The sequence below is a fragment of the Amblyomma americanum genome, chromosome 2 (genome assembly GCF_052857255.1).
Source record: "Amblyomma americanum isolate KBUSLIRL-KWMA chromosome 2, ASM5285725v1, whole genome shotgun sequence".
In the NCBI taxonomy this organism is placed as follows: Eukaryota; Metazoa; Arthropoda; class Arachnida; order Ixodida; family Ixodidae; genus Amblyomma; species Amblyomma americanum.
Genome location: NC_135498.1, coordinates 170764952 through 171053309, shown reverse-complemented (window position 1 = coordinate 171053309; position 288358 = coordinate 170764952). Strand labels below are relative to the sequence as shown.

Below are 288358 nucleotides of genomic sequence, written 5' to 3'. Positions count from 1 at the left end.
CATATTATCGCGTGTAATAAAAGAGGCATTGTGCAATTTTTTTGTGATTCTGAATTTTTATTATTGTTTTCTATTGTTATATTCATAGTTTTCAAATTGTTCTTCATTTATTTTCGTTCAAAAGTTTGCACTGAAATATCTTTTTTCATGTTATGCATAACAGTTAAGTGAAATATATTTTTATACGAAAGAGAATTTGTATAGCTGCATTTTGGTGCAAGTCATACTAGGGCTTGTTGACACAATTTTAAATAAATGCGTTTTTCACAGGCCCCTGAGGATCGCCTGCTTTTCACCGCCCCAAAAGATTTAAAAAAAAACCACCTTTCGGCACCGTTCAGTGCTATATAGCAGAGTCAACCTATCACCTGTAAGTATATAACCTGTAAGCATATACAAGTAAAGTAATCTATAACCAGCAAGTATAACTCGCGCAGCGGCCCATAACGCTGCAGAAAGAGTTTACACCTGGAGATCGCTGTAGCCTAGCTAGGAGCATGAAGCGTGAATTGCAGCCACAAAAAATTGCCACAATCCTCAATATTCCAGATAGAACAGCGAAACTTTGTAACCAGACGTGGTTCCTATTTGTTCTCTGATGCCTCACGCAACATTCTTACTAGCTCTTCGTATCGTAGGGTGAGGTTGAAATAAGGCGCTCTATAACATGGTGTAGTTGTTTCGAAAACCTGATAGTATTCAAAGAGAACCTGCTAGAATTCGCTATCATCGTCGTCATACTACGCACCAAAATAGACAAGTGCGGTATTTATACGAAGGAGAAGGTTTTACTTTTTCACACCCAGAGTAGGGGCGGCATTCATAATCCGGGTGCGTCCATTATGCGAGTAAGCGCGGTAATTTGTGAATAATTTTTCTTTGGGCACCGATAAAGAAAACGGTAATAATAGCATTTGCTTGTGTTTTGCTTGCTTTCATTGAATGTTGACTCCGAGAGGAAACTTTACAGCGAATTTGTTACTGGCTCGCTTCAGCTGTGAGCGGAGTCGTTGGCGTAAGACATTATGCGACCGCGAAATGTTCACGCGACTGGCGATGTCACCGACAGTGTGGAGCCGTCTGAGCATGCTCCGTACTGGTGTTGGTGGTGTCTCTCCATTTCACAGCAAAATGGAATAAGCACACAAATCCCGAAAGCAGCTGCTTTTCTCAAGCCAATTAATGAGAAAGCATATTCGCAGAGGCATTTTTTCCCTCGTTGTTAATTTACCGCTGGATTCACTTCATTTCCTGTAGACTTTTAGTGCAGACAAAATGCAAAAAACATATATGGATCTCCTGATACATAAAACTAGCCCCTACTAATGAACGACTTGAACGACTGCTGTAACTCCGAAGGTCTCCAAGTGCAAAATTATGAGGTATATCACGCGATGAATCCAGTATTTTGGCACTCTTTACGAAAGGTCGTCATCATATTGAAGCCTGTTTAGAACACGTTGGGTACGCTACTCTCCTAATGACCTTCGATTAGTTTTCGTTCAGTGCAGCTGCTGCCACATTATTCGTGATGTCTTCGCTCTGTTAATGAATAACTTTGCTAATGCCTGCCCCACCTAATCTTCAGTACACCAAATATACTCTGAAGGAGAAATTTGAGTGGCTTCACAACTTTAGCTGACCAGAGTGAAGTTTTCTCCCAAGTTCATGCCATCGCGTACTTTTCCGAGCTGCCTCGTGCTTCTTCGTGCATTACCTACATAGACTCTATGGCAGCTACTTGCTCCTTCCACGGCCGGCAAAGTTCCTCCGACCTCAGAGAAGAGAGAGATTAAACTCCGCACTGACTGGTCCCGTCCTCAGGTATCATACGGTGGGTCTCTGGCCATGCAAGGGTTAAAAGAAATGAGCTGTCTCACAAGATATCCAGTGATTTTTACACCCGGGCACCTGTGATCCCCTAGCCAAGCCCTACAACATGGTACGAAGCATACTTGCAATCATGGTACACTACCAAAAACTCAAAATTCCTTCTAAAGCCTACAGTGACCCCATCCATTTGTGAAATTATACAAGCACATGTACAGGGTTGGTAAAAAGTTCCCAGGCCACAGGGTCTGCTTTCAAGAGTTATAGTCGGGCGCTTAACACTGCTATGCATCTAACAGGGTTGTGAAAGGCGATAATGATGGTTCTCCTACCCCGTACAGATATATTCTTCTAGGATGCCGTAAATGACCATCCACATAGCCACATTTTATGTTGCAATTTGGAAGCGAAAGCTTTCCTACGCTAGGTAAAGCCGATTTCGCATGCATTGCCGGTTGACTAAGTGAGCCAGAGATCCCGTGTGGCTATGGGCCTTACCATATGTGGCCCACCATGGTTTCAAATCGCTTGACCTTGACCATTGGCCTTTCGATTCGCCCGTAGAGGGCGGTAGAATAGGCCGCAGCATTCATTGGTTGACTAACCTCGGTCAATGAACCATTAATTTAGCAGCCACCTGCCAGGGTGGCAGGGTAGGCGTGCTGTCTATCCAGTGCGCGGAACGCACTCAATGTGGCAGACGCCAAGCCGCGTCTACTTGCCCGATACACCGCAGCTTTCGCTCTCTAACCAGGTTCAGCAGTAGTTAAACCGCAGCTAATTTTTTATTAAGATGGCCAGTGAGCGCGTCGTCCATATTTAAATCATAAACAGATGAACATTTGTTGACAAGGTTTAGCCGAGTGCTCCGTTTTCCTGTCGCAAACGGAGCTGTAAAATTGTGGTAGCTGGTTTCGTATGACTGGCGTTTCCTGTGAGGTGTATTAGGCAACAGGAATTTCCTTCAGTGCGCCAAGAGCTGTCTCCGGTGTGAAAGCAAAGCTCTATGGAGCGTATTGCTCTCATCGCTTGATGTACTCATTTCTTTTCGCCGCATTGCACGCATAAGCATTTTTTCTTCGCATAGTCAATTTCGTCTTTCACTATTTAACTCACGTAAATTTGTATCAAAGGCTAGGGAGGCAGCGTATTATATTGAGAAATGCTTCAGAGAACGTCAAGCGTGCATTAAAGTTTTATTTGCGTGGAATGGATGCATAGATATTTAGCTTTGTGATTGTAAATCAGCAGCCGATGAGTTGAAATGCTGTAACACGCTTGAACAATACTGCACCTAATTAGTAGGCGCACATTTTTGCTTCATTCGCATTGGACCTTAGCGAAGAGAGTGAATGCGATTTTTCCTTTCTTTTTTTTTCATTTCCGAAGTGCTTGCAAGATTCCATATTCAAGATCTGTGGGTTTCAAGGAGACTTGCGGACTTTCTGAACGAGCCTGGAAAACGCAAGCATGATGTTAGTGGAATCGAACGGTACAGCCTAGCGTGTAAACGCCAAAATTTTCTGGAAATTACGAAGTTATTTTGCATGGAAGTCAACGTAAAGAAATTCCACGAAGGCACGAAAACCGGTCATGAAGGCATATAAATTATGTTCATCATTATATTCTGAGGTCCGCTTGATTCTTATGGCCTGGATTCTGGTTGAGGTCTTCTGCTTCGTAGTTCCCTTCCTTGCCTGTTTCTCCTAGGAGGACGCTTAGGGAATAAAGTAATGCAGCAGACATGTGCTGTTACGAGCATAACTTTCGTTTTTTTTTTCATACGTGTGAAAAAATTTGGGTGATTCCTAACAAGCCTAATTTACACTACAGGTTTACCTTCGCGTGGCTTGTTAGGCTCCGTATGAGCAAGTTCTTTATTATTTCTCGAAGCTGGCGCTTACTTCTGTTAATACGGTTCGGCTACGTCTTTGTGCCTTCCAGGTTGATTCTTGCTGTGGCCAGGTCAAATTTGTGAACCAGAAAAACAGCGCGAAGCCAAATTTCCACTTTTGTTTTTGCCTATCTTTAAACAAAGTTTTTTTCGTGTCGCTGCTGCGAGAGGTGTTTAGGGGGAAATTATTATTTCGTTATACTTATATTCTTAACTTTCAAAATCAACTCCTGATGTTATCCCGTCTTTCCTTCCTTCTTCTCGTACAACACAGTCGATAAATACGACATAGCCGGCCTCAGAATACGACAAAACGTTTTTCGTCCTGTCGTTACGACATACTTGTCCGTAATTCTGCAAAGTTGCCTGTTGTCACGCTAGAACTGGCTTAGTTGTTACGATGGGTATTGCACAATGCTACAGAAAGTGATGTTGTTACTACAAAAAATTCTGTTGTCAGATCCCGAAATAATACAGGAAAATTTGTTGTGACAATCGAAAATTTCTTGTGTTTTGATAGATAACAGGCGTTATAAACAAAGCTTTGCTTCGACCTTGTCACACTTATATTCTAAAAGATAAGTGTTCTTGATATAAAGCCTCAGATCTGCTTGCTGCCGCCGGTGATTCAGGCGTCTTCCATATTAGGAAGCAAATAGCGTACATTAAAGTGACCGCAATGAACTCGCATAACACTGAAGTTTACGTTCATTTTCTCCTTATCTTTGAGCTATTATCCCTCCCCAAATGGCTGCCAGCTGTGCCAACTCGGAGCTGCGGCGGCAAAGTTCATCAGGGAACGTGAAATTCTCCCAGCGCCATGTCATTCGTGCAGTCCTTAGACGTCATGATAACATTAGCCTATCCACTGTGTGAAGAGTCGATTCGTCTTTTATCGTTTTTGTCGCCAGAAACTTTGGAATCCATCCGATGACGAGGTCTACAGTATTGGCAAATATTTCATATAAACTATTAAATTCACATCCTTTAGAGTCATTTTGAGCATCTTGCACCGTTTCACTTTTGCGAAGGTAGTACAGGAACCAGTTCTGTCGTCGCCTCGCTTACAAGTCTTGTACGAATCATAGTAATTTTTTTCTAGACTGATTCCCGCACACCGTGTTTTCAATATACGTTAATGCTCAACTGCAGCCTGCATCATCGGAAGCTGCGGTAAAAGGTTCAGTCCTGTTTCTGGCGCTCTTTTACGTTGTTTTCCTAGCAACAAAAAGCCGAACATTATCAAAACGTCAGGAAGGCCCGAAGAGAAAGAAAACACCCAAAGCTGCGTAGCGTAATTCCCGTCGCATTCACAGTCAACTAACTTTCGTCCCCTGGTCTTGACTTGCTCGCACAGTAAGCCTCGTGAAAGGAAATGAATGTTGCATATAAAGACGTTTCACACTAGCGTCCATTTGAAATTTGTGAATGTACTTTGCAGTCTCTGGGAAAAAGCGCCGCAGACGAGGCAAGCTCCGACCCATGCAGGCTCCTTCGGCAAGGCTGCAGCATCTACCCTACATCACAGCTGGCTTTATTTCCCCTTCCTCCGTTTTCTGTTTCTCTGTCAGCTGACAAAAATAGAGAATATTTCACAATGAACATATTTCTCTCTATACAAGTTTTATATTTTCCCTGAGTAATTCCTAATGTCTGGCGCCTGCGCGCGTTCTTCACCCGCGCTGTGGTGCAGCTCATTTTAGAGGTGTTTTACCATGCCCTCTTCCGTCCACCACTTACGCCTGTGGCCGCGAGCGATGTGAGGAGCGCTAAAGATATTCGTAAGTGAGAGGCAGAACCTTGAAGGGAAAAATCCTTCCAATGCGCATTTTTACAAGACAAGACAGGTTCCTTACCCTGCAAGCTTCATCAAGTCGGCAATGATCAGCCTGCCCGCTCTGATGTTCCCCGTGTGTTTATTTGTGCAGTCCTGTTTGAAGGTTGCACAAAGAAAGGTTTTAGTTTCCTACACTTCAGTGCAACAATCAGAACACTACACTGGCAATGCGGAAAATGTGCCTTCTGCTAATCACATTTTATACCTTCGAAATTATTCCGTTCCGAGATACTGATGTTCCTCCGAACGTCTGGCAGATTTTTTTTTTCACTATAAAGTGGTGCCTCAAGGACGTCTTAATTCAATCGTTCATTTTATAACATTTCCAGCACAAACGGCAAAATGCAATCGCAGCTGCGCAAAACGACGAACTCTCGTCGCAAAGTTTGCGCTCGCGAGCCTAGGTTCCCAACGGCGCTCGTATGATAATACGGGCACCGGTTCTGACCACGTTGTAGCCCTCAAATCCTGTCGCACTTTGATAACCGTCAATCTCCATCACAGCCTCGTCGCTCCAGCCCGGTGGACTGGATTGTCTGCAAGAAAATACGGGTATGAGCCCGTCATACTTCTGTTAAGCTTCGTGAAACTCGATGAACACTTGCTCGGCGTACGTGCGGAGCGCTTGCAAGCCCAGCGCCGCGCCGCGATGGACCTCGAAAAGGGGCATTCATCTCAATGCTCTTGGTGCTGGGCGCTTCCCCTCTCGAGCCGACTGAAAGAATTTCAAGGCGTGAATGAAAAGGGTTGGGGACCGAAATTCGCCACTCTCGTAAAGTAGCCCACCGCACAAGGCACAGCCCTCGTGCCGACGACGCGACAGGGAGGTTTCTATAACCAGCCCAAAATAAAGCGCCAAACTAGTGTACCATTTGTATATCACAAAAACGGTGGGGCTGAGTATTGAACAAGATATCAAGGCACCCAAAACGGTCCGCTGCCGCCACCTGCCGAATGCCCTCGTAATCGGGCATTCGAGGCCGGTTTTCTTTGCGACAAGACGTCCGCTTACGATGGATTGCTGCAGGCCCACTCCATCCCACGTTCTAAATGATAACGCGACACAGAGGGCAAGTTAAACCTTGCCCATACCGATTGATCACCGTAATCTTGCGACAAAGAGGCTACTTTTACTGAAAGTCAAGCCCAGGAACTCTCTTAAACGCTTGTAGTTTTCACGGCTGTCATGACGGGCACTCGCAATTACTGCCGGGAATTTCATATTCACTGTAGTTCAAATTTATTTTCTAAGGCCGGCGGAAATAGTTGATCTGAGCACAGGAAGCATTTTATAGAATAGATTTTGCACCGAGAACGAAGATTCGACCATGATAATCACCGTGTTCGCGCAGTATCTCTCAGGACTGCCCAGTTTTCTCGTAATTAAAAGTTTCATATATCCCCCGGGCCTGGAGCAAAGCAGTGCTTGCAACTGGCGGCAAACAGATGACGCTAGTGCCCCTGAAAGATGGGCATGCGAAGACTCTAAGTTATTAAAGCAAGAAACTAAATGTAGGTGTAGCCACCATCAGCCGTTTAAGTGAGCAAAGTTAAATGACGTCAATATTTATTTTGCACAGACATACCCGAGGATCGACTACACCGGCATCCACTTCCAGGCAGTCATTTATATTAGGCCATATTAGCCTTGACGTCATCATCGCGTTTACGAATTTGAATAGAGCGCCGGGAAGACATTATACCAGGTCAAGTCCGAATTTCTCAACGTTAAATCAAGCTTTTGCTGCCGAGTAAACGTCAACATAACCACTAAAAGGCAAGCAATTGTATTTTGATAATAAAAACGAATAAAGTTGTCCTGTTGTCTTTGTAAACATTTCCTCCAAGATAAGTGTCCTAGAAGGAGGAAAAGCCTGGATTGCGCTACTTGCGAAGTCCGCGGCCCCGGGTTCGAACCCGACCGCGGCGGCTCCGTTTTTATGGAGGCAAAACGCTAAGGCGCCCGTGTGCTTTGCGATGTCAGTGCACGTTAAAGATCCCCAGGTGGTAGAAATTATTCCGGAGCCCTCAACTCCGGCACCTCTCTCTTCCCTTCTTCTTTCACTCCCTCCTTTATCCCTTCCCTTACGGCGCGGTTCAGGTGTCCAACGATATATGAGACAGATACTGCGCATTTCCTTTCCCCAAAATCCAATTATTATATATAAGTCCGCTGTACGTGGCCCAGCTGAGGTGTGGCGTTGACATAGTGGACGCCATGCTGCGAGATCGTGCCTGATGTCGTGAAAGAAGCGGATGTCACTCACTCTTCGCATTCAATTTTTGCCAGCAGCGACTGAGCATAAATTGGACTCGGATCGAGCACGCTTACTTCGGGGTATTGTCGCAGTAAAGTGACCCATGAAGGCTGACTTCTCTCCTGGTGACCCCGAACGGCGCTGCGGTAACGTATACTGTCGAGAGCTGTACTTCTCTATGACACGCAGCACTACGCGGCTCGCTGCTGTTGCGAAGCTTTCGTTGCCTTCGCTAAAGAGGATTTTAAGGAGCATTTTAAGGTGACTAACAATGACTCAGCAAAAGTAAAGATAATGAAGAATGCTTCCTCACGGGTGCGTGTCAACGCAGCGGAATACCTGCATAGACCTTGCGTTCGACAATGAAGGAGACATAGGTGTGAAATGCATAAGCAGTTAACTCTCCGACCAGGAGGCCATGATTGTCGAGGTGGAACCAAAACCGACACGTAAAAAAATGTCGATGGTTTCTGGATTTCCGGCATGGCAGAATTCGTCTAAAGTTATAAAGAATGCTTAATGCACAGAGTAATCAAGTGATTTCAAAGTGTCTTTTATATGTCTCGCATTGCTACATAAGCGCAGTCGAAAAAGCTAATGCTATCGAAATCTTTCCGCGTCAATCCAATTGATCGGTCGCAAATGTTTCTTCTTTTTTTTAAATTCAAAGCTACCACAACAGTAGCGGAACCAGCTTTCATCCTGCATGTGTGCGTTGGTTTACCCAGGGCAAAACGTTCGAGGTACTCCCACTAACGCTACGAAGAGCCTCGGTAGTGAATTCCGCAAAACATCACGTAATGCTGTCCGCGTGGCTATGCCTGAGACAGAACATAATTTTTCGCGTTAACAATTACGAAATCCTCTGCTCAGTGGTTTCTCGGACTTTCTACTCATCCATGCTAGTGGTAATACATTCTGAGTGCGTGAAAATGACCCCACCCAGATATGCTTAGTAGACATTGTCTTACTGACTGAACAACGCGTCCACTCTGCGGCTGCAGAAGGAGCCTACGCTCAATTTCGCAACTTCAGGTTTCGCCATAACTAAGGCTCGCAAAATGGTTGAAGAAACTGCCTTACTGAAGCCGGATACCACAGTGTCGGGAGCTTTGTATTATTTCGTGACGCTTTTAACAGCGCATCATTGGAATTAGGAGACAAAACTATCTCCTTTTAGGCCCGAATGATCCCAAAGAACAATAATTTAACGGCAACGGGCGTCCACTATAGCTAAAATTTAAGGCAAAAGCTTTTAATGGCTCATCGTTATCCGTGCGCCCGTGCTGGAAATCCGTCACACTTAAGCTGTCAATCAGTGGACATCAACTCAATAACAAAAATAAAAAAAATGGGCGGTGGTTTATCTCTGGTTAACCCTAGTTGAATTGCGAAAGCTTTGTTTCCTCGGCACGTCGTCTACGCAGCGTCTCATTGCGACGCTCCCGAGAACTCAAACCCGTCTCTTCCTCAGTTGAAGAGTCACTCCGGGACGTGGCTTGATTCTAGCCGCATCTTCGTTACGACGCCTCTCGAGTCGCGCGGCGCGTTCTTCTGGCGTCTCTTGAGCGCGTTGTCTCTTCCTCGCTTCGTTCTGTCGTTGTTGCGTCTCTTTCGCTCTCTCCATAACGACTACAATACACTGAGGCGAAGCGCATATATATATATATATATATATATATATATATATATATATATATATATATATATATATATATATATATATGTATATTGTGACGAAGAAGACGACGAACTGCGCAGTGGCGCGGGCAGGAGCGCTCGCGCTAGGCCGGCAGCCATTAAATCATCTCATTTCCATCGATCATCGTGTCTCTTTCTTCGGCTGGCCGCCACGTAACATTTGGTGTGAGGTGCTGGGGTCCCTTCATCGCCATCCTGGTCCCGGAGCTTCGGCGTCCTGCGCCTGCCGTGGTCGTCGGCCGTATGTGCCTGGTCCGCACCGCCCGGCTGTGCCCAGCCCGCCAGACCTGAACCGACCTCGCCGCTTACCCCAACCCCGTCCACCGCCCCGACCACAAGACACGACGAACTGACCACGTTGCCGCGACCGGAATGACCCGACCGACCCGAGACGCTGCCCACACGTGAGGACACCGCCCCCCTGCCTCTGCCGTTCGGTGCGTCCAAGGGCCTCGGCCGTCGGCTCCTGGCAACCTGCGGCCCGGATGCTTCGTGGACCGGGACTCATTCGCCGATCGTCTCATTCACCGTGGCGGCAAGCCCTTCACCTCCTTCTTCTGTATCCAACCATTTTACAAGCCCATCGTCATCTGCAGCATTTCATCTTCAGTGCCGATCTTCTCGTTCGCGATCGGGACGATCGCTCGGTGGCCCCGAGTAGTGTGACGAAGAAGACGACGAACTGCGCAGTGGCGCGGGCAGGAGCGCTCGCGCTAGGCCGGCAGCCATTAAATCATCTCATTTCCATCGATCATCGTGTCTCTTTCTTCGCCTGGCCGCCACGTAACAATATATATATATATATATATATATATATATATATATATATATATATATATATATATATATATATATATATATATATATATATATATATATATATATATATATATATATATATATATATATATATATATATATATATATATATATATATATATATATATATATATATATATATATATATTGTAGAGCGGTTTATTGGCATGATGGAAGCGCCGGCTACGAAGACCTTGGCACAGGCAATCTACGAGGCAGAGAGCCGAGAGACCAGACACAAGCGGCAGTGTTCCATCCAGCACGAGCATCCAACCGGCGGCGCGAGCGCTTCGTCGTCGTTGGCTTCGGGGCTGGTTCATCTTCTTCATTCCAAGTGCCCCGGCGGAAAGAGGGAGCCATCCTGGCGACTCAAGCAGAGGAGACTACGAGGGGGCTGTAATACGGCGTCAAGCGGCTGACGTGAACGACGTCGCGGCCACGGCGGCGATGGTCCGAAGAAGGTGTAACCGGTTCGATAATTAGTTGACCGGTGACGTACGCTCCAAGATGCGGTAAGGGCCGATGTGCTTGGCCGAAAATTTGGACGTATTCGGAACAGAGAGCCAGACCAGTGAGCCAGTGGAGAAGTGAACCGCGGGCGTGTCTTGATCGGAAGCATGGGTACGGAGACCTTGACGTTCGGTGGTGAAGGAGCGAGCCAACTGGCGGCACTGCTCAGCATGGCGGGTGATGTCAGAAAGGGAAGCATATTCCGAGCTGTCGGGGTTGTAGGGAAGGATTGTATCCAACATACAAGAAGGTTCGCGTCCGAATAAAAGAATGGGGAAAAGCCGGTGGTTGCTTGAGAGGCGGTGTTATATGCATAGGTGACGAACGGAAGAACCTGATCCCAATTGGAGCTGTCGGAGTGAATGTACATGGCGATCATGTCCCCAAGAGTACGGTTGAAGCGTTCGGTGAGGCCGTTGGTTTGAGGGTGGTAAGCAGTAGTGGTGCGGTGGACTGTGTGGCACGCAGCGAGAAGCTCGTGAATAACTTCAGACAAGAAAACACGGCCGCGGTCACTGAGAAGTTCGCGAGGAGCGCCGTGACGCAGGACAAAGTGATGAAGAAGGAAGAAGGCTACATCGCGAGCAGTAGCCGCAGGTAGGGCTGCGGTCTCAGCATACCGAGTGAGGTGGTCCACGGCGACTATGATCCAGCGATTCCCAGCGGTCGTGAAGGGAAGTGGCTCATATAGGTCGATGCCCACACGATTAAAAGGGCGAGCCGGACACGGTATTGGCTGTAACGGGGCAGTCGAAGGGCGAGGTGTCGACTTCCGCTGCTGACAGGCCGTGCAGGAGCGAACGTAGCGACGAACGAAGTTGTACATGCCCCGCCAATAGTACCTCTGGCGTAGTCGCTCGTACGTTTTCAGCGAGCCAGCGTGAGCGCTCTGAGGATCGGCATGGTGGTGTTCACAAATCTCAGTGCGGAGATGTCGGGGAATCACGAGAAGCGACTTGCGGCCATCTGGACGATAGTTGCGCCGGTACAGAAGACCGTCGCGAAGGGCAAAATGGAAAGCCTGGCGACGAAGTGCTCGAGGGAAGGAGGCCGTAGAGGGTGCACGAAGTACGTCGAGCAACGATGAAATCCATGGATCTTGGCGTTATTGATGGGGCATGTCCATGGTAGTGAGCGCTGCGAGTAGGGATGCAGATATTGGCGAAGAGGGCGCAGGAGAGGGCAGTGGGGAGCGGGACAAGGCGTCGGCGTCGGAGTGCTCGCGGCCCGATCGGTAAACTACGGTGATATCGAATTCCTGAAGACGGAGGGCCCAGCGGCCTAGGCGCCCTGAGGGATCTTTGAGTGAAGCCAGCCAGCACAAAACGTGATGATCGGTGACGACGGTGAACGGGCGGCCATATAAGTATGGGCGGAAGTTTGTTAGAGCCCACACTACGGCGAGACACTCCTTTTCCGTCACGATGTAGTTCGACTCAGCCTTGGCGAAGGCACGGCTGGCGTACGCAACGACGTATTCAGGAAATTCGGGCTTGCGCTGGGCAAGGACAGCCCCGAGGCCGATTCCGCTCGCGTCGGTGTGCACTTCAGTAGGGGCACTGGGGTCGTAGTGTCGAAGGATAGATGGTGAGGTGAGAAAACGACGGAGCGCAGCAAAAGCGTCGTCGCAGGCCGAGTCCCACGTAGACAGGTCGGCGGGACCATTAAGAAGTTTCGTCAGGGGCGCGACGATGGAGGCGAAATGGGGACAAATCGCCGAAAATAGGAGCAGAGACCCACAAATCGGCGCACTTGTTTTGTAGAAGTCGGTTTAGGGAAGTCAGCGACAGCCCGGAATTTGTCGGGATCGGGCAGAACGCCGTCTTTGGAGACGAGGTGGCCGAGTATTGTCAGCTGCCGGGCACCAAAGTGACATTTTTTGAGATTAGGTTGAAGGCCAGCATTGGTGAGGCATCTCAGTATCTGGCGCAAGCGCTTGAGATGCGGCGGAAAATCGGGCGAAAACACGACATCATCTAAATAGCAGAGACAAACAGTCCACTTCAGGCCGCGCAAGAAGTTGTCCATCATTCGTTCAAACATTTCGGGAGCGTTACAGAGGCCGAATGGCATCACGTTGAACTCATAGAGTCCGTCAGGGGTGACGAACGCCGTTTTAGGAAGGTCGGACTCAGCCATCGGGACTTGCTAATAGCCGGAACGGAGATCCAGGGAGGAGAAGAACTCGGCGCCTTGCAAGCAGTCAAGGGCGTCGTCAATACGTGGTAGCGGGTAGACGTCTTTGCGCGTAATTTTGTTGAGCCGGCGATAGTCCACGCAAAATCGTATCGAGCCATCCTTCTTTTTAACCAGGACGACTGGGGACGACCAAGGACTGGCGGAAGGTTGAATAATGCCGCGTTGTAGCATGTCGTCAACTTGCTCAGTTATGACGCGGCGCTAGGGAGGCGACACACGGTAGGGGCGCTGACGGAGAGGAGCATGGGTTCCGGTGTCAATGTGGTGCTCGACAGTGGTCGCACGGCCCAATGAAGTCGACTGGTGGTCAAACGATGAGCGAAACTGGTTGAGCAGGGCAAGGAGCTGCGCGCGGTGAGCAGTGTCGAGAGCGCGGTCAATGCAGCGGTCGAAAATGTCCGATGACAAAGCTGGAGTAGCACCACGTGGGGTGAGGGCAGCGACTTCGGCACTGGAGAAGGTTACATCAGTGTCGAAGGAAGAGATCAAAGCAGCGGTTTCAAAATGGCCGAGGCACTCGCCACGGAGCAGGGAGAGCGCGGAGAATGAGGTGTTAGAGACGAGGATGGCGGCAGCACCGTGGTGAATGTCGATGACGGCGAAGGGAAGACATAGGTGTCGGCGAGAGGCAATTACAGGGGAAGGCATGAAGAGAACGGTGGCGTCAAAAACTGAGGCGGCGCAAACAGGGACAAGCACGGCACTGTCAGGGGGAGTGTCAGTGTCCTCGGCGACAACAAGCTTAGCAGCACAACGAATCGGAGGCTCGTCGAGGAGCGCATCGCAGAGTGGAGAGAAGACGACGTGCGCACGGGCACAGTCAATGAAGGCACTGTGCAGGGAGAGAAAATCCCATCCAAGGATGACGTCATGGGAGCTGGCACGGAGGACTAAAAATTCGACAACATACAAAACATCGGCGATGACGATGCGTGCTGTGCAAGCGGCAGAGGGACGAACGGTATCGGCGCTGGCCGTACGGAGTGAGAATCCAGAAGATGGGGTTGTAACTTTGCGAAGCGAGCGGCAGAAGTTTTCGTGAATAACAGAAACGGTGGCCCCAGTGTCCACAAGCGCAAGTGTCTTGACTCCGTCGACAAAAACGTCAAGAAGGTTCGGCGGGGAAAGGCGAGGACTTAAGCAGGGCGATGAGTGCGCAGTTCGTGCCCCCGGAACTGCGGCTGCTAGTTTTCCGAATCGGCGCGGACGTTGCGACGCCTCATGGGCGACAATGAGCGGCGGCGAGGCGAAGGCGAGTGGTGGGAAACGTAGGGCTGGCGACCGTGCTCGCGGTCAGGAGAGGTCTCCTGAGGTTGTGGTCCGAAACGTGGGCGAAAGGCACGGTCTGCATCAGGGTAGTCTGGCAGAGGGTGGACAGGCGCATGCAGAGTACGTCGACAGAGGCGCGCGACGTGGCCCGGAAGACCGCAGGCGTAGCATATCGGTCGATTGTCAGCCGTGCGCCAAGGGTTGTAGGTAGGGGGCATGAAGCGGGTCTGTGGAGCAGCAGGCGCAGGCACCACTTGAGGAACGTACGTATAAGCCTGCGATCGCGGTGGTCGCGCGACAGCCTCGGCATACGTGAGAGGCACGGGAGTGGGGGCAGGCGACACTTCAACTGGAGGACCGTAGCTCAACGGAGCAGCAACAGGCGATGGCGGGGTCGGGGAAAGGCCGACCTGGGGATCCAAGGGGGCTGGTTGTGGAAGAGGAGGGAGGGCGTCAGCGACCGCCTGCGTGATGGCGTGCCGGATCTCAGCGCTGAGGGGGGTCGGTGTCTGATGTTGGCGAGATAGGAGCGAGAGCTGCCGGCCGACCTCGTCCCGCACAGTCTTTGATGGTAGCAAGTAGATCTGGATTGATGGCCAGGCCGGAGATGGAGTCGGCAGGCGGAGGAGGCCGACGAGCGCAAAGACGTTGCTTGCGCAACTCGTCGAAACTCTGGCAAAGGGTATACACCGAGGTAACGGTGGTGGGACTCTTCGCTAACAACAGCTGAAAAGCATCGTCATCGATACCCTTCATGATGTGTTTGATCTTGTCAGCCTCGGACATAGCCGGATCAACACGCTTGCAGAGGTCTCCTACGTCTTCAATGTAGCTGGTGAAAGTCTCATCCGTGTGCTGAGCTCGGACGTGCAGGCTTTGCCCAGCGCGCAGTTTCCGCACTGCAGGACGGCCGAAAACCTCCGCAAGGGTGCTCTTTAGAACGGCTCAAGTGGGAATGTCGGCCTCGTGGTTGCGGAACCAGAGGGTCGCGACATCGCTGAGGTAGATGATGACGTTGGTAAGCTTGACGCGGTCGTCCCAGTTGTTGTGGCGGCTCACCCGTTCGTATGATTCCAGCCAATCTTCCACGTCCTGGTCCCTATGGCCGCTGAAGACAGCGGGGTCGCGCTGCCGGACGGCACCGGAGCAGATGACTGGCTGCGACGTGGCGGCGGGCTGTTGACTGGCCTTGGTAGTGGACATCGGGATGGTGCGGCTGCGAAGGTCCATGGTGATGGTGAAAAGGGGAACACAGCAACCTCCACCAAATGTAGAGCGGTTTATTGGCACGATGGAAGCGCCGACTACGAAGACCTTCGCACAGGCAATCTACGAGGCAGAGAGCCGAGAGACCAGACACAAGCGGCAGTGTTCCATCCAGCACGAGCATCCAACCGGCGGCGCGAGCGCATCGTCGTCGTTCATCTTCTTCATTCCAATATATATATATATATATATATATATATATATATATATATATATATATATATATATATATATATATATATATATATATATATATATATATATATATATATATATACCCCTCGTGAGGCGACCCCTCCTCTCCCTCTACCCCAGCAGAGCACATCTGGTGGAGCGAGCGGCGAATGCAGCGGCGTCGACGGCGGCGCCATCTGTTGGAGCGCGGCTGCGCGGCTGCGGTGTTGCTAGGCAACGTCGGCTCAAGGTACTTCGTCGGCCACGGCATACGGCTGAAGGGCGCGACGAGCCGAAATGCCTCGCTGGCTGGCGTTGTCTTGGTTTCGCAACAAAAAAAAAAAACCTTAGGCACGCCGGGATTCGAACCACTATGCTTCCGTTCCGCAGCCGAGCATGCTGTCGACTATGCTATTTCCTGCCCATATATATGCAGTTCTCGTCATCGGCGTTTCCCGGCCTGGACCTCGCGGAGCAGTTTTTCGAGATTTTCACCTAGATCATCAGCACAGTGAGTGACTAAATTTCACACTGCTCTTTCACAAAGCTACAGTTCATTTGTGTTTCAAATTTCAACCAAATCGAATAAGTATTTTTTAACAAGGATAAGAAGGAAGAAAAGGCATTGACAGGCGAAAGCTTATCATCAGAACAGAACTTTCTAACAATTATTATAAGGATATTGATATGGAAGAACTGTCAGTCAAGAACGCCAAGAAAACTATGTTATAAGCACGTTATTTTCAGTGGTAAAATAAAAGCCGCTGAGCTGGGGCGCACATTTGCTGTGGTCGCTGATGATGGAAGATACCCCCTCCTTTTTTAATTTTCATCTATCTTTCTGCCATGCTAAATTGTTGTTTTCTAATATTTTATGTTACTTTGGTTTAAGCCCGTGGTGCCTTATTCGGTGCGGGCTGGGCAACATTATTTTTCTCTCTTTTTCTCTGCCCACACTAACATGTATCTTTCGTGGCACAGGGGCTAGGACACTTTATTTTTCGTTTTTTTATCGTCTCACAATAATTTTTGCGTTTAGTGGTAAGCCCGGTATATTTAGTGCACGGGCAGGGACACTTTATATTTAATTCATTTTATCATCCTACAACAATTTTTGTCTAGGGGCTTATTTTTTTTTCAATCTTTCTGATTCCCCATCTTAATATATGTCTAGCGTCACTGGTGCAGGCAAGGGCTTATTAGTTTTCAATCTTTATATGTTGCCCCAGTCTAATACATGTCTAGCGAGAGGCGCAGGCAGGTGCTTATTTTTTAATCGTTTTAGGTTGCCCCAACCTAATATATGCCTAGCGTAAGGAAGCCCATTATACTTAGTGGCATGGGCAGCGAGAGTTTATTTTTCGTTCTTTTTATAGTTCCACAATAACTTTTGTCTAGCGTAAGGTACATCATGTGGTGCAGGCAGGGGCTTATTATTTTTCTATCTTTCAGGTTGCCCCAACTTACTTTTTGTCTAGTGTAAGGACGCTGGAGTGTGCGGAAAGGTGTCGAATCAGACGGATGCCTCCTAAACTCCCTACAGTGTATCCTACATTTAAGGTTCACAAACAATTCTGTACTTAATCAACATCTTAACTACGCATCAGTGACACAAGCAGCAACACCGCGCTAAACGCTTTCGCCTCACCGCACTGTAGGACAACAAAGTGCGCCCCTAAATTTTTTTAGAATGTCTTTGGTTCCAATGCAGCCTCTGTAAGCTGCCGCATTGTGTGCGCTTCTGTCGTTAATATTTATTTTTAACTAGACGTTCCAAAAGCACTACGCCTCTTAAGTAGAAATTATGAATTAAGGCGTTTGTATGCGGAGAACGCGCCAAATCACTTACTGCCACTTTTTCAAAGCATGCCACTTGATGTGGAGACAGCTCTCGTGTCCGCGTCTGTGAAAATAAAGTATAAAGACGTTATTGTTACTACTGCAACATGTTATATGCTCTTTGTATCAATAAGGTATTTGTTTAAAAACCGCTGAGGCTTGCAGCAATAATTTTAAAATTTAGCTCGGTAGAAGTTTACTGTCTTTTCAACTAATGCGTACAGAACTGTTACCTATAAGATAAGAAGGTAAGCACGGCTTGAAAAATATTGCAAGGAGATTTGTACGCACATGCACTTTTGTGTAACAACCCGGTCCCAACGCAGAACCCTATGGGTCATCTCACTTCTATATGCGAGTATGACGGTGCTGATATCGATTGACAGGTGTTATGCAACGATTTTGCCAATATACATGTTTAGAACTCTGTTGCCAGCTTTTTTCTGGGTTGAGATAAAGAGCTTCATGTTTAAAAGGCATTAAAAAAGATAAAAGGATCGAAATTTACATTTCAAAGTTGGCGCCCAAATGAATAGCTTTATTATCTTACATCACCTTTCTCTTACTAGGTTATTATTCAACAGGAAAAATTCCTCACAATTTATTCCTTCCAACTCAAAAAATGGTGAATCTCAAGTGAAGGTACGGCATGGGTAAGTGTAGTGCTCTGAGCGGGGTCTTTCAAGGAATTTTCGCAGTCCAACGTATGCCTGGGGATTCTGTATCGACATCAATTCGAGAATGGGTTGTGCACCCTCGTGCTGTGTCTTTCTCAGCTCCCTGCTCTTTGATTGATTCAAAGCGTACCTCCTCAGCACTATAATGCATGTGCACAGATTAGGAAGGCAAATAGTACACTGTATATCACTGAAATTTAAGCATGCTTGAACAATAAGTAATACCAATAGCGGGTTGTACACACTGAAGGATTAACGTGCTACCACTAAGAAATTACACTCAAGACAAGAACGTTGGTGTTCGTTTTGCTCGTGCGGGTAATTTCCTTTCGTGTTAGTGTGTTAAACCGTTTTGTATGACAAATTTAATCTTTTTGTCTGGCCTCTTAGCGAGTGACACAAGTTTTCTTATACCATTGTAAAAAAAAAATAAACATTTTTTACAGAAGCAGAGCGTTGTCTAGAGCTCAACTGAGCGATTAACAGCTGATTTCTACCCTTTGCCTTAATAGTTGCTTACTGACGCCCCATATAAAGAAAGCACGCACACCTGCACTGCTGTTCGCAGTGAGTTCACTGCGGGTTTCATTTCCCGATCAGCGCAGAAAGTAATCAACTACCGTTTACCGCACAGTGCACAAGCCTCGGAGCCACACAGCGATGTAAAAGGAGGCCGGCACGTCACTTTTGCCAAACATGGAAGTTCCCAGCGCTCTGAGCGTCTGAGAACACTGCTAAAAAATAAATTGTGGGACCTCGCAGGAAACATCGAGAATGCTTCGTCAGGCATCCTGAAGAATATTTGAACGTCTTCCGCACTTGTCGGCTCCGTCTGGAAGGTTAGCTGAATTTGTTTACTGGTAAAAAAACTTTGCCACTCACAGAAAGTTCACGAATTACCGGTTTCGCACAAGGCCAAACAACCTGCAAAGAACGCACGCAAAAAATAAGACATTAATTCATTGTGAAGGGAAGCAAGGCAACGTCACTGCATAATGCTTTATTCTGACGTTATTTAAACTCATCATCGAAAGGCTGCGGACTGTGCTTCATGATTTATTCATCTTGAGAACAGTGAAATGTCGCAGTGTAGGCTTTTTCATAGCTCATAGCGCGGTCGATCTTAATAATCCTTCCAATCGCGCCACTGTCAACATCTGACGATTCATATATTGATTGTACTTGTAGAAAATGATTATTATGAGTGTCGACATCAGAAGAAGAATTTATAGGAGCTGTAGACGCATATTATTCTACCAGCTCTCCTGGAAATGACGATATTGACACGTGCCATTGTAGCTATTGTAGTAGAAGCAGAAGTGGCCCCTGCATTCGTAGAGGAAGAAGTTTTCATTCCGATTACCTCAAGATTTCTCAAAACTCGTGATTTTCATTTTCTCTCAGATTCCCGTATATTTATGAGCCGCTTGAGATAAACCTGGATGAGTTTTTTCCTGCATGGATCTGCACCGAACCCTGGCCAATCCCCCACCGTGGATATGTGCCATGGTATTTGAGGTGTTACGTCTCGCCTACGACGCGCGGTATAGCTGGCGCGGATGCAACGGATGCCGCGGCTTCGTTCATCGCTGCCGCAACGCCTCCCGCCAAGCGCGTCCAGGCAGGTTTCAGTGCCACGTGTCGTCGTGCGTGCGTGTGTGTGTGTGTGCATGTTGGTGCCCACGCTTGTCAAAGCGCGGCAGCCGGGGAGAGGAGCTCCCCAACTGGGAGGCGAGGAGGTCTGACCGGCGCCGGCCTGGCGGACGCGCCCGTCACGTCTGGACATGTTCAAGCGTCGCCGTATCGGACGCCTCTTCCCAAGCCGTTCCTTCTTGCGCTCGACTCCGAGGGTATAAAACGCCGCTGCCCCGGACGCCGAGAGAGACTTCGATTTCGTCCTTCGAGTAACGTGGTCGCCCTGACCGGCTGCTCTTTTGCGATGCCAGAATAAACAAGTTGTTCTGTTGCCAGTCGACTCATCCTTTGCCGGGACCTTCGGATGTTTCCAGCTTTGCCCCAGGCCGCCAGGCCAACGCTACCCTTGGGGCTTGCAACCCAAATGCAACAACTGGTTGCCAGCGGTGAGATCCCGACAACGGAGGCCAGCAGCGAAGATATGCGGTCAACTGTATGCTGAGCAGCACAACGACCATCCGGGAGCAGTGCAACGAGCCCTGTGTGATGACTGGTTGCCTGCAGCGGAACGACTGCGCTGAATTCTTGGCTGCGAGGTTTGGTGAGTGCGGGACTTTCTTCTTCTGAGTTTTGCCAGGCTTTTGTTAGTGTCAGAAACAGAGCTGGTAATTGTGGTTGTCGTTGCTGCCGGGTTAGTTTGCGGCAAGACAATAGTAGGCAGTAGAGAAAGCAGCATTCGGAGCAGCCATGGATTTGAAGTCGTTGCGCAAACCGAAATTGCTGGATCTTGCAAGAGAGTTGGGTCTGAATGTCTCAGACAAACTCAGAAAACCAGAACTGCTAAGGGCTATTCTTGAGTTGGAGGCTGAGGATGACGAGCTGTCGGAATGCCTTGAGACCATTGAGGAGAGGGAGCAAAAAGAGAAAGACGAGCGCGAACGTAAAGAACAAAAAGAGAAAGAGAAAGAAGAGCGCGACCGTCAACACGCTTTGGAAATGAAGCGTCTCGAGGTAGAGATGGAACGCGCTCGTAATGGAAGTCAGGCACACGGTGCAGGAGAACGGGTATCGTTCAAAATGACTGACCTGATGCGGCCGTTTAAGCTTGGAGAGGACATTGGTTTGTTCCTGGTTAACTTTGAGCGAACGTGCGAGAAGCAGGGGTTCTCTCGGGAAACGTGGCCACAGCGCTTGCTCACTTTGTTACCCGGCGAGGCGGCCGACGTAGTCGCTCGCTTGAAGAGAGAGGAGGCAGAGGATTTCGACCAAGTGAAATCGAGTCTGCTAAAAAAGTACAGGCTGTCAGCGGAGGCGTTCCGTCGGAAGTTTCGGGAAAATGAAAAAGGCAGAAGTGAGTCATATACAGAGTTTGCCTACAGGCTTATGTCAAACATGCAGGAGTGGCTCAAAGAAGAGAAAGCGTTTGGTGACCACGAGAAAATTCTGCAGTGTTTCGGGCTAGAACAGTCTTATAGTCGGTTACCTGAGAACGTGCGGTACTGGGTCTTGGATAGGCCAGACGTTAGTACAGTGGCTAAAGCCGCCGAGCTAGCCGAGGAGTTTGTGACGCGTCGGGCTCGCGGAGCTAAGGACGGTCAAAAGGGTGAATTTGGCTCCAAGTCTGAGAGGCCGAAGTTCACACCCATGAGAGCAAGGGGGGACACGCGTAGAGCGGATGCGAGTGAAAGCAGTCCGACCGAACGTAAGGAGACGGCGGCAGCCGAAGCCGAACGCAGAAAGCGGTTCGAGGCGAGGCAAGCGCGCGTGTGTTATACGTGCCAGAAGCCGGGTCACTTTTCGGCGCAGTGTCAAGAAACAAAAACAAAAGTCGTGTTTTTGTCATTATGCAGCACTGACGAGAACATGAAGCTTCTCGAGCCTTACATGCGAGACTTCCTCGTGAACGGGAAAGAGTGCCGAGTGCTTCGTGAGTCCGCAGCTACAATGGATGTAGTTCACCCCTCTTACGTAGAACCCGATATGTTCACGGGCGAGTGCGCATGGATCAAGCAAGCCGTGGAAGCTCACAGCGTGTGTCTGCCCGTAGCAAAAGTGGTTATTGAAGGACCTTTCGGAGCAATTGAGACGGAGGCCGCAGTGTCATCTATGCTGCCCCCCCAGTACCCGTACCTATTTTCGAACCGGTCCGATCACCTCCTGCGCGAGAAGGGTCTTTTGTTTGGTGAGGCTAGCGTTCAGGCCTTAACCAGATCGAGAGTTCGGGAGCTCGCTGCAAAGGCGGTAGTTGCGGGGCCGACGTTGTCGAGCAATGAGAAAGGGTCAGAGGCGCAGCAAGCTGATATTCAGAGCACGTCCGAACTGAATAAAATTGAGCCTGCAGCGCTGAAGGCACCAGGTACTGGAGAGAAACGCCCGACACGGGAAAGTTAGAAGAGCTGTCTGCAGATTTGCTCATCGCGCCTACGTCCGATGGACTTAATAGGTTGCTAAAAGTCAGCCGGTCGGCTTTGATAGCCGAGCAAAAAAAGGATGGCAGCCTAGAAAACATGCGCTGCAATGTCAAGGAAGGTATCGCCAAGAAAAATGTTCGTTTTGTGGAAAGAGGTGGGGTCTTGTACCGGAAGTATCTAGACCGCAGGGGAGTCGAGTTCGATCAGCTGATCGTGCCTCAGTGCTACCGTCAGGATTTGTTGCGCTTGTCGCATGGCGGTTCGTGGTCCGGACACCTAGGAGTTAAGAAGACTAAGGACCGTCTCTTGCAAGAGTACTATTGGCCAGGGTGTTTTCGTGACGTAGAACACTTTGTGAGGACATGTGACACCTGCCAGCGGGTTGGCAAACCAGGGGACAAATCGAAGGCGCCGTTGAAGTTGGTACCTATCATTACGGAGCCTTTTAGACGGCTCGTTATTGATACAGTGGGACCTCTGCCGGTAACAGCCACGGGGTACAGACACATTTTGACTGTGATCTGCCCAGCGACAAAGTTCCCTGAAGCAGTGCCGCTTAAAGAACTCAGCTCAGTTGAGATAGTCAATGCACTACTGTCCATATTTGCGCGAGTTGGTTTTCCTGCGGAAATCCAGTCAGATCAGGGCACAGTGTTTACCAGCGCTTTGACGACAGCCTTTCTCGAAAGGTGTGGGGTAAAGCTGTTGCACAGCTCAGTGTACCACCCACAGTCGAATTCTGTTGAGAAGCTCCACTCCGTCATGAAGCGCGTGTTGAGAGCATTGTGTTTTGAGCAACAAAGTGATTGGGAGCTGTGTCTGCCTGGGGTGATGTTTGCATTAAGGACCGCGCCGCATGCGGCTACGGGGTTTTCGCCAGCTGAGCTAGTGTACGGTCGCTCGCTGCTGTCTCCGCTTCGCATGCTTCGAGACTCGTGGGAAGGCAGGGGCGACGACCCAGTCGTGGTCGAGTACGTTCTTAGTTTCCTCGAACGATTAAGAAGGGCACAGGAGTTGTCAGGTGAAGCAATGGCAAAGGCCCAGCAGAGGGCCAAGGTTTATTATGATGGGACAGCCAGGGCCCGTCGTTTTGAGGTGGGCGATGAGGTAATGGTATTGCGCACATCGCTAAAAAACAAACTCGACGTGCAGTGGGAGGGCCCAGCACGGATTGTTCAAAAACTGTCGGATGTTAACTACGTGGTGAGTCTGCCAGGAAAGCGGAAAGCACAGCAAGTTTACCACTGTAATCTGCTCAAACCCTATAGACAACGGGAAGCAGTGGTGTGTATGATGGTAAACGTTCCCGAAGAGCTTCCGGTCGAGCTTCCGGGACTAGGCTCAGTGACGAACAGGGAAGACACTGATCAGGTCATTAGTGACTTAATCATTAAAGCACCGCTGTCGCCTGAGCAGAAAACCGAACTACACCAACTCTTACAAGAGTTTCAAGGTCAGTTCTCTGAGAGGCCTGGTAGGACTTCTGTCCTTACTCATGATATAGAACTTACCTCCCCAGAGCCAGTACGATCCAAGGCGTACCGGGTGTCACCCCGCCAGCGCGATATTATGGAGGCTGAGGTAAAGAAAATGCTACAGCTCGGTGTTATTGAGGCGGGTGAGAGTGATTATACCTCCCCTTTGATTTTAGTTGAGGTACCGGGCAAGGAACCTCGTCCTTGCGTCGACTACCGCAGGCTTAATTCCATCACTAAGGATCAAATTTATCCGATCCCTAACATCGAGGAGCGCCTTGAGAAAGTTAGTAGCGCTCAGTTTATTTCCACCCTAGATCTTGTCAGGGGTTATTGGCAGGTTCCACTTACAGAAGAGGCTAGTAGGTATGCGGCGTTCATTTCACCAATGGGAACATTCCGTCCTAAAGTTTTGAGTTTTGGTTTGAAGAACGCGCCATACTGCTTTTCAAGCCTCATGGACAAAGTGTTGCGAGGACAGGAAGAATTCGCTTTACCGTATTTAGACGACGTAGCGATATTCTCCGCATCCTGGTCTGAGCATATGGCACACTTGCGGGCAGTGCTAACCCGCCTGCGCGAAGCGGGCTTGACAGTCAAAGCTCCCAAGTGCCAATTAGCACAGGCCGAGGTTGTATACCTCGGTCACGTGATTGGACAGGGTCGTCGCCGCCCCTCTGAAATAAAGGTGGCCGCTGTGCGAGACTTCCCGCAACCGCGCACGAAGACCGATATTCGGTCGTTCTTAGGTGTCGCCGGCTACTATCAGAGGTACATCCCCAGGTACTCCGATATCGCGGCTCCCCTGACGGATGCTCTAAGAAAAACAGAGCCCCAAACAGTCGTCTGGAGCGAGACAAAGGAAAGAGCTTTTAGCGCCCTAAAGAGCGCCCTAACAAGCCAGCCTGTGCTACGATCGCCAGACTATACAAAAGGGTTCGTTGTTCAGTGCGATGCTAGTGAGCGAGGCATGGGCGTTGTACTGTGCCAAAGGGACAATGGAGAAGTGGAACACCCCGTCCTGTATGCTTGTCGTAAGCTGACCTGTCGTGAGCAGGCGTACAGCGCCACCGAGAAAGAGTGTGCGTGTCTCGTGTGGGCCGTTCAGAAATTGTCATGCTACCTAGCCGGCTCGAGGTTTATCATTGAGACGGATCACTGCCCTCTCCAATGGCTGCAGACCATATCTCCCAAAAATGGCCGCCTCCTGCGCTGGAGCCTCGCTTTGCAACAATATTCCTTTGAGGTGCGTTACAAAAAGGGGAGTCTCAACGGTAACGCCGATGGCTTAAGTCGAAGCCCCTAACGTAGGAATCCGCCTCAAAGTTGTTGGTTACTGATGTTTTCTTCCTGAGGCAGGATTTTTAACATATTGCTTTTGTTTAGTGTTTCAAAGTGATTATGTGCTTTCTAGTGCAATTTTCCAATTTGTGGACGCGTTCTGAGTGCTGCTTGACTACTGTAAGGAACTAGGCAGTAGTATAAAAGGGGAAAGAGCCTGGCAGAGCTTAGTGAGGGTTGTCTCGTGCTTGCTGACTGAGCGGTTGCGTTTCGGCGTAGTTCTAACGCTTGCTGGGAACGAGCACAAAAATGGCAACTCTCCCGAAGTGACTTTGCAGTGTCCTGTGTGATCCTGAACCCGAGAACGAGGCCTTCTCTGTGCGCTGCGCTCAAGCAACGTCGAGGGACGATCGGTTTCGATTACGAGCATCATCGAGCGACATCCCTCTGGACAGCGGATGCAGTCCCCTGACCATCGGGATCTCCTTCTCCCGGCGGGGCGGTCTGTTACGTCTCGCCTACGACGCGCGGTATAGCCGGCGCGGATGCAACGGATGCCGCGGCTTCGTTCATCGCTGCCGCAACGCCTCCCGCCAAGCGCGTCCAGGCAGGTTTCAGTGCCACGTGTCGTCGTGCGTGCGTGTGTGTGTGTGTGTGCATGTTGGTGCCCACGCTTGTCAAAGCGCGGCAGCCGGGGAGAGGAGCTCCCCAACTGGGAGGCGAGGAGGTCTGACCGGCGCCGGCCTGGCGGACGCGCCCGTCACGTCTGGACATGTTCAAGCGTCGCCGTATCGGACGCCTCTTCCCAAGCCGTTCCTTCTTGCCCTCGACTCCGAGGGTATAAAACGCCGCTGCCCCGGACGCCGAGAGAGACTTCGATTTCGTCCTTCGAGTAACGTGGTCGCCCTGACCGGCTGCTCTTTTGCGATGCCAGAATAAACAAGTTGTTCTGTTGCCAGTCGACTCATCCTTTGCCGGGACCTTCGGATGTTTCCAGCTTTGCCCCAGGCCGCCAGGCCAACGCTACCCTTGGGGCTTGCAACCCAAATGCAACAGAGGCAACAACAATTTGGACCACTTAGGAACCGCCGCAGTTTTCCGCTCCAGAGGTTCTCCTTCGCGTTACACGTTACAATTTGGTGGAGCGGTGCTGGGTACGCTTTCCGACCTGCGCACTCCGTACAGCATCACTACGGACCTCACACCTGTTCGCCAGCGACCTAGCCACCTTATCCGCGGAGAGTCGCTTGAATTTGGGCCCCTTCCCCCGCCCAAGAGAACGACGCAGCCTCGGCCGCCGAGCCCAACTGACACGGCCAGTGACACCTGATCCCCGGCGCCGACACAGCCTAGCCCGTTGAGTCCAACTGCCATGGCCACTGACACCCAGCCCCTGGCGCCGATCCTTTGCCACCCGCCGCGAACACTGTCATCTTTTCACGGCGACGTGTTCGAAGACTCTGAGGATTGGCGGGAGACCTTCGAGCGGCTCGCGCGCTACAACGGCTGGAGCGACGAGTGCAAGCTCAATTATGTATACTTTGCTCTCGAAGAGTTTGCCCGGACGTGCTTCGAAGGCCACGAGACTACCCTTCCCACCTGGGAGACGTTTTGCCGGAATCTCCTGGCTACATTCCCCAACGGCGACCGCCGGGAGGAGGCTGAAGCTGCGCTGCACTCCCGAAATCAGCGCACGAAAGAAAGTTTGCGCATGTATCTCGAAGACATGGCACGTCTTTTCAAGCGCGCTGACCCCAACATGGTGGCGGAGAAGCTTCGCCGTCTCATGCGTGGGGTTAAGCAGTAGCTGTTCGCGGGCCTCGAGCGCAGCCCACCTCTTACTGTAGCGGGATTTCTTACGGAGGCGATCACCATGGAGACGACACTTTAACAACGAGCCCGCCAATATAGTCGGGACGTACAAGCATGGTGCCTGAATCCTTTTTGTCGTGCATCGGCGGCAGTGCAGACACCTTGCGCGAACTGGTTCGCTCAGTTGACCGGGATGAACTCCAACGGATCCGTATGTCCCAGGTTGCGGCGCTGGCAGCGCTTACCGAAGTCGTCAGGGACGAGGTGCGGCAGGTTACGCTGGCACCTCCTGTTCCCGAAGCGCCGCCCCGGTTCGATGAGAGACCCATGTACGCATGCGTTGTGCGTCGCACGGATGGATACGGTCCCATTACTTCGACGCCTGCCGTGAGCAAAATCGGCACAAGTCACGCAACCGCGCCTGGCTACGGTATTACCCCCCCCCCGACGTCTCCCGTAAGTCGCATGGCCTCATATTATGCAACCGCACCTGCTACAGCTGGGCTACGCCCCCGGAAGACTGATTTGTGGTGTACACCGGACTAGAATTAGAGAAAACCTAGCGCCAAAACCATGCAAACCACAAGGACGAACAACGACGAGACACACGAGACGCGAGACGAGACTGCCGGACCGCAGGCCTCTCTGCTACCGTTGTGGGGAGCCCGGTCATCTCTACCGAGAACGTCCGTACCGCCAAGTGTATCTTCGCGGCTTCCGTCCCGGCGCACCTTGTACTCAGAACGGCGAACGACAGCATGAGTTTGCGGAGCATCTCTGGGCGCGCCAGAACCCTGTCTACTCTTGAAGGCGCCAGTCCCGTTCGCCTTCGTCTCGCTAACAGGCTTCCAGCCCCGATCGCCAGAGTAGCTCTGCTGGCCGTCGCTCGCCGAGTCCGCGTCGCGAAAACTAACACCAGCGACCTTTGGGGGCAATTCCGCTGACGTCGGGACGTGTCAAGATCCTCCATCGCGAAACCTTCGAGCCGACGGTCCCTGGACAGACACAGGCAGCGGCAGTATCCGATATGCTGCATTCGATTTGCATGTGACAATTGGTGGCACTGACATTTCTGTGCTGATCGATACCGATGCTGATTATTCTGTTATGAGCCGTGCCTTTGCTGGGGAACTTCGGACCGCTGGTGGCCACCTAAGTTCCCCTGTGGACAAGTTCACGACTAGAGTTTGAATGCATGAGTTCAAGGTACGTTGGCCAATTTGTCGTGCTCCCCGAGTGTTCCAGAGACTTGATTCTGGGGGTCGACTTACAGCAGGCGCACGGCGCTGTGATTTACGTTCAGGATGCACGTGTCACGTTCTCGACCAAACAGGCAGTGGCCCTCTTTGACTGCCGAGATCACTGCAGCAACGCTCTGCGCATTGTCCAGAATGACGTCACGGTGCCACCGCGGAGCAGTGCCCTGGTTCTCTTGCGTAATGACCTATTTCACGACTACGAAGGCATGGCGGATGGCTATACTCCACAGCTGCATGAGCGGGGACTTGCCGTTGCAAGAGGTCTCCTCCAACTACGTGATGGCCGTACCGACGTGCTCCTGACCAACTTTGGCAACGAATATCAGCGCCTCGTCAAAGGCACGGCTATTGCCTTCGTCCACGATGTTGCAGAGGTCGCAGGTTTGTGCACCGTGGGAGGACCCACTCCAGACAATGCTGGCCCACACCACGTTCTTCAGTCAATCAAAATAAATCCGGCCCTGTGATCGGTTCAGAAGGATCTCCTGTCGGACCCCTTGGCAGACTTTGCGGACTGTTTCGCTACGTGCTAGAAGGTCCGCCGAACTCCGCTCGCCAATGCGCATCGCCTGTGGTTCTTGCAAAAAAAGACAATACTCTGCGTTTTTGTATTGACTACAGCAAACGTAATAACGTGACCAAGAAATAGATGAAGCGCTCGACCGATTACGGGATGCCCGATACTTCTCGTCATTAGATCTGAAAAGCGGGTACTGGCAAATCGAAGTGGACGAGAAAGACTGCGAAAAGACGGCTTTCGTGCCACCCGACGGCCTCTATGAGTTTATGGTGCGCTCATTTGGCCTGTGCGCTGGCCACGTTCCAACTCATAATGGACACTGTTCTCTCCGGCTTGAAGTGGCAGTCGTGCCTGGTGTACCCGAACAATGTCGTTATATTTTCGACCACCTTTGGCCAACGCTTGGAGTGGTTGCGCATCGTCCTACAAGTGCTCAAATCCGCGAAACTCACCTTCAAAGCAGAGAAATGCAATTTTAGTTTTGAGGAGCTTCGCTTTCTTGGTCACGTTGTTAGCGCATAAGGCATTCGCCCGGACCTTGAGAAGTCCGCTGCCGTCTCAGGTTTTCCGCGCCCAACTGACAAGAAGGCCGTTCGCCTGTTTTTGGGCCTGTGCTCCTATTATAGGTGCTTTGTTCAAAATTTCTCGAGAATCGCTGAACCTTTAAACTCACTGACTCTCGGCAACATGCCCTTCGTGTAGGGAAGCGGCCGAGAGGCTACGTTTCTCGAGCTTCGCAGCCGTCTACAAAGTAATCCGATACTCGACCATTCTGATGAACAGGGTGCTACAAACATCCATACTGGTGCCAGCAATGTTGGCCTTGGTGGGGTACTGATCCAACGGCAAGACAGTGCAGAGCAAGTGATCAGTTCGGCCAGTCGAACAATTACGCGCTCCGAGACCAATTATTCGGCGACGGAGAGAGAATGTTTTTCATGGGCCATCAGCAAGTTCCGACCGTACCTCTACGGGCGATCCTTCCATGTGGCAAGCGACAACACCGCTTATGCTGGCTGGCGGACCTCAAAGACCCCTCACGATGCTTGGCTAGAAGGAGCTTATGCTTGCAAGAATGCAACTTACAGTCGTGTACAAATCAAGCCGAAGCAGCAGGATGCGGACTGGTTGTCGCGTGTGCCTATCAAAGTAGATACCGAAGAAACCGCCGATAATTGTCGTTTTCTGGGCGCTGTTAGTTCCACCCAAATTGAGCAGCTTCTGCGGGCGGGCTCGGAGTTCGCGCCGCTCATCGATTACCTCGAAGACATCGACACTCGTTATCCGCATGTTTTCGTCTTGGGCTCCCCACCTTCACTTTACGCTATGGTGTTCTCTACAAGCGCTACTCTGCCAAAAAAAGTGCCGCCTCGCTTACGATGAGCTTCTGTTCCTAGGCCACATCATCAGCAAGTCTGGAGTCCGCCCTGACCCGCAGAAGACAGCTGCCATCGTACAGTTCCCGCAGCCCATCGACAAGAAGGCAGTGCGTAGATTTCTTGGCATGTGTGCCTACTACAGGCGATTTGTCAAGGACTTTTCACGCATCGCTGAGCCGCTGACACAGCTAACTAATTGTGACGTCGAGTTCAAGTGGGAAACGCCGCAGGCCGATGCATTTCAAGAACTCAAACGATGCATGCAGTCGCCGCCCATACTTGCGCACTTCGACGAGCACGCCGATACCGAAATCCACACTGACGCCAGTAGCCTAGGCCTCGGTGCCGTCCTAGTTCAGAGAAAAGATGGGCATGAACACGTGATAGCTTACGCTAGCCGGTCGTTATCAAAAGCGGAAGGCAATTATTCTACAACCGAATAGGAATGCCTCGCCATCGTTTGGGCCACAGCGGAATTTCGCCCTTACCTATATGGCAGGCCATTCAAATTGGTCAGCGACCATCACGCATTTTGTTGGCTAGCTAACTTAAAGGACCCTTCAGGACGGCTGGCACGGTGGAGCCTCAAACTACAAGAATACGACATCACTGTAACCTACAAGTCCGGACGAAAACACTCAGATGCCGATTGCCTATCACGCGCCCCCATTGACCCGCCGCCGCAAGATGACGAGGATGACGACACCTACCTTGGAATAATAAGCGCCAAAGACTTCGCCAAACAGCAGCGAGGAGACCCGGAGCTAAAGCCCTAGTCGATTCATTGGAAGGGCACACCGACGTTGTCCCTAGGGCATTTAAGCGTGGATTGTCTTCGTTCACGCTTCAAAACAACCTACTCGTGAAGAACTTCTCACCAGTCCGCGCCAACTATCTTCTTCTTGTTCCATCGGCGCTGCGTCCAGAAGTACTGCGCGCCCTACATGACGATCCGACTGCATGGCACCTCGGTTTCTCCCGGACTCTATCAAGGATACAAGAAAGATATTACTGGCCGCACCTAACCGCCGATGTCGCCCGTTACGTCAAGACATGTCAAGACTGTCAGCGACGCAAGACACTACCGACAAGGCCAGCGGGATTACGACAGCCGATCAAGCCTCCTTACCGACCTTTTCAGCAGATCGGGATGGACTTGTTGGGACCGTTTCCGACATCAACTTCCGAAATAAGTGGATCGTCGTGGCGACGGACTATCTCACCCGCTTCGCTGAAACTAAACCTCTGCCGAAAGGCAGCGCAGCCGAAGTGGCGAAATTTTTCCTCGAGAACATCCTGCTGCGACATGGTGCTCCAGAAGTCCTCATCAGCGACAGAAGAACGGCTTTTACAGCAGAGCTCACGCAAGCCATTCTGCAATACAGCCAGACAAGTCACAGAAAGACAACTGCCTATCATCCGCAGACGAATGGTCTCACGGAGCGCCTGAACAGGACCCTCGCCGACATGCTAGCAATGTACGTCGACGTCGAGCACAAGACATGGGATGCGGTCCTGCCGTACGTAACATTCGCTTACAACACGGCGGTGCAAGAAACAACACAGATCACGCCATTTAAGCTGGTTTACGGCAGGAACCCGACGACGACGCTCGACGCCATGCTACCGCACGTCACTGACGAGGAAAATCTTGACGTCGCTACCTATCTCCAGCGCGCCGAAGAAGCTCGACAGCTCGCCCGCCTACGGATCAAGAACCAGCAGCGTACCGACAGCCGACACTACAACCTGCGACGACGCTTCGTCGAGTACCAGCCCTGCGGCCGTGTTTGGGGATGGACCCCGATACGCCGATGAGGACTGAGTGAGAAACTATTGCGACACTATTTCGGACCTTACAAGGTCATTCGACGTATTTGCTCACAGGACTATGAGGTCGTGCCAGACGGCATTTCGCATTCACAGCGGCGCCGCGCACGATCTGAAGTGGTCCACGTGGTGCGCCTTAAACCCTTTTACGGACGGTGACGAACTTCCTTATTTTTGTTGTTTTCTTTGCTACGAGTGCTTTTCTTTATTTTGTTTGTTTGCAGCATCGGCTCGATGCTTTTCAAGAGGGGGGTAATGACACGTGTCATTTATCTTTATCGGGCGACCACGTTTCGCCGCCTAACAAGTGTTATCGCACAGCGCGGGACGCGCCTGCATCTATCCGAAGTTTCTGGCAAGCCATCGATGCTTCTATTCGCTGTCTGTTGTAGCGGAACCTTATGTTATCTGATTTCATCGCCTGACGCGAATGGTGTAGAACTTTGTGGAAGGCGATGAAATCAGATGACATAAGGTTCGGCTACAACAGACAGCGAACAGAAGCATCGATGACTTTCTAGAAACTTCGGATAGATGCAGGCGCGTCCCGCGCTGTGCGATAGCACTTGTTAGGCGGCGAAACGTGGTCGCCCGATAAAGATAAGTACACGTGTCAGTATGTTGACGTCGAGCATAGAACTTGGGACACCATTCTGTCGCACGTGTTTGAGTACAACACCGCCCTGCAGGATTCAGCCCGACTGACCCCCTTTCAGCTTGTCTTCGGTTGGCAGGTGACCACTCCGTTGGATGCTATGTTGGCAGTTGGCCCCTACTGCGACTGTGATGCTGACCTCGACATAGACAACTTCGTACAGCGTAATGAGGAAGCGTGGCAACTGGCACGCCTAAAAATTAACCGTCAACAGTACACTGACGCCACTAGATACAACCTCGGACGCCGCTTCGTAAGTTACGGGCCCGGTGACCTTGTGTGGGTTTGCCTACCTGTTCTTCACCGCGGACTTTCTGAAAAGTTGCTGCGCAGATACTTCGGCCCTTGCGAAGTAGTGCGCCGCATCAGTGATGTGACGTATGCAGTTCATCCAGCCCCAGCGGCTTGCTCATCATTCCGGTCGCACCGTACTGAAGTCGTGCACATTGTTGGCAAGAAGCCTTACCACGACGGGCTACCTGACTGAACGGTGGTTCACTGCAGCTGTGTCCTACAGTTTTGCTGACTGTTCCCTCCTAGCCGCATCATGTCGATGCTGCTGAAGACGGGGGCAGTGATATGTAGATTGAAAATAACCAGTCAAAAAAGACAAGTGAGAAGAGAAGGATTGTTCATGCCACAAATACTGGACTATCGACTGAGATTTATTTGAAATGATATAGTCCAAGCAAGGCCAGCAGAGCTTGCGCAACAGCAGCATCACAAATCACAGCGCATAGGACGCACAAAATATCCCATCTACCGTGACCGACCTAAAAAAGCAAACTCTTTCACCAGTAAGCGCACAGAGGTTGTGCTAATGCAGTCATGGCCTGACAGACCAATATGGTACGCTTCCAAGATTTCTCTCTCTCGTTTTCCCTTGCCTCTACTATGAATCGTTGACGATAATCGTTGACTGGTTATTTTCAGTTTACATTGTACCAACTGGTCGCATTCCAACCCTTCTGCAGTGATACGTGCCATTGTACCCATTGTAATAGAAGCAGAAGTGGCACCTGCATTCGTAGAGGAAGAAATTTGTTCTTGTTCGCGCGTTCGAACCACTTAGGGACCGCCGCAATTTTCCGTCTCTGCTATGGAGGTTCTCCTTCACGTTGCACGTTGCAATATCATGCTCGCCCCGTCAAAGCTGCTAGGCCCTTTTAACGCGACAGCGTTGAGGAGCTCGTGTCGCAGAAAATCCGGCGTCGGCGTCGTTGATGGTGATAAAAATCTTCGACAACTCCCCAAAGACTTCTTTTATGCGCACAGAAAGACGACACAAAAAGACAAGGTAGACAGGACGGAGCGCAACTTTCAACTGTTTTATTCCAAAAAAAGTACATGACATTTATACCAAAAAGAATCGATAGTTATCAGAGCCACGTGCCGGCCAGAACCCGGGAAAAGCACACAGAAGGCACCGGTGACTCACCTAATATGTAATTTATCTAAAAAAGCAAAATATTTATCATATATTGTTACAGATGGTGCACTGACACAAGAACTACCGCTTTTTCTTGTATGGTAGGCTTCAGCTAATTCTCGCGCAAGCGTGTCAGTACTCCTGCACAAGATGCTGGTGCCTTGGAGCGTTGCATCACACAGTTTTTTTGCTTTCTGTTTTATGTCGTTATCTTTTCCAGACTCACTGATGTGCGCCGGCAAATGCGAACCGGTACCGTTCTTCAAAGACAAACTGTGTTCCCTTAGCCGCTCATTAACACATCGGCCCGACTGCCCAATGTACACCTTCCCACACTTCAACGGAATTCTGTACACTACACCTTTTTCACACTTCACAAACTTATTAACATGTTTGATTTTGCAATCTGAGTTGCGGCTACCATCTTGCGAAACTAGACGACACAGTGAAGAAAGTTTCCTTGGGGCCGAGAAAACCACGGGTACCTTAAACTTGTTAGCCACGCGCTTGAGGTTATGAGCCACTTTATGCTGATATGGGATGACCACAGGTTTCACTTTCTTTTTTGCAACAGCAACCATTGTCTGGTTCCTACTCCTTTCTTGTTTAATCTTCTTGAGAAGAGCTTCAGCAACTGAACTCACTACTATCTGGGGAAAGCCTGCCTGTTTTAGCTTCGCGACATGATCGTGAAAGCTTTCCTGCGCCATGTGGCAACAGGACTTTCTTAGAGATGACTCAAGGCACATCAAAGCGATAGCACGTTTAACAGTTTTCGATTGCTTGGAATCAAAAGGCAACAATTTCTTCTGTGCACGCGGTTGGTACTTCCAGCAAAAGCCTGCGTCCTTAAGGGTTATTTTCAAGTCTAAAAATTGCAAACAGCTGTCATTGGCGAGTTCACAAGCAAAATTCAATCCTTTGGATAGTCGTCTAAAATTAGTAAGAATGTCCTCCACGACTTGTGGATAGGTCAAAGGTGATTGTTTCTTCGAAACAATAAAAAAGTCGTCTACAAATCTAGAAATCTTTAGCGTGCTACCGTTTTCAAGCGCCTCAGCCAATGATCTGTCCACACCTGCGAGAAAAATGTTGCAAAGCACCGGGGCCACGCACGATCCGATACAGATCCCATTTCTTTGTACATAATTATACCCTTTAAAATAAACAGTGGTGGAACTGAGGTAAAACTCCAGGAGTACAAGGAAGTTGTCAACCGACATACCAGCGCTGTTTTGAAAAGACACCGCTCCGTTCATTTCTATGCACCTTGACAGCAGCCAACATTTCGCCCTGTGGAATAGAATAAAACAGGTCAACAGCATCTACAGAAAACATGTGTCCTGCAGAGTTTGTTTCATGCAAAAATTCAACAACCTCAAGACTATTCTTAATGGCAAACGGGTCGTCTACTACAAGTCTGTTAAGTTCCTTTAGCAGGAACCGGCTTAGTAGGTTCTGCCAGGCGCCCCTTTCGCTGACAATGCACCTAAACGGAACACTTTCTTTGTGGACGACAAGAAAGGCTCGGAGGCTATCCGCACGAATTTTGAAAAAACAGAACAAAAAACCAGTAAAGGTAAAAAGCCGAGCCATTGCGTTATGCGAATGCTTTGGTCTACAGAAGTTAGCCAGTAGTATTCAGAACACCAAATGTAATAGCTTGCAGGTTTTTTTCACTGCAAAAAACCACAAAGAAAGTGTTCCGTTTAGGTGCATTGTCAGCGAAAGGGGTGCCTGGCAGAACCTACTAAGCCGGTTCCTGCTAAAGGAACTTAACAGACTTGTAGTAGACGACCCGTTTGCCATTAAGAATAGTCTTGAGGTTGTTGAATTTTTGCATGAAACAAACTCTGCAGGACACATGTTTTCTGTAGATGTTGTTGACCTGTTTTATTCTATTCCACAGAGCGAAATGTTGGCTGCTGTCAGGTTGTGCATAGAAATGAACGGAGCGGTGTCTTTTCAAAACTGCGCTGGTATGTCGGTTGACAACTTCCTTGTACTCCTGGAGTTTTACCTCAGTTCCACCACTGTTTATTTTAAAGGGTGTAATTATGTACAAAGAAATGGGATCTGTATCGGATCGTGCGTGGCCCCGGTGCTTTGCAACATTTTTCTCGCAGGTGTGGACAGATCATTGGCCGAGGCGCTTGAAAACGGTAGCACGCTAAAGATTTTTAGATTTGTAAACGACTTTTTTTTTCCAAGAAACAATCACCTTTGACCTATCCACAAGTCGTGGAGGACATTCTTACTAATTTTAGACGACTATCCAAAGGATTGAATTTTACTTGTGAACTCGCCAATGACAGCTGTTTGCAATTTTTAGACTTGAAAATAACCCTTAAGGACGCAGGTTTTTGCTGGAAGTACCAACCGCGTGCACAGAAGAAATTGTTGCCTTTTGATTCCAAGCAATCGAAAACTGTTAAACGTGCTATCGCTTTGATGTGCCTTGAGTCATCTCTAAGAAAGTCCTGTTGTCACATGGCGCAGGAAAGCTTTCACGATCAGGTCGCGAAGCTAAAACAGGCAGGCTTTCCCCAGATAGTAGTGAGTTCAGTTGCTGAAGCTCTTCTCAAGAAGATTAAACAAGAAAGGAGTAGGAACCAGACAATGGTTGCAGTTGCAAAAAGAAAGTGAAACCTGTGGCCATCCCATATCAGCATAAAGTGGCTCATAACCTCAAGCGCGTGGCTAACAAGTTTAAGGTACCCGTGGTTTTCTCGGCCCCAAGGAAACTTTCTTCACTGTGTCGTCTAGATTCGCAAGATGGTAGCCGCAACTCAGATTGCAAAATCAAACATGTTAATAAGTTTGTGAAGTGTGAAAAGGGGTAGTGTACAGAATTCCGTTGAAGTGTGGGAAGGTGTACATTGGGCAGTCGGGCCGATGTGTTAATGAGCGGCTAAGGGAACACAGTTTGTCTTTGAAGAACGGTACCGGTTCGCATTTGCCGGCGCACATCAGTGAGTGTGGAAAAGATAACGACATAAAACAGAAAGCAAAAAAACTGTGTGATGCAAAGCTCCAAGGCACCAGCATCTTGTGCAGGAGTACTGACACGCTTGCGCGAGAATTGGCTGAAGCCTACCATATAAGAAAAAGCGGTAGTTCATGTGTCAGTGCACCATCTGTAACAATATATGATAAAGATTTTGCTTTTTTAGATAAATTACATATGAGGTGAGTCACCGGTGCCTTCTGTGTGCTTTTCCCGGGTTCTGGCTGGCACGTGGCTCTGATAACTATCCATTCTTTTTGGCATAAATGTCATGCACTTTTTCTGGAATAAAACAGTTGAAAGTTGCGCTCCGTCCTGTCTACCTTGTCTTTTTGTGTCGTCTTTCTGTGCGCATAAAAGAAGTCTGAGTATGAACCAACTAGCCCCACAACGTATATTACTGAACTCCCCAAAGAAGCAACCTAAGAGGCAGGTACGGGCCACCTAGGTTGCGTGGGTTTACGACGTCGTCACAAACTGCCCTCCAGATAGTGGTCAAACTGCCCACGATGGCAGGTGGAAGTTAAATTAATGATTGGTTGCTTGGGAAGAGCAACCTGGGTCGCACAAGGCTTACCGGCAGCAGCGTCTGCCATCCCAGGGCAGTGGTGCATCTCTTCACCGGTGCACCACTGCACCAGGAGTCGTGCGAGGAATTCCAGCGATCTATTAATGTGAAGCAGAGAACGACCAATTCTGCATACATGGGAATTAACCCATTACTCTACCCCGTCATAACCTTAAGGGGGAGCTTAAGTGTCTTCAATTTTAATCACAGGTCTCCTTGCAGGCATTCATAACCTCATACTTGAAACTGATTATTTCTCTGAAAAATTCAAATTCGCATGTGTAATATTAATATTCAATACAGTAGTTAAGAATAGCTTCAATACTGTATTGCCTTTCTCTGTCTATATGCTTTCTTTTAAAATTTCGGAACGCGCAATTTAAGTGACGTTAAGCACTTTCTTCAATACTGAAAATATATTCCAACGACCGCATGGATTTTAAGCTGGCAGATCAGCAGAGACTGCGCTGATACGCATCAAAAATGTATTCTGGATAACTTTTAACTGGAGCTTTGTACTTTTGCCATCTTTCTTGATTTACGTAAAGATTTCGATTCTGCTGAGCATAAAATAAAGATGTATATTATTAGTGGGCCAGCATTTGGATCAGTTGAAAGCAGAAAGCTAACGGAAAGAAAACATGCACTTAACAAAACTAAATTCAAGCAAATTTAGAAGTAATAAGTTATGGCATGACACAAGGACCTACCCCTGGTCCTTGGTAATGTTTGTACATAAATAATAACACCCGCTAGACATTTACTGCTCTTTATGCAGACGACACCAACGTTTTCTTTACTGGTCCGAACCTGGTCTCGCTTAAACAACATGCTCATGCCTAGTTCAGTTATTACAATTTTTTAAAATACGAATAAAGCTACAAATATTTTCTGTCAAATAAATAAACCTTTGAATTATGTTTTCGACTTTGCATTTAAAATGCCAAAAAAATGGAAACAAAAGCATGCAACTTGTAAGCAGTCTGCTTTATATCTGATTTAACTTGAATAGATCACTTGCATCAGGTCCGCACCAAGGAATTTATGCCTCTTAATATGCTTTAGAGGTTAAATATATTTGTAGCTGCAGGCAGAGCTAAACAGTGCTCAGTTCAATTAAATTTAGTGTATTTATTGAGCATCACACCATGACGCTGGGAGCGCGGCATATAAAGGCAACAAAATCGTCGGCTTAACGGGACGTCGGCTTAATTTTAGAAAAAGTTTATTCGTTTTGTAAACAACGCAACTTACCAGCGCCCGACCAAGTATAAAATTTTAAAATATAGTAGACTATTATTCAGTAATTTTACAGCTGCCGTCTCCTGTACAATCAAAATTTTTCAAATGATGTGTATCAGGATATTATCGAAACGTCCTTGGAATTAGCAGTACGACCTAATCGTTGTAGAATAAGTGGTTATGAAAAATGGTTGGTACCTTGTTGTCGAACAAGTTATTGCGTTTGAGTTATTATTGTACAATTTTCTTCTGATTTAAAATAAGCTACACACAATCCATCCTGAATTCGCCTCCCACTCACGTTCTAACCGTGTGACATGTTTCTAGCTAATATTTTTTTACCAACCATTATGTAGGGCACGCATTTTTCTAGAACACTCTCCACCTAGCATATAGTGTCATGCTGTTGGTCCTGTGCACTTGCTTGGGTTGTCGGCTGCTCAGAAAACGGCTCACAAGCCCCCGTAGAGCTATTCTCACAGGTTTCTTGCCAAGAAGACAGCCACCATCGAACTGGTGTTTAAAATACACTTTGATATAATTTTGCTGCTGCGCGTAAAAAGAACAGCTTTATTTATTAAAACTTCACTCTTATTTTGCGTATTAACAAATGGTTCAGGGCATATACAACCAAAGGGAATAAGACTATCTCTCCTCGCTTCAGATCAAGGCGTTGAAGGCGCTATCCCATTCTGTATTTATTACTAAAATGTCGCTCTAGTGCGCACTCAGCGTGCTACCGTTTCATCAGATCTACAGCTCCTCTGTGGTCGCATTTATTTTCCACGAACTTAAATCGGCCTCACATCTTTCTCACATAAATATGTAAATTAAAACTTCCATTCCGTATTCCATTATGCTTTATTTTAGTTTATAGTCTAAGTTACAAAGAGGGGTGCTCACTATACAGAGTACCACATATAACCTTAGTGTTATACTTATCCCTTATGTATATTCTAAGCATTTTGCAGCACTAATCAAAAAATGGCATTAGACAGTGCAGGTGGCGAATGGTTCCAACCACATATTTCCAGCAATGAAAGGAGTCTAAGTGAACCCATGAGGACGTGACGCAGACCTACGGCAGAAAATACTAGCGCTATCCTGAAGATTCTGTGCCCACACATTGCGTATTTCCCCCGGTCATCATTCCAATGCACAGGGCTTCATAAACAAAAGCAGGTTTCTAGAAGCAAATCACGCTGGAGCCACTGGAAAGGAGGAGCAAACCTTTCAGGCTGCGCCGTCCACGTATCCCCGACACTGCGTGACAAAGCAAGCGTCGCTTTTCACATGCCCAGCTTTCCTGGACATTACCAACTACGCTCATCGGTCGGACGCATGAAACAAGCATCGCTTAACTCGTCGATAATATATTGATTTTTAATTGAGAACAACCGAAAGACTGCAGTGAGATAGCGCGCGAGAATGATCATAGTGATGGCCTGCATACGGCTATGATACATCATGACCGGAATATATGATACTGCACGACCTGTGTAAAGAACTGCATAATCTCACTCATGAATTGTTTCCTGGGCTCGCGCCAACTAATCTGATTTTATGGTATTGATTTTAAGGGGTTCAACGTCCCAAAGCGACTCAGACTGTGAAGGGCGCCGTAGGTGAAGAATCTGGGTGGATCCGACCCCTTGGGGTTCCTTAACCTGCTCTGACATCGGAGAGTTCCCAGGCACTTAGCATCTCGCCTTCGTCGAAAATGCCACCCTAGCTGCCGAGATGGAACCCGCGTATTTAGGGTGAGCAGCCGAGCGCAGTAACCACAGAGCCAACGCTGTGGTCCACACCAACTAGTTTTGAGGGGCTTACGAAATCAGTGTGGTCTACCATATATTCAAAAAATTGCCGCTGTAAGTTTTGACGCTCACCGCCATGCAGCAGCTCGTGGCAGGCACGTATTCTTTGACTATATTTTCTGAAGCTGGCAATCAGCTGTGGTCACATATCGGTTTTTTCCTGCTCAAGTAATACGGCACATGTTAAAGAGGCAAGCAGTGCGCACCGCACCATTCGAGTGCTGATTCAATAACGACGGCCTCTGCTTCAGAACAACACCCGTATCTGATTCTGGCAAAACTCTCTAATGTCGTCATTTGTGGGTGCCTGAGTGGGCCCTGTTAATCTAGTCTGTGTCCTGGTGCATGAGACGCCACTTTTTGTCATGTCCAGCGGTTTAGAAGGGTCTCTTGAAAGGTTGAAGTGACGACTTCTAGATGTACCGATAATACGCCCATAGTATTCCCAAAATAGTCGGAAAAACTAAAAACACCTCGCTTCGAACGAAGCAGTACGAGTTAATGATTTGAAACTGTATCGATATCTATGAGCTCACGTGTTATGTTTATAACTGGAAGCAGCTGGTACGACAGCTTCATTACCCCTGTTATCACATTGTGTACAGTCCTCGTAAAAAATATACAGCCCAAGGGGTATGCTTCTAAGCTTCTTAGCGGGGCTCCCGAGCACATCTAGCAGTGAACAGTTTGGGAGGATTTAGGGCGCGAAGCCATTCCTTTTCCTAGAAGTTACGGTCGCTGATGATGCATAAAAAGGCATGCTACAGGCCTCACAAGCAAACCCTTTGTGCCGTATATTTTTGACGAAGGGTGTACGTCGCATGGGATTCGAGAATCATCGCCATATGAAGTCGCAAGTGGCATCTCTGAACAGAAAAAGAAACTGTACCTTCACGGCTTCGCTGTTCAGTTTTTCAGAACAGTTTCTCACAGCACCGCAGGATATAGTCAGATACTGAAAAATAAGATAAAAAACAAGCTTTGAATGCGACGTGAGTTTCACAATATGCTACACAAGGCCAAGAGAAGCTACAGCCTTTGCCAAAAGAAACCACGTGACGGGTTTCTCCTCTCCGTCGCATAGGAGTGCCTAAATGCTCAAAGTCATCGAGAAGAGAGCACGGAAGTTCTTTCTTTGCACACAGTTAGAACTACTGATGCATGCATTAGAATGGTCTGTGGAAGCGAAAATAGCAAACGCTGTTGGTCGGTAGCCAGTGGCAGGTGGCCAAATTGCGACACTGGACAGGTGACAACCTGCCCACCGTGGGCTGCGAAAAACTTAGTATACTACCTCGGATATAACGAACCTTAGTATGCCTCCTGTACATAACAACCTTTAGGGTGTTAACCTGGAATATAAATAATATAACGAACACTCTCGTGGAACAGCGGCGTCTCTTGAAACTAGGTACCACGAGGGTTTTTGTCCGTACTCCGCGTCCGAGACGGCGTGCGAACCACCCGCGTTTGGTAGCGAGACCGTATGAGTTTGACTTTGTGGTTTTCCCGTGAGGACGACTTGTGTGATAGGACCGGTGTTTTCTGTAGCGTTATCTTGGTGTATGTGTAGTGCGCTGTTTTATTTGTTGTTCAGTCATGAATAAAGTGTGGAGTCTTTAGTTTTCCCTTCGAACCCTTCTCTCAGCTTTAGAGGCTTGCACGCACACAGAGCGCTTACCATTCTACAACGTAAGCAGACTTGTGTGACACACCCGGGTACAATCACATTTATTGTGTTAACCTAGAATATAACGAACCTAAGTGTGCCACCTGGATATAACCATATTTAGTGTGTTAACCTCGAATATGACGAACATTGGTATGCCACTTGGGTATAACCACATTTAGTGTATTGACCTCGACTATGACGAACCTAAGTATGCCACCCGCGTATAACAACATTGTGTGTTAAATTCAAAATAACGAACCTTAGTGTAACATTTAGTGCGTTAACCTTGAATATAACGAACATTAGTATGCCACCCGGGCAATTTTAGTGTGTTAACCTCTAATACAAAGAACCTTTGGATGCCACCTGTGTATAACCACATTTAGTCAGTTAACCTCGAACAAGACGAACGTTAGTATGCCACTTTGGTATAAATATTGCAAACGGGGTATAACCACATTCAGTGTTTTCACTCGAATATAATGAACCTTAGTATGCCACCTGGGTATAACCACATTAAGTGTGTTAACCTCTAATACAAAGAACCTTTGGATGCCACATGTATATAACCACATTTAGTGAGTTAACCTAGAACATGACGAACCTTAGTATGCCACTTTGGTATAACCACATTTATTGTGTTAACCTCGAATATAACGAACCTTAGTATGCAAACTGGGTTTAGCCACATTTAGTCTGTTAACCTCGAATATAACGAACCTTAGTATGCAAACTGGGTATAACAATATTGAGTATATTAGCCTCCAATATAAAGAACCTTAGCATTCTAAGCTGGATATAATCAAATTTAGTGTGTTCACTCGAATATAAAGAACCTTAGTATGTAAACTGGGTAAAAATACATTTAGTGTGTTCACTCGAATATAACGAGCCTTAGTATGCCACCTAAGCATAACCAAAATTAGTTTGTTAATCTTGAATATAATGAACCTTAGTATGCCTCATGAGTATAACCACATTTAGTCTGTTGATCTCGAGTATGATTAACGGTAGTATGCCACCTGGGTACAACAACATTTAGTGTGTTAACCTCCAGTATAACTAACCTTAGTATGTCGCCCAGGTATAACCACATTTAGTGTGTAAACTCCAATATAACGAACCTTAGTATGCCACCTGGGTACAACCACATTTAGTGCGTTAACCTCGAATATGACAAACATTAGTATGCCACCTGGGTATAACCATATTTAGTTTGTTAACCTCGATATTCTATGCAAACAGGGTATAACCACATTCAGTGTGTTAACCTCAGATAAAACGAACCTTACTATGCCACCTGCGTATAACCGCATTTAGTGTGTTAACCTCGAATATGACGAACCTTAGTATGCCACCTGGGTATAACCACATTTAGGGTGTTATCCACGAATATAATGAACCTTAGTATGCCACCTTGGTATAACCACATTAAGAGTTAACTCGAATATAACGAACCTTACTACGCAAATTGGGTATAACTACATTTAGTGTGTTCACTCAAATAGAACGAATGTTACTATGCCAACTGGGTATAACCACATTTAGTGTGTTGACCTCGAATATAACGAACCTTAGTATGGAAACTGGGTAGAACCAAATTTAGTGTGTTAACCTCGGATACAACGAACCTTAGTATGCAAACTGGGTATAACCACATTAATGTGTTAACCTCAAATATAACGAACCTTAGTATGCCTCCTCAGTATAACCACAATTAGTCTGTTAACAACGATTATGAGCCTTAGTATGCCACCCGGGTATAGCCACATTAAGGGTGCTAACTCTAATATAACGATGCTTAGTATGTCACCTGTGTATAACCACATTTGGTGTGTTAACCTCGAATATCATGAACCTTAGTACACAAACTGGGTGTAACCAAATTTGGTGTGTTCACTCGAATATGACGAACCTTAGTATGCCACCCGGGTATAACCACATTGAGTTTCTTAACCCGAATATAACGAACCTTAGTATGCCGCCTGGATATAACCACATTTAGTGTGCTAACCAAGAATATAATTTACCTTAGTATGCAAACTAGGTATAATCATATTTAGTGTGTTCACTCGAATATAACGAACATTAGTATGCCACCTGGGTATAACCACATTTAGTGTGTTAGCCTCGAATACAAAGAAACTTAGTAAGCAAGGACGGTATAACCACATTTAGTGCATTCACTCGAATATAACGAATCTCAGTATGCCACCTGGGTATAGCCATTTAGTGTGCTAACCTCGAATATAACGAACCTTAGTATGAAAACTGGGTATAACCACATTTAGTGTGTTCACTCGAATATTACAAACATTACTATGCCACCTGGCTATAACCACATTTAGCGTGTTAAAGTCGAATATAGGGTACCTTAGTATGCAAACTGGTATAACGACATTTAGTGTCTTCACTCCAATATAACGAAACTTAGTATGCCACCTGGGTATAACCTAATTTAGTGTTGACCTCAAGTATAACGAACCTTATTACGCAAACTGAGTTTAACCACATTTATTCTGTTCACTTGATTATAACGAACCTTAGTATGCAACCTGGATATATCATATTTAGTGTGTTAACCTGAAATATATCGAGCGTTGTTATGCCACCTCAGATATAAGAGGCTTAGTGTGTTAAGATTAGCTATACAGATCCTAAATAAGCCATCTTTGATGCAACAAACTTTATTGTGTTAGCCCAGTTATAACGATTCTAAGTATGCCAGCTCGCATGTAACGAACTTTGTGTTGACGTTGCATATAACGAACCTCAGTGTATCACCACGGATATCACTAACTTTAAGGTGTCTACCTCGCATATAACGAACGTTTGGCTGCTAACGCGGTCAAACGATCCACCGAGGATTGCCCAAGAGATTTTATTCTTTTAACAGGTGCAGTAAGGCGCAGTTATCCAGGCGCGCGGGCTTTGAGAGACGACATAGCGGGAGGCTCCGGATTGATTTAGACACCCTGGGGTTCTTCGGAGCCCGATGAAATCGCAGATCACACGGGCGTTTTCGCATCAAAATGCAGCAATTGTGACTGAGGTTAGTTCCCACAGCCTCCGACTCAGGAGCCGAACACCATATTAACTGAGCCACCATGACGGGCTGTTCCACATCAGCAATCCTCTTTATCTCTTTGTGGTGAACATGTAACATGAAGCATAACACTGATAAAATCACAGTTATTCAAACCGGTAACGTTTTGTATGTACAGCAAACTTACTTGTTTTTTATTTCATTTCATGAGTAATGGACCATCGCCTCCTTTTGTCAGCGCCTCTGCTTTCGGTTAGCGGTGCCGCAGCCCTGGTTTTCAATGCCCGGTAATAGATATAGCTTGAAGTGCTTCGCGTGCAATCAGCTTGCTTACGTATCGGCCCGTAAATTGTCTTTATCGCCGTTGTGGCTCGGAGACTTTGGCGTTCCGCTACTTATTCCAAGGTGGCGGGATCGAATCCCGGCCTTGGAGACCGCATTTCGATGGCGGCGAAACTTGATAACACCCGTGTACTCTGTGTTGTCAGGGCACGTTTAATAACCGGCGGTTAAATAATTTAATCTCGAACCATCCGCTATGTTGTCCCTCGCAGCGCACGTGTCGCTTCAGGACGTTAATCCCAATGTACTAATAACAATAAACGGTATGTCTTGTCCCGTGTTTACATTTTTTCTCACGAATGTAGTATTTCTTTAACGAAGGAAAAGTTGGTGTTTGTTGCGCTAAATTTGAAAACCTTCAATAGGCTCAAAAATTTATTGCGCGTTTACTAGGTGTACCAGCTTCTAGATCCCAAAGAATTCGTGTCTCCCTAGTGCTGTTCGCGAACGATAGTATGATGCTTGGCACGCTACATTTCGAAATACTGCAGGTTGGCTTAAATGTATTTTACTTAGACGCCTTCTGAGCAGCGATGAATTACAAGGAACCACTCACCACGAGGATAGTGTCCATCTTAGGCATCGGACTCAGGCAGGTCATCAATCCCAGGCACTCCTTCATGAAGGCGGCAATAGCGTTGCGAACTTCATCCTCAAACGTGGTCGCTATAGCGCACAGAACAGAAGGGTAGAACCTATAGCATTGTAAACCATCTGACGATGCTGCCCTATCGTCGTCTCCACCATGGAGCATGGACGAATAATAATAATAATAATTGGTTTTTGGGGAAAGAAAATGGCGCAGTATCTGTCTCATATATAGTTGGACACCTGAACCGCGCCGTAAGGGAAGGGATAAGGAAGGGAGTGAAAGAAGAAAGGAAGAAAGAGGTGCCGTTGTGGAGGGCTCCGGAATAATTTCTACCACCTGGGGATCTTTAACGTGCACTGACATCGCACAGCACTCGGGCGCTTTAGCGTTTTGCCTTCATAAAAACGTAGCCGCCGCGGTCGGGTTCGAACCCGAGAACTCCGGATCAGTAGCCGAGCGCCCTAACCACTGGGCCACCCCGGCGGGCCATGGACGACACATAATATATAAATTTACGTTTCCCTTTTCTGGTAATGGAAATGAAAATTGGTGTTGGGGAAACGAAATGGTACAGTATCTGTCTCACATATCGGCGGACACCTGAACCGCGCCTTAAGGGAAGGGATAAAGGAGGGAGTGAAAGAAGAAAGGAAGACAGAGGTTCTGTAGTGGAAGGCTCTGGAATAATTTCGACCACCTGGGGATCTTTAACGTGCGCTGTCATCGCGCAGCACACGGGTGCCTTAAGCGTTTCGCCTCCATCGAAACGCAGCCGCCGATGGAACTGAAGCGTGAATTTGTGCAAAGCGTATAAATAGTATGAATATCGTTCGACATACTGCAACCTCGTGTTCATGCAACGCCGTGCTCATGAACAATGCTCAGCGTTTTAAGAGTTGCTAAAGGAAGTTTCGCTTGTTTCTTCACTTTGTTTAAGATTCATAAGAATCCTCATTGATTTTTCAGCCTTCTACAGAGATCCAGGTTGCTTATAAAACTCTACAGAAAAGGAACCACAGTGCAAGTACTGCTGCCAATTTCCCGTAAGGTAAACAAACTGCAGTTGCAACTTCACGTAGGACTGTCCCCGGGGTGACGGTTGTAACCTGTATGTAGAATACACTGACACCGAAAACTCCAACCAGCTGGAGTCCGGCATAATCCTAATCCCGTAAGAGCTGTGAATTCCCTGGCGGTCGAAACGGTGTTATACCCCAGCAGGCCGAAAATACTGCAAAAGGTTATGTTATTCAGGTCAACTTCGATAATAGAGAAAGATCCGAAAAATTTACGCCAAGACACTACCGATGTTGCGAAAAACCGTGTTACGAAAAAGAAAAAAAATTGGTGTGTCTCTGAAGCCACCACAGCAATATAGAGCTTAGAGCGCATGCCCAAGCACACACCTAAGGACACTTGTGCATACGACTAGACTGACAAAAGCCCTGCTGCATGGTCTTGCATCGTTGCACTTTGTGAATAAACATGGCCAAGACTTAAGACTAGCTGAGCAAATTTTACTGATGCTCAAACTAGCAACCAAACGTTTAGCGCCGTTTCAAGACTTTAAACCCACAATTTATAAAGTTTATCCCCCAAAACATCCTTATATTGGCACTTAATGGGGAAACAAATTCATCAAAATGCGCTGTGATGCTAATGTACCCCTTACTTAGTTAAAGCCCGAGGGTATCCCCGTGTCCTTACCGAGACAGAACTCCGGCTTTATTTTACGAAAATATTATTTTTCCCCCCTCGAAGAGAGAAGCGATATCACATTTATGCACGGCCCTTCTTTGCCTGAATCCATGCAGGAGGCCTTTCATAGTTCCCTGAGGTTACCTTTTCAATCGTGCAAAAGTTCGCCTCTGGCGCACAGAGCTGCAGAAGTTTTGCATCTGTTCTTTTACACCTTTCAATATCGCATCTACCTGTGTGGTATACATACGCATGGCCACCAGATAGATGTAGTACCTTTATATGCTGCTCCTTAAAAGCACGCGTCAAGGCAGTTTTCCTCTGCTAACACCACACGGTGTCTCGTGCTTGTGCTTGTGACTTTCGTTCAATTCGCCCAAATTTTTTTCCAGTTGTTATGAAGCGGAAAAAACGACCTGAACGTCGAGCCTTTCCGCAGCCTTCTTTGGTTGCTCCCAAGGTGCATATATATGTACAGGATCACAACAGGCCTCGTCTTTTCTTTCGGTTTGCCTTGGTCCCTTCCTTTGATTGGTCTTCCTAGCACGTTCTTCGCTACCAAGATAAGCAAAAACCTGATAAAGACTCAGAAACCAGGAGCTCCATTTCGGAAGATAATCGTGGAGAGAAGTTCCTGGTAAAGAGTAAATCGCAGCATACCAGCGGAACACTCAGAAGAAACTTCCTGTTAAAGGCCACTGGATCATGGCAAAGTTCAACGATGTTATCAACTGCCTAAAGAACGAGGTTAGTTTGCGTGATACGCTTTTATATTAACGTAGCGCACTTTTTCTACGGTCTACTTTTCAACGAATGAAGCGCTTGAGTCCGTTGAACTAATCACTGAAGGGTATGACTGTATAAAGTTCATGCATGATGAGAGTGACACCGGCACAACAATATACAACGGAAATTATGACGATGATGATTTTTTATTGGCGCAAGAGCAGCTTGGGTTGAAAAGGACCAAGACACCAGTTATTTTCGTTACACAAGACATTTTCGTGGTGGCTCCAAGACCAACCAAGTGTGACGCGATGAAGCCCGCGATGAAGTACGTCTTGGTCCTGACGCGATGAAGGCGCGTTTCTCATCGCTTTGCAGAAGACATACCTCAATTCCGTCTGCGCTGAGTGCAATCGAGTGGTATTCTCTCAGAATAGGTGATATATGCATTGGACCTATATAACCCCTAAGCTTGCGGACATCATCCTTACCTGAGGGAACAACAAGCTGGAGGAGGCATTGTTACCTTTCAGAGCCGCAAAGTATTTCCTATGCGCATTCAGATATTAACCTGCGGTAATAAGGCCATAATTCCAAACAATCTGGTAGAAACAAGATGGCAGCAGTTTAAGGTTTTAGGTTTATCGGGGTTTAATGTCCCAAAGCAACTAAAGCTATGAGGGAAATCGTAGTGAAGGGCTCCGGAAATTTTGACCACATGGTGTTCATTAACTGCACTGACATCGCGCAGCGTACGGGTCTTTATAATTTCGCTTTCATCGAAATTCGACAACCGCGGCCGATATCGAACGCGCGTCTTTCGGATCAGCAGCTGAGCGCCGTAGCTACTGAGCCACCGCGGCGGCCATTGCAGCCCATAAAGATAGTCTCATCTGGAATTAATCTTCCCTAAGAGATCCCCGCAAATAACAAATTGAAGTACCTTGATCTATCTTGAAGTTTCGAACCTCAGATTTTAGTGTGAATACCGAGCGCGTAAAATAGCCAGAAGCTGTTAACACACGATTCCGCTAACTAAAAGCCCATTATGCTTAGGATATCTGTCTCCTGTTCCGAGCTGGCAACAAAACGTCCTCCAGTTGCTGGGCAACCGACAGTTACAGCGAGCAAGCGGCACGGTTGAAGAAGAAGATTATGATGAGAAGTTTATGATGAACATTTTATTCTGTTAAGAGTTTTGCGCCATCAGGACGAGGAGGGGCCCCTATTCCAGAGCTCTTACGGCCATAACTGTTTGCTTCGCCTGGTAAACAAGCTGTCTTTGGCCCTCTGGTCTTACGTTTTATAGCGCGGCCTCCCACTGCTCAGGTTTTGCGTTTATGGATTTTCGGCGTGGCTTGCATGGTCTGACAAGTAGCGTAGTGTGGCACATGCAGTTGAAAAAAGCAGGTTATCGGGCAGCTTTGATTGTCTCTGTAGCAGAAAAACTATCTAAAATATTTATGAACAGAAGCACCAGGGTAACGCGAAAGAAAATAAGATGTCTTCTGGGATCCCGTACATGCATGCAGCTCCGCATCGACTAAAAAAGAAACAGTTTTGAAAGTCACGATGTTCAACTCGTTTTTTCTGCACGAAGAATATTCATAGGAGTCCGCCCTGAAGTGAACGATGGAGATAAACGTAAGTGCGAGTCATCTTGTGGTGAAAAACAAGCTAAAATTTGTCGCATCCTCTCTAGGAGCAGTATTTAAGATACCGCTATCTTTTTGGCATTCATGTATATGCCATGCGGATAGATGCACAACGCGCACACACATCGCAGTCCAAAACTACAACAAAGCATTTTCGTTGTCCTATCGTTACCACAGATTTTTTTTGTACTCTTGCGAAGTTGTCTGTTGTCGTGACAGAACTGGCTCTGCCGTTAAGAAAGGAGACCACACAATACTGCAGAGAATTTTGTTGTTACTGCAAAACTTTCTGTTGTTAGGTACCAAAATACCACAGCAAAATGCGTTGTGACAGCAGGAAATTTCCTGATATGAACTAATGCACGCTCAAAAATGCACCTAGCAATCTTGCAGCGCATTACTCCGGATAATAAACAATGTCCCATGGCTTTATTCAGGTACGAGTTTTGCTCCAGCCCAAAGGTAGCATTACTCCGGATAATAAACAATGTCCCATGGCTTTATTCAGGTACGAGTTTTGCTTCAGCCCAAAGGTAACCTTATCAGGGGTACTGCGGGAGGCTTAGTGCATGGATTCAGGCAAAGGAGGCCCATGCGTAAGCGAACCATCGTTTGTGTGTACCACATGCATCAAACCTTTTCAAATTTGCTCATCAGGCCACACTCATGTTTCTGAATAGGTGTAGCAGCGATGCAATAAGTGCATTTGACAGATGCTGCTCAATGTGCATGTACGCCAGAGCGCAGAACACACGTAAGCTCAACGAAGTCGCAAACACTGAAAAGTTCTATGCGAACGAACAGACTCTGGTGCTTTCAATTTAAACTCAATGTGCCTCTGGGCCCTTTTTTAAACGAGAAGTGCCAACATAAGGGTGTTCCGAACAATAAAATTTCATTCCACCGTTTGTGCATCAGTGTCTTGTGTCTTTTTGCCTCTAAGCTTTGACCATGTTTCTTCAATACTGCATAAGATGCAAGACCATGAAAAAAAAAATTTGACCGGGCATTTACGATACCAGAAATCGCCCTTCTCTTCTAGTTACACTCGCGGGTAAATATTTTTAATACTATTTGTTTTTTGAAGAAGCGTCACAGACTGAGACAATTAACCTCACTGATGGTGTGATACAGGAGTGATTGTATTCATGTGAACAACACTTAACTGAATGTGTTTAATTTGTCTGCATGCATGCATTTGTTTCGCTTTGTGTGTGCCTGTATTTTTATATTTGACATAGCTCTGTTTCGCACTACCATGATCTTGTATCAATATCGTGGAATTCATAATGAAATAAATAAAAATTGTGACAATTCGAAATTGAGCCACAGCTGGAACTCTGGGGAATGTAGATTCCAGTCGCAGTATTTAGTAAGTTTGGGTAAAATTCAATGTTGTCTGCAGCGTTTGTGATCCTGCACTCGCAATATAGCAAAACTTAAGCTATAGTGAATGCCTCGCGGTGTCGCAAGTGACTTCAATGTGTTCGGCCAAATCAGTGATTGGCATTCTGGACAATCATCGTCGCGCGTATTTATGACGTGTGCATTGCGTCACTTCATTCTAGCCACTGAGCTTGAGCATTGTCGTGACGTCATGCAAGATGTCGTTCTACCCCATTCCATCAGTTTCACACGTGCACCTGGTGTGTTGCGCTAACACTACCGATGCAGCAGAAACGAGAAACTTGCAATTAAAAACTGTCTTTTCAAAGCCAGGTAGCCCTCTCTGAGACGCTGTTAAAATTCAACGCACGCCTTTGGACAGCAAGTCAACAATATGCAGGCCACAGGGTTTTCTTGTGACCGCAGTATTTGGGATCTTGCACCGCCCCAGACACTCATGTCCCCCGTAGCTATTAGGTACAGCTGCCCTCGGCCTTTATAACAAATGAAACGCTGGCGGTGAACATGAGTCATACTACTCTGCCCAGACACACTCTAGATGGCTTTTCCAAGAGAATCGTGTGTTTTATGTGCAGAGAAGAAAACATGCACATTCTTCAAAGGATCCGGTCTGCCATTTGCAAATGTTTAACACCTAAACGCACCGCGTACCATGCTTTGCTGTAAGTGTTAAGAGAACTTATAGTGCGCTTTCAATTTTAAAGCACCTGGCGAGGCTTTCTGTCCGCATTCAGCCAGCACGCAGTCAAGTTTTGATGGCTTAAGAGTAACTAGGTCGAACATCTGCGGTAGCGTTCGGCGATGCCGGAATAAAGAAAAGTGTGCTTGGTTTGTGCGATGTCGGTAGACGTTAAAACTCTGCGCGACAGAATCAATCCGGAGCCTCCACCTCCCCCTTCCCCATCGGCTCCTCGTTCTCTCCCACTCCTTTAGCACCTCTCCTATCTCTTTGCTAACGTTCCGGTTAGAGGCTTCACCCTGAATGAGACAGATACTGCGCCTTTCCTTGAGTCGTAAACCGTTGATATTACTAATATTAGTATTATTTCTAACAGCTGCGGATGGCATTATAAGACGCGAGGTCCGAAAAGAAGCAAGATAATGTTATTAGCCGACCGGCAGAAAAGCATTATACGGACGAGTAATCTTTGTGTCAAGTAGATATTGTTACTCAGAGCGCTAGCTCCGTGGCCATGTCAAGAAAAATCATCACACGCTGTCGAAGCACAACTTTTGGAGGCAGATGCACTGTCTCGGGGACACTGTCCTTGAATGGCGTCCATCTATGTCCTTGCGCCCTCTAACACTTTTGTGCTGAGAAGCGCCAACTCTATTAGATTTTCCTTACTCAAGTGATGACTGCTGTTTTAGGTGATTGTTCTCAGGAACTGTTGAACGTGACGCAGCATATCGTATTTTCACAATTTTTCATGGTGCATTTTCACAATTTTCGGAACAACCTTCTTTTTGTAGAGACGCACTTTATCTATAGTATTTCTTTGTTGTGCTTGATTTCTCACTGTTTTCGAGGACTGGGAACAGTACACGCTCATTTCCTGCACACTTCATCCCATTTCTTACTACTTCGAGAGCGCATAGGCCCCCAAACTCCACAAAGGCTCTATATTCATTGGTGAATTCTACAACACAACCATGATTCTTATTTTCCTTTACCACACTTGTTGACAATATTCCGGCTTCTCAGTGACTGGCAGAAGCTCTCAGAATGATACAGGCGCAGGTAAATCAAATTTAGACTGTAATAGGCTTCGACATCAGCCGCAGCCGTCACCAACATCTTGTGCAGTTCATGCCACAAGTATCGCCTGCTCCTGTTAATTACCTGCTGATAGCACACTCGATGCACGAAGCACATTCCGCGCATGCGTCTCTGACGTAAGAATTTCCCGTGCTTTTTTTCGTTGTCTGTTTCTGGTGTCAAGCTCACTATAGTTACCCGTGGTCATATCACCTTCTGCCTAGCCAATTATAGCTAACAAAGAGGGCCTAGACATTAGAGGGTAGTGATGACAATTGCCTGAAGGTGGACGTGTTAGAGCAATTACTTTAGTTTTTATTTGTGTTTAGTTTTTAAATGTCGCAAATGATAACTTTTCTGGTCTGCACATGATGCGCCGTTTTTCAAGACCGTTGAACAACCACAGAGATGATATGATTCGATCTGCCTGAAACATTCTTTACGAATCTAAAACTATGGGAAGATAAGCCCGCACGAGCAGGTTTGTCTTCGCAGGTTTGTCGTCCGCCATGCTCAAACTTGCAGACTTAGAACCACTTGCAGATAGAAGAAAGCCCGTCTCAATTTCCTTCATTCATTATACTTTTCTCGACTTGGTATTCGACCCGAAAATCACATCGCTAGAGACTCTAGTCGAGCCTCGCGCCACAAGCATACCCTTAGCCTGGAACCTATTTTCGCTCGCACAAATACGTACAAGTTTTCTTTCTTTCCAGGAACAGTTTCTGAATGGAATTTCCTACCACAGACCACTCCGTTGCTTGCTAATCATTCTTGATATTTTCACTGCTGTATTGTAACTGCATTTTAATGTGTGTCTGCATTGTATATTTTGTGGCATATATGTTGTTGGTATTTGCTTTTCTTTCTCCTGTATGTATTTCCCTCTCCTGCTTGGACATAGAGCATGTCCGCAGTATTCAATAAATAATTAAATAAACACACGTGTTTATTTCTGCCCCCGTGTATGAACATTATGTCTGCATTTCCGGTTCCAAATCATGGGACAATAAAATCATTGGCATAATAAGCATCAATTGCCTGAAGCAAGGCTCCGTTAAAAGTCTTGAATTTTAGAGCAAACAGCAGCACTAAGTTTCATCACCTGCTTTATAATCATTGCCTCCACTTATTCACCACGCGAATTATTGATAGCTCTGCTAGCATCGTGTCGACCCATCTCTGTAGTGTTTACTCTTATCACGAAGTTTTTTATTTATTTACTACGCATGGGCAGAGAGGTCCGAAATTTCTTAACGGTGCGAGCTTGGCGTATGTAATTCTTTTGTCAGCAGGTTAAATTCCGTTTCACGGTCATTTACGTTGTACTGGAATCCTGTACGCTATGGTGCTATGGCGTCATATGCGGAGCTCCCAATCCAAAATGCGCTTTCGAAACAATATCGCCTCAAAAAATATTTGAAGAAAAGTTGTTGTAAATGTCTGGAACTTACCGTCGCCAGGATCTGGCTTGCATTCCTTCACAACTGCTGAGCAAGCGGTGAACAGTGCGAATGAAACAAGTGCGTGGAGTATCATATTTTGTTTACGTTAATTGCACAGGAAGATAGTATATCGGCACGTGTTAGTAATGATAGAGGCTGGGAAGCCGGTTTTCACGGCCCCTCTTGCCTGTAGAGTTGATCTAAGGAGAGGACTACAAGAGTGATTCTCTCGAAGCACTTGGGCACTTCGCAAACTTTTCCTTTTTGAGCGTAGAACACAACGTCCGATCAACGATGGAAAGCCTACCCCCCTTATTTGACAAAGTCAATCTGTCAGGCGGGATTTGAACAGTCAAGTCATGCAGTGAATCAGAACACCGCGGCATATCCATTCTTGTCTGTCTGTCGAGCTTATGATATTTATTCAGTTTATAGTTGTTTTTCTTGTTTGGAGACTTCGGTTTGACTTGACATGCTGCACTCTCCGCGGCGGTATATTTTGCCAGCCGCCAAAGACCTTCGCCATGTGCCGTCCACAAGGATCTCATGCACAGTGAAATGTGTTGCTTTTTACTAGGGTAGCTCAGGCTGGATAGCCCGATGATACATACTTTTTCTTTATTGCCTGGCTTTGACACAGAAAATTGCACATAACAAACAATCAACAAAAGACAAACGCTATGTACACCCGACTCGAAGTCAGCCAGCATGAGTCTGACTTCGTCAACTTAAAATTCACGCAGTGTACAGAGTGGCTCTAGTCTTGAGAGCCATACTGTGCGCAGACTGTAAAGTGCAGTCAGCACATCGAGACTGGCCCTAGTCCTTCTTAGTGGCCCTGCACAAAATCAAGCCTGTTCTCGAAAAGATCACACTTCCAACTTTCGCTTCCAATATATTGGACTTGATATTAGTCTGCATCCACAGACAAATTCTGCAACTTTATCTCATTACAAAAGTAATCGCGGCCGTCTCAAACTTAGTTTTAAAAATTTTGTGTCGTTGATGCTTTCAGAAACAATCGTACCATGGTTGCATACGTCAACGTAAGGGAAAATTTTTATCTGTTCGTGTGTAACTTTGTAAGGTTGTTTATGTAGTGGAATAAGCTAGATGGTTCGGGAACTGAAATGTGGTGCGACTTGACAGCATACATTTGGGCTCCCCGCCTTACCGCCTGTTTTCTTGCTGGAACGTATTGCTGCACCGTTGGCAATTTAATGGCGCCCCATGTTGCCAGACTAGGTGTGTTGCCCTCGCCTGCCTTCCTTGTCTTGCCGCTCCCGAACGTCGGCTGGCTGGTCGTGGTGGAAAACACTTATGGGCAGATACACTTACAGAAGATCATGCATGAGCTGACCGAAAGGGGGCCAGCACTTACAAGTACTAGATGGAGGTTCCTATTTGGGGACCCCAGTGGCGCCGGCCGCCGCCCGAGCTTGCCAAGGCTCGTTGGCCCTGCAAGTCAGAGCAGCTGAGCAGGGTCGCCTCCACGTTCTCCCGGGTTGAGTGGGGGTGAGGGGGGATAGCAGGATTGGAGAGGAAGGCCTTCACCTTGTGGTAGATGTCCCAAGACCTTTCCGCACAGTGCGGACTGCTGCCCGAGAAAGAAGGGTCGAAATGTTTGAGAGCTGCCGGCACAGCAGAGTATTAGTATGCAGGCGGAGCAGAAGTCGCTCCTTCGCCTTTGAGAGACCTTTACATGACCTGGGATAAAGGCCGTGGCCAGATTGATAAAGTAGAATAATGTCTTTCAAGGAGTAAGCTCTAGTGAATACGAGTTCCTGATCGTCGGGGTCGGAGAGGAACTCCCGGTGAGGGAGCGCGCGTGCGGCGGCGTCAGCTGGTTCATTTCCCTCAAGGCTTATGTGAGCAGGCGCCCAAACGATATTCCGGTGAGCGGGGTCCCCGGTATAGACGCTGTTTTGGAGAAGGCGATAGACTACGTGCGGTATCCAGCCCTGCTCAACGTTCCGACAGGCCCCTCGCGAGTCGGAAATAATTGTTTTGGAAGTGGGATGAGATGCAGCCAACGCAACGGCGACCTCCTCCGCGTGTGTTATGTCACGGCCTATGAGATGGGTTTTGAAAAGTGCCTACTGATGCTAATGTTTTTGTTCCCTTCCTCTAACGTTCTACCGGTTCCCGGTGGCAATTTATTTGTGGGAGATGTTCAGCTGTTACAATGTCCCGGTGCTCTTAATGTGGACAACGTTTGCAGCTCTACCACGTGCTACGGGTCAAGTTACGTGGTTTAATCTCGCCATATGACAGAGGCAGTGTCAACCTTTACCTCCCCTGCTGCTGTCAACGAACTGCTTGACCATGCGTTCCTGCCGTTGACTGAAATCACACCCACCTGCGCTTTTCGTCATGTCAATGTACACTCGTACGTTTTCGCCGCAGAGGATATTGTTATTGAAGTTGATAGGTCTCATGCAGCTTGAAAGAACTAGGCAGAGCTGCATGACTTCACCGCAGCAATTTAGCGGGAGCAGTCTACGAGCCGAAGAGGTTGACAGGGTTTCCCGCGAGCGGCGATGGCGGTCGTTGTGCCGGCGCATGTATTGTTCTTAGTTACCGACTGCACCTATTTTTCTTTTTTTCACAGCTGGGCGTCAGTTCTTTGCTAGTATTTCTACGACATGCGCTTTTCTAACCTTTTCACCAGTAATGTCGCAACCTTTTAGAATGTTCCGTCGGACTGCGTTGCTGGTCCGGTGATTTGGGGACCCCTTCCGATGTGCACCCGAAATTACAGCCAATAATACTTCTGTCTGCAATTAAGAACCACTTAAAATGCAAATACAGTGGCTTTATAACTCGACGAGCCTAAAGGAGTCGGACGTACCAAACTTGCAGGTAAAGAATGCAAATTCCTTTTGGTCTAGCACTGGAAATGGTGGCGTATTTTTGAATTTATTTGTTTACTCTCACGGCCGAAGCGTTACAGAGAGGAGTGGGTAGTAACAAAAATTATATATGCAAGAACAATATGGGTACAGCAGAATTAGGTTATATAATCGCTAACAACATTCTTAAACAACTCGAAGTTAGTAACGGATGCTAAAATTATACTTAAAATGCTTAAAATTATGGCGACATTGAAGCTTCTCCGCAGCACAGAGCACCTAGCGAGGGACGCATGGTGACGTCATCGTCGGCACCGGTATATTTTGGACGCATAAACTCTTACTTTGAAGAGAAAACCAACGCTCACTCTGACAGCATCCAACGACGCAGAGCAGGGTGAGGATGACGCAGCCTAAATTTCAATTCTTACCGTTCACGACGGCACACCGCCCTTCTCACTGCTGTCAGAAGCATAAAACTGAATCCTTGATTACGCCACTATTTTAAATGCTAGCGTACAAAAAACGTTGGCATGCTTTACATACGGGCTATATAGGCTTGAATCCTTAAATCTCGGAGAAATGTAAAAAAGTGGTGCAGTTGCCCTTTAATAGCTGAACTCAGAACTTTAAGGTAGAGTGCAGATTTAAGGGTACAATTAGTGATCTGGGGACCCCCCGTCTATGTCCTCAGCCTAAGCCCTCAGCGTCGGCGTTGCTGTGCAGCGGCGTTAACAATGTCTTAAGGGACACTGAGAACAAACAGAAGTCCGAATGTACCGATATGGCATCGCGTTCTTATCACAAAGTGACCACTAGCCTACCACCCCCACAAGGGTGATAGTAGAAGCTCGTGCAATATCAAGATTATCTGAAAAATCTGCCAGCATGCCATCCGCACACCTGAGCAAAACCAGCTGATCTTTCTAAGCGCCCATGAGCATGCAAATGACTGGAAGGAAAGTTACGGGCGAACGAGATAGTTGTGCCACGGGAACGTGAGTTGTTTTCCTGTGTTGTCACGGGACTGGGCCTATATAAGCCAGTGAATTCAAGGCAATAAACGATGTTGTCAGTCAGCGCCTGCGTTTGTCTCAATCTGTCTTGCCCATGTTGCGACCGCGCTATGGTCGTAAATTATTAGGTCGTTCATCTGCGCAGTTTATGAAAGCAGCACCCCCGCAGGCAGGTGATGAACTTGATGGCCCTGACGTCTTCCGCGGTGGCTTTTACTCGGCCAGCCCGTACTTGAGGACATTGCTGTCTTTCGCAGGATAGTTGGAGCTCGTGTGCCCACACTGTCGGCTCCGCTTGGGCCTTCCGCTTGGCCTTGGCCCATTGCTCCTGCCAGGAAGGGTCATGTGGGTGCGATGGCCCTTGCTCCGGTAGCGCCTCTTCCAGCTGAGAAGAGCCTTCCCCTCTGCTTTACGCGCACCGTCTCTTGCTTATTCTTCTGCACAACCTTTTTTTACTACATTCGACTCGTCCGAGCTTCAAGCGAACACGGCAACTCGTGGACTGGCGACAAAATGTCGGCTCTCACCAGAAACCTGCAATAAGGTTTCCTGCGCAAAAGGTAACACTTTGACACGTGGCCTAATGACCGAAGATAGCAACTTTGGGGCGACAAGCTGCGCGGAGGCTGCGTACGATCTCCTTAAGCAAGAGAGATGCTGAAGGCGCAGAGCGGATCTGCTGCCATCTATTAAGTGCGGTCAAAGTGACATTGTTTCCCGTCTCTTGGGAAACCTCTTAAGAGGCGGTAGTCAGCGTGAGCATGCTTTACGGTGGCAATCAAATCGAGCGACGGATTCAGGCGGGTTTCAACACGAAGAAGAAAACTTTGAAGTGCCTCTCAGCACTCGTAAGGATGTCATCAGTAGAAAGAAGCACGAAAATGAGAGCGATGGAGGCCAACACTTTCCAAGATTACAGCGCGACGAACGGGACAAAGAAGAAAGGAACACGCGCGGACACAATACAGCGCTGTGTTGTGTACCTGCCGTGTTCCTTTTATATCCCGGTCGCTGCACTACAGTCATCAGATACCGGAACCAACTTGCCCAAGAACTTACCTTGTCGAATAACAGTTTCAAGAATTGTTCGAAAACTTCAGAACTTCGTACAAATTGGACATTCGCAGAGTATCGCCAGAAGTTCTCAATGCAGCAAAAGGTCTTTTATTTCATGCTCTTGCACCCAAATTATCAGAACTGAAACACCTGAAAAAAATGTCTGCACCTCTTACGCTCCGGTAAACAAAAAGATCAGAGCATCTTTTCCAAGGCTGATATAGATCAGGCCTTACACAATTGCTATGCAATCGTACCCTCGAAAACCTACACAGACAAAACAGCTGTGATTAACGGAGTTTTTAGTGCCTTTTTTTCACTTCGTTTATACTGTTCTATCTGCAGCCTACTCTCTCCAATCTATTTTTCGCTGTGCAACTCGCATACACCACTTGTCCTAGAAAACTGCCAGGGCTCCGGTCCCGAGAGACTGGACATGAGAAGCATGCCGCCATCCACGGGCATCGTGACGCCCGTGACGAAGGAGGCGTCTTCGGACGCCAGGAAAGCGATGCAGCGTGCCACCTCATCCGGGGTCCCAGCGCGCCCCATGGCGTGGCCTTGTCTGCCGACGTGCTCCACGAACTGCACATCGGGGAACACACCGCCGACAGGCAACGAAGGTTATGTGGTCACCTGGAGAATATGCTATCCGCTCAGCTGTTTATTAAATCTTACCTTATGGTCATTTGTATCTGTTCAATAGAATGTTTTCGACATCAAAATACCTCACATTTGTGCGCAGAAGGTGCTCTTAGAGGATACTAGTGAGATAGCATGGAACCAGCTTCGCATACACTAAAGAATACAAGTTACCGATTCCAATTACAGTTATTTGATCTGAAATGAAACTCGTTTCAGTGGTAAATCACAGCCGTTTAAAGCAATTGAAAAATTACAGAGAAGTGGATTGTCGGGCTTTAACGTCGCGAATTGACTGAGCGTATTAGGTACGCCATGCTGGAGGACTCCGGATTGCGACCACCTTCGGTTCTTTAACGAGCCCTGACATAGCACAGCACAAAAGGTTTTTATATTTCCCCTATTTCTAAATACGCCCGCCGCGGTCGGAGTCGCGCCCGCTACCTGGAGTCAGCAGCTGAATGCTAAAGCCCCTGAGTCACTGAGGCGGGTGAATTGCAAAAAGTAACAGGTTACTATTACGTTACTCTCCTCTCTCCTTTATAACCATAACAGAAATATACGTGGCACATGATATGCCACATTACATGGCGTGTACACAGCACGAATACAGAATCAGATGTATGTACCAAGAGACAAACGTGGCAATGTGATTAGCAATATGGGTCGCACAGTTAAAGCAGCCGAAGAGTTCTACACAAATCAGTACAGTAGCCAACGTAATCAGGATGCATGTCAGAGAGGCAGCAGCGCGCAGCAGTTTGACATAAGTGAAGAAAGCCTTAAGAGCAATGCAAAGAAGGAAAGCAGCTGGTGAGGATCAGGTAACAGCAGACCTGTTGAAGGACAGTAGGCAAATTGCGCTGGAGAAACATGCCGGCCTGCATAAGCGGTACATTAAGACCTTGAGCGTACCGGAATCTTCCGAATACGTTAAAATCATCTTAATTCATAAGTAAAGGGAAGTATTTATAAGGTCATCGCTGATAAAATTGGAACAACCTTAAACTTGAATCAATCAGATAATCAGGCAAGCTTTTGTGAAGGGTATACTCGACCGGAGGCCATTTTCACACTTTCATTCAGGTGATAGAAAAATGCTTCGAATATAACCAACCACTATATATAGCATTCATAGATTACGAGAAAGCAGTTGAGGCAGTAAGAAGCCTCAGCAATAATGCAGACATTAAGGAATCAGGATGTGGACAACCCTTATGTGAAAATACTAGAAGGTATCTATAACGGCTGAACAGCCACCATACTCCTCTATAAAGACAGCAAGAACATTGCACATTGCAATAAGAAAGGGTGCCATGCAGGCAGACACGATATCTCTAATGCTGCTCACCACCTGTTTAAGCGAGGTCTATTCAGAGAACTGGTTTATTCAGGTCTATTCAGAGAATACCTTGAATGTGCAACCCGCTGATAACATGGCCTTGCTAATTCAATTAAAAGATAAACTACAAAGCATGATCAATGACTTTGACGGGCACATAAGAACGGCAGGTCTTAAGGTTAACATCCAGAAAACCAAAGTCACGATCAACAGTCTAGCAAGAGAACAGCAGTTCACAATTGGTAGCGAGGTGCTGGAAGTGGTAAGGGAACACGTGTACTTAGGGCAGGTAGCGGCCGCTTATCCGAATCATTAGATGAAAACAATTAGGTTCTCTCAGATCATGAATGGGAGTTTACCAATATCCCTAAAGAAAAAAGCATAAATCAATTGTATCTTATCGGTACTTCCCTACGGGGAAGAAACGTGGAGGCTACAACAAAAGAAACGAGTTCGACTTAAGTTGAGGACAACGCATCGAGCTATAGGAAGCAAAATGGTGGATGCTACGTTAAGAGACAGGAAAAGTTGGTCAGGGAACCAAACCCGGGTTATGATATCATAATCGAAATCAAGAGGAAGGAATTGGCATGGGTAGGGCACGTAATTCGAAGGCAAGATAACCGACTGTGTTTAAGGGTAACGGAGGGGGTTCAAAGAGAAGGCAAGCGTAGCAGGAGGCGGCAGAAAGTTAGGTGGGCGGGTGAGATTAAGAAGTTTGCGGGCATAGGCTGGCCACTACTGGCTCAGGAGAGGGTTAATTGGAGAGATATGGGAGAAGCATTTGTCCTGCTGAGGGCGTAGTCAGGCTGGTGGTGATGATGAAAAGGCGACGACGAAGCCTTGTAGATCGAGCACTTAGCGGTGAGAAAATACACCTCTTGTGGGTCTTAATTCGTATTATTTATTTCGCTTTCACCGAGGAAGACGACATTAAAGACAAAGAAAGGCAATGTTACCAACGTAATCCCGGAGTATGCAGTAGACGTAGGGACAGGGTAGCTACGCAGGACACTTGCGAGCATCTTCCACGAGATTAAGGTTAAAGGATACAAACACTGCAGTGTAAAAGCCTAGAACCCCATATATATATATATATATATATATATATATATATATATATATATATGCCGGCGCCACCTCCAGGTGGCGCCGGCAGAAAGTCAGCAGCGTGGCATTGCCCCTCCCATCTAAGAGGCATCGACTCGATGCCGCACGCGAGGGAAGAAAAAAAAAATAAGGCGAAAAGTTAATGGCGGAGTTGGGTCCGGGGCTAACGGGAATAAAACGGCTTCATTCGCGCCACGTGGACGACCTCGGACGTCGGGTGTCGAGAGGACCGGACAGTTCCTTGAGGGAGCACCTCGTAGGTCACCGCGCTGAGGCGGCGTAACACCTGGTAGGGACCAAAGTAACGGCGAAGAAGCTTCTCGGAGCGCCCTCGCAAACGGATTGGGCTCCACACCCAGACTTGGTCACCGGGTGTGTAAATCACCTCCCTGCGGCGGAGGTTGTAACGCTCGGCGTCGCGTTGTTGTTGGCACCGGATTCGCTGTCGAGCAACTTGGCGAGCAACTTCGGCGTCACGGACAAATTGGTCGGCATCCACGACAGAAGAGGGAGTAGGATCCGGAAGAAGCATGGCGTCCAGCTTGGTCAAGGCTTCGCGACCGTGCACCAAATGGAAAGGAGTGAAGCGCGTCGTTTCGTGAAGCGCAGTGTTGTACGCGAACGTTATGTAAGGAAGTATCCGGTCCCAGTTCGCGTGGTCATCGTCGACATACATAGAAAGCATATCGGCAATTGTCTTGTTAAGCCGCTCAGTCAGTCCGTTCGTTTGCGGATGGTAAGCGGTTGTCTTTCGATGACTGGTGCCACTGAGTCGAAGTACCTCGTTCGTAAGTGCCGACGTAAACGGGGTTCCCCTGTCAGTTAATACGACCGTTGGAGCTCCGTGACGAAGCACAATGTTATGAATGAAAAAACTTGCGACTTCGGCGGCGGTACCATGGGGAAGAGCCTTGGTCTCACAGTAGCGGCTGAGATAGTCAGTGGCAACAGCAATGTACCGGTTACCCATGGAAGACTCCGGAAACGGACCGAGTAAGTCCATGCCGACCTGTTGAAATGGGAGGCGCGGGGGATCGATAGGCTGCAGGAGCCCGGCTGGTTTAGTCGGTTGCGTCTTCCGGCGCTGACATTCTCGGCAGGTTCGGACGTAACGGCGGACAACCGCAGCAAGCTTGGGCCAGTAGTACTTGGTGCGTATGCGCGCCAACGTGCGGGAAAACCCGAGATGGCCCGAAGAAAGGTCGTCGTGGCACGCGCGCAGAACTTCGTCACGAAGCGCAGCTGGCACTGCAAGTAGATAGACAGTGTCCGTTGGGCCGTAGTTCTTTTTGTAGAGTACCCCATCGCGCAAGCAAAGCGATGACAGTCCGCGCTTGAAGAGCCGAGGTGGAGATGGGGCGATTCCTTCAAGGTATTCTATGAGGGGCAGCAGGTCAGAATCGGCCCTTTGTTGTTGGGCAAGGGTGGACGTGGTGAGAGCACCAAGAAAAGCGGAATCGTCGTCGGACTCGTCAGTGGGGCACAGGATTGGGCCGCGGGATAGACAGTCAGCATCGCTGTGTTTCTGGCCAGACTTGTGCACGATGGTGACATCAAATTCTTGTAACCGAAGACTCCATCGAGCAAGCCGCCCCGAGGGATCCTTCAGGTTCGTCAACCAACAGAGTGAATGGTGGTCGCTCACGACCCGAAACGGGCGGCCATACAAGTACGGACGAAATTTCGTAACGGCCCACAGCACAGCTAGACATTCCTTTTCCGTTGTGGAATAATTGACTTCTGAACGGGACAAAGTGCGACTGGCGTAAGCAATCACGCGTTCTAGACCATCCTGCCGCTGAACAAGGACCGCGCCGAGGCCAACGTTACTAGCATCAGTGTGCAGTTCAGTGTCGGCCTCTTCGTCGAAGTGGCCAAGCACAGGCGTACACTGCAGACGGGACTTGAGTTCTGTGAAGGCGCTGTCCTGGTCTTGGCCCCAGATGAAGGGTTCAGAATCCTTCGTCAGGCGGGTCAAAGGCTCTGCTAGCCGGGAGAAATTGGGAACAAACCGGCGATAGTACGCGCAGAGGCCCAAGAAACGACGCAGGCTCCGTTTGTCTGTTGGCTTAGGGAAGGCAGCTACGGCGGCCGTCTTTTCGGGATCTGGACTAACACCTCGTGCGCTGACAATGTGACCAAGAAACTTCAGCTCTTGAAATGCAAAGTGACATTTCTCTGGCTTGAGAGAGAGACCAGCGGAACGTATGGCCTCGAAAACAGCACGCAAGCGTTTCAGGTGCTCATCAAACGTGTCAGAGAAGATCACGACATCGTCAAGATATACGAGGCATGTCTGCCACTTCAGACCGGACAGCACGGTGTCCATCATTCGTTGGAACGTGGCAGGGGCCTAGCACAAGCCAAAAGGGAGTACCTTAAACTCGTATAAACCGTCAGGCGTAATAAAGGCGGTCTTCTCTCGGTCGCGTTCGTCGACCTCTATTTGCCAATACCCACTACGGAGGTCAAGGGATGAAAAGAAGGTGGCATGGCGCAGGCGGTCTAGGGAATCATCAATGCGGGGCAGAGGGTACACATCTTTTTTCGTGACGGTATTCAGGCGCCTGTAATCGACGCAGAACCTGAGGGTGCCATCTTGCTTCGTGACGAGAACAACAGGCGATGCCCAGGGGCTCGTGGAAGGTTGGATGACGTCGTCCTGGAGCATCTGTGTAACTTGGCGGCGGATGGCATCGCGTTCTTTGGAAGACACGCGATAAGGGCGCTGGCAAATTGGTCTTTGGTAGTCAGCAACGACAATTCGATGCTTGGTAAGCGGCGTCTGTCGGACCTTGGAAGTTTCCGCAAAACAGTCGCGGAAGGAATAGATTAGGCTTTGCACGCAGTTTTTCTGACTGGCCGAGAGGTGCGGGTTCACGTCAGTCGGAATGGCTGTAGCCATCGCGTCGGCGAGGTCTGACGTGGTGGATAAAAAGCACTGCCTCGTACACTCTCCAAGCTCGTCAAAATAAGCGACGACTTCTGACTTCGTCAAATGTTGCGGTTCACGAGTAAAGTTCGTGACTAAGAAGTGGCGGAAGTCATGGCCCGAGCAGGAATCGTGAGTGGCTCAAATTCGGGTTGCAGGCCTCGCAGGCGACGGCTCGCTTTGTGGACAGGTGTGGCGTCTGCTCGTCGGGGAGAAGCGTCAGGGCTATCGTCCCGGTCAGCGTACATGGGATGATACCCAGCACCTCCACCAAAAATGTCACCGGCGAAAATACAGAGAACAAAGCTGTTCACTCGGGCGAGGTATATATATATATATATATATATATATATATATATATATATACTTATGAAGGGAGCTAACAGTCACCGAAACCAAGGTGCATAGGGGAATGATTTTTTTTTATGTGTTGTGCTTATCAGAGGGATATTATAGAACTTAGATTAATAAATCGCTTAAAGAAAATTACTTATAAAGCAGCAGGACGTGCTACGTGCTACGTCCGCCGCTATGGTCGAGGGTGGCGCTGGTGAACACTCTCAATGTTCGCCTACAGCCAATGAACATAAATACCCACGAGAGCAGCAGATTGGACAGCCGTCGCCGTAGCTCAGTTGGTAAGAGCACCGGACGCGATATTCGGAGGTCGTGGGTTCGGATCCAACCGGCGGCATGGTTGTTTTTTCTGCTGCTTTATAAGTAATTTTCTTTAAGCGATTTATTAATCTAAGTTCTATAATAACCCTCTGATAAGCACAACACATAAAAAAAAATCATTCCCCTATGCACCTTGGTTTCGGTGACTGTTAGCTCCCTTCATAAGTTTGTCAAACGGGCCCCTCATTTCATTTAACTTATCTGCTAATAGCTTAACGAGGGTCTCGGTTCTGGCAGTCTTGATGCCATAGGTAGCTTAAGAGGGCTCTCGCACAGTTTCCGCCCTCGCCGTTAGATGACGTTCCACGTCACACTCGCGGTATTACAGGACGTGCTACGTCCGCCGCTATGGTCGAGGGTGGCGCTGGTGAACACTCTCAATGTTCGCCTACAGCCAATGAACATAAATACCCACGAGAGCAGCAGATTGGACAGCCGTCGCCGTAGCTCAGTTGGTAAGAGCACCGGACGCGATATTCGGAGGTCGTGGGTTCGGATCCCACCGGCGGCATGGTTGTTTTTTCTGCTGCTTTATAAGTAATTTTCTTTAAGCGATTTATTAATCTAAGTTCTATAATATCCCTCTGATAAGCACAACACATAAAAAAAAAATCATTCCCCTATGCACCTTGGTTTCGGTGACTGTTAGCTCCCTTCATAAGTTTGTCAAACGGGCCCCTCATTTCATTTAACTTATCTGCTAATATATATATATATATATATATATATATATATATATATATATATATATATATATATATATATATATATATATATATATATATATATATATATATATATAAGAGGTAGCTCAGATACCAACCCTAATGAGGAAAAGTAAAACAGATGAATTATAATAAGGAAGCTGTCGAGCAAGCTCTAAAGGACGGATGAAGCGTAATGGCGACAAGTAAAAATTAAGGCATGGGCAATAACCAGATGGTTTTATGGTTATGCAGCTTAAAGTCCGAAAGCGTCTGAGGCTGCGAGGGACGCCGTAATGGAGGGTTCTGGGTATTTTCGACCACCTGGTGTTGTTTAACGTGCACTGACATCGCATAGTACACGGGCGTCTAATATTTCGCTTGCATCGAATTGGGACCGCCGTGGCCGGAATCGAACCCGCGTATTTTGGGTTAGCAGCCGAACACCATAGCCACTGAGCCATCATGGCAGCTGGCAACATTCAGATGTATGTAGTGATAGACGAAGCAGATAGTGTTATCACCTATACGGTTTATATAGGCGAAGTAGCGTATCGTTGTGGGCGTACTGACACAACAGCCGAAATCATGACTCTAATAAAGGAGCCAATGATGGAGCTTCTACAATGAAAAAATAAATAAATATAACGAAAAAAATTGACAGGAGAGCTACCACTGGCTAATGCGAGATCCAGCGGCAGCTCTGAAGGTTGTTAGTCTTTACGATATGTTGTGGTAGACAATATGAGAGCGACCACACATCTGTAGTTCTCGGGTGCTCTTTTTAGCTTTCAGCACACAGTCGTTTTCTTTCAATGTTCTCCACTCCGCCGCTCTAGCTCTGGAAGCGCAGCGCCCTCGACGATCCTCTCCTCGGGCAGCGTTTTTCACAGCAGCTGCCGCAGATGGACCGTTCTACCTTCTTGCGCTCTCGCCACACCCTTCCTCATCTTTACACGGTAACCACGTTCCGGATGGTTATCCTGGTAGACCTTCCTACGTTCTCGCCATACGCTCCTCCTCTAGCCGTACCGTGCTTCCACAGCAACCCTCCGTCTAGGGTAGCTACCTTCCGATTAGTCCCCACGGCAACCACGTATCTGTTGCGCGTTATCACGCGCTCGCCATACCCTCCTCTTTCCACGGTAATCACCTTCCGAACGGTTACGCCATCTCCTAGTAACGCACTCCTACGCTGTCGACATATTGCTTCCGTCCATGGTAATCCTCCTCGTCCTTCCAAGGTAGCTACCCTCCGGGTGGTTTCCGTGGCAAGCGCCGCCCGGATTGCGTATTCTTATGTTATCGCCATACTCTCCTCCATCTAAAGTAAACAGCCTCCGGCTGGGGATTCCACCACTATCCCGACACCCTTCTCCTTACCACCCACCAGTTACGCATCTCTTCGCTCCCGGCAGACCTTGCTCCTGCACGGTAACTACTGTCCGAGTGGTTCCCGTGCCAAAGCAGCAAATAGTTACGCTGACGACAACTACAGACTACAGAAGGGTATATGCTTGGGCTTGTTGGTTCATAACTTCAAGGTGAAAAACGTAGCGCAAAGAAACGAGGACACAGAAAGACAGACAACACACGGCGCTTACTTCCAACAATGGTTTATTACAGAAAGAAAAAGTGGTTTTATAACGAAATCACGATCAACACGCCGTCACACCATGAGCTAGCAAACCGTATCAGCCAGATATGCGAGCTCTTTCGCCATCAATGATACAGAGGGGGTACTCACACAATCATCTTTCAAAAGTGATATCCATTCCGCTTCTATGATTTCTCGTGTCAACCGGTTATTGTGCACTTTTAAAACCATGCATTGTTCAAGAAGCGGTATGCAGTGACATGACCGGCAGTGGACTGACAACCCTTTTCCACGCATATCATCTACGTCACGCCCATGCTCTCGAAGCCTATCATTCAGGCATCTGCCGGTTTGCCCTACATACTGCTTGCCACAGGAAAGAGGAATTTGATAAATGACATTTTCAATACAATGGACAAAAAAACATAGGAAAAAGTTTGTCCATTGTATTGAAAATGTCATTTATCAAATTCCTCTTTCCTGTGGCAAGCAGTATGTAGGGCAAACCGGCAGATGCCTGAATGATAGGCTTCGAGAGCATGGGCGTGACGTAGATGATATGCGTGGAAAAGGGTTGTCAGTCCACTGCCGGTCATGTCACTGCATACCGCTTCTTGAACAATGCATGGTTTTAAAAGTGCACAATAACCGGTTGACACGAGAAATCATAGAAGCGGAATGGATATCACTTTTGAAAGATGATTGTGTGAGTACCCCCTCTGTATCATTGATGGCGAAAGAGCTCGCATATCTGGCTGATACGGTTTGCTAGCTCATGGTGTGACGGCGTGTTGATCGTGATTTCGTTATAAAACCACTTTTTCTTTCTGTAATAAACCATTGTTGGAAGTAAGCGCCGTGTGTTGTCTGTCTTTCTGTGTCCTCGTTTCTTTGCGCTACGTTTTTCACCTTACAGACTACAGCATACTACTACGACGCGAAACTCAGGCACTGGCGCTTAACAGCTGTCGCTGTAACAAGGCTTCAAGCGCAAGACATGCAACACATTATATAGGCAGTGTATTTATTGCCTAATAAAATTTTCGTAAGGGGCGGGAACAAACCCAGCATATTGTGACGCAACCCGGTAGCCACTTACCGCGCGCTCTCGCAGCCTACGGCAGCCGTGATATAACCCCTTACTTCCGTGGCAATTACGCGCGCACTAACGTCACAGACGTGACTGTTCTATGATGCATAACTAGGCGCGATAAAAAGCTGCTCTAGCAAACAAAGGAGAGCTATATTCGTGCTTCGATTTTTAGCGGCAAGATCCCAGCTGACGGTTCTTGAACTTAGCTTGCTCACGGTGGCTTCTTCTACCCGTCTAGTATGCTAACCAACCGCACTTGAGGGTTAGTTCAGGGCTCCATCGAGGCCACCATAATCAAAATCAGCCTGACTGCGCGCACTGCAAGGCATAGACCTCTCCCATGTCAATCCAGTTAACCCTGTCCTATGCCAAATGCGGCCACCGTATTTCCGCAAACTTCTTAATCTCAGCCGTCCACCTAACTTTCTCCCGCCCGCTGCTACGCTTGCCACCTGTTGGAATCCACTCCGTTACCCTTATAAGGACCAGCGGTTATCTTGCCTTCGCATTACATGCCCTTCCCAAGCCCATTTCATCCTCTTGATTTCGACTAGGATATAATTAGCACGCGTTTGTTCCCTCACCCACTCTGCCCGCTTCCAGTCTCTTAAAGTTACGCCTATCATTTATTTTCCATAGCTCGCTCCGTTGTCCTTAACCTAAGCTGAACCCTTTTCCTTAGCCTCTACGCATCTGCCCCGTAGGTGAATGCCGGTAAGATACAGCTGTTGAACACTTTCCTCTTGAGGGATATTGGTAAACAGAAATTCATGATATGAGAGAACCTGCCTTATGTACTCTACCCCATTCTTATTCTTGCAGTTATATCCCTCATGATCCGGATCAGCGGTCACTAACTGCCCTAAGTATACAGGCGTATTTCCTTACAACTTCCGGCACCTCACTGCTAGTTGTGAACTGCTGTTTCCTTTCGAGACTGTTGAACATTACTTTGAATTTCTGCAGGTTAACCTTAACACCTACCGTTCTGGTCTGCCTGTCTAAGCCATTTATCATGCTTTGCAGCTCATCTCCTGAGTGGCTTATCAAGGCAATGTCATCAAAAAATCTCAATCTATTTAGATATTCTCCGTTAACTATTGTCCCCAACTCTTCCCAATCCAGGCCTCTGAACACCTCCCGTAAACAGGCGAGAAATACCATAGGTGAGGCCGTGTCCCCCTTATAGAGATGGGCATCCTCACGAGGGAGAAGTCCTCACCCTAACCTCATGAGTACCTCACTCCGTGAGGTGAGGGTGAGGGAGGATGGGCGCATGAAAATTTGAGAGGACGAGGGTGAGGAAGGAAAGACATATATAGTGATGTGAGGGCGATGGAGGGAAGACATTATGAGGTGAGGGTGAGGGGGACAAGATGCACTGTCTGAAGACGAGGATAGTGGCCCGAACCGTACTCCGGGCTAACGTATTTTGTCTGTGCAGCCCATTATGAACTCACGTTTTAAAGCACTAGTTTTTTAGAGTGAATGTTCCCAGGGAAGTCGCAGTTTCTGCAGGCGAGAAATACACAAGGAGTGCACGAAAGGCCGCGTGCCGCACGCTTTGTTCGTCGCCACGATGTACTACACCACTGACAATGCTATGCTCAAGAAAGCGCTCTTCTTATTCAAAATCCTATTTTTAAAAATTGTGTGAAGTCTGTGGTGAAGCACTCTGTTCAGTGCGCTAAAAAGAGGGCACTGGCCGGGCCGTGCTTTTGGCCGCCGGTCCAACGGGAACCATGGTACTACGGTCAACATTTTCATCATCAGCCCCGAGTCTGCCAGATGAACCGAATGTAGAGTAAAACATGTAGAAATTATTTCCCGGACCGAAGTCCGATGTCAGCTCTGTGAGGTTTCAAACGACTGGCTGCAGCACAAATATTGCTTCTACGAAATTCGACTGTCAAATCAAAGCCAGTTGGTGATGTTATTTTAGAATTGGTTCATTCACACAGCGAGTAGTTCTGTAAACTCCTGTATTCTTTGTATTTTCTATTTTTGCAAGAATTGCAGCATAGGAAAGCGGTGCCGCATTGTGGTGGCCAAAGCCAAGCATTGTAGTCTTAAAATGGAATTAAAGCAGCAGCAGCTTTTTCTGAATTATCGCTCGCTCCACTTTGCATTGTACGAGGTGTTAAAAACAAAACTGTAATGCTCTCTAAATAGCATGAACGTCTCTTGGTTTATTTCTGTCCATGGTGATACGTGTGACCACGTAATCGCGCGCCTGATTTTATGAACCCAATTTTTTGCAGACATGGTAGGGAATTGACACTCAGCGTTTGGCTAATACGTTGGCGTGCAATAAAAAAAAATCACGGGCGGCTGTTTAGCTTCTGGTTAAACCCAAATTATCGTGAGTAACCAGCATTTGCCCTGGTGTTGTATGGTTCATCTTCACTTTGTGTGCTTTTGCTTCACCTGAACTGGCTTACTTTGGCTGATATATCACATGATGTAAGTTTGAGTGATACTGCATCATTTTAGACTTCTACTGCGGTAGAATTGCTCATTCTCTTCGTTCACAGATCTCTAGGGCTCCTTATTCCGCTCCTGGTGCACAGGTGCAGCGGTTGAGCTACGCGCCACTGCCCTGTGAGGACAGGTGCTGCCATCGGTGGCGCTTGTGAGACCCATGTCTTTCTTGAGGCATCTCTCGTGAGTAATCAGTAATTGAACTGCCACGGAGGGAAGTTTGCTCACAATCAGGTGGGCAGCTTTTGATGACGTCACGTCGCGTGACCAATGTGGAAAAGCACTGAAATGGCAACCCCACGGATCGTAAGCACCAGTCTCGGGGAGTTAGTGATTACCATTTTCAAGCCCAAATGCACCACTTTAGAGACCCGTTTGATATTCAAGTGGCCTGAATATTGTTTTTTTTAAGCGACAGCAAAAGAGCCTCACTGCAGCGAAAAGCGGGCATCGCACTGCGGGAAGAAACTACTGAAATAAACTTCATATCCAGGGGAGCAGGATCCGAACCCGTGGCGTCGCTAAAAAATCAGTTCCGCTGGCCGCTGCTTCCGACCACTATGTCATCATTACGGCTTTTTTAAGCATGGTATTTATTGCATTGAAGCTATAATATATTTATATGAACTAAATTCTTTACAGAGCTTTTAGGAAACGCCACAAAACACATCGCAAAAAGGCAAGAGGAACAGAGCACTAGACGTGTGGCAAGGCTGAGCAAGTCATCAAAGGGGAGTGCCACTCCGGTTTAAATTCGGTCGGTTCGTACACTTTCCTCAGATGAACGATCATTTCGGAGAAATCATAACACCCTGCCTTTACGAACTGTTAAACTCTCGAGCTGTGCTTGCAATGTCGTCTTCGTCACGTACCCGCGTTCTAGCCTGTGAAACTGCCAGTCTCTCACGCTTTAGTTTGAAAGCGTAATCTTCATCTGTGCGCGGGAAGCGTCATGAGCCGCTTAGCACTTACTGTGATTGTCGTGGTAAACGCTACTGCATTGTTTTCTAGATATTCTTGGCGTACATGAGTTTTTGTACACAGACACAACAACGCACTTCTCATTCGAGCAGTGCATATAGATAACAATGAAATTTTATGTATGCATGCATTGGTAGCAGAAGTAAAGGCAGAGTGATATATTGTGGCTCAACTCGTAAGTGTCTCGGTTTTGTCTGACGTATTAGCTCAAGCAACACACACACACGCACAATAACATAAGCATTTAGTACCTGTTCGATAGTGCCTTGACGGTTTGTCTTATATGCTTGCTACTAATTGCCATACATTGCCGACTACAGAAAATAACTCGACCTTTAAAGCAACTGTTATTGAGGGTGACGGAGGCCTGACGATGTGAGGGCTTGAGAAGGCCAGCAAATATTTTGAATTGAGTATGAGGGTAAGGGAGGGCCAGATAACTTTTCAAAATGAGGGCGGGGGTGACGGAGGGTCATCGATTAATAAGTGAGGGTGAGGGAGGAAAAGCAAAAAAGCAATATTTGCACATAAGATTCTTCTACACCCTGCATTAAGGAGAACGACTTCTATGAGACCGGCAATAATGCTCACCAGGCAGGTTATACATCAGCACTTAAAGCCAGATGCTCCCACCAGGACGTAGCCAGAAATTATTTTTCGGTTGGGGTCCGAGGCAGTTGTATAGGGCGAAGCCCGGGGGAGGGGAGCAGGGCAATGCGTACCAAGAACGCTGCCTCTCTCCCCGAAATCACGCTCAACCCCCTCTAGCGGGCCCCTTCGGGCACCCCCTGGGATACTTGCCGGACTCCCACACGTGCGGTGACGCATTAGTAGGTATTCTAAAGCACGCACCTGCTTCTGCTTCTCAGCAGAGACGCCAGCAGGCCTGCCTATATTCGTGGTGATCACGCCTGGGCTGCGAAAAAAATTACATCGGTTACAAACAAAAAAGGACACTTTTGTATTTCGCGCTCATGGAGGTACGGCCACCATCGTCGGGAATGAGCCCGCATAATAATAGTCTGCAGAGAGAGATGTCCTCCCAGTTTTCTCGAACAAGTTAGTCGGTAACCGCAACTGGATTGCATCTCCCTTCCGTCCATATCTTCAATCTGCCCTTGACTACAGCTCACCAGCTGTCGCCCAGCTCTCTGCCATGGTCAGATGCCGCAGTCTTCAGAAGCCCGTGCTATGCGTACTATGTGCACAGAGCGAGAAAACAAAACTGCCAAACTTACTTGACGGCGTTCACACGAACTCCGTGCTGAGCGTTTTCTGAAAGCGGAAAAAAGTTGTCTAAATTAGAACTCGCTGTGAAAGAGTTTGCTGAGCTTCAGAAGCCCTCTCAACCTGTACCACCGAAGCATCACCGGTGAAAAGCGCCAAAATAAATCGGAAACAACGGACTAGAAAGGAAATACGAATTTCGGTCGTGGGAAGCAAGGATATGAAGGAAGTTCAGCAAGAAGATCGGAGCTGTGAAAAGTGCCGGGCAGTAAAGAGCCCTCGACGTGTCGACAACCTATATCGGCCTTGACGTTTTAGATTTCTTATTGCTCTCTTTCTGCGGAGATTAAGCTTTCATTTGCTGCTCGTTCAATTTCTTCACGTACACGTTGTTGTGTTTATACTGACCTGAGCAATTGCAACGTATTGCATTGTACGTTGAGCTCGCGTGTTATAGCTTATGTGCAAGTCCGATGCTAATCTAAAACAGCTTTTAAATTCTAGCCTTAAGGTCGTTAAGGTCGCAGTCTTTTGTAGTCCGAAATCACTATTCCCATGGGTCAACTCCGAGCAAGATCTTGGGATGTTTGTATGTTTGCGGTGTTTGTGGGTTTGTGCCAAGTGAAAGTAATAATTAAAATAAATGCCTGGGATTCGAACCAGCGGCGGAGCGAACAGATCAGCTCCGCAAGCCGCTGCGCGTCAGCATTGGGCTGTCGCCGCAGTCGAACACGTCTCGTGTTACACCGCAACACACTGTCGCGCTGTGTGTTGCGCATCGTCTTCTTCATCAACTGATGCCACTGTCAAACTTATATTCGCGCTCTGAGCTATGTGGCGGTAGTGAGAGAGAGGTGTGCGCTGCATCGTTGACTTGGACAGCGTTGTGGTCGAAACAAGACACGAGAGCAATACGCGTTGGCGTTGACAGCATTCCTGCAGGAACGCGGCAATGGAGCATGGGCTGCCGGCGTAAATTGGGTAAAATGGCATTAACAATTAAAAACTTGAAAACGCGCAAAATTGGCTTCCTGACTCAGTGGAAACCTCATTCGCGCTTTGACGTACGCGGCGGTGGTTCCCACTTGCAAAAAACTGCGATTTCGCACAATATTTTCTGCTTAGCAACTCAAAACCGCCAGAAATTATTTTCCGTCGGCACGTTTTGTTCTGAGTGTTTCTGTCGCTTGATTATTCCCGCGTTTTTCCATTCCTGATGTCGTTGTCGAAACGCGGTCTATGCATTTCTTGCAACGTCATGCGTAAGTATGAGGGCTTGCGAATGCATTCAGTAACAGTGACCTTTAAAATGATCCTCGGTTGCGGCAGATCGAACACTGAGGAAAGCAATGAGCGCCGAGCACGGAGACTCACCGAGAGCCGCACATCGAGTCACGTGGTCCAGGGCGGCTTTTGTCAGGCTGTATGGCACCATGTTGTAGATCTGCAGACAAATGGACGAGTAAATCTCATGGGTGAAAAGGATGTCGCACTTAGACCCCGATTCTTTTAGCGCCTCATTGTATGAGCTCGCATCGGGGTCCCAAACATAGCTGCTTCGCACGACGCCACAGCGGAAGTGCGTTGTAACCATCTCAAAGCAGATTAGACTCTGTCCTACATGAAAACGCTGACTGTCCATGTCAGAAGAGGCAAAACGCGTTCGGCCCACTCAGCTGTAAGTGTGCCAGAGTTGACCGTTACTCGTTGATTGGCGGAAGTCGGTGCAGTACGCTCTTTTAATGCGATATTAGCCAAATTTGTTTCAAGTGCACAATATTCCCATGAGGAAATTGTGGCTCCTAACTGAATGTCTAGCAGAACCATCAGCTTGCGAAGGTATTGCGGTAAGCAACTAGCGGCCCAAGAAAATGACTTGTCAGAGGACCACAGTGCAGGGTTATATATTCTCGGACCGTACGGAAAACATAGTATTCATTCTCCCGGGGAAAAGCCGATAGAATGAGCGCCGGCGTTGGAAGAAGAGGAAGGACATGTTGCTACATTTAGCTCGTTTATCGCTCCTGGCCTCGAGGAACATGTGGTTCGCCATAGCCAGGTGCGGATACGTATAAGTTTGCAGTCGCCTCCACGCCACTGCTTGTCTATCTTTGTGGCGCGAGAGAGACCCTCAACCACATAATGTGGGAATACCCGTACTCTCCCGGGAGGACGCACAATATAGACAGTAGAGACAAGTGGGAGACCCTGCTGCGCAGCTCAGACTCTGATCTCTAGCTTCTGCTCGCCCAACTGGCTGAAGAGGCTGCTGGGACCCAAGACCTACAAGCCTTCATCTGAGCCGGCTACAACCGTCCCCTGAGCTGTGTGTCGGGGGGTGTGTATATCACATTATTCGTTGGACATTAAAGTTTATTCGATCCATCCATTCAGCTCACTGGGAATGTGAAAGAAGGCGGAGGCGGTGTAAATGTTGTGGGTTCGATGCACCATCTATCAAGTGATTCTAAAATATAGATCTCATCACTTGGCTCCTTCGCAGCAGAAGGGGCAGCATACCTGTCTTGTTCATGAGCAGTGGAGACAGTTGCTCAATAGCTTGTTTGTGCACAATTCACAATTTGTTGTGTCGACCGCTTGTTGCGACCTTTTTTGTACTCTAATATAAGCTCTATTAACTGCAAATTTTTATTACTGCCACTGCTTCAGTTGCAGTTGTGAAAGCCAACGTTAATGCCCGTGCAGGGCATTTCTTCAGCCAGAGTTTTTTGTGGAAAGGAAAACTATTTGCAGCCTAGTTCCAAACGCATAGTGCGCTAGGAATTTTGAAGCCAACATTTACCTGCATAATGGCGAGCAAATTCATTCTTTTATTGATTCATTCATTGTATTCACCTGAATAACCACTCAGAAGGCATTACACGCTCGAGATTTAAAAAATAAGATAAGAAAACCAATTTATATACGATTACAATGTACAAGAACGACCGCAAATTTTTGTGCCTGGTATAAATTGAAAAAAGCCAAATTAATAGAAAAGACTGACGTAACGCATCCATTAAATAACATTGAGTATGCACTGCACATAACACGCTTATTAGTATAACATTCAAGAAAAGGAGAGAAAGGCTCATTTCATATTTCGGCTGTACTACGTGTTACAAAATCCCTAAGTGTCGTAGTGAATTTTTCGGAGTTATTAATCGTGGCCATCTATCACAGTAGTTGCTTCCTTTGATATATTTGTGATTTTGCTAGATGATTTCTGTGTGCGGGAACGGTGGTTCGACTTTAATGTTAGGATTTATGCTTATACATATACCCAGACCTGTGTAAAAAGCGCTGCAGTGTAGTTAGATGGACAATGGTAAATGTCAATGTTTGCCGCTACAGCGCAAAAGAAAAAGAAAACACAAACGAGTGACGACGATAGATTATTCTTCACACATCCATGTGTTTTGTGCGTGCTTGTCTCAAGCATGGTATACCAACTAGCGCTGACACACATCTGACCAGCTTATTTTAATGTCCTTGGTTGCATACAATGTTGCCATAGCATTGCAGTGACGTTATCGATGCTGTCCTTCGTTGTATAAGGGTCAACGATCTGTTACAATATTGTTGCGATGTTGCCCATTGCGCTGCTTCCTAAGGTTGTGTGATATCACCGCACTTGCAGTGACTTTGCTGCAATATAAGAAAGCGATTTCGCTGAAAAAGACCACTAAATCGTTGCCACGTCACAAATGCCACACTATATGAACGTTAAACAGGCATATCTTAATGCGACATTATAAAATGTGTCTATCTCTCTTTAAAAAAGCGTCGCGGTAGCGTGCAAAGTAATGTAATTTGTTTCGACACTATGTACTGGCGTTGAGCTGAACAGACGAGCTGATTCACATCTAAGCAAGTACATACAGTAACAAGTAGTTAATTTTGGCTTCAAGGGGGGGGGGGGGGACACGTCTGTATTATCGAGGGGAATGTTTACCGCGGGGAACATAGTCAGGGGTCTTTTCACGATGGTAGTGATTTACTGTGACGTATTCCATCTGTGTCCATTTACCAGCAGGTGCTTCTTGTGTGAGCCCGCTGAGCTCGAGGAAGGCAGGCGGCATCGGAATAAGCCGCGCGGACAGCTCGCAACTTCCTCTTTCAGGTGCTCAGCAAGAGCGAATTTAAAGGGATGTGAGCAAGGGTGGGAGGCACAATGGGGGCTGGGCAAAAAAGGCAAAGATAAAGCCAGGCGTCTGCCCCTCCGATCGGCTAACCACCTGCTTACCCTCAGTTACGTTGGCCCAGTCCGGCGTGCACCGTCGCTTTGACCAACGACAGTGCTGAACACGGCATTGTCAGGCGCTCGAACACAAAACTTAGACTCATGACTTACTCATCGAGGGCAAGCATCAGTTATAGCAACGGAAAAGCTGCTGGACATAATGCCCAAAGTTCCAGGGCATGTTCAGTCGTCAATGACAGGGCGTCTACAAACGAATCCCTGATCGGAATAAAATCATGTGACATCAAATTACTGGTAAAAAGGTAAGTTGGTGATAACCGGGACAGAAGGAGTCTCGAATAAATTGATTCGTGCAGACTACAATTATGCAGCCACGTTTTTTCCAGTGCTCACGCCTTCTATCCGTAACGTTTTCCGGTATGGGTCGTCTTACTCCCCGTCTTAATAGATGCGGTGTGCGTGCTTATATAGTCATGTTGCTGGATTGTTCCTTGATGATTATAAAAGCGTCTTAAAACATTGCCAGAACAATTCTGAGATGTTGCAGCAACATTGTGAAAACATATGCAAATGATATGCTTCAAGTTCCAAGGAAGCGTACTGAAATATGGTTTTGAGAGAACACTGCTCATATAGTGACAACACTTCCAAGAAGCATTTGTAGAATATTACAGTAACACTGCCTCCACCAGGGGTACGGCGGGATATTTTACACATTTTCTTTATTGAGCGACGGCTAAGCTTATTTTTAATTTTAGTGATTCTGTAGGTAACTCAGCACTGCCGCGAGGTAAGCCTGAAATTCGTGTTTTTTATTGATTCCAGCTTCTTTATAAGATATACCTGATAAAGATTCCGTATGAACGAGGCATATTATAACCTTAATCTAACTAATCAAGTAAAGGCAACATAAGATTGGTGTACCTGTTTGCTATATAAAGTGTGCGACGAATGAATACGGGTATATTTTAAGTGCTGGTTATCATTTCCGCAATATGAACTTTCCACGTTAGATTAAGTGCAAGATAATCTCCTAAGTACTGATAGGAATCAAGAACTTCTCTCAATTCTTCGTTCATTATGTAGTTTAACGGGAAGTTTAGTAAATCGCACGAGTTTAGCTTGAGTTAATAGCAATCTGCTAAGTAAGGCACCATACACCCACTTAATTTAGGCTATATTGCAGCTCCCAAGTAACCACCAGACTTAAGTACGACTGCAAGATCGTCAGCAAAGAACATAATAGTGGAATTGATATAAGTCGAAGTATCGTTAGTACGTATTAAAAATGGCGTAGCTGCTAGGACTGGAACCCTGTGGATCTTGCCCACTTTTAAAGAAAAAATTATTACTAGGAGCTATCAATAATAACAGAAAGGCATCTGTCACGTAAGTATAGTTAAACCCCGTAAACTACCAATATATGTCATTCTACTCTAACCAATAAAAATTGTACAAGCTGGCGTTTCAGAGAAGCCCACCTCTTATTTAAAAAATGATTACATTTTTCAAGTAGGGAGACGCTTTTTGCGGATTAGTAAAACCGTTGTTGGAGGACGTCGAAAAACATGCGAATCATGTTAACTAGAGAAGTGATTAACTAAAATTCTAATGACTAACCTTTGAACTTTTATCGACGGGCGCCTGTTTGCAAATAGAGACTTGTAGCGGGCTGTTAGAAATAGTAGCAGGAGTTTTAAGAATTCATAAAACGCGATTACCATCGCCGCTGTGGTGAAAAAAATTGTGCCATTCCTCGCGGCATTCAAAAACCGTGCGCTTGCGGAGAGCGCGAAGCGACACACATCAAATCGCTTCACTTCGTGGCGCAGGTACCACGTGACAATCTTTGTTGGACAGCACGCGCCGCTGTGCTCCTCGCTGCTCCTTTATCCCTTCCCTTACGGCGCGGTTCAGGTGTCCAACGATATATGAGACAGATACTGCGTCATTTCCTTCCCCCAAAAACCAATTATTATAATTAGCTGGTGGGGCACAGAATGTCACGTGGTACGTGCGCCACGCAGTGACGTCATTTGATGAATGTCCCGGTGCGCTCTACGCAGGTGCGCGATATTCGAATGGCGCGAGAAATGGCACAATTTTTTCACCACAGCGGCGATGGTAATCGCGTTTTATGGATTCTAAAAACTGATGCTACTATTGCGAACAGCCGGCTACAAACCTCTATTTGCAAACAGGAGGCTATAAATAATGGTCGGAAAGTTAACTATTTTAATTGACAAACGCATAAATAGATAGCATGACTCACCTGTTTTTTGACGTCCGCAAACACTTGTATTACTATGCCCGAAAACCTTATATTTACCTAAATAAACCGGTTTTAAATCCCAATTTACCTGGAACACATGGACATCAGCATCTTAAGGGGGACGTGATTCTGCCCTTCGCAGAATCTATGAAAATGTCAGCGATTTGTTGAAGTATGTGAAAATTTCTGTAACGGGGAGTGGCGAGTTTCAATGTTGAGATAAAGAGGAGCGCCTGCGTTGGAATCCACGCTCTTTCGGCAAGAGGATATTGTTTCTTGCCACATTTTTCAACATAGGCGAGGATGAAATATATTAGAAAATATTACAAGCAATTGATGTTAACAAATATATATGTAAAGTTAGAGGTTATTTTTATCACCTGCAGATTACTCGCACCGTGTGTGCAAGTTTGCAGTATCAGGGACATCTGCAAATGCAAGACACGGCCGAAAAACCGTGGCAAGAATTTACACTTGTAGCGTGGCATTTAGTAGTGACGAGAATTTAAGTAGTGATACTGTGGGGGACTGAATTGCAACACAAGGGCCAACACGCAGTTGCTTGAGACACACCATAAGGGTTTATCACCACACAGGTCACAGGAGGCACCGTAACAGAATCTGAAGACAATTTCAGAACAAATGCAGGTTCTTCGGCTTCAAGTATGCCGCAGGAAAAGGAGTTAAAAGAATGGCAAACATCAATTGCGTCTTGCTGTCCAGATTCGGAGCCCAAGCCAGGCAGCTGCTTTGTGGGTCCAGGAGAGATGACTTTCTTGTTTTTTAAAGAATCGATTTCCGGAAATATGACAAATCAAGGAACAAAAATTCTCTCCGCCATTCCCGATTTTCCGCTTGCGAACTTTTGAGAATGACGCGGACCGAGTCCATGTATTTTGTACACGTCCGCGCTGTGATTTTGTGTATAGGCATCTTTTCATATTAATTAAGACATTAGTTTGTATCCTTCGTGCACCTTTGTCAGCCGTTTCTTTCAAAAATTCTTTTCTTTCTCCCTCCTGCAACCTAAACAGTTCAACACGAAAATATTTTTAATTTCTTGCTGCAGATTAACCGTGGCAATGTTTCAAAAGCAGCACAGAAAATTTATCCACGTCTCGGCCGAGACTGGTAATATTTGATATTTTAAAATTATAGATAGCTTTTCTATAGAAAGCCCGTCTTGCTGTAAAAAACTGATCAAACACTGTGCAGCGCAGTTCTTTACATTGACTCATGCTCGTTCAGGATGAGTAGTAAAGACAAAATCTAGAATCGCGCCGGCACATGTCGGAGCCATAGCTAGTTGCGACATTTTAAGAAAGGCTTGAAAATCAAGAAAATATTGTTACGTGACGGCAAGTCAATGAAAGAAACACGACAAGTGGTAATAGCTTCATTCGATGGCGGACGGCGTGCACTGAGCTCTCCCACCCGCGTCACCGCACAGTTCGTCGTCTTCTAGTTCGTGACAATATGATCCATTGAGAGCGTAGCCGATCAGTCCTATGCCGCGAAAATTCCAGCAGCCAACCGCAACATAGAAATAATTTTAGTTTGGTTTCGTTGATGGAGTTGAGGTTACCAAAGCGGCTCAGGCTATGAGGGTCTGTCACATAAAATAGGGAGCTTAAAATAAAATTACGAAGGAAAGAGGTGTGAACAAGACGACGTGGATTAACCGAAGATTAAGGAATATGAAGAAGAAGCATTCGGTGAGGTGCGGAGAGATGATTGGTGGAGAAGAGAAGAAGGAGAAGACGACGACAAAGCTTACGTGGACTAACGTCAAGGCTATGAAAGGGCGAGGGAGAGCGAGGCACGGGAGGCTAGAAAAGAGAAGCGGCGGTTCCGGCGGCTCAGGGACGCTATGGCTGGAAGAGAGCGACGCCGGCTACTGCTCCGGTGAGCTCGCGTTCTACGGCTTCGCATCGTGGACTTACTGCCGTTCCTGAGCCCGTTCCGGGGAGTTAACTGAGGACGCTACCATCTGCTCCGGCCAGGGGTGTCTCCAGTGCTGTGGCCACCCATCCGGGTGGTGCCCCCAACGCCAACATCACCGGCATCACCTCCACGGGCACTTGGACCGGGAGCTTGTACGACGCAACCAACGATGCCGCCAGTGACGCCAGCCTTAGCTCGTCGAACGCCATCTCGACACCGGCTACTGGAACCATACAACATCGCATCCGCACCGAACCAACCGTGAGCACGAACGCCGACCGCTAACAGTAGAACGCTACTAGTAGGCGCTAGTACCTGTTTTCTGGGGTCGTGTGTATTTATAGTCTCTGTGTTTGGTGCTCGTTTCTTAGTTGGTTTTGTGTGCTACTGGGCGTGTCACGCACGGTGTATTAAATGTGCGCCTGTGTGCGCACACCTGTCGCCTAGTCCATTCTTTCGGTCCGACTTTTCTCCGGGGAGATCCGTGACAAAGATGTGGCGAGCCTGTGCCAGGATTCATTTCCGTTTTTCGTTTTTTCTTTGTTTCGGTTTTTTCCGATCACTCGGCGACAGAAAGCATGAATTTGGCAAAACCGTTAGAGCTGGCTGTCAAGTTCGACTTAATCAAGGAAGAGGCGATGCGTCTCTGTGAGGAGGAGAAAGAAGCAAAGGGCAGACGCTCGCCAAACAGAAGAGCGGGAGGCAAAAAGAGCTCGCGAGGCAGAAGCGCGAGAGGATAAAAGAGCTCGCGAGGCAGAGAGAAGAGCAGAACAGGAGAAAGGAACGATAGAACGGGAGAAGGAGTTTCTTTTGTGGAAACAAGCGCATGTCGCGGGAGGATATGAGGAGATAACGAACAGTGATCAGCGTTCCTTAGCGGGTACAGAATCTCCTAGACCGGACAGAGTTTGCCCAAGGAAGCTGATGGCTCCTTTTGATGACAAGAGAGATGATTTGGATGCATATCTGCAACGATTCGAGCGGACAGCTTTGGGGCAAGGCTTAGAGCGCAGTGAATGGGCCACGGCATTGAGCATGTGTGTAGTCGGAGAGGCGCTGAATGTGTTTGGAAGGATGCCTGCTGCTGATTGCATGGACTACGAGAAAGTAAAGAAGGCACTCCTGCAAAGATTCAGGCTTACGGCAGACGGCTTTCGTCAGAGATTTCCCACAGCGAAACCTGAGGATTCGGAAACCGCTTAGCAGTTTTCCTGTAGGCTGTCCAACTATTTTGATAGGTGACCTGATATGTCAAACACAGAAAAGAGTATTAGAGGGATGCGTGACTAGCTGGTCACAGCGCAATTTTTAGCGTGCTGCAGCTCAAGCTAGCGCTATTCCTGAAAGAAAGTTGCGTTCACTACAAGACTTTTCCGACACTGCAGACGAATTTATCGAGGCTCAAGGGCTGACAATTATCAATAAGGCAACGGAGTAAGCACAAAAGGTCCCAGAGACAGATGCGACAATACCAAGAGCATATGGTGGGGATCTAAGGCGCAAGTTAGGCGTTTTCTCTGTGGCAAGGTGGGACACCGTGCAGCTGACTCTCGGACTAGTAGCGTTGCCCAAAAGACACAGGTTGTGTGTCAAGGTTTTAAGAGGAGGGGTCATACTCTGGATGAGTGCCGATACAGAACGCAGGACCGAGCTGCCTGCGTTGTCGGCTCTCGTGGAGAACTTGGCACACCTGCTGAAGTTCCACAGCTGAAAGGAGAGCAAACGCCACTGGGAAATGAGGCGGGAGTGGAACACCCAAATCGAAAGCAGCAATGCCGGTGGTGGTTGGGCAAATAGGGGACAGTCCTATATTAGTGGTTAAAGACAGCGGAGCCAACACAGTTTTGGTTCGCAGAAGACTGGCGAAGGACGAGGATCTTACAGGGGAAACGTCGCTCGTCACTCATGTAGATAGCACACTAAGGTACCTTCTCGAAGCCAGGATTATAGTGTCCACACCATATTATACTGGACAGGTAGTGGCAAAATGCGTAGATCAACCCATCTACGATCTCATTTTGGGGAACATTACGGGTGCAAGAAGTGTCGAGGACCCCGATCCCGAGTGGAGGATGGTCGACGTTGAAGAACACCCAAAAGAGGAGAAGCCCGCAACCAACAGCTCAGACGGGTGCAGTCAGTTTCTCATCAGCAGTCGGGACAAGAGCTCAAGCGACAGCACGACCAACGCAGCGTCCGCTCTCTACTGTTACGATGTGCCTCAGCGCCCCACCGGGTGAAATTGCAACTATGCAAACAGAAGGCCGAGCTTGAAAGCCTGCTCCGAAAGAGTGTGGGGAAAATAAAAAAAAGAAGAGTCGTACGTCATTTGAATATCAATTGGTAAGCGGTCTTCTGCACAGAGAATGCATATTTAGCTCAGGAAGGCGGGTCCAACAACTGTTGTTACCGAGAGATATGCGAGACACAGTGCTACGCTTAGGACATGACGCCAATATGGCCGGACTCCAGGGTGTTCAAAAAACGGTGTCTAGGATCACCGAGTTCTTTAGGCCGGGTGTCCAGAGTGACGTTGAGCGCTTTATTCGCTCATGTGACGTGTGCCAGCGCACAGTTCCGAAGGGAAGAGTTGGTCCCGTACCTTTAGGCAAGATGCCAGCCATCGACCTACCGTTTCAAAGAGTGGCTATTGACATTGTGGGGCCTATCTCTCCAGTTTCCGCCAGAGAGAATGGATACGTGCTTAATGTGGTTAACGTGTCCACTCGTTATCCTGACAATATTCCATTGAAGGCTATTTACGGTATCCAAGTGGCGGAGGGTCTTGTGGAGTTATTTTCGCGTTATGGGTTCCAGGGGGAAATTTTGAGTGACCGGGGCTCGAACTTCACATCGGAACTTAAGAAGGACATTAATCACCTTTTGCAAGTAAGGCAGTTACTAACAACGGCTTACCATCCCATGTGTAATGGGCCCGTAGAGTGGTTCAACGGCGCCCTCAAAAATATGATCAAGAAAATGTGCCAGGAGAGACCTACTGATTGGGATAGATATCTCCTAGCTCTTTTGTTCGCTTACCGCGAAGTACCGCAAACGAGTCTTGGTTTGTCGCCTTTCGAGATGTTATATGGGAGAACCGCTAGAGGTCCACTTACAATACTCAAGGAGCTGCGGGCCAATAAAGAGATTGCGTCAGATCTCAAGACAACATACACATACGTTCTTGAGTTGCGGGACAAGTTGGAAGAAGCATGCAGGCTTGCGCATCAAGGCCTGGAAAGGACGCGCGAACGATATAAGGGCTACTATGACAAGAACGCCACTCACAGGAATCTGAATCCGGGTGACAGGGTTCTTATCCTGCTACCCACGGATCATAATAAGTTACTGATGCAGTGGAAGGGCCCTTACCTTGTGACACAGAAGAAAAATGACATTGATTATGAGTTATTGATAAATAACACCAAGAAGGTTTTCCATGAAAGCATGTTGAAAAAGTACGAAGAAAGAGTTCCCGTACAGTGCGCTTCCAAGGTAGCATGCTCGGTAGTAGCCGAGGTGCCCACGTGCAGTGGGAAGAAAAGGGTAGGATGGGGTAAGGCACTAATGAACCCCAATTTGAATGAATACAGACGATCACAGATAAAGGCCCTACTCCAAAGCAAAGGGATGAGTTTTCGGATCTGCCAGGTAAAACGGATGTCATATGTTGCAAACTAGATCTCTCTGCAGATAGACCAATCAGCGTGAGGCAATACCCTCTACCTTTAGTGGTTCAAGAATCAATTGAAAATGAGGTGCGGGACATGTTGCAGCTTGGTGTGATTGAGAGGTCGTGGTCAGCATAGAATGCGCCTCTCGTGGTTATAAAAAAACCCGATGGTACTAACCGGCTGTGTATAGATTTGCGTCGGCTAAATGACATCATAGTGCTCGATGTCGATCCAATACCAAGAGCGGATGTGGTGTTCGCTAAGATGGCTCACAAAATTTTTTTTGTAAATTTGGCTGAGCTAAAGGCTGTTGGCAAATGCAATGGAAGATTCGTCTAAAGAGAAGACGGCCTTTTCGTGCTCGGCGGGTTTATTCTACTTTAAATTCATGCCTTTTGGTTTGAAGGCAGCATCTGCAATATTCACGAAGCTGATGAGGAAGGTTTTGGATGAGCTCCAAAATGTGGAACACTAGATTGATGACATCCTTGCAAAAATATACGTGGGAAGAGCATGTAATTACGCTGGAAAAACTATTTGATAGAATTCGGCAAGCCAGGTTGACCATAAAACCGGCAAAATGTGAGGTTGGCTTTGAGCCATTTCTTTTCTTGGACACAAGCTGGGGGTGGGCCGCATCGCGACGAAAGAAGACATCTTTGACAAAATACAGCGGGCCCAGACACCGACGACCAAGAAAGAGGTACAGTCGTTCTTGGGTTTAACGGGATACTACAGGGACTTTACTCCCGATTATGCCCACATAGCCGATCCCCTTGTCGAACTCACTCAGAAGGGAGCAAGCAATAAGCTGAATTTAACTGCTGAACATGAAAATCCATTCGTGATGTTAAAAGGGTATATGGCAAAACCGCCCGTTCTGCTTGCTCCGAATCTGGGTAAAGAGTTTGTGCATCTTACTGATGCATCAGACCGAGCTTTAGGAGCTGTACTCTTACAAGAGAATCGTGTCCTACATCCGGTATTTTTTGCAAGCAAGAGATTACCGGCTAGTGAATGCAACTACTCCACTGTTGAAAAGGAATGTTTGGCGGTAATCTGGGCAGTAAAGAAATTCCACATTTATCTTTATGGGCGACATTTCGGAATTCAAACGGATCACCAGCTGCTTGAATACTTAACCAAGGCCAAAATGAGCAATAGTAAAGTCATGAGGTGGAGTTTGGCCTTGCAAGAATACTCATTTCAGGTGGAATATATCAAAGGCAGAGATAACATTGGAGCGGACTTCATGGGTAGAGCCAACTGAACAGCTCGAGGTATCGCTGGGATGTATCTTGTTGTTGCTGTGCTAATGTATCTCTGGGATTTATCTTGCTGTTGTTGTTGCAGTTGTTCGTGTTATGTGATTATACAAGGGAGTGTGTTGTGGACATCAACATGTTTATTAAGGATTCTGTACGGACAACGGCAGTGGTGTGTTAGTGTTCCGAAAATGCATTTTGGTGTGCTGTGTTAGTGGCGTGCTTTTGGTGTATTGCTGGACATCTGTGGTGTGTTGTGTTCTGGGTCCAGAATCGCCTTAGAAGATAGTCGGTTCGCTGGATGGCTTGAAGATGAGGATGGCGTGAGGTATTTTTCATGAAAAAACTCTTGAGAGAGGGCGCTCTTACCACATATAATAGGGAGTCTAAAATAAAATTATGAAGGAAAGAGGCGTGAAGAAGACGACGTGGATTAACCGAAGACTAAAGAAGATGAAGAAGAAGCATTCGTTGAGGTGGAGAGAGGTGATTGGGGGAGAAGCATTCGGTGAGGTGGAGAAAGATTATTGGTGGAGAAGAGAAGGCGAAGGCGACGACAAGGCTTACGTGGACTAACACCGAGGGAATAAAAAGGGCGAATGAGAGCGAGGCACGGGGGGGGGGGGGGGGGGACAGCAGAGAAGCGGCGGCTCCGGCGGGTCAGGGACACATCGGCTGGAAGAGAGCAACGCCGGCTACTGCTCCGGTGAGTTCGCGTTCTACGGCTTCACATCGTGGACATCCTGCCGTTCCTGAGCCCGTTCCGGGAGTTAACTGAGGACGCTCCCACCTGCTACGGCCAGGGGTGTCTCCAGCGCTGTTGCCACCCATCCGGGTGGTGCCCCCAACGCTAACATCGCTGGCATCACGTTCACGGGCGCTTGGACTTGAAGCTTGTACGACGCAGCCAACGACGCCGCCAGTGACGCCAGCCCGAGCTCTTCGAACGCCATCTCGACGCTGGCTACTGGACCCATTCAACATAGCATCCGCACCGAACGAACCGTGAGCACGAACGCCGTCCGCTAACCGTAGAACGCTACTAGTAGACGCTAGTAGCAGTGTTGTCGGGTCGGGTGTATATATAGTTTTTGTGTTTTGTATTAGTTTGTTAGTTGGTTTTGTGTGCTAGTGGGTGTATCACGTAAGGTGTATTAAATGTGCGTCGCTATGGGTACATCTGTCGCCTAGTCCATTCTTTCGGTCGGAGTGCTTTCCGTGGAGATCCATGACAGAGACGCCGTAGTGGAGGGCTCCAGATACTTTCGATCACGTGGGGTTCTTTAGCGTACACTGACATCGCACAGTACAGGGACCTCTAGCATTTCGCCTCCATCGAAATGCTGCCGCCGCGGCCGGGATCGAACTCGCGTTTTTCGGGTCAGCAGCCGAACACCATAACCAGTGAGCCACCGCAGCGGCATTTGAACTTCCAGTAAGACGCCGTATAGTTCATCGGCAGGCCCTTGAACGTTATCTGGTGGCCTATAGCAAGCCTGTGAACGAGGGAAACGGATCTTCTGTGAAATTTACTCACCACGGCTTGAGAAGCGATGCTTGAAACGTTCACGATGTTGCCTGCAAAAGAAACAAGATACTAAGCACATACCGTGATTTGAATGGTATGAACGTAGTGCAGAGTTACCGAGAGCTTAGATATCATTGGTAAGATAACGACAAAGTCCTCAATGATCATGACAAAGTGATTATGGCAAAGTTTCTCATCAAGTATCCCATGTTTCGGAGGCCATACTTTTGCAGTGGAAATATAGAGGCGGGCGACGGTACTCCAGCACATCCCACTGCATTCGGCGTTGGTCTATTGTGCATCTTGTGCAGTTCACTTGCCTTATATGTAGCGAGAACCACTGAAAATAACTAACACCATTGAGAACAAGGCTCCTGTTTGGAAACTACCGTGACCAGCACTCTGCTTTGTGTCTGCCAAATGGGGTCACGTTTTTAGCACTCTTTAATCGGTCCGTTTTCATCTCACTGAATCAGTGCGATATATAAAAATTATTTATTTCAAAGCCTAAATTGATCGGACACAAAATTAGCGCTCTTGCGAAAAGCGACAGAATTTGTATATGGAAAGGAGTAGCGTTCATAGTTTTGCTAACTGTCGCACTTTTAGCGCTATCAGTTGGACAAACAAGTGACTTCGATCGCTTAGTGATCTAAGTGCCTTTTCTGCGCAACACGTGAATGCGCAGGCGCCTTTGACCCCTTTACTCCATTTCATTTTCAGCACATCTTGAATACTCCGAGTGTTCATTTTAGTTTTCTCTTTTCGTAACAACGAAAGCTGTATCACGAAGGTTAGGGCGGCTGGTTTAAGACAGCGCCAATGGGAAATCATTAGTAGAGGCCTCCTTCGTGCAGTGAAAGTACTTAGGTTGATGATGGTAATGACGGTAGGCTGTAGCAAATTCTATAGTACTTAGGTTGATGATGGTAATGACGGTGGGCTGTGGCAAATTCTATAGTACTTAGGTTGATGATGGTAATGACGGTGGACTGTAGCAAATTCTATACGGGCTGTCTTCTGTCCACGCTATCTAAACGCTGGTTCTTGGAGGCGACACAAACATTCGCATCCCCTTTGAACGTATGCTGTCTGCTGAGCGAGGTGCAGACGATAGGAAAGTGGCACGTAGGTCATTGCACGTAGCTTTGTACGAACTGTGACCGCGTAGAGCTGTAGATCAATACAATGCCGACGGATACAGTGGACAGGTGCGACGCTGTTATTCGCAGGACCTCCACAGCGGGGCTTCCACCATAACACATCTCCTCTTCGACTCCCTTGGCCTAGCAGACATCAAAAGAAAGCGTGAGGGCCGAGAAAGTACCTTATAAAACTGGTAACGTCCCGCTGCTGTGTACACAGAGGGCTCTTTGTGCTCTTTATGCGCCTTAACAGTTTAATCTGGTGCTATCGAGAGTGCGTGATATAGCCGCGCTACAGCGGCTTCCCACATATTACGCGCGTCTGTAACCCAACCCCACACTCCCCCTACGCAACCTATGTGAACGACCCTATCATCTCAGAATAATAATCATTCGCTTCTTCATCGGCGTTTTTGGTAAGTTGCTATTTCACTGATGTTTTTTGCAGCTATTTTAGACGGTGGGATGATAGCAAAACGATGCAGCGCACTGGCTTTGTCTTCCCCTCTGCTGTCCTGCTCCTCTCCTTTCCGTTTGTCCTCACTCGGTGTTTTCAGGAGCGACCGCATAGGGGTCGCTGTAGGCGCACTGCGTCGTTGTTGAGCATACTACCGTGTTTAATGTATGCGGACGAGATTGTACTGTTAGCAGATAGCCAGGAAGATTTGCAAACTTTGGTGGATTGCTGTGGAGACGAAGAAGACAGTCTAGCTTTCAGTTTTAGCGCAACTAAGTGAGGTGTAATGGTTTTCAACGGTGCAACTGATCAGGAGCTTACAATACAAGGCCATGAAATACACCGAGTGGCCGAATACAAATATCTCGGGGTATAGGTAAACAAAGGGCATATGTACACGGAAAAGCACGAACAGTCTCTCATAGCAAAAGGGCGAAGAGATGACGGGATAATGAAACGTAGGGCATTGTGGGGGTACAACAGGTATGAAGTCCTCAGAGGTATTTGGAAAGGAATAATGGTGTCGGGGCTTACTTTCAGGAATGCGATTTTAAGCTTAAGGGTTGAAGTTCTGCCGCAATTAGAAATAAATCAGAGAACTGTTGGAAGATTAGCACTAGGTCCCACGGAAAAACCACAAACGATGCAGTACAGGGGGATATGGACTGGGCAACGTTCGAAGCACGGGAAGCTCAGAGTAAAGTACTATACAAAGAACGCCTGAGGTAATTGGACGATAACAGGTGGGCAGCTAAGGTATTTAATTACTTGTACAGAAATAGCGTTGACACAGTGGCGGAAACGAACTAGAAAGCTTGCCAGTAAGTTTTCCAGAGATGAGGAAGGAGAAAGAAAGAGCATTAAGCGACCGGTTAAAAACGTCGGAGGTAAAAATTCGATAGAGTCAATGAAAAAGAAGCATAGTGTAGAACTATATCGATGCTGGAAAACGCAGATCAGGAAGGAAACGTTTTATGATAACTCAAGAGGCAGTGCCCTCCTCTTTGAAGCTAGGTCAGCGTGTCTTAGAACGCGCAGCTACAAAAAGAAATTTAACGAAGATGACACATATGCTGTGTGTGGTAAATCTGTAGAAACAATAGAACACATCCTTCTAAAATGTGATGGTATCCATCCCGATGTCGATGCAGGCACAGTCACACTTCCCGAGGCCTTAGGGTTTAGAGATAACAATAGTCATGTAAATAAATCTGCGGTGGATAATAATAATAACTGGTTTTGGGGGAAAGGAAATGGCGCAGTATCTGTCTCATATATCGTTGGACACCTGAACCGCGCCGTAAGGAAAGGGATAAGAGAGGGAGTGAAAGAAGAAAGGAAGCGATTGGAGGATTGGTGGATCAAAAGCAGGGAGGTGACATAAGTTTTGGAGTGTGGGAAGACGTATTTTGGGGCAAATGGCGAATTTTATTAACGACTTACAGAAGAGTTAAACAAAAATAAAGGAAAAAACAGCATGGTGGCAACTACCACTGCCCCATTTCAAAGGGGACGCTCCTAACTTCCATCCATCCATCCATCGTCGGCAGCGTCACAGTGTATTTACTTTCTCACGTCCTTCTGTCCTCTCCATTGAAAGTGGGTTACAAGCGGGGCCCATACTTAAAGAGGAGCGCAATCCTCAGCAGACATATTCAGTGGCAGCGTAGCCCTGGCGAGTCGCACAGTAAGGGTATTCGAACACACGCTTCAAACTGGATCTTATGTCCACCACAGCTGGTCAGCGCTAGGGGCGTGTGTTCTCGTGCTGTATCACCAATACAGTGCCCCGCCTCTCCGGTCTACACTTGTCCGCAAGTCACCGGAGCCCTGTATATTGCTCTACTCACGTGTTTTGTAAATTTGGCGGCATGCTTTTGGGCTCACGGCATTTCCTGCTAATTCATTACATCACAGATTTTTGGTAGTCGGCGGAGGGCACGTAATGCGGATGGATGTTCGCGTTGTGTCGATGCACATTTTCACGAGATAATAATAATAAAACTAATAATTGGTTTTTGGGGAAAGGAAATGGCGCAGTATCTGTCTCATATATCGTTGGACACCTGAACCGCGCCGTATGGGCAGGGATAAGGGAGGGAGTGAAAGAAGAATATAAGAAAGAGGTGCCGTACCGGAGGGCTCCGGAATAATTTCGACCACCTGAGGATCTTTTGACGTGCGCTGACATCGCACAGCACACGGGCGCATTAGCGTTTTTCCTCAATAAAAACGCATTCGCCGCGGTCGGGCTCGAAGCCGGGTACTCCGGATCAGTAGCCGAGCGCTCTAACCACTGAGTCTCCTCGGGGAGATGACGCAGTGCTTTTTGCTCAGTCAAGCTGATTTATAAAAACCTTTTTGTTGCGTGCTAGTCTTCTTCATCATTTTCTTTCGTTTTTTTTCGCACAAAATTCTTCTAAACATGCGCGGAGACTTGAGAGGGAAATCTTCATATGCGCGGAAACTCAAAACAGTTACTGGCGCTATCAGGCAGGAGGCGTGAGCCTGGTTTCTCTTTTCCAAATCAACACCACTGAATGTACTCGTCATTCTTGCATATAATGTTTGAATGCGCAGTACACGACTGAACATAAGCATGCGTGTATGGAATATCGCCCACTCGAATATTATAAAACACGGAATCACCTCGCGCCGCTACGCTTAGATTCGTAGATTGGTTTGAGGCTGCCTTGATCACTTCATTATGCCTCGAGACAGCGGCGCTTGAGACACGTAACAAATTTATCATCAGCAGCAGCACTAGCAGCCTAACTGCATCTACAGTAGGGGAAAGATCTCTCTCAAATTACTGCAATTAATCCTGTCCTGTGCCACCTGCGGCCACCTTACGCCGTCAAGCTCCATAATCTCATCCGCCCAACTGACTTTATACCGTCCCCTGCTACGCTTGCGTTCGCTCGGAATCATTCCGTCACCCTAAGGGGCCGTCGGGAATCATGCTTTCGCATTAAATGCTCTGCCCATGCCCATCTCGTCTCTGCTTCGGCGCGCATATCATTATGTCACGTTTCTTCCCTGACCCATTCTGGCCTCTTCCCGGCTCTTAATTTTACACATATAAATAAACTCTAAATTATAGGGTTTAACATCGTGAAGCGACAAATGGAGTATTAGGTACGGCGTGTAAACGAGCTCCTGATTAATTTATACCGCCTTTTATTTAACGCACGTTGACGTAGCACAGAACACGACCGCTTTTTCCATTTCGCCTTCGTTGAAATACGAAGCCGCGACTTCGGAATCAGCAGCCAAACGCCAAAGCCATTGAGCCACCGCGGCGGGTGCGTGGGAACATCAGCACACTTTGGTCGCTTGACCTAAAACCAGACATAACGTACACGGCTTGGTTTAGTCCCGGTATCAATTCTGCGAAACACATCACGGCCTGGAAAAGATGCAGGAAAGACGGCCTCGAGCCATGTCAATCGCCGGACCTTTATTTCATGATCTTAACGCCGCGCTAACGCTGCATGCAGGAGACACATGTTTCATTTTTTTTTTAGTGCAATAGCATTGCTAGGGTCATGAAGACGAAAACTGTCCCGGCGTAAACATCCGCGTGAAGCCACCTGCTGCCAACCGTGGCAGGTGGGAGCTGAAGTTAAGGACGACTTTTCTCTGCACCCCCCCCCCCCGTCTCCTCCCACTCCACTTGTAGGAGAGAGGAGTGAGACGCTGGACTAAGAATGACTCAGCTAAAATTAAAATGCTCAAGAATGAGAGAAAACGTGAACAAAAGAAGGGATTACGAATAGAAATGGGATAAGAATAGAATCAGGACTGTATTAGAATGAAAAGAGGAATAAAATCAGAATTTGAATAGAATGGCAAGCGAGAGAAAAATGCTGTGGAATGTGCTCCACAAAAATCCAGTTTACCTTCCCTGAATTGTTATTTTTCTTGACCAGTGAAGACGCTTACAAAACCGAGTTATACCCGTTAAGGAGCTCGGCGTCCAATATTTTTGCACACAACTAGAAGACAAGAAAATTGTGCTGTCCTAAAAAAAAATAGTCTTGTCTCACTGAGCGCCTATAACTAAAATAGATATTGGATTTTGGATGCCCGTTTCTTTTTTTTCTCTGGAAACATGCCTATGGGCCTAGTAATCATGAAAATCAGCTCAAAACACCGGTGCACAAGGTTATTTCAATACAAAGCATTTTGGCAGCTTCGACCGCGGCCAGCGCTGAAGTGTTTCTTGACGTCACGGCCGCCCGGCCAACCTGGACTACCACATACTTGATGACGTATGCTTGATAATGCTTGCCGGCAAGCACTGGTTGTTCCTGTGAAAAACCAGTGGTTTCGCTGACGTCCCAATAATCGGGGAAAGTGCACCTTGACGTCAATCGATGCGGGTGAGAGTGCCAAGCGGCTCTTCGGCCAACATTCAAAATCATATTAACTTAGGCTCCACTCAACGCCAGTGACGTAGGCTACCTAGAAGGCACCTCCTTACGCCGGTTAAGCAAATGATACTGTTTGTTTGTGTTCAAAGTTTTGTGACCATACCCCTTTAAACTAGCAAGGTTTACAGCTATACGCAACTGTAGTTCCATTAAATAAGTGCTCATAAAACCAATCACTCAGACTCTGTGAACATACAACATGCAAGCGAAGCAACTGCCGACAGGCGGCTGTAAGGCTAATCCCACCAGTAGTGGAACACCACCACCAACAACAACATCCAACATGACAGTGGTCAGTTTTTTTAACACTCTGAGATGCGTAGCTGTGCTTGGTAGATACTGGTTGGGTCGCTGTCACGAGTGAGTGCGAGACGCCGCGGCAAGAAGTCAAACCGCCAAAGAAACCACGGCACGCAGCGGACGAAACCGACATAGACACTGGGAGGGAACGGAGCAGACGGTGCAAAGTGCGCGCGTCTGCGCGGAAGCAATAATCGTTTACGTGGAGACGGAGGAAAAGCAGACGGCGTGGGCGCACAGCTCCGGAGACCGCAAGTGCGTGTGAACCCACGGCCGCGAAGATACATGGGCGCAACGCACCCGCGGGGAGAGGAGAACGGTATGCAACGGCATCCCCTCCGTGCGGCCGCCCCGAGTTGAGACAAAGGGACTTGAGCTTTGACGCCGGTGTAGGAAACACGCACCGAGGCTGCCCTCCTGGGCCGACGCAACCCCGGCAACGATTCGGACCGTCGAGACGCTCCTTCGGCTACGCTCCGGAGGCCCCGGCGAAGTCTCCTCTAGCGACATTCCTCACCACCAACCACTTTGAGTACCGATTGGACTGTTTTCATTATTCTACATTGACTCAAAGGACTCTAATTAGAACTATTTGGCGTTATTCTTACCACCACCTGCGCGTGGAAACTCTGACTGATTTGTGCATGCTTATCGATGTGATGTAAACCACCTTTTTATTATTAATTTTTGCAGTTGATGTGCATTGTTTGATTAAATCTTGTTTTTGGAGACGTACACCTCTCTGGTTCTGACTCACGTTCTTGACAGATAGTGACAAAATTAATGGCAAGCCTGCCAGGATCCACTTTCGTCATTCTGTCTTAACGTTAATGTCAACACGCTTGTGTTCGTGCTAAAACCAGAGAGATGGACCTCCACAAGATTATGTTGAGAGCCGAAAAGCTCGGGTTCACGAAAGAGGAGACGATGTCTCTTTATGAAGAAGAGAAAACGAGATACAAAGAGGAAAGGGAGTCGGCGCAAAAGGAGGCACTTGAAGCTGAAGAGAGAGCTAAGCGAATGGCAGAATTAGAAGAAAAGAGAATGGCACAGGAGAAAGAAGTGCTCGAGCTCAAGTTGCGTCTTGCTAACGCTAGTGTTGAAGCCGTACCAGAGGCGACAGGATTTGCGTCGGGTGCTACGGCCCCACGACCAACAGCTGTGTGTCCAAGGAAGCTGATGGCTCCTTTTGACGATAAGCGTGACGATTTGGATGCCTATTTGCATCGCTTTGAGAGAATAGCAGTAGGACAAAGATGGGATAAGAGCGAGTGGGCAACAGCTTTAAGCCTTTGTCTGGTGTGCGAGGCCTTAATAGCTTTCGGGAGAATGCCCGCATCAGAGTCGACAGACTACGAAAAGGTGAAGAAAACGCTGCTACAAAGGTTCCGCTTAACCGCAGAAGGTTTCCGTGAAAGGTTTCGAGGTGGCAAACCCAATGATGCGGAAACAGCTAAGCAGTTCGCATCGAGATTGTCGAACTACTTTGAACGATGGCTGGAAATGGTCGAGGTAGAAAAATCGTACGAAGGGGTGAAAGACCTCATGGTTGGAGAGCAGTTTTTGTCCTGCTGTCACCCAAGGTTGGCCGTATTCCTAAAAGAGAGGAAGTTGAAGACAGTGGAAGATTATACAGAGTATGCAGATCAGTTCATGGAGGCTCAAGGCCACATAAACCTAGGCAAGGTTAAAGAAGACGTCGGGAGAAGTTGCGATGCAGACGCGGTAAAACGAGGAGTGCAAAGTGGCACATTTAAGCAGCCCTCGAGGTGTTTCTTGTGCAACCGTATTGGACACCGCGCCGCGGACTGTAGGGTTGGGGGAAGCAGAGGGCAGGCGCAGTTAATCTGCCAAAACTGCAGCAAGAGAGGCCACCGAGCAGAGGAATGCCGATTTCGGACGCAAAAGAAGGCCGCGTGTGTCGTTCATCCCAGAAAAGCTGACATGAGCGCAGAGGATACCCGAAAGACGGACACAAAGGCCGAACGTGAGATGACGGAAGGTCAAACAGCCAGGCACGCAGCTGTCGGCGAGCTGTCGATGCCTGTAGTCGAGGGCGAAATTCATGGCCAGCGCATCACCGTGTTGAGAGACAGTGGCACAAACACGGTCCTAGTTAGAAGGAGCCTGGTTGGAGAAAAGGAGCTTACTGGTCGGCTGGCGTCAGTCTTGCTGGTTGACAGCACGGTTCGCTACCTCCCGGAGGCAATGATTTGCATTTCTACCCCGTACTATTCGGGACCAGTCGTGGCAAAATGCCTAGATGAGCCCCTGTATGACTTGGTGCTGGGAAACATCACGGGCGTAAGAAAGGTTGACGACCCCGATGCCGATTGGAAGCCCAGTATGGAACAAGGCGCAGGCCCGGAGGGGAGAAGTGAAGAGGAAACACTTGTAAAGACCCGTGCGAACGTAGTTCCGCGCGAAGGCAACGGCGGTTTAGAGCCCGCGGAAGGAAAAAGGGACGAAACACCCATGATTTCGTCAGCTGTACAGACCAGAGCAGGAAAAGCAGCGCAGGGAAAGACAACCAAACTGAAAGTACCTGCGGCGGAGCTCCTGAAAGTGACTCCCGAGAGTTTAGCGCAGGAGCAGAGAAACGACTCTTCACTTGCGGGTTGTTTCAAGAAGGTAGGGGAAATCCTAAGAAGAAAGAAATGCCGAACTACATTTCAGTTTCTCGTCCAAGACAGCCTGTTGTACAGGAAATGTACCTTCAGCTCAGGAAGGGAAGTCCTGCAGTTGGTGATACCGAAAGAATTGCGACCAGCTGTCATGTGTCTAGGCCATGATTCGATAATGGCTGGTCACCAAGGTGCGAAGAACACGGGCAACAGAATAAATGAGGAATTCTACTGGCCAGGCGTCCAAAGCGACGTGAAGCGGTATGTCAGATCATGCGACATATGCCAAAGGACGATACCGAAAGGAAAAGTCGGGAAAGCGCCACTTGGAACTATGCCTACCATTGAAATCCCATTCCAGAGAGTGGCAGTCGATATCATTGGACCTATAACCCCCTCCTCGAAGAAAGGAAATCGCTACGTCATCACACTGGTAGACGTGGCGACAAGGTACCCAGATGCCATTGCGCTCAAAACTATTGACACAATTGAAGTCGCAGAAGCGCTCCTAGAGATGTTCTCGCGCTACGGAGTGCCGAAAGAAATGCTCACAGACCGGGGATCAAATTTCACATCAGACCTGATGAAAGAAGTTAGTCGACTCATGTCATTGAAGCAGTTGCTGACAACCCCATACCACCCGATGTGTAATGGCTTGGTTGAACGCTTCAACGGGACAATCAAGCACATGATGAAAAAAATGTGCCAAGAAAGACCCGCTGATTGGGATCGTTACCTCCCAGCACTGCTATTTGCATATCGCGAAGTCCCGCAGTCAAGTCTGGGCTTTTCGCCATTTGAAATGTTGTACGGTAGAGCCGTCAGAGGACCACTTACCATCCTTCGAGAGCTTTGGTCAAATAACAAATTGAAAACCGATCAGAAGACCACGTACAAATACGTGCTGGAACTGAGAGAGAGGTTGGAGGAAACCTGCGAGATTGCACACCGCAACCTTGATGCTTCCAAGGAGAGGTACAAGAAATTTTATAACCGAAAGTCGGTGAATCGACAGCTGAGGCCAGGAGAAAGGGCCTTGATTCTGCTGCCGAGTGACAAGAACAAGCTCACTATGCAGTGGAAGGGTCCATTTCCAGCAACAGGAAAAAAGAATGAAGTAGACTACGAGCTGCTAGAGAGCGGAAAGAAGAAGATCTTCCACATAAATATGCTCAAGAGATATGAAGAGAGGACTGCTAATGCCGACCAGATGATCTCCTGCATGGTCATCAGTGAGGAGTCGGATGCAGGGGAAGTGCCCACTTTCAATTCAAGGAAGACAATGGGATCAGAGGACGCGGTGCTGAACCCCACCCTAGATGCGGAACAGACGGCGCAACTCAAGTGTCTCCTCGAGCGGTACGGCACTGTTTTCTCAGACCTGCCCGGAAAGACGAAGATTATTGCGTGCAAGCTGCGCCTGACCACCGAGCAGCCCGTACACGTCAGGCAGTACCCTTTGCCACTGATAGCACATAAATCAGTTGAGAAAGAAGTAGAGGAAATGCTTAGACTGGGCATAATTGAGCGCACGGAGTCCGCCTATAACTCACCCCTCATAGTCGTCAAGAAGACAGATGGCTCCAATCGACTATGTGTCGATTTCAGGCGGCTCAACAGCGTCTTAATCCCTGACAGCGAGCCCATTCCAAGAATCGATGTGGTGTTTGCGAGCGTCGCACAAAAGAAATATTTCTCGAAGTTCGACCTCGCGAAAGGGTATTGGCAGATACCTATGGAGGAAAGTTCCAAAGAAAAAACAGCCTTTTCATGTGCTAACGGCCTATTTCAGTTCCGATTCATGCCATTTGGCCTGAAGACTGCAGCGGCCACGTTCACAAAGCTAATGAGACAGGTACTGGGTGGTCTTCACCAGGTGCACCACTACATAGACGACATTCTGGTTGCCACAGACACTTGAGAGGAACATTTGATGGCACTCGAAACCCTGTTTGAGAGACTTCGTGAGGCAAACCTGACGGTGAAGCCCACAAAGTGCGAGGTCGGATTTGAATCTGTGTCCTTTCTCTGACACGAGATAGGGATGGGGCGGATAGCGACGAAGCCCGATATTGTAGAAAAAATACAGGCGGCACCAAGGCCAACCACCAAGAAACAGGTGCAGTCCTTTTTGGGGTTGACTGGATTCTACAGGGAATTCATTCCGCATTATGCAGACATGGCTCTCCCACTGGTAGAGACGACAAAGAAAGGGGCGCCAAATACAGTAAACTGGAGTGACCGGCACCAGGAAGCATTCAACAAACTGAAAGAAAGCATGGCGCAACCGCCCGTCTTGCTGGCCCCTAATGTCAACAAGCAATTTGTTTTACGCACAGACGCATCAGGGACAGCTCTGGGCGCAGTGCTGATGCAGGAGGAAGATGGCATACTTCACCCTGTGGCTATGCTAGCAAGAAGCTTAGCTTATGCGAACAAAACTACTCGACTGTAGAAAAGGAGTGTTTAGCACTTGTGTGGGCAATAAAGAAGTTTCATTTGTACCTGTATGGAACGCATTTTAGAGTGCAAACAGATCACCAGCCCCTACAGTGCCTGACAAAAACCAAATGGTCGAACGGAAGATTGATGAGATGGAGTTTAACTCTCCAGGAGTACGAGTTTCATGTCGAATACATAAAAGGGAGAGAAAACTTGGGAGCAGACTTCCTTAGTAGGCTGAACTAGGGTTGGCTTTCAGCGTGCGTGGCATGCTTGTGTACCCGCAGAAAAGAAATATCGATGTGTGTACGTTCTTTGCTATGCTTTGTGTGTATATTGTATGAACAGTGCGGTTTCCTGTGACTTTTGTGTGTCCGTGTTTGTGCATATTACGCGAGTGAGCAGTTTTCCTCGTGGGAAAACTCTTAAATGGGGGGGGGGGGGGGGGGGTACTTGTCACGAGTGAGTGCGAGACGCCGCGGCAAGAAGTCAAACCGCCAAAGAAACCACGGCACGCAGCGGACGAAACCGACATAGACACTGGGAGGGAACGGAGCAGACGGTGCAAAGTGCGCGCGTCTGCGCGGAAGCAATAATCGTTTACGTGGAGACGGAGGAAAAGCAGACGGTGTGGGCGCACAGCTCCGGAGACCGCAAGTGCGTGTGAACCCACGGCCGCGAAGATACATGGGCGCAACGCACCCGCGGGGAGAGGAGAACGGTATGCAACGGCATCCCCTCCGTGCGGCCGCCCCGAGTTGAGACAAAGGGACTTGAGCTTTGACGCCGGTGTAGGAAACACGCACCGAGGCTGCCCTCCTGGGCCGACGCAACCCCGGCAACGATTCGGACCGTCGAGACGCTCCTTCGGCTACGCTCCGGAGGCCCCGGCGAAGTCTCCTCTAGCGACATTCCTCACCACCAACCACTTTGAGTACCGATTGGACTGTTTTCATTATTCTACATTGACTCAAAGGACTCTAATTAGAACTATTTGGCGTTATTCTTACCACCACCTGCGCGTGGAAACTCTGACTGATTTGTGCATGCTTATCGATGTGATGTAAACCACCTTTTTATTATTAATTTTTGCAGTTGATGTGCATTGTTTGATTAAATCTTGTTTTTGGAGACGTACACCTCTCTGGTTCTGACTCACGTTCTTGACAGATAGTGACAGTCGCATCCGTGCGCTGTAGTGGCTATGATTTCGAAATAGGGCTCCCGATGCTACAAGCCCTGTGAGCAGTGCTCTCGTGTAGCACCATTGATAAGCATACCTGACGGAGATTCTACAGCGCATCACATCTGAGTTGTTTGAGGCTAACTAGAAAAGCAGCCGTGGACAGAGACTTCAGTACGTATGAAAGTGCATCAGTTCGTCATCATGAAACCAGCGCTCTTCCCCAAGGCGACCCTGTCTCTCCGCCCTAGCGTACTTTTTGCCACTCAGAAATATAGTTTGGTTTATTTTTACATTGACAGCATTGGTCGTCTTAAACATAAGCAAATATAATACCAAGGTCTAATTCGCGGGACGTTAACCTCCGTCCCTCTTATCGTAGACACTTGTTCACCTTGTCAGCAAGCCGCATCTTCATCACATGGAGAAGGTGACAGCGTGTAATAGCACCGAGTGAACTCACCGTTGAGTAACGTAGAGTTCATGCAACTTGCAGTAAAATATACTGAGTCCTTGATAGACTCAAGACGGTCTATTAGAGATATCATTGCTTGCGTACACAAAGCTCTGCTATTAAGCTGCTGAGCTCCTGCTTTTATATCCCCTTCAGGCGTTGCGTCAACATTCGTAGACGCGACGTGAACACTACAAAGTTCTGGTATGTAAAGGCGCAATGACCTCAGATATGTACACTGCAAAACTGCACTGACGTATGAAACAACTTATGAAGGATCACCTCTGCCCAAGCACGCAGAATTGTTATAGAAAGAATATTTTCAGATGGACACCTCAGCGTTTTTCGCTAGCTCTGATATGGGTCCAGTGAGTGTGTGTTTGTATGCCTGGTTACAAATATAGTGCTCTTTTTTATTTTTATTTTTTTGGCAAGAATTTTCGGTCTTCAGAGAGCAGTAAGTAATTACGACCGGAATGACTATGGCTGTCATCGGTTTGTCCAGAATAAGGGACAAATTTATGTTTAAGGTGCACTCTGGGCCACAAGGTGTCCCTGGCCGCAGCCGCAAAATTTCAGTCTGGAGATGATCCACATCAACGTAAAACGAGTACTATTGTTTTCGTCGAATACTGCGTGCCTTAAAGGTGAGCAGTCGCTTGGACGCCTCAAGGTACATAATTGTCCGCGTAACAAGATACACTGGCAATGTTTTTCGTGAGTGCTTTCATCTGTTACATAATTAAAAAGGAAACCGCGTTGGGGTCGCTTATTGAGAATCCTTGACAGCACAAAGTTGAAGAAGGGGTGAGTACGAACCCTTACTCAACTTATGGACGTTTCAGCAACAACAATTGCGTTCATTCAGACGAAGATGAACCCTGTTGTTCAGTCATTGATCAGCGCACTGGATGTTCCCTCTCATCTCTTGTTCAATTATGCCCTCCATTTGCTGTGTGTATATTTTCGCACGCGATCTGAACACCGTCAAAACGTCGTATAAAACGCGAAATGCCCACAAACGAGGACACTATAAATTGTCGCTGAAACTTTAAAATCTTCCGTACAACCGGTTCAAGCCAAGCCTGCTGCATGAATCCAAAACATTGTTTTTAAAAAGATGCGTGCATGTTTTGCGGCACATTTGGTAGGGCTATAATAAGTGAGAATTTTCGTTTGATTGTTCTGCAAGCACAGGTGGCCTTAAGGGACGCTGAGAATAATCCATCTAATTCTGTACTTATTAAAAATTGATTCTACAGTTCTTCTGGGTGTGTTCATGCTTGACAGCAAAATACGTATCTTTTGTTGAGGAAATTGCAGCCTAAAAGTTCACCTGCCAATATATTCAAATTCGTGGCGTCTACACTGAACATCCTTGATAATAATGGTCTACAGACTGATTTTTTGCCTTCCTATAAATATTTCATTTTGTCTATTCGTAGTCTAGGCGGCCAGTAGACAACAGTCTGCTAAAAGTCTATCGCCATAAATCTATAGATCGTGTATAGACAGTCTATAGGATTTGTACTGCCTATACACTCTTCTATAAGATTTGTAGAAGTTTTTGTAGAGTTTATTCTCCAGGTGTCTATGAAAAGCCAATAGACTGCTTAAGGAAACTTTTGTAAAGAAGCACTTCGTGATAATTATTATGACGTAAATGGTAGTGTAACCTAGCATTTGCAATAGGCCTGCAATGGCGATATCAGTACCTTATTTTATGCCCTTTTGTAGTTTATAAAACCTCTGTTTTCGCTAAGAATAGCACATTTGCTGTTAGAATGCAGCGATATATTGATACGGGTGAACACAAGCTTGTTTGATTGTTCTCTTAAAGCGCATAAAATGCGTTGATTTGTTTACATATACTTATATCAGAAGTCAATTTACAAAAGTATAATTGAGACCCTGACAGCTGTGCCAACAACGTGCAGATATGAAGGTTTCGCAAAAATAGGAACCTTAAGCATCTGCGAGGATAGGAATTTTTCCTGAGCTATGCCCGCATCCTACTTAAAGAATCCTGCGATTCTGAAGATTTTTTTTATGCATTGGATAAAACTTAGTGCCTGAAGGGATTATGTGCTGCGAGAACAACATTTACCCTCTGTCGTAGGATTTAGAAACTCTCCTCTAACAAAAGCATCTTCAGGCATCGTCAAGCTCTTTTGCGTCACTCTCAGGACACAAGACAGGTAAACTTAAACCATTTCACGCACCGTATGGTCCCCGTAATCTCGCGAAGTTTCTCGCACGCCTACCTTTGCTTTCACGGAGGTAAGGCAGCGCGCTCCGAATCATGCAGAGGGGGCCGCGAAGATTAGTCGCCCATACGCGCTCGAAATCTTCCATGGGTGCCCCGTCTGTGCTTCCGTTCATGGCGATTCCGGCGTTGTTCACCTGCGGGGAGGGAGGGGAGACGCCAGTGGATGAACTAGCAACTAAGTGCTGTGGAAAGTGCCATACACGCTTGCTTGTATGGGACACGATTATAGAGAGGTGAAGCTACACTATTATCACCGACGCTCAATACACACACTGCGTGTTGGAACACGTTGTCTGCATGTTTATTTAAACTAGCCTAAAAGTAGCATTTAACATTAAAAATACCGCTTGCTCAGGCAACTGCTTTCTAGTGCACATTTTGAAGAGTGCTTCAGTTTTCAGATATTTCTGCGCACTGGCACGGTGTAGGGTGCACGAGTAAATTTTTAACTGAAATTTTAGTTTCGTTTCTTTATTTTTCTTGTACAAAAAAGCATATCCTGATTTAAGAGTTTCCAGAGGTGAGGCCGCATAACTGCAGTATGACTTCAGCTTTGGTGGCCTTCGCATTCCGACAAATTCTGCGCGCACTGACTACAGCTTCCAACTTAAGTTCTTTGTAGACTGTCCTCTCTATTGCAAAAAAAGGAAACGCTTCACCTTGCGTTGTTTTCTACAGTCGATAAATACTTGAATAATTGAGGTCAAGCAGCCTCGTTACCTTGTTCGATACAGTTTTCAAAGCACTCTTACGTGAACAAAACAACATTGCATGAAAACAAGTCTGACATTCTGTATCAAAAACCAATACTTGGTGTACAGACAAGGCTTTCACGATAACATCTTAGCTGCTACGTCTTCGGTCAGGAGCGAACCTGTATCCGGGAAATTAAAGGGCTCGATACGAGCCACTATTATCAGAAGCAGGAAAATTATACGATTTATTACCATAAAAATCATTTGTAGTAAAGGGTACTCAAGAGTGCATGCGTGCAAGTTACAAGTGCTAATTGAGTCACTGAAGCAGGCTACAAAACAAGAAATATGAAAAAAATTCCTACGATGTGTTCGCATCAAGGGGAACGAGTACACGTCATGGCAAAACGCTGGGGATGCTTGCAAATGCAAAAATTCAAGATTTTTACAACTTTGTGTAAATATGGAGCTAACGTTGGGATGTCTTTCCTGTGTCTTTTTTTTTCATGCACCCGGCTGTTCGTGAAAGACCAAACGTGCACCGTGTTTACGCAGGTTAGGTGAAGAGCCATGACCTCTCCCCCCTCCCCGCCCCCGTCCTCTTAAGCACTGCTCTGTATTTGCTTAGTGTTGCTCCTACAAAAAGCTATTCATACTAATTGGTACTTCTCGATGCTCCATGAAGAGGGCCACGATTCAAATCGAATGGGCTGCGCACTTTTACCCGTGAAAAACTTGTTCCTACACGGCCACTCCAAAGGTGTCAATCATCCAAAATTTGTAAAGGCCGTTCCCACACGATAAACTTCCATCCGGATTCACTTCCAGCACTTGCAGTCCCTTCTGAAGTATCGTCCGTTATCATTTCCTTTCAAGCGGTTCACTGCCTTATATCCTTTCTCTTAAACCCCTTCCTGAAGAACCTGGTTGTCTTCAGAGCAAATGGAAAAACAGCTCGACCGAGTCAACCAAGTGCAACATGTACTGAGCGTTTGAATTGAGAGTGAAATTGTTCTCTCTCACTCTCTCCATTGTGTGTCGGCGTGTCAGGGTTAGCAGCATCACTCGAGTGTCGTGCACACAGTAGTATCGGCCTGTGACAATTCTAGGCGCCAAATCGGGGAAGACACGCAAATGGGTGTCAAGCTCACGCCGTTTTCAGCCTTCTTTTCCACTGATGTAATACTGTTAAAAATTTCCCTGGTATACATGCCCTTTGCAAAGGGGTTAACACTTCGGCTCGTGCGTGCGAAATGTCGGTCTGAGAAACCAAGTGGTAATAAAACTGTTTTTACGCAAGAAAGTTATTTCAGGCATTTCCTTTTCAATTTTATCTGTCCTTCACTTTCCTGGTGGTAGAGGACAAAATTATAGCAGTAGAGAAACAGAACGATAAACTCACAAGGACGTCGATTTTTCCAAAGTGCGCCACAGTCTTGTCCACCACTGCTGCGACGTCTTCTTCAACCGATACGTCACCGGGTACGACAAGCACCTGGATATGAAAAAAGATGGCCGAAACAAAAGAGGGGGGTCGCATCTCTCGGCCTTAATCTTGCCGTCACGATGCCTTGAGGCTATGCGAAGCATACCTCAATTTAGCGGAACATCCGGAAGCTCCAGCACATGCCCTCACTTGTGCTATCTCATTATCCGCGATTGGCTGTGCATGGCCCGTGCTTGCGACTGCACCACTTGAAGCACGTTGATACTATAGTTCTGCCCTGCTTACAGCTACGGGGGACGCGACAAGCACAAGTAAGTAGAGTCTGGTAAGTATGCTTCAGCTTCGCATTGGTGCAAGTGCACTTAATCTACTTAAACCTACAGGTTGAAGCATTGTGAGAGGGAACAGAGGAGCGCGTGGCCTCCGCGCACCAGGCGCAGGCGCGGAAAGAGCAGCCTGCCATGCTTACGGGACATGCGCATTTGCCGCCGATACTCTTCGGCACATCGGGAACTGCGGCGTCTACGCGCCCACGTACTCCCTTTCATATCGCCTCTTACTGAACCTGCCCCAATGTCGACGTGGTCTCGCTGTCATTTCTTAAAAATAAACAGGAAGTTTTTCCTTCCTCTGGACGGTAAAAAAGAAGAAACCAGGAATTGTGCCGAATACCTTGTCTCGAGGCAGCCCCTGCTCGACGCAAGCCGTGGCCACTTCCTCCAGAGCCTCCTTGTTCCTGGCCGTCAGCGAGAGCCAGCAGCCCAGAGAGGCGAAGTGCACCGCCGTGCCTTTGCCGATGCCCAACGAGGCACCTGACACGGAAGCGAACAGCTTTCTTCAGACAGCGATACAGGGAGTGCCCAGTAACCACTTGTAATGTGTGCTTTATGATGGAACCGGTATAACGAGTTCTGGGGCTTAGCACTGTCCGTCCGGTTCACCGCGGATTGTTCCCTTAACACTAATGCACACAACCACGGGACCACAGCGTTGTTTTTCTAAATATTTTTATAACGCTGAGCTCTGTAGGCAAACGTTTTGGACAAACGCGCGCTTCTCTTCGTAGTAGTGTGACGATTCGTGCACATGCACCGGTGCTACGGCGAGCCGGTCAGTGACTTTTCCTGGAGACGGTTGGCCGCGCCGTCCTGGCGTCGGGTCGCAGCGGAGAGACATGACCATATTTGGTTGTGGCGGAGAAACATGACCATATATGGTAACCGTCGACGGCCCTGTCGAACGACGCTTGAGTGTCCCCGTCATTATGCACCCCTCGAGAGCCACGGGGGAGTGGACAAAGGCGAGGCCACGGCTGAAGAAAGATGCCAAGGCTTTAAAAGCGGAAGCCGACGGGAGGAAGGGGGAGAGCGATCGGGGCGAGTGGACGAGAGGGCCGGAGACGGAGCGAGGCAGAAGACTGGGGCTGCGCATTGACCTGAGCCCGGGGTCTAGCCGTCGCTAACGTTCGACCTTCGCCAACGCGCCTCCACGCCTGGCAGCTCATCCAACGACCAGCCGAGAACGAGGGCAGCACAGCCACGAGGAACTCCCAGCCCGGCCGCTGCAGACAACCAGCCATTCATCGAGCCCGTGCCACACCACGCTGACTCAGCCCCGGCGACGACGAGCCCAGCTTCTGTCCCGTAAGCGGCATCGAGCCAGATGCTATAATTAAATCACTTCAAAATCATTTTGGAGTCTGTGCATCAATCTCCTCATGCCCAGTGTGGACCTAGGGCCATTTTAAGAAACTGGTTCATCACAGTAGTACAAGCAGAAAGCCGTCGCGTGACCACCATATTCGCATATCTCATGTCTGTGTCTCACTACGCCGAAATCAGGTTGAACGCGCGGTTGTAACAAGACGGCAGAATGCAGCTTGAAATGCCTCTCGAGAAAACATTACGAAACGAAGAAACGGCACTCGTTGCGGCCCTCCCCAAACAGGAAAACAATCGTCGAACATTATTTTGTCGCTTAAATTAATTATCAAGCAGAAGAAAAAACAACCATGCCGCCGGTAGGACCCGAACCCACGACCTCCAAATGATATGCAACTTGCTTTCGGTGGGTGTTGGCTTCCTCCATATGTATGTCAAACTATATCCTCATTTCCTTTCACTTGTATGCTGAATAGCTTAACGAGGGTCTCTGTTCTGGCAGACTTGGAGGCACAGGTAGCATAGGGATTGCTTGCACAGCTTCCGCCCTCACCGTGCGATGACGCCCCACATCCCAGTCGCGGTAATACAGGACGTACTACGTCCACCTGGACGAGGGTGGCGCTGGTGAACACTCTCAAGGTTCGCTTACACGCAAAACATAAATCCCCACGAAAGCAGCAGATTGGACAGCCGTTGCTGTAGCTCAGTTGGTAGAGCACCGGACGCGATATTCGGAGGTCGTGGGTTCGGATCCCACCGGCGGCGAGGTTGTTTTTTCTAGTAATTTTCTTTAATCGATATCTTAATCGAAGTATTATTATTCAACTGATCAGCACTACACATTTAAAAAAATTAAACATTCCCCTATGCACCTTGGTTTCAGTGATTGTTGGCTCCCTTCATAAGTTTGTCAAAAGGAACCCGTCATTTCCTTCAGTTTGTCTGCTAATAGCTTAACGAGGGTCTCGGTTCTGGCAGTCTTAATGGCATAGGTAGCATAAGAGGGCTCTCGCACAGTTGCCGCCCTCACCGTTAGATGACGTTCAACGTCACACTCGCAGTAAGACAGGACGTGCTACGTCCGGCGCTGTGGACGAGGGTGGCGCTGGTGAACCCCCTCAAGGTTCGCTTACACCCAATAATCATTAATACCCACGAGAACAGCAGATTGGACAGCCGTCGCCGTAGCTCAGTTGGTAGAGCACCGGACGCGATATTCGGAGGTCGTGGGGTCGGATCCCACCGGCGGCATGCTTGTTTTTTTTCTGCTGCTGTATAAGTAATTTTCTTTAAGCGATATATTTATCTAAGTATTATTAACCCACTGATCAGCACAACACATTTAAAAAAATTTAAAAAAAAATTTTCCTATGCACCTTGGTTTCGGTGTCTGTTAGTTCCAGTCACAGGTTTGTCAAACGAGCCCCTCATATCCTTTTCCTTGTCTGCTAATAGCTTAACGAGGGTCTCGGTTCTGGCAGTCTTGATGCCATAGGTAGTATAAGAGGGTTCTCGCACAGTTTCCGCCCTCGCCGTTAGACGACGTCCCACATCACACTCGTGGTAATATAGGATGTACTACGTCCACCGCTATGGACGAGGGTAATGCTAGTGAACACTCTCAAGTTTCGCTTGCACGCAAAGATAAATACCCCCGAAAGCAGAAGATTTGACAGCCGTCGCCGCAGCTCAATTGGAGGGCACTGGATGCGAAATTAATGAGTACGCGGATCGGATCCCACCGGCGGCTTGGTTTCCTTCTGCTTTATAACGAATTGTTTTAACCCAAAGATTAATCACAGAAGTATTCTCCATTGATCAACACCGCAAAATAAAACAATAGAAACATTATCCTATGCAATTTGGTTCGTTTCGGTGGCTGTTGGCTCCCTTCATTATGTATGCCACCGCCACCACTGTGGTATATATATATATATATATATATATATATATATATATATATATATATATATATATATATATATATATATATATATATATATATATATATATATATATAAACATTTCAACATTCTCGAACAAAGCGAGCGCCTCACCAAAATTTTTCACTGCTCCCCCTCACGTGGTCTAGAGACGACCAAAAATCATTAAAAATATTCTAGTACACTCAAAAACAAATAACCAGCCGGTTTTGGGGTGCCGGCCCAGTGGAAAAATTAGATGCCAGGTCTGCAAACACATACAAACATCAAGCTGTTCAGTAAGCACAGCTTCAGGCTTCAAATGGGAAATTGATGGCAACTTTGATTGTGATTCCTGCAACGTAATATACCTCCTAGAATGCAGTGTATGCAGTATGCAGTACATCGGACAGACCGTCAACCCTCTACGAATTCGCTTTAATAACCACCGCGCGCATATCTTATCCCTACCCAACCTTCCATTGTAAAAAACACATTAATGAGCGAAACCACCCATTTGATGCAATTAAGTTAAGAGTCCTACAGGGTGGGTTCCACAACACCCGGAAAGAGAACAACGAGAGTCGTACTTCATTTACAAATTTGAAACAATTCCTCACGGCATTAATGAAAGTCCAGGTGTATTGTCCTCTATCCGCCCCTTGCAGGGCCGTTGCTGACAGCTTGACAAACCTCGGTCGTTTCTTGCCGGCGACATCTTTTTCAAGCTCACAAATTTCTTCATTCCCCACCCCATCCCGCCCCTATCTTCCCAGTTCGATTACCTTGCCGACGGGGTGCAATTGAAGAACCCTTGCCTAAGTGCTCACGCCATTCACAGTTACCTACCACACGACACTTGCCCGAACTCGGAGGTTTTTCCACTTTTTTTCCTTTTGTGGGTGTTTTCAGGCACAGTGCACGTGTGTGTAGTTAAGCTCACGGCGCCGCTGATTCTACCTTGACTCGGGCTGCCGAAATGGTTCCAGATGACGGAAGTCTCCTGTCCTGTCTGCATTTTATTCTGTTTATTTGTTTACTTTTTCTGGCCAGGGCACGCGAGTACGCATCCCTAATTTTTGTAAGTTGGACAATTCCGCCACCGTCTGTTTCTGTACACCTTACTCGCTTAAATGCTCCCGCCATTGTCATTTAGCCGCCACACGACATTGGCATGAGCTCGGATGTTTTACTGTTGTGTGTCTGGGTGTTTTCATGTACAGTGCACGTGTGTCTAGTTAAGCTCACGGGGCCGCTGATTCGACCTTGGCTCTGGTTGCCGAAGTGGTTCCAGATGACGGAAGCTCCGGCCCTGTCTGCATTGTATTCTGTTTATTTTTTATTCTTTATGGTCGGGGCACGCGAGTGCACGCGTCTTTAACTTTTGTGTGTAGGGCGATCCCGCCACCGTCTGCTCCTGTGCACCTTACACGCCGCCGCTCTGTTGCCTTGATGAGTAGCCATTATCCCCTCCCGCTCCGTGTTTCCCCCCCTTTTTTTTCCCCTCGTCCGGGATCGGCTCCCCGCGGCTGAGGGGTGCGCGGAGGGGGGACAGCGCGTTTTTCTTTTTTTTTTTGTTCCCCTTTTTTCTCTTTCTATCTGTATCTTTTCTAGTATCCTTTGCCTTTCTTCGTTTGTTTCTTTTGTTTATGTGTCGTACATGTGTGCCAGTGCCAACTCCTTAAGAAGAGGAAGAAGACCCCTGTAACCGCAGTCTTGAGAAAGGACAGGCTCTGTTCGAAACGTCGACTCAAAATAAATCTATGGCTAAATGAAGCGTTTTCAACTTTGAAAACGCTTCATTCTGCTTTGTTGCCTTCATTCGCTCTGTTGCCTTGATTGGTAGCCATTATCCCCTCCCGCTCCGTGTTTTCTCTCCCTTTTTTTCCCCTCGTCCGGGGTCGGCTCCCCGCGGCTGCGGGGTGGGTGGAGGGAACAACGCGTTTTTCTTTTTTTTGTTCCCCTTTTTTCTCTTTCTATCTGTATCTTTTCTAGTATCCTTTGCCTCAGTTTTTTTCTTTTGTTCATGTGTCGTACATGTGTGCCAGTGCCAACTCCTTAAGAAGGGGAAGAAGACCCCTGTAACCGCAGTCTATATATACATATATATACATATACATATATATATATTGACACAGTGCATTCCGCATTTTCGCTTAACGCTGACCTGAAGCACGCGCCGTATCGAAGAAGAGGAAGCGGAGGTGTCAGCGATCTTGATCTGTGGTGCAGACGTTCGTCGGATCCTGCGTTCTTGTGTTCAGTGATCACCGCATTCACGCGTGACATTTTTGGTGGAGGTGCTGGGTATGCACCCCATGCTCAGGACCCCTCCAAGAAGCCGGGACTCCAGCCCGCTTGCCACCTTGAGAGTCAAAATTACGCACACCAATCAAGGTAGCCGGCGGCTGCAAGGACTGCATCCAGAGTTCGGGCCTCTGCAGTCTCGTCCGACCGCCAGGGAACTGACCTCAGCGCGACCATCAGTGCCCACCAACACCCCCGTCAGCATGCCGGATGTCATCCCTTTGCCGTCTGTCGTGCTGCAGCAGCCACGCGAACCACCCACCTTTCAAGGTTTCCCAGGTGAGGACCCGGAGGACTGGCTCGAGAAGTTCGAGCGCATAGCCCAATACAACAGGTGGGCTGACGACTCGAAGCTGCAGCACGTGTTTTTTTCACTGGAGGGTGCAGCTCGTATTTGGTTTGAGAACCGAGAAGCCACAATAACAACATGGGGCTCCTTCAAGACTCAGTTTTGGCAGGCTTTTACAACCGTCCTCAGGAAAGAACGTTCCGAGCTGCTCCTCCAGACACGCGTCCAACTACCAAACGAGACCGTCCTCGTTTACTCCGAAGACATGGCGAAGCTCTTCCGCTGGGCTGATCCCAACATGTCCGAAGAAAAGAAGCAGCGTTTTCTTATGAGGGGCATCAAGGAGCAGATCTTCGCTGGGTTAGCTCGAAGCCCGCCCAAAACGGTCGCCGAATTTGTTTCCGAAGCCACTACGACGGAAAAGATGCTCGACATGAGATCCAGACAGTTCGAGCGTCCGCCGTCGCTGATGTCTACCAGCGGTGTCGATGCTTCTAGCCACGACGTCCTTCGGGAAATCATCCGGACAGTCGTACGCGAAGAGCTTCAATAACTCTTTCCAGCCCCGGAGTCGCCGCAAGTTTCTTCCATTTCGGACATTATTCGTGAAGAGGTCCAACAGGCGCTCACGCCGCCAGCCCCTCTTCACCCGAACACAACACCCCAGATGATGACATACGCCGCATCCGTTCGCCGTCCACCGCCGCCTCCAAGTTGCCCGGATACACCTGGCCACATTCACCGCCAACCACACCCACCTCACCCTTCTCAGGTTCTCCCTCGGAAGAGCGACGTCTGGCGTACCGCCGATTATCGCCCGCTGTGCTATCACTGCGGCGGGCCCGGTCACGTCTACCGCAACTGTCGTTACCGACGTATGGGTCTGCAGGGATATTGTGTCGATGCGCCCCGACCGCAACGTGGTCAATGGCCTCCAGAAATAAGCGATTACCTGGCCGCGACACCCGAAGCACCACACTGCTATGCCCGGTCGCCGTGTCCACGTCGTTTCTCGTCTCCGCGATGTTTTTCCGCCGGCATTTCGCGTGGAAGGTCTCCTAGCCCCCGTCGGGAAAACTAGAAGCGGCAACCTTTGGTGCAAGGTTGCTCACCTGCGACATGTCCAAGATCCTCCACTGCTGCACAAACATGATCGACCGCTTATACGACGCACCGACGATCACCAGACCGATAACACGCCTCGCCACATCAATTCTTCGCCGCAACGAAACCGCCTGGTGCCGCACCGAAGCCGTGAGCGGACTCCGCGACGTTCCCGTACACCTACGAATACAACTGCTGATCTGAACGTTTAAATCGACGGTACCGACGTCACCGCACTTGTGGACACCGGCGCGGACTACTCGGTAATCAGTGGACCATTTGCCGCGACTCTGAAAAAGGTGACCACAACTTGGACGGGCTCACAGCTTCGTACTGCCGGGGATCATTTCATCACCCCAGCTGGCATGTGCACATCACGATTAACCATCGAAGAGGACACGTACCTGGCCACCTTCGTCGTACTCGACCAGTGTTCCCGGGACGTAATCCTCGGAATAGATTTTTTGACAGAAAATGGCGCGGTCATTGACTTCAGTCGAAGTCAGTGACGTTCTCCACCGAGAACGCAATCCACAGTGCTTTCGTACGTCCCGCGGCTCTTTCCATCCTTGATGACGTCACCATTCACCCCGTTCGAGCGTTGCGGTCTCTGTCGGCGCGAAGACGCTGCAAAAGTTTGAAGGTGTCGTCGAAGGCAAACCAATTATGCTTTTCGACCGCTGCCTTGCTGTCGTCAGAGAGGTCGTTTACCTCGAAAACGGAGAAACCGAAGTCCTGCTTACGAATTTTGGCAGTGAGCACCAACATCTTAGCCTTGGGACTACTGTGGCCCACGTTCATGGTATCGCCGACATTCGACGAGCGCCCAGTCTTGCCATGGTGTCGTCAACAGAAGTTCACACCGGTGTTCCCGACTTCCAGTACGACATTAACCCCGCACTTTCGCCGCAGCAGAGAGGCCAAGTAGAAAATCTCCTCCAGCGCTACGGCGATACCTTCTCGACTTCTTCCCGCGTCGGCAGAACACACTTGGCCAAGCATCGGAAAATTACAGATGACGCCGTGCAGCCTCTCAGACAGTCACCTTACCGCGTGTCTTCCACGGAACGCGCCGCAATCAGCCGTCAAGTTAAGGAGATGCTTCGAGACGACGTCATTCAGCCCTCTCGTAGTCCCTGGGCGGCACCTGTCGTCCTCGTGAAGAAAAAAGATGGTACACTGCGGTTTTATGTGGACTACCGTCGCCTAAACAAAGTAACTAAAAAGATGTTTATCCCCTTCCTCGAATCGACGATTCTCTCGATCGCCTCTGCTATGCAAAATATTTCTCATCCATGGACCTCAAATCAGGATATTGGCAAATCGAGGTTGATGAACGGGACCGAGAAAAAAACGCATTTATTACTCTGGACGGGCTCTATGAGTTTAAGGCAATGCCATTTGGTTTGTGCTCTGCACCCGCGATGTTCCAACGGCTGATGGACGCAGTTCTGGCAGACCTGGAGTGGCAGACATGCCTCGTCTACCTTGATGACGTTGTTGTGTTCGCCCCAACGTTCGAGGAGCACCTTCGGCGCCTTGAAGTTGTGCTGCAAGCCATAAAGCCTTCTGGGCTAACGTTAAAAATGAGAAATGCCACTTTGCTTACACTGAGCTAAAGTTCTTGGGTCACGGTGTCAGTTGTGAGGGAGTTCGGCCGGACCCGGACAAAACCAAAGCTATTGACAATTTCCCTCCACCGCAGGACCAAAAGGAAGTCCGCCGCTTTCTAGGATCATGTGCCTACTACCGTCGCTTTGTGAAAGATTTCGCTCAAATCGCCGAGCCCCTGACGCGTTTAACAAGGACAGACACGGCTTTCACGTGGGATGCCCCTCAGGCACAAGCATTTGAAACTCTTCAACGCCACCTGCAAGGACCTCCAGTTCTGGCTCACTTCGACGAAAACGCAGATACGGAGCTTCATACTGACGCAAGCAACGTAGGCCTGGGTGCCGTTCAGGTTCAAATCCACAGCAGTCGAGAGCGAGTGATCGCTTACGCCAGCCGCTCTTTGTCTCGCGCTGAAGCTAACTACTCAGCAACTGAGAAAGAGTGTCTAGCGATCGTGTGGGCGACATCGAAATTTCGACCCTACCTTTATGGAAAACGTTTTACTGTAGTTACGGACCATCATGCCTTGTGTTGACTTGCGACCCTCAAAGATCCATCAACCCGCCTTGTCAGATGGAGTCTGCGCCTCCAAGAATACGACATGACAGTGGCGTACAAGTCAGGCCGGAAACACTCGGATGCCGATTGCCTCTCGCGTGCCCCCGTCGAATCCCCAACGGAGGACGGAAACTACGACGACGACATCACCTTAAATGCGATCAGTGCAACGAGCCTTGCTGACAAACAATACGCCGACCCTGAACTTCAGGACCTCATTGAGTTTCTTAACGGGACCCGCCCGACTGTCCCGAAGGCTTTCAAGCGCTCGGTAGCGTCTCTCTGCGTTCGCCATGGTGTCCTCGTAAAGAAAAATTTCGCCGCAAACAATCAGCAATACCTTATTGTTATACCGACAAGCCTAAGGGACGAAATCCTTCAAGCTTCACACGATGAACCAACTTCTGGACATTTGGGTGTAGCCCGCACGCTTGCAAGAATAAAAGAGAAGTATTACTGGCCCCGCCTTCAGTCGGACGTTGCACACTACGTCAGAACGTGCCGAGGCTGTCAGCGACGCAAAGTGCCCTCAACAAAACCAGCTGGCTTCTTGAAGCCTATAGCACCACCATCGCGGCCTTTCCAGCAGATCGGGATGGACATGCTGGGCCTATTCCCTCTTTCTCATGCGGGAAACAAGTGGGTCATTGTGGCAACTGACTATCTGACCCGATACGCAGAAACATCAGCCCTGCCAAGTGCCACAGCCCTTGACGTAGCAAAATTTTTCATCCATCAGATTGTTTTGCGTCACGGTGCCCCGAAGACCCTAATCACCGACAGGGGTACAGCTTTCATGGCTGACCTCCTACAGCAGATTTTACTCCACAGTCATACAGACCACCGAAGGACGACATCCTACCACCCTCAGACGAACGGTTTAACGGAACGCTTAAACAAAACGCTAGGTGACATGCTCTCCATGTATGTCGACGTTCAGCACAAAACTTGGGACGAAGTGCTCCCATACGTCACCTTTGCATACAATACGGCCGTTCAGGAAACGACAAATATGCCACAATTCCATCTCGTTTACGGCCGCGACGTGACCACGATGCTAGACGCCATGTTACCACATGTGGACGACATCGACCCGAATGCGGATCTTCACACCTTCATGCACCTCGCTGAAGAGGCTCGTCAGCTGGCCAGGGTGAGGATTCTCGACCAACAACGCCGAGATGCCCAACACTATAACCTCCGACGCCGTGATGCTCGGTACTCATCATATATATATATATATATATATATATATATATATATATATATATATATATATATATTCAAAGTTGAAAACGCTTCATTTAGCCATAGATTTTTTGAGTCGACGTTTCGGACAGAGCCTGTCCTTTCTCAAGACTGAGGTTACAGGGGTCTTCTTCCTCTTCTTAAGGAGTTGGCACTGGCACACATGTACGACACATGAACAAAAGAAACAAACGGAGGCAAAGAACACTAGAAAAGATACAGATAGAAAGGGAAAAAAGGGGGAACAAATAAAAAAGAAAAACGTGTTGTACCCCGCCGCCCACCCCGAAGCCGCGGGGAGCCGACCCCGGACGAGGGAAACAAAAAAAAAGGAAAACACGGAGCGGGAGGGGATAATGGCTACCCATCAAGGCAACAGAGCGGCGGCGTGTAAGGTGGGCAGGAGCAGACGGTGGCGGGATCGCCCTACACACAAAAGTTAAAGACGCGTGCACTCGCGTGCCCCGACCATAAAGAGTAAACAAATAAACAGAATAAAATAAACAGCCACCACTGCGGTTTATATATATATATATATATATATATATATATATATATATATATATATATATATATATATATATATATATTGTTACGTGCTTTGCACGCACGGGGGTTTATTCAAAGAGGGGACCGGTCGAAGCAGGATGGAAGCAGGAAGCCTAGCAGCGTCCTTCAGTTCTCTCTTTTTCTTCCTCTTTCTCCGCGGGTCAGTCCTTCATCTTCTGCTTCTTCCGTCGAGGTTCTGTGGAAGCACGTTACATTTCCCTCCTCGCAGACGATGCCCGTCGGGCGAGTTAAACAGACCGTCTGGGATGGAATCGCTTGAGGCGGGCTACATGCACCACCTGAGATTGGCGTGACCGTCGACCACTAGCAGTTAGTCGTGCTATAACGTAATTAACGTCACTTATGCACTCCAACACAACAAATGGTCCAGTGTAGTGGGATAGCAGTTTCTGACACAGACCACGCTTGCGTAGAGGGGTCCACAACCACACAATGTCACCAGGAACATAAGAAACTTCTTGGTGTTGGACGTCGTAGCGGTTCTTGGAACGCTCTTGCGAAGATAAAATTCGAACGCGGGCAAGCTGGCGAGCTTCTTCAGCTCTGCAGAGTGTGGTCGCAAGAGAAGGTTCATCGTGGATGAAAAATGGTAGCATGGTGTCAAGGCCGCAGCGAGGCGAGCGAGCATAGAGCAGGTAAAAGGGGCTGTAGCCAGTTGTCTCATGTTGCGCGGTGTTGTACGCATGAGTGATGAACGGGAGTACGCCATCCCAGTCCTTATGATCTGCAGCGACGTACATGGCAAGCATGGTGGTGAGCGTACGATTAGTGCGTTCTACCACACCGTTCGTTTGGGGATGATATGGCGTGGAGTGGCGAAAACTGCAGCTGCTGAGGCGGAGAAGTTCTTCAACAACGTCCGCTGTAAATTGACGTCCACGGTCGCTAATGAGAACTGCAGGAGGGCCGTGCCGAAGAATGACGAATCGAAGTAAGAAGTTAGATACTTCAGACGCAGTAGCAACTGGTATCGCGGCTGTCTCACAATAGCGGGTTAAGTGGTCTACGCACACAAGAATCCATCGATTTCCTTTAGAGGATCGTGGGAAAGGTCCAAGGAGGTCAATGCCAACTTGCTCAAACGGGGCTGTTGGAGGTGTGATTGGCCGCAATTTGCCCGGTGGACTTGAAGTCGGCAGCTTAAAGCGCTGGCATTGCACACAGCTGGCTACATAGTGCTGGATGGTTGAACGCATGTTAGGCCAGTAAAATCGTTGTTGTGTGCGGTGGAGTGTGCGTGTCACTCCCAAGTGCCCAGACGTGGCGTCGTCGTGCATCATTTCAAGAACTGTGATGCGTAGGCTTTCGGGTACGACAAGAAGCATGCGTGCTCCTCCAGAAGCGAAATTCTTCTTATAAAGCAAACCGTCGCGAATGCAAAAAGTATTCTTTACAGAATCTTGAGCGGCATCAAACAAAGAGGTTAATGTTTGGTCCTTGCGTTGCTCAGTTCGAAAAACTTGAAGATCGGGGAAGGCTTGTGAAAGTGACGACAAGTATTCATCAAAGTTGTCTGCGTCGTCCTCAGTCGTTAGAAGCGGCAAACGGGAAAGACAATCGGCATCTGAGTGTTTACGGCCGCTTTTATGCACAACAGTGAAATTAAATTCTTGTAGGCGCAAAGCCCATCGAGCAAGCCGGCCACAGGGGTCACGAAGACTCACTAACCAGCAAAGCGAGTGGTGGTCGGTCACGACGGTGAAAGCATTCCCGTACAGATAGGAGCGGAAGCGCTGTACAGCGAAAACAACGGCGAGACATTCTTGCTCAGTAACCGTGTAATTTCTTTCGCTCTTACTCAACGAACGGCTGGCATATGCTACCACGTGCTGATCGTGACCATGGCGTTGTACAAGTACAGCGCCGATACCGATACCACTTGCATCAGTGTGCACTTCAATTGGTGCAGATGGGCAGAAGTGGCGTAGGATGGGGCCCGAGGTCAAAAGAAATTTCAGATGCCGGAAAGCTGCGTCACATTCGCTGGTCCAATTTAACGGTGCATCTTTATGCAGCAAACACGTGAGTGGGTAAGCGATGTCCGCAAACCTAGCTATAAAGCGTCGAAAGTACGAGCAGAGCCCTAAAAAACTCTGCAGCTCTTTCACTGATTGAGGCACCGTAAAACTTTTGACAGCTTCAATTTTCTTTGGATCTGGTCGAACACCTTCTTTATCAACTAAATGACCAAGAACAATTGTTTCACGGTTCCCAAAATGACATTTCTTGGAATTGAGGATAAGGCCAGCTCGTTCCATGCAATCAAGCACAATATCCAGACGGCGGTTGTGCTCACTAAACGTTTTGCCAAAAATTACAACGTCGTCCAGATAACATAAACAAATTTGCCACTTGAGGCCACGCAGGATTGTATCCATGAACCGCTCGAATGTTGCAGGTGCATTACATAATCCGAAAGGCATAACGTTGAACTCGTAAAGTCCGTCTGGTGTAATGAATGCCGTTTTTTTCCTTATCTGCAGCGTGCACGGGGATTTGCCAGTAGCCGGATCTCAAATCAATAGAAGAAAAGTATGAAGCGGAGTGCAGACAATCAATTGCGTCATCTATACGTGGAAGCGGGTAGACGTCCTTCTTCGTGGCCGTATTTAAGCGACGGTAGTCAACACAGAACCTCCATGTGCCATCTTTTTTCTTAACAAGGATAACTGGAGCCGCCCAAGGACTGGAGGATTCTCGAATTATGCCTCGCTTTAGCATCTCTTGAACTTGGGCATCTATTAACTTACGTTCAGTGGCTGAGACTCGATAGGGCTTCTGGCGTATAGGAGGTGCGGAGCCGGTGTTGATCGTGTGATGAATACGACTGGTAGGCGGTGGTGTTGAATCGTCTTTGGCAAAGTCGAACACGAACACGTGTTTCAGAAGGAGTTCCACTAGAGTGCGACGCTCGGTTGGGGAAAGAGCGATTAATCATAGCCTTAACTTGGGTCTCCATATCTCTCTTCACGTGCTGCTCACTGACAGAGTTGGTTAACGCCGCGACGAAACCTGACACACCTTCCTCGAAACGGGCGAGTTTGAGGCCCCGGGGCAACACAGCTGGCTCTTCAGAGTGGTTCACTGTCCACAGCTCGGTACGGCCTCTCACCACGGGAACGACGCAACGAGGCACGACGATACTCTTCTTAGAGCAGGCGAGTGTCGTAGGCTCTACCACAGCTTCAAAAGATTCGCACTGATTGTGAATAGAGGAAACCCGCACGAATGCTGCAGAGAAAGCTGGTACAATAGTATCTTCTTCCACCGCAAATGCTCCAAAATCCGGTGTCGAGTTATCCACAAGAGCTGAAAGTAACGAAGAATTCAAAGCAACTTCTCCCGTACGACAGCCTAAAGTTGCACCACACTCTTGCAGAAAATCAATCCCAAGAATCACATCATGCGTTGACCGTGGTAGCACTGCGAATTCTGTTCTAAACGTTAGACCACCAATAACAACATCCGAAGCACACACACCAAGTGGAACCAAAGGTTCACCACCGACACCACGGAATAACGCTGCACGGTCACCACTAAACATCACTTTCCTACCTAAACGATTCTTAAACCTCAAACTCATAACGGATACGGTAGCACCAGTGTCCACAAGAGCCATTGTTTTCACACCATCAATAAACACTTCCAGTTTGTTCTTCAACATAAACACGGGCAGAGGTAGATTGGACGTCATCGACTCGCCGGCGGCCTCACCTCCATCGGCCGCGCCTCCTAGTTTCCCGGAGGCGGAGGGGATGCACGACGTCGAGGAGAAGGTGACCGCCGTTGGCGCTGAGGTGGCGGCGTCACACTGCGGTCAGATGCGGGTGATGAACTCCGCAAATTGCTCGGACGGTACGGGTCCCAAGCGGACGTTGGGGGTCTCTGCTGCGCGGTGTGCAGTTGCCCGTAAGTATTCGCCGGGGGTTGGCAGTCTTGAGAAGTTGGGAAACGACGGCGGCAATATCTAGCGATATGCCCTGCAATGCCACACCGGTAGCACAAAGGTTGAGGGCGCCAGCGACCGCCATAAGAGTCCTGGCGAACAAAGTCGCGACGTTGGCTGAAGCCAGGATCTCGCTGCTGACGAACCACGTCTTCTGGGTAGGTGGGCCTCCTTTCTGTCGGCTGGTGGCGATAACGTTGGGCAATGTTCCGATCGTCCATGGGCAAAGTGCCGTTGGGTGGAGCCCACGGAGTCGACAGGGCGGCAACATCTTCCTCCGGTGCAGAACTGTGCCGCAGATATTGTGTGTGGCAGAAGGTATCCCGGGATCTGGACAATTCCTCGCGCACAATCTCTCGAATCATATCAGCCATAGAATTTGGAGAACTGGCTTCAACACTGGCTATAGAGGTGACATTGGCCAATCTTCCGAATTTAGGGGTGATTCGACGCAGCTTAAGAGCTTCAAATGTTCTGCAATGTTCTATAACGTCAGCGGTGGTGCTCAGGCTCTCTTTGCTAATCAGGAAATTGTAAACATCTTCCGCAATTCCTTTTAGAAGGTGGCCGACTTTGTCTTCTTCAAGCATTCTGGAGTTAACTAGCTTGCATAACTTTAAGATGGCTTCGATGTATGCCGTGCAAGTTTCTCCGGGTACTTGCGCGCGGTGAAGCAATGTCTGTTCCGCACGCTTCTTCTTTGCCGATTCATCCCCAAAATTTTTCTTTATCTCGGTCGTAAAGGTAGCCCATGAACTCAGTGTATCCTCATGATTGTCGAACCAGTCAAGGGCAGTGGCGGCAAGGAAAAACACAACGTTAGCCAGTTTAGTAGCAGCGTTCCATCGATTGTATTTGCTCACCCGCTCGTAGTGTTTCAGCCACTCGTCAACGTCCTCTTCAGGTTTTCCAAAAAATGTGCGGGGCTCTCGATAATGTGGCCAGTTGTTCGCTGTGGATAGCCCGGGTTGCTCAGCATTGTCGTCTCCAGGCATGTCCGATGGCAGTGGTGGGAAGCCTGCGAGTCTACGGCTCCTTCGGTAGATGGAATGCTCCGTGGTCGATACCCGGCACCTCTCACCAACCTGTTACGTGCTTTGCACGCACGGGGGTTTATTCAAAGAGGGGACCGGTCGAAGCAGGATGGAAGCAGGAAGCCTAGCAGCGTCCTTCAGTTCTCTCTTTTTCTTCCTCTTTCTCCGCGGGTCAGTCCTTCATCTTCTGCTTCTTCCGTCGAGGTTCTGTGGAAGCACGTTACAATATATATATATATATATATATATATATATATATATATATATATATATATATATATATATATATATATATATATATATATATATATATATATATATATATATCGTCATGACGAATGGATGAAAGAAGTACTATGTGCGGTTGGATCAAATTCTCCCAACCCCGATATCGCTCAGTCAAAGGTCAGCCAAGGGCGAACACTCTCAAAACAGGGCCATCACAGTGTAGACAACATCACCAATCTATCTCTAACACCGCTCACAGAGTATGAGCGAGCCGTCCTATCTAGAGGGCTGACTTTTTGCCCCGCACAGGCAAATACAATGAATTCCAACTCCTGAAAGATCTTGACGACTTCACCAGAAAACTTCGCCTGACAGAATACTTCTTTGATAAGCCCGAAACCCCCCCCCCCCCCCCCCCAAACTCGGACTTCCACCCAGCAAACCAAAATTGGACTCCCAACATCGGGCGGGAAAAACACTTGGATATCTATATTAAGGCAGTTCAAAATGACATTCAAAATTTTAAGAACCGCAGGTTAGGACCAGATAATCTTCCTAAAAGAGAACGTACTGCTCTCGAGGCGCTCAGCAACCGTACCGACATCGTCATAAAGCCAGCTGATAAGGGCGGAGGCATTGTTATCTTGAACAGGGACAACTATATAGCAGAAGGCATCCGACAGCTTTCTGACAACCATTTTTATAAACAACTGCATGGTGACCCCACCGAAGAGCACTCAAAAGCTATATCTGACATTCTCCTCGACCTCACAAAACACAATGAAATCTCCCCGAAACTATGCAAGGCACTCACGGCTACCCATCCTTCTCCTGGGCGTTTCTATATGCTCCCTAAATTACATAAAGCCGGTATTCCTGGACGGCCAATAATTTCAGGAATCGGCACTCTCACAGAACCAATATCAAAGTACATTGACACTCTAATTAGCCACATTCCAGCCACACATCCATCCTACATCAAAGATACAAACCACTTTCTCCGCCAGATAGACAATATAACATTACCAGAAGGAGCCTTTCTTGTGACCATGGATGTAACATCCTTATACACAAACATTCCCCATGCCGACGGCATTGCAGCCCTTTTAGAATCTTATGAACAGCAGAGACCTCATGAATCTCCAAGCCCAAACGTGTTAGGAACACTGGCCAAAATTGTGTTAGAATATAATAGCTTCGAATTTGATCTTCATTATTATCTGCAAGTAAGTGGCACCGCTATGGGAACAATAATGGCCCCAAATTATGCCAATATCTTCATGCATCATATAGAGTCAAAATTTCTTTCTTCTTGTCCAATTCAGCTGTACTTTTACAAGCGCTATTTGGATGATATTTTTATAATATGGACAAGCACAGAACAACAACAACAACTTATCCATTTCATTGACAGTTTCAACTCCGTGCACCCAAATATAAAGTTTACGCACACCTACTCAGCCAGTCAAATCAATTTTCGTGATGTTGACATTCTGGTGGACAAGGGGTCAGTTCGTACAACCGTTTATAGAAAACCAACCGACTCACAAAAATATCTACATTTTCAAAGCGCCCATCCCCGTCACTGCAAAACCAGCATCCCTTATTCGCAGGCCCATCGTTTTCGAAGAATCTGCTCTAACGACCTAGACTTTCATGAAAACTCCGAACACATGCGCAACGTGCTCTTAACACAGCGCTATCCACGCTCCCTTATTGATGACGCCATAAGCAGAGCCTCAAATCTTAACCGTAGTCAAATACTCCAGGGGCACCGAATAGATAACCGAAATGATTACACTACAAACCTTATCCTCACATTTAACAGTAACGCACCGAACATAAACAGAATTCTTAATAAGCACTTTAACATTCTCCAGCAAAGTCAACGACTATCGAAAATATTTACATGCGCACCCCGCGTGATTTACAGGCGTGCCAAAAACATTCAGAACCATCTAGTCCCCTCCAAGGAACACAAAACCCCAAAATATGGATGCCAGCCCTGTGGTAAAGGTCGCTGCAAAGTTTGCAAGCACATGCAGACTACGTGTTCCGCAACTAGTACGAGGTCAGTTTTCCAGCATTCAATCAACGGTAACTTTGACTGCGACTCACGAAAATTATTTACCTTCTTGAATGCACTGTGTGTAACCAGCAATACAGAGGACAGACAAACACTGCATTCCGCATTCGATTTAACAATCACCGCGCACACGCCAAGTCTCTCCAAAACCTTCCCCTATCCAAGCGTGTAAACGCAGAAGGACACCCATTGACAAACTAAAAGTAACAATTATTCAAGGGGGCTTCAAAAACAGGCGAGAACGTGAACAACGTGCATCCTATTTTATCCACAAGTTTAATACTATTCAAGAAGGTCTTAACGAAAAGCCTGGTACCCTTTCTTTTATTCACGACCTCCAAAAAAAATAATACTACACTTCTCGTTAATTGGCTAACTCAGATATACCTTTTATAACTCGTAGTGTATATCCCAGGCAATCATACCCCTCCTTACTTACACTATCCTGCCTCGTGCAGTATTGATAAGCTTTTGACGTTCTTTCCTTACATTTTCCGACAATTTGAAATCTTTGCACACAGCTAGCCCAGCCCTCCTCCCCTACAAACAAGTATTCCCGGCGAGGTCGGTTCAACGACCCACCCACGGAGAGGGGTGCACCGTTCAGTGAAACCCAGACCCCATGAGTAAGTTCTTACACATGTGCTCGTTAACGTAGCCCACTCCTTCCTTAACGTTTGAGCCCTCGGCTCACCGGAAATTAGTGAGACCCCCAAAAGGCGCCTGGTTTGGCCTGTTCGTCACTGCCAGTGTCATTTGCGCAGCGGCTCTTCTTTGGCCACGCATCTGCAGCGGCGCCCTTTGTATTTGTGCATTTTGTTTGTGTGTTTTGTTTGCACGTTTTGCTTTCGTACGCCTGTGGTTGCCGTTCTGCCCATGTCCCCCGCACCGTCTTCCTCTCCCTTTCTCTCGTTTCGCCATCTCCTTTTGTACCCCACCCTTCCTTACTATACTAGTTTTCCCCCTTTTTTTCTTTTATTTCTATTTTTTTGCTTTCTCCCCCAATATTGTCCCTGTCTGCTCCCCGCACCCCCCTTTTTACTTTTTATTTTTTTTTAGTTTTTTTAACTGTTGTTGCTATTTGCGTGTTACACTCCTTTCTCCCTCCTCTTGAGCTCGCAAACTTAAAACGTCCATCTGACGCGAGACCACTACAGTCCTGAAGAAGACCGCACCGCGGTCGAAACGTTGATAAATAAAAGTGTCTTTGTAGAAGTGCCCACTTCACCTTAAATATATATATTCGGTTTATAGCTTGATTTTGTGGTTGTTTTTTCTTCTGCACTCTGATTACTTAACTGTAATACAATGACCTTATAATGCCCTCCCGCATACGAGGCGGATGTTTAACCGCTTGGCCACCGCAGCGGTTTATATATATATATATATATATATATATATATATATATATATATATATATATATATATATATATATATATATATATATTAGCAGACAAGTTAAAGGAAATGAGGGGCCCGTTTGACAAATTTATGAAGGGAGCCAACAGTCACCGAAACCAAGGTGCATAGGGGAACGTTAATTTTTTTTTATTTTTTTTTTTATTATTATTTTTAATGTGTTATGCTTATCAGTGGGATAATATTACTTAGATTAATAAATCGCTTAATGAAAATTACTTATAAAGCAGCAAAAAAAACAACCATGCCGCCGGTGGGATCCGAACCCACGACCTCCGAATATCGCGTCCGGTGCTCTTACCAACTGAGCTACGGCGACGGCTGCCCAATCTGCTGCTCTCGTGGGTATTTATGTTTACTGGGTGTAAGCGAGCCTTACACGGTATTACAGGACGTGCTACGTCCGCCGCTATGGTCGAGGGTGGCGCTGGTGAACACTCTCAAGGCTCGCTTACACCCAGTAAACATAAATACCCACGAGAGCAGCAGATTGGACAGCCGTCGCCGTAGCTCAGTTGGTAAGAGCACCGGACGCGATATTCGGAGGTCGTGGGTTCGGATCCCACCGGCGGCATGGTTGTTTTTTCTGCTGCTTTATAAGTAATTTTCTTTAAGCGATTTATTAATCTAAGTAATATTATCCCACTGATAAGCATAACACATTAAAAATATTAATAAAAAAATAAAAAAAATTAACGTTCTTCTATGCACCTTGGTTTCGGTGACTGTCGGCTCCCTTCATAAATTTGTCAAACGGGCCCCTCATTTCCTTTAACTTGTCTGCTAATAGCTTAACGAGGGCCTCGGTTCTGGCAGTCTTGATGCCATAGGTAGCATAAGAGGGCTCTCACACAGTTGCCGCCCTCACCGTTATATGACGTTCTACGTCACGCTCGCGGTATTACAGGACGTGCTACGTCCGCCGCTATGGTCGAGGGTGGCGCTGGTGAACACTCTCAAGGCTCGCTTACACCCAGTAAACATAAATACCCACGAGAGCAGCAGATTGGACAGCCGTCGCCGTAGCTCAGTTGGTAAGAGCACCGGACGCGATATTCGGAGGTCGTGGGTTCGGATCCCACCGGCGGCATGGTTGTTTTTTCTGCTGCTTTATAAGTAATTTTCTTTAAGCGATTTATTAATCTAAGTAATATTATCCCACTGATAAGCATAACACATTAAAAATAATAATAAAAAAAAAAATTAACGTTCCCCTATGCACCTTGGTTTCGGTGACTGTTGGCTCCCTTCATATATATATATATATATATATATATATATATATATATATATATATATATATATATATATATATATATATATATATATATATAGCAGACAAGGTAAATTAAATGAGGGGCCCGTTTGACAAACTTATGAAGGGAGCCAACAGTCACCGAAACCAATGTGCATAGGGGAACATTATTATATTTTTAGTGTGTTGTGTTTATCAGTGGGATAATATTACTTAGGTTAATAAATCGCTTAAAGAAAATTACTTGTAAAGCAGCAGAAATAACAACCATGCCGCCGGTGGGATCCGAACCCACGACCTCCGAATATCGCGTCCGGTGCTCTTACCAACTGGGCTACAGCGACGGCCGTCCAATCTGCTGCTCTCATGGGTATTTGTTTTATTTGGTGTACACGAACCTTGATAGTGTTCACCAGCGCCCCCTCGACCATAGCGGCGGACGTAGCACGTCCTGTAATACCTCGAGCGTGACGTGGAACGTCATCTAACGGCGAGGGCGGAAACTGTACGAGAGCCCTCTTAAGCAACCTGTGGCATCAAGACTGCCAGAACCGAGAACCTCGTTAAGTTCTTAGCAGACAAGGTAAATTAAATGAGGGGCCCGTTTGACAAACTTATGAAGCGGGCCTACAGTCACCGAAACCAAGGTGCATAAGGGGAACATTATTATTTTTTTAAATGTGTTGTGTTTATCAGCGGGATATTACTTAGATTAGTAAATCGCTTAAAGAAAATTACTTATAAAGCAGCAGAAAATATATATATATATATATATATATATATATATATATATATATATATATATATATATATATATATATATATATATATATATATATATATATATATTGCGGTGGCCAAGGGGTTAAACATCCGCCTCGTATGCGGGAGGGCATTATAAGGTCATTGTATTACAGATAAGTAATCAGAGTGCAGAAGAAAAAACAACCACAAGTTCAAGCTGTAAACCTACCAATAGGCCCAACTGCTAGTCCATATGTTGTTGTTGTTTTCAGAAAAAATGAAGAGGAAAGTGCACAGGCCTGCCCACTGGCTCATGCTGAGCCACAATCGCTACCATGTGCAGAAAGTAGGAGAGTTTAAAGATAGGATAGAAAGATAGGATAGAAAAGACGCGCGCTATAATGTCCCAGGCCGATCCCGGAGGCAGTGCAATACCGGGCCAGCCGGTGGCGGAAGTTAAGCGACCTTCAAGTTCTCCGCCACATTTCCAAAAATATGTTGGGTTCAAATGGGACCCGTATCAGATATTCTATAACCGAAAACGGCCCACGGGGCTTCGAACTCATCGCTGTCTTTATGCCCGAGAGGTACAGTTACACATCCTCGTTCGGGAGCCGTTCTGAAGCACCGGAGTTGGCGAGCAATGGGTTGTGCCAGGAGTGTGCCGACTAACGTAGACACACAGCAGTGCATATCTTTAACCAAAGTCAATTAACACACACGATTTAGAATGGTCAAACTGCAAGAAGTTCCAAATCAACGTCGAAGCATTCATTATTTTTAAAGTGCAAGGCATTACATAAAATATATTTGGACCGGAACACGCGGATGAACGAACACGCGCGACAAGTTAAAATTCACACGAGCAGAGAACGAGCTAGTTGCCTCTTGTGTGCCTACTGCGCGGCGCTTCCCGGTGAAATTAGGGCACGTGGAGGAACACGTTGAGGACAGATATTTCTGGCTGGCCTAGGCACTCAGTGGGAACGGCATACAAAGGTACCAAAGCCTCTGTAACACCGTACCGTTGCAATGTGATAATAGCAGAGCTGTTCTCACTTTGACACTTTCCTAAGGAGCACAAGTTTTGTGGGTTCTGTGCACTCTTCCTCTCGAAACAACGCGTCTTTCCGAAGGCAGCAGCGCCAAACTCGCACGACTGCAACTGTGGCCGCTAAGGCAAAAAAACAAGCGCGCACACTTAGACGACGACAATGTAGCACGAGGACAAAAAGAAACCAAGCACTTGAAGTAAACGCTGATAAAAGGCGAGCAGCCGCACGCACTGAATTCTTGAGGTGACGAGATAGGCTGCCCATGGCTGGCGGCAGCGGCCAGCTATCGGCGTGCAAGCCGCAGAATAGTCAAAGTCGATAACAGAGAGTCACTGGCCGCTGCTCTGAGGGAAGGCGAACTTGTATATATTATTCTATAAAAATGCAATGTATTTTCCAAACAAATGCGCGCAATTAAAATTTCTAAAACGAATAATTAAAATTGTGCTTTAACAGGTTATAAATTATAGATATGTAACCAATTACTTTTCTCTTATTTGTGTATTTCGGAACACTTTATTTTGGCCCTTCATTTCCTCAGATTTACTGATGTCTCTGGTGTTTGGTTCTAGCCCGCATTCGACCTCTGCCGTCGCGACTTATGTAAACCGACCTTGGGCGTTTCTTGTCATCTCGTGACTTCGTTGCGAGCGGCTTCCCGCCTTCTATCAGCGTTTATCTTAAGTGCTTGGTTTATTTTTTCTCTCGCGCTGCGTTCTCGTCGTCTAAGTGTGCGCGCTTTTTTCTGTCACACCAGCCAAAACGCCAGTCGTACGATTCTGACGCTGCAGCTTCTCGAGAAGACGCTGTGATTCGAGGCGAAGAGTGCTCCGTAGTAAACCGTGCAAGCGGGAACTACTCCGCTGACATCATACTGCAGCGGTACGGTGTAACCTTCGCTGTGGTATGCCGATTGCATCTACAAGCCAAAAAAGTGTCTAACGTTTATCTGGGAGGTGTCAGATGTGACTTTCGGGAGAGCGCTTGGTGTAGTTGGCACAAAAGCAGGTGCCACGTACTGAATTCTGTTAAATTCTTGGCACCTGTATAGGACAGAATGATTGCACTTTGTGCTACCTGTACGGAGTGAATTAATACATGAGAATAATTTGCGTCCACAGTGATGAAAGGCTGCGATGAAATTCCATTGTGCAGTGATTTTAAGAATACATATGATTTATATCCATCTAAATATTGAACAACGCATTTCTCGCAAACTTGGGTGCGGAAAAGAGATCCCAAAGAAGCAGCTGTATATAGACCTAATTATGCACCTCTCCCACATTAAGACGAACAGCTTACACTTCAGCGTGTCGCAAGGAACATCGAGGCGTTCTAATAATATTTTTACACACCCCAAAACAAACAAGTGTTTACGATGCTACAGTTTTTTTTTTCGTTTTTTAGTTGCGACATCATAGCTTAGTTCGCCTCACCCTCTCTGGCACCACACCATAAGACGACGTTTTTAACGTATGGGCTTCAATGCAAGCAGCGGTAACAAAATCTACCTTGGTACATGCTCTAGTCTGCCACATTTTATCAGACGTTAACCGCCGGCACGTTCCATTGGCAACTGCAGTAAGCTGCCCACACGCTTTCTGGTATCCGCAGCTTCCGCACGAAGAAAGCGAAGGCGCGTGTTCCTTTCAAGAACCGAGAGACGGTGGGCGTGTGGGTTCCTTTTGGGATGGCCGCGATTGTGAAATATTTTGTCCCGATGCCGCTGTAAGCCTGTGGAGGAAACCTAACTCCTCATCTCGGGAGTGGATGGGTACTCCAACCAACCAAGCTATCTCCCTTCACCCGTTTCCTGCTGGAGTCCCTATAAGCAGCACTTACCTGTGATCAAGGCGACCTTTCCCTTTAGGTCCGGCATGCCCCAAGCCCGCTTGAGTCCTTGTACGCCTTGGTCCCCCAAAGACACGCAGCGAAATGCGCGACTAGCACAGCCGGCCGACGCCAGCGGTTCCTCATAAAACGTACCCGACTCCCCCTGCTAAAACTTGCTGCAGTGCATTACCTTATCTCGCTTTGATGATATTCCCGGCATGCGCGCATGCGTTTACATCGCCACTCTGATACCGTACGCTTTGCTCGCTATCACGGCCAGGCGGGCTGTGGGTTTCTGCAGCGCTTTGCATAAGTGTGCATCGGTGCTGCACGCTCCAAAGCGCCCCACGTGTGCTTGATCTTCACACCGTGTCAAAATTTCCCCTTTCGTTCAGGCGGCGAACTGGAAGCCTGTCGGGCAGCCGTGCTAGTTTTGGGGAGCCAGGTGCATTTAACGGATTAAAGGGTTCAGAGTAATGCCTCTCCTCTCCTAAGCAGCCGCCCTTGCTCCTCTAACGGACGAAATGCGTCAACATGTGTGTCGTGCGCAGACTCAGCAGACTAACTGCTGTGAAAGAACCTAACGGAAAGATGAGCCACGCCGTTTTATCTCCTTTAACAAGACCTAAAGTGGGGGTATTTTTTGCCGCAGTAGGAAAGAGCGAGCCAACGCCTATGCGCTCTTAACGTGTGCAATGCTTCAAGGTCGGTTGTTTTTTTAACAGCTTGTTAAAAACATATGATTTTCACAGCGTGTATGGGTCACTGAACATTGCTTCCAGGGTAAAAAAGAACTCCAGAGCCTATCTTTTACTTATTTTATCTTAACTCTCACGCTGTCGCGGCGAGATGCACCGCTTGCCAGTTTTGCAGCAGCTAGCTTTAGATTTCTAGAAGCCTCCCAATCAATTCTTTGTGCTGACCAAACCCAATAGTCATGACCGTATCTCGCAAACGGCCCTTGTGCCATTCAAGTTGAATCATTATTTTTTTACAATAAGCGCTAAACCTAGGTCGGGCAGTAGTCAAACTGTACATAATAAACGTTGACATCACCTGTCAACAGGAACCTCCGCTGCATCGTCTGCAGTTCTAATTTAGTGTTTAAGAGCTTCACGACGGGTGTGTGATGTGATGTGACGATCCTCATTAAGACCGTTTCAACGGCGACGCCCTCGCGTAGTGCCCAGGAAACAACACAGTTCCTCAGCTCTCCTCAGAATACGGTCTCTCATTGGGTCACAATGTAGCTGCAAATGCCCCACTTTTGGTATCGACGCAGTCGTCAGAAAAAAAAAAAGTAGATATAATTTGCGTACCTCGGAGCCCGGTTCCGCCACGAAGGTATAGATCACTGACCGAACGGAAATACGGCAGACACCCTCGTTTTCTGTCGATTTCAAGAGAGCTGTAGGGACTCTGCACTCTACAAAAAGAACATTCATTTGCTTTAGTGTTTCTTCTGAGAAGGAAAATGCATTTGTAGCTCTGTTATCACCAGAGCTAAACTGACGATATATTCAAGCGCAAGCGGCTTTCACACACCACTCACCAAAGAAAGCCCAGAACCAGGCCAGGGGTTAGTCTGTAGCCATTTTCGGAAACCGGTGGGTAACCGGCGGCAGCGCAGATGCTACGGGGAGAGCCGGAGTAGGCGCTTCTCCATCAATGTCACGACTGTTCTTTTTGTCTTAAAAATGGAAAGTATTACAGTGCAATGATGCTCTATGTCCATGAACTATTTCCGAAGTCCTAATGCGGTGATATCAAAGCCATCTCTGAAGAAAATACGCCAATGCAACAAAGCACTAGAAAGCAAGCCTGATCCTGCCTCTGAGAGGGAGCGTCAGTCCAGTGAGTACTCTGTCTGATTCCAAACTTTCCTAAGAGGAACAATGGTTTGGCTCCAACAGTATTTTGATGAAACAAAAGAATCACCATGCAAGTTCTCTATACGCTATGCGCTACAATGGGAACATGGCTAGGGATTCATCAAATATTGTACAGCTGTAAGGTAATGCACGGGATGATAGGTAAAATTGGAATATTCAACGTCCGCTTTAGGACATCCGGAAACAGTGCTGTGCCTAAGCATTTGGTGAAGCAATGGTCAATTGTTTTACAGCGAAGCTGTATACCTCTATCGTCCAAGGAAATTTTCGTGTCGTCCGCGTCGTCAGCAAAAACCGCGAGGCTAAAAATTGAATGCTACTTTGAGCGAAAAAGTACCCAACAGCATAGAAATAGCATATCATACTGATCATAAAGCAGTCGTAACGTAAAAAAAAATAAAGAACAGAAATAAAAGTTTCGAAAAGATCATTATAAATTAACATACAAAAAGAAATAAAATATAAAATAAATATTTAATGATATAAAACAAATAAAAGTGTAGAAATGCTAAATCTCCTTTGAAAACAGGCATACAGGACACAGCTTAGTACTCATTTTCATTAAGAAAAAACAAAACAAGCATCAAAAACACATGATGGCTGATAACACGCGCGTGGGCAATGGGAACACCGTTTCAGCAATGCAACTCAACCAACCACTATTCATGGTTCATGGGCTGATTTAACCATAGCAAAGAATATTTCTACAGCTAAAACTGAAAATCGCAGTGTATATCATACTGATCATGAAGCAGTCGTGAATGTCGTTGTGAAGTAATAAAGGGTAATTTAAGTACATTTCACTTGTCTCTGCTTTCGATCTTTGTAGAGCCACGCTTGTGAATTTTCAAGCGACGTCGCAATGGGTAATTGGGTGTCGTTTTACAGCTTCGCTGTCCAACCAGCTTCACAGCATGGATTAGAGCCGCAATTTTTTATGGGCCGTCACAGATACGTCCATTTATCGAAGATGCAAGAATTAATGGCTTCCAAAGCCACACCTTCACCGGAAGTGTCGAGGTGCGTAGCTCTTAGAAGAAAATCTTTGTGCACGTGAGAGGCATTTTACGAACACTTGAAAATAAGACATGCACACGCAGGCCAAAGTGTACCGAGCAGCGCAATTGCGGAGGGATGAGCAAAGAAGCTAACTATTTCTAAACCCGCCGCGGAGGCTCAGTGCTTATGGCGCTAGGTCGCTGACCCGAAAGACACGGGCGCGATCCCGGCCCCGGCGGTCGCATTTCAATGGAGGCGAAATCCTAGAGGCCTGTGTACTGTGCGATGTCAGTGCACGATAAAGAACCCCAGGCGGTCGAAATTTCCGGAGCTCTTCACTACGGCGTCCCTCATAGACTGAGTCGCTTTGGAAAGTTAAGGCCCCATAAACCATTAATGTTTCTACAGCCGTTTCCGCGATACCGTAAACAAGAACTCAGCAGAAAATCAAATCACTAAGAAAGGAACTAAAAACACCTCATGTTAACCCTCATAAACATGTACGATATGAAGCATTAAAACCCACTTATGATGGGTAAACAATAACGGGGGCTGACTTTCTACGGCTCTTTTTCTGTCACGTTTACGATTCACTAATTTGTCCAACTTTAAACTATTACCAGGGCCTGTTCGGTTCGTTCCTCGAGACACCATTGGTACGAGACCGAACACAAGTAGCCCGAAAGTGTTACGCCTCAAACTTTTGACGGCAGCACTTCAGAGTAGCACATTCTGCTCTGGGTACAAGCCAGGATGTTTTTCATTTCAAGTTTTTTGTTTTTCACTTCAAACTCTGTGGAGTTAACGAACTTATGCTTGTTTAAAGCTGGCTTGCATGTCACCATCCAGACATGCGACATTTAGAATTGTACGATGGAATGGTGACAATAGGCATAACATATCGGAAGTCCTAAGTACGATAAGGACGGCTAGCAAGGTCCGCATGCAAAGAAGGGAGTTGTAAGCCAGCCTATCGGTAAGCATACGGGGAAGGGAGGTAAGAATTACTGCTGACAGGTGCCGTAGCAACACCTCGACCCTGGGCCGATATAACTATTTTTGCGGAGGCCACGGCTTTTGCTCCCATTGCGGACACACTCACTTGAAAGGCTTGCCCAAATCGCTGCAAAGTTGACGCCGGAGCTGTTGCGGAAATCGAAGCCCTTCAGTCCAGAATGTATTATACACGGGTAGAGAAGGCTTCTCACAAGCCTGCCACTTAGATTCGAAACAACATGGGCTTGGAACAAGAAACTCGCGAGACGCCTTTGACTCCTAGGCCGTTGGCATAACGGTACGCGCCGTTTTTGTAACTAATATTGGCGCTGTAATCCGCGCCACTAAAAACAGACTGCGCGGGCACATTGGTAATGGACGGCAGTGCATATACCACGTCAATGGACACAGATTAGTCAGGTGCGTTGATAATAGACCAAATTTTAGGTCGCGAGGGGTAATCGCTGCATAGGGCCCCTGCATACTGAGAAAGCTGGGGCATTCCCCCTTTCCTGCCGGTTTCATCCTTGAGTCTTCTTTCCCATTGGTGCCTGCGAGCGCCCTCAATAAGCCAAAAATGTTAGTGTGCGTAGTGGTGCATTTTAGCTCACGGTGGACAATGGCGCGGATTGAACACAGACACAAAGACTTATTACACGACACCGAGCAGCCGAAGCGTTAACTAGTAACTCGTTTTTATTTGCTGTTCTGTGGCAGTCAAATATGACAGCCAAAATACGTGGGCAGCAATGCGGGAGCAGCACACATGCAGAAAACAACAGATGAACAAAAAGAAGCGCATAGCGAATAAAGATGGTAATCAAAGTTTCGCTTTCAGGAAATACATCTCTTTTATGCTGAGAGATATCGACGGTTGCGCTGACGCTCCTGTCCTCCTTAGCTGTCTTCAAAGCTTCCAAGATATCCCTTTGTCTTTTGCCCTTCATGTGCACTATCACTTGGGTTTCGCTAAGCAGAAGCGCACACTGTGAGGTCGGGCACTTTGAACAATGAGCAGCAAGTTTTGCAGGGTGACTTGTGTGCTAGCGAGCATATCTATACTCTTGTAATCAAACGTTCAAACGTCGGCCATTTTGGCCCATGTAGCAGCCGCTACAAACGAATGGTATAATATGATGCGCATTCGAAGAATTCTTCCGCGTATTTTCTTTCGCGTCTTTCTGTGCGCTGAGGCTTCCAAGTGTTCACTTTCTTGCATAAACTTTTTTAACTTTTCGGGCGCTGGCAACGCTGCCTAGGCTTGATACGTCCACAATATCTCGCATAGGCAAAAGAAAGTTACATAGAATTTCGAAGTCGTGGTAGTAATGTGAGCTTCCAAGAAGTTAAGAAGCCTAAGCGAGAAGAAAGTGTACACTGCTAAGCCTCCGAACACCACAGGATGAACACAAAATCGGCTGGAAAATTCGTCGAATGACTGCTAGATGTGGTGTACGCGATTTCTTTGAGTTGAAACAGCTGCTGATATACGGGTAAAACTGGGCGGTGTTTGAACACTCGAATATGAGAGCACAGGTAAGATCGCCAGCACGCCTCACCCTGCAAATCTTGCTGCTCATTGTTCAAAACGCCCTATCTCACTGTGTGCGTCTGTGCTTACTGAGACGGAAGTGATAACGCACATGAAGGGCAAAAGACGAAGGAATATCTAACCAGGCAAAGCTTTCAATATAGCTGAGCACAACGTAAGCGGATTACCGTCAGCGCAACGTCCATATCTCCCAGGAGAAAAGGGCCCTGAATTGTTGAAAGCGAAGATTTGATTAACATGTTTCCTTCTTATATGTTTTTTTTTGCACTCGGTTATCTGATGCCAGCATGAGAAAATCGCTTACCTACGTTTTGTAGATTAGCTACATTACGGTAGCATTTGGAGCCTTCAATGTGGCGGCGCCGCAAAGCTGTCACGTGGTAGGTCACGCGCTGCGGAACAGGTGCCGGCGACGCGGCGCCGTTGTTGATCACGTGGTTCATGACGTGAACAATTTCCACTCGGCCAGCTGCAGCTATCGCGTCACTCCAGATTTAACCAGAGCTAAACCGTCGCCAATTTTTTTTCAGTTGATTTTTAACGCTACGTCTCGTCTCTGTCGTGTGCCGAGATTCTTTGCCTGCGTTAAAAAGCAGGGTTTATCATAATGCCCCCAATAAGTCTCCACATTTGTAAGTGGATTAAGAAAACGGTAATGTTCACCATCTATTGCGCCGGGATTTCGATTAGGTTTTGGCGCGAAACTGTTCCACTTATGATTAGTTGTTCTCACAATCGCTCGCCCAAATGTCTAACGAGTTCGTGTCCTGCGCTTGCGATAAAGTTATTACCCCTTTCCGAAATAATATCGAACCACCGTAAACCGTGTGACGCATCTCAAAAGCAGATAAAGGCGAAAATACATACATACATACTCTCTCGTTGGACACCTAAACGGTACTGCCTGCATAATTTGTATTCGTAAATATTTCTTACTTTCAATAAATTAAGCGAAGCAAAGATATCTGAAGAAGGCGCTGTGTATTCAACGCTTTCAATTATTCGTACTATTTTTTTCTGTAGCCTTTCAAGCTTCAACAGATTAGTTTTTGTTGATGTTCCCCAGACTAAATGAGAGTAGTTTAGGTGGGAAACAAAGAGAGCGTTATAGACCATTAGTTTAACTTTTTTTGGAAGAGTATAGCGGTTGCGATTTAAAATTCCAGTTATGCAGCTCAGTTTGCTGATTAGACTGTTTACATGATCATTCCATTGTAAAGTTGAAGTAAAATATACCCCTAACACCTTGACAGTATCTACCACATCAATGGCTGCGGATCTAAACATTACGGTTCCTTGTAACGAAATTTGTTTACTTTTTGGTCGGAAAATTACCACCTTTGTTTTGTTTGCGTTAAGTTTTAATTGATTGCTGGAAATCCACGAGTCCAATTTGCGCAGAAAAATATTTGCTTTAGTAATTCCTTCAGCTTCAGAACGTGATGGCACCAAAGCACTCGTGTCGTCGGCATATATAACGAACTTGGTATCTGAGCAGATGTGTACAATATCGTTAATGTACAAATTAAATAGGACAGGGCCTAAAATGCTACCCTGTGGGACTCCTGAAATTATTTTTTTTCTGTGAGAAATGAAACCATTTATGTCGACATATTGAAATCTATTTGATAGATAACTTTGGAGCAGGGCCAAAACATGTCCCCGGATACCATAACGATGCAGTTTTTCAAAAAGGATAGTATGACTAATATAATCGAAAGCTTGGCTAAAATCAACAAAAATACCGATAACAATACATTTCTCTTCAAAATGTTTTAGAATATATTCCTTATGGTCCAACAGCGCCAGCTCTGTAGACCTGTTCCTTCTAAAGCCATATTGCGAAGTAGTTATTATATTATGCTTGTTGCAGAAGCGCGATATTCGATCTAGGATGATTTTCTCGAGACCTTTCGAAAAGGCAGGAAGAATTGACACCGGTCTGTAGCTAGATACATCATTTTTATCACCTTTCTTATATAAGGCTATCACACGGGCGACTTGCATTTTTGTTGGAAAAACAGCTGTAGAAATGCAGAGATTAAAAATATGCGCTAGAATGGGGCTGATTATACGTATCACATACTTGACAGGTCTTATTTGTATACCATCTGCATCAACAGTATGAGAATTATTTAAACTCAAAAAAAGAGAACACACTTCATTTGCATCTGTTGGTTCAAAAAATATTGTGCTAGAGTTTTTCTGCCCTAAAGTTTTGTATGATGTTGTCTGGTTTTTAGTAAAATCTCTGTTAACAAAGTAGTCATTAAAAATATTTATCATTTCTTCTCCTTTTACTAATTGTCCTTCGTGAAAAACTTCTTCAACTATCTGTTTTTTCTCGCTCCGACCCATCAGTGCATTTAAGTTATTCCACATTAAGTCAGTGCGGTTTACGTTGGAACCGAACATATTCTGATAGTAGAGTTCTCTTGCTTTTCTTAGCTGCTTAGTCAAGTCATTACGAAATTTTTTGAACGTAGCGAGATCAGATGCTGTACGAGTTCGCATAAATGTTTTAAACAGACGTTCTTTCTTTTCAATCTTCTTCAATAGGTACTTTGTCACCCAAGGTTTTCAACATCTCTTATTACCCGTGTGGCGTTGGAATACGAAGTGACGTTGGTATACTGAAAGAAACAAACTCAAAAAGGCATCATAAGCTACGTTCGCATTTGTTGCCTGAAGGACGTTGTCCCAACAAACTGTTTTCAACTCATGATAAAAAGCTTCTAAGAGGGTAGGTGTAACAGGCTGAAAAAGATTAAAGTAAGCGTGAGTAAAAGAGAGTAAGCGTGAAAATGAAGATGGCCGGCGGGCGGCAAAATAAAAAGATTGCGAGGGTGTGGTTGCGGGCTAGTTGGTATAACATTGCTGAAAAGGGAACAGCGGACGGAGAGAGGAACGCACGACGCAGGTGCTGTGTGTGTTGTACGTTCCTCTCTTCGTCCTGTGTTCGCGCTGTCCCCTTTCCAGCAAAATAAAAAGAGGTCGCTGCTTTCTGGATATACATAACCTGCGATGAAGCTGGCTGCGCTGATCTCTGCGCCCAAAATTTACTGCCTAACGGGAGGAGAAAGCACTCTTTAGACGAACCATCACTTGGGTACTTGTCCAATAGTAGTTTTTAGAGCGAAAGCTCTACCCCTTCGATACAAAGCTGAAGCTCATGCGGCTGTCCAGTTTGACCTTCAAACTGGGAGGGGCGGAGACTTGGCTCTGACGTCATGCCACGTGACTCGCCACACCTCGCCACAGCTGCCGACGGTGGCTCGCCTCGCAAATATCGAATCACGTGACTCGCTGCGGCTCGCGACAGCTGCGTTTGCGGAGCCGACGGCACTCTAGCAACTTCCGGAAATCACGAGACGCGCCGTTCGCTATATAAAAGCGTGCGCCGTGTGCTTACCTTAGCAGGCCTTTTCGCTCGTATTTCTGGGTTCAGCCGAGTTGAACCACAGCTAATTCTTTCACGCCATCTGTCTTTGCTTATAGGCTTGAGCTTCGCGTTCTGTCGAAGCCAAACATGGCGCGCGTCAGCGAGCTGAGCTACATCGACAGCTCACTTAAGCAAGGAACGCTTTAAGCCAAACGCTCACTTAAAATAAGTCACAATGCGGTCTCGCGTACGTTTCACGGGGCAAAAGCGGCTGACAGCAGCAGTTTTTAGGCGCGCAATGGAACACGCCTGGGCGCAGCAGTTCGCCTGTAAAGGGACCTGATTACGCGAAAGCGCAGGAACCGACTCCTGCTGCAAAAAAAAAGAATGGCATAGGATATTGCCATCCGCCACCCATGACTTCTGCTACGTCCATTTTGCACGTCCACGCGCTCGGCGACAAATGTGCTGTATCCGATTAACGAGTCTCGACCCCAGCAAGCGTCTTCAAAATCAGTGACCCTAAGCGGGTTTGACGACGGAGCACACATGCTCGACTGTATCGCTAACACAGCATTCTGCTGCCAACGACGAAGGCGAGATGACGGCCGATGGGACCGAATGTGTCGCTACGACCGAAAAAGAAATGTGGGTGAACGCCTCCACAAACACGTACAACCGGCGGCAAAATAAGTCGTGCAACGCGGGAGCCGGCAGAAACCACAGCAAACTGCATCGCCGCGACATCTGACGCAACACTTCTCGTGTCGAGACATCGCACTGCGCGTGCACTTCGTTTATTGCTCGTATTCGTGTGATTTTTTCTCGCTCCCACGTGCTATAGTCGGATACAACTCAAGATCGAGTCGACTTTTCTTCGTCAGAGGACTCTCTTTCAGCCAGTGGTGGTGGCCGATTCACATGACCCTACTAGCGTGAAGGGCCACAAGTTGGGCTTCTACCGCACGAGGCGAACTTAGGGTTGCTTGACGGCGGAACTTATCTCTGATCCGTTAAGGCAACGGCTTAGTCTAAGACCCTTTTCCCAAGCATCTCACCCTAGATGAGCCGAGCAACAGGCCGGGGGAAATCTTGCACCCAATAAAAACCGGTGGGTACCCGGCGGCACTGGGGACCGAACCCAGCTATAGACTAAAGTCTATATCTGCCTTACTTCCTTTTGTCTATAGACAATCTATTGACCATCTATAGACTAAAGCCTATAACCGCCATAATTTCATTTGGTCTATAGAAAATCTATAAACCATGTATATACTAAAGTCTATAACAGCCTTATTTCCTTTTGTCTATAGAAAATCTATAAACCGTCTATAGGCTCAAGTCTATAACCGGCTTAGCAGCCATTTTGTCTATAGGCGGCCTATAGACAATTTATAGACCAATACCTCTAACCGCCTTAATTTCCTATCGTCTATTGACAATCTTTAGACTGCAAATAGACTATTGTCTATAGACCTATCGTCTATTGTTTATAACAATCCCAATTTTATCTAACAGTGTATACACTGCCTTTCGACTAAGTCCATAAAATATACATTTCTTTTCGCACTGCATGCTGAGCTGAACTGCATCAGGCCGCCGCGGTGGTTAAGTGGTTATGGCGCTCGGCTGCGGACCCGAAAGACGCGGGTTCGATGCCAGCCGCGGCGGTCGAATTTCGATGGAGGCGAAATTCCTGAGGCCCGTGTAGTGTGCGATGTCAGTGCACGTTAAAGAACCCCAGGCGGTAGAAATTTCCGGAGTCCTTCATTACGGCGTCCCTCATTCCCTGAGTTGGCTTGGGACGTTTAACTCCCCCGAACCAAACTGCATCGGGTGACCGCAACTATTGTCAGAGTCCTCCGCTTCCTTTGCTATTTCAGGAATAAAAAAAATATTGTCCGACGACAATGCAATACCTTCCTGTAAATTGTTTTTAGAAGCTTTGAAAAGCTAATTTTCCTTAAACCGCGACGCATATTCAGAATATAATTCAATAGACTTTAATGCTGACAGGTAGAGCTAGGAAAGGCACCCATTTCTGAAGTAAGGGTGCTGCAAACTGTACTACCTCAAACGAACACGCTCTCCCTTAAAGGAATTGCTCGAGACGATACCATTTCAACTTTTTTATCGTTACTGTTCAGAGCGCTTAATTAAGAAGCATTTCATCAGTGACTGTACATTTTTCTCCGTAAAACCTCCTGTAAAATAAGGGGGAATGACGGGGGTGAGAATTCAAGGATGTGCCCATCTCTCAGAAACATGATTAGAAGAGTCTCAAAGTTCATGGTTCTCTGCGGAATTAAGATATGGCATTTATACCTTTTCGGTTTGCATTCACGTGAAAACGGGCTGCGACTCAACAATCAGAAACCCGGTATATTTTCGTTCTTTGCCGTACACCTGCTGCATCGGAGGCGATAACACGCTGTTGTTCATACCGGTTTTCCAAACACGAGCACACGCGAAAAAGACGTTATGCTATGCAGCATTATAATTATTTGAAAAGGTCGCCACACACTATTCGAACAAATCAGTAAGGTTTCGGTTTTGGTTTTCGCGAAAGTAATAAGGTTTTTAAACCGCTAGTGGAGAATTTATGTTTTAAACCAATGGCCCTTTGTAGTCTTGGATGCTAGAGCAAGCTACACTTGGCAAGAGTGCAGCCAATATAGACATGACCGTGAAATTGGTTTCTTTTTCCCTTTTTGCCCATTTTGCCCGGAGGCGGCGGAAAATCATCAGAGCAGCAAGCAACTGTGTGCGCCGGTGTGTGGGCGTCGGCGGCATTTTGTGTCGTCGAGTACGTTTTGATTGAAATTCAACTTAATCGTCCACTTACGGTAAGTCTACACGATCATTTTTATTCATTTGGTGTCCTTAGCCACTCTAAGCAGTGGTGTGTGTGCATAGTAGATTATGTGCGCAGTGAGAAACTTTCTATCCACGTTTGTAAGCACGTTTTTGTGAGCAGCGGCAGCCGCCAAGCTCTCGAATAATGTGCTTACGTCTGTGCCGCTATGTCTTTCCTAACGCGCAGAAAGGCAGTCGGTGCCAAACCCGGGACGGTAAGCACTCCTTGCGAGCTGTCTACTGGCTTTTCCGTGTTGAAAGGTAGGTGCACAGCCAGAAATATCGCTTAGCCCGTGAGTGAAGGCCGAAATGAAACTATGCGTTAGTTAGAGCCGTGTGAGCACGATTTACTTGGCATCTGCGGAAACGCACAATCAAGTTCTGAAATGGATTACATTTATTTTTTATTCTTTGTGTTATCGCCGGTCGGGACCATGGAGTGCTGTTCATTGAGAGGTGTGCATTAATTGCTTGTTTGTTGTAGCCACTCACTCGGTGCGCGTCTTGGGCAGCGACGTTTCACCAAATATGTTTTATAACGCTATTTACAAGAGCTGGACACGTTTGTCAAAGTTGTAGTGAAGCGGCGGTGTTGGGATGCTAATAGAGTGATGGTTGAAAAAATAGTGGTTGCCGGCGCAAATGGCGAGCGTGTACGAACACCTCGATGAACCTACGAGCTGCATCCCGTCTCCCCTTTCGTTGCACACGTATGGATTCGTCCATCCCTGTTATCCGAGCTGTTGGCCGCCGCCGCTGGCCTGCGGGCAATTCATTTCGAAAGCTGAGTAAAGGTCGCCTCGACAAGAGATGGCTTACATTTCGTTCCGAGAGGCTCGTTCATGAACCCCACTTACGCGTGCACAAATTTCTCCAATACCAATTGTGCGAGAGGTAGAGAATGCATTTCTGATCTCAGACTGCTACATTACAAAAACGCCAGTGTAACTTGGCGCTTATTTGCGCCACGAATGCAATTCTGCTCGCATTGTTTTATTATGGCTGCGCCTTTCGATGAACATGTTAATTGTTTCAATGAAATAAGTCTTACTTTGAGCGTGTTCGTTGCTTTCGTTGATTTTTCTATCAGCGTTAGGTTAGGGTACCTGCGTGCAAGAATCTCGTTTTTACCGCTCTTTCCGGGCTGCACTTGATGTAGAAACTTGACTGAATTTGTGATGGTATTACATCCTTACAATAATGAGCTTGTTGTCTGAAGCTCACGTCTCGTTCTGAAATTGCGCTGCTGCAGCCACTATGTGCTGTTTGAGTTTTTCTGTATAATGAGCACGGCATGGAAGCAGTGTAACCCGCTTGTTCCAAAGAGCGCACACAGGTGTATGAGTATGCTGTTTCGTCTTAGTGTTTCAAGTTGTGGATGCAAAACCGTGGTGAACTGGTTCGCAGTCTACCTGGTAGGTATTGCTTGGCTTGTGTCCGTTTGAGTATTGGCGTACGTACCAGGCTTCATGCAGGGTATTTTGAAGCGCTTGTTCAATAGCGGGTATAAGAATAAATGCTTGAATATTCTCCAGTTGGGATCCTTTTGCGTGGAGCACTGAATGTACGTTTTATGGGGCGGCATTCTCAACAGCTATGATGATAAGCGGCACAAGTTTTCTAAGTATTCTGTTCCAATTAATGTAAATGTAATGCATTCAGAGGTCAGTATTGGCAGTAGGTGTTTAGTGTAGAGGTAGAGTGCTGCATGGAATGTGGGTATTAGGTACAATGTTTTATAAAAACCACTTAAAATTTGTCATGCATATTTACTGAAGTGATGAATCCGGCACAATGGCTCAGTGGTTATCGTGTTCTTCAGGTGCTCAAGTTATGCCAAGTTGTCAGTTCTGTTATGTAAAGCTACGTTAAGTTATCGTCACCACTGCAAAGTAGCGACGATAACTGCGAGCATCACGTAACCGTCTCTGCCTTTGTGCAGATTACCCACTGTGCAGCCGTACATCTTACTGGTCATCACACGTGCCCTGAAGACAGGCGGTAGTCTCGAGCTATGGACGAGGAAGGCGTGGTTGTCGGTGTCACCTGGAAATCCGGCACAGCATCAATGGTTCACTGTGGGCTATAAAAGAAGATTCCTTCCACTGGGACCTCACTTGGCAGTGGTGAAGGTAACTGCGAGCATCATGTAACCGTCTGCCTTTGTGCAGGTTTGTGCATAATTATGCCTCACTCAATGTTATTTTGTTTTCCTTTGATGTCGTCGCTGCTGCAAAGTGGATGCGTTTTTTGTAAAAGATCTGAGCATACTATAGCTCGTTGTTGTTCTTGCCCTCTTCCGCTCCCTGATAGCATCTTTGCAACATGCTTAGAGTGCAAATTTAATTTTCATCGTGGTGCATGTGCGGGAATAACAGGAGAATCTTTCAATGCTAAGCGCGAAGCCAAAAAGAAAGCATGGAAATGTGACTCTTGTCGAGGCAACCGCAAGGGCACAAGCACCACAGAAAATCCGCAGCATGATTCCGACGTGATACTCAGATTACTGCAGACTGAAAAGAAGCTTGATGCTCTTTTGCCTTTGCCAAAAAAGTTTGATTCATTTGAGTCGCAAATGCAGTTGCTCTCTGATAAGTTTGACGACTTTCAGAACCACCTGACTGTTCAAGAAAAACTACAAAACAACTAACAAAGCTAGTTGAAGGGCTGGAATCTAACAATGTAAGTAGTGATATAGCTCAACTGAAGCAGGACCTAGATGATTTGGAGTGGCGTAGCCGTTTTCTAAACCTAGAGCTTCATAGATTGACTGAAACACAGGATGAGCACTTGCTAAGCAAAGTAACTGAGATTGCAGAAAAACAGCAAGTTAAGGTTATTGCACATGGCGACATTACCGCTGTGCATTATGTACACAGGGCTCAACTGATGAAAACATTGCAAACCTTTTCAACACGCACTTTGTAGAAGTTGGTGCCCCAAATGATATTCATGGTACATTACCGTGTGAACAATACATGAATGTTCAATGTCCTCAAGCTGTATTGCTCACTCCAGCTTGCACCGAAGAAGTCCTCAACATAATCATGACGCTGAAGGACAACTGTGCATCAGCCTACGATGATGTCAAAGTTTCCCCCGTGAAAGCTGTAGCCGCACTGATAACTCCAGTCCTTACGCATATATGCAACTGCATACTTCAAGGAGGGATATTTCCAAACCAAATGAAGCTTGCGCGTGTTCCAGCTATTCGTAAAGGTGGTGTTTTTAAAGACTTGAACAGCTATAGACCAATGTCAGTGCTTTCAGTCTTTTCAAATGTTGCTGAACACATAATGAACAAAAGAATTGTCGATTTCCTCACTCTGCATAACTTGATAGTAAAAGAGCAGTTTGAATTCAGAAAGAATAACACTACAGAAACTGCTTTACTTTATATTGAAGAGAAAATACTTGACAACATTATGAAAGGAAAGCTTACTTTGGGTTTATTTCTTGATTTCAGGAAAGCCTTTGATTCTGTCCATCATGATATATTATTAATAAAGCTGCTGTTCTATGGAACGCAAGTTACAGCGCATGCCCTGATGGAAAGCTGTCTAATTTGCAGGGAGCAATACACCACAATAAAGAGCACCGAATCTGATCGAGGCACTATTAAATACGGAGTTCCATAGGGATCCATTCTAGGCCCGATATTATTTTTGATATATATGAGTGATATTGCAAACACCCCAGGCTGCTCTGAAATGGTTTTACATGCAGATGACACTAATGTATTTTTTCAAGTTGCAATGAAAGCTTCCTTTACAGGGAAGCAAATGAATGCCTTCGCTATTTAGACTTTTGGTTAAGCTTTAATAAACTCGACCTAAAGATAAACAAGACAGAATACCTGATTTTCAAGCCTAAAGGTAGCAAAAAAGATAGTGAGTTCCAACTGAAGTTCCAGAATAACATTATCAACCAGTCTAAGATTATTTGCTTTCTAGGTGTTATCTTTCCTGAAACGTTTCTCTGGAATTTGCACACAGAAGCTCTCCGAATTGAACTTTCACATGTTTTTGGCATATTAAACAGTTTGCCAGTAAAGCAACAAACTTACTATGCTCCCTTTCATTCACATTTAACATACTGCTCCCTGGTATCGTCAGACACAACACTAAGAAACCTTAATTAACTGCACCCTGTGAAAAAGCACTTAATAAGCGGTATTCGAAAATTCCAATTATAGAACGTTGCTTGCCATACTTTAAGATCTATGACATACTAGAGATCAGTAAGCTATTCAAATATAAGTTATTTCTGGAAATCGCGCATCAGTATATTTATTTATTTATTTGTTTGTGATACCCTCAAGGTACAAAGTACATTTCAGAGGGGAAGGGCAGTTGTTAACAAGAAAAATAAACAAAGCACAATTCATACAAAACTATAGAACAACGGAGGCAGGATAAAAAGAAGTGAGCAAAATGAACACGGAAAAGATTAATAAAATAGTTTAAGAACAATACTAATACGTGGAGAACACAACACTCCAATAAAATATAAAAGCGATCATTATGTAATCAGAGTGGTAAGTATTCTTCTAAATTGAGTTGAATCAGTGATGCTAGTTAATGATGCGGGTAGGGAATTCCATTCTTTAGAAGTTACCGGAAAATATGATTGCGCACATGTCACTGTGTTACAATGAGGCACTGTGACCTTGTGTTGATGATCACGACGGTGAGAAATGAACGGTGCTGGTTGAATCCATCGAGAGCGAAGTTGAAAATTGGAGTAGAAAATCTTATGGAATAGGCAGATGCGGAAGTGCTTACGGCGGGTAGCTAGGGGCAGGAGGTTTAAAGACTTTTTCATTTGGGTGACGCTAGATGTACGATGGTAATTGCCTAAAATGAATCTAGTTGCACGATTCTGGACAGTTTCCAGAACCTGTGTCAGTGAGACCTGTCCAGGGTCCCATATAGATGAAGCGTATTCCATTTGCGGTCGTACGTAGGTCATGTATAATAATGATTTTAATGAAGATGGAGCAAGTGTAAAATTTCTTCAAAGATAACCAAGCGTTTTGTTTGCTTTAGATGCTATATATTCTATATGAAGTTTCCAGGACAGGGTGTTAGTTATATGTATGCCAAGATACCGGTACGATCTTACGCTTTCAAGGGGATGACTGTGAAGAAAATAAGGAGGACAAGTAGTATTTGAACGTGAAACTCTCATAGATTTGCATTTTTTAATATTTAGTTCCATTTTCCAATTATGACACCAGTCTAGTATGTTATTAAGATCGACCTGGAGAGAGCGAATATCGGAATCGTTAGTTATTTTACGGTAAATCACGCAGTCGTCGGCAAACAAACAAATCCTAGAGTTAACAGTAGCAGGCAGATGATTAATATAAATCAGGAACAGTAAAGGGCCAAGGACAGATCCTTGAGGAACCCCAGAACCAACTGGCACGGTAGAAGAATTAGTGTCATTAGCATGCACAAACTGAAGGCGAGAAAAAAGAAACGCGCGAATCCAGTTCAGAACAGAAGGGTCAACATTTAGAATGCTGAGTTTATATAGAAGTAATGAATGGTTAACTTTATCGAATGCCTTAGCGAAGTCGAGAAATATGCAGTCTGTGGAAAACGCGGAGTCTAAGTAGAAGTGCAGATCATTAGTAAAGGAAAGTAATTGGGTTTCACAGGAGAAACCTTTCCGAAAGCCATGCTGAGTCAGAGAAAAGAAGCTATTATCTTCAAGAAAATTAACAAGGTGAGTGAGAATTATATGTTCCATTATTTTGCAGGGTATTGATGTGAGAGAGATGGGTCGATAGTTAGATGGGTTCTGTTTGTCACCGGCTTTATGTACAGGTATGACCTTAGCAGTTTTCTAGTCCTCGGGTAGTATGCCATCATGGTACGACTGTGAGAATATGCTTTCCAAAATGATAGAGGTATATTCAACAGTATTCCGAAGAAATTTGCTATTAATGCCATCGATTCCGCTAGAAGATGTTTGTTTTAAATTATTAATGATCGGTATAATGCCATGAGAGTCAAACACAATTGGATCCATACAGTAGTAGTTACACGATTGGAGTTTGGGATGGTGGCGATCAACGGATGAGGAAGAAAATGACTGGACAAAAGAGTCATTTAGTGAAGTGGCACAAAGATGGTCCGGAATGGGATTTCCAGTTGCTGAAAGTAATGACACTTTGTCGTTAGTGCTAGGTTTTATTATGCTCCAGAAGCGTTTAGGATTAGACTTTAAGATGTTCGGGAGGGTTACATTAAAAAAAGAAAATTTAGTAGTCTTTAGTGCACGGGAATAGGCTAAGGCAGCTGATTTATATGCAGTCCATCGCTCAGGTTTTAATGAATTCCTAGCAGTTCGAAAAAGTTTTCTTTTTGTTAGAAAGGCGGTTTAAATATCGATTATACCATGGAGCTTGGTTATTCGAGTAGACGCGCCGAAGAGGAATATGTCGGTTAATCAATTCAGATACCTTATTTCGGAACATGCACCAGTTAGTTTCCACCGAGCGCTCGAGGTAATTAGGCAAGAATATGTCTAGAAAAGAGCTCAGTTCATCATTAATAGCAAGAAAATTAGCCTTGTTGTAGTCCCTAATATTTTTGGAGCGGTTTGATGAAGGTACGTGTTCATGAGTTAACCTGAAATGTAATACATCGTGGTCGCTCAGGCCAGGCATATGTATTACAGGTGACGTGCAATCTTCTGCAGTCGTTAATACAAGATCTAGAAGAGAGGATGAATTTTGAGTAACACATGTGGGTGAAGTGACGATTTGTGTCAAGCCAAAGTCTGCGCAGATGGTGATAAATTGGTTAGTTTCTGCGCTCGGTGGGTTAGAAAAAGGGAACATGTGTGACCAGATAATGTTGGGATAGTTGAAGTCCCCCAAAAGTAGAATTTGTGATTTGATTCAGGCTGTCATGCAAGCTATCACAGAATGACATATCGCTGGAAGGGGAGCGATAGCAAACGCCGATGATCACTTTCCCGAAACCTAAATTCACGCAGCACCACACAGATTCAATATCAGAAGCAATTGATATGCAGTGACAATCAAACTGCTCGTCAATTGCGAGCAAAACACCACCACCTGTTCTTTGAGTGCGGTCACTGCGGTAGACAACATATTTTTTATCGCAATGAAACAATTCTGAATTAGATATTTTGCTGCTGAGCCAAGTTTCAGTTAATGCAATAACATTTGCTTTGAGGTCGTTAATCAAGGTGCATAATTCATCCTTCTTACGAAAAATACTTCGAATGTTAGTATAACAAACACAAAATTCTGATTTCGATGATGTGGCATCTCTTCCCCTCGCGCATTCCTATTTCTTATCCTTATCGGGGAGTAGTTGGCGTCCAGAACGAAGAAATCTAGGTGATGCAGAAGCATTCATCGGTGCAGTATTCGAGGGTGCGATTTCAAAAACAATGTCATCTACTTCATTATAACTGTAACATTTTCCATTGACATGCAGTTTCTTATACCCAAGTTTATATGGTTTATGCAGGCTTTTACCGTATCCTCTTAGCTTTTTTTGAATGTTGCGTGTGGCAACGCATAAGTCCTCACTGAGAGCAAAGCCAGTGTCTTTTAACATGGAACATTTTGCGAAAACTGATTCTCTGTGCTTATAGGTAGCAAATTTGACAATAACCGGCCTTGTTTTTCCTTCTACAAACCGACCGATCCTGTGCGCACGTAAAATGCTTTCACTTGTTAAGCTGAGGTTTAGTTTATCGGCAATGACCCCTAAAACTTTCTCTTCAGAATCAGCATACGCTTCACTTTCATCGTCTTTTATTCCGTAAAAAAGCAGATTGTCGCGTCGAGAACGGTCCTCTGCGTCGTCTAATCGGTGGCGCATTGCGTAGGCTTCCAGTTCAAGACGGTTAACTTTATCGCTTAGCTCATTAAAATCGGCCTGCCAATGCTGAAGCATTGAAGTCTGGCCTTCAACAACGTCTAACCGGGTCTTTATGTCGGAAATAGCTTGAAAAGCGATTCTTTGCTGGTCTTTCAGTTCAGTCACCGTCTCGGCTACCGATTTTTGCACTGTTTTCATCCTGATTGAGCGCTCGCTTAAATCTTTGAGTGTATTAAGAATTTCCGCAAGAGTCTGTTTGTCAGGACCCGGATTGCACTCTACGTCCCCACACAAAAGCAATAAAAGTGAACAGAAAGGCTCGAACAAGGCTCCAGGGCATGGAAGCACGACTATAAAGGCATCATCTGACTTAAAGCAGTGGTAAGGTAGTTTGAACTGGTAACTGACCTGCATGACGAAGAAGAGCGCGCGTGAGCCTCCCATTCTTTCGGTGCTTCCATGCCCTATGAGCGGCGGCTGCGCAGCACATGCTTTTATATGGTGCACAGTGGGGACTGTCGATGATCCTGCGGCTGCGATAGACTGTGGCAGGACGTGATGAGGCAGGAAATGTTGAAGCTGTTCATGTCGGCAAGTTGTCAACCAGTCGCATCCTGGTGGAGCGGCAATACTGGATGCCCCTGAAGCAGAGGCGTTGATGGCGAGCGCGCTCAAAGGATGCACTTGGCCATGGTCCACCCAGGCGGCAGCCAGAAAGAAGAGCAACTGCATGACGAAGAAGAGCGCGCGTGAGCCTCCCATTCTTTCGGTGCTTCCATGCCCTATCAAACTGCTACACCATTCAAATTTTGAGGTTCAATACAAAAAGAAACACACTCCGCATCTCCTTAGGGAAGATAAATACAGGTGCCCTGATCTCACAACAAGTATGGCGATGTGAGATTATGTATGCAAATAACAAATTTATTGAATCAATATTGAGCCATGTTTGAATTATTATCAACCTACCCATCACTTCCTAAAGAAAACACCAAGACATATGTACCTATTCTATTAAGTCAAATAATTTTTTTTGTGTCATGGATGATATTTTGGAGTATTGTACGTGGAAATAGTATTCGGGAATCTGTAAACATTTTTTTTACATTTTCAGAATCATGCAGACAGTCCTCAGGGTTGTCCATTTGTTTTGTTTTGTGTGCTTGCATACATATTGGTTGTTGTACGATGTACTGTACTGTAAACATGTTCGAATATGCCTATAGTGGTTGCCACTGCTGTCAGGGGTGGGATGGCCTCATCAGGCAAAAATGCCATTAGCCTTCTCACCCAGGACAAGTTTTGTATATTTTTTGTCCCAAATAAACTGTACTACTACTACAACCTGAATGATGCAGGATCGATCCTGGTCTAGCTGGTTGCATTTTGATAGAGGAAAAGTGCTAGAGGCCTTTCTATGCAATGGCAGTGCACAGTAAGAAACCGCAGGTGCCCAAAATTACTCTGCAACCTTTCACTACGGCACCTCTCATAGCCTGAGTCAGCTTGGGTTTTTGCACCCCATAAAACCAAACCAAAACATTGACTAGCTTTCTTGAATGGGATAACCAGGATATATATGCCTTGTGTTGTAAAGCACATTCATAGAGATGGAGAGAGAATTTTTTTTTCAGTTCCTCTTATTTTTTTCCCTCCACTGCATACGTCCACATGCCCGGATGACTGACTGCGGACAACAGATCACAAGATTGGTTCAGAGGAAACTATAGTCGGACCATTACTTTCAACATTTATTTTTATGTGGTGCATTCTTATGTGCATTTATTGCATATTCCTTGCCTGCATAGCTTGGAAATAAACTAAATTGTAAGTATATTGATCATCATGTCATTTGTGAGACCCTGTGGTGACCTTTTTTCAACAGTTGTAGACTGTCTAGGCAGTCTACAGACAGTGGTCTACTAAAGGTTTTGTAGACAGCTCTATAGACTGTCTATAGACAAATGTCTACAGTATTGCCAGGCCACATAACTGTGGAATATGTAGACAGTCTGTACACCTATGTCTATTGTACCAGTAGACTTTTGTGTATAGACAGAAATATTCAGAAAGTGTAAAGCCTAAGTCTATAGATCATCTAGACTGCGTATAGACCTGTGTCTATTATCAGTAGACATTTGTCTATAGACTCTCTATGAACAGAAGTCTATAGGAAGTGTATGGCCATAAATCTATAAATCATCTATAGACTCTCTATGGACCTGTGTCTATAGACTGTCTATGGACCTGTTTACTTTCAGTAGACATTTGTCTATGGACTCTCTATAGACAAAAGTCTACTAAAAATGTATTGCCATAAATCTATAGATTGTCTATAGACTGGTCTAAAGGATTTGTCTATAGAAACTCTATAGACTTCTTTAAATAAAGTTCATAGACAATCTATGGGCTGTCTAAAGAAATTTTAGTAAGGGCTGGAGGCCCCTGCCATCGCAGGGCAGTGGCGCATCGCTTAACCGCTGCACCACTGCGCCAGGAGGAGTATGAGGACACCAAGGGATCTATGAATGTAAAGGAGAGAATGACCAGTTCCGCATACGTGGGAATTAATTCCTTCCGCTATCGCGTCATACCCTTAAAGCGGAGTTTAAGTGCCCACTCCAATTTTTCCGCCATTAGAGCGTTTTAATATAACGTTGGCGCGTAAACGGACCTAAGGGATATTACGTTCGCGTGCTGTAAGACACTTATCCACTCTCAAAGTTTAGTATAGCGTTCCGATAATGTTAAACGTCATTTGCATTGCATGAAGGTGGAAGGCGCCTTCAAAATTGTCGGCGCAGCCTCTAATTCTCCAAAAGAATATATATCGGAGTCTTATAAAGCTAGCCTATGGACACAGTAACGCTCATTTCCGCCAGAAATGCCTCGACGACTAAAAAGTTATTAAAACAAGAAATGTAAACACTGTGGCACCGTCTAGTTAGGGAAATCCAAGTACATGTCGTTGGTGCAAGATTATTTTTCATTTCATCACATGCAATGCTCGAAATGTTTATCAATATTTAATAATATTTTGAATTATTGAAAAACTAACAGCGCAACAAAGATCGAAACTTGTTTATGTTGCGTTCCGAGCAGTTGCAAACTGTTGCAACGCAGGGGGAGGCTCCATTAGGCTTGAGCGCGCCAGAATTCATAGCTTACCACAAAAATTTGGCTGAATCGCAGCTTAATATTTGTTTTCCGAACAACGTAAGCCATAGCCAAAGGCAACTACACCAGTCGTTACCGGCAGACGGGCCGACGGGAGCAGCAAGGACTACTTACTCAGCTAAACCGGGCAGCTCTCGCTTGGAAGGACGCCGCCAGGTTTCCACGCTAGTGCGCAAAAGCCGCAACTGCCGCGACGCTAACTTCTGAAAACTGCGTGCGGACGTTGACGTTGTTTCCCAGTTAGCGCTCGGCGCTTGCACACTCTGGGCCCGCTACTCGGCTAAACACGGAATCACTCAAAGCTCGCTGTACTAAAACTCTCTACTGGTTCTGTCCTTTCGTCTCCGTACGGAAAGGCCACGTGAGGGTTCTTTTTCGGCCGACCTGGTTGATTTATCCACGTCACTTCTTTTACGCACAGTTTGAGTACTTCCGCCCACTAAAGTTCGTTGTATCCGTTTCCAGTACTGTGATCACTTGTCACCCTTGGTGTTCCGTATGTATGCATCCAAACAATAGCAACGCATTGCTTCTTTCTACGCTGGATGGTTTACTTAAGGTGTTCCGCATTTTTTTGATAGGCTTCTTTAAATTAGAACAGCGCTTTTTTTTCGGCTTAGCATGGTCACCGGCGGAGCGCATCAGAATGCAGCTAAAACGTGTTAACTAGTAGGCTGGTTAACTAAAACTGTGCATTTAACTCTTTAACTATTACTGTTGGTCACCTTATCTCCTGATAGGCATCTAGCCCGCCGTAAGTAATATAAATGTCATTTTTTAGAATTGTGAAAACCTGTTACCCTTGGCGCTGTGGCCCAACAAGTTTCGGCTATTTCGACTCGTTACGTGCACTCGAGGGTTTGATCTTGCCTGCAAGCTTCTCGAAAGCACACGTATTTTGGCGCAATGTACTCAACATTTGTTGAGTTGCCACGCCGAGGCTAAATGCGTTTGCGAAACTCTAAATACTTGTATGCATGTTACGGTGGACTAGTCGATGCATGAAAGATGAGCGAAAGCAGTGATGAAGCCGCATTTAAAGTAGCAGGTGATAAAGGCCAAAAATAGCCGAAAAAATGTGTAAACATAAGTGTTGAAAAGGATCTAAACGGAAATTTATTTGTCTGAAAAACACCGACGCAACGTGTATGGGTGTTGCATAACAATGGCAGAGACGGTCGAAGACAAAGAGAATGTCAAATACGTGCAGGAAAAGCAGGGTGCGGCAAGGGAGCATGCCATCTGTGTCAGCCTGTTTCGAGATCTTGCGGGACAGGTATGCCAGATGAAAGAAAGCAACTTGCGCTGTTAAAGTCTAAAAAAAAAAGGCACTAAAAACATAAAGCAACAAACAGCATGACCACGTGGGCGGCGCCCCAATGAAACTAACAAGCTGTACGGTGTCCTTCAATACTCACGATTATTACCTTTTCCACATGGACGAGCAATGGTATATACTCTGCTTCAAGACACTGCACCAGCTTAAATAAATGTGTTGCCTTGAGAGCGCATTGCAGCAAATACAAGAGGGGTACAGGCACCGCAAGTGTTATACTCGTGCATCTTTGGAGGCTACTGTACCTGAAATATAAAAAGTAGATGTTTTTTCTGTCAAAAACTATAGACCTTTTCATTGCTCGCAGCTTGATTGAGCCCGCGTGCGTGCAGGACTATGCCACGCATGCATGCGTACTAGATGCCTCTATGAAATCCGCCAATCAGAACGCTGCTGACACAGCCCAGTGGAACAATGGCAGTGCCTAAAAGCGCAATTGTGAAAAGGCCTATGTGATCGCAAAGAGTACCCCTAACTGCATCGTGCATCATATATGATCCGCGAAAATTTTGTGTTGAAAAGCCGCAAACGTGTAGTTAATATTGAGAACTTGAGGGCCAATATGGGTCTTCTTGTTCTAAATAAAATTAACTTTTTTTATTGGACTGAAAATAAAGATTCATGCGGTAAGCGGTTAATTACCGCCATCTGCCTCAATTTGACCTGACGTTCATGTCATGCGGAATTGCAATGTATTCTTCAGTGTTGCCCACAAAGATAGCCCGATCCCATTCTAATCTACACTTGATATTACCTTATCTAAGATCTGAACATTAACTGAAGCGAAACGCTTCCATATCATTTTTGCGCGGTCCATTTATCGGCGTATAATTAGAGTGCCGCACTCAACCGATTTCATCAGGTTCCTCTTATTCGTGATTTCTACAAGGCAGTTTCAATAGAAATTTGGGCTATTGGCCTCCGCACGCGTCATATTTGTTGTGGAAGGATGAAGGAGTTTTGTAGTGCAGGTCTTCAGGGCCACGCACTCGCGTCTAAAACCTGTGGGTCACTGAGCGAAGCGCGAGTTTCACTATGCTCTACAGCACGACTATCACAACAGCAGGGCCCTACAGGCCGCATGTACATGGGACTCGACCTGGCCCTGTATACTTGCGCCCACTGTAAAGAGGGTGAGCCAGCGAGCACTGCACACATGTAGTGGCTCGGAAAAGGCCATACCAACTATTCGAGATAACGAACACATATACGTGTACATTGTAGAAGCGCAAATACATGAAAACTAAGCTGAAACACTTGCTTAACAGAGCAAAAAAGAGCGACGCCGTGTGCAGTGCAACGCAGGGGGCACTGTTTGCTGGCGACCAGAAACCGGAGCAGCACGTCACCCATCAGTCAACATTGTGACACCGTGTTTTTTTTTAAAAGACTGCTACGTGGCGCGGGGGTATGTTTCGTCACAAACGTGGACGGAGGGGGTTGGCTTTGTCGATAGGAAGTGTAAGTGGGCCTTCGTCAGAATTTTCGGCGCCTATCGTACCAAGTATAGCTGTAGCATTTCGCAAATACCACAGCGACAGCCCGATTTACAATATGTAGTGTTGCACCGCTGAGGAGAAAAAATGGGAGAAAATTGTCTCGGCCAAACCGCTCGCTTTTTAGAGCTGAAATGTCTCATAGTTGTGAAATTTGGCGGTAGGTTTTTTCTGTGCCGCGCTTGGGTTGGGTACTTGCTTGAATAGGTGAGAATTATTGACAGGCCGTATTGTATGCAACGATGGCGAACCAAAAAAAGACGGCTTCGCAACAGCTGGCCAGCGTCTCCAGCTATTGTTGACGACAGAACGAAAGAAGCCGACGAGTGAGATCGGAAACCAAGAGCGCTCCCTAACGTTTCAGGGGCGAGAGATGGCGCTGCCAGTGCAGCTGCTCTATGATAACTCCAGAGGAAGTGTCCTCCTCTTTTAAGTTACATCAAGGTGTCTTAGAACGCGAAGCAACAAAAAGGAATTTTATTAAGAAGATTGCACATGTGCAGAGTGTGGTAAATCTGTTGGAACAATTGAACATCTTTTGCTGGAGTGTGGCGGTATCCATCCGGATGTTGATGCATGCACATACACTCTCACGGACGACCTAAGGTCCAGAAATAACAATTTTCATGTAAATAAATGTGAGATAGCCCGATTTAGTACACCGTTAACATCATTAAAAGCATTTAAAAAAAACGAGCATGGCGGCAACTCCAACCACCCCGTTTCAAAGGGCATGCTCCTATCGTTCATCCATCCATGCGACACCGTCATTTTTGGCTCCGGTGTCACCGCGTACGCTGCGGACTTTCGATTAATTTTGACCGAATCAGGGAAGTACATGACCCAAACGTAGAGTAAAACAAACTTTACCGCCAGTTGGCACCGCTGTGCGAAATTTGAGACCGGTTAAGACGAGATAATTTTTTCTCTTTTCTCCTGAGTGACGCAACGATCAGTATTTACCGCTTTTGATTCACACACCGATACCTTTCCATTTCTCGTCTACGTTTAGTGCATTTGCATTATTTCCTCTTTGCTTTTGCCTTCCTAAAATAGCACCCAGAAAACACGCAATAAATCTGGATAGTAAGGAGGGCACGAACCTTGTTGACGATCGCATTGCTTGCACCGGTTGTAAACTGCGTTTTCGTGGTGTGAGAATCCTAGACGAAAGTTGAGAAAACTTGAAGGCGTTTTTTGTCGCAAAAGCGGGCCAATATTGTGCAAAAGACACGTCAACTTCCAGCTTGCCAGTTCAGAATACTCTTAACAGAGGTTGAACCTGCGCAGGCCTCTAGATATATATATATATATATATATATATATATATATATATATATATATATATATATATATATATATATATATATATATGCATCGTTCACCTCTCAGTAAACCAGTTATCACTGGCGCCAGTGTTCGTCTTCATCTTTTCTTCACCCTGTCGTTTGCGCTGAATTACTGCGATGGAGCACTTCGTGCAGGACATAGATGTTCACTTTTCGACACAGCAGGTTTTCCCTCAGTCGTAAGGTCTCCGAAAGCAGTTAGCGCGACAGCGTTAAATGCCCGTTGCACAGAAAATCCGGTGTCGGCATTGTGGGCGGAGAATCACGCAGGTGGTCCCCAGAGAGAAACCTAGGACGCAGGTGGTCCACCTAGGTCACGTTACCATGCGGCGTCATCACAACCTGCCACCGGAGAGTGAGCATACTGTCCACCTTGGCAGGTGGCCGTTAAATTAATGGCAGCTCGCTCGGTAAGACAACCTGGGCCGCGCAATGCCCACCGCTGGTAGCACCTGCCATCGCAGTGGCGTGTCGCTTAACCGCTGCAACACTGCACCAGTAGGGGTATCAGCACTCCCAGGGATTTATGAATGTGAATTAGAGAATGACCTTCTGCGTATACGGGAATTAACCCATTACGCTGTCATGTCGTTCCCTTGAAACGGAGCTTAGGTATTGTCTTCAGTTCTTTTTGTAGCAAAAGCTACATTACGCTAGCTTTTCGAGCCTTCAGCGTGGCACCCCTTGAGCTGCGTGGGGGCGACATGGCTGGTCACGTGGTTGATAACGTGCTGCGGAGCAGGTGCCGGCGGCGCAGCGCGCCGAGCCGCCGATACCGACGGCTCAAGTCCAGATAGTGACGGGTCCAGGGACGCAGATGAAGATGAAGAAGGAACGCCCAGCGAAACTGAACGGCGAAAGAATGACTTTGCAGTTCGACTGAGCGAGTTCCACTCGGCCACCTGTAGTTTTCGCGTCACTCCAGGCTTAACCAGAGCTACACCACAACACCGCAGCGGTGGCCGAGTGGTTGAGCATCCACCTCGCATGCGGGAGGGGCGGGGTTCGATCCCCAGTGCCGCCTGGTACCAACAGGTGATACAATGGGTAGGAGCTTTCCCCTGGCGTGGTGCTCCGATAGTAAGAGGTGAAATGCTCGGAAAAGGGTATTTGACCCCACCTTGAGTAATCGAAAAAGGCCTTGTGCCATGCGCTCTTTGGCCATAGACGCCATTGCGCCATAAAAATCCATAATAATCGTTATCAGCTAAACCACAGCCAATCTTTTATCGCTTCTAAGTAAAGACACGTTTAGCCTTCGCGCGGACTATATGAAAGCGTTCAGTGGCTTATGCTCAGCATTCAATTGAACACGACGACTGCTCAAAGTCGCTGTTTTCTAAGGGTACGCCTTCTGCTGTACAAGTTTAGTTACATTCGAGACATTTTGATTCAATGTTTGTGGAACACCCTTTATTTCAAAGTGGAATCACCTCGACGATTGCTCATTTGAGGAAGTCTACTTTTAGGGTCCTTCAAGTTTGCAACGAGGGTGTCATACTCTCCTTAAATGTGCAACAATTTTCTTGAGTTCCACATTCTCTAATTCAACCCGAGTTACTGAATCCGTCATATCCTCATAACTCTCGTTTATGTAACCCAGGCTAGATATCTTCCTCGTGTCTTTTCTGGGGTATCGTTCAAGTGTTTCGAGTATAGACGCTATGCCTCCGTCGACAGCTGCGGGTAGAAATCGCCACCCAAGAACCACCTTATCCCCAACAGGTGCAGAGTAAGCAGCAGGGAGGGCTCTCTACCCCCCCCCCCCCCCAAGCTATCTCTACATTTCATCCCTGAGCGCTTCTAACATAGCCTCCCCAGTCCTATGCGCCCGGATCATAGCTTCCCCTACTTCTGCTCGCATATGATTACCTTAATCGATGCTGCGTTCGAAAAACATGAAGAATCCCTTCGCAAGGGCATAGAGGAATACTTCCGACAAATGAGAGCCCAGATTCAGGTGACTCAGCAAGGAACCCAAACGCTAGAGCACATAGGCGCGCACGTCCAGCAGACGGCCCGGAGAGTAGGTGCTCTCGTCCAGACAGTACGACAGACAACCCAACGGGTGGAAATTGTAATTCAACAAGTACACGCCGGGCTGTGTCGGCCCAGCAAACGGCCCAGAGAATTGCGCTCGTCGAACATCGCATCACACTGCTCTCAAACACACTGTGTGGTCCTCGCCGACCGGCTAATGCAGCGCATGCAGGTCGGATTGTCGCGAAATTAAACACTCCATCCAAATCTCAACATGGCTAGTCTCAAAAGCACACAACTGACAACTTCAATGCCGCGATGCCGAGGGCGACCGTGGGGACAACCGGCGTGCGCCATGACAATCTAGCAGTGGACCTGCAGGGGTATACAGGAAAAAAAAAGAGCTTTCTCGCGACATGCCTCCAGCACACTCCATTTCTATAGGACGTCATCGCGTTACAAAGGGTGGGTACCTAGAACCCAACCCTCACTGCCTGTCAACTCTACACGACATCCCCCTACAAGGTCCGCTTTCAGCCGCGGCGCGAGTCGGGCGTGACTTTCGATCGTTCCGACCCACCGTGAAACAGACCCTCGACCGCGCCGCCCCCAAAACGGGCCTCCCGCATCACCGCGTGCCTCCTCGGCAAGCTCAGCGCCTCCGACAGCTGGAAAACCGTGCTTAGTTAGGGATGCCTGCCCCTGACACCGACGGCTTTAAACGAGTCAGTTACCGCAAGCCGGCCAACGGCACCCCTCCGCCCCCCTCAATCCCACTGTCATGTTTCGAGGGATGGTAAATCATCCTTCGTCCGCAGAACGAGTTAGTCCTGAATGCCTTTCGCCCAGCATCTCCTGCGTGTGGACGCTAACCCGACGGACGCTGCGTTCGAGGCGACGCGGATTGAAGCCCAGCGCTAGCGTAACATCGCCTTTCTCGTCGCCGACCGTGCATCTGTAGTTATAGGCTCACTGCACTTCAGGCTCCATCATCGGAGAAACCACCCACAAGATTGTTGTTTATGAAGCCAGCCCACCCGATTCCTGTGAGTTGTGCATGTCATCGAAGCGAACACACCACCTCCATTCCGCACTCCTTGTTAGTTTTGAAGCGCCCGACTGTGATATGCTCGCCGCCCATATGATGGGCCAAGAGGAAACCGCCATCGCCGTTTTTAAAAGGGTGCGGCATCCCATCCGACGTCCTCTAGCATCGAGCTGTGTACCGGTGCTTGGTCCACGCCCCGAAGGCGCCACTTCCTGCTCCTGCAGGGCCACCGGGCCGACGTCTGCTCTACCCCCGAAAATCATCCGCTGCTCCACATGCGGCGGAACCCTACCGCAAGTCAATGCAGAACATCTGTGTGCTTCCCTCTGCGCCAACTGCGATGGTGGGCACAGCGCCACGGATCATATACTTGCCCAGCGCGGGCAGCCGCCAACAATGCGGCGGCTCGAGCTGACGAACGCCGTCGCACCGCTCGCGCGGGCCCCACCGAGCACCCATCTTAAGCGGCCAGCTCAGTTCGAAGTACCCGTGTCATACACCCACCGCACACCTATCCTAGGATGTGAACTCTGGGCAGTTGTGCAGGCAATCCAAGCACTGCGCACCTGCTTTCGGGAAAACAACTGTTTTGAGCAGGCGTCGGGATACCACCACAAAGGTGATAATAGCAGCTCATGAGAGCGATGCACGCATTCCCATCCTGGCTTATTTTGTTGCTCCTTCTTGCCAAAGATATCTTGATATTCTCTTAAGAGAACACTACAAGCCTGTGACTTGGAGATCTGTTTGACTGCTAACAGCTACCACAAAGCGGCAACCAACGCGGCACACCAGAAAGTTGCACAGTGCGACAACCGCTGGCGCGTCCGGCGAATGAGGCGCCTTTATTTTCTATCTGACGGCAAAATCGTCGTGGTTCTTACCCGTGGTCATGAATGAACCCGATTCTAACGCGCTTGTAATCCTCGAAGGCGTCGGTGCTACAGGAGCACTTCGCTTCCTCTAATGTAAGCGCCGTAAGAACGTTTGTCAATTAGACCGTGACCTCAATCGCGTCAGTGATGCTGAAAATGCCACAATTTCAGTTTGACAGCCTGAGCAGACTGTAGAGCGAGGCACAATTAATTGCTAACCGTTATAAACGTGATCGCTCTCCACAAAAAGCACAAAATTTTCCCAGAAGCAAGGAAGAACAATGTATTCCCAAGTGAGGTGTTACGCGAGCATCTCCGTAAACGCACCATATTGACCAATGCGGCCACAATGCGCAGCCCCCCCCCCCCCCCTCTTCCCCTAAAAATGAGTTTTGTTCGCGAATAGAATTAGGACTCCGCTCTGTTGCCGTGTAGCCGGCACCAGCGTGCTGACAACCCGATGGGTTAATTAGTTATGCTTGAGTCCCACGCGTGCACTCACAGAGTTCTCCGCACTCGCCAACTGCGACACGGCAGCAAGCCTTTGTTTTTTTAATGCATTGGCATTACTATCCTTACTTGCACGAAATATATCTCTAGTGTTGTGTTTGAGGGCGCCATTAACCACGAGATCTTCGCTCAGTACCACTCACAGACTTTCGCTCTCCACCCACCACCAAATAATCTACAGTCACTTTCTAGAAGCTTCAGCCACCCTGAACCACCCACCTTTACCATCCAGAAGGGCGCCATTAACCACGAGATCTTCGCTCGATACCACTCACAGACTTTCGCTCGATACCACTCACAGACTTTCGCTCTCCACCCACCACCAAATAATCCACAGTCACTTTCTTGAAGCTTCAGCCACCCTGAACCACCTACCTTTACCCTCCAGAAGGGCTCTACCCCTTAACCACCCACTGTCACCATACAGAAGCCATCATGTACCAATAGTGAACCCGCAATCATCCCACAGAAGTTTCACCCACCATAAACCGCACATCACCGCGCTCCAGGCGCCTCCACCAACGAGGAGCCAGCAGCACTGGGTCGAAAATGCGGCAGCGAAATGCGATTCAAACACGCAGTTCGAGAAGGTGATCGTATAGAAGCTAAATGTTCGACCTACTGCTAACGCAGATTAGTCGCATCACATCTGATGGTCGCCTGTGCATTTTTTTCTTTCAAAATTTTTCGTGGGCGGTCTCCCCGGCATCATCATTCTTTTTAACACTACCAGGAGAGGAGGTATGGATTATGAGCAAAGGAAAGTTATCTGAGGATTTTGGTCTCCGGGATTTTGGTAATCCGAGGAAATCGGACATGGTACTGAGGAACCGGAGAGTGTCACTAGGAGACACACGCTACACCCCGAAACAAGCGAGACCGCTATCTTATTCAATCTTCTATGTTTAGGATAGAATAAATGTTTTGCAGTTTTCTGAAAGCTCGCTACGCATTCTAGCGCAATCGTTTTAACGCTCCCGCTTTCAAAAAATGCGGCGTCGTCGGCGTCGGCGGCGTTGTGAGCGGAAGAACGGGTGGACCACCTGGCACCTAGCTCACGAGATCTTGTGACGTCATCAAAACCTGCCCGCGGTAGGACGTGGCAGCCTGCCCACCTGATTGTGAGCAAAGTGGCCACCGTGGCAGGTGAGAGTTAAATTAATGATTGGTCAAGCAACCTGGATCTCTCAAGCCCCGCCGGCGACAGTGTTAAAACCGCACCGCCACTGCGACAGCAGCGGTATTCATGAGGACTTCCCGTAATCTACGAGCGCAAAGTAGAGAATGACCAATTGCACATGTACTACAAGCATGTAGGCACACTATTAAGGGTAGGTTACGGTTTATGTGATAGTGAGAGAGAGAACAACCCCTGTGTCTGCGAAGTAATACGCAAAGAGTAGCTCAGGCCGCCAAACGTACCTATTAACGCGATCGTGTCATACCCTCAAGTAGGATCTTAAGTGTCCCCTCAAGTTCTGATCGGTCTATACCTCATCAACAGTACAACGTCCATTTTGTAATAGAGTTGAAGAAAACATCGCACTTTCGATTCCTCTCAATACACAGGATGGTTGGCTACCTTTGTACATCCCCAGGCTCCCACACCTTAAAAAAAAACAATACTTCTTCAGTGCAAAACCGTGAATATAAACGTACCACTATTAGGACCGATTGGATAACGGAAGCAGGGCGACATGTACGACGCGGTCGGCACTGCAGGTAAGCAAAGACAGCTAGGGAGAAGGGCGAACAGCAGAAACTTCCGTGCACACATTCTTCATCCCCAGGAACCAAGGTGCCAACAACACAGCAGGAGGATTAGCGGTCCGAGCCAGGCAGCGACTTCCCCCTTCGAATAGGGATAGCATGGTTTCACATCGAGAAATTACACTACTCTAACGTACATCTTAGAGCCGTGCCCCCTCCCCCCCCCCCCTTCCAGGATACAAACCCCCAACTAAACGTCAAGAAAGCCCATGCAGTCCACTCTAAATAGGATCACTCCCTACTCCGGCACTATATGCTGCCATATTCTCGGGGGTATACTTCTCTCAGTGTAAACTACGGGAACAAAAGGCCGATGAATCACATGTTTTATGGGACGCATGTTCCAAGGACCCACCATCTTAGGGACTACTAATTTTTCTTCACTATTTGACTAATGCATAGCATTTCGTATATAGCTTTTTCTACGTTCTGCTTTATATCTTTATATTTTTTCTTGGCTGTCATCCTCCGCTACAAGGGGAATGGCCGTATGAGTATCATCAGCATCCGGAACTGAAGGGCCAAAATGAAGTGTACGCAAAAACAGAATAGCAAAATAATTGGTTACATATTTGTGACTTTTGACAGTTTAAAACACGAAATTAATTACTGATTTTTAAAATGTTTTAGGGACGTTCTTTTTCTTGAAAAGTAAAACTGTTTTCTGTAAAAAAAAATCCTCACAGCCCAGCAGCGGGCGGCAGCTCTTATGACATCCACTTTGACTATTCTGTTGCTTGTTAGCCGCTAGTTGGCGGCCTTGACCGGCGTATCTCCTATTCTCATGACTTCGTTGCATGCAGCTGCTCGTATTTGATTGGCACTAATTGCGAGCGCTTTGGTTACTTTTTATTTTCGTGCTACGTTCTCGTCGGCTACGAGTGCACGCTTGTTTTCTGCCATGCCATCCACAAATCCCGTCGAATGGCTTTGACGCTGCTGCCTTCGGAAAGTCGGTGTGGTTCGAGATGAAGAGCGCACAGTACGCGAAGCACTGGTGCTCCTTAGGGAAGTCTCAATGTGAGAACTGCGCCGCTGGCATCACACTGCAACGATGGGGTGCTACAGCCGCTTTCGTACTCTGGTATGCCGTTCCCAGTGAGTGCCTAGACAAGCCAGAAAGGTGTCTAATAACGTATGTGTGGGAGGCATCAGGTTGACTTTTGGAGCATCACTTGGTAATTTGTACAGAAGCGCATGTTCCGCAAAGATTTCTGTTGATTTCCTAGCAGCTGCAGTGAAACTTGCGCTTTGTTTTGACTGTACTCAGTGAAATGCTCCATGAGAATTATTTGTGTTCGTGCTGAATGAACTCTATCATCAGCGTGCACTTGTGAGCGATTTGAAGCTTACAAATGCTTCATATCACACTGTTGAGCACTGCATTCATAATAGAGAATTCTGTAGCCCTGTGAGCGCGAGCTTGTGTCCCGGAGCAGTGCGGAGAGAAGATAAGAGCGATGAAAACGTCGACATAGCAGTGTGCATAAATCTTGTTGCAGACTCCGTGTTGTGCTTTATTTGTCTACTTCGACCTCCAACATGACGCAGTTGACTTCAGGAGCTGAGCGGGGCCCCAATGATGACCCGCGCAACGAAATCAAAGGCATGAGCTACGGAGGCTACTGCACGCCTTGAACCTCAGCAACGATCACGACCAAGATCGACGAGTCGAGGGAGCGGTACGCGTCAGTCAGCTACGGTACAAAGAGCCCGGCAGCACAACGAACGGCGACCAGGACTCCATTCACGAAGCTCACGGCTTTGCCCACGCTGACGAAAACATCGGGGCATGTCCCCGCTACTCAAACGACCAACTCGGCGTGACAGCCGAACTGCAGCGGCAGCTTGCTCAAGCCCTACACCAGAACCCGCGTCCATATCAAATACATTCCTCCGCAGACACAGCCACTGTGGTCCGCATCGTTTAATATAGTGCAAGAGCCTGAAGGCATGGCTCAAAGTGGTGAAACGCGTCGCATCTCTCGGGAACTGGACAGGGATGCTATCACGCGACTTCGCTGAGAAGCACGCGATAGGCACACGTCTTACGGTAGCCACATTCACGATTCTGGAACCTAGAAGCAAGCCATCGCTGAACGCTTCCAGCGTGTGTGACTCTTCAACAGTTCCTGGATTTCCAAAATACTGCACAGAACGGCAGGACGAAACCCTTGTCCAGTACATGCGCGCCAAAAACGCCGTGCTGAAAAAGGCTCCACACAGCGGCTGCCCAGAAGAACGCGTATTCTTGATAGTGAGCGGCACTCAAGAATCTATATGGGCGGCTTCCCTGGCTGCCCAGCACTGTTATTCGGTGCTAGAGCTCGTCGACTGAGCAAAGGACCTCGACAGCCGCCGGCAGCTGCAGCATGTACAACCAGAAGCCGAACGAAAGCACCTGAGCGGATGCAGGTCGTTCGGGCGAAAACGAAGTCGTCTGACAACGCCAAGGCGAGAACAGTTACACCCCAAACCTTCACAGGACAGCTACCAGTAGAGAGAACGCAGGTGCTTCAATTGTTCTGCAACGGGACACATATCGTGAGAATGCCCGCGACCAAACAGCCACACAGCTTTCCGAGCAGAAGAAAAAAGAACCATGAGGCAGTACGAAAGTGAGGACACGAGCGTGCATTGTTTCCCGCGCACACAGAGGGACACGCTTCCGACCGTCACTGGCGTCATGAATGGGAACACACCGGCGAGAGCGAGCATTCACACAGGGGTAAATGTCTCTATCGTAGGCCCCAAGGTTCTGCCTTCTGATTCAAGAAAATTTGCCTGTACAGGAAGTGACCGCAGTGGACCGACAGCTTGTGCCTGAGTGCAACACCTGTCTGCCAGTCAACGTTGTCGAGGTGTCCATCAGCCTGCCGGAAGTTCTTGTTCTACCCCTTTCACCAATGAATGACATTCTTCATGGTCCGGACTGGAGGAAACAGGCAAATGTTGGTGTCGCCTTCTACGTCTCCAACAATGTAATCTCTGTGAGGCTTCCATAAGCAGAAGGTCATGCAGTCACAGACAAACTGAACAGCCTTCTAAGCCTACAGGTGAGGATTTATTACTTTTTTCAGCGCTTACAACCGAAGACAAACAACACTAAAGTAGCAGGAGTGCTGTTTGTCACGATACAACCTACTTGCTAAGGTCTAGACCAGCAACTTAAGCAGAAGATAATAGATTTAGTCGCGCTCATAACAATTTGTGCAACCCCAGACGATCGCGAGGTAGCATTAAATCCTGAAAGCTCTCCAAAAAGCTTTTTCTACAAAGGAGCACAAGCCGGGAATGTGTCCACACGCAGAGCGTACAAACGTGCTGAGGCTTCATTTCCGAACCCTCACGCCTATAACAAGCCTCATATGCAGACCAAGAGGTCATGAGGCAAAAGGTCGACGAATACATCAAACTAGGAAAGTCAGATCGAGTGAGAGCCAGTACATAACAGCGAAACTTGTCAGAGGTCAGCTAAACCACACAGCGCCACATAGGAGAATGGTCCATGACCATCGCAAACAGTGCTAAATCTGTGAACCATCCATATCCGATGCCTTTATTAGAGGACGCTCTGAACGAAGTCATGAGGAATTTCTCACGTTACTTATCGACCATGGATATCAAGACAGCATCGCTTACAATCTGTGCCAAACAATCGTAAGGGCACTCACAAAACACTCATCGTCACGCCAGACGGGAACTATGAATACCTTTGCATGGCATTTGGATTTTGTAAAGCCCCACAAGCAATGCAAACTGTCATGAGAAAGTTGTTTGTTGATCTCCCACGAAAGAGTACGTGGACGACAACACGCAAGATGCAAGATCTTTCCCAAAAGCCATCGAATTCCTGGAAGAAGCATTACGGCGCATAAATATTAATCGTTGGACAATGAACATTGGAAAGCGCTACTTTGTGCTCCACCATATTTATTTTCTCCGCTATGTCCTTACGGACGAGGGCGCATTTCAAACCCTAAACGCACAGAAGCCTTGAACAACTTCACACCACCTAAAGATGCCAAGCGCCTTTACTCTTTTCTGCAGTTTTTAATCCATATCAGAAAATTGATCGACGCTTTATTCGCAAACACATTACCATTATGGTAGCTACTGGCCAAGGGTAACGACTTCATGTGCACAGACGAACATCAGAAAATATGGGACGCAGTCAAAACATGCTTTGATAAACCCGCCAGTTCTTGAAAATTTTAGAAACGGCCGTCAGTCCACAGTGCACACCGATGCTAGCCAGCGTGGTCTTGGGTCCATATTCACTCTAGAACAGTACTCGCAGGAGCGTGTGATTGAATGCGCCAGTCGCGCTCTAAACGCGTATGAGAGTCAAATCCACCCTACTCTACTAGAATTATGGCATTGCACTGAGCTGTCACCGAGGAAATTTCTATTTACTTGGAGAGAGGGCTACAGCTCATCGTGCTCACATGCAACCTGCGTCTCACGTACTTCGCGGAAAAAGCAGCGAGAAATCACCGATTCCCACAGTTGTCTAGCAGAATACGACTTTAAGGTTCTTCACCGTCGGGGCGAACCGAAGAAAGCAGACTCATATTGCCGGCAAGATGATCCCATCGGATAGTCGGAGTATCTCCAACTTCCCCAGACAGAAGGTGGCACAGGCAGTAGTGGTGCATGACAGCAGTCACACCGGTTGAGGAGGTAGGGGCAAGATACGGGTAAAAGTAGTTTTCACAGCTAAGAATAAGCTGGGCAAAATGTGCAGTGCAGTAAGGAAGAGCTCGAGGGCCGGGATGACCGAGGGAGGAACAGATGCACAGTTTCACATAAAAAACCGCTCGTCGACTGCGACACTGGAGTGGTTTATTCTATCCCGCTTTCCATTGGCAAGGCGTACATCGGCCAGACAGGCCGCTGTATAAAAGCGCGGCTGTTTGAACATCGAAGATCAGTAAAAGGGACAGTTTCGTCGAACCTTGCTGTGCACTGCCAGAAATGTAAAAATTGTTTCCTCCCTTTGGACAGGACAAATATCTTGTTTAGTCAGCCAGATCGGACCTGCAGGGAGTTAGTTGAGGCCTTTCTCATAAGGCAGGAGTGAGAAACATGTGTCGCTTCGCGTTCTATAAATCTCGTGGAAAAAGAGATTCACGCTCTCGGGGAATGTGTGGCGACAGGTTGATAGCAGGTGTATGTCATGTGTTAAGATTGCTGATGTGCTTGGTTAAAATGAGGCGATTAACCTCCCACTGCCGGCAAGTGCGGTTTTGCGGACTATCTCGATTTTATGATTTGAGTTTTAGAGTTATTTTCGGTTATTGCTTTTGGTGCCTATATGAATAACCCTCCTAGAAATAAAAGTTCAGTTGTTAGAAAGCGTTCGTGTCGTCTCGTGTTTCTTCCACTACGTCCTGTGTTTCGCGCTGCTTAAAGATGAAGCCTTCAATATCTGGACTGGAGCCGTCACTATCGGTGGCTAGGCGCGCTGCGCCGGCGGCACCTGCTCCGCATCACGTGAGCAACCACGAGACCAGCCACGGCGCTCGAGGGGTGCCACGCAGCTCAAGGGGTGCCCCGCTGAAGGCTCTAAATGCTAGAGTAATGTAGCTATCGCTACAAAACTTCGCACTTCAAATGTGTCATGATTCAATACGACACATGGCTGCACAGCGCACTCTAAGCCAAACGCAGAGGAGATATTGGTGGTCAAGAATGCAACGTCAAGTGAGCTAGGTAATGCCTTGCAACGCTTGGAAGCGGGTGAACCAAAGACAATCACAGAGGGATGTCCGCAACCTAGAGCTGCATTTCCCCGATACCTCCGGGAACTGCTTTCTGCCAGCGACCGTTCCATCTACTTTCCGGGACGTTGGCGAAGGTCCACTGTTGTAACCTTGCACCTTCCGACCACACTTCTCAGATTGTGGTGCCTGCGCTATCTCGCAGCAAAGCAGGCCTCCATCTCGCCACTCCGCGCCGCGGACAATGCGGCACTGAGGCCTCATCATTCGACGCCATCAGCGGCTGCGCCCAGCTCCGAGGGCGTTAGTCCGCAGTCAACTGAGGTGTTCTTGCAGAACGCAGTGCAGGTTATGGAGAGTCTAGCGGGTATTTTGCAAAACAATTTGCAAGCACCGGCCCAGGCACAACGTGTTAGGATAGACTTGCCTACCTACACGGGGTACAATGACAGTGTGGAAGGAAATGAGCACCTTGACGTGTCGGCTGCATTATCAGCAAGTAACACGAATCGCAGTCGCCGAAATACTCTCGCGTGGTGGGCCTGTTTCTTTGACGGAGCAAGCGGCTCGCTCGTACCGACTCGCCGTCAACCGTGCTAGGACAATGGAGGAGTTAAGCGCAAGCTTCCGCGTCGAATTCCTTCGCACGAACTACGAGTGGCGTTTGAGGGGAGAGCAGGACCTCTGAACCCAGCATCCCGACGAGTCTCTGTTTGAGTACGTCCGACCGATGGACGAACCTTATCGCCTCGCTTACCTTCGTGCCACGAACACGGAGAATGTTGAGCGCGTCACAAGATAAGCGCAGCCGACTTCTGCGGCCTACCTGAGAGGAGGCAAGTTCAGAGATTTGGATGAGCTAGCTGCTGAGGCGAAGCGCATTCGGGGATACATCCTCTTTGCGCGGGCGTATAGTCAGGTACCACGATATAGGCACGTTGTGTTTTGCGTGCGGAGAGGAGGAGGAAACGAGTGAACACGATAATTTTCTTGTAAAGGGCTTCACCCTACAGTGGAAAGCAGCGGGGTTGATTTATCGAAAGCATTGGGGTTTAAGGACAGTGAAGGGAAAGTAGATTTTAAACGGGTAGAAGTAACCAAGCGAAGGTTATCTGATTGGTGGCTAAGGTCAAAAGTAACATTTCACAAGTCATGGCTAGGTGGCTTGAACCACCGCCCGATTTAAAGGGCTCAGCCTTATCCATCCATCCATCCATCCATCCATCCATCCATCCATCCATTCATCTATTTCTGGATGCAGTCGAGGAGGAGGAGGACTTTAATGGAACAGGAGAGGTCTGCCTGGTTGTCGGCCTGGAATGCTACTCCAGGGGAGGATGAAAGAGAAGATTAGAGATGAGGATGGTGAAAAAAAGAGGAAAAAGGAAAAAGGGTGAATGGTGAAATCAAGCACATTCGCGCCCTCACAAAAACACACAAATACACATGATTGTCAATGGATGGATGGAAAAACTTTATTTTCGTCAGAGAGCATGTGTGGACGATTCCGTGTCAGATGGCCATCAACCCATGGCTGACGGCGACCTGGGTGGCCCACTCCACGGCCCTGGTCTGGACGACCGGGTCTGAGCTGGCCAACACGGCCTCCCACTGCTCGAGGGAAGGATCACGCATAATGTCCGCCGGTGGCGGTGCTATGCTACAGCTCCATAATATGTGGTCATAGGTTGCCAATTCGTGACACCATTTGCACTCCAGTGGAATGTCCGGGTAGATTTTGTTCAATACGTATGGGTTGAAGAAACATCTAGTCTGCAATCGTCGCCAGACGCATTCCTGCGCCTTCACCAATTGCTTGTCCGGGGGTGGGTAAACCCTCCGCTCAAGTCTGAAATGATTAGTAATGTCATGAAAGGATACCAGCCCATCTCTCGTGGACCTTCCCGGGACGTCCAGCTCACCTACTCGGCTGACGAAACCTCGAGCATTCATGTGAGCCGTCTCGTTCCCAGGGTTCCCAGAGTGTGCAGGTACCCAGACAATTTCCGTCTCCGTAATCCCTCGCTCCGTGGCCCGATTCAGCTAGTGCTATCGCCGCTTCCTCAGCAGGTTTCGTGCCCACGGAGTGTAGCTGGGCGTCGTCGGAGCTAGTGCTATGATTGTCAAAGAATGTCCACCAAGCCCGTGTCACTTAGAAACACTAAAATGCTTTTGTCCCGTGCACACCCGAAGCCGCGTCCCTCCAGGGTCCAAGGATATGCTCCAGGTGCGCGGGGCCATGCTGTCGGAGTCCTAAAGCACTTAAAAGTGTCTTGCGATGATTGTTGTAGAGTTGGCAGCGGGAAGTCAAATGTGGAAGTCGACAGAAAGGGAGGAGGAAGCAGGCACCGAGGGCGTCTGCGCGGCTATGCACACATACACCAACATCAGAGAATATTTTTAACCAAGGCCGAAGGCGTGGTATGACGTCAACATCAGACTCACATGTCTCCTAACCTATATCATGAAAACTGGTTCTTCCTCACACTTACACACCCCAAAGCTTACGGATATCACCTGGGCATTTCCCCAAAATACGCACCATTTAATGCCGCGTAACGCAGCACTGGAGATGCGGGAGGTGAAGCAGACCAGCGCACATCTCGACGACCTGCAAGGTCGTTCTCATCGCCAGAAGGTCAGCAGTAGTCTCCGGAGCCCCGGACTGGACGCCCATCCACATGCTCTCCAGCCACCATCCTCTTCAATAAACGTTTTCCCACTCACTCCGCACCCTCTACCCGGACACATGCCCAAGCTGGCAACTACACCTACCTACACTGCACCTTTCCGTTTGGGCCTGCAGAACACCACCCGGCGGAGTCCCACCCATAACCTTACCCTCCACTTCCTCTTGGTAAGATATCCTCTCAAGCACGGAGTCGACCGACCAGCGCCTGGCTTATCGAGAATGCCGAGAGGATAGCAGTGGCCAGCGAGGCCCTTCTTCTTGAGACCTCTCCGATCAGCTCGAACACGCGAGACCAGCAGCAGCGCTGCTCTAGCGGAAGTGCATGACCGTGGCGGCACATGGAGCCCTGGACTGTCGGCTCACTCAAGAACACAAGCATGTTGTTGTTGCTGATGTTTCCCTCATACAATGGCACATGCTCACATAGGGGGATTGGCCAAGAATTTTGAGTTTATTAAAAATTCTTCTTCGTCGTTATTAAACATTCTTAAAGGACCTCCTCTTTGTGTTTCTAGGCGCGAGGAACGTGCCACCGTCGACTCGCGCCAGCTCGCACCGAGGAAGAGGAAGCCTCCGCAGAGCGAAGCGCAGCCATGTCCGAGGAGGAGAACAAAGAGGGCGGCGGCAGCAACGAGGAAGGTGACGAGAACGCCGGCGAAGAGGGCGAATCCGGGGGCCAGAACGCCGGTGGCGACGACAAGAAGGAGTCCAGCGAGGAGAACCAGGAAGGCGGCGCCAAGGAGGAGGGCAAGCAGGCCGACGCGGGTGGCGGGGAAGGCGGCGCCGCCGAGGCGGGCGCGGCGATGGGCAGCGACGCGGCCCTCGCGAGTGGCTCCGACGCCGCCGGTGGCCGCAGGGCTCTGGCCCTGATGGGCATCGCCTCGGCCATTACCGGACTGTCCATCCTCGTCATCGCCCTCGTCATCTTCTCAGGAGGAAAGGAAGACACCGCCACGACAATCAACGCGTCAGCTGAGGCCAGCAATTCGAGCCGTTTCTTGTTCCTAGAGCCAGACTTGCCCATCGACGGAGCCCAGGGGACAGACTTCCCTGGCGATGGCGCCTGGTAGATCCACCTGCTCCTGGCTCGACCCCGCAGCAGCTGCTCCGCTCAGCCTGGCCTCTGCGACCCGTCGGGGGCACTCTCTTCGGCCGAGCGGGTTCGCAGCCAGCAACGCCGTTCAGTGAGCGCAACGATATTCACTGGGATACTAACCTGGAAAATATACGACAGCAATAAATACAGCAGCAAGGCGATGTTTACAAAACGTAACTCGGGTCCCTTGCTTATTTGCGTCTGAGCGCTTCGCATGTCAGCTCAGGTCTAAAACCATTCATTTATCCACAAACATTCGCCACTTTGCGCTTTTTGGTCCATTGCAACACACGCCATTCAGTGCGGTGACTGGAGCAGGCGGCTCATCTTTTGACGAGTTTTCTGGCACAATGCAGGGTTATATCATGGTTTCAATTGCACCGCAACAAAGTAAAGTACATTTACTAGCGATAGACGGTCGACATGAAATATACTGCCGTTTCTTCGCCCTGTCTTAACTTGACTGTTAGATCGCGTCGCTTGTTCAGCTGCCGTCCGAATCATTGACTCCAAAGACTATGTTGCTTGGAAGGTTGCGTCTACAAGCATATTCATCTGTTTCATCCATACTCCTTTTAGTCCAATGGTTATCTTCACTACTGGTTCCAAGCCGCAGCCGTTTCGGCAGCCTTGGTTGAACGGGGCGGCTCTAACTTCGTAGAGAGCCGGACTGAATAGCAGCATTCTCAGCCTCTCTACGCCATTCGTGTCACCAGCTGAAGCGGCCTGCACAGACGGAATCGAACCAACTATCCGAGAACAACGCGATTCACTAATCGCCCTTTATATTCGCCCTTTAGTAACCTATGGGTGCAAGGTAGAGAGAGAGCAGGCTGATGGTTTCTTAACACACACACAAAGTGAACAAGGGAATGTAAAGCCTCGAGGTGCTTACCAGCGTTTCGACAAGAATACTGTCTTCGTCTGTTCAAAGCGTTCATCACTGGCGGTGTTTAAACAGGGCCTGCATGATGAGTAGGAAGGCCCAGTGAAAGGTGTTGTGGACGCAGGGACTCACTCGAACCCGGGCTCCGTTATGGAGCGTGTCCGAGCCTTCAGGCTGAGGAAAGGTGGAACTTGAAGTTTGGGAAAACGATAATAAACTGGTTTACTGGCACTTTGAAGAAACTTATTTACAATATGAAGAAAAGCAAATGGTCAAAATTCAAGAGTCATGCGTCGAGCGACTGGATCATCCTTGTCGCCAGGGCCCAGTGTTCGTTCTCACTCGGCGCGGTGGCCAATACAGAACGTTGCACATTTCTTCATGATGGGAAAAGTTGCACAGCACTTAGCAAGCGGAGGAACTGGTTGCAGAGTCCACCCGTGGGAACTGGCGAGAAGGAATCGCAAGTCAGTTGCTATTTCTCACTGTGGTGCAACAGTATTGCAAGGGGCACACATATGATTCGTGCGGCGCCGCGGGCCACAACTGCGGCAAGCTCTCTCCTGAGGGGGCCGGCTCTTGTTGGAGACGGTTAATTACTTGTAGACATGGTTCCCCTATTTCCCTGTAGTCTTTTCATTGTCGGTTGCTGCCCGAAGCGTCCTTCCTGTTGGGAAGCAGTCAAAGGAAGCCCCCCCCCCCCCCCCCCCCCCCCCACGAGCCAAGCATCGGGAAAATCTCCACAGGGTCTTTCACAGCCAGGCGTCTTTTTTTTGTGAGGTCATCGGACGGTCAAGCGTCGTGTCGCCAGCAGGGTTGTAACAGGGGCAGGAGGGTGTGAAGAGGGAAGGGTGTTAGTACTGGGAGAGTGAATCTTGTGCAGGCATGCTGGCTGCTAAAGAGAAATAGCCAGTCGACCTGCGAAAGTGTGAAAGTATATAAGCCAGCTCCCCATCCACCGCATTCCTTGCTACTTATCATGCGCCCACGTAACATTCTGCCGCCCTTTGCTACGCTTGTCTTGTCTTGGTATCCAGTCCGTTACCCATAACGACTATCGTTTACATGGCTTCACATTAGATGCCCTCTCCAACCCCACTTCTTGATTTCGACTAGGATCTTATCAACTCGCGTTTGTTGTCTGACCCACTGTGCCTTCTTCCTGTTCCTTAGCGTTACGCCTATAACTTTCCTTTCCATAGCTCGCTGAGTTGTACTAAATTTAAGTTGAATCCTTTTCGTTGGCGTCCACGTTTCTGCAACATTTGTGAGTACCGGTGAGATACAGCTGTTATATACTTTTCTCTTGGGGGATGTTGTTAAACTGCCACAAATGATCATAAAGAACCAGCCAGATGCGCTCCACCTCCTGCTCATTCTTCTGGCCATTTCCCTCTGGTTTTCCGAATCTGCGGTCACTACTTGAGCTAAGTAGAGGTATTTCTTTACCCTTTTCAATGCCACGCTGCCAACTGTCCTTTCTACTGAGCTGTCCTATTTCTTTTCAGAGCTTTGCAATTCGACCGGTTAATCCTCTTTAGCAACCATCGTACCTGGACAACGTGGGCGTTCCCTGCCCTACCACCCTTCCCCCTTCATGTCCTTACACTAATCGCCGGGCCTTCCTCCTCGGAGTGAAGGCCCTATTTAAACCCCGCCAATGATGAACGCTTTGCCCAGACGAAGACAAGTCCTCCCCTCCTCCCTTGTTCACTTCGTGTGTGTAGGCTAGCTGGTTTATTTTCCAATCTCGCAGGATGGTCTCATGGGTTAAAATCGTTTGGCTATTTTCTTCAATGGTGTCCAAGTCCGGCTGGTTTCACACGAGCAAGCAGCAGAGAACGAAAGCGCAAAGCAATTTCCATTGCCCATGGAGAAGGTGGCCATCAACATGAACTTCGGTCTGGCTCACGCATTTGTCGCTGAATCCTTATGCGGTACATTGTCGGGTACCGCGTGCTCATTAGTTGTGCGGTGAAGCCAGCCAAAACGGGTACTCGTAACGAAGTCTCCTTCCTATTGAGGACAGTCTTTAGCGAGTCCTATTTTGCAGTGGTCTGCATCGCATCCAGCTCCTAGAAAACGAAGTTTAATATTGTCAATAAATATCTCCCATTAATATATCTATCTCACTGAGCTCGTCCTGTTTTCTTCTGTCCTGTGTCTTTTCCCCTGGTTCATGCGGCGAGTTGGGCGTGTTGGTACATACTTTTCAGAAAAACCAGCGCAAAAAACACGTTGAGAAAGACGGGACGACAAGGACGGGCGATGAACTTACAAAAGCTTTTATTCTGAAAGAATTCACTCTTATACACATTCTTTACTGCCGTAGCTATCGTTCACGAATGCGCAAATAGGTCAGCTCTTTTGGGAAAGAGCGATAGAGGCGGTGCTGACGCAGCCCTCTCCCAGACTACGTATCTCTTCATACTCCGTGATTTCTCTTCTGATGCGTTCTTAGCTCCTTCTGGTTACGGAGGTGCAATCAAGTGCTGGTGAACAATCCTGGCAAGTGAGACAGTCACCTTGCGGGGAAACCTTCAAAATATTTTCCCTCGCGCGCGTTTTTCACGTTCCTGGCATGCTCTCTTAACCGCTCGTTCACGCATCTCCCATTTTGTCCAACATACGTTTTTTCCACACCTTAAGGGAATTCGGTAAACTGCGCATTCTGTACATTCAACAAAGGCCGCCTGTGTTTTTTGCCACAGCCACGCTGCTGGGTTGCCTCCGCATCAGTTACCCTGCAAAGCTTGGACAGCTTGTGAGGAGTAGAGAACACGACTTTCACGTCATAACGTTTGGCTAGCTTTTTCAGATTGTGCGACAGTGTGTGTGTATGTAAGGTATCATTGCTACCTTAATTCTGCCTACGCTGTGCGCGGCCATCGCACATTTGCACTTTAATGCGCATCCTTTTCAGGGGGACTTCAGCGACTGAAACCAGGAGGTGGTGAGGGTACCCAGCGCTCAGCAGTCTTTGAGCTTGACGGTTGAACGCTTCTGATATAAGATGCGGGCAGGTTTTGCCGAGAGCGTTCTTGAGGCGCGACATGGCAATAGCTCTTTTAACGAGCTTTGAGTGGGCAGAATTGAACGGCAGAAGTGATTTGCGCGCGGTTCCTGGAACCAGAAGACACCATCATCTTTAAAGTGAAACCCAATATCTAGAAATCTAATTTGGCCATTGACTGGGAGTTCGGGGTAATGTAAAGTGTTCATCAGCATATCGAGAGGGCTCATCACCATATATGTAGTCTGGGGGAGGGCTGTGTCAGCACCGCCTTTTTCGCCCTTTTCCAAAAAGAACTGACCTATTTGCGCATTCGTGAGCGATAGCCACGGCTGTACAGAGTGTGTATAAGAGTGCATTCTTTCACAATAAAGGCTGTTGTAAGATCAGCGCCCGTCCTTGTCGTCTCGTCTTTGCCCACGTCTTTTTTGCGCTGCTTTTTCTGGAAAATATGTACCAACACGCTCAACTCGCCGAATTTACCGAGTTCATTTCTAGTACAACGGGCTCTTTCTCCTTCACTTCTTCACTTTATTCACCTTAAAGACCCCCTTCAGGGGGTATTACATAAGGGGTGGGTTTATATGTTGATCAACAAGTACAAGTCATTGCTTTGAAATAATGTTCTCCTCATGTGTTCTGTCCGATGCGTGCTCAACCGTTTCACGCATTGCCGTGTCAGTGCGCCGAGATCGGCAACTTTCCTTCTCCCTTCGAGCCAAGAGGCTACCCGAAGATGTCATCGCCTTGTTCAGTGGACTTCCGCCTTCCATCGGTCATAGAATATTGGTCGTTAAGATCCTCAGATCGGAATGGAGATGCCAAGCACGCCCGTACCGAAATCTCCTGAGTGTCCAGATCTGCAGCATGGGCCAATTTTCCTCAAATCAACGTGAGCTGCCGGCGTTCCACACCCTCGCCGACCAAACAACGGAGTTCCTGTTGCCGCATGTGCTGAGAAGACTGAGGACTAGACCTCCTCAAGACTCGCAGGAACCACAATGCAACGTGCATGTCGTAGGTGATGTAACTTTGCCAGCCTATGTTAGTCGTGTCCTTTCTCTCGGCCCTAAGTTTGCTTTGCCGCCCAAGGAACCAAGGCTGGAGTAACTTTCTTTAGTTCGTCAGGTATCGCGCCACGAGTCGATCGAGGCGATCACCAGCGGTGTCTCGGAAGGTGTTGATGTTTTTAATCGTTGGATGATTACCGTACCCTGGCTATTCTTGAACGCGTGGTTTCTATCCTACGCGACCACTCGCTCCGGCTTCTCCTAGCTGACAAAGTAGGCGGATTCGCTTTATTGCCTAGCGCAGTGTTTAAATCCAAATCTAGGGAAGCTTTGTTCTCTGGACATGCAGAGGTATCTCTAAGCAATGTCAAGTCCAGAGCGAAGAAATTGCGAGTGGTTGAACCTATCTGAACTTGTCAAGGCGATCGATAAGAGCAAGGAAGGTTTTTTAAATGTCTTTTTAGCGCGAAAACCCATATGTTAGATGTGCCACCTAGAACCATGAATAGTCTCTTAAACTGGACCATGGCAGCACTCTGTTGGTCGTTTTCTACAGCGCCAGCTTAAGCTTTTAGCCGTGGCAGACCCATTTCTTGTTAACAATTCCAACCAGGTTTTAGAATTTCTTAGCACTAACACTAACAAATGCTACCAGGCTTTCTCAATTGATATTAAATATCTCTTTTATTCTTTACTTCATACGCTCAACCTTCAATGCGTTGAGCATCCTTTTGACAAATATGGCTCCATTGCTTTCCAAAACACCGCGGGCGTTAAAGTTCGGGGTGTTTTAGAACTTTTAAAATTATCTGTCAAATCATCCTACATACAGTTTGAAGGAACACCACGCCTGCAAAAGCAGCGTATGTGCATCTTGTCCTGCATAGCCCCTGTTCTCAGTGACCTTTTGCTGGCTCATTTCGATCGTCAGCTGCTCGCTTCTCTCATGGACAGCAATGTTACCAAGGTTTTTCGTTATGTGGATGATTTGTTAGCTGTTTTCGGCTGTGACGCGCAGGCGATTCAGTGTCTTAGCGAAAGTATACTGGCTGGGTTATATATGGTGGTGAACCCTCTTTACTTCACCCACGAACTCCCAGTGAATGAACAAATTAGATTTCTATATATTCGGTTTCACTTTAAACATGACGGTGTTTGCTGGTGCTATGAACTGCGCGCCAACAAACCATTTCTGCCGTTCAATCCCGCCTCCTCAAATCTCGTTAAAAGAGCTATTGCCATGTTATGCCACAAAAACGGTCTCGGCAAAACCTCCCCGCATCTTATATCAGAAGCGTTCAACCGTCAAGCTCAAAGACTGCTGAGCGCTGGGTACCCTCACCACCTCCTTGTTTCAGTCGCTCAAGGTCCTCTGAAAAAAATGCTCAATAAGGTGCAAACGTGGGATGGCCGCGCACAGCGTAGGCAGAATTAAGGTAGCAGTGATACCTTACTTACACAGACTGTCGCAAAATCTGAAAGAGCTAGCCCAACATTACGACGTGAAAGTCATGTTCTCTGTTCCTCACAAGTTGTCCAAGCTTTGCAGAATATCTAATCCGGAGGCAACCCAGCAGCGTGGTTGTGGCAAAAAACACAGGCGGCCTTTGTTGAATGTACAGAAGGTGTAGCTTACCGAATTCCTTTAAGGTGTAGAAAAACGTATGTTGGGCAAACTGGGTGATGCGCGAACGAGCAGTTAAGAGAGCATGCCAGGAACGTCAAAAATGCGCGCGAGGGAAAATATTTTGAAGTTTTCCTCGCAAAGTCACTGTCCCACTTGCCAAGATTGTTCACCTGCACTTGATAACTCCTCCCTAACGAGAAAGAGCAAAGAACGCATCACAAATGAAATCACGGAATATGGACAGATATGTAGATTGGGGGAGGGCTCTTTCAGCACCGCCTCTATATATCGCTCTTTCTCCAAAAGAGCTTACCTATTTGCACATGCGTGAACGATACCACGGGTGCACAGAATGTGTGTAAGAGTGAATTCTTTCACAATAAAAGCTGTAGTAAGTTCAGCGCCCGTCCTGGTCGTCTCGTCTTTGTCCACGTCTTTTCTGCGCTGCTTTTTCTGAAAAACTTGTCCCCTGTTCAGTTTTATGTTTTGTATATCTCTCCCTTTCATCTACGACGTTGTCAGAGGCGTGTTTTCTGGGCGCCGAGGCTCATGCAGGCCGCGGAGGAAATGTGCGCGCGTTGGCAAGGCGGGTATATTTGATTGGTGCGCGTCGCCCTGCGATGGGCGCTTGGTGCGCGTGATGATGACTCCCGTAACGCACATCAGCAGGAGGCTAAACGTCTGCTATGCTGTCCTCGATTTACACTGTGCCAGGTGAGCCCACGGGCATATGTGACAGCTGCAAAATCTGTTGCTAGGTTGCCTGCTGCTATAACGAAGCGACTATTATAATGAAGGACTCGCGGCGTCCCTTCGACTTCGTTGCAACAAGGCTCAGCTGTAGAAGTTTGCTTTGTTTACTTAGCGTCTTGCGGTGCAAAATTGTTGGTTGGCGATGTGCCCAAATTCAGTGCACGCCGTCAAGCGCGACCGGCGCAACCAAGAGTCGTTCTGAAGTGCGGCCACGGTGCAAGATATATAGGTGGGGATAGAGCGGCTCGCGCCGGTCTCAAATAACGCCCTCTAATTCGTCTAAGCCCTACGAGATGGCAGTTTGCTCAACGGCCTGTTAGGGTGCCTCGATGCCCGTTCGCCTCGCCTCCGCTTTCAGGGTGAGGACACCCTTTGTAGCACCCAGCGCCGCCGTTTCCCCCTCGCAGCGGCATGTTGGGACCCGCCGCGGTGGCTGCGTTTTTATGGAGGAAAAACGCTAAGGCACCCGAGGGCTGTGCGTTGTCAGTGCACGTTAAAGATCCCCAGGTGGTCGAAAGTATTCCGGAGCCCTCCACTACGGCACCCCTTTCTTCCTTTCTTCTTTCACTCCCTCTTTATCCCTTCCCTTACGGCGCGGTTCAGGTGTCCAACGATATATGACACAGATACTGCGCCATTTCCTTCCCCCTAACTTATTATTATTATTATCATGTTGGGTCACACGCGCCGGTCGCGTATACTGCGCGCTATGCATGTGGCGTCGTCTTTGTGCGGTTGCGTGGCGACTGCAATGGTGCGAATAACTGGAAATTGACGCTACATGGTTGTTTCGCTCGTGGCAGCAATGTTCTGCCAGTTTTGAATGTTTTTTACATGATGCAGTCGCTGCGAATGCAGGCCGATCGAAAAGTTATGACTGGCCGCTGCGTTCCCCTCACTGGCTGCACTGAAAAAGAGCCTGCGGTTATTGGCGCCTCCTTCGCAGTCAATATTTACAGCATCAGGGTCGCCGAATGCTGTTAGATTATGCTACATTTGCTGTGCTAACGTAAAAACTGTTTACTAGATCCCAAGTTTCTCAGGTATGCCAGCAGCGCGGAGGATGATCTGCCGACCATAACTATTTTTTGCGTGGTTAACACCTGCTTGTCCAACATTAACTGGGATGACTGTCTTATTACTCCGCCATATGTAAAGGATTCCAAGCAGTAATAGGAAATTTCTTTTCCAAACGATACGTCGCCACACTGGGGCGGACAACTGAGAGCATGTCTGAAACAATATGTTCATATTTTCTCGTTTGCTAAAGGTTTGTTCCGCGAAAAATTATGCACATGGTCAGAGTTTCCCTCTGAATAGTGTTGAATAGACGTTGATTGATAGTACGATGCGACACCTTGCTGATTATTCAGCAAGGTTCAGTGAAATTTGTAATTGAGTAAGGCAACATAGCAACAACAAATTTCAGTTGCTAAGTATACAAAGACGTTAGTTTTTCCTTCTGTTCAAAGAATGAAGGAAAAACAATAAAAGCGACCGATTCACAAAGAAACCTGAAAAATTCAACTCTAGATTACGGCTTCATTTCAATGCCACTATTCACGCCAAACTCAACTAAGGGGAGTCGGAGCAACACAGGCCGCCTTTCTCGCTTCAGCGGAATTGTCTGCTCCAGCTGCCAAAAGACGCTGGCTGGCCGCCTTACTCCATAGTCACTGGCCAAGGCAGTAGACCTCTCATTAGGTACTGGTCCTGGCTAGTTGGTTTTATTTAAATAATCAAAAGGAAGGAAAAGATTTCTGCTAGCCCCGGCATCTGCCATCGATACGGAAGCACCTGAGCTGGGGCAGCGGAAATAAAAGATAGCAGACAGAATCGAGAAATGAAATGAAAGACGTGAAGGGACAGGAGGAGAGGATTTGACTCATGTTGAGCAGAAAGACGCGCGGCAGGCAAGCTCTCATTCCCGCTGCTGTCATCAAGAAAGAGAAAAAAAAGTAAGCTCCAGGACATGCCTGCTCAGAAGCACGCGTGACGAGTTTTACTCATCTCATGGCTATACGTGACGGCAACTAAAGTAGCATATTTTCCCCAGTAGCTATTTACTGAAAAACGATACCAAAAATAAGGCGCCTCTTCTTGACGACAGTGTAATTCGTCACGCATGCTCTCTTGCTTACTGACGCGCTGAAGGTAGGTACGGCGCCGGGATACTCGAGGTGAACTGGCGCCAAGTAGATGGGGCGAGAGGGGGGGGAGGGGGGTTCCGGAAAAGTGAGTTCCGAAAAAGTGGGGTAAAAGGTGCATTTTGTACCGAGGCGTCTCAAATCGGGAGGATAAAGGAGGCGGGCAATGCTGGAAGCATGCTAAGCCAAGGCGGTAGTGAAAAATTTTGCGCGTCATGTCGCGCTCCTTTGGCGCCACGTTATTTACAATCGGGAGACGTCTATTTAAGAGTCAGCGGATGGGGTCTTGCTCTGTTCATGGCACTACCGATCCGGCTGCTTGAAGTGACCTCGTGTTGTGTGTGTGATGAAGCAGTCGCATATCAAGCTATGACGGGCTGTTGTGTTCCCGGGTGTTCTGCCAGCACTAGAAAAGGACAGCAGCTATTTCGCTTTCCTCGAGACAGTGCGCGCAGAAAAAAGTGGGAAACGGAGGTCAAACGAGACGTCAACAGACAACTCCAAAGTATGCGAGGTAAGGCATGCGAAACGCTTTCATTTCAGAACAATATTTGCTGGGGCGGAGGTATAATACACAACTTAAAAGTTGCACCTTCATAATTACTGAAATTAGCAGTCAAAGGCGACTTGCCGGTCTTCATTTCTTGGCGAACGAAGCAAAAGAAAAGGGGATGGAGTCATCAAGTGTGACTAACACCATCAATGGGTGACCTGTGTGAAGAGGAGAAGGCTAATTGGAATCGTATACTACAATCTGCCTCTTTAAATTAGCTTGTAGTTACCATTGGCCACTTTGAGAAGGCGTTGGTGGCTCTGAGAATGGAAGAAAGTCGTGCTCATCAACAAATTACCCTTACCGCGCTGGAGGCCACAGAGCTTATGTTCTTTGAGGAAAAGAGAGCGACTGAGGTACGCAAGACCAAACACAAAAAATTTATTCGAGACGGGGTTCCAGAACACGTGTGGTCAAAATCAATAACAAGCGAAAAAGAATCAAGAACGGAGGCAGCTACAAATATTAACCCCACTATTATAATAAACTCCAACAACAAATCCAGTAGAACGACACAAACATCAACAGTTCAAGAAACACGCGTAGAACGATCTGAAATGACAGCATCTACTAATAATAATCCTGCGGTTCCAAGCGCCGACTTTGCTTTCCAGCACAATATTATTAATCTATCAACCAGGGCCTTAACGACAGAGGAAATATCCATCCTTTCTCGAGGCCTTACATTCTGCCCTACCACCGGTAAATACAGCGAATTCTCGGTGTTAAAAGATTTGGACAACTTTGCACGAATGTTGCGACTCCGGGAATACTTCTTCGATCGGGCGCGGGTTACCGCGGATAGCAGAGAACTCGTTGTTACTAACCACCACTGGACTCCTAGTATAGGAAGGGACAAACACTGGGACATTTACATTAACGCCGTCCAGAAAGACATTATTTACGCCTACAAGAACCACACTCCAGGGAGGCAGAACTTGTCTAAAAACGAACGGGATGCATTGAAGGCTCTGAGCAGAAGGACAGATATAATCATAAAGCCAGCGGATAAGGGAGGTGGTATAGTTGTCATGGACAGCGAAAAATACATTGAAGAAGGCTTGAGACAACTCTCTAACATTAGTTTCTATCAACGTCTTGAAGCAGACCCAACTGCGCAATACCAACATTTTGTAGCGGAGACCCTGGGTCAACTTGCGAAGAATGGGGACATATCCCTACGGTTATCTAAAGCCCTCACCGCACCACACCCGTCGCCGGGCCGATTCTACATGTTACCGAAAATCCACAAAAAGAATAATCCTGGCCGCCCTATAGTATCTGGCATCGGCACGATTACAGAACCAGTTTCCAGTTACATTGACACACTAATTAGACATATTCCAACAACACACGCATCATACATACGCGACACAAACCATTTCCTTCACGCAATAGCAGGTCTCAAACTCCCGGAAGGAGCCTTCCTGGCAACACTAGATGTAGTCTCTCTCTACACAAACATTCCTCATTCCGATGGCATTAAATCTCTGATCGAAGCGTATGAACAAAACAGAGAGGAGGAAACCCCTACCCCACGTGTTTTAGAAATACTGTCAAAAATCGTACTCGAATATAACAACTTCGAATTTAACAATGAACACTATTTGCAAATTAATGGCACAGCCATGGGTACAAGGATGGCACCAACCTACGCCAATATCTTCATGCATAGTATTGAATCCAAATTTCTGAAAGATTGCCCCATTAAGCCCACCCTATACAAACGCTACTTGGATGACATCTTTTTAATATGGACTGACACAGAGCAAGAACTCATACTCTTTATTGAAAACTTCAACCTCGTCCACCCCAACATATCTTTCACTTACACGTACTCCAACACCAAAATTAACTTTCTAGATGTTGAGATTTCGGTAAACAAAGGCTCACTTACTACCGATGTATATAGAAAACCGACGGACCGCCAACAATACCTACACTTCCAAAGCTGCCATCCTCGTCACTCTAAAACAAGCATCCCATACTCTCAGGCACATCGATTTAAAAGAATATGTTCCCAAGACGAGGACTTCGTAAAAAAATCCAAACGCATGCGAGAAGTCCTCATTAAGCAACGATACCCCCCCCCCCCCGCCATTGTCGACGATGCCATTGAAAAGGCATCTAAACTCAACCGAGAGCAAATACTGGAGGGATGTCGCTACAACGACGAAACAGACCACCGGGCAAATCTCGTACTTACCTTCACCAGTAACCCGCCTAACGTAAACAAAATCCTCAGAAAACATTTCAACATCCTCGAACAAAGCGAGCGCCTCACCAAATTTTTCACTGCTCCCCCTCACGTGATCTACAGACGACCAAAAAACATTAAAAATATTCTTGTACACCCAAAACAAATAACCAGCCGGTTTTGGGGTGCCGGCCCTGTGGAAAAAGTAGATGCCAGGTCTGCAAACACATACAAACATCAAGCTGTGCAGTAAGCACAGCTTCAGGCTTCAAATGGGAAATTAATGGCAACTTTGATTGTGATTCCTGCAACGTAATATACCTCCTAGAATGCAGTGTGTGCAGTATGCAGTACATTGGACAGACCGTCAACCCTCTACGAATTCGCTTTAATAACCACCGCGCGCATATCTTATCCCTACCCAACCTTCCCTTGTCAAAACACATTAATGAGCGAAACCACCCATTTGATGCAATTAAGTTAACAGTCCTACAGGGTGGGTTCCACAACACCCGGGAAAGAGAACAACGCGAGTCGTACTTCATTTACAAATTTGAAACAATTCTTCACGGCATTAATGAAAGTCCAGGTGTATTGTCCTCCATCCGCCCCTTGCAGGGCCGTCGCTGACATTACGAGAGCCAGCTTGACATACCTCGGTCGTTTCTTGTCAGCGAGATGTTTTTCAAGCTCACACAAATTTCTTCATTCCCTACCCCATCCTGCCCCTATCTTCCCAGTTCAATTACCTTGACGACGGGGTGCAATTGAAGAACCCTTGCCTAAGTGCTCACGCCATTCACATTTACCTCCCACACCACACTTGGCCGAACTCGGATGTTTTTCCACTTTTTTTTCTTTTGTGGGTGTTTTCAGGCACAGTGCACGTGTGTGTAGTTAAGCTCACGGCGCCGCTGATTCTACCTTGACTCGGGCTGCGGAAATGGTTCCAGATGACGGAAGTCGCCTGTCCTGTCTGCATTTTATTTTGTTTATTTGTTTACTTTTTCTGGCCAGGTCACGCGAGTGCAAGCATCTCCAATTTATATATGGTGGACAATTCCGCCACTGTCTGTTTCTGTACACCTTACTCGCTTAAATGCTCCCGCCATTGTCATTTAGCCGCCCCACGACACTGGCATGAGCTCGGATGTTTTACTGCTGTGTGTCTGGGTGTTTTCATGCACATTGCACGTGTGTTTAGTTAAGCTCACGGCGCCGCTGATTCGGCCTTGGCTCTGGCTGCCGAAGTGATTCCAGATGACGGAAGCTCCGGCCCTGTCTGCATTTTATTCTGTTTATTTGTTTACTCTTTATGGTCGGGGCACGCGAGTGCACGCGTCTTTAACTTTTGTGTGTAGGGCGATCCCGCCACCGTCTGCTCCTGTCCACCTTACACGCCGCCGCTCTGTTGCCTTGATGGGTAGCCATTATCCCCTCCCGCTCCCTGTTTTCCTTTTTTTTTGTTTCCCTCGTCCGGGGTCGGCTCCCCGCGGCTTCGGGGTGGGCGGCGGGGGACAACACGTTTTTCTTTTTTATTTGTTCCCCCTTTTTTCCCTTTCTATCTGTATCTTTTCTAGTATTCTTTGCCTCCGTTTGTTTCTTTTGTTCATGTGTCGTACATGTGTGCCAGTGCCAACTCCTTAAGAAGAGGAAGAAGACCCCTGTAACCTCAGTCTTGAGAAAGGACAGGCTCTGTCCGAAACGTCGACTCAAAATAAATCTATGGCTAAATGAAGCGTTTTCAACTTTGAATATATATATATATATATATATATATATATATATATATATATATATATATATATATATATTGCGAGCATGTCAAGGTGGTGCATATATCTGTGGTAATAGTGAACCTACAGTTTATGAATTTACTATTGCATGCGTTTTGGCACGATACCCTAATTTTATTTATTTTTATCACAACTGCTGCTGGGTATCACTGCTTTTTGTCAAGCTGATGACGCCACGAGCCTTACATCTGACTGATGAAAGGCTCCAGTTCCTCGTATTACCATGCATTACTTTATTTCTGCTTCATTTTGACCAAGAACGATATGAAGCCAATCGGCAGGATAGAAGGCGCCTGCTCAAATACACAGCTGTGCCGACGATTTTTGAATTCAGGCGTAAGGAAATATATACTTTCTCGAAAGTAAACATTTTGACTCAGAAACGTATTGTCACTAACCTCTACTTACGCTGATGCTAATTAAATACTCTCCAAGCAGTGTCCTTATGTACTGCGAGAGGATTCTATTACGAAATGCTGATGGCATAAAAAAGTCGGAAGAAATAATAGTGACATTTTCTCGCTGATCTGCCCCATAGTTCCTATAGTTCAGATGGCGGAATTAAGCATGTCGGGTCCTGAACACGGGTCTGTGTTTGCTAGCTTATCCATGTTCGAAACCCGATGAAGGGAGCCATTTAAAGGCATATGTGAAATACAAGACACGTTCAGTGCTTCGTGACCTCAATGTAATTTTTTCCTGTTTTTTAACATTTTGTGCACGACCTAAATACAGAAAGCCGCCTCGTCAACGAACGTTTCCAGCTACCATTGTCAGTGTTAGTGATCAGAGTTCATCAGCCGCAGAAGAATGGTGTTCTGAGAGCGGTGACAGTGATGTGAGCGAAGATCATCAAGATGCGAGGGAGAGTGGAGCATGAACAGCAGATGTGTTCTATATGTCCGCAACTGACCTCGTGAAACAAGTACAAGACCTTCAGAATAAGAACTCGATTTTGAGAGAACGATGCTCCCTGACTAAAAAAAAAAAGCTGGAAAGAAAAATTAGAACTACAAAACGCATTCAGAAAGAGATGTCTACTGTGACCTCAAATCTCAGCTTCCTGAACGGAGATCAAAAAGTAGCCCTGCAGAAGCACAACAGAAAGGGCTGTTCATGGAGCCCAGCGACAGTAAAGAAGGTTTTGCAGCTGAAGTTTGCTTGTGGCTCTAGAGGATACGACGTTCTGCTTGAGCAAGGCAATCCGCTGCCGTCAAGGAGAACACTCAGCAGAAGGCTACAGCATCTTCCATTTCAACCAGGCGTGCACACTGAAATATTTGAAATAATGAAGACCAAGGTATCCATGATGGCCGATATTGAAAAAGACGGCATATTGTTCCTGGACGAAATGGAGATCAGAAAAGGGCTAGAGCTAGATCGCAGTTCTGATGTTTTTCTTGGAACGACGACCCTGCCGGTGTCTGATCAACCAACTAATCATGCTCTTGCGTTCATGGTTGGAGGCATGAACAGCCGTTTCAAGCAAGTGATAGCTTATCATTTTACAGGTGCTTACGTTTCTGGTGACACGTTGAGAGATTGTGTTTCATCTCGTACGACTCTGCTCGGAGATCTCTCTTCGCGTACTCTGTGTGACATGGGTGCCTCCAACGGAGCCATGTGGGGGTCTTTAAGTCTGTCGAGCTCACGTAACTCGGTGAGTGTGTGCAGTGTTCCCCACCCTTGTGATGCAAGAGAGCTTTATTTTATGCCCGACCCTGCGCATGTACTTAAGAATATTAGAGGACATCTTGTGAGGAAGGATGTGATGCATCTTAGTGAAAAGATTGTGTCAAGATTTAATTTGCCGAGCACTGATATTTTGATAGAGTAGGTTGAGAATTTGAGCATCAGCATGACGAACAGCCTCGGTGAAATTCATTTTTCAGATGGCCACTTCACAAAAATGAAGGTCGGAATCGCTGTGCAGCTATTTAGAGAAGCCCCTGCAGGAATTAGGTACCTTGTAGATCAAGGAGCGTTACCATCGGAAGCTGTAACCACTGCTTGGCCTTTTGAACTTTTATTCAAGTGGTACACGATAATGACAGCTCGCCCTCCGTTGGTCGCCTTAAGCATGATTGGGAAAGAAAAGTATGAGCGAGCAGTTTCAGTTTTGAACCTTGCGTCAGAAATTGTCTCGGAACTCAGCATTGGCGTGCGAAAAATCTGGAAGTCCTGCCAGTCAGGCGTAGTCATGTCGACAGATGTGCTGAAACCACACCTTTACCTCCTGAAAGACTGCGGGTACAAATTTGTTGTGACTGGCAGGCTTGTCCAAGACTGCTTGGAGAATTTATTTTCCGTAATCCGAATGCGGGCGCCTGTTCCCAGCTCATATGATCTAAAAAATGCCCTTAAAATTGTGCCAGTGGGCCAGTTTCTAAATGTTCCAAAAAAATATGGCTACGAAATTGACGACAGTGATTATCTAGTTGATTTTTTCTCTCCAGAAATACAGCATGCGAGACAGTGCGAATGTGACGAAAATGAGGAAGTCATTGATGTCGATGTGCACCCAGTGCCTTCTATCGAGGGCGACATACTTTCTCATTTAGCAGGATTCTTAGTTAGGCCAATTTTGTCTACTGTGGAACATTGCTTGGTTTGCATGCGCATGCTGACCGCGGAAGAGTGCGGAGAACAGCACGAACTCGTTCCGCTGAAAGAGTTTGTACAAGGTGGGAAAAATTTAACTTACGCAAGCCAAGAACTTCTGAAAATTGTTGAGGAGTGCGAGAGGACATTTAAATTTTTTGCTGAAACAGGGGATATTAGTCGTGTCAAAAAGCCAATGAAGACACTAAGACAAATGAATATCAGTAGTGTGGCCCTCCCACAAGTTTCGTGCACACAGCACTCAGAAATTTTCCAGAAACTTGTTGACCGTTTTGTGTCCCTTGGGCTTCGTATTTTCGCACGATGGCTGAACACACCTCAACTTCCTGGTCGATCCTATGGAAGCATAACAGTAGCAGACGCAGGCCTTCAGTGAATACAAGTTGCCTTTTGTTTTAGAACGCAGAGCGGATTGTGTACATTCAATATCATGTATATTGTAAATAAATGTATTATTCTTTGCTGTTTTGATATTTACGTGCTGTGTTTCACTCAGCAAAACCGACTCCTATGGTCAGTGCATTTGATGTCCGCTGTAATCTGACGGCGAAAAGTGCGGAGGCTTGGAGTAGCGACACACAAAATATATCTTTTAATTTGGTTTTGTTGAAGTGGGCAGGCCGGTCATTATGAGTTGGCATTGCCTTGAACCTTCCCAAAACTGAAGTCAAAGTTTCATGGCGAATAAGCAGTGGTGATGGCTATTACGCTCTTGTGCAAAGTGAATCATACACACGCACAAGTTAATTGTATACTACGAAAGAAAACCACGCAAAAGCAGATTCAACAAAGGTGACTGTTTCACGCATTTCTTGAAAGCAAGACAAATAAAATAATGTGAGTCAATTTTGTGCTGAGTGTTTCAACAACACCCCAAACACGAGGTGAGCAGTGTATGTCAAAATGTTCTGACAGTTGTTATGCTTTCATATATTTATCTCTTATATACTGCCACTGCTTTGTCGGAGTAGCAACGGAGAAGCAAGTTAATGCCCAAACATCCTCGAAACTGTCGTTGACAGGAAAGCTTGATATTCTGATTTGAACTGCCCGAGTGGCAGTGTTTGGCGATTAGGAAACTCCAGCTCTAAATACGCAATTCTGACGGTTGGGAAAGCAATCGAGATGTAGAGTATCTGGGTGTACAGATAGCGCTGTAAATGTTACAACCGCTGTGAGAATGTAACAAATGTTCGCAAGGCGCCGAATTTCTCAGCAGGTGAGCTGCGAAACATGACATATTTTAGCTTAACTAACTCCGATTCACTGTTTGAAACATGTCTGGTACCACCCTTTCTTGTTAGAACACCAGGTTTGCGGATTTTCACGCGGTAGTGGCAGTTTTGTTTTCCGAACGGACCACCGCCGCATTGCGCTTTATGCAGCAGAATGGGAGACTGTGACCCAACATATGTTGCCGTCGCGGGCAGTGTCCTCACCCTGAAAGCGGAGGCGAGCGGGCATCGAGGCACCATACGGCCTGTGACGTAGTGGGCCGCTGTGCTTCTCAATGGGGAATATGCGCCTTTCGAAGTCCATTTTTTCGAGAACTCTGGCCGATTATGGAAAGAATATAATTTTGCCCCATTATTTTTATATAGGTTCATTATCAACCGCGCTTATGTGACGCAGCTAGTGGCTTCGTACACGCTTAATTAAAGGCGGTAAAGGCGATGAGCTTTAGGCGCATTATTTGAATCTGCTGCAAGATTAAGCGGCGGCGCCTTGACAACCAGGCAGTCCAACGCATGGAGTCCTGCCACGGACCGGTTTTAAGCGTGAAACGCGCTTTTCGGGTTCATGAACGTTGTCGAGCACCACGTGACTGAAAATAAGTGCTGTTTTCGTCCATACAAGCGTGACGTGCGTTCAGGAAACCCCCACTCGCTTTCTTTCACGCGTGATGCAAGATTCCATGCGTGACGACAGGAAATTGACGCTAGGAAAAAAACCCGTGCGCTCGATCTCCCGTCTCCTCATCACGCATATATATATTCAAACCTCAAAGACTACTTTTTCCTCGCGAAGAAAGAGGCAGCTGAGGCAAAAGGCATGTAGCGCCTGACGAGGTTTCAGCTTCCTTGTACAGTTTGCAGTACAGTGGAGCGGTAAAATAATTTAATACCTACAAATCAAATAAACATTCAACGTATTACAGAACAAAGCAGAGAAGGAAGCTCGCACATTGCATAAAACGTGATCACAGCGGAGTAACAAAAATGACAGAAAACCAGACTTCGCTTGCGCACAGAAAATAAATAGATAAAATACACAAGACTTTTCAACGGTAATAATGCTGTTCAGACACAAAAAGGGGCTGTATTTATTAGGTAATTTAGGATTTTGCCATAACGTCAGAGCACTAAAGTTTAAGGATTTAACATGTCATTTTGCATTAAGTAGCGCTTAGTTATTTCATTAACATGTTTGAGAGAAACTGTAAAATCAAGATCACCCGAAAAGTTATTTTGGACGGTAGGTGCTTCATAGATCATGTTCTGTTTCCCGTTGTTGGTACGCGTCCTAGGGACTAATTTTCTATGTGCTCGGAGGCTATACTGTGATAAGGAATTGTCTGTAGTGGTATTATACAGCCGGTCTTTGTAGATGCGTTGGAATAAACGATAAAAATATACCTGATCTGCTTTAAGCAAACTATGTTTGAGAAAGAGAGGTGCTGTTGCCAAATTTTGAGGATGACCGTGATACCCTTCTATTGTTCATAATGCCTTCTTTTGTACAAATATCAATTTATTGTAATTTTATTTCGTCGTCGCGTCCCAGACGACACAGCAATTAGACAAGTTGGAATAAATAAGTGCATAGTACATAGATAACTTCAACCATTTAGGTAGGAGATGGGAGATTCTTTAAAGGCGACCAGCTGTTTTACATAGATCAGATATAAGGTAGTAACGTGAATATTCCAAGAGTTTCGGAAAACCAGACACACAGGAATTTGAGACTGCTGACTCTATCAATTATTGTGTTCCCGTAACGAATATTGGCTGCGTAGCGTTCAACAACGTTGATGGGCCTAAATGGTAGTTTTCTTCAGGTTTAGGGTCAGACTATTTGCCTGGAACAACATATGTAATCTAGTTAGATAAATATTGGTCCTACTTTCCAAGGCAGGCAGTGAAGGTGCAGTGACAAAAAGGTTCGTGTCGTCTGCATTCATTACAAGATCAGGTGAATTTAATATTTGGGATATATTGTCACCGTAAGCCGGCAGAAAGGACAGAAGGGCACACCAGGACTAGTCAGGCAGACACACTCAGCGAACGAACGCACGAGCCGGGGAAGACAAGGAAGACCAGCGGGCACTGTCCCACCGCATGGCGGCGCCAATCAATGGCTAAAACTGTGGCATTGCCCCTCCTCTTGGAGAGAGCATCGCCTCGATGCCGCGGAATCGCGGAAATCCGGAATAGAATCTGTGGCGTCAGAATTAGCATTCGCAGAATCAGTCCTAGGGGGCGTGGTAGGGGTCATCCTGGCAACGTGGACGATTTCATAATGCCGCTGCCGCCTGGAGGAGCGAACAGACTCTTGCGCGAGCACTTCGTAGTTAACGTCACTAAGCTTGCGCAGTACCTCGTAGGGGCCGAAGTAGTGGAGCAGAAGTTCTTCGGAGTGACACTGCAGACGGATTGGGGTCACACACAAACTTGATCGCCAGTGTGGTAAAGCACCGCCCGGTGATGAAGGTTGTAACGTTTAGCGTCACTTTCCTGCTGGGTATGGGTTCGCTGTCTAGCTAGCTGGCGGGCGGCTTCTGCGTGCAGAACGAACTCTTCAGCGCCAGCAACGGAGGGACGTGCACCGTCTGACAGTAACATTGCGTCCAGCATAGTCGTGACTTCGCGACCGTGCACCAAACGGAACGGCGTGAGGCGCGTCGTCTCTTGAAAAGCAGTGTTAGATGCTAACGTGACGTAAGGCAAGATCTGGTCCCAGTTCTTATGGTCGGTGTCGACGTACATGGAAAGCATGTCGGCAATGGTCTTACTGAGTTTTTCAGTCAGTCCATTTGTTTGAGGATGGTAGGCAGTGGTTCGACGGTGACTGGTGCCACTGAGACGCATAACTTCCTTAGTAAGGGCTGATGTAAAAGCCTTGCCTCGATCAGTTAAAACGACCGCAGGGGAACGGTGACGGAGGACAATGTTAAAGATGAAAAAGTTTGCAATTTCGGCAGCGGTGGCGCGGGGTAGGGCTTTCGTCTCACAATTCTGGGTGAGGTAGTCGGTGGCAACTGTTGCCCAATAATGATGTCGGAAATGGTCCCAGCAAGTCCTTGCCGACCTGGTGGAAAGGGATTCGAGGCGTATCAATGGGTTTGAATATGCCGGCCGGCTTCACAGGTGGTGTCTTCCGACGTTGGCACTCGCGGCAAGACTTAACGTAGTGCTGGACAACTGCAGCAAGCAGGGGCCAGTAATACTTCTGCCGTATCCGCGCCAACGTGGGAGAAAAGCCGAGGTGGCCGGAAGAAAGGTCGTCGTGACATGCGTGCAGAACTTCGTCTCGAAGCACCATTGGGACCACGAGCAGGTACGGAGTGTCCGTGGGACCTTAGTTTCTCTTGTAGAGGATGCCACCCCGAAAGCAGAACGACGAGAGCCCGCGCGTGAAGAAGCGTGGCGGCGACGAGGTGCGACCTTCGAGATACTCTATGAGGGGCGTAGCGCGGCGTCATCTCGCTGTTGTTGAGCAAGGACGGACGTGGTTAAAGCGCCAAGAAAAGCGGGATCGTCTTCTGTGTGAGCAATGCTATACGAGAGAGGAGCACGGGACAGGCAGTCTGCGTCGCTGTGTTTGTTGCCAGACTTGTACACGATGGTTACATCGAATTCTTGCAAGCGGAGACTCCAACGGGCCAGCCTCCCCGATGGGTCTTTAAGGTTCGCAAGCCAAGAAAGTGCTGATCACTCACGACTCGAAATGGGCGGCCATACAAGTATGAATAATAATAATAATAATAATAATAATAATAATAATTGGTTTTGGGGGGAAAGGAAATGGCGCAGTATCTGTCTCATATATCGTTGGACACCTGAACCGCGCCGTAAGGGAAGGGATAAAAGAGGGAGTGAAGAAAGAAAGGAAGAAGAGGTGCTGTAGTGGAGGGCTCCGGAATAATTTCGACCACCTGGGGATCTTTAACGTGCACTGACATCGTACAGCATACGGGCGCCTTAGTGTTTTTCCTCCATAAAAACGCAGCCGCCGCGGTCGGCTTCGAACCCGGGAACTCCGGATCAGTAGTCGAGCGCCCTAACCACTGAGCCACCGTGGCGGGTATACAAGTATGGGCGAAATTTCGTTACCGCCCAAACGACAGAAAGGCACTCCTTTTCCGTGGTAGAATAATCCGCGTCAGATCGCGACAGAGTGCGGCTTGCATAAGCAATCACGCGCTCAGCACCATCTTTTCACTGAACGAGGACGGCACCCAGACCAACGTTTCTGGCATCGGTGTGTAGTTCCGTGCCCGCCTCCTCGTCGAAGTGGCCAAGAATGGGCGTAGTTTGGAGGCGGTGCTTGAGGTCGTCGAAGGCCGTCTGCTGTTCTTGCGCCCAGATGAAAGGTTGGTCATCCTTTGTCACTCGAGTTAGAGGCTCGGCTAGTCGGGAGAAGTCTCGCACAAAACGTCGGTAATAGGCGCAGAGACCCAAAAAACGGGGCACAGCGAGCTTAGCAGTGGAGGTCAGAAACGCAGAGAGGGCAGCCGTCTTGTCGGGGTCAGGGCTAACACCTTCAGCGCTCACGACATGGCCCAGGAACTTCAGCCGCGAGAACGCAAAGTGGTATTTCTCTGGTTTGAGCGAGAGTCCAGCCGATCGGATGGCCTCCAGTACTGCACTCAAGCGCTTGAGATGCTCGTCGTAGGTGGCAGAAAAAATGACATCAAGGTAGACGAGGCAGACTGCCATCTGAGGCCAAAGAGGACAGCGTCCATCATTCTTTGAAAATTGGCAGGAGCGGCACACAAGCCGAAGGGGAGCACCTTGAACTCGTAAAACCCGTTAGGAGTAACGAATGCTGTCTTGTCGCGGTCCCGTTCATCTACTTCAATCTGCCAGTACCTACTGCGGAAATCAAGACTAGAAAAGTAGCGAGCATGACGCAGCCGGTCGAAAGAGTCTTCGATTCGAGGTAACAGGTGAACGTCCTTGTCGTGCGCGGCTGGCTTGGACACATCCGGAGCCTCAAGTAATCACGTACGGAACGCCGCCTGTATGTGGACAAGTGTGCGTACGCTGTGATCCATTTCCTTTTGACTCCACATGGAACTAACGAGTCAAGCGGACGGCGACGGAGGGGAGTTCGGGGTGCGCAGACGACCCAGCTTGGCCGGGCCCCATTGTTCGCAGCCCGCTCCGAGAAGCAGCAACGAAGGCGCGTCGCCTTTCATCCCTACCGCGGCGACGCTGCCCAAGGCCATTACCCGGGCGGCGGTCGTTCAGTGTGTGGCTAGGAGGCAATTTTGAAGACGCGTTCCTCATGTTCACTGTGAGCGCTTATCAGCTCCATATGACTGCCAGGCACTTCCTGTGCACGTGGGGCATCAGGAAGAATTGGGGAGCGGCGGCGCCTTAAGTGGCACGGCTTTCGACAATCTGTGCGGCCCTCGCATGCTCTTTAAGCGAGTAATCATGCCGCCCCGCGGGGGAGGATGGAGTGATCCGAGAGGGGAATTGTTAGTATTCGTGACAGTGACCTGTCCCCTCTCCCCAATCTTTGATTGGGCGTGTTTTACGCTCCTCTGTCTCTTTTTCAATGTGTTGTCCTCTCCCATGTGTTTTATTGGATGTGTTTTCCTTTCCCCGGTCCTTGATTGGATGTGTGCTTGTGTTTTGACCTAATTGGTTGGTGTCCCCACTGAGGGCGGGGACTTAGGGATTAAAAGAAGACGTTTTGGTGGGACCGGGGGTTGATTTCGTCTGGTCACTCTGCGGATCAATCACTATGTACATAGTTGTTCTCCTTGTTGTACCTTCCGTTCTGTCTTAACTATTTTATGTGTGATTAAACAGTTTACTTCCTGAAGTTCCACGAGTAATGTGACTGAGCAAGTTTAGAACCTCAAGACGTCGGCATCCAATAGCTTCTACCTTTCCCCTTCGGGCTGACATCAAGGAAGAGAAAGGGGTAAAAGGAACACAACTGGCGCAGTCGACAGGATGCGACGTCTTCCTACTCGAGGCAACTGAAGGAGGGCGGAAGTACAAGGCGGCGGACGAGCTATAGCGTGGCACGTCCAGAGGAGAAGATTTCAAGAGTGACAGCTGGTCAACGCCGACGTGACGCTGAAGGTTCAAGTCAGCGGGCAGCTGAAGGAACCAGGTGACGAGAGTCAAGGAGGGCGCTGTTTATCAGGAGGAGCCGACGACGACGCGCATCAAGGAGACGAGTTCCAACCGGGACCGTGCGGCGCAGCGACCAACTTCCGGGCCAGTCTTCCATGCTGGGGCACCGACAGCCTCGTAAAGCGGAGCTTCGGTAGCCAGGCGAGTACCTTTCTGTTTCTGTCGGGCTTGTGCTTATGCCAAAGCCTTGGGTTTTGAGGAGCGACAGTGTTAAACAGAAAGAGATGGAGAACGGGGCAGGAAACGGAGATTTGATGAGGTTCACTGGTCACTGACCAAGGTCAACAAAAAATGACGTTTCGGGAGCGCTACGGCTCCCTTGTTCACAATTGTGAACAAGGGAGCCGTAGCGCTCCCGAAACGTCATTTTTTGTTGACCTTGGTCAGTGACCAGTGGACCTCATCAAGCCATGATTCCTGACCAGACGGTATGCCGTCGAACCCTCGACTACAGGAAACGGAGAGTTGGCAGCCGCGAGTCAGGCAAATGAGGGTCCAACGTACCCTCTGACAGTTAGCGCGCCGGTGCAACAAATGACCGAGTTGCAAGTGCAATTACGAATTGCTGAACTAGCGGTGGAAAAGGAGCGGTTGGCTTTGGAGAATACAAGGCTGAATCTTAAGCAGAGCGGAACAGCGGGTGGGCTTGGTGAGAGCGCGGGAGCGAGCGGAAGAATGGACGAGGACAGAAGGTTGAAATTTGCTAACCTTATGAAAGGCGTCCTCACGCCGATGCCGCTTCAAGAAGCCCTGGTACCAGGGTGGTTCGAGGACGTAGAGGCCACGTTGGGGTCATACGAAGCTCCAACCCAGTGGTGGGCTGGACTAGTTTTGCCACACCTAAGCGAGAGGGCACGCATGCTACTCACGCGGTTGTCCGCAGAGGAAAGGAGCGAGTACGCACTCCTGAAAGCTAAAGTGTTAGACGGCTTGAGGCTCACTGCGGCCGAATACAAGCGTCTTTACTCATCCGCGAACAAAAACCCAAATGAGACGTGGGAGCAGTTTGCGGTACGCCTGCAGAACTACCTGGAATACTATTTAAACAGCTGTCAGGTAACTTCGTTAGAGGAGTTCAAACTGCTAGCCGTCGCGGACCGACTAAAGGAAGCCCTCAGTGCAGAGGCGAGAGCGCACGTTGCTCTAAATGATAAGCCAGGGTTCCTAAAACCTAGTGAGATTGTCACGTTGGCAGAAAACCACGACGAAAGCCGAAGATATAAGGTCGGGAAAGCAGCGAGCGCGGCGGTGGCGACGAACGAGGCAGTCGAGGTAACACAGCGCGACGGAACCCAGTCCCGACCAAACAACACGCGGCCCCGGGGACGTGGACAGTGTTTCCATTGCCACGGGCATGGGCACATCGCAAGATTTTGCCCGAAAAGACAAACCGCGGAAAAGCCAGACATGGGGGGCAGACGCGCAGACCAGAAATCAGTAATCGCCCGAATATCGGTCCCCTTGCATGACAGGGAGACAGTGCACGGCTCAGTGGAAAGGCAGCCCGCGGAGGAGAAGGTCAGCGCCGGAGAGGTGACTTTGTTGAGTAGCGGGAACGCTATAAGTGCGCGCATTGACTCAGGGGCCGACATCACGGTCATCCGCAGGTCGCTCGTGCCGCGATATGAATGCGCGGGGGCAACAATAAAACTCACCGGGGCTTTCGGAAAGCAGGTTGTCGCGGAGCTGGCGTACGTTCCCCTAGTAACAACTCAGGGAGCACCGCGAGTATCATTTGACCCGTCGGAGCGGGGCATACTGTGAGCAGTCACAGACGAGCTTATAACTGGGATAAGCGCGTTAATCACTCCTGAAGACTATGAGCAGCTTCTGAGCGATCGTGTCCATGCGCAAGAACAGGGAGAAGCCGAGGGTTCTAACGAAGAAATCGAAGAGAGGGAGAAGCTGGCCGAGGCAAACGCAAAGGCTAGTAACAACAGCACGGTAGCGCAACGCAGGTACACTGGACAATACAACTTGCCCGCTGTCGATAAACACTTCACAGATGGGCAGCAGGTGTTGTTGCTTGAAAGGGATGGCGAGGGAAAGTTGATGTCCAAGTGGACGGGGCCTGTGACGGTAATGCGGAAGACGCGCCCGTACAGTTATCTGATCAAGCTCGACAATGGCGCATGTCGGACTGTCCACGCAAACAAGCTCAGAGCATACCACGCACGGGTGAATGTAGTAGGGGTGATATTCGAGGGCGACGCGGAGTTCGGCGACGTGCCCACGTTCCCCATGCGCTCAGTGCCAGGCGACGCGCTGCCGCCGGGTGCTCTCGAACATTTGAACGAAGCGCAGCGCCGAGATCTAGAGGCACTGATCGAGGAGAATGGCCAGGTTTTCAGCAGTAGGCCCGGCAAATGCACGCTAGGAGCGCACAAAATCGTGCTAAAGGAGGGTGCTCAGCCACGGGCTGGCCATGCGTACAAGGTCCCGATGGCGTATCGGAAGGAAGTGGAGAGGCAAGTAGATGAGCTCCTGGAGTGGGGACTAATATATCCCGTTGAGAGTCCTCATGCTCACCCAGTGGTTTGCGTCGCTAAAAAAGATGGGGGGCTGCGCCTGTGCTGCGATTATCGGAAGTTGAATGCGATAACCGAGCAGGACGCCTTTCCGATGAGCCTACCGTCCGAGCTGCTGTTCCGAGTAGCGAAGGCCAACTTCATCAGCCTAATAGACATGCTGAGAGGCTATTGGCAAATATCCCTTGACGAGCAGGCACAGGCCCTCACGGCATTCGTCACTCCGGTGGGGCAGTACTTATGGAGGGTCATGCCCTTCGGCCTTCGAAATGCGAGTTCGACATTTCAGAGGGGCATATACCAGGTACTATCACCGCACCGCGAGTACGCATGCGCCTACATAGATGACCTCGCGATTTATTCAGACACCTAGGAGGAGCATTTGAGGCACGTTCGGGCGGTGCTCGCTTCGATCGCAGCCGCCGGGTTCACCGTGAACGCAGGCAAATGTCATTTCGCGAGACGAGAAGTCGAATTTTTGGGCCATGTGGTTGGGTCGGGGAAGCACAGCGCTAATCCAGGAAAGGTCAAGGCAATAGACGAGATGCCGAGGCCCCAAACAAAGAAGGAGCTCAGAAGCTTTCTGGGCTTAGCTAACTATTACCGACAATATGTCCCCGACTATTCTCGCGTCGTGCTCCCACTGACGAGCTTAACTAACAGGCGGACACCGCAGCGGCTCCCATGGGATGACGAGGCGCAGAAAGCTTTTGATGAGGTGAAAGCTTGCTTGAAGAGCGCATCCTCACTTCATGCGCCTGACCCAAGTAAGGAGCTCGTGCTCGCAACCGATGCTTCGGACTACGCGGTGGGTGCCTGCCTTGCCCAGTGCGATGACGAGGGCCGCGAGCAGCCTATCGCTTTTCTGAGCAAAAAGCTAAGCCCGGCTCAGACCCGCTGGGCGACTATCGAGAAGGAGGCTTATGCCATCATTTGGGCATTAGGGCGACTTGAAGTCTGGTTGTGTGGCGCACAAATTAGGGTCATGACGGACCATAACCCGCTCAAATATTTGACTCTGAGTAGTCCGCACAGCGCCAAGCTGACACGCTGGGCACTCGCTCTGCAGAGATTCGATATCCGGGTCGAGCACAAAAAGGGGGAGCAAAACGCTAATGCCGATGCAATGTCGCGACTCGTAGCTGCCAACTAGAGGCGTGGGGGTATCCGGGGCCTGGAGTTATGTCATGTATGGAGGTGTACCCTGAGGCTTTGGCAACGCATATGGTTCGGCAGCGGCAGATGGTGCTTCTTCGGCTCCGGGCCCGCGGCACGTTGGTCTGTTTCGGTTTTCTGTGTGTGCTTCATTCCAAGATGTTATGCAGCACACTTGGTGGGGAGGTGTCGTGCGCGGCTGGCTTGGACACATCCGGAGCCTCAAGTAATCACGTACGGAACGCCGCCTGTATGTGGACAAGTGTGCGTACGCTGTGATCCATTTCCTTTTGACTCCACATGGAACTAACGAGTCAAGCGGACGGCGACGGAGGGGAGTTCGGGGTGCGCAGACGACCCAGCTTGGCCGGGCCCCATTGTTCGCAGCCCGCTCCGAGAAGCAGCAACGAAGGCGCGTCGCCTTTCATCCCTACCGCGGCGACGCTGCCCAAGGCCATTACCCGGGCGGCGGTCGTTCAGTGTGTGGCTAGGAGGCAATTTTGAAGACGCGTTCCTCATGTTCACTGTGAGCGCTTATCAGCTCCATATGACTGCCAGGCACTTCCTGTGCACGTGGGGCATCAGGAAGAATTGGGGAGCGGCGGCGCCTTAAGTGGCACGGCTTTCGACAATCTGTGCGGCCCTCGCATGCTCTTTAAGCGAGTAATCATGCCGCCCCGCGGGGGAGGATGGAGTGATCCGAGAGGGGAATTGTTAGTATTCGTGACAGTGACCTGTCCCCTCTCCCCAATCTTTGATTGGGCGTGTTTTACGCTCCTCTGTCTCTTTTTCAATGTGTTGTCCTCTCCCATGTGTTTTATTGGATGTGTTTTCCTTTCCCCGGTCCTTGATTGGATGTGTGCTTGTGTTTTGACCTAATTGGTTGGTGTCCCCACTGAGGGCGGGGACTTAGGGATTAAAAGAAGACGTTTTGGTGGGACCGGGGGTTGATTTCGTCTGGTCACTCTGCGGATCAATCACTATGTACATAGTTGTTCTCCTTGTTGTACCTTCCGTTCTGTCTTAACTATTTTATGTGTGATTAAACAGTTTACTTCCTGAAGTTCCACGAGTAATGTGACTGAGCAAGTTTAGAACCTCAAGACGTCGGCATCCAATAGCTTCTACCTTTCCCCTTCGGGCTGACATCAAGGAAGAGAAAGGGGTAAAAGGAACACAACTGGCGCAGTCGACAGGATGCGACGTCTTCCTACTCGAGGCAACTGAAGGAGGGCGGAAGTACAAGGCGGCGGACGAGCTATAGCGTGGCACGTCCAGAGGAGAAGATTTCAAGAGTGACAGCTGGTCAACGCCGACGTGACGCTGAAGGTTCAAGTCAGCGGGCAGCTGAAGGAACCAGGTGACGAGAGTCAAGGAGGGCGCTGTTTATCAGGAGGAGCCGACGACGACGCGCATCAAGGAGACGAGTTCCAACCGGGACCGTGCGGCGCAGCGACCAACTTCCGGGCCAGTCTTCCATGCTGGGGCACCGACAGCCTCGTAAAGCGGAGCTTCGGTAGCCAGGCGAGTACCTTTCTGTTTCTGTCGGGCTTGTGCTTATGCCAAAGCCTTGGGTTTTGAGGAGCGACAGTGTTAAACAGAAAGAGATGGAGAACGGGGCAGGAAACGGAGATTTGATGAGGTTCACTGGTCACTGACCAAGGTCAACAAAAAATGACGTTTCGGGAGCGCTACGGCTCCCTTGTTCACAATTGTGAACAAGGGAGCCGTAGCGCTCCCGAAACGTCATTTTTTGTTGACCTTGGTCAGTGACCAGTGGACCTCATCAAGCCATGATTCCTGACCAGACGGTATGCCGTCGAACCCTCGACTACAGGAAACGGAGAGTTGGCAGCCGCGAGTCAGGCAAATGAGGGTCCAACGTACCCTCTGACAGTTAGCGCGCCGGTGCAACAAATGACCGAGTTGCAAGTGCAATTACGAATTGCTGAACTAGCGGTGGAAAAGGAGCGGTTGGCTTTGGAGAATACAAGGCTGAATCTTAAGCAGAGCGGAACAGCGGGTGGGCTTGGTGAGAGCGCGGGAGCGAGCGGAAGAATGGACGAGGACAGAAGGTTGAAATTTGCTAACCTTATGAAAGGCGTCCTCACGCCGATGCCGCTTCAAGAAGCCCTGGTACCAGGGTGGTTCGAGGACGTAGAGGCCACGTTGGGGTCATACGAAGCTCCAACCCAGTGGTGGGCTGGACTAGTTTTGCCACACCTAAGCGAGAGGGCACGCATGCTACTCACGCGGTTGTCCGCAGAGGAAAGGAGCGAGTACGCACTCCTGAAAGCTAAAGTGTTAGACGGCTTGAGGCTCACTGCGGCCGAATACAAGCGTCTTTACTCATCCGCGAACAAAAACCCAAATGAGACGTGGGAGCAGTTTGCGGTACGCCTGCAGAACTACCTGGAATACTATTTAAACAGCTGTCAGGTAACTTCGTTAGAGGAGTTCAAACTGCTAGCCGTCGCGGACCGACTAAAGGAAGCCCTCAGTGCAGAGGCGAGAGCGCACGTTGCTCTAAATGATAAGCCAGGGTTCCTAAAACCTAGTGAGATTGTCACGTTGGCAGAAAACCACGACGAAAGCCGAAGATATAAGGTCGGGAAAGCAGCGAGCGCGGCGGTGGCGACGAACGAGGCAGTCGAGGTAACACAGCGCGACGGAACCCAGTCCCGACCAAACAACACGCGGCCCCGGGGACGTGGACAGTGTTTCCATTGCCACGGGCATGGGCACATCGCAAGATTTTGCCCGAAAAGACAAACCGCGGAAAAGCCAGACATGGGGGGCAGACGCGCAGACCAGAAATCAGTAATCGCCCGAATATCGGTCCCCTTGCATGACAGGGAGACAGTGCACGGCTCAGTGGAAAGGCAGCCCGCGGAGGAGAAGGTCAGCGCCGGAGAGGTGACTTTGTTGAGTAGCGGGAACGCTATACGTGCGCGCATTGACTCAGGGGCCGACATCACGGTCATCCGCAGGTCGCTCGTGCCGCGATATGAATGCGCGGGGGCAACAATAAAACTCACCGGGGCTTTCGGAAAGCAGGTTGTCGCGGAGCTGGCGTACGTTCCCCTAGTAACAACTCAGGGAGCACCGCGAGTATCATTTGACCCGTCGGAGCGGGGCATACTGTGAGCAGTCACAGACGAGCTTATAACTGGGATAAGCGCGTTAATCACTCCTGAAGACTATGAGCAGCTTCTGAGCGATCGTGTCCATGCGCAAGAACAGGGAGAAGCCGAGGGTTCTAACGAAGAAATCGAAGAGAGGGAGAAGCTGGCCGAGGCAAACGCAAAGGCTAGTAACAACAGCACGGTAGCGCAACGCAGGTACACTGGACAATACAACTTGCCCGCTGTCGATAAACACTTCACAGATGGGCAGCAGGTGTTGTTGCTTGAAAGGGATGGCGAGGGAAAGTTGATGTCCAAGTGGACGGGGCCTGTGACGGTAATGCGGAAGACGCGCCCGTACAGTTATCTGATCAAGCTCGACAATGGCGCATGTCGGACTGTCCACGCAAACAAGCTCAGAGCATACCACGCACGGGTGAATGTAGTAGGGGTGATATTCGAGGGCGACGCGGAGTTCGGCGACGTGCCCACGTTCCCCATGCGCTCAGTGCCAGGCGACGCGCTGCCGCCGGGTGCTCTCGAACATTTGAACGAAGCGCAGCGCCGAGATCTAGAGGCACTGATCGAGGAGAATGGCCAGGTTTTCAGCAGTAGGCCCGGCAAATGCACGCTAGGAGCGCACAAAATCGTGCTAAAGGAGGGTGCTCAGCCACGGGCTGGCCATGCGTACAAGGTCCCGATGGCGTATCGGAAGGAAGTGGAGAGGCAAGTAGATGAGCTCCTGGAGTGGGGACTAATATATCCCGTTGAGAGTCCTCATGCTCACCCAGTGGTTTGCGTCGCTAAAAAAGATGGGGGGCTGCGCCTGTGCTGCGATTATCGGAAGTTGAATGCGATAACCGAGCAGGACGCCTTTCCGATGAGCCTACCGTCCGAGCTGCTGTTCCGAGTAGCGAAGGCCAACTTCATCAGCCTAATAGACATGCTGAGAGGCTATTGGCAAATATCCCTTGACGAGCAGGCACAGGCCCTCACGGCATTCGTCACTCCGGTGGGGCAGTACTTATGGAGGGTCATGCCCTTCGGCCTTCGAAATGCGAGTTCGACATTTCAGAGGGGCATATACCAGGTACTATCACCGCACCGCGAGTACGCATGCGCCTACATAGATGACCTCGCGATTTATTCAGACACCTAGGAGGAGCATTTGAGGCACGTTCGGGCGGTGCTCGCTTCGATCGCAGCCGCCGGGTTCACCGTGAACGCAGGCAAATGTCATTTCGCGAGACGAGAAGTCGAATTTTTGGGCCATGTGGTTGGGTCGGGGAAGCACAGCGCTAATCCAGGAAAGGTCAAGGCAATAGACGAGATGCCGAGGCCCCAAACAAAGAAGGAGCTCAGAAGCTTTCTGGGCTTAGCTAACTATTACCGACAATATGTCCCCGACTATTCTCGCGTCGTGCTCCCACTGACGAGCTTAACTAACAGGCGGACACCGCAGCGGCTCCCATGGGATGACGAGGCGCAGAAAGCTTTTGATGAGGTGAAAGCTTGCTTGAAGAGCGCATCCTCACTTCATGCGCCTGACCCAAGTAAGGAGCTCGTGCTCGCAACCGATGCTTCGGACTACGCGGTGGGTGCCTGCCTTGCCCAGTGCGATGACGAGGGCCGCGAGCAGCCTATCGCTTTTCTGAGCAAAAAGCTAAGCCCGGCTCAGACCCGCTGGGCGACTATCGAGAAGGAGGCTTATGCCATCATTTGGGCATTAGGGCGACTTGAAGTCTGGTTGTGTGGCGCACAAATTAGGGTCATGACGGACCATAACCCGCTCAAATATTTGACTCTGAGTAGTCCGCACAGCGCCAAGCTGACACGCTGGGCACTCGCTCTGCAGAGATTCGATATCCGGGTCGAGCACAAAAAGGGGGAGCAAAACGCTAATGCCGATGCAATGTCGCGACTCGTAGCTGCCAACTAGAGGCGTGGGGGTATCCGGGGCCTGGAGTTATGTCATGTATGGAGGTGTACCCTGAGGCTTTGGCAACGCATATGGTTCGGCAGCGGCAGATGGTGCTTCTTCGGCTCCGGGCCCGCGGCACGTTGGTCTGTTTCGGTTTTCTGTGTGTGCTTCATTCCAAGATGTTATGCAGCACACTTGGTGGGGAGGTGTCGTGCGCGGCTGGCTTGGACACATCCGGAGCCTCAAGTAATCACGTACGGAACGCCGCCTGTATGTGGACAAGTGTGCGTACGCTGTGATCCATTTCCTTTTGACTCCACATGGAACTAACGAGTCAAGCGGACGGCGACGGAGGGGAGTTCGGGGTGCGCAGACGACCCAGCTTGGCCGGGCCCCATTGTTCGCAGCCCGCTCCGAGAAGCAGCAACGAAGGCGCGTCGCCTTTCATCCCTACCGCGGCGACGCTGCCCAAGGCCATTACCCGGGCGGCGGTCGTTCAGTGTGTGGCTAGGAGGCAATTTTGAAGACGCGTTCCTCATGTTCACTGTGAGCGCTTATCAGCTCCATATGACTGCCAGGCACTTCCTGTGCACGTGGGGCATCAGGAAGAATTGGGGAGCGGCGGCGCCTTAAGTGGCACGGCTTTCGACAATCTGTGCGGCCCTCGCATGCTCTTTAAGCGAGTAATCATGCCGCCCCGCGGGGGAGGATGGAGTGATCCGAGAGGGGAATTGTTAGTATTCGTGACAGTGACCTGTCCCCTCTCCCCAATCTTTGATTGGGCGTGTTTTACGCTCCTCTGTCTCTTTTTCAATGTGTTGTCCTCTCCCATGTGTTTTATTGGATGTGTTTTCCTTTCCCCGGTCCTTGATTGGATGTGTGCTTGTGTTTTGACCTAATTGGTTGGTGTCCCCACTGAGGGCGGGGACTTAGGGATTAAAAGAAGACGTTTTGGTGGGACCGGGGGTTGATTTCGTCTGGTCACTCTGCGGATCAATCACTATGTACATAGTTGTTCTCCTTGTTGTACCTTCCGTTCTGTCTTAACTATTTTATGTGTGGTTAAACAGTTTACTTCCTGAAGTTCCACGAGTAATGTGACTGAGCAAGTTTAGAACCTCAAGACGTCGGCATCCAACAGCTTCTACCTTTCCCCTTCGGGCTGACATCAAGGAAGAGAAAGGGGTAAAAGGAACACAACTGTCCTTTTTGGTAATTTTGTTATGTCTTCGATAGTCGACACAAAATCTCAGTGTCCCGTCCTTCTTGGCGACCAGCACAACGGGCGAAGCCCATGGCTTGTAGACGGTTGTATGACATCATCCCGGAGCATTTCGTCCACCTGCAGTCGTATCGCCTCAAGCTCTCACCGACACTCGATAGGGGTGTTGACGAATAGGCCGCTCATTGCCATCAACTATATGATGCGATGTTTCGTTATGGACGTCTGCCTGCATGACCTTAGAGGTGGTCGCAAAGCTGTCATGAAGAGCCAACGATGGTTTGCAAGCGGCGGTGCTGATCAGTGTTCAAAGCAGGGTTCCCGTCAGCCTTAACTGTTCGACTGGGTCCTCCTGGAGGGGTGTCCTTGGACGTTGACAGCGCGCAGTGGGTGGCGGGCTCGCTAATTTCATCGAAATAGGCGATGGCTATATTTTTTGCCAAGTGGCGGTATTCTGCGCTAAAGTTCGTAACCAGAAGCTCAGTTCGCTGATTCTGCAAGACAACGACACCCCGTGCGACGCAGATTTGTTGGCTCAGCAGTAAAGACAAGTTTGCTTCTGCGATGCCGTTGGATGCGCGGGGGTCGTCGCAGTCCAGCGTAACAAACAAGCTGGCTCGCGGTGGTAGAGTGACGTGGTAATTGTACACGCGACAAATGGGTCTTCCTGGCGCACTGTCGTCGGCTACACTGCATGGGGCGGAGAATTTCACTGAGTTCACGGAGGTCGATGACAGCCCCATTTTTGCGAAAAAAATTGAGACCGAGGATCAGGTCCTTGGAGAACTCAGCCAGCACAGCGAAGCAACCGGTGAAGATGATACCGCGAATCTCAATCCTAGTGGTGTCGACGCCGAGCGGCATCACCACGTGACCGCCAGCGGTCCGATTTTGTGTTCCGTGCCAGGGTGTCAGCACTTTTTGCAAGAGGGTAGCAAGACCACGACTCATAACTGAGAAATCTGCGCCAGTATCGACGAGGGCAGTCACATGGTGGTCGTCAACGAGGACCGGTAATTCGGCTGAAACAACTTCATTTTCTGGAACGCGCGTAGTGGAAGGTTCCGGAGAGGAGGGTCGAGGTGTTCGTAGAAATGGGGCGTCGAGCAGAGGCTGTTCTGGGCGCCGGAAGGTGGTTGGAGCAGGTGGAAGATCGGGTTGAAGGGTGAAGTCGGCGAGCGGAGGATCTTGTTCGAATTGCCGAGCAATGGCGGCCCTACCCCCAGAGGTCGCCGTCTTCAGTTTTCCCGGCATGGACTACGGGAATGCCGGATGGACGGCTGGCGACCTGGGGAAGAGAACCGACGGGGCGACGGCGACCTGGACGGGTGCTGTGGCGAAGGTGCAGGGGGACGCTGGCCGACATGTACTGATCGATGTCACGGGGTCGTTCACCATAGCGTGGCCGGGGTGCGTCTGGTGAAAACCCTCGCAGGCCCATCCGACGATACGGGCAGTGGCGCAGTATGTGGCCGACTTCACCGCAGTGGAAGCACAGGGGCCGGTTGTTCGATGTGCGTTACGCGTGTGCTTTGCTGAGAGGTTGTCGTGCGTCGGAGACGGCAGGCGAAGTCGAAAAGCTTTGATGCGGTGCAGAAGTAGCAGGGCAGTAAAACGCCGGTGGTGCTGGCGCAGAGCTGCGCAACGCTTCACTGTACGTCATGACATACGGCTCAGGCAGCGGCTGGGGACAGGCCATTGGCTCCACAGCTCGACGAACTTCGTCGCGAATGACATCCGAGATGGCTCCGACACCTGGGTGTTGCTCGACAGGGCAAGACTTCCGTAGCTCCTCGCGCACAATGCTCCTGACAAGTTCATGGAGGGCCTCACTCTCGGTGCCAAGCAGTGGAATGTTGGCGTCCATAGCAGTTACATTCGCCGGACGGCCGTAATGCGCGAACCTCTGCTGCAAGGCGCGCTCTATGCTCGTCGCCTCCCGAGCAAAGTCAACCACTGTGCTAGGAGGGTCGCGCACAAGTGCTACGAAAAGCTGCTCTTTTCATTTGGCCGCTGCGCTCGGGGCTGCAGGGCAACTTCAGCTCGCTCCTTCCGTTCGTTGCTGCCGAAGGTGTCGAGCAACTGTCGCCAGAAGTCTCGCCAGGTGGGGATAGCGGACTCGTGGTTTTCAAACCACATCTTGGCGGAGTCTTCCAGGGCAAAAAAGACATTGCGTAGCTTGCGGTCCTCGTCCCACAAGTTAAACGCAGCGACTCGGTCGTAGCTGGTCAACCGGTCTTCCACGCCTTCGAACTTGTCGCCATGAAACGACGCGGGAGTGCGAGGTTAATGAAGAAGCAGCGGTGGGGAACGGACCATTTCGGAAAGTTGCGCGCGCCCCCTACGCGACCTCCGCAAAGCAGGCTGGGAATTGTGAGCGAGGTTGCCGGGCAGGATCCGCCGGAGCAGTGGTACGCTATGGACGCCGCGCAACAGCAGGTAAAAAAAAACGTTTTTTGGAGTGCTAGTAATACTTTTGTTGCATATTTGCGCCACACAAGTTATCTTTACATTACCGTACAACTTTTCTGTGGTTATGCAGCCGACGCTACGAGCGCGAAGCGAGTATTTTCGCAAGTGAGCGCACGAGAAGCGCACACATGTGCCAGTGTCGCGCGCTCGCAGCTTGCGTTGCATAGCAACACCGTTGACAGCGTTTTATATATCTATGCTGCAGAAGGCACGAGCGCGATCTTACGGCTAGCAGGCGTGTTTTTCTTGTGAGCACGCGCTAGCAGTGCATTTATTTACTGGTCGCCCGTCGCGAACATTCCAAGTTTGTGCGGCTGTCCCGGCGGCAGGCGTAGTACGTAGCGTACAGTACATTCATGTTTGTTGCAACAGTGCGACACCCTCTTGCGAGAATGTATGCGCTGTATTTTAGCAAAATACGTCGTTATCGAGCACTGCCCATTCAGTCTTTTGGTTACAGCGTGCTATTTAATCTATGTTTATTCTACGGACGACTCTGAAACAAGTATATGGTCGAAAGAAACGGACAGAGCATACGTTAATAACGTACACCTTGCAAGAAGTAAGTAGTTGAGTTGGCGCTTAGCTTGTGCCAGCGCATTTTCTTGTCTGTAGTGTTGTTTGAATAGCGCACAGCAAGTACGAAGCAGAACCAAGCTCTTGTATTAGCACTGTTACATTCTGTGTAGCTGAGCATAGCATCTCGACACAGATAGCAGTTGCTGTTTGTGCCATATTCAACGAGTTTGACAGCTCATACCATCTCGGTCGCGGTCTCCATGTCTTACTACCATGGAGTGCAAATAGACGCAGCCAAAATATGAACGTGCCTCGGTGGCTACAAGTAACGCGAACGCGGTCGAAAAAAAAAAACTGGAGCGGATGTTTTCACTAACCTGAAAAACATGGACGCGCCAGTACTTTGCACTAGGGCGCCTCAGAGTTTTAAGTTAGCTAGATGTTCACCGAGCCCGTCCATGTGCAACATTCTTCACGGCCGCGCGTAGTAAACGAAACGGGTTCAGCGTTGCTTTTCAAGCATGCTTGCCACAATTAAACAAAACACAATGTATAAATACTCTTTTATTTCAAGATCGCATTGGTGGTCCCATGATCAGCTGTGTATGCTTGCATGCTCTGTTTATATGTGGAGTGCCAAGGAAAACATTTTGACACTTGCTTATACCCATGGTGCAGGTACCACTACGAACCATTCGTAATGCAATCCCTCTTCAAGAGAGGTTACCGAAAGGACCATGGACAAAGCAGTTAAAAGACGTGCCGGATGGGTTCTCGGAGCAAGAAATCTTGGCACATCAGAATGCACATGGTGCTCAGAAACATACTGTAAGCGGATACAGGATGTTTAAATCAGAGAAGGTTCAAAATGTTCTTATTTGCAAGGCTGACAGGTCCACTTTTGTTAAAGCAACCGTGGAGGCATCGTTCTCTTTGGCAAAATCATATAACACCGCTGCTGTGCTCTCGTCAAATGGAACTGTGGTTGAAGGAACCTGCAACTGCCGGGCTGGAGCTGCAGGTGTTTGTAAACATGTAGTTGCATTATTATGGTTTGTACTAGACCTGAAGCGCTCTGGGGCAGCCTACGTGCGAGACACGTAGTCGTGTACAGACAAACCCAGAGCATGGGGTACTGGGGCTAAGAAGGCCAACGTGCACACACGCGTGTTCTCACAACTACGTTTTGTGAAACATATGCCAATGAAAGCTGGTAGGCATCTGACTCAAGAAACCACAGTTTCTCTGAGAGTGACAGAAGACCATATTAAGAGAATGCATCAGACACAGAAAAATATTCCAAACGCCATGCTATGCAAGACGCTGGAGGACAACCACTTTCTGCCCGTACCAGTGAAAAGAACACTTCACGAGGAGGCTCTTAGCCAGATGCCAATCAGGTTACCGGTGCAATCCCTGTGGGCTGAGCATGTGCCAACTGGGTACAAGTTCGGCTCCTGTGAGCTTACTTTAGAAGACTCATGGGCCCTTGAGCAAGCGACTAGTATGCAAAGCGGCTCTACAACATGGAACTTCGAGAGGTCCAAGCGCCTGACTGCTTCACACTTCGGAGATGTGGTGTCACGGCAGAAGCCAGCTGACGAGAAGTTTTTCAAGAGGCTGTTCGGGTCTAGCCAGATGCAGACCAAATACATGGCTGATGGTTTAAGGAATGAAGATGCAGCCGTGCAGCGTTACATAGGGAAGAGAACAGTGCCAGTTAGGAGTTACTGTTGTGGGTTGTGTGTCAATCCTGGTGTCCCTGTTCTTGGTGCAACGCCTGACCGTGTTGTAGAGGAGGGAGGAGATTTTGGTCTCCTTGAAGTTAAGACCCTCTCAGCTGCCAAGGAACGGGGTGATGAATTAGAAAATGCTGTGAATACGGCATCCTACCTGAAGAATGGAGTTCTTAAACCAACGCACAAGTACTTTTACCAGGTCCAGGGGCAAATGGCTTTGACTGGACTCTCCTGGTGTGATTTTGTGGTTGATAATGGCACAGACTGCACTTTTCAGAGGATCACTTTTGACAGCTCGCTTTGGATTTCCAAAATGCTGCCATGTCTTCTGGAATGTTACAAGAACTACCAAGAGCAGTGTGCTTGTGTGTGAATTTCAATATATTGTGCTCCTGCCCGCAGTACAGTCCACAGAGGGCATACCTTAGCCACGAGCTTGACCAACTGGACGACCAACCGCTATCCGAAAAAAGAATTCTACAACATCTCAAGGACCTACCGTCGCAGAAGAAGGCCGTGCAAGCGCTTTTGCGATTCTTTCAATCTACCGGCCTGTGTGAAAGACTAACTGGAACGCCTTGTGTGTGTGTGTTTCCATGTGTGCACGTTCCTTTTTTTATTTTTTTCGTTTTTCTCTCTGTCATCTTTCTAACCCCTATCCCCCATCCCCAGTGTAGGGTAGCAAACCGGAGACTCACATCTGGTTAACCTCCCTACCTTTCCTTTTCATTCTCTCTCTCTCTCTCAATGACTTATTTCAGTTACATTGCTCTGCAGGACAAAGATGCTTGGACTCATGTACTTGCTTGGATGCTTTGGCATGTGTTCATACTTACATATATTTGGTTTTTAAATATCTTGTATGGCATTAATCTCTATGAAGAAATGAAGAAAGTGTTTTTCTGTGTAATATCATTATGACCATGTGCATGTGTTGCCACCACCTATTTAAATGTGTGTGCAACTAGCAACTAATCGGTGTGTGAAAAGTAAATGTCAAGCACCACACGTCTTGCTGCCCTGTCATTGAACACATACATAATGCACTCTTAGTCCCAGGAACCTGGGCAGCTACATACTTCAACATTTACTATACTTGATGATGTAGTGACCTCACATTGGTCTCTGTAAGGAAACCACATTGAAAGTTGCAAGCAAACTCTTTGCAAATTGACAAGTGTGTTCTCCATAGTGAAGGTACTCTTTCACTCAATACGACTTGTAACATACGTGGAGTGAACCAACGAAGGCTTATGCTTTACAGTAAATCAATGCTTAGTCATAGAGAGCGCCCAAAGTGCACATTCAGCATACTTTGAACTCTGCTCTGAGGGGTTAATGCACAAGTTCCGAGCAGCACTGGGCTCGCACTGCTTTTGACGACCAAGCTCAAACCTGCCGCATCTACAGTACTGCAGCTGATATTGAGTGCGATAGCATTGATTCATATAAGTTCGTTCTCAAGGGTTCCATGCAGGACATTACATAAGAGTTGGTGATAAAGCTCTCAAATTTCAATGGCATGAAATACTCGCATACATATACAAATGTTTTACATATACAGTACACATATATACAAATATACAATACATATACATATCACAATTTTTTGAAAAATGGGAGCACGTCACTAACACATGTAAAAATAACAAAGTGAAATTCACTTTACAGATTTCATTCCAAAAACTTAGGAAAGACAACCTGTGGTAGAAAAGACAATGGCTACAAACATCAACTTTCCATCTTGTCTGTGTAGTTCAGCAATGAGACTGGTGATTTGGTTTCAAGTCATGACTCGGATATAGTACTGCCACATTCTATGCTCAAATCATTTGTACAACGCTGTCACAGAAATAAGACATTGCAGCCTTATGTAGCCTGTACAGTAACTTCAGACTTCAGCAGAGCAAGAAATGCTGCTCTAGTCTGCTGTGCATGAAGTAGTGTACTTTAACGCAAGTTCAATGCCTTGCACTGCAGCAGGGATTCTCAAACTGCGTTTTGTGGAACTCTCTGGTTTCTTGGAGCACTTCCTAGATTCCCCAAGCACCTATGTTTATGCATGTCTTCATCCGCCTTAGCCAAGTATTTTGGGACTAATGCTGTAGCTGCTTACTGCTATCTTACTATACAGCCAGTCATAACTGAATTTAAGTATTTGTTCAGGTGCTGTGCAGTTTGCGCACCCCTTTTAAATAAGTCGGCCAGCACCTTTTGAAGTCTCAGCCGCAGCGGTCGAATTTCGATGGAGGCAAAATTCTAGAGGCCCATGTACTGTGCAATGTCAGTGCATGTTAAAGAACCCAGGTGGTCGAAATCTCCTGAGCCCTTCTCTACGGGGTCCCTCATAGCCTCAGTCGCTTTGGGACGTTAAACCCCCATAAAGCAAATCTTTCCAAGACAGGCTCCGTGACCGAAGCTGGCCAAAACATAAATGAAACTTGTTAGAAGCCGACTGCATTTTAGCCAAATAAAGTTGGTCTTTCTTCAACTGAGAAAGAAAAAGTTTGAGCACTCCTGCGTTACAGTAGACCATGCACAACATACAAAACATTAAAAACGCCACCATCGCTCATCGGTTTAGAATGGGCTCATGCATGAAATTATTGAGATAACAACACATTTTTCATATCTTGTTCAGCTTCTCTGCCATAACATTAGGAAAGACGGCACGGAGTATCCTGAAGTTTTTAACTTCCCTGATGACACGCTCAACATGGATTCGCAAACTGGCTATCTGCCGTGTTGCTAACTCATCTGCCAGTGACAACTGCGTGCGGCCATTCAACATGGGTGGCATGTTTAATTTGACTCCAAGCTGATGGAGGTCATCTTCAATGGGGAATCCTCTATCCGCCATTACACTGTCCCCTTCCTCGAGCAACTCATACAGGCCACTGTGTCTTGTGATTTCTCGATCAGAAAGTCTTCCAGGAGCAAGATTAGACACGAAAGAAACGAAGCCGTTTGGAGTGATGCCAATGAGCCCTTTTGCGGTGTTATGTCCTTTATACTAGCTGAAAGTGTCGCTTTGTGTTTTGTAGTCAGACGGGTTCTCGATAAACATTTCTGTGCAGTCCAGTACAATGCGTGTAGATGGGTACAGTTCTTTAAAATTGTCTGGCATGAACAGGTCCACTGTGTTACGTGATGGCCACATTGGTACCTGGATTAGCATTTCATACAAAAAATTAACCCAAAATGAGTACATAGCACTCACGGTCGTCAAAGACACTTTCAGGCGATATGCCAAGTCCTGCTCTAGCAGGCCAACTCTGAGCCTGCAAAGCACTGCAATATGCATTCAACATGTTCAACGAACGCATCAAATTTTTTGAAGGAGTTGAAGCCCATATAAAACACGAATCGTTTCTCATCTGAAACGAAATCGTGAACTTTGGAGACACAATCTTTTAGTTTTAGTTTCTCATTGAGTGCCTCAACTTTCACATCGTGCAACTGAGACTTCAGATCCTCGACCTCTTTCTGGAGCTCAGATTTGTCTTTGCAGAGCAAGCTATTTTCATGCTCGAGTTTTCCACAGTGTTCGAGAAGGTGGGCGACTTTTCTTAGTGCGGCAGCAGATGCTGCGTCTGGAGGCCCCATGGAGTATGAGTGGTCGGCACCTAAAAACAAATGAACTGTTTAATGATTTGCGAACAGTTAGGCCCTGCTTTAATGCAGATTTCAGGTTTTGAAATAGTCACTTCAGCCGACAAAGGGTGTTCTGAACCTTTGCTCTCGGCTTACATTGATATACAGACAACAAAGAACCAGGATAACGAAGCCATACAGCCCAACTCTATTTCACTCCACTGATCCACCTGTGCAAGCAGCTTACCAACCAGCAAGCCCAGATCAATACTATCCAGTTATACTTCTAAGCCTCAAGAGCTGTTTGTTTCCCCTCCTGAGCATGCAGTTCGACGACGTTGCAGCTTGTGCTACCAGCGTACTGGTGAGGAATCGCCAATCATGCTGCATGACCGTATCCGTAGTGAACCAAAATACATAAATACTAGGTTTCATGCACCCAGCAAGTCCGCCAAATTTGCACTACATTTGGATAGCCTGACTTTTGGGACATTTCTCCAAGCTGGGGTGAAGGGAATAATGTCGAGGAAAAAGAAATGAAATGGGTAAGTTTCACAATGCCGGGCACTGGTGGAAGAGGTACCGCGTTTATCATAAAATTCGCTGCAGTAACATATGCACGGTAGAAATCACTGATGTCATTTATGTCACAGAACACATGAGGTTCTGCCACTCCTAACATGCAACCTATCATGCAGACGTCCCATGGCTAGGTGCAAAAGCTCGCGGAAAACTGGCTTCGCGGGAAAAAGTTTTGTCAGTTTTCACTGGATGAAGAAGCCGCTCGCTATAAATATGCCGGTTGCCACAACACCCGTGGACCCCGGTATCAGTGGGCGCGATAGGGGTCCGTTAAAAGCGAAAAATAAGTTTTCATAGCGGAATGAAGAAAGCGACAATTTTTAACCACCACTAACCTTCCGTTTCCGTGCGAGGCGAAGCCGGTGCACCGAAGGTCAGCTGGGTGGGCTCCTTGGAAACTGCGTCGCTCTCTGCGTACAAAACGCTTTCATGAAAATGCGTACACACAAAGTCGAAGCATCAGAAAAAAGATGGCACAGTTAAAGCGTCGCTTACTTTGATCGCATTGGGGCACGTCAACTACGCAGCCGATCTCCAACTTGTTCAGAAGGAGCACCGGGCTGGCAGAGGCAGTTTTGGAGCTCGTCTTCTTGCGTTTCGCGACAGGAAAGGATTTGGAAGTTATGATAATATGCAATAACCGTCTGAATATGTATACTTACCGGTATTAAAGGAAAGAGATAGTTGATTGATGACTTTATGGGGGAAAATTGTTGGCAGCCGGTCTATATAACCACGGCGTCCACTTGCGTTGAAGTGGGCTCCGCATATCCGGTGGTGCTTAGAAGGTTGCCACAAAGAGAAGCGACCAGCACTTCCCTGGCGGTTAATTCTTCTCACGCACTCCTTTTTTTTCTTTTTCATTTGCAGGGAACGCATGAAATAAAACGTTCTTGTCTCTCAGCGTGTTGTTGTCGCAACCAGGCACACAACAAGTCTGACCGCCGCCTCGGCACTTCGACGACATCGCGTGCAGTATTGGCTGCGGTCACTAAGTGACCAACAGGCACGTAACACTTAATATAGCGCACCTGCAACCACCCACCACCAAAAAATACACGAAATCTCAAACCAAACGAAGTACGCACACACACACACACACACCACAGCTATGCAAACGCAGGAGACAGGAAATATGACCGACCGGTCGGCGCTCGCTCGTTTTTCCCATAATGCGTCGCGCGCCCGCTAGGTTTTTTCGCGGCGCTGCGATTTCCGAAATGGTGCACTGACGGCATTCTGGGTGGTGTGACTTTTCGCAGTGGATGTCATTGCGCGGGGTAGTGCCGTCAGGGGTCGGAACTCAGGCTTTAAGCCTCGCAAGCGGCGGCCTGCCTTGTGGACAGGTGTCGTGTCCACGGGATGTAGCTGGGCGTCGTTGGAGGCTCCCGGGAGCTCTTCGTGCATTGGGAAATTACCCAGCACCGGCACCAAAATGTCACCGAAAGCCGGCACAAAGGGCAGAAGGGCACACCAGGACTAGCCAGGCAGACACACTCAGCGAACGAAGGAAGGAAGGAAGGAAGGCCTCAGACGTTGCTGGCACATACCCACTACGGGGGAGTGGCCAAGACACAGGCGGTTAATTACTGGATACAGGAAAGTTTTGACGGGAAAAGGAGTGGTAATATTATGCAGTCTGATAGATTGGAAGAGGGAAGGAAAGGGGTCCAGTTAACTTGGAGATCGAAGACGGGACAATGGCTTAATGTGCATAATAGTATACAATGCCTGTAATGTTACAATGCCGTACTGACTGAGAGCGGGAAAAAGAAATTAGAATGGGAGTCGCTGCGTTTCTTGAAGAAAATTTTGCACAGCAGAGCGCACACTCCTGTCGCCTCGTCCAAGCAAAGAAGCGCCAATGGAAAGAACAACCGCGGAAGACACAGACAAGCCCAGATGATGAAATGGAATTTGCAAAAGACGCTTCCTCAAATGAGAAAAGCGGCGGCAGAACAGCAGGAAGTGATCTATTGTCTCAGGTTCGGCACAAAAAGGGCACAGTGGGGAAGCTGCCAGGCCAGATCTGTGAAGGTAGAAATTTAGAAGGGGAACCCGGCAACGCAAGCGCGTGAAAGATACCTCTAGTCTACGTGAGCGCCAGTCTTTGCTACTCCAAGGATGCAGAAGATGTTGATATTCGGCAGATGATGTAAGAGCCGAGGCAGCAAATTCCTGAAATATTGTGTAGCTGCGAAACCTCACCGCAGCTGTATATGCACACGATGGCATGACAGCAACAATTCGGCCGCTGAGAGAGGCTCTTGCTAAGGAATCTACAACCTCATTTAAGTGAAAGCCCATGTGACCTGGTACCCAAAGCAACTTTATTGAATATAGATGGAGCGGAATCAGGAACTTAAAGAGGCGTAATGGCCGAGAGTCAGTGGGTGAGGATAAGGAAGAGCAAATGGACAGAGTCTGTCATAACCGCGGCCTGGGAAACGGTAGATTCTAATGTTATTAAGGCTAAGATTACTGCTAATAATTCAGCCAGAAAAATTGGAGTGAAGTCAGGAAGACGGACAGAAAAAGACCAATCCAGTGAAGGCGAAAAAATTCCCACACCTGCCTTTTCGCGATCCTGCGAGGCATCGGTAGCAATAAGAACATGAGAGGGAAAGGACCTTAGGTGGTCCTGCAATAGACCCTGAAGAAGCGGGAAGGGCCGCAGCTTTGCATTCGATAGGAAAATATCATCGAATTCAATCTTGACAGATGAGGAGTTGTTATATATTTGGCGGACATCTGTGAAACGAATATTTATGCGATCAAGGAGGGACTGCACGTAACATATCTGCAGGGTATGAAATCGAGACCAGCCAGGACTAAAAAAGGCGGAAGGTTGACTAAGAAATATTGTTACGTGCTTTGCACGCACGGGGGTTTATTCAAAGAGGGGACCGGTCGAAGCAGGATGGAAGCAGGAAGCCTAGCAGCGTCCTTCAGCTCTCTCTTTTTCTTCCTCTTTCTCCGCGGGTCAGTCCTTCATCTTCTGCTTCTTCCGTCGAGGTTCTGTGGAAGCACGTTACATTTCCCTCCTCGCAGACGATGCCCGTCGGGCGAGTTAAACAGGCCGTCTGGGATGGAATCGCTTGAGGCGGGCTACATGCACCACCTGAGATTGGCGTGACCGTCGACCACTAGCAGTTAGTCGTGCTATAACGTAATTAACGTCACTTATGCACTCCAACACAACAAATGGTCCAGTGTAGTGGGATAGCAGTTTCTGACACAGACCACGCTTGCGTAGAGGGGTCCACAACCACACAATGTCACCAGGAACATAAGAAACTTCTTGGTGTTGGACGTCGTAGCGGTTCTTGGAACGCTCTTGCGAAGATAAAATTCGAACGCGGGCAAGCTGGCGAGCTTCTTCAGCTCTGCAGAGTGTGGTCGCAAGAGAAGGTTCATCGTGGATGAAAAATGGTAGCATGGTGTCAAGGCCGCAGCGAGGCGAGCGAGCATAGAGCAGGTAAAAGGGGCTGCAGCCAGTTGTCTCATGTTGCGCGGTGTTGTACGCATGAGTGATGAACGGGAGTACGCCATCCCAGTCCTTATGATCTGCAGCGACGTACATGGCAAGCATGGTGGTGAGCGTACGATTAGTGCGTTCTACCACACCGTTCGTTTGGGGATGATATGGCGTGGAGTGGCGAAAACTGCAGCTGCTGAGGCGGAGAAGTTCTTCAACAACGTCCGCTGTAAATTGACGTCCACGGTCGCTAATGAGAACTGCAGGAGGGCCGTGCCGAAGAATGACGAATCGAAGTAAGAAGTTAGATACTTCAGACGCAGTAGCAACTGGTATCGCGGCTGTCTCACAATAACGGGTTAAGTGGTCTACGCACACAAGAATCCATCAATTTCCTTTAGAGGATCGTGGGAAAGGTCCAAGGAGGTCAATGCCAACTTGCTCAAACGGGGCTGTTGGAGGTGTGATTGGCCGCAATTTGCCCGGTGGACTTGAAGTCGGCAGCTTAAAGCGCTGGCATTGCACACAGCTGGCTACATAGTGCTGGATGGTTGAACGCATGTTAGGCCAGTAAAATCGTTGTTGTGTGCGGTGGAGTGTGCGTGTCACTCCCAAGTGCCCAGACGTGGCGTCGTCGTGCATCATTTCAAGAACTGTGATGCGTAGGCTTTCGGGTACGACAAGAAGCATGCGTGCTCCTCCAGAAGCGAAATTCTTCTTATAAAGCAAACCGTCGCGAATGCAAAAAGTATTCTTTACAGAATCTTGAGCGGCATCAAACAAAGAGGTTAATGTTTGGTCCTTGCGTTGCTCAGTTCGAAAAACTTGAAGATCGGGGAAGGCTTGTGAAAGTGACGACAAGTATTCATCAAAGTTGTCTGCGTCATCCTCAGTCGTTAGAAGCGGCAAACGGGAAAGACAATCGGCATCTGAGTGTTTACGGCCGCTTTTATGCACAACAGTGAAATTAAATTCTTGTAGGCGCAAAGCCCATCGAGCAAGCCGGCCACAGGGGTCACGAAGACTCACTAACCAGCAAAGCGAGTGGTGGTCGGTCACGACGGTGAAAGCATTCCCGTACAGATAGGAGCGGAAGCGCTGTACAGCGAAAACAACGGCGAGACATTCTTGCTCAGTAACCGTGTAATTTCTTTCGCTCTTACTCAACGAACGGCTGGCATATGCTACCACGTGCTGATCGTGACCATGGCGTTGTATAAGTACAGCGCCGATACCGATACCACTTGCATCAGTGTGCACTTCAATTGGTGCAGATGGGCAGAAGTGGCGTAGGATGGGGCCCGAGGTCAAAAGAAATTTCAGATGCCGGAAAGCTGCGTCACATTCGCTGGTCCAATTGAACGGTGCATCTTTATGCAGCAAATACGTGAGTGGGTAAGCGATGTCCGCAAACCTAGCTATAAAGCGTCGAAAGTACGAGCAGAGCCCTAAAAAACTCTGCAGCTCTTTCACTGATTGAGGCACCGTAAAACTTTTGACAGCTTCAATTTTCTTTGGATCTGGTCGAACACCTTCTTTATCAACTAAATGACCAAGAACAATTGTTTCACGGTTCCCAAAATGACATTTCTTGGAATTGAGGATAAGGCCAGCTCGTTCCATGCAATCAAGCACAATATCCAGACGGCGGTTGTGCTCACTAAACGTTTTGCCAAAAATTACAACGTCGTCCAGATAACATAAACAAATTTGCCACTTGAGGCCACCCAGGATTGTATCCATGAACCGCTCGAATGTTGCAGGTGCATTACATAATCCGAAAGGCATAACGTTGAACTCGTAAAGCCCGTCTGGTGTAATGAATGCCGTTTTTTCCCTATCTGCAGCGTGCACGGGGATTTGCCAGTAGCCGGATCTCAAATCAATAGAAGAAAAGTATGAAGCGGAGTGCAGACAATCAATTGCGTCATCTATACGTGGAAGCGGGTAGACGTCCTTCTTCGTGGCCGTATTTAAGCGACGGTAGTCAACACAGAACCTCCATGTGCCATCTTTTTTCTTAACAAGGATAACTGGAGCCGCCCAAGGACTGGAGGATTCTCGAATTATGCCTCGCTTTAGCATCTCTTGAACTTGGTCATCTATTAACTTACGTTCAGTGGCTGAGACTCGATAGGGCTTCTGGCGTATAGGAGGTGCGGAGCCGGTGTTGATCGTGTGATGAATACGACTGGTAGGCGGTGGTGTTGAATCGTCTTTGGCAAAGTCGAACACGAACACGTGTTTCAGAAGGAGTTCCACTAGAGTGCGACGCTCGGTTGGGGAAAGAGCGATTAATCATAGCCTTAACTTGGGTCTCCATATCTCTCTTCACGTGCTGCTCACTGACAGAGTTGGTTAACGCCGCGACGAAACCTGACACACCTTCCTCGAAACGGGCGAGTTTGAGGCCCCGGGGCAACACAGCTGGCTCTTCAGAGTGGTTCACTGTCCACAGCTCGGTACGGCCTCTCACCACGGGAACGACGCAACGAGGCACGACGATACTCTTCTTAGAGCAGGCGAGTGTCGTAGGCTCTACCACAGCTTCAAAAGATTCGCACTGATTGTGAATAGAGGAAACCCGCACGAATGCTGCAGAGAAAGCTGGTACAATAGTATCTTCTTCCACCGCAAATGCTCCAAAATCCGGTGTCGAGTTATCCACAAGAGCTGAAAGTAACGAAGAATTCAAAGCAACTTTTCCCGTGCGACAGTCTAAAGTTGCACCACACTCTTGCAGAAAATCAATCCCAAGAATCACATCATGCGTTGACCGTGGTAGCACTGCGAATTCTGTTCTAAACGTTAGACCACCAATAACAACATCCGAAGCACACACACCAAGTGGAACCAAAGGTTCACCACCGACACCACGGAATAACGCTGCACGGTCACCACTAAACATCACTTTCCTACCTAAACGATTCTTAAACCTCAAACTCATAACGGATACGGTAGCACCAGTGTCCACAAGAGCCATTGTTTTCACACCATCAATAAACACTTCCAGTTTGTTCTTCAACATAAACACGGGCAGAGGTAGATTGGACGTCATCGACTCGCCGGCGGCCTCACCTCCATCGGCCGCGCCTCCTAGTTTCCCGGAGGCGGAGGGGATGCACGACGTCGAGGAGAAGGTGACCGCCGTTGGCGCTGAGGTGGCGGCGTCACACTGCGGTCAGATGCGGGTGATGAACTCCGCAAATTGCTCGGACGGTACGGGTCCCAAGCGGACGTTGGGGGTCTCTGCTGCGCGGTGTGCAGTTGCCCGTAAGTATTCGCCGGGGGTTGGCAGTCTTGAGAAGTTGGGAAACGACGGCGGCAATATCTAGCGATATGCCCTGCAATGCCACACCGGTAGCACAAAGGTTGAGAGCGCCAGCGACCGCCATAAGAGTCCTGGCGAACAAAGTCGCGACGTTGGCTGAAGCCAGGATCTCGCTGCTGACGAACCACGTCTTCTGGGTAGGTGGGCCTCCTTTCTGTCGGCTGGTGGCGATAACGTTGGGCAATGTTCCGATCGTCCATGGGCAAAGTGCCGTTGGGTGGAGCCCACGGAGTCGACAGGGCGGCAACATCTTCCTCCGGTGCAGAACTGTGCCGCAGATATTGTGTGTGGCAGAAGGTATCCCGGGATCTGGACAATTCCTCGCGCACAATCTCTCGAATCATATCAGCCATAGAATTTGGAGGACTGGCTTCAACACTGGCTATAGAGGTGACATTGGCCAATCTTCCGAATTTAGGGGTGATTCGACGCAGCTTAAGAGCTTCAAATGTTCTGCAATGTTCTATAACGTCAGCGGTGGTGCTCAGGCTCTCTTTGCTAATCAGGAAATTGTAAACATCTTCCGCAATTCCTTTTAGAAGGTGGCCGACTTTGTCTTCTTCAAGCATTCTGAAGTTAACTAGCTTGCATAACTTTAAGATGGCTTCGATGTATGCCGTGCAAGTTTCTCCGGGTACTTGCGCGCGGTGAAGCAATGTCTGTTCCGCACGCTTCTTCTTTGCCGATTCATCCCCAAAATTTTTCTTTATCTCGGTCGTAAAGGTAGCCCATGAACTCAGTGTATCCTCATGATTGTCGAACCAGTCAAGGGCAGTGGCGGCAAGGAAAAACACAACGTTAGCCAGTTTAGTAGCAGCGTTCCATCGATTGTATTTGCTCACCCGCTCGTAGTGTTTCAGCCACTCGTCAACGTCCTCTTCAGGTTTTCCAAAAAATGTGCGGGGCTCTCGATAATGTGGCCAGTTGTTCGCTGTGGATAGCCCGGGTTGCTCAGCATTGTCGTCTCCAGGCATGTCCGATGGCAGTGGTGGGAAGCCTGCGAGTCTACGGCTCCTTCGGTAGATGGAATGCTCCGTGGTCGATACCCAGCACCTCCACCAACCTGTTACGTGCTTTGCACGCACGGGGGTTTATTCAAAGAGGGGACCGGTCGAAGCAGGATGGAAGCAGGAAGCCTAGCAGCGTCCTTCAGCTCTCTCTTTTTCTTCCTCTTTCTCCGCGGGTCAGTCCTTCATCTTCTGCTTCTTCCGTCGAGGTTCTGTGGAAGCACGTTACAATATTATACTGGAAGCGTGAAGAGGTAAGTCGCACAATTTTAAAAATGTTTGAACTGTTAAAAGGCGAAACCTAGCTGATAACGAAGGCATTCGCGCCTCAAGGTGCAGAACAGCATTGGCGACATATTTTGGAAGCCCCAGACAAAGGCGCAACGCCTCACGCTCCAAAAACACAAGAGGGCGAAGTTTATAGGCAGGAGCTCCTGAGAATAAAACACACCCGAACTCCAAAATTGGGCGGATGTACATTTTATAAATCATCAGAAGCGTATGCCTTCTCATGCCTGACCTAGCACTACAAAGCCTGCGCAGGATGCCAATGGCCCGAACTCCTTTTGCAGAAACTTGCTCAATGTGTGGCCGCCAGGAGAGAGTAGAGTCGTATATTGCACCGAGATACTTCACCATCTGAACTTGAGGTATTATGTTATTTCTATAGACCAGACAGATATTTACAGGACCAGAAACTGGAAATACTAACAATGCGCATTTCTTCACATTAAGGGACAGATGAATTCTTCCTAGCCAGTTGTCAAGAACATTGAGGTAATATTGCAGGGTTCGATAAAGAGTGTGAATGTCACCTGCTGATGCCACAAATGCAATATCGTCGGCGTACACATAAGTTTTCACATTTTGAATGCATGGAATTGAGCTTATAAAAATGTTAAAAAAAACAGCTGAGAGAACTGATCTTTGCGGAACACCTCTTGTCTGTGGAAATCTCCTTGCGGAAACACCATTTTGGCAGCAGTAAAATTCTCTATTTTCGAAAAAAAAACAGAAATCCAGGCTAAAAAATAGCTTGGAAAGTTGAGTTCCTGTAATCTTAGTAATAAAGTCGAGTGCTCTACGCTGTCGTATGCTTTACTGACATCCAAGGTGACAAGCGCAGCAAACTTTTTTCTATTGCGAGCTAAATTAATACGACTCTCAAGGTCAGTATGAGCACACCAAATTGAACAACCCGGCCTGAAACCAATTTGACATGGATTCACTACACCATTTTCTGAAATGAATGACATGACACGGCTGAGAAGGCCCCTTTCCACTAATTTCACTAGGTTCGATGTTAACGAAATAGGGCGTATGTTGTCTAAAGTTAAGCCCTCCCCTTGCTTTTTAAGCAATGGAACTATTTCAGCCAGACGCCACTCATGCGGTATCCACGGACCTTTAATAGAATGGTTAATTAGAGCCAACAGGTCTGCAGGAGATTCATTGAACAAAATTTTGATCATAGATGAAGTGACCTTATCGGGGCCAGGAGCCGCTGGGGATAAGCGCAGAACAATTTGCGACAGCTCAGGCATAGAGACCTCAGTGAAATCACTTGAGGTGCATGTGAATATAGTAGGTGAAGGTAAAGCAGATGTAAAGCGAAGCTCTAGGCCGCACGCAATATCCTCTAAGGCCTTTGCGATGTCAGCAGGGGACTGAACGAGGGATTCAATGTCGGCAGCCGGAGGAATAACCTTGTTGCGCCTCATGAAATTAAACAAAGGTCGTTTATTTCCCGATTGGGAAAGGAAATCATAATGATTTGTATTATACTCCTCCTTTCCACGGGCGACCGTGCGCTTAAATGTTGCTGCAACATACTTATAATCCAGCCAATTTTTTAGGCATTGATTGATGAGAAGTTTCTTCCAAGCTGCTTTCCGTCGTCTATATGCTCGCGTGCACTCAGCATTCCACCCATTGTTCGCGATTGCACCCTTTGTTCTCTTAACCAAAAATTCAGACTTTTGCCTTGCATGATCCAGTATTGAATATAGATGTGCAGCCTTGCTTTCGGGAGTTCTCTGAGCGCGAGTGTCTGAAGTGATTTTGGAGGGCTGATTTTAGCGTGTCTTTAAAGCAATTGTAATTTATTAACGTGCGCTGATGTCGCTCAGGAAGAGTTAATTTACACGCAAACTTGAAACTAATCGGTAGATGATCACTGTCCCACAGTCAACAGGCGCCCAAGACATAACAGAGACTCCTGGGGAGGAAAAAGTTAAATAGAAGGCAGAGCGGCATTGACTGCGAACAAACGTAGGCAATCCGGAATTGTTGCAGATCAAGTTGTTGCCAGAAGCCCAATCAAATAGTCTAGAACCAAAGCTGTCTGTTTTAAACCCCCAAGTCACATGGTGCGAATTGAAGTCGCCAAGTAATAGAACCTGAGATCGGCTACTAGACATGAGTGAGTCAAGGGGCCGAGTGTCACGCACACCAGACGGGAAATATGCATTAGCTACCGTAAAGGGCTGTTGACCTGGGACACTGAGGTCAACCGCAAGGATTTCACATTCATTGTCCGCATATTGAAAAGAAATGCATGCCCTGTGGCAAAACTTTGTAGATATGAGCACTAACAACCCTCCCCCTCGTGATGACCGGTAAAGCCGGAACGGATGGTAATCCTTGAGATGATAATTGAAATTGGAAGTTAGCCATGTTTCCTGTAAAGCAACTAAATCTGGTAGAAGCTGATTGCATAGGCAATTTAAATCTATTGAAGCTGAGAATATAGATCGACAATTCCACTGGAGTACACTTAAGAACCCTATCTTCGCGGAAGTGCCGCAGCCGCGACTGCCTTTTCTAGAATCCTGGTCTTACCGTTTTGACTTGCGTTACTTTTCTTTGTCTTTGACTGGGGGCAAGATGGACCTGCAATATTCAGAGAAGACCCAGTTCGTTTCTGGGCGCGGAGATCAGACTCCATATCCATACAATCCATAGAGGATGCGTCCATAACGCTATTCGAAGGAGAGGCCTGAGAGGTCTTTTGTTGCGCACATTGTTTTTGGCCCTGTGGAGCGGAATCGATTACTACAGAAGGAGGGGTAGCTTCCGAAGCCAAAGAAGACAAGAGCAGAGCGGTGGACGCCTGCAGAAGATTGGTCATCTGAGCAGCTATGACCTGCGAAATGCACGTGGACACGGTTTCCATAATGCGATCCATTGCATTTGCCACAGCTTTCTCAACTGCCGCTGTAATAGTCTGGGACCAACTAGAATCCATTATGGGTGGTGGGCATTTGGCGGCCACACTAGAGTAGGCTGAGGCTCTCTCCTTGACTGCGACAAAAGCCTCTCTCCGCGTGCATCTGCGCTTGTCTATAAGCTCGAGCACTTGTACTTCTTGTGCTCGTGCAGGACAGTCAGGCGAATCAGCAGGGTGAGCACCGCTACACAAACAACATTTCTCTTGCTATTCAGGACATTCCTTTCTGCAATGACGTTCCCCACAGGCACAGCAGCGTAAGGCCGATTTGCAGGCTTTGCCGCTGTGGCCAAATCGCCAGCAGTTTTGACACTGAAGGGGCCGAGAGATAAAGGCATCTACTCTAAAAACCAATGGCCACACCTTAATCTCTGACGGGCAAAATATTCCTGCAAATGTGGCAATGACGGACTCCGTAGGAATTTTTACTCCCTCAACCATCCTGCTGCATCGATGGACAGCAATCACTCCCGCAGGCCAGAGGTTCTCAAGCGTTTCCGCATGGCTCAATCGAGAGTCGACCCCTCGGACCAAGCCCTTGGAACATGCTAGATGAGGCGGAATGAATGCGCTCACCGGGTGGCTGACGAAGGTCGTACACTTTAGAAGATCTTCAATACAGTCTTTATCCGGCGACCTGCACAAAATACCACCCTGCCGAACTGCCGGACATCGGTAATGTGCATGAAGTGCTGCGATGTGGACCTAAGAGCCACCTGCACTGCCTCCGGGTTGTTCAGTCGGATAGCGCCGCCATCGGAAGGCACTAAAGAGACCGGAATGCTTGAAACACCACTGCGGAAAAAGAGATCAATTTGGAGCTGGTGTTTAGGAAGAGATGCCGACCAAGGGGAAAACCCCTGGCCAGGAGAAGAAGTAGACATTAAGCTCTCGTCCCGCACCCAATCACCCCAGAACAGGAGCAAACAGGCGCAGACAAAAAGAAAGAGAAATTTAGCAAGCTAGCGCAACACCGCCAGGTACTTAGCCACTGCCCCGCAGCCTGGGTAGCTGAGCCACGTCCTCAGCGAACGAACGCACCAGCCGGGGAAGAAAAAGAAGACCAGTGGGTGCTGTCGCACCGCATGGCGGCGCCAGTAAATGGCTAACACTGTGGCAATATCATTAATATAAATTAAGAATAATAAAGGTCCTAATGTGGAACCTTGCGGATCACCTTGGGTTACGGCTAGCCTGTCGGAACAATTCTTATTTATTCGAACATACTGTAAGCGGTTTTCTAAATAGCTAGTGAGGAGATCCAGGGTTTGTCCACGCACACCGCAACCATGTAACCTATTGAGGAGAATGGTATGCAGTACGTAGTCAAATGCCTTGCGAAAATCAAGAAACAAACCCAAGGTGTATCTTTGGTCATCAATATTAGCGATAATTCTCTCTTTAATTTTGAGTAGTGCTTGTTCGGTGGACCTGTTCTTTAAGAAGCCATATTGTGTAGAAGCTATAATGTTATGTTTGTCGAAAAAGTTCTGCAATCTGCTGTTAATCGCACACTCGAGTACTTTTAATAATACAGGTAATACTGAAATAGGCCTATAGTTGGAGATTTCATTCCTTTCACCGTCTTTATAGATTGGACACACGCGAGCAATCTTGAAGTCGTCTGGGAACACTCCCGTTTCAAACATAAGATTTATAATGCCAACATGCCAGATATAGATAGAGAGACGTACTTTAACGGAACAGCTGCTACGTGGTCATACCCGGGCGATACGTTATTTCTAATGTCATTGATTAATGCCTCCACTTGATTTGCAGTTGTTGGTGCAAACACTACAGAATTAGGCAAGGGTGTAATGGGAATCGGGCAGTCACTGCTAAGTTCCGGTTTATAAGCTGTTGGAGTGCCTACTGTCACGAAGGACTCGTTCATTGCTTTTTCTAAGCTGAAACTACTGAGCTTACCATGTGAAGTTATACTTTTATTCAATTCGCGAACCACGTTTTTATTGAGTAGGTTATTTATTTCTTTCCAGACTTTTTCCCTGATCATTTTGGACTTTCGAAAACCGCTCGATGTAGTAGTTAGTCCTGACGGCTTTAAGATCTGGATCAAGTGTATTTATAAACTTCTTATATTCTTTTAGCAGAGCTATGTCATAGCTCTTAATAAAAGCATGGTACACGTTATTCCGCATTCGAATGCGTTGGTACCGTGATTTTGTCATCCAGGGCTTTTTATACTTCTTTCGATTAATCGTTCTTACACGAAGAGGGAAGGCATCGTTATAACACTCCAGAAGGAGCTTGAGGAATGCAGCATATGCGTCATTTGCATCATAAATTGTGTTGATGTCCCCAGTTGTACTATCAATTAGAGTTTTAAATCTAAGAAGGCTGGAGTCTTTGATGTTCAATACGATAGCAAAGCGGGCGAGTTGGTGATACATATTTGAAAAATTACAGCGCGGAAAACTGGGACTTCAAGGGTAGAATACACAGGACAAGCGCTTGTCCTCTGTTTTCTACCCTTGCAGTCCCAGTTTTCCGCGCTGTAATTTTTCAAATATGTCATTGATGTCTCTGTAAATGTGTACAGCTTTGTTTAGAGTTCTCTTGTTTAGTTTAACGGGAATAAAGCAGAATACAGGCAGGTGGTCGCTAATATCCGCAGTTAGCACACCCGATAGGGGCTCTGGGGACATTTCATTGGTTATGCATGCACGTAGCAGAGTGGCTGTCTCCGTTGTCACCCTTGTAGGCAAAGCTATGTAGTTGCAGCAAGCAACAAGATGACAAGATGCATTGGAATCTGTAGCCATTAGGTTTATATTCACATCACCCATAAGTATAAAAGGAAGTTTAATAGAAGCTAGATAGTCAAGCAATCGCTCCAGAAATTGAAAAGAAGTCTGCTTGTTACCCGTCGGTGGTGGGTACATTGCAACAATGATGACGTGTAACAAGGCTATAGAAACAAGGATATCTTGATACATATCCTAAACGGCGGCAGGCAACGCGGCCGTTTCTCGCTTCTGATTTTCTGCTGTGGCTTCCTTTCATTTATTCTTTTTTTTCATGCGGAGGCATTAAAAGGTGGCACTCGCTTCAGTGATTTTGGCGGGAAAACGTGGTTTGACCGCCAGAGCCGTTGGATCCACCGGCCATAGCAGACTCTTTTGTGCGTCGTGTCTGCCTGCGTTTCAAGCGTGTGTTGTATGGCGTGCTCGTTTCTGATAGTGAAGAGTAGCGGAAAAGCAACAATGCTATGAGTACGTTGACATCGGTGGACCTGCATGCTTGGTGCGCCGCTCAGTGGGTGCAAGAACGCCGAGTACGACTGCCCAGAGTTCACGTGCAACCATGGCGCCGCTCACCGCGAACTGTGGACGCTCATCGGCCATTTGTGAATATCTAGGTAAGTAAATTATTTTTAATGTCTTCACTTTGTTTCCGAAATATTTTCGGAGCAATGACATTTTCCGAGCAAATTGTAGAGATCTTATTTCCCTCCGAACTTCGCCTTAGAGTCAGGTCAAGTTCTTAGCTGCCATTTGACTCGGGTTGTGTGGTCGACCGGGAAAGATTACAAGAAGAAAGGAGAGTTGCTCTCGCTGCCGTTGCTGTGAGTCATCAGAGTTCGCCATCCGGTCTCGCCTGTCTCGGCGTCTTGCGCTCTTTAGTAGCGTTTGCTCATTGGCGCCAAAGTTTCGCGGCCGCGCTGCGCTTCGCGTCGGTGGCCATTTTCGGGAAAGAAGTAGTACCACCGGCGCTCTTTGAGCCTCCTGGCTGCTCGCGCGTGGGGGTAGAAGGCACCTGCTCCCACCGTTCTCTGCGGAGAGCATCGAAAATGAGATAAATAAGGCATCCCGCAATTCACAGTTGAAGCGAAAATTACGACGCGTTGAAACTTGCCACATTATACAGAACCGACGTGTAAAGGCCAAACTAAAAACGTGCCTGTTTGTGCTGCACAACGCGGCTGGAGTTCGCTTGTTTTATGACAGTGCGCGACGCATCGATCTAATAGTACTGTATTGAAATCGCATGTGACTGTGGGTGGCACTACAACCTAACCTTATATTTTATGATACAATTCTGTTACCTTTACGAATTTCACTCTGCTGGGTGAAGTCGCAGTCGTGTGTCATTAATATTTACGTTGCTGGGAGGCAGCACAAATAAGTTTGCGGTCTGGTACGTAGAGCCAGTGCTGCTGCGGGCGGTGGCGTTAGCTGTCGCGGCAGCAAAGGTGCAGCACAGTGGCGGCCATGCTAAGTTCTCGTAATGACAGCATACGAACGGGCAGAAAAGCTGTTCTTTTAGCAGCTCAAGAGCAGCAGACGTGTTAAAGCCGTGAATTAGGACTTGCACATTTAACTGCAGATCCACAAAAATGCCGTGACAACAAAGAGCCTGTGCTTTGTTTGGTACCGACTCCTGCGACTATAGCTTATCTCTGGAAGGCCAATCCTGAAATTCGCGACGAAAGCTTTATTGGTATACAACTAAACGTAGTCACAACAAACTCTAAATTGGCGATTTTTTTTCTGATTGACTAATATTGTTCAGACCCTGCGATGAGCGCATATTATTTCGATGTAAACACAGTCATTATGAATTTCAATACAGCGACTGTTAGGACAATCATTTACACGATTTGCGACAATGTTTTTGTTTTTCGTGGATGTCATGAACTCTCCTGTACTACGAAATTTAATATTCAGAACCGATATGTTTTTAAACTTCGCTTGTACCGTCCTCGGCAAGGCATATGATAAGCTATATTAAAGTAAAAGCGGACTACAAGAGCACGAAGCGAACAGCTTACCTCTGCAACAGACCAGAGGTCAAGAAAATTGGAACGGCTCCCTGCCGTTGGTATGGTAGCGTTCGCTTCGAATTGATGGTAGTATATATCATAATTTCTGTTCAGCATGAAGTTTGCGGCTCGACTTATTGTTGCAATCCTGCGCGGCATTCCGTCCTTAAACGATTCAGCCCCGTGCCTTAGAAATAGACATAGAATCCGGCGGTATTTGCATCGAGTAAATTCGATGCAGGTTGAACAAATCAACGACATACTCACATACGTGGTGCGCACAAAACAACTCCATGTTGTGTGTAACTATAGAAGACTAAGGCATGCGATCAAAGTCATTTATAAAAAAACTGTTGAGGCGCAAGCTGATATTATACTCTTTTGTTCAGACTAGTCTGCACCACCTGCTGAAAAATGCGACCGACTGGGTCCAGAGTCCAAGGCGAGGGAGTATTACTGGGGAGCAACCACCATGGCTGTTGATAGTAAGTTTCTATACGTCTGCATTTCACCAGCTTTTTAAATGGTATTTCTTCTTAACAGAGCTAAGCGCTCTCTTCACAGATGACGACTAAAGTTATTGAAACAGTCCTGTCAAGTGAAACTCATTACACACAAGCTAATGCGCTCGGGACCAAGAAGGGATTCTGCAAGGGACAGCTGTGTGATGAGACATGAAACGAAGCAGCGGCGAAACTGGATGTCCTGGATGTCGTACATTGGCCTCGACACATACCTGCGGCCAAGGCTCGCATTAACTGCCCCAATCCCAACGGTGAGTAAAATCGTTTATCACAACCGAAGATTCATGCGCAACTCTCAGCTTGTTCATTCTGCCAACACACTAAATTTTGAGCAATGTGTAATGAACATTTAACGCCGCAGTCGGAATGTGAAGCTGCGCCGGTGTAATAGTTTTTATAAAATTTTAGTTACTTCAATAAGTTAGATTTGTCAACGGTTCACTCCTTCAGGTACCACTTTATTTTGTTAATTTTATCTTTGCCAAGTTTCACCCGGAGTCATCGTTGGCCCGTGCATTTTTTGGGGCGACAGGAAGCAGCTGCATGGTATGCTGTAGAGAGCCCGTGAAATCGTCAACTTGCAACGCGACACATCTCAGAGAAGACCTTAGTGCTTTGTTTGTGCGTATATTACGTAAAGGGCATTACGTGCACGGAGATTTTATTCAAGCTGTGGTAGGATGTGCCGGTATAGTCGAAATTACATGCGCACAAAAAAGGCTACGGGATTTTGTTGTCGAAGCTACACTTTGAGAGAAGTATACAGTCCGGCCGGAATAAAAAGCAAACAGCGCGTGCCAACAACACGAAATATCTTTCCTGTGTACTTGCGCATAACAAGCCTGTTATGCGCAAGTACACACACACACACACACACACACACACACACACACACACACACACACACACACACACACACACACATATATATATATATATATATATATATATATATATATATATATATATATATATATATATATATATATATATATATATATATATATATATATTGTAACGGGGGGTTTGTTACGAGGTACTGGGGCGACGGGAACGGCAACGGCAGCAGTCTGGGATCAGATCGGCAAAAGACACACAAGCGTAGCGCTGGCAAAAACTCTCGAGAACACTGTCACCTCGTCTTCGTCTTTTCAAATCATCAGACGCATCTTCTTCTTTAGCCTTACAATCACCCCGGGGACAAGAGGAGCCATCCTGGCGACTTAGGATGATGGCAAGACGGCGGGGTCGTAGTAGGGCTTGAGGCGCTGGACATGAACGGTCTCCCGTCCTCGGCGGCGGAGATCAGGAGACGGCGTGAGGGGTTCCACGATATAATTAACCGGAGAGGTGCGCTCCAGCACACGGTAGGGACCATGGTACTTCGCAAGAAATTTTGAGGAGAGACCGGGAGTTCCTGAAGGGATCCAGAGCCACACAAGTGCACCAGAAGTGTAGTTCGCTGGGGTTTGGTCTTGGTCGAGGCGGGAGCGCTGGCGATGCTGGGTGTCAGTGGTGAGTGACCGGGCAATTTGGCGGCAGGCTTCGGCGTGTTGCGCGGCGTCGGAAACAGGCCGATATTCGGATTCATCAGGGCGGTAAGGGAGGATAGTGTCCATAGTAGCAGAGGGTTGGCGGCCGTAAAGTGGGAAGAAAGGAGAGAATCCGGTGGTAGACTGCGTAGCGGTATTGTACGCATAAGTAACGTACGGAAGGACGAGATCCCAATTCGTGTGACCAGAAGCGACGTACTTGGAGAGCATGTCTCCGAGTGTGCGGTTAAATCGCTCAGTGAGGCCATTGGTCTGCGGATGATAGGCGGTGGTAGTTCGGTGAATCGTGTTGCACTCTTTGAGAAGCGCCTTCACCACCTCAGATAAGAACACGCGGCCTCGGTCACTGAGCAGTTCACGAGGTGCACCGTGGCGAAGGATGAATCGGTGCAAAATGAAGGAGGCGACGTCCGTCGCTGTGGCAGCCGGAAGGGCAGCAGTTTCGGCATATCGTGTAAGGTGATCCACCGCTACTATAGCCCAACGGTTGCCGTCTGCAGTGTATGGAAGCGGACCGTATAAATCAATGCCAACGCGGTCGAACGGGCGTGGAGGGCATGGTAACGGCTGCAGCTCAGCAGCAGAACGATGGGGAGGTGTCTTGCGACGTTGGCAGGGAATGCATGCGCGCACGTACTTCATGATAAAGGTGTACATTCCGCGCCAGTAGTAGCGCAGCCGTATGCGGGTGTAGGTCTTGAAAACGCCCGCGTGACCGCTGTGGGGGGCAGCATGGAAGTATGCGCATATCTCCGAGCGTAAGTGACGTGGAATAACGAGCAGCCACTTGCGACCTTCGGAGTTGTAGTTACGGCGATAAAGTAGGGTGTCACGGATCGCAAAATGGGCAGCTTGGCTGAAGCCGTTCTCATTTGCATTCCGTCGCTGATGAAACACTCTGGTTCCATTACCTCGCTCAAGCCGCACTGCGTGGCATCAGACCTCTGCGTGGAGTGCCGAGTCACAGCACCTTTACCGGCAGCTGCGGCCTCTGCAGCTTCCCACTCGCCGCCACTATGAAACACCTTGGGGCTCCCGGCCAGTGGCTGCCTGCTGCGCATCTGGTAACTCTGGCCACGATGAATCACTTTAGAGCACCGGGTTCGTGGCTGCCTGATTCGCATCTGGTAACTCGGGCCACGATGAATCACCTTTTGGCACCGGGTTCATGGCTGCCTGCTTCGCATTTGGTAACTCAGGCCACCATGAATCACCTTAAGGCACCCAGTCCGTGGCTGCCTGCTTCGCTTCTGATAACTCGTGGATTGCCGCCGCACAAAACGCGTCGCTGGCAACCAGTCTGACGAAGAAGTCGCCTCTGCCTTGTCCTTCTGCACACCCGTCTACTCACGCCCGAGGACGCTAGCACCAGGGAGGCCGTGGTCGCGACGAGCGGGCGTCGGCGCATATCTGCTGGTCCACCAACCTGTTCCTCTGGATGCGGGGTTGCTCCGTTCTTCCTCGTCGCCACGCTTGAGCTTCCTGGTGTTATCGCTCGAGGAGGCGAAGACGGGCATGGGCCGTCCAGGAGGAGCGCGATGGTCGCCTGCCGGCTCTCGATGGGGTTGACCTGCGCCTCGGTCTTCAGCGTGCCCTTCTCGTCGATGCCGGCGAGCCGAGGCGCGCCGCGGCCCCATGGCGCCGGGCCGAACGGCAACCGCAGCAGGAGGTGCGACCGTCACCACCACCACCCAGGATAGATAGATAGATAGATAGATAGATAGATAGATAGATAGATAGATAGATAGATAGATAGATAGATAGATAGATAGATAGATAGATAGATAGATAGATAGATAGATAGATAGACAGATAGACAGACAGACGGACAGACGGACAGACGGACGGACGGACGGACGGACGGACGGACGGACGGACGGACGGACGGACGGACGGACGGACGGACGGACGGACAGACAGACAGACAGACAGACAGACAGACAGACAGACAGACAGACAGACAGACAGACAGACAGACAGACAGACAGATAGATAGATAGATAGATAGATAGATAGATAGATAGATAGATAGATAGATAGATAGATAGATAGATAGATAGATAGATAGATAGATAGATAGATAGATAGATAGATAGATAGATAGATAGATAGATAGATAGATAGATAGATAGATAGATAGATAGATAGATAGATAGATAGATAGATAGATAGATAGATAGATAGATAGATAGATAGATAGATAGATAGATAGATAGATAGATAGATAGATAGATAGATAGATAGATAGATAGATAGATAGATAGATAGATAGATAGATAGATAGATAGATAGATAGATAGATAGATAGATAGATAGATAGATAGATAGATAGATAGATAGATAGATAGATAGATAGATAGATAGATAGATAGATAGATAGATAGATAGATAGATAGATAGATAGATAGATAGATAGATAGATAGATAGATAGATAGATAGATAGATAGATAGATAGATAGATAGATAGATAGATAGATAGATAGATAGATAGATAGATAGATAGATAGATAGATAGATAGATAGATAGATAGATAGATAGATAGATAGATAGATAGATAGATAGATAGATAGATAGATAGATAGATAGATAGATAGATAGATAGATAGATAGATAGATAGATAGATAGATAGATAGATAGATAGATAGATAGATAGATAGATAGATAGATAGATAGATAGATAGATAGATAGATAGATAGATAGATAGATAGATAGATAGATAGATAGATAGATAGATAGATAGATAGATAGATAGATAGATAGATAGATAGATAGATAGATAGATAGATAGATAGATAGATAGATAGATAGATAGATAGATAGATAGATAGATAGATAGATAGATAGATAGATAGATAGATAGATAGATAGATAGATAGATAGATAGATAGATAGATAGATAGATAGATAGATAGATAGATAGATAGATAGATAGATAGATAGATAGATAGATAGATAGATAGATAGATAGATAGATAGATAGATAGATAGATAGATAGATAGATAGATAGATAGATAGATAGATAGATAGATAGATAGATAGATAGATAGATAGATAGATAGATAGATAGATAGATAGATAGATAGATAGATAGATAGATAGATAGATAGATAGATAGATAGATAGATAGATAGATAGATAGATAGATAGATAGATAGATAGATAGATAGATAGATAGATAGATAGATAGATAGATAGATAGATAGATAGATAGATAGATAGATAGATAGATAGATAGATAGATAGATAGATAGATAGATAGATAGATAGATAGATAGATAGATAGATAGATAGATAGATAGATAGATAGATAGATAGATAGATAGATAGATAGATAGATAGATAGATAGATAGATAGATAGATAGATAGATAGATAGATAGATAGATAGATAGATAGATAGATAGATAGATAGATAGCGGTACCATAACGGGAGTTTTTTTTAAGCGAAATTTATTGCCCGAGTGCATCAATCATGGGTGAAGGTGTCATGAATGATGTAGTAGAGATTAAATGAATGGAAAAAGGTTAGCTGATTTGATGAAGTCCAGTAGAGAACGATGGTACGGTCCCTGCGTCCAGGCAATGTATGAAGATGGGCTGCTTGGTGAAAGACCGGCTACCATCAGGTGCCGGATCCTTGCAGGCTTGAGGGCTGGGCAGTCCCACAGTAAGTGATGAATGTCGGCCTCAATGTCCTCGTGTTTATATATCGGACACCCTGGCCGAGGAAACAATTCTCGGTACTGAGGCCACTTCCTAGTGATGGCTGGTGTGAGGGCCACCCCGACCCGGATCCTAATAAGCGCAACCTCCTCTGCACGGTTAAGACCCCGGGGGAGTGTTACTGCGCACGGAGGGATGAGAGCACGTGCGCGGCACCGGAGGAGTTCCTTTCTTGATGAAAGGAGGGTATAATTGTCCAAATGAAGGAGCCGAGGCGGCGATGAGTTTGTATTCTCAAGGCGGGTCGCTAAATCTGCCTGGCTTTGATAGGTCAGCAAATCCCGAGGGACCCACTCAATACGTAGTGGCTGAGGGATGGGGACAGTTTTCCTTCCCCGTTATACGGTATTTTTTGGTGAGGGGAAGAAAGGAAAGGAATGGGAGGCAACAACCAATTTTAATAGCCGCCCATCTTGGATTCGAGAAACCGAAACTACGCAGCCATTTTGTCCCCTGACTTCATACTCACATAGTTCCACCTCTATCCAACATATTATAATGACCGTGACGTCATCATTCGCATATGGTTGTTTATACAATGCTATTGTAGATGGCGATAAAAGTCTTAGTGCGGGATGTGCTGTTTTCTAGTTGCTGCCACAGATGGCGGTGTGATCTCAAGGTGGCAGGAGACCCCACGAAATCTCGAAACGTGATGAGTAGTTGACCCGCCGCGGTGGCTTAGTGGTTAGGGCGCTCCACTACTGATCCGGAGTTCCCGGGTTCGAACCCGACCGCGGCGGCTGTGTTTTTATGGAGGAAAAACGCTAAGGCGCCCGTGTGCTGTGCGATGTCAGTGCACGTTAATGATCCCCAGGTGGTCGAAATTATTCCGGAGCCCTCCACTACGGCACCTCTTCTTCCTTTCTTTTTCACTCCCTCCTTTATCCCTTCCCTCACGGCGCGGTTCAGGTGTCCAACAATATATGAGACAGATACTGCGCCATTTCCTTTCCCCAAAAACCAGTTATTATTATTATGAGTAGTTGCTGCCACAGATGGCGCTGTGATCTCATGGTGATAGCTGGCCCTACGAAATCTCGAAACGTGACGAGTAAGAGCTAACGCTCTTAAAATACAAATACAAGGTACTTTTTCAGGACAGAATTCCGCATGGAGTTCGTGAAGGTGGGAGTGGCGGGGGCTTAGCTGTTCGGGTGGTCGAGGTCCAGTCCGAAATGGGCGTCGGGCTGTCGATGTCGGGTCCCCGGAGTCGCTACCTGCTGGCCAGAGACTTTGCAACGAGCCGACCACCTCTGGGTTGACACTTCATACACACGCGCGGTTAGCCAGCAGACCGGCACATCCAAGATCTCCACCTCGACTACTCTCCGCCGCATTCCACAGTCCCCTCGTAACGTCCCTCTCTCTCTCACCGTCCCCGGACAGCCCGGGGCCCGGGCCGACGAATCAGAGGCGGGGACGAAACATATACTATCGCGCCGAAACGTCCCGCGCTCTCCCCTTGGCTGGCCCCGCTCACGCCCGAGACGGAATTCCGCGTACAAGAGGCCTCTGGACAGACAACTGCTGCTTCACGGTCGGAGCCCAGAAAACAAATAGTGTGTGTGTGTGGGGGGGAGAGGAGAGGGCGGGGATGTTTAGGACGGAGTCCCCGTCGCCGTGCTCAACCGCCGCAGGTGAAAATCACGACCAGCGCGAATTTTGTTTCAGGTACAGGAGCCCCACTATACTTGACATAGAAGCAAACACCCTGTGCTCTAAACTTTTCACAAAAGCTGTACCTCTTCGTTCTTGCCCATTCCTTTTTTGCGCAAAAAAGACAGGACAACTGAGGCTGTCGTAAATTCCCGGCAGCTGTGCGGCCTTCAGCCGCTTTCCGACAACGTAGGCATCGTTCAAGACATATGTATGGTGGGGCAACGGAAAAGGAATGTAAACCAATAGGCCCCTGCCTGTACCACTAAAGTATCACAGGCTTAACCCAATCGTAATATAAATGAAAAGGCCCGAAGGCAATGTTGTGCTTTTGCCACCCGTAGGTGGGAAAATAAAAAAATGGGGTAATGATACTAAGCGACCCACAGCCGGGGGAGCGGGCCCGGGGAGACTCCCCTGATCTCCCCTGGGACGTAACGGAGGTGGTGGGACGTAGGTTGTGGGAATGGGACTGAGTGAAGGGTTATGGGTAATGTGATGGGAATGGGGACAGCGAGACATTGACCCTCATTTTATCATTGCTCGACTCCTGTCTGGCCAGGACAGGGAGGGCGTCGATGTTGACCAATGGTGCGGCTCCACTCTCGGGATGCCCGACCACCCAACGACGCAATAGCTGCGACTCGGAGACAGGAAATCCTAACCCGGGGCAGCTGCCTCGCGCTCCTCCACGACATTTAGGGGTCCGGTTCGGACTTGCGAATCGCTGCCCAGCTACTAACCGTCAAGTGTTTTTCGCGGTTTTTAAGACTCCAGAAGTATGTGTGGTGGATCCAGCCAATGGAATTAGACTCGCGGGGACCCACCTGTGCTTCCAACCAACTAACCTTGCACTTATTTCCTCCCCTGGCTTGCTCCACACCTACTGAGAAGGGAGTGTTCAGGGCCGGGCTGACCGGGCCACAAGCCAAGAACCTGGCCGAGGGTGAGATAATCCGGGCTTACTCCACCGCTACTCCACAACATCGACGGTTTTCGCATCGGTCGTACTAAGGTCCCCCGTACCTCGGCGTCCCGCGCTCTAGCCTCACGGCCCAGCGGTCAGCCATCCCTGGCTGCTTCCCCGAGGACATCGCTCCCAAGGAGCCCTTCTGCTGGAAACCCCCGCGCGGACCTGGCCTCTTTGTGGCCAGAAACCGACGCGCCAGCCGGTAGCCACGCACGCCCCCGCGTGCCGAGGCCTTTTGATTTTCGAGCTCTTTTCGAGCCCAATTCCCTGAGTCCAACCTGATTATAAAACCAGGCCTGCCTCCGCACAGGCATCGGACCTCACGTGCGCGACTGGCCCACTCAGTCGCTTGGGAGTCGCTGCCACTCCCATGGGGTTTTGCATCCCCAGAGGACGGGCCCGGCCAAACCCATCCCCACCGCTGGCGCTGCACCGGAACAAAGCCTAGCAGCCGAAACTACACCGGCTCGTATCCGGTGGCAGGGTGGGCCACGAGCAGGCCGCACAGTCGGATTCCCCCCCCCCCCCCATCGTTCAAGACAGCGACCGCTTCGTGTAACGCACATTTTAGAGGGTAGCGGGCCTTGATATTGCTATAGCATTCGGACTCTACTACACTGCCGTGTAGCCGGCGCCAGTCTGCTGACCACGCGCCGGTGCAAGTAGCTCGGCTTGAAGGCTACGTATTTTACACGACAGCGAATACTGCTCGTTCGGTCGAAATTCTGTCGGCGTCCTAGTGTGAGCACCGCGCGTCGGAAATATTTGGGCACTGCGTAAATATCCACTCCCACTCAGTGAACAAAAAACCGGAGTCTAGGCCGGGAATCCAACCAGGGCGTTTCGCGTTCGAAACGAAGACGCTTCTACTCCTCCACCCCTTATAAGAACTTCTTGAAAACGTCTACAGACAAACCATAGAGAACAGTATATAGGCAATACAAATCCTGTAGACAGTCTTTAGAGAATGTGTATATTTATGGTCATACAATTTTGCAACAAAAGCTTCGCTACGCCAGGTTTTCGAGAGGGCAGTGCAGTTCCGTTTATAACATTGAAAAGCTTTAGAGGTCAAACCGTGGAGCAAAGTCACGTAGGCCATGGAGCAGTCAAGCAGGCCATGGTTGCGCATATTTGCCAAACCATGATGGTGGGCCACCCCCAAATCTCTCGAAGGTAAAGGTCAAACCGAAGGTCATCGAAGCGAAAACTTCACTATGCCAGGTTTTGAAGAGGGTAGTGTAGTTCCATTTGTGACCTTGTAGAGCTTTAGAGGTCAAACCGTGGAGCAAAAGTCACGTAGGCCATGGTTGCGCATATACGCCAAACCAAGATGATGGACCACCCCCAAAATCTCTCCAAAGTAAAGGTCAAAGCGTAGGTCATCGAAGCGAAAGCTGCACTAAGCCAGGTTTTGAAGATGGTAGTGTAGTTCCGTTTATGACATTGAAGAGCTCTAGAGGACAAACCGTGGAGGAGTCATGTAGGCCGTGGAGCAAAGTCACGTAGGCCATTGTGGCGCATATATGTAAAACCAAGATACTCGGCCACCCCCAAATCTCTCGAAGGTCAAGGTCAAAGGTTGGAGAGCTGGGACAACTTGCGATGCTGTATGACGGTGGCGTAATAGAAAAGGATAATGAGTATAACAAGCTTAACGTTTCAATGAGGCTAGGAAAAAGCGCCATGCCGAAGAGAAGAAGAATGTGCGACAAGCGTCGAGAGTCGACTGAAGGGTGCTACTGGGCGAAGAAACCGCAGAAAGTACTACAGGTGGTGCGTCTAACCAGCGACGCAGAGTCAGAGGTTTCTTTTGCTTCACACCAGGTCTAACCAAAGCTAAACCAAAGCTAATTTTTATTGCACTTTTTTCTACAGACTGTCTCTAGACTATGAATAGACAAAAAGAAATATCTATTGCAAGCCAATAGAGCCTATAGGAAGTCTGCAGACTGTCTATAGACCATTTTTATTAGGGACGATGGCTAGACGTTTCAACATGGGTGAAGGCGTGTCTAGTAAATGCACGGATTTCTTAGAAACATATCTTCGAGATCTGTACTGAGGAATACATGAGTAATTATGAGTACGTAAATTACAAACGTCGAAATTAAGCGAGTATCATACGTTTCCGGTGAATTTCCTTTGTGCTTGGCGTGCAGTCGCCGCGCTATCGTGTGGGACCCACTGAAACCCCCCTTTGCCATTCACACCGCTGGCTCGGCAGATCACTCGCGCGTACGCGACCTTTCTGCGTCGGTGAAGTGTCGTTCGGTTCTGAAAAGGAGTGATGGAACCACATCAATCTAGGAGTGCTAGTGTGGAGCAGCGTCTGTGTTGTTTTCAGAGGCCCAGTAGAGACTGCGACGATTTGTCGAACGGACAAAGCGATGGCGTTCCGTGGACTCCCTGGCAGCGCTGTAGCATGCTCTCGCGCTCCAATTTTAAAGGGAAAGCTTAAGCGCTCTATATTTTTTATCCACTGTTGCGTCATCACCACCACCACAATCGCCGTCATCTGACAGAGTTTAACAAAAGCATCGAGTTTTTAAGTGTCTACACAAACAGGGTGGTAGGCTCGTTACAACGACACAAGGTTCCCTGGCAACCACTGGGACGTGGTTTGGGTCTTTTCAAGCTGCTTATTGGCACAGGGCTTGGCAAGGGCATGTAATGGTCACGCGATATAACCCCTTGTACTTAAATGTAACGTCGTGGATTCCAAGAGAAAGCAAGAGGAGCAGGGATCAGTAGAAAGTTAGGTCGGCGGTTGAGATTACGAAATTTGCGAGGACACGGTGGCCACAGCTGGCAAAGGACAGGGTTAATTGGAGAGACATGGGAGAGGCCTTTGCCCTGCAGTGAACGTAGTCAGGCTGATGATGATGGAAACAAATAAGTAAGACAAAATGAAACTCAGCTTGCACAGTGCAGAAAAGTGGCGGAACGCATCCATTAATGAACAAAGCTCGGACAACGGAAGGGGAGTGGCAACTTCATGTCCGACGCGGGCGCCACGACACGTAAACGAAGACAGCCAGCGAAACTACGAAACTACGAACGTGCCGCTGTACGCTCGCGCCATCTCCCACCGAGGAAGAGGAAGCTACTGCAGAGCGAAGCGCAGCCATGTCCGAGGAGGAGAACAAAGAGGGCGGCGGCAGCAACGAGGAAGGTGACGAGAACGCCGGCGAAGAGGGCGAATCCGGGGGCCAGAACGCCGGTGGCGACGACAAGAAGGAGTCGAGCGAGGAGAACCAGGAAGGCGGCGCCAAGGAGGAGGGCAAGCAGGCCGACGCGGGTGGCGGGGAAGGCGGCGCCGCCGAGGCGGGCGCGGCGATGGGCAGCGACGCGGCCCTGGCGAGTGGCTCAGACGCCGCCGGTGGCCGCAGGGCTCTGGCCCTGATGGGCATCGCCTCGGCCATCACCGGGCTGTTCATCCTCATCATCGCCCTCGTCATCTTCTCAGGTGCAGAAGTCACCACCACCACTGCCAACGCGTCAGCTGAGGCCAGCAATTCGAGCCGTTTCTTGCTCCTAGAGCCAGACTTGCCCACCGACGGAGCCCAGGGGCCAGACTTCGCTGGTGACGGTCCCTGGTAGATCCACCAGCTCATAGCTCGACGCCAGGACGCGATTCTGCTTACCGAGCGCCCTTCAATGAGCGAAACGATATTTGCTGCAGTATTACACAGGAAAAAATAGAGCACTAAAGGAAGAGGAGCTACATCTGCTGGTGCACCAAGACCATGCTGACAAGAAGCGTTAGCAACCAACTGGAGTTATTTGTGGGAGATCCGCTTATTTTTATTGTGACCGTTACGTACGGCAGCGCAGAGGCGCTCTCGAATCGTTAATTTATCCACGGAGAACCCGCACTTAGTTTCCGCAGCTTCGTATATTTCAACACACGCGACAGCTCTTCCATACAAGCAGCTTTGAAGATACGGACGCATGCCTTTGTGCATGGCTGCGACTTTGGTGCAGACGGCGGACTTTTTGACGTGTGTTCTTGCGCAATTATAGCTACATTGTGCACTTAATACGGTGCAAACTGTGCACTTGCTAGCAATACCTATTCGACAGAGAATATATTTACGTTTCTTCGTCCTGCATCTTTGTTTGAATGGTGGACCGCGCCGCCTGTACAGCAGCCTCCCGAATCATTTGGCTTTATTGGTTGTGTATGCCTTGAAAGATTTCTTCTACAAGCTTATCAATGCGCAGTGGAACTTGAACCGTGCCATTTTTGGTTCCATTGGTATCCTAATACTCAGCGCGTGCAAGCTGCAGAAGTACGACGACCTGCTCATCAGGCAACCCGCGCCCGTGGAGGTAAGAAAAAAGGGCCGTCACTAACGTTGCCCAACGTGAATTGCACCGCCTGCCGTGTTCGCTGAGGCTGCCTCACATACTGACCGAGAAGTTTCGAAAGGCCGCGAACAGGACAGAAGGAGCAACCGTCCGAACTACCGCAGTCTAATGTGCTAAGCGGATGAATGGGGTGCCTCGATGCCCGCGCCTCCCTGTTTTGGCGGCGCTGGCCGTTCGAGAAGAATAGAGGTACCATATATAGCACCACTTCAGCCCGCCATCGCTTTACGTAGTTTCTGTTTACTGGAGCAAGGGCATCGAATGTCGATCGGACTAGGCCTCTTCCGCCCGCTAACGATTTACGTGTCATTCAGCCGGCGATCGCGGTGGGTGAGAATTACACACACGGGCACTTCTTACAGGATCGAGTAGAAGTGGCACTGCAGGCGTTTGGTTTTGGTTTTATGGGGTTTAACCTCCCAAAGCGGTTCGGGCTATGCGGGACACCGTAGAGAAAGGTTCCAGGTAATTTCAACCATTTCGGGTTCCTTAACATGCACTGACATTGCACACTACACGGGCCTTTAGCATTCCCCTCCATCGAAAGGCGACCGCAGCGGCCAGAATCGAACCCGCGTCTTTTGGGTCAGCAGCCGAGCGCCATAATGACCCACGACGGCGGGTTAACCAGCAAGGGCGCCAATGGGAGTTACCGTTGAGCATATTGCCACACTGCTCACATTCTGCGAGCGCCGCCATGCGGCCGAGCGGCATTACTGGGCTCGTGTGGGAGCGAAGAGGACGTTCCCGTTCGAACGCGCGCTGCTGAGTTTCTGGCCTTCGGATTAAAAAAAAGCCCCTTTTCGTGCCGCCCTACGTTTGTCGGCGACATTTTGGTGGAGCCGCTGGGTATCGTTCCATGAACGCTCACCCCGAGGGCAACTCTGACGCTGATCAGCGACGCTTGGACACAACGGGCTTGGACACAATGAGCCGCCGCCTGCGAGGCCTGCAACCTGAGTGTCAGCCACTGACGAGACCGGTGCGTACCATGACGTCTACTACAGGCAGTCAGACAGGCCAGCCTTCCGGCACTGTCCCGCCCGTTGTAGTTCTCACCCCTCGCTCACCACCATCCTTCCACGGCGATCGGTTTGAGGACGTCGAGGACTGGTTGTCCAGCTTTGACCGTGTGGCCACTTTTAACCAATGGGACGACGACCGAAAACTACGAAACGTCTATTTCTCGTTCCAAGACTCTGCGAAGATATGGTTCGAGAACCATGAGGCATCCTTTACGAACTGGGAAGCGTTCCGCCGTCAGTTGCTGGCTACCTTCAGCACAAACGCCCGCAAGAAAAATGCCGAACTCACCCTTCGCACCAGGTCACAGCAGGCGAACGAAAGCGTCGCTATGTTTATTGAAGACATGGCACGTCTTCTCAATCGGGCTGACCCTGCCATGCCAGAGGCTACCAAGGTGCGCCACCTCATGCGTGGTGTGAAGGAGCAGCTCTTCGCTGGCCTCATACGCGACCCACCAAGAACCGTCGCTGACTTCGCTAAAGAAGCCACAGGCATGGAACGTTCCTTACAGGAACGCAGTGCGCAGTACGGTCGTCCGGGAAGTGTTGCGGCCAGCAACTATTGTGCGTCCCTGCCAGTCGCCGGGGACGAGGCTCTTCGGGAGCTTGTGCGGAGTGTAGTTCGCGAAGAACTGCGCAACCTCCGCTTAGATGTTCCACCTGCCAGTGTTGCAGCTGTAGCCGATGCCGTCCGCGAGGAAATTCGGCGAGCAGTCCAGCCACCACCGGCACCACAGCCGGAGCCGTACGCCAGCAGCTACAACGAAGCCCTACGGACACCGCAGCCGGAGCCGTACATCATGAGCTACAGTGAAGCTCTGCGGAGACCTGCGCCAGTTCCACATGCGTTCCGCCCTGCTGCCGAACAAACGCAGGGGTACGTTCCCTCCGCCGAGCTGCGTGACCCGCGCCCTGTTCGAAAAGCTGACGTGTGGCGCACACCCAACAACCGGCCACTATGCTACCACTGCGGGGAGCCCGGTCATATCCTCCGCAACTGCCCCTACCGGCGGATGGGATTAAGAGGATTTCCACCGAGCGCACCTCGACCGCGCTATGGTGAGAGACCGCGAGACATTGAGCAGTACCTGGCCGATAATGTGCTGCCCTCAACGCCCCCACGACGCCAGTCTAGGTCGCCGTCTCCAAGACGAGTTCCTCCACCCAGTCATGCACCATCATCTGGCCAATTCAGAGGCACGTCTCCCCGCCGGGAAAACTGAAGACGGCGTCCTCTGGGGGTAGGACCGCCGCGGCCGCATACAGTGAACAGCCTCCATCCGACGATTTTATGCGACGACCCCACCCGCCGACCTTAAAGACGATCCCACCGCCGACCTCACCGACGACCTGATCGATGACCCCATCGACGACGGCATCAAAAACCTCGCCGAGAAATTGTCAAACAATTGTTTCCGCCGCCGAAATTCTTGTTGCCGCCGATGGCTATGACGTATCTGCACTCGTCGATACCGGAGCAGACTTTTGTCATGAGTAGTAACCTAGCCGCAACCCCCAGAAAGGTTCTAACACCTTGGCATGAGCCGCAGATACGCACAGCTGGTTGCCATGTGGTAACGCCGGTTGGCGTCTGCACCAGCCGTATAAAGATCCGCGGTGCAACTTTCACTGGCTCCTTCGCCGTGCTACGAGAGTGCTCTAAAGAACTGATTCTCGGCATGGACTTCCTTAAAGAGTATGGGGCGGTCATCAACCTGCACGAGCAATTGGTATCGTTTTCGACACAGCGAGCCGTTGATACCGACCCCGAGCCGCACAGAGCACCATTACGCATCTCTGATGACCACACAACGATACCGCCGAGAGCAAGCAAGTTTGTCACAGTCCAGTGTGATACCAGCTCCGGTACTCGGGGCATTGCCGAAGCGAATATGTCGCTGCTACTGTCTCGGCAAGTTTGCGTTGCTCGCGCCCTTGTCGACCTTGTTCACGCGCGTACCACGCTCTTAGTGACCAACTTTAGTTGTGAACCCCAACATTTGACGAAAAACACGGTGATTGCCCATTTTGAAGATCTTGGCGAACATGCCGGCCAATGTGCCTTATCAACAACGGCCCCTGAAATAGCTGAACAGCACACTGCAACAGCCATTAGGACCGACGTGAACCCTGACCTTCTGACCAATCAGAAACGCCGCGTGGAAAGCCTTATTGACTCTTTCCGCGACTGTTTTGCATCAACATCCAAGGTTCGCCAGACGCCAATAACTAAGCACCGTATTATCGTCGACAGTGACCAGAGACCGCTATGTCAGCGTCCTTATCGTGTTTCGTCGAAGGAGCGCGATGCTATCCGCCGCCAAGTTCCCGAAATGCTCCACGACGAAGTCATACAACCATCGACGAGCCCCTGGGCGTCACCTGTTGTTCTCGTCGCAAAGAAGGACGGCAGCCTACGGTTCTGTGTAGATTATAGACGTCTCAATAACGTTACCAAAAAGATGTCTATCCACTGCCGCGCACTGATGACTCATTAGACCGCCTCCGCCATGCTACCTACTTTTCGTCACTCGACTTTCGTAGCGTATCTCCTCGTTGTCCCAACCGTGCTTCGTAAGGAAGTTCTCGCTGCATGCCACGACGACCTTTCTTCTGGCCACCTCGGTTTTTCCAGAACATTGGGACGCCTCCGCCACAAGTACTACTGGCCACGGCTTGCTGCGGTCGTCCAACGCTACGTTCGAACCTGCCGTGAGTGTCAACGACGGAAGGTACCACCGACAAAACCGGCCGGCCTTCTGAAGCCAATTGATCCACCGCGAATCCCATTCCAACAAGTCGGCATGGACTTACTGGGCCCATTCCCGGTGTCCTCAATGGGAAACCGGTATATTGTTGTTGCCACGGACTACCTAAGCCGCTATTCTGAAACCAAGGCTCTTCCCCGTGGCACCGCGGCTGAAATTGCACAGTTCTTTGTTCACCACATCGTGCTTCGCCACGGCGCCCCCGTGGTTGTATTAACTGACCGGGGAACCGCGTTTACGTCGGCTCTTACACACGAGGTCCTCCGTCTTAGTGGCACCAGTCATAGAAAAACGACTGCTTACCATCCTCAAACGAATGGACTTACTGAGAGGCTGAACAAGACCATCACAGATATGATGTCTATGTATGTCGACGCTGACCATCGCAACTGGGACGAAATACTTCCCTACATCACGTTTGCGTACAACACCGCCCTCCAAGAAACGACGCGCTTCACCCCCTTCCGTTTGGTGTATGGCCGAGATGTCCTGACCATGCTTGACGCCATGCTGCTCCCGGATTGTACCCCCTCGTCTGTCCCAGGCGCTGACCAATTCGTTTGCGATGCAGAAGCCGCTCGCCACCTTGCTCGACAACGCATTCGCCACCAGCAGACAACTGACGCCCGGCGTTACAACCTCCGCCACAGGGAGGTGATTTACCAACCCGGCGAGCACGTCTGGGTATGGAGCCCTATACGTGTGCGCGGTCGCTCTGAAAAGCTTCTGCGGCGCTACTTCGGCCCCTACGAGGTGCTACGTCAACTCAGCGATGTGAACTATGAAGTCTACCCGCAAGGAGTTGTCCGGTCTTCTCGCCCGCCCAAGTCTGAAGTCGTCCACGTGTCCCGCATGAAACCGTATTACGCCCGTTAGCCCCTCCCGGAGTTCGCATTCAGTGCTGCCACCACACGCCATCGCACTTTCGGTGTCTCCACACTCTTTATCCCCCTTGCCGGAAACATCGAGGCGATGCCTCTTGAAAGGAGGGGGGCAAAATGCCACACTGCTCACATTCTGCGAGCGCCGCCATGCTGCCGAGCGGCATTACTGGGCTCGTGTGGGAGCGAAGAGGACGTTCCCGTTCGAACGCGCGCTGCTGGGTTTCTGGCCTTCGGATTAAAATAAGCCCCTTTTCGTGCCGCCCTACGTTTCTCGGCGACAATATTTTCACATTCTGGACTGTATGACTTGGAAGTGAAAACTGCGGATTTATTCACATTAGGTTAATTTGGCTCGGTTTCGTTGCTTTATTGAAGTTGGCAGCAAGTACACTGTAAGCGATTGTAACGCATTAAGTCATCTGACTGGACTTCGGTACTACACATGACAGACGCAGCACAACTTTTCAGAGACACAGCAGCATCAAGCTGAGGTTGGAAAGCAAAATGCGATATATACAGAGAATACTTGCAGCATCAGCACATCAGCGCGATTATTTGCATAAACTTTCCATGCAGTTTCTGGTACAGCATAAGTAATGCAACTGAGGCTGCGATTTGGGCAAGTTGATACTGAGAGAGAGGGTTTATTAACTTAAAAGGCAGAGAGGTTGGCCTGAAATATATCTGGCCTGCTACTCTGCGTGGGGAACGGGAAGAGGAGAAAAAAGAGTCACGATGGGGAGTGATGGTGATTGGAGGAGGCAGATGAAAAAATACATTAAAAAATGCACACTTGCTAACATCACGAACGCGAGGCAAGGTCCGTGTCGCTTAAAAACCGTGAGAGCGCTCGCGTTGCCTGTACAGTTTTCAAACTATCTGGCCAAGCGCCGAGGATCAAATCCTCCGTGAGGGGCCTTGTGTCCATAGACCACAAAACAGATGCAAGCCTAAGTCTTTCACATGTATATGCTGGACACACCACTAAAACATGTTCTATAGTCTCTTGCACGCCACATGTGGTACAGTCCAGGGAGTCCGCTTGTCCTGTTAAGTGCAAGTATTTGCGCGTGAAGGCGACGTTAAAACGCAATCTATGGATTACGCATGCAATAGGGCGCGGTATTCCGCGACGAACAGAAAGGGTCATCGCCGGATCTATCCGTTTAATGCATATGTTTCGAGTGTCTGGTAGGGCCCAGTACCTAGCCGTCGCACTCCTCGTTGTTTCCGATAGGAGACAAGTGGTGTCAGGTCTAGAGAACGGCACAGCTGTACGCAGGCCACCGCTGAAGGCGCTCCTCGCTTCAGCGTCGGCGGTCTCATTTGCATCGAGTCCGCAGTGTCCAGGGATCCACTGAAACACTCTACGGTGGCCTTTTTCTTGAGCAAATGACAGGAGACTAATGACTAATGACATCAAGAGCCAGAGCTCGGTAGGCGGTGCGGCGTAGGAAGCATCCCAAAATTTGTAGCTGAGGTTACAGTCAGTGAAAATGCATCACTCCTGAGGCGGTTCTCCGCAGATGTGGCGGATCGTTTCCCTAAAGGCGCGCAAGCTCTGCAGCGGTTGAAGTAGGCTTATGTCCTAAAATGAATCTGTGGGTCGTCTGCTGAGCGCGGATTGCAAAAGCTGCTGTTGATGCCTTTGGTGACGCTGATCCATCCGTGTATACGTGCACACAGTTTTGGTGTTCTGACCAGATGTAGGCAAGAGCAAGTTGCTTCAGTCCGCTCACCGGCATCACAGATTTTCGGATTATGCCAGGGACATGCAGGCATACTGAAGGCTGGGCCATCACCCATGGTGGCTGCAAGGGATGATGCAGCAGGGCATAGTATGATGGCAATTCGGATCGATGGAAGCGCAGTGCACGTGCAAAGCTGCTGTCTGGTCGCTCATCAAAAATCTCCATCAGCGGGTGACAGCGGGGCCGTGTAAGCGCGCATAAATATACACGAAGTGGTTCGTGTGGCAAGTAGATCGATATCGGGCACACACGAGATTCCTCAATCGTGCCTTTGTTCGAGGCCCACCGTGGTAATCCGAGGTAGATCTTGAGCGCCTGTGCTTGGACACTCTCTAATGTCCGCAAGCAGGAATTCTCATGTTAGAGAGTAAAGGAAGGCTGTAACGAATGTAGCCAATAAAGAGGGTATAGTAAAGTCGAAGCAAGGAGCGCTCCGTTGGGGCCAATTTAATGCGTGCTACGAAGCGAAGGACATGGCAGAAAGAGTGAGTCTTTTCTTTAGCATATTTATATGCCTCGATCAGGACAGATCGCGGTCAATAATAATGCCCAAAAATCTGTGGTAGGAGACATATGGTATTGCAACCCCTTGAAGTGTTACCGGGTAGCGGCAGACTGACTTGCACGTGAATGCGACCACAGCATATTTTTCAGCTGCTAAGTGCAAACCCTGACGTCGTAGGCACCTTGAAGTAGATGACACGGCACGTTGTAATCTCGCGCGCATTTGCGGACGTGTCGAACCCGAAGCCCAGATGCAGATATCATCAGCATAGGCACTGATGTGAATGTGAGTGGGAAGTAAATTCACTCACCAGTCCAATCAATGCCACGTTAAATAAGGTTTGGCTGAGAACTCCTCCCTGAGGAACTCCACGGCAAGCCTGATGACGGGTAGTCTTTCCATCAGGCGTAGACATGTAAACGGACCGGCCGTTGAGGTAGCTCACAATCCACGAGTACATCCGGCCGCCAACGCCTATGTCGTCAAGGGCATCAAGGATGGCGTCATGAAGTACGTTATAGTAGGCCCCTTTATAGTAGGCCTAAGACAGCAGCGACGAGTCGGCGACTACGTTTTTCATGTTGCACTGTCGATATGAGGTCGATTATCCTGTCAATCGGAGAACGTCCCCGCCGGATCCCGGTCATCATGTCCGTATAGAGAGCATTCTGCTCTAAAAACCATTCGAGCCGCGCCAGCACCATTCGCTCCATAATCTTACCGACGCAGCTTGCCAGTGCAACTGGCCGGTATGAGGTAAGCTCATAAGGGGGCTTTCCAGGCTTCAAAAGAGCAACCAGGCGGCTGATCTTCCAGTGTTCTGGAACGATTCCGGAGGCCGGATCATAGTAGTAATTGAGCAGCGCAGTTCGGCTTTCCATACCAAGGTGAGAGAGAGACGCGTACGAAACCCCGTCAGGATCAGGTGTAGATGTACACCTACAAGTTACTACTGATTCACTGTTAAACAGCGCGGAAAGTCATGAAAGACGGAAGAAAAGCACGCAATGCAAGCGCTGACTCGCAACTGCTTTTTTATTCGGAAAAACGATTGTTTTTCACCGTTCTGTATAATGAGCAGCATTGTTTTCTTCTTTTACGTTTTCGTGTTTATTGTTTTTGTTTTTTTTCCTGGAAAAGAAAGCTTCAAGGATTGTTTCTCCGAGTAAAGAATCAGTTGCGAGCCAGCGCTTGTGTTCCGTGGTCTTTCATTCGTCAGCCCTGTCTTCCCACGCTGTTCAACAGTGAATATTTAATGCTTTAGCACGATCGAAACAAAGGAGAAATAGTCACATATGTTCCACGAAGTGCGATTTTCCTTTGTTGACTGAGAAACTTGCCCTGTTTGGTTTATCCCTTATCGATGTGCGCGAATTGAGAGCGTGTTCAAGTGCGGCCGGTGTTACCACGAGTGATTTTCAAGCGGGGCCAACCAGCGCAGATTTCGCCGACGGTGACCCTTTACAGCAACCACTCTGAATGACGGCGTTAAGTGACGACAGCATTCTCGTCAGGCTCTAAGGCAGCCCCCTAGGCCAGTAGGACACATGTTGAAAGTGGGTTGGGGTGTGCGTTACGACTTCAGAAGAGACACGGTGTCTCACCGTGAGTGGTGTTGAGCCAGAGCTCCAGGAAAGGCTGCTTTTTGTGATCGTCCTTCGAGTAACGCCGGCTAAAGAGCAGGAGAACCGAGAGCCTGCAATAATGCCATCAACCAACGCGACGGTGCAACGCCAACTGCAGACAGGGCACGGCGGCCGCAGAAGCGTCTCCTCTTTTGTTACGGGGAGTAGGGGTTCAACCCCTTCTCACCAGCAAGCCACTTCGGCGGGGCTCATCAATCGCGTGACACAGCGAAAGCCAGACGACGCAGGCGGAAGCCAAATGTCTTCATCTTCCCTCGACAGGCACCGGCAGCGACAGAGGCGATTCTTTCCCACGTGTTGTTGCAGACAGAACACGACGACCTCCTCGGGGGCAGGTGACCTTCCTGCAAACGGTGCTCCAAGCTAACCCCAGTCATCGCCAGATTCCAGCCGTGCTGCTTGTCATGGTGGGAATTTCCGTCGCAGACAGAAGTGCTGCCACGAAGTGGCCTTAACACCATCGCCACCGGAACTGCTTGCTGCAAGAGAGCGCCGATGTCACAACCTGCCTGCAGTGGCATTGTGACATCCCCAGATCTCCATCTAGGGACCTAGGGATGAGGCAGGTTTTAAAACGAGCAGTGAAGTGTGTGCTAGTAGCTTCCTCTCTCGGCTCTTGCCTCCATCATCTTTCTGCTCTCATTTTTTACTTGCAATCTAAACATCACGTAAATAGATTGTATTAAGTTTTCTTGTCTACTTATCCTAACCACGCCTCCGACTCCCTAGTCCCTTCTCAGAGCCGACCCCGCTACCTGAATCCCAACAGTGGGCACCGGGGACCGTTCGTGTTCTCGAATGGTTGACTTTCCTAATCCCTTTCAGTTTGTCTAATGCTATTGGCTGGCGCTGTGGACATCACCGTCTGTGGAAGCTACGGCGCTATAAAAGGCGCGGTAATAGCTCCTCTCGCTAAAACCGGAAGCCACCGGCTCTAAATTTGGCGCTTGAACCGCGCTTGGATGAAGGGCGAGGAAAAACTGAAGGAAGGGCGGGGGAAGAGCATTTGTTAATGGGCCAAAGGGTCTCCATTTGGCGTAAGCGCCAAGTGAAGCGCATCACGAAGCTATCGGCCAGTGGCTCAAAGCACACCAGGTGACGTGGAAGTCGAACTCACGTGCTTACCGTTGGCACAACCATGCCTGCGAGGTTGTGAAACGAGGCGGTCGTCATCAGACATGGCACCTTTCTGCTTGAAGGTCATCCATCTTTGAATATATTGGCGGAACACACGGTGAAGCCTTTTTGTTAATAGGCGGTCTATTAGCGTTTAAAAGCTGCTGATGGGTTGTGACGCACGGCGTATGTGGAGGGCCCCGGATCACTTACACTTCCTGCTGTTCTTTATCGCGCATTTCGCGCAGCACACGGCCATCTTCATCATTACACCTCCATTGAAATGCTGCCGCCGCAACTGAGATTTGATAAGGCGTCCTTGGGATCAGCTCCCGAATGCGACAGCCACTCAGCAACCGCAAATTACATTTTTTAAGTGAATATGTGTGAGCTGCTGCTAATATGCATAGAGATGATTTATCAGCAGCTGTTATACCTTTTGCCGCGGGCCAAAGTACAAAAAAAAATGGCTGTGGTTTTGCTCTGGCTAAACCTGGAGTGACGCGATAGCTACAGCTGGCCGAGTGGAACCTGGGACGGAATTACGGATCGCTCTCAATCGAAACTGTCTCAAAAAGTGTCTCATTTGCCCCTCTCCTATTGGTCGGCCGTGGGCGGCGGCCATTTTGATTTTTCGTGTCACTGACTGACGTCCTAAATGGCCAAGAAGTGTTGACGTTGGCCACCTAATTATGCGGGCACATTGAGACGATTTGTTGAGACTGGGAAATGTAGTCTCCACGCGCTTCAGACAGAAAATGGCGGCTGTTTACATCGTCCTATACGCGGGTGACCGCGCGAGCAACGGTGTCGGAGGGTGCATGAAGACGACTTTGACGCGCGGGACGAGTTATTTCGACGCTTCGACTTAAGAAGAAGACTGCGCAGTGGGTGTGCGACGAACTCGCCGTTGAACCGGGAGGTGCGCGGGTGAGTGCGCTGTCAGTGGAGCGGCAGCTGCTGTGCGCGCTGCGCTTCTTCGCCTCCGGTGGGTTTCAAGGAGCCGTTGGAAATGAAGAAAACGTCGGCGCAGCCCAACCGACTGTGAACAAGCCTTTGCTGCGGGTAGCGGAGACCAATGTCAACGTTGGGTCACAGAAAAGGGTGTGTTCGCTTTCCGAGGAGACCCGAGGAGAAGGCGGCGGCGAAGGAGGGCTTCCTTTGCCTAAACGTTCGCCGCGGCAGCATCTCCGGCGTCGTCGGGTGTGTCGATTGGGCACTCATCACTATCAAGGAGTCTGGGGGCAGTGCTGCGAACGAGCCGCAAGCGGTTCTACGCTGCGAACGTGATAGTGAGCATACCTCGGCCAATGTTTTTGACCGCATTGGTTCAGCTACAAGTGCGGGCCTCGGCAGCGAGAGTGAGTACGGGCTGTGCGTGTTTTTTCTCAGATCTGTGGCGCGCACATGTGCATCCTGGCCGTGGACTCGCGCTGACCCGGATCCTTCCGCGACGCGTTCTTCTGGCGGCATTCCGAGGCGGAGGAAGGCCTGCTGGACGACGGTGATTTTTTTTCTGGGTAAGCAGTAAAATAGCCGTGTCACCCGTCGGGCGAACTCAGTCACATGTATTGAGCTCCAGCACTATGCATTTACCCGGATCTGCTAAAGCTACAAGAATCAGTCTGGCCAGTTTCAGCAATGCAGACACATTACAGTATGATACAATGTATTGCCACCCTTTCCTTTTGTTAATTATAATTGCAGCAGAAACACAGGACACATATTACATTGTTGAAATGCATATCCTTTCCTTTTGAAGAAACCAAAGCAAAATGCACCTGACAGCGCTTGTGTTTTGTAGGCAATCATAGCGCATCATTTATATGAATATTGTGGTAAAAGACTGACCTTACAGCACTGCTCAATTATACATATAAATCCTGCATGTCTTTATGCTCTTGAATGTCATATTCAGCAAACCCTGGATGTGGGCTACTTGGCATGAGTCTTCTACTGTATAGCAGAGTGTCCTGTAATGCTGTTGATATCACTGAGAAAGGACATGCTTAGCTTCGTCACTTTTTTTTATGGAGGAGACTATGTCTACCCACTGGAGTCATGGCTGCTTGCACCGGTTGCGTGGCATCACAGACCCGACTCAGCAGAAGGCCTGTACAACACGCCACATGCTTTCACAAAATTTGTGGCTGAGCGCTGTATTGGTGTGCCGAAGAGCTGCTTCCGGTGCTTTCAAGGGCACCGGATGCACTACTGTCAGTGGGAGTGGACAGTGGGCATCATAACCGCACGTGCTGCACTTCACAGCCTCTGTTTGGATGCGCCCATATCAGCAGAGGGTGCAGGCGACACTGCCACTGATCCAGATAACAACGGGCCACCTCTAAATGGTGGCTACCTCGTAGAGGCAGGATCCCTCCTCACCTGCCTCCTGGGAAGAGCAATGCGGTGCTGTACTTTTGGCCTCTCTAGGACGACCCGTCTCCAGAGGCAGGCGTACCGAGGGATGGTGCAACGACAGTTGCGATGGAAAATCTAGCGACCAGCGACAACTCACCATGCTGGCATGGAGAGTCATATCAGCCACTGTTCCCCTGTTGCCACTGTCATTGCCTTGTGTCAGTGCGCAACACACATCTGCAAGTGTGTGAGCAAATGTGTGATGTGGTTGTGCCCTTGGCCAGCCTGTGTGCAGCCAGAAGCCAGAAGTGACAAACAAGTGCCCCCACCGGCTGCCACTTCATTTTCAGTGTGTTTGCCAGTATACCTCCCAGTCCCTTAGCAGTGTTGCGCAGTCTCTTCTGAAGGCGGAAAAGGTGTTGAAGCAGCTCGCCCAATTTGTGAAAAGCATAATTTTGAACTCTCTTTTGCCAATGCTTATGTCAGCCCACCTGCCCCTTCTCTGCTATCTCCTTACAGCTTGGTTGAGTGCCTGTGATTATTACCTGTGTGGCGAACATGCATGAACCAAACGTGTAGTGCTGGAATAAGGCATGAAATATTTGTGATGCTTGTTGGAATCAAAAAGCAACACCAAAGCTGTTTTTTATTGCATCATACATTCAGTAAGTGCGTTTATTTTTTTAGAGACAGCATTTGACACGAGTGTTTCTATTGTAGAAAAGGCAGTGTACATACAAGCATACTTTACCTTGATGTACAATTACCATATGGCATGTGTGAGTGGTTAAGAAAATTTTTTTGAAAAATTGAGTTCAAAGTGCGTGTTTTCTTTCATACAGAGGCTACCTGTACAATACATATAGCATAGTACAGTGTACGTAATGCATTTTCAGGACTAGAAAACATTTTGGCACATATAAGATGTGTAAATACCAAAGCTAAGCTTTTAGCTTTTTGGTATGTGACTAGGGGTATCACTCTGCTAAAAGCTGTACCTACTGCAAGGAGACCGCTGTACAACAATGCATAATAAATATTGTAAGGTGCAGTGGCTACAATTACTGCTGAATGACTAGAACATCTTCACTGATAGACAAAGATGTGTAAACATCACAGACACATCACCAATGAGATGGTGTGTGAAGAGGTTAATTTACAATCACAAATCATGCAACACCATTGCTGGAAATGCTCTACAGCTCTAAGAATATACAGGCAGCTCCATTATGGGAAATTTTGAGCACTCTGTTATTGCCCCATAACTGACACCTAGCTTGGTTTGCGTAACACAGGGCTATGAAGTCTTGTCCATGATGACACGAGACAGTGACAATGCCGAATGGCTGGACAAGCTCCTTACGCTATAGCATAATATATGTGATCAGCGCAACTGCTTTCAAGCTACTTTTCGTCTAGGTATTTAATATCCTCGTCATTTTCAACTGGCTGTTCTCTTTCTAACTGGAGCAGCCTGTATACAGGGTGCCTCAGATATAATGGACCATAATTAAAAAAAAAAGCCAAGAGCCCTACCGACCTGAAAGAAACTGTGTGTTCGAAGCTATGCAAAGTATTAAAAGCCCTTCAAACACTGCCCTCACCAAACCTAGTTATACCAACATCCGCCTGCTGAGCAAAATACAATAACATATTACACATCACTGCCCTGTCCTAACTACCTCACTGCCCTGGATCATATGCAATTCAAGCGCTGTGTACCAGCAAACATGAACAAACTTGCTCAACTTTTTGCCCAGTTGCAATTAGCCTCTACACAAGCCATGCAGGCAAACTACTTCTTTCCTGGTTGACCCTGGATCTACTACAATATCAGCAAATAACGTTAATGGAACAAGCTCGTTCTCTCCTCGGTGACAATAGCAAAGTTATCAAATCAAGTGCTTCCTTTCTCTCTAAACAAGCTAAGCGGAGCATAAACATCACAATTTCTGCATCTTGCACAGAAAAAAAAAGAAACACCGCAACAGCTGAACATCAACCGAACGGAGCTACAAAAATAGAAAAGGAACATCAAGTACTTATCCCGATGTGGGCGGCATCACTTGGTTACGAGGCAGGAGAGTGATTGCTGCCACAGAGGCAGGCCGTGTCGGCTCTCATTTCCCGCACCGAGATTGCAAGCTATCAGCAGCTGCACCTGTCTGCTCACGTCTGTTGCTTCTATGTTATGATTCATGGTTTTCTGGTATTTTCTAAAGAAAATAAACAGAAACACACGTCCCTCGGTCATCGATAGGCGCCGACCGAGAACACAGACTAAAGTTGTCTTCGTCGATTTTCGAGCCAAGCGCTGCATGTAAGTTGATCTCAGCAGGCCCGCAGCATTCACTGCCTTCAATCAGATTTTTCGGCGCACTTAAGACATCCGTAAAGTACCGATTTTATACGACACACGAAAAAACAGGAACTAGCCAAGGAATCAGCTGTTTTCTTGCAGGCCGCCATGTTCACGCGATACCACTGCCAGCGCGCCCTCCTGGCGGAAGAAGTTACCCTACAGCAAAATTATTTGCAAAAATGAGAACGCTTCTAATTTTACTTCGTGTTATTAACTTTACAACACAGTTTACTACCAAAATAAAACATAACTTGTTTTCTTCATTGCGTTTTTGTTCATTTTAAGACTAACATGTTCACGCTTTGCCGCTGACAGCACACCTTCGCACAAAAAAAGTGACTGAACAGCAAGCTTAATTGCAAAAATTAAAACACTGCTTCTTTTGCTTGATGCTGTTGAGTTTTAAATACACTTTCTTAGCAAAAGAAAACATTACTCGTTTTTATTCACTGCGTCTTTACAGCAAAACATTAGTCTACGGCCCGTTTTCGTGCGAATAATGGTTTCGGGGCGGAGCCCTGCTACTAGCCACCGCAACCTTGCTCCGCATTGGCCGATTCGGCGGTCGGCATCACTCGGTGTCGTCATTTTGACGTCACGATCTCAAAATTGAGACAGTTTTTGAGAGGGATCCGTAATCGCGGCCCTGCTCAGCTGAATTGCGAAGTCAGTCTTTCGCCGCTCCGTTTCGCTGGTCGTTCCTTCTTCATCTTCTTCCTACTAACACGGCGCAAGCGCACAGCTGTTGCAGCTTTGTGTGCAGCTGTTGCTCTCGCCGAACGTGGCCCGTGCCATGACAGCGCAGGCACTGCATCGGTCCCCCAGGCGCCACAACAAGGGCCAACTCCCCGGCGACAGTAGCTGGTGAGGCAGATCGTCGAGCTTCAAACCAGGTTTCAGTTTTTGGAGCACAGTTCGTGTTGTGGATCTGTTGTAGTGGACGCCTTGGACGCGCCACCGTTCCCGGGTAACTTCGGTGACCTTCCCGAACGCAGCAAAATCCGTCCGGATGTCGTCGTCGGCCACGCCTTCCAGCATCCAGTGGAGCCGTAGCTTGACTTGTTGGTCTTCCGGATCGATGATAAGACATCGCCGTCCTTTCACTTTCAGTTCCTTGAAGGCGAGAAGCCTCTTGGCTCCTTCAGCGGTCTTGAAAGTCACAGCACAAACCTGGTTGATTTGGTAAGCCCCTAAAGCCACCACGTCAGGGAGCGTACCAGCCTGGGCCAGCGCATCACGAAAATCCTCGACCCGAAAGGGCCTAACACGAACAACACCGTGCAGAAAAAAGTGTATTTAAAACCACACGTCCGGTAGGCAGCTGCGGCAAGATCACCTGATAATCCGTATCCTCGATTCCCTCGATCCTGTTTCCGCGGCCAGCAAGGGCCGCTTTCGTCGCTCGGCCGGAGCTCATTATCCTGCGTCCGTCACGCTCGGTGGCCGGAAGTAGAATCGACTACGCTGCTTCCTGCCAACGCATATGTAGTTCTCCTTGTCTAGGAAGCTGGAGAGTGCAGAAAGAGTCGAATTAGATGGATGCCTTCTAAATGCCTTCCAGTGTCTCCAGCTTTTGTGATTCACATACAATTGTGTACTTTATTAACATCTTAGCCACTCATCAGTGACACAAGCAGCAACACCGCGCTAAAGGCTTTGCACTTTAGGTCAACAAAGTGCCCCCTGAACTTTTCCTGTACCTCTTTGCACGCCTAATTTTGATCAGCCTGTATAAAGGGCGCCCGGCGTGTCGTATTTGTTTCTTTACCTCTTGTCATCGTCCTGTTGCGCAGTTTCTTACCTTCTTTGAAAATGTACCAACTAGCCCCCAAGAATGTCCTACTAATGTATGCAGAAATATTACTGAAAATATGACAAAGTACAGAACACGTAAAACCTATGTCCGCAAAGTTTTGAGATTAAGTCAATTAAAAAAAATGTTTTTAAAATTGAAATAATTTGTGGAGCTCCCCTTCGAAATAGTCTCCCTTGCAATCTATACACAGCGTCCAACGCTTCTTGACGTCTTGGAAACGGTTTCGAAACGCTTCTTCTAGCAGGGCTGTCAGCTTCTTTGTCGTGGCGTCTTGAATGGCCTCCACGCTCCCCATCCAGCGACCTTTGAAGGCTCCCTTGACACGAGGAAACGGAAACATCGCAAGAGGAGAGGTCAGGCGAGTATGGCGGATGGCGAAGTACAGTAATGTTGCGCTTGGAGAGAAATTTTGTCACTCTGAGATCAGTTGCGGCCTTACCTTATCTTGAAGAAGGCTGCATTGTCCAGGTGCCCATAAGTCAGGGCGACGGCGTCCTAGTGCATCACGCATGTGCTGGAGCACGCGGACATAAAACTCCCGTTTAACCGTCTGCCTTTGTGAGACGAACTCGTGATGTATGACACCTCTGGCATCGAAAAAAACTATCAGCATCGTCTTTCTTTTGGTCTTCTGTCGCCGCACCTCTCTCGGCGCCGGAGAGCTTGTGGACCGCCATTCATCGCTCTTCGTCTTTGTGTGAGGATTGTATTGAAAACAACATGTTTCGTCTCCAGCAATGATGCTGTCGACGAATGCAGCATCCTTCTCTGCATCTGAGAGCAAATCAGCGCTAACTGATGCCCGCGTGTCCTTCCGGTCCAGTGTGAGGGAGTGCAGCATAAGACTGGCATTCAGCTTTTGTTTCCCCAAGTTCTCACGCAAAATTTGGTACCATGTTGTCTTACTAATGTCGAGAGCATCTGATAGCATGCGGACTGTAATGGTGCGGTCTTGCTGTACGATTTGCCTGAACTGAGCCACGTTGTTTTTATTCCGTGAGGTTGAAGGGCGTCCCTGCCTTGTGTCGCCTTCCAACGACGTTCTCCCCGAGACGAACCTCTTGTGCCACTCGAAAATTCGCGCCCGCGATAATGTCTTGTTGCCATAAGCGTCACGAAGGTGCTCATACGTCTTTGTGGCTGTTTGCCAAGCTGCACACAGAATTTTATGTTAACACGCTGTTTGAGGTAGACGTCCATCTCTCCACATTCTCTCACATTAGAATGCGCATACGACTAGTGACAACGTATGGATGGATGGATGCAAGGTAGGAGCGACCCTTTGAAACGGAGTGATGGCAGTTGCCACCATGGTCTGCTTTTTTCTCTTTATTTTTGTTTAGCTTTGTTTTATAATATTAAAATTCGCCATTTTCTTTAAATACGTCTTTCTACACATTTAACCTTATGTCACCTCTCAGCTTTTGAGCTACCAATCTTCCAATCGTTTCTTCCTAACTTCCACCGCAGATATATTTACATTACTATTGTTATCTCTTAAACCCTAGGGTCTCAGGAAGAGGGACTGTGTCAGCATCGAGATCGCGATGGATATCATCACATTTTAGGATGTGGTGTTCTCTTGTTTCTACAGATTTACTCACACAGCGCAGGTGTCATTTTCTTCGTTAAATTTCTTTTTATGGCTGCGCGTTCTCAGACATCCTGACCTATCTTCAAGGAGTAGGGCACTGCCTCTTGAGTTATCATCAAACACTTCTTTCCTGATCTGCTGTTTCCAGTATCGATATAATTCTACACTATGCTTCTTTTCCATTGAATTTATCTAATTTTTATCTTCCGCGTTTTTAACCTGTCGTTTAATGCTTTGTCTTTCTCTGGCCTCGTAACTGGCATACTTACTGGTTTGCTTCCCAGTTCTTTTCCGCCATTGTGAGTGAACGCTCTGTATAGGTATTTAAATACCTTAGCTGCACACCTGTTATCGTCCAATTTCCTCCGGCGTTTTTCGTATAGCATTTTACTCTGAGCTTGCCGTGCTCCGAACGATGTCCAGCCCATATCCCTCTTTACTGCCTCGTTTGTGGTTTTCTCTTAGGCGCCTAGTGCTAATCTTCCAACAGCTCTCTGATTTACTTCTAATCTCGACGTAATTTCTGCCCTTAAGCACAGAAGCGCATTCCCAAAACTAAGCCCCGCACCATTATTCCTTCGCAAATACCTCTCAGTACTTCTTACCTGTTGTACCCCCCCCCCCCCCCCCCCAATGGCCTATGTTTCATTATTCCGGCAATTCTTCGCCCTTTCGCTATGAGAGACTGTTCATGCTTTTTTGTGTACATCTGCCATTCGTTTACCCATACCCCGTGATATTTGTATTCGGCCACTCGGGGTATTTCCCGGCCTTGTATTGTGAGCTCCTGATCAGTTGTATCATTGAAAATCATCACACCGGACTTAGCTGCGCTAAAACTGAAACCTAGGCTCCCTCCTTCATGTCTATACCAATTACCAGAGTTTGCAAATCTTCTTGGCTATCTGCTGATAGTACAATATCGTCCGCATACATTAAACGCAGTAGTCGTTGCTCAACAACCTTTCCGCATAATCTGTGCGACAGATTGTAACCTAGATTGCTTCCTTTTAGCCTTCTTTCCATGCTTATCATATAAAGCATGAATAGCAGCGGTGATAGAGGACAACCTTGCCTTAAACTTTTGGGTAGCTCGACAGTTTTCCTACTGCTAATTCCTTCCCATGTTATTTCAACTTTATTTTCTCGATATATTTCCCGTATAAAATCAATTACCTCATGACCAATACCTTCATCTTTTAATAAGTTCCACAGGAGTTCCTTTTCACATTGTCGTATGCACCGCTTATGTCCAGGAAGGCTAAATACAGATTTCTGTTTTCTGCCTTAGCTATTTCTATACACTGGGTAAGCACAAACAGGCTATCATCTAACCGCTTACCACTTCTGAACCCGTTCTGAAGTTCACCGAGTATTCTATTACTTTCTACGCATGACTCCATTTTTAATATTTCCGGCTGCATCGCCAGCCTGTATATAACTGATGTTATCGTTATCGGTTGGAAGGATTTTATGTTCGTCTTATCGCCTTTCCCTTTATATATACAATTCATTTTAGTCTGTTTCCAGCTGTGCGGAACTTCCTTATTTGTTATGACTGCCTCCAACTCTTTTATAACGTCTCCTTGCCTCTTGGGCCAAGTTCATTAATACTCTTCATTGAAATTTCATCTATCCCTGCAGAAGTGCATTTTGGAATGTTTCATTCCGCCTTTTTCCAGTTAAGGTTCGTCAGTTCTAAGCTGTTTTCTGTTGTGCTCTCCTGTGTTGCTCCCTCATTTGGGACGATTACCCTATCGTCTTTCTTAAATGACTCAGCTATAATTGACGCAATGTAGTTCACAGCTTCATCTTCCTCTAAGCATATTCCCAGCGGCATCGTGAACCTTTTCCTGGTTTCTGTGATTTGCTTTACCCAGCAAGCTTATATGGTTCCAGAATTTTCTTGAGCCCCCTTTAGTTGCACAGCGAACTTCAGCCGGGCCGCGATCAGAGGGCTGCTTTATTTTAGCCGCGACGAAGACCGGCACTTGTTGTTTCTTTTTTCGATAATATTATCAGTTTTGGCCTATTTCCTTTTTAGATAACTGCGCCCTCTTTGCTTCTGGGTGTCCCCGTATTGCCAACCGTCGTGTTTTGATGGGCCCTCTGATTTCCTTTTTCCACCAACTTCGTGGCTGCCTCTTTACTCGCCAGCGCTTTACTCCTCTTAATTATTTTAGTTTTATGATAATAAGTAGTTCTAACTGATTATAATCCCACTTTTCCATGACATGTTTCTCTATTGCTTCCTCTATGCCGGCCGCTATTTTCGCTATTCGTGCGTCATTTAACTTTAATTTTTCGTACTCTTTTTGACTTCTCTGCATTTCTCGTTTGAGCAGGGCTCCCAACTGTAGACTAATACGCTTATGATCACCTCCGAGCTGTACTTCTCCTCTTCGTCTATTTCCATTATTGCGAGCTTGCTATACATCCCCTGTGACATTAAGCAGTAGTCAATGGTCGTTTGCCTTTTACAGGATTCTCACGTGATTTGTCTCTCACACTTAGTTTTTGTTTTTACAATAACTAGGTTGTGTCACTCACCGAAGCCTAGCATCAACTTCCCGTTACAATCTGTATATCCATCCAGATCCTCGATGTGGGCATTCATGCCACCCAGCATAATAATATCGGCGCCTTGTCCAAACTACTTTTTATCGTCATTGAGACACTTAACTAGATTCGTGTTATCTTGCCTGCGTTTGTCCCCTGTCCCTAAATAAACTACTCCTAGCCATGTCCTTTTGCCGGCAATTATACCTGATTCACAGAGATGTTCTTTGCATGTGTATTTTATTCTTTGCCAATTTGTTCCTTGATGCATCAGCCTACCTACTCCTCCTCCCTTCCTCTCGGTTGTTGTTCTGTTGCTCTCTTCCCAGATGTAGCCATCTATAAACGGTGCGTCTTCTAGATCCCTGAGATGTGTCTCGCATAGCGCGTATACACCTACTTCTCCGTCCTTTAACTGCTGTTCTATTTCCAACCACTTTGCTCTCTTTCTGCCGCCTTGCATGTTTATGAACCTGATCCTTCCTGGTGTTAAATTTCTTTTTGTAGTTTTCTTCCTGGACCTTCTAGTGGCCATTTTGTTGGCGGCAGCCTCCATTGTTACCCTTTGTACTTTGCTTCTACCTACCCCTACGCCCTGAGCCGCAGTGGACCATCTAAAAAAGCTACAGCAGGGCCTGCCAGGCGCCAGCCGATCTCGGCTACTAGCCTTCCATTAAAGTGGATGCCATCTCCTGTAAAGCCTCCACCAAAGGCTGCTCTATGCACTTCCCTGTTTATGTATGCCACTTCAAAGGCTTTCTCCTGGCTTAACTTCCTTATCTCTTGATTAGCAGCCACATCGTCCTTGGCACTTTCTCCGTTCCGTCCATAAACTTCCGGCACTGTGCACACTACGATCTGGACTTGCTGCGCTATCACCCTTCAATCGTCAACTCCCTCCGCTAATCTTTCCACTACTTTTGCGGCTTCACCATTCAGGACATCATTTAGCCCAGCCGCTACCACTACCAAATTTCGTGCTGCAACGTTCTTAGAAAGTTCGATTTTTGTTTCTCTCAGCACTGCGACCATTGTCCTGCCTGGGAATGCTCCAACCGCTACCCACTTATCAACCTTTACACGCTCCATTATAGTTCTTTTCCATCTACTCATATTTGAGTCACAACCGAAAAGCACTAGGGTAGTCCCTTCCTTCTTCCCAACTTCCGGATTATGCTGCCTGTTATCATGCTCTGTGACCTCATTCCTTGGGAATAGCTTGTTCCCCTCCTCTCCAACGCCTCCAGACTTCCTAGCTGCCACGTGTGCGCAGCTGTTCTTATCTGAACCTGCCTGGCCTACTTTCGTATTGCTGTACATGGCAGTGCCGGCCCCATCCATGTGGCTGGTGGTGGAATGTCGGCCAGTGTGACTTCGCAAGGCGGAGTCAGCCATTTTTGCTTGCAACGATTCACTAAGCTGCTCTTGGAGTTTGCGCTTCTCTGCCCTCTCTACCTGTAGCTCTTTTTCTAGGGCATCCATACGTAACGCTATGCTGGTGTTCGCTTCGTCAGCCATGTCTAGTCTTGCACTTAATACGCAACATTTGCACATAAAATCCGCGCCTTAGGCCTCCTCTACAGATTCGAACCACGTTTCTTTCAAATTCACAGACGCCTCACACTCCTTGCACTTAACCTTCAGTTGCTTCACCTTCTTAGCAGCACTCTATTATTACTACCACAAGATGCTAGTAAAGGAAAAAACCACTTGCAACCACGTGCTCAAATAAACTTGTGCCTACCGCAAAAGCTGATCACCTAGGAAAAAATATTCACCGCCTGTCTAAACTAGTTGAGTCACAAATGGGCCCTGCAAATCTATAGCTGCCGGCCGGAACAGACATGGCCGTTAGGGCACTGACCTGCTCTTTCCGGATATAAAATTATATATAAAGCTAGCATAAAACTAAACTCTCCAAATATTAAACAAAAGAAATCATCTATTTGTCGTAGTCACGGCGCTCTCGCAGTCGTCCGTCCGTCCGGTCCCGGCCACCACGCGTAATCCGAAGAGTACCGAAACAAGCGTCCGCACGGCAAGGCTGTCAACTCTCAATGTATTTTTCTACATGTAGTGCTATTTAGTGGCTACAACAACAATTAACATCAATAGCAGAGGTTAGCCTGAATAGATGGCGCTACACAAACGCACCAACATATGTTCTGGGGAACAATTTCTAGAGAAGAAAATAAATCAGTCTAGAAACTTTATGAACAAAGGTTGTATTTTGCAGGATGATAAAGACACCTTTTTTGGATTTGAATACTCTTTCCAGATGTTCATTTTATGAATACCTTTAAGCATCATAAACATCTTCCTTAATAGACCCTTTAGAAAATTTAGCGCCATCTGGTATGTGGCGCGCGAACTGGGGTGCCTCCGCCATTACTTGAGCATACGCCTGCTGGATTGCGTTCGGGCCGCATTGAACGGTACGGCCTCCAGCGCAGCCACAAGAAGCGCAAATTTCTTGTTTCTGTGACCTAGACATCTTCCTTGACATTGGCTCTCTGCTCCAAGCTACAGTCGCGATGCCGGCATGCTGCTGTGTGCCCTTCTGCAGCCAGCGCGGCGTTAGAGACGCGCACGGAAACAAGGTGTGTATCCAGAGCACGGGGCGCATGAAACAGCTGCATGCTTGCTCCTTCTCGTCCGCGACCTGTTCGTTTTCACGTTAAAATAAGTGGTATAAGTATTGCAAGAGCAGCGAAAAGTTCCTTCTATCGTGTAGCCTTCCCGCTGTATAGTGAACACAAATATAAAGGTGCTACCTTCGGCGCACTCGAGCAGATCCATTGTTTTTGATGCTGGCGACTCTTTCGGCCCGTAAGAAAATCAAAACGTTGCTCATGCGCACTTCTTTTGCGTTTGCTATCATCCGCGTCTCAACCATTCATAGCGCGTTCTGTGTGCGCGAATAAAAGAACGACGATGCGGCACGGCGAGGAGCGCCGTCGTTCTCTCCGTTGCGAACCTGCAGCAAACGACGCCGACATAAGCGGAGTGCGGCAGCGTTTTCGTTGGGTCGGTGCCTGCGCACTCCGGCTTAGCAAACACTCCCGTAATCTGTCGTCTTAATCTGAAGTGAGCAAACCGCGAGTGATTTTGCACCGACGGCTTGGCGCACCGCCTCTGCTGATCGAACGTCCGTACCCGGATCGACGCGCATTTCGCCCTACTGTGCGCCTGCTCGTAGTCGGGTCCGCTCCAAGAGTTGTTAGCCCTCCTTTAACGACAGCACATTGATTCACTAAGTTAAGCTAAGCTTTGCAGCTCTGTCTAACAGTCACGGCAAAAGGAATATTTTCTCTATGCAACGGCGCTCACCCAAGCCGGTCCGCTTGCTGAGGCGACGACAGATCATGGGGAGGAGCGCACAAACTGGAAGCCTAAAACAAAGCATAAGCGGCATGCATTTCTGGGCTACGGGCAACTTTTTTGTGAGTGCAGAACCTAGCACGACACGGTATAAATAGCGCGACAGCGCCGTTCATCGCTAGGGCCTTCGCTCGAAATTTCGTGTGCACAGAGCTCAGCCTTTAGCAGCCTTATTAGTGTGTTCAAAGTCGTCCCACTAGCTTAGTAGTAACGAACGGTACGCGGGTGCGCTTAGACACTTAACTCTGCTACCGCGCGACAGATAAACGTTTCCTGTGCATACGCATCCCCGGAGCTCTCTGCCAGACTGAAGCACATTCGCAGACAAAATATTATGGGCCACACTCTGTGGCTTCAACTCCGGCCTCGCATTTATTAATGAACATACGAAGGTTTTCTTCCTCTATGTGCAAGTGCACGTGACACTTGCAGAAGTATGAGGCACTACATTAGTATTGCTAGATGGTGCTCAGACGAGCTTGATTGCACAAGCATGGTCCACATTATTCTGACTTCAACTGTATGTACTGAAGAGGTGAAGAAAATGTACATTTTTCATTTCTTCATCTTGATGAATACACAAGATGACATCTGGTACCATTTTTCAAAGTGCATGTTTATTGATGCTTTTGCACCTGCACCTTGACCAATTACTAAGTGGGCTGTACTTTTGCAGGTCTCATTTCTAGGGTTCCCCACAAATCCTGGTTTGAAAAAAAAATGAATTGCCGCAATAAGGAGAGATGAGGGCAAGGAGTTCCGCATAAACAAGCACACAAAGGTGTGCTCAAAGCACTTTGCCGATGGTGGCTTTTATGCAAACTATGCTACCGGCACAAGGCGCCTCAAAAATGATGCAGTGTCAAGCATATTTAGTTTCGCACACAAGCAAATTAAAGTGCAAAGGAAGGCACCGAAAGAGCGTTGCGTGCAGAATGTTGCTGTGAATGGAGAAGTGACAACAGCCAGTGGAATGCAAGCCGACGACATTTGTGATGAACTTTCTGGAACGCCTTATGTACCAACAGCTTGTCTGGATGCTGAAATGGACTTCAGCTCCTTGAAATCACAGCCGCCTCAATGTACACGGGATTGCACGGGACAAAAAGAAGCACAAGATCTGAGGCAATCACTCACAACAGTGAAGAATAAGCTGAAAGTTACCGAAGATCAACTCCGACAGGCTCATGTAGAACTTCAAAGAGCTAAACAAGAAGCAAAAGAAAAGGAAGAAAAAATAAAATCAGTGAAAGAAGTGCTGTTTCATACCAGCAGAGAACTGGAACTCACCAAAGCAACAGCAGAGAAGCTTGAAAAGAAAGTTGGAAGGGAGTTTTCTATTGACCGATTCAAGCACAGTGATGATGACATGAGATTTTATACCGGTCTGCCATCATATAGAATGTTTAAAAAAATTTTAGTTTTCTGTAATCCAGGGGAACAGGGAGAAAACATCAGACTCAAATCTTCATCACAAGCACACCCATCGCAGGCAGGTAGACCAAGAAGCCTGACAGTGGAAAACGAGCTTTTCCTTTTTATTGTAAGAATGCACCTTGGACTTTTTGAAAAGGACCTTGCTGACAGGTTCTGTGTGTCAACTGCCACAGTATCAAGAATATGTATTACCTGGGCTAGTTTCGCTTTCACTAAACTAACACAGATACCTCTGTGGATGTCAAAGGAACATGTTCAAAAGTAAATGCCACTTTCCTTCCAAGGAAAGTATTCTGCAACTCGAGTCATACTGAATGCAACAAAAATTAAATGTCAGGCAGCCAGCTCACTTGCACAGCAGTCGGCAACATTCTCATCGTACAAATCAGCGAACACCTTCAAAGGACTGATTGGAATCTCGCCCAATGGTACAGTGACCTTTGTCTCCAATTTGTTTCCAGGATCTATTTCTGACAAAGAATGTGTGAGCAAGAGTGGCTTCTTGGCCCTTCTTTTCCATGATGGTGATGTCATGGCAGACAAAGGTTTCAACATTGAAGAAATGCTCGAGACAATCAACGTGGCTTTGAACAACCCGCCTTTCCTCCGAAGAGGTCAGTTCAGTGAAGAAAACATAAAAGAAACGGAAGAAATAGCATCCCTTCAGATACATGTTGAGCGACGCATACAGCGCATCAAAAGTTTTCATATCTTCGATAGGCTGGTACCGCTTTCTCTGGGCCCCATCATAAATTAAATGTGGATTGTATGTGCTATACTAACTTCCAGTCTCCGCTGGTGCAGCTATCTGATGAGTGAATGTTTGAAAAATCTGCTCCTGTCAATAAAACGCAAGCTTTTGTTCTCCCTTTTCTGAGACTTGACGTTATGTAGTATGCGACAGCAAATAAGTGATACTTGAAAACTGACAATGGACTTTGTGAATAGGGTAGCTGTACAGCCCATTACCCGTTTCCACACAACCATGACATTTTTTATTTACACAGACATGAAAGTGGAAGACAAAGGCTACAGGATGCAACATACAGAATACAATGTGCATGCCAGAAAATCTGAGTTATCAGTAAATGCACCATGCACCCAAGACACATTACGACTTGACGCAAGAACGGAGCAATATAAATGTCAGTGCTCGACTTCGTTTTTCTCTCAGGTAAAGCAACAAGGTCTGAGTGGTCTCCTTCATCCCTTGTTGCTTGGTTACCAGAGAAGGACATTAAAAAGTCTGGTATGAAAAACCCAATTTGGCACACTAGCAGCATTACGGCATAACAGCACAACAATAAGCAAGAACAAATGGAAGGATAAGGTTGTATAGACAGGCATATGAAGGTGGAAGTCACAACTGCCATAAAGAGAGGCATGAACGACAGCAGTCTTGGACACTCCAAACTGGTTGCTGGATATCCATCTAACCGACAGAACAAGAAGTTGTGCACGCACGGGGCGGAATTGAATATTTGTAATGATTTCCGTGTATTTTCCAGAGTTTATTAAATATTTGCATGTATTTTCTAGTGTTCATTAAATATTGTAACATGCTTGTCATCTCCTTTACATAACAAAAACTATTCTATCCCCTGTCACATAAGACATGCCCTAAAGGAGTACAGACACCAAACTTTAGTTGCTAGGTTTTCTTCATGGTTCGTACCACACTAGTAAATACAGACCATGCGGTACTCGCCAACTATTTCTGGCTGTTCAGGCAGGCTGCATTTAGTGCTACCGTTAATGAAGATGACAAAGAATTCATGCTGAAGTTTTCATGTCTCACAAGAGCTATACTTAACTCACACATGACAGAGGGGTAAAACATACAAAAATTTGGAGTCTACATTGCTTTAATGATATTGATACGGTGTGGCAAGCCAAAGAACAGTACGACATGATGGCAGGCGAAATACAATTTTAATGGCTGTGGGCCTAGTGCCGTCGCTCAGTCCCGTGCCAGTGCCCGCTTTTTCGTTGTCGCCTTTTTAACAATATTGAGAGCAGAATCGCTGGTTTACAGGCACTATGCATTCTTAAAGGTGTACTAAAGAGAAATCTGAACTCATTTTTTTTACCGCGGGAAACCTACACGTTCCGGGCATTCATAGAAACTTCGAATTATTGTCCTGGGTGGCCGATTGCGCTGAGTAAATCGGAATAAACGTCCCAGCTCCCGCCTTTTCTTTTTTTTTTCACTCAACGCGGTAGGTAGGAGGAGTCAACCAACGCGTCAGCCCGTCCCGTGGCGGCTTGCCGCACTGCCATCGGTGGAGTGATACGTTATTCAAAGAGCCCACATGTATTTTTATTTCCTTGGGCCCAATTTGTGGTTATATTGCCTGTGACTGAAACTGTTTATGCTTAGAAACCTAAAAAACTAAATGAAAGCGAAGCCACCACTGGACTGGCTTAAAGGCACTCGACGAGTTGGTTGACTCCGCCTACCTACCGCGTTCAGTTCAAAAAAGGCGGGAGCCGGGACGTTTCATCCGATTTAATTAAGGAAATCGGCCGCACAGGATAATAATTCGAATTTTCTAAGAATGCCCGGAACGTGCAGATAGAGCTCCTGCAGTAGAAAGATGAGTACAGATTTCTCTTTAGTGCATCTTTAAGCGCGTTTCGAGGCCATATATGGCAACAGCACAGAAAAAAAGAAATTGTCGAGTTTCTGTCTTGCAACAGCCCAATCTTCAGCAGAAAACTTGACGCGGTCAATGATCCGAAACTGATCAGAAAAAAACAACAAAATCGCCCCAGGATAAACCAGATAAAGCCATCTGGCCAATGACCTGATAGTAATACTCATGGCCACGGTCCAGCCTAAACACACCCATGCTGTCCTTCTTGAGGCAGTGCCCATCCCCCATATCGTCGGGAGTTTTTCCCTTCAAACTTTATGGGCACTTCACCTCAAGAAGGCCATGTGAAGGAATTTCGCACCACGGGTCGAAGAGTAGCCTGTCCGGTGAAGCTCCCAGCCATGGACATGAAGGGTCCACGACCAATCCGCTCCGAAAAGCCTCGACATCATGGCCCCTGGTTTTCATCACAGCCACGTACCGCTGCACAGCCGGCTGCTCATTCGTAATGCCGTACCTGCAATAACAGCATAAAAAAGGCAGGCACTTTCATCTCAAGAGGAACTTTCACCTAGAGCAGAGTTGGGTGTGCTTGGATTGTCTACAGCAAATAAATAACCATTCGCATTGTATTGTAGGCCAGCCGGCAAATCAAAAAATGAAGATAAAGGAAAGAACACATGCTGTTCTGAACCTGACTTGGTGCATATCCACAGCAAAGAAGCAAATGTGGCGACACCATTTGGCCTCTTTTTGAAAAGTTCTATAAAGGCAACGTTTTATTTTTTTCAGACGTCCATATATTTTGCTGAAATTATGGTAAGCTCTCCAGGCAACGTTCTGCGTGTCATGTCATATGCTCCACACTTGTTGGTATTCATTCATTTTCTGAAGGGAAAAATTTTGACCTTTGGTCTTTCAAATAGTGATTAAATTTACCACTTGTGGTCACCTTTTCAGCTATTCGACGTGCACATAGGAGGCTTCAGAGCACTACCCATGATGCCATGTGTTGTTTGAAATTCATTCTCCGTACTTAGTAAAATAATACCTCACTTACTGAACAGCCCTGACACGGGAAAGGTCTTTGTCTGCAGTCAGGTTCTGCAGGCCTTTCTCTGTCCACGTAGGGCGCTTGACCACAACCCCAAATGATGAAGCAGTCAATCGATGGACGCGGGCTCTCTTCCACATCTCGCTGCCAGACTGCTGCCTCGTGTTCTTTTTGAGATCGATGGCCTCCTGGCTGGATACTTGCAAACCCTGGAAAGAAAACATATTCTAGGTAGTTACTGATATGACAATTCTTCACCTGTGTAACCTCTCACCTCAGACTTGCTTATATTGCCAAATTATGCATATTTTTAGCGCAACCAGGACAGGGACGCAAAGAAAAGAGACAAACACGACCGCTCGTGTTTGTCTCTTTTCTTTGTGTCCCTGTCCTGGTTGCGCTAAAAATATGTATAATTTGTCACAAATCCAACTAGCCCAACATTTAACTCTTTTAAAGTATATTATATTGGCAGTGCTGTTTGCTATGGCTCTAACACTGTGTAAATAGCTTAAAAATTTCTCTCAAAAAAAGGGATAACTTTTTCAGGCACACATTATGGAAAGTGGTCTAGCAATCACACACCAAACTTTTTCTCACCACCAAGGCAGTAGCCTGTATAAACAATTCGTTCAATATCTGAGCGACTATAATGATGCTTGAAGTCAAGGTTACTGCTCTGCAACAGAAGTAATGAAATCGTTATAATGGACACCTACTACTTAACCTACCAGCTGCTAGTTGTTGCTTTTTGTGTGTTTTTTGTCATTCATGGGTGACCATCTATTTTTATTTCTTTCAGCAGTTACGAAACAGACTGCTGTGCGGTTTGGGGCAGCTAGGTTTTCAACATGGAAGGTATGAAAGAAACAGCACGACACGGAAGCCACACTATAGTAGGATACAACTCAAGAAAAAAAGCGGCACTTCCCCTCAAATGAACCCCTCCCCCCCACACGCACAAGACAATGGAGTCGACCAATTTTCATTGCGCCGCGGCCAATCCGATTAAGTCATTCTTAACTGCCTTCCATCTGCCACTTCTTGCGATGACATTGAGGGAATGCCACATAGAGCGTCTTTGGCCTCATTGAGTCATGCACGAGGTGGGTCAGCAGGCCATTTACACAGTTATCTCCAGCCTCCAGGTAAAACATGCACATACCTGAAGGATGGCTGCTTCAAGGGCAGAGAAATTCCCATCTTGTAGATGCCACTTGAGACACGACTAAAACAATCGTGGTGGAGTCGGCATTTCTGCAGTGCCAGCGTTTGTGCACACTATTTCTGGTGCCACATGAACTTGAAATCCATGTGGCACAACAGACATCAAATACTGCAAAGGACTGCCAACTGGTGTCGGCCCAATTTTTGAAGTCGTTGCAACAAGTTCAGTGCATTCAAGGTGTCTTGAAAATGGCGAAGGACACAGTTCACCAATGCTTTCCCCAAGTGTCCTTATTCTTGAAGAAAGGTCCTCAAATGGCTGGGTGTGCTGTCTTGCATCATAAAACCTGGTGCTGATCGGCTTTGAGAGGCCACCTTGTCGCACACTCCTCCAACCCACAAACTGCAAAAGTAGCTGCGGCAGCTCGGTGCACGCTACCTGTGGTCGAAGTTCCTTATAGCCATTGCTCTTAAGTAGCAACACTAGCTTTAATGCGGCTACATTGTGGCTACACACTCCACAAGCACCAGCTGGGCAATCGCATCTTGCAGACGCCACTGATCCACAGCTTTTGAAAGTAAAGCACACCTCATAGGGCTTTGATGCCTTCTTCTGGCTCCGAAAACGAGTGCACTTGACCTAAACCTCATCAGGCCTGCAAAAAAATGGAAAAATTTCATGTCAACCATTTAGAGGAATTTTTGACCACTGCAAACTGATATCAGTTTTTTGCACACGTTCCATTATAGCTCCATGCAACCTATTTGGTGAACTATAGACATGCTATACAATTACATTCGCTTGAAACTGCATTACGATGACATGTGGAGCTCACAGTATATAGTTTTTTTTATTTTTTCAGGTACTAGTATCATATGGTGCTCCTGCTACTCTTGTATGGCAGCAACATGAGTATATGTTTGTAGCGAGAGCCTCGTTCGCCAAACAGCATGAAACATGCTCTGAATATGCAGGTTCCCCACAGACTTGATTCTCGACAAAGGAAAACTAATTCTAAAAGATGTGCGGAGTCAAAGAAAGAGACATATATATCTCAAAGGTCAATGCGGCTAGAGGTTTATGCTGCAGCGCGCCTCCCGTGACTGACGAGTGGCGCAGGTGGGCGAGGCGTCTTGAGTTACCGAACACACGGCACCGGCGTGTCGCGTCGCTTCCCCCTTGCTTCCTCTACACGCTTGTTCCAATAGAACAGAGAGCAGTCCACGCAGCACGCTTCAGTCATTGGCGCAGAACACTGTACAGACGCAGGCTTGTCTAGAGCGCCCGAACTGAGGCCCGCGAAGCTAGAGATGAGAAATTTAAAAACGGGCGTTTCCAGGGGTAATCCCAGCACGCAATCGCTGCAGCATAGCCAAAAAAAGCATAAAAAAGTGCAGTGCACACACAAAGCAGCGGCGTTAAGATTTCTGGTTACTTTTGTAGCACACCGATCCTGAGCTCTCTAGACCAGCGTGCACACATCAACACGGCTTCAGACAACATTAAGTACGAGGCCGCGTTCGTATCGCATTTTCGCCCAACATGACGCCAGAGTTCAAGTCTGTGCATTAAAGGTTGTTAGACACGCTACGCTTATATTGTTCCTAGTGAGGAGACATATATGCTGCGGTTAGCAACTAAATTTAAACTCGTTTTCTGCCACTGACGTGCAGCGCGGACGCCCTTCAGTGGTATGCACGGACGCAGCAGAAGTACGAAGAACGCGCATTTTTGCAAGTCCGCAAGAGAGCCACTAATACTGTACCTGCAGGATGACACGGCAACGCACACTGTCGACGGATCGCAGTAAGTTTCGTATACCAGCTTGTAGCTGCGCTGAGAGGTGCGGCCGCACGGACCGCGCACACCGCGGACACCACAATAGGAGTCCAAAAGCCTTTCCGAAAATCCGCCCGGGATGATGGTCAGGTCCTTCGACCACTGCAAATTTTCCGCCATCGCTTTCGCAAATCGAACGAAAGTATTGTAGACGCCACAAGGTGGAAACTGGTGCAAAGTCTGTGCAGAGCACCTGTGCGTCTTCCAGGTGCCCAAAATATGGCGACGGCGCCGACGGAAGTTGCTGATGATGATGCCTGCCAAGTTGCCAAACTGAATATTGTAAAGGGTCTATATTACTCGGAGATACAGCACTTTAGTGAGACTATTATGCAATGCTCAACACACTTTGCTTTACTGAAGAAACACATTTTTTTGCAACAAGTGCGAACCACCGACCATTTGAACCTGAGAAGAGACTCGGGAGCGGTCGCATACCGCGTCGGCTCCGTGACAGATCGCAATCAATTGCGATACACCAACTTTTCCCCATGCAAGCCTGGTATCATCGTCTCCAGGAACCTCAGCGGCACCCGTCTACACCACGTTTGTTAAGGTGGGGCCAATTTTTGACCACTTTTCGGTCATTTGAAGCTTTCGTCACGCCGCGGTGGTGCTAAGCCTAACAGCGCCGGGGCCTGCGATGGCCCCGGTCGGGGATCCCTCGGCTCTGGCGGCTCCAAATCAAGTCACCGGATACTACCCGCCGTCCTTGCAGATCGTAACAATGGATACCCATCAATCCGAGGATACGACTCAAGGCGAGGATCCTCTACCAACCGAGGACGATTACCTCCAAGATATGGTCCGCGTCTGGCGCGGAAAGAAGAACGCGGCGGTGGCATCGAAGGACGCTGGTGCTGGTGCCACCCAGCAACAGGCGCCGGCTAGCTCTGCGCATACGCAGGGCGGGAGTGCGCTGAACGCAGCCTCGAAGAGCTCCAAGCAACTCCGGTGGCGGCCGCAGAACACGCCGCGCATTGAAAAACATGACATCGTCGTGGTGCTGAAACCAAGAAACACGGTCGACCTCAAGGCAACTTTGGTCCTGGACGAGCCGGCGCTGCAGTCCGCAGCATCCTCGGGGACGACTCAAATGCTGGACTTGAGGTGTGGCCCGTTTGGGACCAAAACGTCCTTGTATGTGCACTCAAATCTGTCGACGCCGCGGAGAAGCTACTCCGGGATATTGTGGTGCCGGTAGGGGAACGCGAGCTACCGTTCCGGGGACACCCTAAACTCTCCGGTGCGTTCTGTCCAGGCGTCGTGACTGTTTCGTCAGACGAAATGTCTGAAAGCGTTAAACGAAAACTCAGTGCGGAACAAAATGTGGTGTCTGTGCGCAAGCTAGGGGGAACCCCGGTTGCGGTGATCACTTTCGCGGGGACCAAGGTGCCACGGACGGTGTTGTACAGCTACGAACGGCTCCCTGTTCGCCTGTACAAGAAAACAGTGCCAGCATGCCACCGCTGTGGCACAGTGGGCCATCGGGCCGATGCGTGCCCGCGACCGCAGCCGGGCCGCTGCAAACGCTGCGGAGTCCAGGTTCCCGATGCCACTCCTGACGGCCCGGCAGAACATGACTGTGTTCCGAGCTGCCTCATCTGCGGAGGCGGCCACCTAGCGGAGCTCCTGGCTGTGCCGGGCGGTTCCGGAAAGCCATCAAACCGAGCTCCCCATCCGGATCCAAACCGAAGACAAAGACGGGGCCCAAGCAGGCTCCTCCGCCCAAGGCCAAGAAAGCGCCAGCCGATCAGGAAACCAAGGCCAAACCCGGCACATCGAAACCTGTCAAGTCCGCGACCCAGGCGGTGCCCCCGGTCCTCAACGCCAGGGACTTCCCGCCCTTGGCACCCGTCCAACCACAGGTGAGCAGTTGGAGTAGGGCAGTCTCCGGGCCCCCTACCCGTCCCTCCCCTACCGAAACCGCCCTACAGCAGCAGGTAGAGGAGCTCAGGCGTCAGAACCAAATTCTAGCTCGCAAAATTCAAGAATTAGAGGCGAAACAGGCCGGGTCTTCCGAACCAATGCAAGAAGCTGAGCCAGATGACGAGGATGACGGATCATCCGTAACATCTTGCCTCACTAGCGTCTCGCGGCAGTGCGGGGACACGGTAGTTGGATCTGCTGGTCGCGTCGCCGGCCTAGAGGCACTGCAGCGCCAAACCGAGCAACTGGAGGAGCAAGTGGCGGCCCTCCCGAATCAAATCATGTCAGCAGTCCGCGAGTCCTTCCAGGACATGTTCAAGGCAGCTTTAACGCAAGCACTTCCCGACATTATGGCCCAGGTCACTGACTCGGTCACTGACTCGGGCCGGGCGCGCGAGAAAATTCTGTGTCCTTCTTGCGATGCGACGATGCCGGCGTCAGAGCGAAGGGGAGCGGGTATCACTTTAGCATGCTCAAGGTTATGCCCTCTCCGTCGACGATAAGTAGAACCTACTCGGACATTCTAGAGAAATCGACGCCGCATGTGGCCATGTTTCCTTTGGCGCCGCGCCGGCGACCTGAATGGAAAAGGCAGCAGCACACGCAGCGTTACGCGCTCTCCGCGGAACCTTCCCCGCTGTTTTTCGTTTTATTTTACTGCGCGCGGGCGCGATTGCTTATGCGCAGCGCCGATTTTTTCGAATATGTTCCAAATTTTGTGACCCAGGGGCAAGGCAAAAATGCAGCTTCAAGCCTAGAGTACAGCTTTACAAGGGTCTATGTGCCACTTTTGATTTAATGTCAATGTCTATAACACATCACAAACGTCCACGCACAAAATCCTCACAAGTCCAAACTTTGTGTACCGCTGGCCAGCTTCCCATGGTCAACGGCAAGCCCAAGCACTGTTAGCTGGAAAAAATAGGTATCGACTAGGTGTGCCGAAAGGTGCGATGCCCCCAGATGTTCAAGAGGCGTTCGTGGTCAAGTAGCTTGAAGAGGACTTGGCGACATGCCCGATACGCTACTTTGGCATCGAGTCGTTCATTCTTATCCACTTTGCTGCTGTTCCACACACCGCTCACCATCTGCGACGACACGTCCGGCGTTGCTCGAAACATCGTTTCGCGAGCAAAACTTCCAACACGAGGACCACCGACGCTGCTTCACAGCAGGCGAGGTAAAGGGAGCACAGCAGTTTACACACTAACCTGATTTCAGCCTCGGTGTGCTCCCATCGCTTGTAGCAGTCGTAGAAAAGATTATATGGATCGCTGTGAATGTATAGCCAGCTTGTCTCTAAGACGCGCGCCACAAGTGATGTCATCAAGTTCTGTATGGACTCTCCCTATAGCCACTAGGACGGCGGCTAGCTGCGTGTCAAACTGCGGTTCTCCCCGCACGATTCCGGAATAACGCGGATCGCATTCGACATTCCCTTCGGCCGCAAGGACGTGGGTACCCCGGGTAATCATGGACGGGCACTACTTGTTGAAGTCAGATGGCGCTGCGCTCGTCACCAATGCAGCGTGGAAGTCCCGGACGAATTCGCTATGAGCGGATCCGGTAGACAACGCCTTCACCACGTACGTGTCAGGATCGCCGCACACACGAATTTGTCCCCTGCGCAGTTTGGGGACCAGTTTCTCGGCTGTGTCGTCGGAGTCCAGGCGCCAACGCCCACACTGGTGGTCGACAGGATCCGCCCGCAAGCTGAAATCAAGAACACGCCCAGGGCCCAGAAGGCCAAGAGCAGGCATCCGGGGAGTCGGGTCATCAGGTATCGGGGCTACGTCGGCAACAGGTTAAGCAACGCGCCCAACGCGGCGACCAGGATAGGCCCCATGCCAAAGCATGGACTCCTTCCTTGCTCCTTGTTTAGGAAACAAATCGGTACGACAAGCGAACAGCCGCAAGCGAAGACAGCGACCAAGAGGCTGGAGACAGCGCCGTACGAGACGAAATTTTCCCGCCAGCTTATCCTCTTCCGAAGGTAGTAGCGGAGGATTACGACGTTTGTTATCTTAGTGTAATAGAAATGTCGGGAGCGTTCAAGGTCGTACGTCATGTGCGCGTCCATAGCGTCTGCGCTGAGCTCAACGGCGGCTCTCAGCCATCCGTCGTAAGCTATGTAAGTGTACTCGGCGCTTGCGTTGAGCACAGTCAGGGCGGGCTGTAATCTATTCGCGCATGTGATGTTCCCTTCTCATATGTCAGTAAACGTGGCCACATTGCATGGAAAGTTAGTGAAATTCTTGTGCAACATCTGCGTCTTCTCTCGGTTGCTAAGCAATTCCGATAAAATCTGTGCGGCGTCTCTGTGATTGCTCTTCCTGCAGATCAAACGGGCTCGCTCCGAATGCGGCGCAATGGCTCTACGAACGTTGTTAGTGGATTCGCAGATGATGTACGCGCTGGCGTTTCCGCCCCGTCCGGACACACTCTCCGCAACCAAGTGCACGAGCGGAAAATTGTTCAGGCGCGACTGCATGGCGGCGGCGAATGCGCCCTCGGAGAACAGAGCTATGGGCAAGATGACTACAACCCTTTCTCCTCGAATGATGTGCTCGTCGAGGAGATCAAAGTAATGAGGCCACTGGCCGCACCGGCGCTCCACCTTGACAGCACACCGCCGGAGAGCCGTCGCTGTGTCTCAGTCCACGTCGGAGGAACAGAGCAGGTCAACGACGAACGCATTGTTTACACTTGTCCGTTGGATTCGCTCGGCGGCCGAAGAAGTGCTGAGAGTGCACGCCATGCTCATCGCCAGGTGACCAGCGATAACACCTTTGAGCTGCATCTTCTCCACGAGACGCGCTGTCTACACTTCGCTTGCTTTTGCCGACAAGGCACATGTTTGGTCAATAACAATAATAGTTTTTTTTTGGGGGGGGGGGAAAGGAAATGGCGCAGTATCTGTCTGATATATCGTTGGACACCTGAACCGCGCCGTAAGGGAAGGGATAAAGGAGGGAGTGAAAGAAAGGAAGAACAGGTGCCGTAGTGGAGGGCTCCGGAATAATTACGCATACACAATGTAGCTTTCCGAGGTAACAAAGCCAAATGCGGAGCAGTGGGAGGACCGGCTAACCAGTTCAAGGTCCAAAGAGACCTAGTGAGCCACGCATGCCGGATGGCCAGGGACAGTGGTGCCTTGGACTAGGGGCGCCAACCACGCTCAGCCTGGAAGACATCGGCAATCTTCGGGCAAGCAGCAAGAGTCCTTTATTAGAGCAATAAAGTTTATTAACTCACTCACTCGACCACCTGGGCATCATTAACATGCACTGACATCGCACAGCACACGGGCGCCTAAGCGTTTTTCCTCCATGAAAACGCAACCGCCGCGGTCAGGTTCGAACCGGGGAACTCCACGTGTTTGGTCAGAGTCGCATTTTATGAGGTCTAACATGTCATTCGGAGTGCACTATACCCTGCGAATGGGTCCTATCGAACTTCATGAATGGCATCCGAAACTGCTGCAATGTTGTAATCACAGAAGACAAAAAGGAGTATTATAGCATGGATCCGAATAAAAGGGCCGGCTAATTGTGACAACAGAAACGTAATTGCGCGCGCTGAAAGCACTGGCCATGAGCGTGAACCAGACAATATTTACGATGATATATGCTTGCACGCGTCCTGGAGGCGGTTCTTGAATCTGGCCCCAGTCGAGATATCGATTAAAGGAGGTAGCCTGTTCTTCTGTGCTCAAACAGAACAACGAAACAACAGTAAGGCAGTCTATGTCTTAATACTATAGGAACGCGAGACCTGAAAACAATGCAAAAACCATGCACAACTTTTATTGGAGGACGCTGTGCGGCGCCCTAGTTTGGTCTTTCCAGGAACATCAGAGATGACTGGCTTGTGGTGTTGCTCTGAACGAAGGCGCTGTATTCGTGTGTGCATGTAGAAGAGAGTCCCTGCACGCAATCGCAGTATCGGACTGCTCACTCACTTCACATATACAGGGTAATAAAAATTAAGCTTTAGAGATTTCTTAAAATCAGGTGCCGTGAGGTACGTGAAATGGACATCTGCACATAAGTTAAGCTGCCAGGTGGATACAAAATTAGATGATAATTCTCACCGTCAGGCAGCTAATATTTCGGAATACACTGATGAACTTTTGTAGTGAAAGCTACATTGGCCATGAACTCGCAGTTTCGCGGTGCTCGAAGCCCCACCGTGTTCGCACCGTACCACGTCACCAACCACATGACTTGCCACGTGAAGAACCGCGTTACGAACCACGTGACCAGCCATGGCGCCACCTCCTCGCCATCTTAGCCACTGCCAATATTTTTTAGCCAATGCGATTAGCGAGAATATTTGTATTGAGAGATATAAAGGAGGACCTATTTTAAGGCTACCCCATTTGGTAGAATTCGCCCAGAGCACGCGTGTTCCAGGATATTCGCCCCCAAGGCTTCCATTCATTCCGAGTAATTACGCATACAAGGCGGCGGCAGTCGATGCGAATCTCCTCCCTGGTGTGATGCAGCTGTTGCGTCGGGCGTCATTCCCATTTCCATAGCTGAAAGTGAAAGGACAACAGTTATCACTTTCGCCGGCCGCTCTACGCCGTTGACAGACGAAACACCGCGTCACGACGGGAGGAGTTTCGAGCCGATCTTCACCGCCTTTCATGCGCAACTACGCGGATCGAGCTGAAAATTCGAAAGCAAATGTCTCGGAACACACGCATGCTAGGAGAATTCCACCAAATTGAATTGTGTAGGAATACGATTGCCTCTCAGTTTCCAATATGCACATGCCGGCTAACCCCTGTCAGACAAAAAGCTTCCTTTAACTGATTTTCTTTAGGTGCCTGACGGCGAAGTTAATCTCTCACACTGTATCCTCATGTGAACGTAACTTACATGCAGAGGTAGTTTTCACTTACCTGCCAACGTCTATTTTTAGCAATCTATAGATCGTAATTTTAAACACCCGGTATGTAGTTATCTTATTCCGAACAACGCCAGCAGGGCATGCGCCTTTCATGATTGTGGCTTCCTTTTGCATGTGTGGTCACTCTATTTTGTCTCTCTGTACCACTCGAAGCGCACATGTCTGCCGAAGAGTCTTGGATTGTTTGGCCTGGCGTCTTGCCATTGGCGACGCGGAGCTACGATGGGAGTTCTGCCACTCTCTTGTGTCGACTGGAAGACATTTTAAAACTGCAGGCGAAATCTCGAAACCTTGTTCGACCTGATGTTTCAACCATGCTACGACATTTATCTTTTGATAAATTAATTTGCTTTTTTGCTTGTTTTCAAGTTGTTTCTGTTAAGTGGCTGCGGAATCTCTCTATTCACCATGCGACTGATCGCCCCATATCAATCAAAGTCGTAGCCTCCACCGGTCAATTCCAACTCCCTACACCGCATTCCTAAGTAGTTTCCGTGAACTGGTAGTTGTGCTGACCATCCCATCGCCAAAGGTATGATCGAACGCTTCCATCGTTCGCTAAAAACATAACTCAAAGCCCAATTCGACACCACCCACTGGACTGGCTTCATACACCTGGTTGTGCTCAGCCTCCGTGCTGCACTGAAACAAGATCTTCGTTGCAGTCCGGCAGAACCTGTCTTCGGCTCGCCCTTGCGTCTTCCTGGTCAATTTCTCGAATCTACCGATTCGTCTACAAGTCCCGACCCTACCCATTACGTGACGCAGCTCCGCGATTTTTGCCGTCATCTCAAAGCGCCACATCTCCGACGCCAGTCTCGAACATCTTCACATGTTCCATAACCAATAGCGACTTGCACGCTCGTCTTTGTTCGCCGAGACTCTCTCTGCAAGCCGCTTCAGCGCCCCTTCGACGGCCCCTTCCGTGTACTCGATAGAACATCGAAGTTCTTGATCGTCGACATTCATGGGCGCACTGACAATATTTCAATCGACCGCTTGAAGCCAGCCTTCACAGAGGACGCCCCACCCACTGGACCTTCATGTGTGCTTTATCTGCCCCACCCGGCCGGCTCCCCTCCTCCGCCATATTTCCCTGCTACTCCTCAGAAGCGGACAGTATCGTTCCGGCCGCCAGCTTCACCGGACTCTATCACTAGCGGGGGCCTACAGTAGCAGCAGCACTGGCCTTACGCATCAGGAGCAGCACCAGCCGCCGCAGGTGATGACGCCGAAGTGCAGCCGAATTGAGCTTCCTCCTCGTGCCGGCGTTACGCGCTGTTCGGCAACACGCTATCATACGTTCTAGCACTTCAGCCAGTAAATCAATCATTTCCTTCATCGTACCGACCTCATACTGATTGCCGCGATACATTATTGCATCTGACCAGGGCACCTGTCTCTGCTTTTGAGATTTGTGCTTTTGCTATCGGCGATGAAAAGAAGAGACTCCACAAACACCTGTGCCAGCGCGGTAGGACGGTTCCTACGTGCGAGGCACGTCACCGCTGACGTCACGCCCTGGATCGCTTACTTCGCGTTGGAGGAGCGGCCGTGGAGCCGGCATGATCAGACGTGTCTCAGCACAGCTCCATGCTTTGATGCTGTTATCGGGAGAAATCCTGCCCATCGACTGAAAACGAGTGAAGAATCGGATGTCGGAACTCGCCGGGAATACGAGGATACCAAGTTTTCCACCAAGTGAGTCCGATTTTTCGAATAATCCAGGATTTTTGAGGCGAAGCGAGTTAAGCCTAACCCGGGCGATACATGGTCGGAGCCCCGGCGGGGGAGCCGAGGGAGCAGCAGCTAGGGTGCCTCGATGCCAGCGCTGCGCCGTACAGGGTGGAGACACGACCTTCGTGGGCGCCATCTTGGGGCAAGCGCTGATATGCGGGGCTACGGAGCGTCGGCCGGTATCCTTCTTTAGAACGCGCTTTCGCTAGCAGGCTGAGCTGTATAAGGTTTCTGCATATATGCTCACAGTTCTGAGCACTTTTTGCTTAGTGATATAAATGAAAAAAGAGCTAGCGTTTGCTTGCAAGCGCAGCTTTTAGAGCAAATGACGACTGTGCAGCTAGGACAGCACTTACTTATTGGCCGTCTCAGATGCTCAAAGCGGTTATTTTAACTGAAGTGACTGTTTTATAGAGCAATGCCTTTTGTACTGCCAGAACATGACGGAGTTTATAAGGTGCATGACATGCAAAAGGCTTTAACTGCGTCTGTTGATGCAGATGAACAACTAGTTGACGTTTTAGTCAGCCGCGCATATCAAAAATATTTTGCATCGCAGTCGTCTATTGTAGACAGTAAAATAGACACAGCAGAAAAAGATTATCCGTGATGAGTAGACCAAACTTTGACTCCTGCCACACGATGATGTACACAGCATTTTATTTCAAAATAATCATCAACCGCTTGAAGCTGCCTCTGGCTGCATGCCTAGGAGGAGACATCTCTTAAACAGTTTATTCAAGGTTTGTGCCAGCGACAGTTTTGCTGCCGTACCCATCATCCGATTCTTCTGGCTGGCTTAGCCAACGCAAGTAAATGCGCGGGCGCATCGTCACAAGCCGCTCTAACAGTCTGTTCATAAGATTTGGGTGTTCCGCGCAATCAACCGCCGGAATGGGAACGGTTTGTTCGATAAGGCATTTAATGGTCTTCATTGGACTCTTCAAACGACAGATGTCTTTTTGTTCCGATAGGTTTTTAAAGAGACTTTCGCACGAAGAAACAAAGTCAAGAACTTGCTCGCTCACATATACAAGGTTACGGGCTCCAGCATTATATTCTTTCAACTGCACTAGGGTATGCTCCTCTCGTACCTCTTCAGAAAGAAGCATTCGTGTGCACGGGGCGCAGGACCTTGCGGAAAGCGCAAGGGGCCTTACCAAGAACCCGTCCAGGTGAGCGACGATGTCGATTTCAGCTCTTGTCAATGACTCTATTGCTTCAATTTCATCACATGCTGAAAGTCCTTCGTGCACTTCAGCTTCGTGCTGAACTTGTTTGATTTCGGCCGAAAAAAAATCAACCAGGTAAGTGCTGTCATCGATGTCGTAGCCTGAAGTTTTCGGAACTTTGAGGAACTGGCTGACAGTTACAATCTTGAGTGCATTTTTTAGGTCGTATGAGCTCGGCACAGGTGAAATCATTCTGATGACCGAAAAAAGGTTTTCCAAACAATCTTGGACCATCCTCCCAGTCAAAACAAAACTGTACCGGCGTTCTTTCAGCAGAAAGATGTGCAGCTGCAGGACTACTGTTGTTGACATGAGCACCCCTGCCTTGGCTTCCACACTTTTCTTACTCCTATTCCCAAGCCTTCGATGACTTCCATTGTGAGTTTGAGATGTGCAATGGCTTCCTCATATTTACTCTCATTCTTCAAACTGAGAGCGACAGAGGGATGGCGAGCAGTCATTATTGTGAACCATTTAAAAATTACTCCAAAAAACCACGCAGTTGTTTCTGATTCAGGTGACAGCTTCCCGATTTCGATGTAATATCTAATCGCTGCTGGGGCTTCACGAAACAGCTGAACCGCTATCCCTACCTTCATTTTTGTAAAATGACCGTTAGAAATGTGGATGTTGCTCAAGTTCGATGCGACCTGCAACTGGTTTGTGTCGAGTTTTAGAACAGTCTCCACATGCGCGATCGACACTTCATTGCTGGGCAACTTGAACCTTGCGACGATGGCATCGT

The 288358-nt window shown here is 48.2% G+C and overlaps 4 protein-coding genes across 13 annotated transcripts; 2 read left to right on the top strand and 2 right to left on the bottom strand.

Annotated features, from left to right (window-relative positions):
• Positions 1–59944: 59944 nt before the first annotated feature.
• Positions 59945–132047, bottom strand: LOC144121992 (meso-2,3-butanediol dehydrogenase-like). 3 transcript variants are annotated; one of them, XM_077655480.1, is made up of 9 exons: positions 131873–132033; positions 107658–107797; positions 106941–107033; positions 104839–104977; positions 89543–89583; positions 76021–76090; positions 74658–74694; positions 74272–74335; positions 59945–60444 (listed from the first exon to the last, which is right to left on the bottom strand). In XM_077655480.1, the coding sequence occupies exons 1-9, from the start codon at positions 131907–131909 to the stop codon at positions 60220–60222; spliced, it is 846 nt and encodes a 281-aa protein (XP_077511606.1). In that variant the 5' UTR covers positions 131910–132033; the 3' UTR covers positions 59945–60219. The 3 variants fall into 3 exon arrangements, with proteins under 3 accessions (XP_077511606.1, XP_077511607.1, XP_077511608.1); XM_077655481.1 differs by lacking the exon at positions 74272–74335 and having other exon boundaries at positions 131873–132038; XM_077655482.1 differs by lacking the exons at positions 74272–74335; positions 89543–89583 and having other exon boundaries at positions 131873–132047.
• A 1383-nt stretch (positions 132048–133430) lies between these two features.
• Positions 133431–174710, top strand: LOC144121991 (uncharacterized). Of its 8 annotated transcripts, none has more exons than XR_013312766.1 (6): positions 133431–133717; positions 143415–143530; positions 143728–143801; positions 145483–145711; positions 149206–149273; positions 153112–153724. XR_013312766.1 is itself a non-coding variant. In XM_077655475.1 (6 exons), the coding sequence occupies exons 1-5, from the start codon at positions 133591–133593 to the stop codon at positions 149230–149232; spliced, it is 534 nt and encodes a 177-aa protein (XP_077511601.1). In that variant the 5' UTR covers positions 133431–133590; the 3' UTR covers positions 149233–149273; positions 173883–174017. The 8 variants fall into 8 exon arrangements, 7 of the variants coding, with proteins under 7 accessions (XP_077511601.1, XP_077511602.1, XP_077511604.1 ...); XM_077655475.1 differs by lacking the exon at positions 153112–153724 and adding an exon at positions 173883–174017 and having other exon boundaries at positions 145483–145672; XM_077655476.1 differs by having other exon boundaries at positions 145483–145672.
• A 96476-nt stretch (positions 174711–271186) lies between these two features.
• Positions 271187–271960, top strand: LOC144119268 (uncharacterized). Its single transcript, XM_077651936.1, has one exon. The coding sequence runs from the start codon at positions 271406–271408 to the stop codon at positions 271895–271897; it is 492 nt and encodes a 163-aa protein (XP_077508062.1). The 5' UTR covers positions 271187–271405; the 3' UTR covers positions 271898–271960.
• A 1810-nt stretch (positions 271961–273770) lies between these two features.
• Positions 273771–277918, bottom strand: LOC144120231 (uncharacterized). The gene is made up of 3 exons (XM_077652634.1): positions 277781–277918; positions 274798–275000; positions 273771–274254 (listed from the first exon to the last, which is right to left on the bottom strand). The coding sequence occupies exons 1-3, from the start codon at positions 277916–277918 to the stop codon at positions 274053–274055; spliced, it is 543 nt and encodes a 180-aa protein (XP_077508760.1). The 3' UTR covers positions 273771–274052.
• Between the last annotated feature and the right edge of the window lie 10440 nt (positions 277919–288358).

Bases quoted from the DNA above. Each gene is read 5' to 3' on its own strand.
- LOC144121992 (XM_077655480.1), bottom strand. From the start codon at position 131,909: ATGCCGGACCTAAAGGGAAAGGTCGCCTTGATCACAG. The intron at 107,034-107,657 runs GTATTCGGCACA...TTTCATATCCAG, and splicing joins AGGGGCTGCCTCGAGACAAG to GTGCTTGTCGTACCCGGTGA. The intron at 104,978-106,940 runs GTGAGTTTATCG...CCCTCCCCGCAG, and splicing joins TTGGAAAAATCGACGTCCTT to GTGAACAACGCCGGAATCGC.
- LOC144121991 (XM_077655474.1), top strand. From the start codon at position 149,226: ATGCTGAGTCAGAGAAAAGAAGCTATTATCTTCAAGAAAATTAACAAG. The intron at 149,274-173,882 runs GTGAGTGAGAAT...TTGTGTTTCTAG, and splicing joins TCTTCAAGAAAATTAACAAG to GCGCGAGGAACGTGCCACCG.
- LOC144119268 (XM_077651936.1), top strand. From the start codon at position 271,406: ATGCCACTTTCCTTCCAAGGAAAGTATTCTGCAACTCGAGTCATACTG.
- LOC144120231 (XM_077652634.1), bottom strand. From the start codon at position 277,918: ATGGCGGAAAATTTGCAGTGGTCGAAGGACCTGACCATCATCCCGGGC. The intron at 275,001-277,780 runs GTATACGAAACT...TTTTCTTTCCAG, and splicing joins CTCAGCGCAGCTACAAGCTG to GGTTTGCAAGTATCCAGCCA. The intron at 274,255-274,797 runs GTAAGTGAGGTA...CTGTTATTGCAG, and splicing joins TCCCGTGTCAGGGCTGTTCA to GTACGGCATTACGAATGAGC.